Below are 284,206 nucleotides of genomic sequence, written 5' to 3' on the forward strand. Positions count from 1 at the left end.
TGGAAGGGGAGGAGGGCGGGGGGTGGGGGTGAATGGGTGATGGGCACTGAGGGGGGCACTTTATTGGATGAGCGCTGGGTGTTATTCTGTATGTTGGCAAATTGAACACCAATAAAAAATAAATTTATTATTAAAAAATTAAAAAAAAAAAAGAATAAGACTGTCAGAGGCATCTGGGTAGCTCAGTGGTTGAGCACCTGCCTTCAGCTCAGGTCATGATCCCGGGGTCCTGAGATCAAGCCCCACATGGGGCTCCTTACTCAGTTGGGAGCCTCCTTCTTCCCTCTCCCTCTGCCTGCCATATGCTCAATCTCTTTCTCTCTCTCCCTCTCTCTCTGTCAATAAATGAAATCTTAAAATAAAAAAATCTTAATAAATTAAATAAAAAATCAATAAATCTTAAAAAAAAAAGACTGTCGGTTAAGTTACTGACAGTTATGATGGGTTTATTCAGGAAAAGCAAAGAATTGCAATCTGGGATAAGCAAGCTATGGCAAAACCATAGAAAGTCTAACAAAAGAACGGAATGTTATTTTATGGAGAAGAAGGAGGAAGTTGGGGGGGTTGTTTTGAACAAAAATCCATTGCAAAGAAGCAAGAGTTCAGGGTGATGATAGTTTCTCACTGGCTGCGTTGCAGGGGTGGTTGATTTTTGGCAGGAGATGCAATGTACATCTTTCCTGGGGGAGAATTCATGACTTTTTCCTGTTGAGGTCCTTCCAGCAGGGATCTATAATTGACAATTCTTCCCATTATTGACCCTGATGGTCCCCCTTCCAGCGGCCCCATCTAGCATCCCAAGTCCACCTTAGTGAGCTCTCCCTTTATTAATCTTCATAGTTCTAAACATAAATACTGAGGGTAAGGAGGGCCAATATGGATATTGGGTCTTTCAGGTAGGCAGGGCCATTGCGTGAGCAAGGGAGAATGAAAACTTTCTGGTGTATCAAAGAAATCTCCAGTGGACCAGTGTAGTTGATGTAGGTGCCTGTGTGTTTGGGCAGAGTGCTGAAGAAATGGGGTGGAGGCGCACAAGTGGACAGATGAGGCTAGGAGGGTGTCAGTGGTCAAGAAATTTAGGACATGATACAAAGGGAGAAACACAGAAGGGCCCTAAGCGAGGGGATGCTAACAGATGTACCGTTTTAGGTTGTGCCCTCTTCGGTAGGGTGACAGGTAGTCTGAAGACAGCATCTGTCATCAGGGTAGCAGCGATTTAAGATTTGTACAGTATTTCCATGTTAAGAGCATGAACCGAGGCAGCAGTAGTGGGATAGAGAATTAGTGCCTGGCGAAAATAGTGTTAAGAAAGTAGATTTGAAGAAAAAAAAAAGAAAAGAAAAGAAAGAAAGTAGATTTGATAAGGAAAGTCTGAGGGAGCTTTCACTGATGAGTCATAGCCAGAAGCTTAGAAAACACTGTCCTAACGTCCCCTCCAGCCCAGGGGCTTTTATCATCTGAAGGTTTATATAGGATGTCTTTTATTTGTTTGTTTGTGCTATTAAAGTATAATTAACATTCAATGTCATATTAGTTTCAGGTATACAGCATATTCATTCAACAATTCTACGCATTGGGACGCCTGGGTGGCTCAGTGGTTGAGCATCTGCCTTTGCTCAGGGTGTGATCCTGGGGTCCTGGGATCAAGACTCACAGTGGGCTCCCCACAGGGAACCAGCTTCTCCCTCTGCCTATGCCTCTGCCTCTCTGTGTGTGTCTCTCATGAATAAATAAATAAAATGTAGTTCTTTTTAAAAAAAATTCTATGCATTACTCAGTGCTCACTCCCACAAGCATAATCACCAACTGTCACCATGCAATGTTAGTACAATATTGACTATAGTCCCTAAATTGTATTTTTCACCTCTGTGACTTATTTGTTTTCTAACTGGCAGTTTCTACCTCTTGATTCCCTCTGTTCTACAACCACCACCAACCCCCATCTCCCTCCCTCTGCTCTGGCCACCACTAGTTCTCTGTATTTAAGAGTCTGTTTGGTTTCTTTGTCCTACAGCATGTCCTTTAAATCAGAGGCTTGGGATCCCTGGGTGGCGCAGCGGTTTGGCGCCTGCCTTTGGCCCAGGGCGCGATCCTGGAGACCCGGGATCGAATCCCACGTCGGGCTCCCGGTGCATGGAGCCTGCTTCTCCCTCCGCCTGTGTCTCTGCCTCTCTCTCTCTCTGTGACTATCATAGATAAATAAAAAAATAAATAAATAAATTTAAAAAAAAAATAAATCAGAGGCTTGAAACCTCTGTGAAGTCGGGGACCAACATCTATCTTGGTCACTATTGTATTCCTCTTAAAGGATCCTGAAACAGATTTTATTTACTTATTTATTTTTTAAATTTTAATTTTTTTGGTGCAAAAAGTGGTTATATTAAAGCACAGGGATAGGAGCCTCGGGCAGAAAGAGTTGCTGAAACAGACTTTTTTTTTAAAGATTTTATTTATTTATTCATGAGAGATACACAGAGGCAGAAACACAGGCAGAGGGAGAAGCAGGCCTCATGCTGGGAGCCCGATGTGGGACCCGATCCCAGGACCCCAGGATCACATCCTGGGCCGAAGGCAGACACTCAACCACTGTGCCACCCAGGTGTCCCAAAACAGATTTTAAAATAACTGTTACAGACCAAAAATTAAACAGTATGTCCTTCTACTAATAGAATTAAAGTTTGTCATGAGATGTGAGAAGAAAATTCAGCCTACGTTTTCTGATACAAGCAAATCTTTTCAAGGTTTCAAAAAAGACCAGGGACGCCTGGGTGGCTCAGTCAGTTAAGCATCCGACTCTTGATTTTGGCTCAGGTTGGGATCTCAGGGTCCTGGGATGGAGCCCCACCTGGGGGCAGGGTGATGGGTGGTCCCCACTCAGTGGGGAGTCTGCTTGGGATTCTCTCTCCCTCTCCCTCTGTCCCATCCTCCACTCACATTCACACTCTCGTGCTCTCTCTTAAATAAATAAATAAATGTAAAAAAAAAAAAAAAAAAAAAGAAGACCACATCAGAAGTTCTATGAAGGAAGAACTGGTAAAAGCTTAATGACTATTTGAGACAATTTTCAAAGTCTTCAAGTTGAACCAGGCTCAGAATAAATTATACCTGCATGTTTCAGTGTTTTTTAGTGATATTTTAAAATTACTCAAAAAAAGTTATTTTTATGAAAGAAATGCTACCTTTACATACCTGATGCTGGAACCTGATGTAAGAACATAGAACAAAGCCTTTCAGGCCAAACAACACAATCACCAGTGGAGTCTTAAGTAACAATGTCATGGGGCACCTGGGTGGCTCAGTCAGTTAAGCATCTGACTTTGGCTCAGGTCGTGATTTCAGGGTCCTGGATGGAGCCCCCAGGAGGGTTCCCAGCTCAGCAGGGAGCCTGTCTCCCTCTCCCTAATCCTCTTCCCCCGTCTCCTCAAATAAACAAATAAATAACATCTTTGGAAAGAAAAAACAACAACCCAATGTCATGACAGCTCTTTTTAGGATGCAAGATCATGGTTAGATAATTATGATAACATATTTTCTCAGAGGAAGCCACTTTCACACTTCAGATTAGGGTTGTTTTTTTTTTTTAAATTCACTCATTTTTTTTAATGTGGTAAAATAAACCTAACATAAAATTTACCATTTTCACTATGTTTTCCAGCTTTTTTGGCCATGTGATTGACATATAACTTTGTGTAAGTTCAAGGTGGAGGTCATGTTGATTTGATACACTTACAAATTGCAAAACAATTACCAGCATAGAGTTAGGTAATATTTCCATCACATCACAAAAGTACCTTTCTTTTTTTTTTTTTTTTTTGTGGTGAGGACACTTGCCATTTACTCTCTCAGCAACTTTCAAGTACATAATACAGGATTATTTGTAAAAAAAAATTTTATTATGTATTTGTCTGTTTGTTTATAAACAAACACCAGGCTTGAACACAAGAGCCTAAGATCAAGACCTGAGCTGGGATCAAGAGTCGGATGCTTAACCCACTGAGCCACTCAGATGCTCCTAATACAGAATTATTAATTAAAATCACCATGCTGGATGTTAGAGTCCCAGAACTCACTTGTCTAGTAACTGAAAGTTTATAACCTTTGACCAACATGTCTATATCTCTCTCCTTGCACCCCACTCCCCCATCCTCTGGTGACCACCATTCTACTGCTTCTGAGTTTGGCTTTTTTAGATTCCACTAACACTGGCTTCATTTTACTTAGCAAGATGCCCTCAAGGGCCATCCGTGTTGTATCAAATGGCAGCATTTCCTTTTGTTCACGGCCAAATAATACAACAGTGTGTATATGTGTAACTCTTTCATTTCTGTTCTGATTTATTTATTTGCCAATTTTGCTTATCTTCAAAAAATGCTCTCTGTTTCACCAGTCTTTTTGTTTATTTTTCTGGTCTTTTTAAGATTTTATTTATTTATTGAGACAGAGAGAGAGAGAGAGAGAGAGAGAGAGAGAGAGAGAGGAGAGGCAGAGACGCAGGCAGAGGGAGAAGCAGGCTCCACACAGGGAGCCAGACGTGGGACTCGATCCCGGATCTCCAGGATCACACCCCGGGCTGCAGGCAACACCAAACCACTGCGCCACCGGGGCTGCCCTTTTCTGGTCTTCTTTGACATATTTTCTGCTCTGATCTTTGTCATTTTCTCCCTTCTATCCTCAAGCTTACTTTCTTTTCTTTTTTTTTTTCTTTCTTTTTTTTTTTCTTTTTTTTTTTTTGCTAGTTCCTTGGGGTGTCAGGTTAGGTTGTTGATTTAAGATCTTTTTTTCGTGGGATCCCTGGGTGGTGCAGCGGTTTAGCGCCTGCCTTTGGCCCAGGGTGCGATCCTGGAGACCCGGGATTGAGTCCCACGTCGGGCTCCTGGTGCATGGAGCCTGCTTCTTCCTCTGCCTCTCTCTCTCTCTCTCTCTCTCTCTCTGTGTGATTATCATAAATAAATAAAAACTTTTAAGAAAAGATCTTTCTTTTGTTCTTAATGTTGAGTTTCCCACTATAAAGTTTCTCTCTTAGAATTACCTTGTCAGCATCCCAGAGGTGGTGTTGGGATATGGCATTTCCATTTGTTTGCTTCCTTTTCATTTCTTCTTTGGCCAATAGTTTGTTCAGGATGGTGTTTCATTTTCATATATTTGTGAATTGTCCAGGTTTTCTTTTGTTGATTTTTAGTTTCATACTAGAAGGTTTGGAAAAATACTTGATATGATTTTAATACTTTTAAATTTGCTCAGACTTGTTGTGACCTCTCAGACAATCCCACTTGGGGAAGGCTCTATATGTTCTTGAGAAGACTATGCATTCTGTTGCTGTTGGATGGAAGGTTCTGTATATGTCTGTAGATCCATTTGCTTTATAGTGTTATTCAGGTCCTCTCTTTCCTTTTTTTTTTTTTTTTAAGATTTTACTTATTTAAGTAATCTCTACACCCAATGTGGGGCTTGAACTCACAATTCTGAGGTCAAGAGTCCCATGCTCTACCACTGAGCGAGCCAGGAGCCCCCCAACTCCCAAAGACTTTTGTTTTATTATAGTCCATGAGCTGGGGCTGATGTGGACAGGTAGCTGCCCTGATGAGCGGCAATGTCCATCCTGATGGCCATGAATGTGCCAAAGGTGCCACCATTCAGCATCATGGTTTTCCTGATGCCACCTGTCAGCTCCCAACCCCACATTCTGATCCTGAGACAGGAAAAGATACCAAAGAGTGCCCTGATTGCCATGCCCACTGCATAGCCCATCATAAAGCCCATCTTCATGAGGTCGAAACAGCTGGGCTGGGACTATCTGTAGGGCCTCAGGGCCACCTGCATCTTGTTTGAGGCTTTGATCACGCAGTTCTCAGGTTCTGCTTCCTTATTCAATGATCTGTTGTTGAAAGTGGAGTAATGAAGTCCCCTCCTATCATGGTTTTGTCTATTTCTTCCTTCAGCTCTGTATTTGCTTAATATGTTTAGATGTTCCTAGCATAGGTGCATATATATTCACAGTTGTTACATCTTCTGGATGAATTGACCCCTTATCATTATATAATGAACTTCTTTGTATCAAACCATTTTGGGCTTAACATCTATTTTGTCTGATATAACAATAGCTACCCCTGCTTTCTTTTGGTTTCCAATGGCACAGGATATCTTTTCCTTCACTTTGTTGTTGTTGTTTGTTTGTTTGTTTAATTTTATTTTTTTTCATTCCTTCATTTTGAATTGAAGTGTGTCCTTGAAGCTGAAGTGAATCTCTTGTAGGCAGTATATAGCTGGATTTTTACAATTTTTAATTCACTCAGTCACCCTGTGTGTTTTGATTAGAGAATTTAGTCCATTTACAATTAAACTGGTGGGGTGCCTGGGTGGCTCAGTCGGTTAAACTTCTGTTCTATATGGATAGTTGTTTTCATTATTTATCCTGCATCACAGACCACCTGGACCTGGATGTACACAGGCAGGATAAGATATATTGTTTGTGAGACTCATGCAATGTACAGAACCTTGGAAGCCTGTTTGTTTGAAATACACTATTTGGCCTCCAGGTCAGAACTGTCCCTTCTGTTCTGGACACCAAAAGCTATGAATTTTGCCTCACATCCCCTCCTGCTCCAGGCTGGACTGGCCCCCTAGAATGGAATCCAGGCAGACACACATAGCTCAGGCTATTTGAAAATATAGAAACCTGATAACATGGAAATGCAGTTCACTCAAACTGCATGTAGGTGAACAAGTATTTAACTTCAAACCTTGTCATCTGCCCTGTAAATATGGCCTTTATGGGGATGGTCAGTTAAAAGTCTCACCTGAGGGGAGGATGTTCCGTCCAGGTCTCCAGGACTCCAGCCTGGCTGTCTCCATGGGGTTTCCCTAGCTGATAAGGTTGGATGTTCTAAGTACCCGATTTGATGTATCTTTGCCTGATTCTCATTTATTGCCTAATATTACCTTCATCTGTGTGTAGATTCCTTTCCTCTTCTATTTCTATTAGGTTTTTATAATAATAATAATAATACAGTTTTCTTTCCTTTTTGAAACCCAAACACTGCTGTTGTGAATCTTGTGTTCAGAACAACATTGGATTCTTGGTTTAGGCTCAGGTCATGATCTCATAAGTAGTGAGATTGAGCCCCATGTTGGGTTCAACACTCAGTGGGGAGGCTGCTTAAAAATCCTCTCCCTCTTCCCCTTGCCCCACTCATGCACACACTCTCCCTCAGATAAATAAATATTTTAAGAAATAATTACAGTAAGTATAGACTTACTGTTGTTATTTTGTTCTAGTTTTCTGGATGTTTTATAGTTCCCTTGATCCTTTCTTTCTCTCTTTCTGCATTTATAAATTGGTGATTTTCCATAGTGGTATGTTTTAATTCCCTGCTCTTTATCTTTTATGAGTCTACTGTAGGTTTTTGTCTTATAGTTACTGTGAGGTTTACATATAACATCATATAGATATAAACATCTATTTTACCTTAAAAATTTAACTTCAATTGCATACAAAACTCTACCATTCTACTTCTCCCTTTTATGTTTTTGATGTCATGATTTACCTATTTTTGTGTATTCATTAACAAATTATTATAGCTACAGTTATTTTTAATACTTATGTCCTTTAACCTTTATACTAGAGTTAAGTGGCTAACACTTTACCATATTACAGTATTTGAGTCTTTTGAGTTGACCAAATATATACCTATCGTCCTTTCTCATATATTTTCATTATGCTTTCATGATACTAACTAGTGTCATTTCATTTCAACTTGGAGAACTCATTTCAGTGTGTCTTTTTTTTAAAGTTTATTTATTTCAGTAATCTCTACACCCAACGTGGGGCTTGAACTCACAACCCCTAGATCAAGAATCACATGCTCTACCAACTGAGCCAGCCAGGAGACCCTCTGGGACAGTCTTTATCTCTCCATTTCTAAAACACAGCTTTGCCAGGTAAAGTGTTCTGTGTTTTTTCTTTCAGCATTCTTACTATATCATCCTATTTACTTCCTTTCTTTCTGCTGAGAAATTACCAATAGTCTATCTGTGGGAGTTCCCTTATAAGTTACAGGCTTTCATTTTTCACTTGCTGCTTTTAAGATTATCTTTGATATTTGATAGTTTTATTATAGCATGACTGGAGGAGGATCTTTTTAAATTTTTTTTTTTTATTTGAGAGAGAATGTGTGTGCATGCAAGCAAGCCAGGGGAGAGGCAAGGGATTGGAAGAGAGAATATCTCAAGATGACTCCACACTCAGCCCAACGTGAGGCTTGATCTCATGACAATTCAGTAACATTAGGTATATTCATACTATTGTGCAGCCATCACCACCGTTATCTCCAGAAACTTTTCATCTTCCCAAACAGAAAGTATGTATTTATTAAACCCATCATCCCTTTCCCCTGGCGCCTGGTAACCTACTACTGTACCTTCTGTCTCTATGAGTTTGACAATTCTAAGTCTCTCAAAAAGGAGCAATCATATAATATTTACCCTGTTGTGTCTTTTATTTATTTGTGTGTTTATTTATTTATTTTAAAATTAATTTTATTTTTTTCCCATGCAAAAAGGTATTTTTATTAAAGCACGGGGACAGAACAAAAGAGCTGCACTGGGATTGTCTGAGGGATTGATTATACTCTTTTAAATTGGAAGGTAGACATAAAGGAAGTTTCCAAAAGGATTTTTCATAGGTTAGGTAAGACTTACAGGACCCTGGAGGTCTGGCTATTGTCAAGCTAAGGCTGCTTTTCGCCTCTAGCAGAGCATTAACATTAAGGCAGCTATGAGTTCCTTGAGGAATGTCCTCCTTGGTCTATCTCAGGTATTTATCAATGAGCTGCAAGTTGTAAGGAAATTTATCTACATTTCTTTGTATTTGTCCTCCTCATCATTTCCCACCTGAACAATTTTGACAACCTGGTACCAAGACTCCTTCACTGCCGTAACTGCAAGCCATCAAATGATCCTTTCTACTCAAGGAGATTCACATACGTTGTTTGCTTGGATTCAGCTGCCTCTGCCTTTCATAACTCCAAAATAAATTCCTCAACTGATGGACATTGACACATAGGTAGGGACATCTCTCATCTCTACAGCCTTGTTCAGCCAGAAGAAGCTACAGAAAAGATAAGACCTTCCACCCTCAGCAACCTTCTAGATTTAAGTGTCTGTTTTTTTTTTTTTTTTTAAGATTTGATTAATTTATTCATGACAGACAGAGAGAGGCAGAGACACAGGCAGAGGGAGAAGCAGGCTCCTTGTGGGGGAGCCTGACACAGGATTTGACCCTAGGACCCCAGGATCACAACTTGAGCCAAAGGCAGATGCTCAACCACTGAGCCACCCAGGCATCCTGATTTCATTCCTTCTTAAGCTAATAATTTTCAAAGTATGGCTATACTATGGGGCAATCAAATCAGGTAGAGGCCAGCTGCTTGGTGAAGAATTCACCCAAGGCAGAACAAAGGAGATAGAAGTTTGTTGACTACGCCTCGAGGGAGCTGCAGGCAGGACTGCAAGGGAGAGACTATCTGTTACAAGGCAGTGGAGGGGGCTGTGGTTTAAGGGGGAAGGCAAGGAGAGATGGGAATGTATGGAACTTTCTTTTTTTGGGAACTGTGTCTAGGTGTAAGTAAGCCATAGGTCAGCTAGGGCTCATGGATATTTGGAGGTGGGTCACCTAATGGGCCTGTTCATAGTCAGCTGGGTGGGGGGAGTCACCATGGGTGCTTCTATCCCACACGTTTCCATTGTTCAAGTTGGTGGCTTTTACACAGCCTCTGGATGCACCACATTGTGTTTATCCATGCATCAGCTGATGGACATTTGGGCTGTTTCTTCCTTTTGGCTATCTTTATTCCTTTCTTTAAAAAATATTTTATTTATTCATTCATGAGAGACAGAGACACATGTAGAGGGAGAAGAAGGCTCCCTTCAGGGAGCCTGATGCAGGACTCAATCCCAGGACCCAGGGATCACAGCTAGAGCCAAAGGCAGAGGCTCAACCGCTCAGCCTCCATCATCTTTATTCTTGATCATCAGTCCAGGAATCCTGAAATTGGCTCCAGAGTGCAAACCTAAGTAGTTCTCCCTGTTAGTGATGTAGGAGAATGTTAGGGTTAGAAGGCAATGGTCAAGAAAGAATTCTTGAGACATCTTTGGTGCAACAAGGTGGTTTTATTAAAGCACAGGGACAGGACCTGTGGGCAGAAAGAGCTGCACTGGGGTCATGAGGAGTGGCCCATTATAGACTTTCAAGGTGGCAAGGGGTTAGGGAGAGCATAAGTCTCTATGGAATTTGGAAATAAGGTTTCCAGGACCTTTAGGGGGCTAGCTGTTGTTGGCAAAGGTCATTTATTACGGTCTAATAAAATATGAGTCATGAGACCCTTCAGATGTATACTGGTGGGCCATATGCTTGGGGATGATGACTAACATCTATCTTTAGAGATAAAGGAAGTCTCCAAAGGAATTTTTATATGTTAAGATAGACTTGTAGGATCCTGGGGGTCGGGCTAAGAATGCTTTTTGCCTTTAGCAAAGTATCAACATTGAGGCAGCTGAGCTTCTAGAGGAATGTCACCCTGCCTGTTTCAAGGACTTGTCAATGGGATATAAGTCGTCAGGAAATTTAATAAATTTTTGTTCTCCCTTTGTTTCCCACATCATTAGTATTGTTTGAGTAAAGTCCTAGCTGTCTGAAAATGAACAAATTTCAGCCTCCTCACAATGATATTTAAGAAAACTGTAGCTGGGGGATCCCTGAGTGGCTCAGCGGTTGAGCGCCTGCCTTTGGCCCAGGGCATGATCCTGGAGTCCCGGGATCAAGTCCCGTGTCGGGCTCCTGGCATGGAGCCTGCTTCTCCCTCTGCCTGTGTCTCTGCCCCTCTCTCTCTCTCTATCATAAAAAAATAAATAAATCGTTAAAAAAAATCTAAAAAAAAAAGGAAACAGTAGCTGAAGATCACTCCCTATTACATGAGGAGTGTATCATTTGAACCTTAAAAAGACATTTTTTTCTCATTACTGATATCTGTTCATTTCTATGTTGTCAGCAGTTTCTCTGTTGAATCTTTTCCTCCTTTTCCTTAAGAAATTTAGTACTTTAGAGGTGTCAGGTTGGCTCAGTCAGTTAGGGAACCAAATATTGGTTTTGGCTAAGGTCATGACCTCAGATAGGAGATGAAACCCCATGATGGCCTCTGCACTCTGTGGGGAGTCTGGTCGAGATTTTCTCTCTCCCTCTGTCCCTTCCCCTGGTCATCCTTCCCCTGCTCTCTCTCTCTCTTAAATAAAATCTTTTTTTTTCTTTTTAAGATTATATGAGAGATAGGGAGAGAGAGAGAGAGAGAGAGAGAGGCAGAGACACAGGTAGAGGGAGAAGTAGGCTCCATGCACGGAGCCCGACATGGGACTCCATCCTGGGTCTCCAGGATCACACCCCAGGCTGGGCCAAAGGCGGCACTAAACCACTGGGCCACTGGGGCTGCCCATAAAATCTTTTTTTAAAAAAAGAAATTTAGTACTTTAAAAAATCATCATTAAGACTCTTTTGTTTTTCAGATTTTATTTATTTGAGACAGAGAAAGTACACGAGAGAGCATGAGCAAAAGGGGAGGCAGAGAGAGAAGCAGACTCTCTGCTAAGCAGGGAGCCCAATGCAGGGGCCGGATCTCAGGACCCCAAGATCATGACCTGAGCCAAGGGAAGATGCTTAACTAACTGAGCCACCCAGATGCCCCTTAAGACTCTTTTTTAGAGTGATTCTTTCAAACAGAATATATTAAGTATCAACTTTCTACTTGTGCTCAGACTGGTGTCTATTCACTCTATGGAAGGCCTTGACCCCATTTTGTGAGGTTTAATCACATGCTATGATTGCTCAGAGATTTTTGTTATCATTGTGATTTTTTTTTTACTTAAATTCCAGTAAGTTAACATACAGTGTAATCTTAGTTTAGTTTCAGTGTAGAACAGAGATTTTAGGTAACAGAAGGATGAGTGAGTGGCAAGAGCCATTGAGCCATTAGGTTCTGCTGTAACTTCACTGCTAAATAGTTGGGACTTCCTGCAAAAGATCTTCTTGGGGGAACAGTGAATATTTTTTTAAAATATTCTGTTTATTTGAGAGAGAGAGAGAGAGAGAGAGAGAGAGAGCGCACGCACACGCAAGCAGGGGGAAGGGCAGAGAGAGAGGGAGAGACAGAATTTCAAGCAGACTCCGTGTTGAGCATGGACTCCATCTCACGATCAATCTCACGACCCTGAGATCATGACCTGAGCCAAAGCCAAGAACCTGAGCAGGGGGAGGGAGTGGGGAAGGGCAAAGGGAGAGGGAGAGAGGGAGAATGTTAGGCAGGCTCCACACCCAGCTTGGAGCCGTCATGGGGCTCGATCTCACAACCCTGAGCCAAAATCAAGAGTTGGACACTTAACCAAATGTTTTTAATGGACAGATTCAAGGGGCCAAGCACTCTTTTGGTTGCAAAGGACACAAACTCAAATCAAACTGGCATTATTAGAGAAAGCCAAGGAATGTGTTGGTTGATTACAAAGTGAGGAAGTGCACAGGATTGAAGGAAGAGCTGGGGCAGGCAGGGGCTCGGGCTCGGTGTCTGGGCTTAGGACATGATGCAACCAGCACTCTTTCCATCTCTGCTTGTCTTCTTTCTGCCTACGGTCCTTCTCTACTTGGCAAAAAAAATGTTGACTGCCGAATTCAGATTGCTTAGTAGCAGGGTTTTTTTTTTTTTTTTTTTTTTTGTGTGTGTGTGTGTGTGTGTGTGTGTGTATTATTCATTTTATGGTTCCTGGAACACCTACACACACCTCTCTGCCTTCAGTATACCTTATCTTTTAGTTCATTTTTTTCATTATGTCTCTATGGGATCAACTATATATAAATATTTATTACTCCTAGTCTGCCTGTTATCGTTTAACTTTCTTTTTTTCATGATATCTTTAATGTTTTCTGGGTTTCATGTATCACTTGGGGAGACATTGTCATTGTTCCCTACTCCATAATTATAAATGCAAGATCCTTACTATGTCTTTTCAATATTTTATAATTGTGACTTCTAGGTTTAGGTCTTTTATATATATATATATATATATATATATATATATATATATATATATATATATAATTTATTTGAAGGGGAGGGGAAGAGAGAGAGACAAGATCGGGGGAGGGAGAAGCAGACACCACGCTGAGCAGGGAACCTGACTCAACCAGAGCTCGAGGTCATGACACTGAGGTCATGACCTGAGCTGAAGGCAGATACTTAACTGACTGAGCCATCCAGGCACTCCTAGGTTTTGAGGTTTTTTAAGGATTTTTATTAATTCATGAGAGACACAGAAAGAGGCAGAGACATGGGCAGAGGAAGAAGCAGGCTCCCTGTGGGGAGCCCGAGGTGGGACTCCATCCCAGGACCCTGGGATCACGACCTGAGCCAAAGGCAGATGCTCAACCATTGGGTCACCCAGGTGTCTGTTCTGGATTTTTAAAGATTTTATTTATTTATTTTTTTATTTATGATAGTCACACAGAGAGAAGAGAAAGAGGCAGAGACACAGGCAGAGGGAGAAGCAGGCTCCATGCACCGGGAGCCCCATGCGGAACTCGATCCCGGGTCTCCAGGATCGCGCCCTGGGCCAAAGGCAGGCGCCAAACCGCTGCGCCACCCAGGGATCCCATGTTCTGGATTTTTAAATGCACTTTCTCTTTAGTACTAACAGTTAATACTTTCTATTTAGGTGACATGGTACCTGTAAATAAAAATAATTTTGTCAATTCCTAATCCTTATATCTCTAACCATTAATATTTTTTTGTGCCTTACTGTGTTACTACCAGAAACACCAGTACAAAGTTAAATAATAAAAGCCATGATAGTGGCCATTCTTGTTCTGTTCCTGATTTAAATGGCAGATTTTTCTGTCACTTGTCTTTCCAAGGAGCCAGTCCCCCACCCCAATTTTTAATTTTTTAAAAATTTTTAATTTTTTTAAAGATTTTATTTACTTATTCATGAGAGACAGAGAGAGACAAAGAAAGAGAGAGAGAGAGAGAGAGAGAGAGAGAGAGAGGCAGAGACACAGGCAGAGGGAGAAGCAGGTTCCATGCAGGGAGCTTGATGTGGGACTTGATCCTGGGACTCCAGGATCATGCCCTGGACTGAAGGCGGTGCTAAACTGCTGAGCCACCGAGGTGCCCCTCTGCAATTTTTTAGTGCAAGTTTGGGTTTGGTTTGACTTTCCTCTTTGACTTGCCTGTTTCTGTCTTGCATCTTCCATACAGATTAGACCTTACAACTTGCTGATTCAGAGCTTCTATCCTGTTGTGATATTGGGCATTTGACAGATCATGTCAACAAGTGGCTTCTCCGAGTCCTGTCTCCCCTTCTATGTGTTTCTTCCTGCCTCCTTATTAAGCAGCTTTCAGAAGTTCCTAGAAATGATGGGTTGCAAGCTTTTCTCCAGCTTTTAGGCCAGCAAAGGGACTTTTAGGACAGCAAAGGGACTTCCCTGTGAGATAGGTTTGGGTCCCTCATGCTCATAGCACTTTTAGTTTTAGTGAAAGTGTGGGAGACTTGCAGGAGGTATTTGGAATCAAATTTAAGTTCCCACACACAATAAACAACTAACATATTCCCATTTGAATTTTGATGGGAGTAGTTTTACAGGAATAATTTTTAAAGGAAAACTCATTATAAGATAGAGGTGTCTATCTGGCAACTTGGTGGTCTTTCCATCTATACAGGTCTTTTATGTCTTTCACTAGAGTTTTATAGTTTGTGTGAAGGTCTTCCACATTTTTTCAGATGACTTTCTAAATGTTACCCTCTTTGCTGTAGTTTGAAATCTTCAGATTATAGGAATGCCAAAATGCAGAATGGAATTTCTTTTTTAAAGATTTATATTTAAAAAAATAAAAATAGGGATCCCTGGGTGGTGCAGTGGTTTAGCGCCTGCCTTTGGCCCAGGGCGTGATCCTGGAGACACGGGATCGAATCCCACATCGGGCTCCCGGTGCATGAAGCCTACTTCTCCCTCTGCCTATGTCTCTGCCTCTCTCTCTCTCTGTGACTATCATAAATAAATAAATAATAAATAAATAAATAAATAAATAAATAAATAAATAAAATAAAAATAAAAATAAAGATGTATATTTAGTTTGAGAGAGGATGAGAGCAGGAACAGGGGGAGCGGAAGGGGGAGAGGGAGAAGCAGACTCCCCACTGGCAGGAAGCCCAACAGGGGCTTGACCCCAGGACCCCAAGAGCATGACCCAAGCTGAAGGCGGGTGCCTAACTGACTGAGCCACCCAGGTGCCCCTGGAATTATCTTTCCTAACAGACATTTCATTTCTACCTTAGTTTATCCACAATGCACCCTGGGCTTAGAGTGCTTAGCATTATAATTTTTATACTTCACAAATGACTCCAAAGGAAGAGGACATGTAATGAACCAAGTGAGTGAGTCTTGACCTCTGCTTACAATCCGCATCTCAATTTACCCTTCTTATTGTCCCTCCACATTCGCATAGTTGAAGTCAGGTACTAACGGTATCTGAGAAGGTGTCAGGACCCACACTTACTCGTGGAGGTTGCCACTCTGCACAACCAGCCCTTGTCCTGTATAGAACCCAGGATGGAACCTGGGAAGAACATGCAGAACCAGATTTTTCAGGCTTGCCACTACTGATATTTGTTCCTGGTATGGGCTGAATTATGTCCTACCAAAATTCTTATGTTCAACCCCTAACTCCCAATGTGACTTTATTTGGAGACAGGGCATATCAGAAGGAAGGTGAAGTCAGGTCCTAGGGATGGCATATCCTTAATTGGTTAAGGCTGATGTTCTTGTAAGAAGGGGAAGAGATGGGGATCCCTGGGTGGCTCAGAGGTTTAGCGCCTGCCTTCGGCCCAGGGTGTGATCTTGGGGTCCCGGGATCAAGTCCCACGTTGGGTTCCCTCCATAGAGCCTGCTTCTCCCTCTGTGCCTCTGCCTCTCTCTCTCTCTCTCCCATAAATAAATAAAAATCTTAAAAAAAAAAAGAAGGGAAAGAGATGCCAGAGATTTCTTCTTCCACAAGCACAGAGAAGTGGCTACATGAAGACATGGCAAGAAGGTGGTCCTTTCCAATCTAGGAAGAGAGTACTCCCCAGAAATTGAACCCACCAGCACCTTTATAGATTTCCAGCCTCCCAATGTTGAGAAACCGATTTCTGTTGTGTAAGCCACCCTATCTGTATTTTGTTATAGCAAATTGGTTCTGAAGACTTTCTTACTTAACCCACCACTTCTGTTGGTTCTTTTATTGTATCCCTAATATTAGGAGAGGAGTTGGAAGGAAGATGAATTTTTTCCTCTGCCCTAAACACAAGGAAAGCTTTTCTGACAATAAAAGTGAATTATGCTGAGTGAAATAAGTCAATAGAGAAGGACAAACATTATATGGTCTCATTCATTTGGGGAATATAAAAAATAGTGAAAGGGAATAAAGGGGAAAGGAGAGAAAATGAGTGGGAAATTATCAGAAAGGGAGACAGAACATTATAGACTCCTAACTATGGGAAACGAACAAGGGGTGGTGGAAAGGGAAGTGGGCAGGGGGTTGGGGTGACTGGGTGATGGGCACTGAGGGGGGCACTTGATGGGATGAGCACTGGGTGTTATGCTGTATGTTGGCAAATTGAACTCCAATTTTAAAAAATGAATTAAAAAAATTAAAAAAAACTAATTAGAAATAATTTTTGATGCTATAGTTTAAAAATGAAAATTTATTTCATGTTTAAGTAAATGAAAGTAAAATATACTTGAGGCCCGGCTCTGCACACAAGAATAGAGGCTCATGGGATCCCTGGGTGGCGCAGCGGTTTGGTGCCTGCCTTTGGCCCAGGGCGCGATCCTGGAGACCCGGGATCGAATCCCACGTCAGGCTCCCGGTGCATGGAGCCTGCTTCTCCCTCTGCCTGTGTCTCTGCCTCTCTCTCTCTTTGACTATCATTAAAAAAAAAAAAAGAATATAGGCTCATTCTGGTGCCTGCAACTGGATTCAGCTGGGAGTTCATCCTGTAGGTGGACACCATAATGTTCTGCTTGTCTTTGACTAACCTTCTCCATTGTTCTGTTATAGCATTCACGTGTTCAATATCAGTGCCCAGAGAAAAACTAGTAAAAAGATAAAAGTTATCCAGTCTTCAGTTGACAAAGTCATTCCAATCATGAGGAGCTCACATCCTAACCTAGAAAGCATGATGAATTCATGGTGCGGAATCAAGAAACTCTCTGAATACCGAACCTCTCGTGTCACAGTGTTTAAGTTAGGAACATATGGGATCCCAGACCTGGCGGACTTTTGCTGGTGGCAGGAAGAAGAGCCCGAGAATTACAAATCCAATTGAAAGACTAAAACACTTTTCATTTTGGAAGGACATGGTTTTCTACATAAAGTTCCCTTGTACTCAGTGAGCATGACTTGGCAGACCAGGGTTCTAGCTTATCTAGTTTTCTGGGGATAGTAGAAAGAAAACAATGTTCTAGATTATTCTAGAACATCTTCCATGAACGTTCCTTGAGATAAGAGAATGCCTAGCTTTAATTCTACCTGCCTTTAGACAACTTTGGGAAGCAATCATGAATTTATTGAACAAATCCCAGTGAACTTCTTTTGAAAGCAGGATATACCCTGTTTTCCTGAGGCATGCTAGGGAGTATAGGAAACAAGCTTTGTACATCATTCCGAAACATTTTCACTATATGGCAAGTCATTTGATACTTCATTAAAAAACGAAACAAAACACAAATGATCCATAGAGAGTAAAATCCATTTGAATTTAAGAATCAGGGACACCTGGGTGGCTCAGGGTTGAGCATCTGCCTTCGGCCCAGGGTGTGATCCTGGAGTCCTGGGATCGAGTCCCACGTCGGTCTCCCTGCATGGAGTCTGCTTCTCCCTCTGCCTGTGTCTCTGCCTCTCTCTCTGTGTCTCTCATGAATAAATAAAACCTTTAAAAAAATAATTTAAGAATCACGAGTTGATGTCACAATCCAATCACTGGTTATCTAGTGACCTGTAAACAATCCACATGAGTGAAATGTCTATATGCTTTGCCACTCTGAACTTGCTTTAAATTGTAAACATTTTAGGTCTCAGTGTCTGAAGTGAACTAGCTGTTCATCTGGTAGGCAGCCGAGATATCACAGGTGTTTAGCGGCCTCAGAGCTAGGAAAAGTCTCTGTGAAGCCAAGTTTAGGCCCTGGGAATTTGATCCCATCATCTTGGGCAGGTAACCTCTCTGATCTCAGTTTCTTCATTAGTGACAATACTTATACCACATTTGGCAACTGACAGGATTAAATTAGCACGCTGAGGAAACTCAAGGCTATCTCTGGTAGACACCCCTTTTGTAGTATCGGCTACCCTATCTTGTCTTGTAGCTCTCAAGTTTTCTCAAGGAGGTGATCAGAACACTCATCACAACTCTCCAAGGATAACTGTAGAGTCTAGAAGTCTGGAAGATTTGTCATTGTGTGACTGCTCTTCCACATTTCACCTTCTCATCCCCCATTCTCATCCCCCATTTCACCTTCTCATCCCCCATTCTCAGTATAAAGAAAGGCCCCCAACAGACCCCTCAATAAACTTCCAACCAAATGAGAGACTTATTCCTCAAATTCTGCAAAATCACGATGCACAGTCAAGAAGTTTGCAGATACCCTTGACACACGAGGATGCTTTCAACAATGTATTTAAAGGTTAGGACAACCTCCTAATGCAGTCTAGATTGGTGGAAGGCCTATCAGATTAAGAATTTGAAGACGGGGCTTCCAAGGCTTTGAACACCTGGATACAGAAATTCAGACTTATCAGCTTTATCAGCCCTGCCTTCAAACAGCTTGATCTGTTAGAGGTCAACAGTTATTTAAATCTGTGCAATCAAGTTTGATTGGTTTGACTATAGAGGTTGACACGGGTTAATGGATGGAAAGATGACCAGGAACAGATGGGAATAGCCTCCCAGCAACACATGGGCTTAGTCTGAGAATGATATGCATTACTCTACAGACTAAGCAGAGAGATCAAGTAAAATAATGGTGGGAAGCTGCCTTTTCAAGAATCCTGTACAAACATCAAGAAAAATGATACAGCAGTCATAAAAAAAAAAAAAAGTTTACTTACCTGGTGTAAAAAGAAGTTTTCGAAGCAAGGATTAGAAACAGTTTCACAAGTAAGTATCCTTCAAAACAAAACAAAACAAAACCCTCAAAGTCAGAGAAAAATCTCACTCTTTCCCTTTCTTCTCTAAGTAGACTCTTGATTAGCCAACACAACAACAGGGATTTCTAAGAGGAAACCCATCATTGCACCTTGGGTTAGAATTTTTTTTAATTTAAAAGATTTTATTTATTTATTTGTGAGAGACACAGGGAGAGAGACAGAGACATAGGCAGAGGGAGAAGCAGGCTCCCTGCAGGGAGCCCAATGTGGGACTCGATCCCAGAACTCTGGGATCATGTCCTAAGCCCCCTTGGTTTAGAATTTTTCCTAATTGAGTACATGATATTAGTGCACAGCCATAAGCCTGTTTCAGAAATCATTTTCAAAAGCTGTGAGCAAACACTAATGAGTTACTGAATAAGTAATTTGAAATATTTGTAAAATTTTATTTACATATTTTTTTGTTTAAGCGGGTTCTTCACCCAACATTGGACTTGAACTCACAACCATGAGAACAAGAGTTACATGCTCTACTGACCGAGACAGACAGGTCCCCTGTAATTCTTAAATATATACACTGAACTGTTTTGTTTTTTTTCCAATTAGTAATTGTAGCTCCTTATCTTTTCATTTGGTTTTCCCTGCTCCAAATTTGCTCAAGTGAGGGGCACCTGGGGAGGCTGAGTTGGTTAAGCATCTGCCTTCAGCTCAGTTAATAATGTCTGGGTCCTGGGCAGGAGCCCCAAGTCCAGGTGATCTGCTCAGGGGGGAGTCTGCTTCTCCTTCTGCCCCTCCCTCTGCTTGTGGTCTCTCTGTCTCTCTCTCAAAGTCTTTAAAAAATTCTTGTTGAAGTGAAATCTACGGAGAGAAGAGTAATTGTAAGCTATCTCATAATTTAATTTTCCCTAAAAGATGCTTAATTTTAGCCATTGATTAAAATAAGAATATGTACTTTTACAAGACAGGTGTTTATTATGAAAAAGACATTTCATGAAAGAAAGCTGGAAAAATAGAACAAGTGCAAGAATAGTAAAGAAAAACCTATCATGTAATAAAAAAGAAAAAGAAAAAGAAAAACATATCATGCATAACAAAGCCTAGAAGGAAATGCACCAAATTTGTCCATCACAATCAGGATTGGAGAAGCACTCAAAAACCATGAATCACACTATCTTTTTAGAAACTTTACAGTAAAATAATTCAGAATACTCTAAGTTACTTTCTGGAAGTGCCCTCATTTTCACCATGGGGGGTGAAAAATCAAAGCTCCAAAGGCTACTTGTTGCTGATATTTAAAAACAATGCCAAGAAATTGCCTTTAGGAAAAATTAGGAGAGGACTGTCTTATCTAGTGACCCTATAACGAAGTAAGTCCTAATAACCCTGTAAGGACTGACTCCAACCTCCTCCTACAAGAAGGTCTCAGGAATAGGGCACCCAGGGTAGCTTTCCCCTTTGCTAAATTCTGAACATACCTATTTTAAGTCTCTGGTAACCTTTAATCTGACTCATCACAATCATGAAATAAACTAAATTCGAATATGTCAAACATTTCTAGAAAGGGCTCCAGTGAAGATGCTCACTGATTTCTCTAAAACTTTCATTTATTTAAAAAACTTTCAAAGTTACAGAATATTCTGAGGAACCAGCAGCCATTACAATGCTTTCAAAGCAAGAGGATCTTATCCTCACATGAAGGAAATCTTTGTTTCGAAGGAGAAGTATAAAGCTTCTGAATAGCACTGGGTGTTATTCTGTATGTTGACAAATTGAACACCAATAAAAAATAAATTTATTATTTAAAAAAATAAAGCTTCTGAATAACACCAACGCATCTTATAAGAAATTTTTCTTAAAAAAAAAAAGAAAGACATTTTTCTTACACTTACCTGTTTTAAAAAACAGCTCTTAAGAAAGGAATTAGAAGATATTTCAAGAATCAGGCAATATATCATTGAGCCATCAAACACCTCCTACTTCTGCAGAGAAGAATTGGAAAACTCACCTCTTCTCTACCTATCACTTTTTTAAATTTATGGGATGGATCGTCATTAATCACAATAACGTGGAGTTTCAGAGGGACTCACACTGACAACTCAGATCTGTATTTTTCTTCCTAATTAAGCTTCTGGTTTTATGCTCTTCCTTAAGTGGTCCAGGATCTCATGAGTAGGGCCTGTGAGCAGTATTTGTTACTATAGGGCAGCAGTTCTCAATCCTGGTGCCCAGGAGAATCAGCCACTGAAGGAGTTTTAGAAAACACAGGTGCTTCTGCTCTGCTCCACACCACCTGACTGATAAGAATTTCTAGGGGCCACATCCTACATCAGAAGAAACGAAAAGCTCCCAGGTTGTTCTAAAGCTCATCTAAAGCTCAGTACTAGGGGCATCTGGGGGGCTCAGTGGTTGAGCTTCTGCCTTCAGCTCAGGGTGTGATCCCAGGATCCTGGGATCAAGTCCAGTATTGGGCTCCCTGCATGGAGCCTGCTTCTCCCTCTGCCTGTGTCTCATGAATAAATAAATAATTTTTTTTTTAAAAGTTCAGTATTAGGGTAAAAATCTAGTACTGTAATTTGCAGGTAATTAAGTATAAAATTAGAAAGTGATACACTGATTTGATGCTGTGTTCAGTAACACTATAACTGACTCCTCATTTGATTCCCTCGACACTATTTGACACAGATGTTACTTCTAAATGAAGGCCGCGTCTAAGCCAATGGATTGGTTCCCTAAACTTTAATATTATTATCATTAATTTTAATTCTAGTGTAGTTAACATAGTGTTACATTAGTTTCAGGTGTTTAACACAACACTTCCATACATGACCCTGTGCTCATCACAAGTGCCTCCTTAATCTTCATCTTTTTCACTCATCCTCGCACCTACTTCCCCTCTGGCAACCACTCATGTATTCTATCTAATTAGGAGTCTGGTTTTTAATTTTTTAAAAAGACTTTATTTATTTATTCATGAGAGACATACAGAGAGAGGCAGAGACACAGGCAGAGGGAGAAGCAGGCTCCATGCGGGGAGCCCAATGCAGGACTCGATCCTGGGTCTCCAGGATCATGATCTAGGCCAAAGGCAGACGCTCAATCATTGAGCCCTCATTTGTTCTTTTCTATTTGTTCATTTATTTTGTTTCTTAAATTCCATATATGAGTGAAATCATAATGGTATTTGTCTTTCTCTGACTTATTTATATATAAATAAAATATATCTTAATATTTTCTGACTTAATATTCTGACTTATTTATATATAAATAAAACATATCTTAATATTCTCTAGATCCATCCATGTTGTTGCAAACAGCAAGATTTCACTCTTTTTGATGACTGAGTAATATTCTGTTGTATTTATATACCACCTATTATTTCAACAAGCACTTTTATGCACCTCGAAGTTTGCTAGGTTAAATACAGATACCCAGTTAAATAGCAATTTCAGATAAACATTCCAACAATTTTTTTAGTATAATTTTGTCTCCAAGATTGGCTAAGACATACTAAAAAATTCATTGTTTATTTGAAATGCCTATGTAACTGGGCATTCCGTATTTTGTTTCCTAAATCTGGCAATCCTATTTAAATCTCCCCAAAATAGTTTTTAATTTTAGACCTGTAAGAACAAGATGAATGCATCCTTTTCAGAATAAATGCTTTTTTTCTTTATAAAAATAATTTCACATACAAAATTTGAAAAAAGATGACTTGCTTGAAAGGAAAAAAAAAAAAGCATTCCATTCACTGATAATTCAGTATGAAAAAATACACCAGAATGCTCATATGTTAAATGCCTGGTGGAAACAGTATCATGAGTAAGTAACATTATTTATGTATAGACTTGAATTTTGAATAATTCATCACAGTTTGAGTTATTTAGAAGTATTATTCCCATTTCAATGAGGGTAAAATGAAACACAAAAGGAGATTCTCAACTGATTAAAAAAAAAAAACCAAAAATAGAAAAAGAAAATCCAAGTGTTGCCTATTTGGAAAATTTGGAGAGGAATAGGGAGTACACTCCTGATGTCTCTGCTTTGATTAGTTTCCATCTCTGTCACTGAAAAACTTCTGTGTGGGAAGGAAGATGCTGGAAGGTGGGAGAGGGAGGTTATACATGGAATTTGGGGGGATGATGCCTTTTTTTGCATTTTAAAACATATGTATATATTTTTAAGATTTACTCATTTTAGAAAGAGTGAGTGCTCACAAGTGGGAGGGGCAGTGGGAGAGGGAGAGAGACTCTCAAGTGGCCTCGGTGCTGAGTGTGGAGCCAGACACATGGCTCCATCTCAGGACCCAGAGATCGTGACCTGAGCCAAGTTCGAGAGTCAGTTGTTTAACCTCTTAACCAACTGAGCCATTGGGACACCCCTCTTTTTGTCTATTCTTTCACTAATGTCACAGTGTCTCGGTTATTGTAGCTTTATAGTAAGTCTTGAAATTGAATAGTGTCAGTTTTCTGACTTTGTTCTTCTCCTTTAATACGGTGTTGGCTCTTCTGGGTCTCTTGCCTTGCCACATAAACTTTAGAACCACTTCATGATAGCCACAAAATAACTTGCTGGGTTTTTGTGTTTTTTTTTTAAGATTTTATTTATTTGGGAACCCTGGGTGGCGCAGAGGTTTAGCGCCTGCCTTTGGCCCAGGGCGCGATCCTGGAGACCCGGGATCGAATCCCACGTCCGGCTCCCGGTGCACGGAGCCTGCTTATCCCTCTGCCTATGTCTCTGCCTCTCTCTCTCTCTCTCTGTGACTATCATAAATAAATAAAAACTAAAACAAAAAAAAAAATAAAAAGATTTTATTTATTTATTCATGATAGACACAGAGAGAGAGACAGAGAGAGAGAGAGAGAGAGAGAGAGAGAGCCAGAGGCACAGGCACAGGCAGAGGGAGAAAGAGGCTCCATGCAAGGAGCCTGACATGGGACTCAATCCTGGGACTCCAAGATCAGGCCCTGGGCCGACGGCAGGTACTAAACCACTGAGCCACCCAGGGATCCCATGCTTTTTTTTTTTTTTTTTTAAGATGTTATTTATTTATTTGAGAGAGAGAGAGAGAAATAATGAGAGGAGGAAGGGGCAGAGGGACAAGCATACTCTTTGTTGAGCAGGGACTCTGACTTGGAGCCTTGATCCCAGAACCCTGAGATCATGATCTGAGCTGAAGTCAGATGCTTAACCAACTGAGCCACCCAGGCACCCCACTTGTGGGGATTTTCACTGGGATTGCATTGACCCTATAGATCAAATTGGGAAAAACTTACACCTTGGTATCATTAAGTCTTCTTATTCATGACCATGAAATATCTCTTCATTTCTTAAATTCATCCATCAGTTTTGTAGTATTCCTCATATAGATCCTGTACTTATTTTTAAAAGATTCTATTTATTCAATTGACAGAGAGAGAGAGAGAGAGAGCATGAGTGGGGCGGGGAGTGGGGTGCAGAGGCGGAGGGAAGGGGACAAGCAGGCTTCCTGCTGATCAGGGAGCCTGATGTGGGGCTCAATCCTTGGACCCTGAGATCATGACCTGAGCCACAGGTCAACCATCTGAGCCACCCAGGTGCCCAGATCCTGTACATATTTTGTAATATTTACACCTAAGTATTTTATTTTGGGAGTGCCAGTGTAAGTGGCATTGTATTTTTATTTTCAAATTCCTCTTGTTCATCACTGGTATACAGGAAAGTGATTGAATTTTGCATATTACCCTTGTATCCTGCAATTAATAATTACTTATTAGTCTCAGGACTTTCTACATAGACAGTTACGGCATCTCTGGGCAAAGACAGGTTTATTTCTTCCTTCTCAATCAATATGCCTTTCATTTCCTCTTCTTGTCTTACCGCAAGCCTGCCTTAGTCTGTTCAGGCTGCTGTAACAAATTACCACAGACTGGGTGACTTATCAGTAATAGAAATTTCTATTTTTCATATTCTTGTAGGCTGGGAAGTGCAAGCTGAAGGTGTCCACTGATTTTGCATCTGGTGAGATCTGCTTCCTGTTTGGTAGGTGGCTGTGTCCTCATATGGAGGGAGGGGGTGTGAGGGAGCTCTCTGGGGTCTCTCATGAGGGCAGTAGTGCATTTATGAGGGCTCCACTCTCATGCCCTAACCACATCCTAAAGAGTCCACATCCAAATACCATCACATTGGGAATTAGGTTTCAACATAAGAATTTTGAGAGGACAGGGATGCCTGGGTGGCTCAGTGGTTGAGCATCTGCCTTTGGCTCAGGTCATGATCCTGGGGTCCTGGGATTGAGTCCCACATCGGGCTCCCTGCAGGGAGCCTGCTTCTCCCTCTGCCCATGTCTCTGCCTCTCTCTCTCTGTGTCTCTCATGAATAAATAAAATCTTTAAAAAAAGAAGAATTTTGAGGGGACACAGGTACTCAATCTATAGCAATTAGCTAGGATGTCCAGTGTGATATTGAAAAGAATAACGAGAGGGGTTATCCTTGCTTTGTTCTTGATCTTAGCAGGAAAAATCCTAGTTTCTCACCATTAAGTATGATGTTAGTTGTAGACTTTTAATATTTTCTTTGTCAAGATGAGGCGGTTCCCTTTATTCCTACTTGACTGTATTCATTTTTTTTTGATATTTACACACCATTACCATTAACAATGAGCTTGCTGAATCCAGTTTAGGATTTTTTAGTATAGGTGTTTTGTCTTTTGGATATACGACTGAAATAATGTGTTTTAAAGTGTCTTGAAATAATTCCTCTCCTTGTGGTTAGCAGCCAATTATTTATATAGATACATTTGTTTCTGTTTGCTTTTGATCTTTTAGGAATATTGTCCTTTTTAAATTTAATTTTCTTTTTTAAAAAATATTTTTATTTATTTAATCATGGGAGACACACAGAGAGAGGCAGAGACACAGGCAGAGGGAGAAGCAGGTTCCCTGCAGGGAACCAGATGTGGACTTGATCTCAGGACCCCAGGATCACGACCTGAGCTGAAAGCAGATGCTCAACCATTGAGTCACCCAGGTGTCCCTATTTACTTTTATTTCTAAATTATGTAAAACTTGTATTTTTTAAAAATATTTATTTATTTATTTTAGAGAGCGGGGAAGGCTGGAGGGAGAGGGAGAGAATCTCGAGCAGACTCCCCGCTGAGCACAGAGCCCAATGCAGGGCACATCCCAGGACCCTGAGATCATGATCTGAGCCGAAATCAAGAGTCAGACACTTAATTAACTGAGTCATCCAGGCGCCCCTCCCCTCATAACCATTTTTATTAGTTTTGGATTACTTTTATTAGTTATTAGTTACTGTTACTTTAATATATAGAAAAGGTCATACACATATACATTTATATCCTTCCTCCTTTTCTTTCTTCATTCTTTTCTTTTTTCCTCCCTTCCTTCCTTACTTTCTTCCCCCCATCGCAAGGTTTGCTTTTATTTTTTAAATGGACAGTTCCATTGAAAAAAATATGTTTAACTTTCTGGTAAACATTTTTCCACACCTATTCCCCTTCTTTCAAGTTTTATGCATTAATTTCAAAATTGAAAATTGCCTTCCAGGTCAAGGATGAGGGAAATTTGGGGGAGTGATGGAGCTTTATGGAACACTTTACATGATTCTGTAAAAGATTAGTCTAAAGATGCCCTGAAATAATGACTAAAGGTCGTATCACTGACTTTTGTAAGAGGACGAGCACAGGCACCCATTAGTCTGCATGTATCTCTTATAAGATACAAAGTGGAAAGAGCAATCCTTCTCCCTTTTCTTAAAATAGAGCCCACCCTATATGCTATTTCACACTCTGCTTTCTTTCATTCGACAGTATATCCTGGAGATCACTCATAGCTGTATGCAGAGTTATTTCTTTATGATTTTATTTATTTATTTGACAGACAGAGAGAGAGAGTGTGTGTATGTGTGATGACAACAAACAGGGGGAGGGACAGAGTGAGAGGGAGAAGCAGACTACCTGCTGAGCAGGAAGCCTAACATGGGGGCTCTATCTGAGGACACTGGGATCATGACCTGAGCCAAAGGCAGACACTTAACTGAGCCATCCAGGTGCCCCTATATGCAAATTGATGTGTCTAGGTGGCTCAGTTGGTTAAGCATCTGCCTTCAGCTCAGGTCGCAATCCTGGGGTCTTGGGATGGAGTCCCACAACCGGCTCCCTGCTCTGTGGGCAACCTGCTTCTCCCTCTGCCTCTGCTTCTCTCTCTGTGTCTCTTATGAATAAATAAATAAAATCTTTTTTAAAAAAAGAAAAACAATCAGAATAAAAAACATAAGAAATAACAAGTGCTGGCGAGGATGTGGAGAAAAAGAAACCCTCGTGGGATCCTTGGTGGGAATGCAAACTGGTGCAGCCACTGTGGGAGACAGTATGGAGTTTCCTCAAAAAATAAAAAGTAAAGCCACCGTATGATCCAGTAATCACACTACTGGGTATTTACCCAAGGAATATGAAAGCACTAATTTAAAAGATATTTGCACCCCTATGTTTATTGCAGCATTATTTGCAATAGCCAAGATATGGAGCAACTCAAATAACTACTTCTAGATGAATGGATAAAGAAAATGTTGTGTATATATACAATGGAATATTACTCAGCCATAAAAAAGAATGAAGTCTTGTCATTTGCAACAACATGGATGAAGCTAGAGGGTATAATGCTAAGTGAAATCAGTCAGTCCGAAAAGGATAAAAACCATATGACCTCACTTACGTGGGAATTTATTTATTTATTTATTTTTATTATTTTTTTTTTACGTGGGAATTTAAGAAACAAAACAAACAAAGAAAGAAAAAAGAGACAAAAAACAACAACAAAAAACCAGTCTTTTAAATATAGAGAACAAACTGGTGGGGAGGCAGGTGGAGAATGGGTGAAATAGATTATGGGGATTAGGAGTACACCTGATGTGATGAGCACTGGAATAGATGAGAAATGTGTAGAATTATTGAATCACTATATTACACACTTGAAACTTATATAGCACTATATGTTAATGATTCTGGAATTAAAATGAAAAAAGATGATCAGTATTACATTTTGATACATTTCATTCATCTTTCCTATCTTTCTTTTTCCTTCTCTCTCCAGAGAGCTGCACGTATGTATGTGTTTTGGGTGTGTGCGCAAAGACCTGCTTATACGTGGCTCTCTCAGTTGTACAGTCTAATTATAAAGGTAGGAGAATACTGTAACATTCTGCTTTTTATTTATTTTATTAAAGATTTTATATATTTATTCAAGTGAGACAGAGAGAGAGAAAGGGGGGCAGAGACACAGGCAGAGGGAGAAGCAGGCTCCATGCAGGGAGCCCGAGGTGGGGCTCGATCCTGGGTCTCCAGGATCACACCCTGGGTTGAAGGCGATGCTAAACCGCTGAGCCACCCGGGCTGCCCAACTTTCTGCTTTTAAAAGTATTTTTATTTTTTATTTATTTTTTTTTAAATTTTTTTATTTATTTATTTATGATAGTCACAGAGAGAGAGAGAGAGAGGCAGAGACACAGGCGGAGGGAGAAGCAGGCTCCATGCACCGGGAGCCCGATGTGGGATTCGATCCCGGGTCTCCAGGATCGCCCTGGGCCAAAGGCAGGCGCCAAACCGCTGCGCCACCCAGGGATCCCTAAAAGTATTTTTAAATGGCCACTAAATGTTTTTCAAAAACATTCACTATTAGAATGGATGCATATTCTGTTACAGGAAAGTCTCCTAATGTTACTACCATTTAAATTTTTTTATTTTTTTATTTTTTAATTGGTGTTCAATTTGCCAACATATAGAATAACACCCAGTGCTCATCCCATCAAGTGCCCCCCTCAGTGCCCGTCACCCAGTCACCCCCACCCCCTTTCTACCACCCCTTGTTCATTTCCCAGAATTAGGAGTCTCTCATGTTCTGTCTCCCATTCTACTACCATTTTAATTTTAAAAATTCTTTTAAAATTGAGCCTTATGCTCGCCATGGGGCTTGAACTCCAACCCTGAGGTCAAGAGTTGCATGTTCTACCAACTAAGTCAGCCAGGCACCCCGAACTACCATTTTATTGTTGGAAAGTTAGGTTGTTTCTGGGTTTTTCCTCTTTTTTTTTTTTTTTAATTTTATTTATTTATTTATTTATTTATTTATTTATTTATTTATTTATGATAGTCACAGAGATAGAGAGAGAGAGAGAGGCAGAGACACAGGGAGAGGGAGAAGCAGGCTCCATGCACCGGGAGCCCGACGTGGGATTCGATCCCGGGTCTCCAGGATCGCGCCCTGGGCCAAAGGCAGGCGCCAAACCGCTGCGCCACCCAAGGATCCCCGTTTTTCCTCTTTATTAGTGATTAACATCGTGTATATGTCTTGTCTGAGCATTTTATTTCCTTAGAGCTATTCCCCAGGAATAGCTAGGTCCGAGGGTGTGCTGGTCTGAGGATTCACAGTTCTGGTTTTTGCTGGAGAAGGCACCCAGATTCAGATGCTCCTCTATATGCGTAGAGTTATTTGCCTTCTACTCATAGAAGATTCCCACTGCTGTCGCACAGCAGAAGAAATCATTACTTACCAAGCACCTGTAGCAACGCTTTGTCAACAGACCACGATGAAACCTGAAGATGTGGGTTAGACTGAGGACAGCACTAGGGCCCGGTTCATTGGTATGCCTAACTCTGCCTTTGGAAGTGAACTGATTTCTGACTCCATCCCATTCTGTTATATCCCCTTATCCCTCAACACATCCAACAGAGGCACCTTTGTATTTAACCAACTGAGCCACCCAGGCACCCTGACATTGGTATCTTTGATGATGGTCCCAATGCCTCAGTTAGCTATCTGACATATTGAGGACAGATTATTCTGTGTAAATGATGCTTGCAGATGATGGAGGCTAGCCAGTTAGAGTGGTGGGGTTTGGGTACAAATATTCTAATACTGAGAACAGATTTTTTTTTTCTGACTTCTTAATGGACCTTTCATGACAGGTTGGGTTTTCCTCTGTGCATATGGATTGGGAAATTCTTTGGGAGCAAAAATAAAAGCATTTCTCCTGGGTTTACATGGGTTATTGTATTCCATGTTGCTCATGGGAGACTCTTAGAAGAAGGAAAATGCTTTACACTCTATGTCTTGGAGAGTCTGAAACCCATACACCCTTGAGTGGGCAAGCCTCAGTAGAATACTTATTCTGTGTCAGGCAGGTCCATGATGGGTATTCAAGAGGAGACATCTAGGAATTGTCTTGAGGAGCTCAGTCCAGGTTGGGGGTGGATGGGGTGGGAAACAGTGAACTTAGAGTGGGACAACTTGATGGCCCCATGCCTCAGCTTTCATAGAAAGCAGACGGAGATTGAACACCATGCCCAAAGGCATTGGAATCTGGGCTCTCCTCATTCTTGGTTCTTAGCCTCTTGGATCCTCCTTTCTTCATGTGAGTTGGGGACATCTGGGGTCTGAGGTTGTTATAAGATCACAAGACTGGTGCCTTTAGCACACAATAGCTGGTGGTAAGCCATGACACCTTTGTTACTTACTATTATTTCTATTAGAGCTTAGCTGTGGAGATGGGAAGGGCAGAAATTGCTGACTAATTGGGTGGGGCTAGCACCAAGGACCATGACATTGACATGACATTGACAAAGGACATTGGACATAGGACATTGACAAAGGACATTGACAAAGGAGTGTCAAGTGCCTGGAGAGTCACCTCTTTTCCATAGGGAGGTCCTGCAGCGGTGTAGCCCCTGCCTCAGTGGGACCCTCACAGCCTTATGGCCCGGGAGCAGATGAGATACCTGAGTCGAGAAGGGGATGGGGTGTGGGCTTTGCTGGGTCACCTCTACAGCCTCCTACCCCCCCCCCCCACACACACAGGTCCTCCACCATTCCAGCTGTCTTGAGTCTCAGTTTCCCTAATATGGCGGTGTGGTGGTGAGGGTGGGAGTGGCTCCAGAGGGTTGATTTCGAGGGGTGTCAGGAACCTCACGCTTCCTGCATTTAAAATGTTTAACGGGTGGGCAGCCTGGGTGGCTCAGCCGTTCCGTTTCGCAGTGCCTTTGGCCCCGGGTGTGATCCCAGAGACCCAGGATCGAGTCCCACATCGGGCTCCCTGCTTGGAGCCTGCTTCTCCCTCTGCCGGTGTCTCTGCCTCTCTCTCTCTCTCTCTGTCTCTGTGTCTCTCATGAATGGATAAATGGAATCTTAAAAAATAAAATAAAATAAAATGTTTAAGGGGCACCTAGCTGGCTCAGGTGGTAGAGTGAGAGACTCTTGGAACCTGGGGTTGTGGGTTCCAGCCCTATAACGGGTGTGGAAATTACTTAATAAAATAAGATCTTTTTTTAAAGATTTATTTATTTTTTATTCATGATAGACATGGAGAGAGAGAGAGAGGCAGAGACACAGGCAGAGGGAGAAGCAGGCCCCATGCAGGGAGCCCGACGTGGGACTCGATCCCAGGACTTCAGGATCGCGCCCCAGGCCAAAGGCAGGCGCCAAACCGCTGAGCCACCCAGGGATCCCCCAAATAAGATCTTTCAAAAAAAGGAAAAGATTTCTTTCATTCATTCGTTCGTTCATTCAACGCAGGGAGAGAGGCAGAGACACAGGCAGAGGGAGAAGCAGGCTCCACGCGGGGAGCCCGACGCGGGACTCGATCCCAGGACCCCGGGATCACGACCTGAGCCAAAGGCAGACCCTCAACCACTGAGCCCCCCTAAAATAAAATAAAACCTTAAAAATAAAAAAAAGAAAAAAGAACTGAACTAAACCGTGTAAGATCCGTTCCGTCCGCCTCCCCGCCCCGTCTCGCCTTCCTCCCGGGCATCCAGGGAGCGCGGGGAGGGCCGGCAGGTGAGACCACCCGCAGAGCGCCCCTGCAGGCTCCGGGTCAGGCCCGCCCCCGACCCCGCCCCCGCCCCCAGCAGCTCTCCCGGTTCCCCGGGGCCGCGCCTCCGTCCGGGCCCGCGCGCCCACTGCGCCCCGGGAGCGGCGGCGGAGGTCCGGGAGCGCTCGCCCCGCCCGCAGGCCGGGCCCGGGGCGGGGGCGGGGCGGGGGCGGGGGCGGGGGGCAGGGGCAGGGGCGGGGGCGGGGGGCAGGGGCGGGGCGGGGCGGGGCGGCGGGCCGGGGGCGCGGGCCGGAGCGCGGCGGCCCGCAGAGCGCCCGCACCTGCCGCCGTCGGGTGGGTCCGCTGTGCGCGGCCGCCCGCAATGCCGCCGCCGCCGCTGCTGCTGCTGCTCCTGGCACACGCGCTCGCGCCCGGCGCCGGTGAGTGAGCGGGGACAGGCGCCCCGGAGGAACCGGGGTACCCCCTGCAACCCTTCCAACTCATCAGCCTCCCCCCTCCCCCGACCCCACCGCCGGGGCGCGCGAGCTCTTCAGCACCCCTGCGCGCTCCTGCCAGGTTTCCGGGATCCCTGTCCCCCAGCCCTGCCCCAGGGGCACCCTCCAGACGCCTGGCCTGGGGGCTGTGAACTGACCCTTCCCCCGACCTGTCTCTGGGGTCTGAGGTCCGCCCCTGCCAGGGGGAGGGGGACCCCTGGGAGAGGCAGGGGAAGAGCAGAAGGTGGCTGTCTCACCTGCCCCCCCCCCCGCCATCACCCTTGAAGAGGTCCCCTCAATACCTGCCTCCCCCCCCGGGGGGGCGTACAGACACACCCACTCACAGGAAAATACACAGACACACCACAAGCAGGGAGATGCTGGGGTGCACAACACCTTAGGCCTCACCGGGGCTCTCAGGTGTAGGATTCTGGACAGGTTCATGCACGGACACAGGCAGGGGTGCCTGGGAGGGAACACGGCGGTGCACACCCCCCCCCCCCCACGCACAGCTCAGGCACACCAGACAGCCCAATGTGGACACACACACACACACACACTCAGGCCCACGGCACGCCTGGACAGCCTTGGCACTCCCAAGCAGAGGGTGTTGTGGGCAGACAGAGCAAACAGACCCCAGAATGACCTGCCTCACCTAAGTTGGCACCAGGGAGTGTTTTCCTTGGTTCCAAACTCAGCGCTAGACATCTGCCCCAAGCCAGGGTCCTCTGTAGGGGGGTGTGTCAGGACCCTGACGTTGCCACACTGTGGTCAGGTGCGGGTGGGGGACCTCCGGGGACAGCTTTGGGGTAGGGGGTTAGGACTGGGGCCCCCTCAGGTATGCTCAGCCTGGGAATGTGCCTCGGGGCTCTGTGGATCCGGAGCTCAGGGGACCTTCTCTGGAAGCCCACTGTGTGTCAGGGATTCTGGAGCTGTCTACAGCAGAGATCTGCCCTCAAAGAGCTCCCAGCCCGGAGGGTCACTCGCATAAACAGCAGCACAGTGTGATAAGGACCCTTGTGGTCCCCTGCGGGCCAGGTGGATTAGAGAAGGAGGTGACAGGTGAGCAGGGAGTGAGGGCATCTGCAGCGCAGAGAGGATGTGATCCGAAGTTCAGCCGGGGGAGAGGTTAATGATGAGCAGGGTCTGCATGGGGGTTGAGAGAGGACATGGGGGGGGGGGGGGGGAGGACCCAGCTCGTGCAGGGCCTCTGGGCTGCAGCGAGGCCCCGGAGCCTCTGGAGGGTGGTGGGAGCCATGGGAGGTTTGGGGCAGACACGTGGCAGCCGGGAGCAGCACCTGGCCAGTTCTGCAAGAGCAAGGACTTGTCACCGGGGGGTGACTTGTGGGGGTGGGGGGGTGGGCAAAGTTTTAATTAAACTTGTTTCTGTGTTTTTTTATTTAACTCATCTCTATTTTTCCTCTGCCCCCACAAATAGGGTACTTTATCCACCGAGAAAAAAAACAAAAAAAAACCCCAATGGGTTTAATTTGGGCCTGACTCTTCAAAAAAAGTCAAGCTGATGGAAACCCATTTTTAAATGAAAAGAGATGAGACATTGATGGGCAGATGCGAGCCCTGGCCTGGCTCTCAGTCCTGGAGCGGACACCCAGGAATCAGGCAGGCCCTGGTGTGAGTTTCCCCTCTGGGCCTCACCAGCCCTGTGCATCTGTGGCCTCAAGTCTCTCCATCTGTCAGTGGGAGGACAGCTACCTGCAAGACAAGGTGGCTGTGCTATTGACAATAGGAGGTGCCTGTCAGTTAGGGAGCGCGGTGGTTGGTATGAGGTGAGGTTCAAGCACTTGCCCTCTTTCCTGGTGCTCTGGGATTTTTGTTTTTGTTTTTGTTTGTTTGTTTTTACCAATGCCAGAGAGCAGACTCACTGCCTTCACTGGACAGAGGAGTTGCTTTGGGATTATTGGATGCCCAGGTCACAACAGAGGGTTTGGAGGCCCCTGGTGCCCGGCAGTGGCCACATTGGCGCCTCTCAGCTGTGTCACCCCGGCAGGCCTCCTGCCCTTGGTGTTATTGGGTGAAGGGGAAGGCGGGCTGGTTTGGAGGTGGAAGCCTGGGTCAGAGCCCCCCAGTCAGATCAGGTTCCTGTGGGCTGTGGGACCATAGGGGTCGTTCCTTCCTGCCCTGGTCTCCTCTTCCTCACTGTGAGACACAGGGTTCCAGTCATACCTCCTATGCGTTGCTGAGTGTCAGAGCTGCTTGGGGATCGAGACAAATGGCTGGGCTCAGGCCACGGGGTCTCCCTGCGGGAAGAATCCATGCGTGGGCAGTGAAAATAGAGAAGACGCAAAAGGCACTGATCCAGAGTCTGGAGAGGAGTGGTAGGGGCAGAGGGAGACCCAGGGACAGAAAGCCCCTGCAGAGGAGCCCTCCTTGGTGGCAGGGACCCTGTTTAGCTCATCTCTGACACCCAATGCCTAGCACCGGCAACTGGGCAGACGTTTGACGTGGGACCAGCAATCTGACTTCATCTGGAGTAGATGAGGGCAGGAGATTGGAAATCAGAGCATTCCTGTGCAAAGGCCCAGGGGTGTGACCTTTCAGATGCTGTGGCTCCGTGACTTGTTTTCTCTCTCGTGGCCGCCTTGAAGACATTAGAGGTTGTTAGAGCTTGTTATGTGCCTGCTGCTTTACATGCATGATGTCCTTTCATTTGATAAAATGGGGTTCCCTTTATCTCCCTATTTTATAAACAAGGAAACCAAGGCATAGAGAGGTTGAGTAAGTTCTCTAAGGTCACACAGCCAGGAAGTAGGAGAAGCAGGATTCAAACCCAGCATCATCCAAGCCCTTCTTAGACCTGTGCCCTTAACTCCAAATCCTGCCCTGCAACCTCTGGTTTCTGTTTTCCTCTAGCTTCCCCGAGGTCGCATGTGCATCGGCGTGGGCTTCTAGAACTGGCAGGGACCATGAACTGTGTTGGTACCCGCAGTCCCCTGTCCTACATAAGCTATGGCTGCTACTGTGGCCTGGGTGGCCATGGCCAGCCCCGGGACACCATCGACTGGTGAGTGCACACCTGGGCTCAGCTTTAAAAGGTCTGAGGACTGGGATCCCTGGGTGGCGCAGCAGTTTGGCGCCTGCCTTTGGCCCAGGGCGCGATCCTGGAGACCCGGGATCGAGTCCCACATCAGGCCCCCGGTGCGTGGAGCCTGCTTCTCCCTCCGCCTGTGTCTCTGCCTCTCTCTCTCTCTCTCTCTCTCTCTGTGACTATCATAAATAAATTTTAAAAAATTAAAAATAAAATAAAATAAAAGGTCTGAGGACCTATATAAGGTCTAAGGACCTTTAGTTAAGGCCTACGTAAGGAAATACCCACAAGCGAGCTTTTATTTAGACTAGGAAAATTCCAACACGTGGTACAACCTTACAGGCAGAGGGCTTCCTGGGCACCTCCAATGGGGACAGACCCTGGTGCCAGCTGCACCCCAGTCGGGCCATCAGATGAATTACTTTGCCTGAAAAAGTAACATAAAGTTGATCAGACTTACTGTGTACCAGGAACTGTTCTGAGAACCCCTCTTAGTCCTCACAACAACCCCGTTTCAGAGATGAGGACACTGAGGCCAGAGAGATAAGTAATTTGTCTGGGGCCACCGAGGGAGTAAAGGGTGGGGGCTGGGATCCAAACCCGGGCAGCCTGGCTGGCTGGATGCCCCTAATCCCTACGCTCCCCTGCCAGGTGAGAAGTGCCTGCTGTGGGTTTGGGTCTTTCTGGGACTTCCTTTCATTTATCTGTAGGGGCGGGCATGAGGGCTGTCCCCAGAGGCTCAAGGACACTCACTGCCACACAGCCAGGGGTAGGTGGCCGAGGGCAGAATGCGAAGGGCTCTTCCCTGGCTCGGAGGACCTGGTTGTCAGAGACAGGTCTTTGCTGGGTCTCGTGCTTCCAAGGCTCCTGTTCCCATTTGTCATAGTCCGCTTCCTCCCTGTCCTCCCAGATGAGGCTCAGGCACCGCCCCCTCCGGGAAGGCCGCCCTGAAGCCTGGCTGTGCCCCGCCTCTGGCTCCTGGAAGCCCCCTCTCCTCTGTCCCAGCACTTCTCGCCATGCATGTGGTGTCCGATGGCTTGTCTGCCTCCCCCACTAGACTGGGGGCTCCTTGAGGGCAGAGTAGAATCGGGCTGACCTCATCTCTGAAACGGTCCTGTCCCCACAGAGCTCTGGCCAGTGAGGAGGACAGGTGCTCATCAGTCTGCTCCCTGAAATGAGTCTCGTTATATACCTGCCCCCCAAGGGAAGGAACCTAGTTTTATGGGAGGGTGTAACCAGGAGACCACCAGACTGGAGACATCGGGAGCTGTATGACATCTTGGGACGGAGGCTGGTTCTTGGGCTGAGACCAGGGGAGGGAGGGTGGGCAGGAAGCTGTCCCCGGGCAGGGGCAGGAGGCACGTAGGGCTCAGCTCACTCCCGGCCCAGAGAGGCGGCAGGTGCGGCTGCAGCTCAGATACACAGAGGAGGCAGGTGGCGGGGGTGGGGAGAGTGGGGGGCCAGGGGACTGGGCCCAGCAGCACACACTGGGGCTCCGCAAAATGATTTCCCAGGGTGGGGATTCTCGGGGACAAAGCTTGGACCAGAGGAGGCTGGCTCCCTGCGTGTCCTCACTTGCCCATAGTCCCAGCACAGGAGGATGGCCACGAGGGCATCCTTGCCTGCACCCACTTGCTGGTCCACCTGTCTGCCACCCACAGGTGCTGTCATCAGCACGACTGCTGCTACATGCGTGCCGAGCAGGCTGGCTGCAGACCCAAGATGGAGCGCTACCCCTGGCAGTGTGTCAACCAGAGCATCTTGTGTGGTGAGTCCCCAGCAGCGCCCGCACCTACCTCCCCGGGTGGCCCGGGCATCCTGGCTGCAGGAACTCACCACTGCTCCCAACGCCCCAGAGGCTGCCCCCTGGGGTTATCTACCAGAAGTGATCTGTAACACCTGGCACGTACAGAAAGGGACGGAGAAACCTATTTCTTTGGTCTGGACAAAAGCTAAAAAAGATCGAAGTGACACCAGGTGTAAATGACCTCAGTGTCCATCAGGTGGGGCGTGGGTAGATAAACCTGTGATGTCTTCTTATTATGGATGACTCTGCAGCCTGCTGAGATGGATAAGATAGACCCTTGTGCTGGCCCGAGAAGGTGTTGAGTGGAAAAGCAAGCTGCTGAATGACATGTCTGGTAAAGCACATTTCTAGAAGGAAAGAAAGGAAAGGAAAGAAAGGAAAGGAAAGGAAAGGAAAGGAAAGAAAAGAAAAGAAAGAAAGGAGAGGAAAGAAGAAGGAAGGAAGGAAGGAAGGAAGGAAGGAAGGAAGGAAGGAAGGAAGGAAGGAGAGAAGCTTGCAACATAGTAGCCTGCTTACTTTCCATGGCTACGTGTAGACACTTGCAAAGCTCAGAAAAAGGTATAATAGAGACACGTGGCGTGTTGTGGGTAGCTGTGGTCATCACTAGGGACAGGATCGGGCTGAGGGCAGTGTGGTGGAAGGCAAGTTCACATTCCTATAATGTTTCCCTCCTTTTAAAGATTTTTTTTTCAATCTGGATTAAAAAAATCGATTTTGGGGATTGCCTGGGGGGCTCAGTCGTTGAGTGTCAGCCTTGGGCCCAGGGTGTGATCCTGGGGTCCCAGGATCGAGTCCCGCATTAGGCTCCCTGCATGGAGCCTGCTTCTCCCTCTGCCTGTGTCTCTGCCTCTCTCTCTGTATCTCTCATGAATAAATAAATAAAATCTTTTAAAAAATCGATTTGAGAGAGAGAGAGAGAGAGAGTGTGTGTGTGTGCATGAGTAGGGGGAAGGAGAAGCAGCTGCCGGCTGAGCAGGGAGCCCGATGCGGGGCTCCATGGGGAGCCCGGGATCATGACCTGAGCCGAAGGCGGACAGTTAGGCAACTGAGCCCCCCGGGCGCCCCTTGCTTCTCTTATGAAGAGAACGTCTCCATGAATTACTCGTGAGCCAAAGCTTAGAAAGAAAAGGAATACACGGCCTGAGCTGGGTGAGGGTGAAGTGCCTGGTCTCTGCAAATTAGTCTGACGGGCATCAAAACATGGGATCCCCTCGAGATGCAGGCCAGCTCCAGCTTGGCGTGGTCTGATGACCTGCCTACACCATGATTCTGAGGCTCCCGCCCCAAATGTACTGCACTAGGGGGACCAGAGGCTGTGGTCTGTGTCCCCTCCTAGTAAATGCATTGGTGGGGCAGGGGGTGGGAAGAAACTTGGCTGAGCCTGTAAGATGAGTGTTCATTACACTGGGCCTTCTTCCCTGAGGCTGAGCCAGAACAAGCCCGCGTTCTAGGGACATTCTGGCACTTACCATTTGGGGACCCCAGGAAAACCTTTTCCTGTCTCTGGACACTGTGTCCTCCTCTCTCAAAGTAGGGCTAATAGTATTGCAAGCTGGTGTCCCCGAGCCACAATTGTCCTGCAGATGTCTGGCTTCACCTGTGCAGTGTTTAGAAAAGCAGTTTGAGCCCATACTTGAAAAATCAAAATAGGTCACACTAAAAAATCGGAATTTCTGAATGTCTGGTTTTCCTTTCAAAAAAACTGGGGGCAAAACAAAACAAAACTAAAAACAAAAAACTGGGGGCTCCAGTTGCATCAGACCCAGTAGCAATCATTGGCTGGAGCTTGGAGGGACTGCCAATTATAGGGAGAGCCAATCTCTCCCATCTGCCCCAGTCCTCACTATGCCCTATAGACTCCCAGTGAGGACAAGTGACAATTACCCTATTCCACTTCCTTTGTGCTCTTCATTTGGTTATGGAAAATAAATATTTCTCTCTTTTTTTAAAGGTTTTATTATGTTTTTTTGAGAGAGAAGAGAGAACAAGAGTGGAGGGGAGGGAGAAGGCCCGAGGGAGAGGGAAAATGCAGACTCCCCACTGAGCAGGGAGCCTGATCAGGGACTTGATCCCAGGACCCCAGGAACATGACCTGAGCTGAAGCAGATGCTTAGCCAACTGAGCCACACTGGCACCTCAGAAAATAGATATTTCTGACAAACCCAGGTAGAAAGAAGGTAGACTGAGAGTCTTACTGCTTCCACAAAATACATGGGAGTGCTGAGCCCATTTATTTGTCGAAATGAGGAGTATTTCTGTGTTTGATGCATGTTTTCTTCACTTATTAGCACTGCCTGTCCCGGTGGACATGTGGGTTTGCAGCCCCTGACCTAGTGGTCACCAGCTCAGTCAGTGACTCAGATCCTGTGATGGTGGGCTAGCCCTGATTGGTCAGGGCCTCAGTATCCCCATGGGGCTCGAACTCACCTCATGAAATCAAGAGTCACACGCTCCCCTGACTGAGCCAGCCAGGTGCCCCTCTTACAATCCTTCTAACTTTGTGGAGGAGAAAGTCTCAGTTCACTGCTACTTTAGCTTTAACATCCTTAGAACACTTGCTGATTTTATTTTATTTTTTTAACAGAGAGAGCAGGCTTGTATCCAAGAACAGTTCTGTTCATCAATTGAATTCTGCCTTAAAAATATTCTTCCTGGGATCCCTGGGTGGCGCAGCGGTTTGGCGCCTGCCTTTGGCCCAGGGCGCGATCCTGGAGACCCGGGATCGAGTCCCACGTCGGGCTCTCGGTGCATGGAGCTTGCTTCTCTCTCTGCCTGTGTCTCTGCCTCTCTCTCTGTATGACTATCATAAATAAATAAATTAATTAAAAAAAATATTCTTCCTATTGGGGCACCTGGGTGGCTCAGTGGTTGAGCGTCTGCCTTTGGCCCAGGGCGTGATCCTGGGGTCCCTGGATCGAGTCCCACATCAGGCTCCCTGTAGGGCGCCTGCTTCTCCCTCTGCCTGAGTCTCTGTCCCTCTCTGTGTCTCTTATGAATAAATAAATAAATTCATTAAAAAAGATTTTTCCTATTTATCTATCTGCCTACCCATTTATCTTGTCTTTACTCGCAAGCAGCATGTATTTAAGGAGGATAATTGTAACAGAATCCATCCTAACTTCACTGTACGTTTTACAACTAGCCGCTTCTGCAGTTAGAAGAAAAATAAAACAGCAGTTAAAAATGTTAAGTGTCGGGATCCCTGGGTGGCGCAGCAGTTTGGCGCCTGCCTTTGGCCCAGGGCGTGATCCTGGAGACCTGGGATCGAATCCCATGTCGGGCTCCTGGTGCATGGAGCCTGCTTCTCCCTCTGCCTGTGTCTCTGCCTCTCTCTCTCTGTGTGACTATCATAAATTAAAAAAAAAAAAAAAGTTAAGTGTCCCTCAAAGCAACCTTACTGGTTTTCTCTTAAAGCAGTAAGAAATGGACTGAGGCATTTATTTTTAGGATTACCTTTTGATGGATGGTATTTTCCATGTATTTGAGTTCCTTTCAAATTAAAAAGCTGGATGTATTTTAAACATAGGAAGTAGGGGCCCCTGGGTGGCTCAGTCGGTTGGGCGTCCAACTCTTGATTTTGGTCGTGATCTCGGGGTTGTGGGATTGAGCCCCGTGTAGGGCTCTGCTGTGCTGGGATTCTCTCCCTCCATCTCTCTCTGCCCCTACGCCCCTCACATGCATGCACCCTCTCTCTCTCTCTCTCTCTCAAAAAAAAAGGAAGTAATGGGGCACTGGCTGGCTCACTTGGTGCAGCATGTGACGCTTGATCTGGGGTCATGAGTCCGAGCCCCATATTGGGTGTAGAGATTACTTAAAAATAAAATCTTAAAAAATAAATAAATAAAAATAGGAACTAATAGTACACGTACAACATAGGTAAGGCTGCTGACCCAGAAACTGGTTCTGTACCATTTCTTCCTCCTTATTTTTAATTGAGATAAACATAACAAAATATTAAACATTGATAGCATAAATTTCAGTGATATTTAATACATTTATAGTGTCCTCCACCCACCACCTCTGTCTAGCTCCAAAAGATTTTCTTCCAACCCTACCCTTTTCCTCAAAATAACCCCACTAGGCAGTCAGTTCCTATTTCCCCTGCCGCTGGCACCTGGCAACCACCAATTTGCTTTCCATCTCTATGGCTATATTGATTCTAATTTTATATATATATATATATAATATATATATATATTAGAATTAGACTAGAATCTATTATATATATTAGAATTATATATATATTTTATATATATATAATTAGAATTATATATATAATTATATATATTTATATTATATATTAGAATTTATTCACGTTTAGGAATATATATTTTATAAATATATAAAAATTATATTTATATATATAATTAGAATATATTATATATTATATATAAAATTAGAATTTTATATATATATATATATGCTGCGCCAAGTGAGCCAGCCAGTGTCCCATTACTTCCTTTTTTTTTTGAGAGAGAGAGAAGGTGCATGCATGTGAGGGGGGTAGGGGCAGAGAGAGATGGAGGGAGAGAATCCCAGCACAGCACAGCGTTATATATATACCATATATAATGGTATATAATTATATATAACATATAATACTATATAATAGACATATATATCTATTAGAATCTATTATATATAATTAGAATATATAGAAAATATAATTATAGATAACATGTTATATATAGATTTATATATATACATATACAGAAAATATATATAACATGTAACTATATGGTAACATATTAATCAATATGCTAAATATATGAATATGTATACAATTAGAATCCATAAATCTATTGATATAATATACATTATGTATATAATTTCATATAAATGAAATCATATCATCCGTGGCTTTGGTGTTTGTCTTCCTTCACTTACCGTTATATTTTTAAGGTTCATTTCATATTGTGGCACGTAGCTGAACTTCATTCCTTTTTATGGCTGAGTAACATTCCGTCCGTAGGGACAGACCACATTCTGTTTATCCATTCATCTGTTGGTGGACACTGGGTTCTTTGCACCTTCTGAGTACTGCGAATAGTGCTGCTCTGAACATTCATAAACAAGTATTTGTTTGAGTGACCGTTTTCATTTCTTTGGGGTCTATCACTATGAATGGAATTGCAGGGTCATCTGGCAATTCTCTGTTTTACTTTTTGAGGAACCGCCAAACTTTTCTACGGAAGCTGCACTCCTTCGTATTGTCATTGGCCGTGTATGAGGGACCCAGCTTCTCCACAGCCTTGTCAATGCTTATTATCTTCTCATTTGTTCTGTTTTTAGTGGGGGTGCTCAGTGTATCTCGTGGTTTTGGTTTGCATTTCTGTAATGACTAATGACATTGAGCGTCTTTTCATGTGCTTGTTAGCCATTCTTATGTTTTCTTTGGAGAAATGTCTATTCAAGTCTTTTGCTCATTTTTATTTTGTTTATTTATTTTTAAAGTTTTTATTTTTAAGTAATCTCTACACTCAACATTGGGCTTGAACTCACAACCCTGAGACTGAGAGTCACACACTGAGCCCACCAAGTGCCTCTTTGCTCATTTTTTATTGGGTTGTCTCTTTGTTATTGAGTTATAAGAGTTCTTTATATATTCTGGATCCTGGACCCTTATCAGATATGTGATTTTCAAACATTTTCTTCCACTTTGTAGGTTGTTTTTGCATTTTATTGATAACATATTGGATGCATAAAAGTCTTAATTTTGAAAAAGTCCATATTATCTATTTTGTTTTTTATTGAGTTTTTGTTGGCCTCTAAGAATCCACTGCCAGATCCTATGTCACAAAGATTTACCCTCTTTTTTTCTAATAGCTTTATAATTTGAACTCTTACGTTTAGGTCATTGATCGACTCTGAATTAATGTTTGTATATGTTTGTATATGTGTGAGGTAGGGATCCACCTTCCTTCTTTTGCATGTGTATATCTAGTTCTTCTGGCACCATTTATTGAAGAGACTCACTTTGCCCCACTGAGTAGTCTTGGTACCCTTGTTGGTCTTGGTACCCATCACTTGGCCCTAGATGAATGACCTCCCTGTGCCTTAGTTTCCTTATCTGGAAGATGGGTGTTGCCAAGGTGAAAAAAAGGGTCTATAATACGATAAACAGGTTGGACAGGGGCTGTTCCTCTTTCCCTTTCCTTCTCCAGCTGTCCGCTTGATCTGAACTTCTCTCTGGCCCCTGTTACCTCCATTAGAGAGAATGGTGAAATCTGGGATGACTCTCCATTAAACTCTCAGCTCCTGAGGTGCAGGGAAGGAAGGGGTTACTAGAAGGATGGTCTTAAAAATATTCATGGACTCTCAGCTGTATCTCCTTAGCATCAAGTAGCGGTTGGTATAAGAGCAAAGCTGAATTTTTAGGATTGAAAGTGTCCCAGACTTGGTCTCGTCCAGCCCTCTTATTTAGAGTTGAGGAAACTGAATGAAGTTCAGGGAGAGGAGTGGCCTGCTTAATGTGGTGGCCATGTGCCCACTCCTGGGCGCATCCCCTGTCCCCGGACTGCCCCCTCCGAGAGTGGGCAGAGAGGAGGTGAAACGGGCCTTCACTGGGAAATCTCTCACAGTTCTCTCCCGTTTCCCTTCGACCTGCATGTTCTGCTTGCCACTTAGCATGTTAAAGTGATGTCTGTAAAATATTTATTGGTATGTCTACTGGTGGAGTCCATGCCTGTTTATAGAGCTGCCCTCCCTGAACCAAATGAAAAGAACCAAAATACCTATTCTGCATTTGTTTTTGGCTAAAAATATTCTCTTATTCTGTTTGGAGATACTCCGAACATAGCCGTTTACCTAATTACAGGTGTTGCCCATTTTCCATTTATGGGCTTGACTTAAATATATTAAAATTTGTTTTTAAGCCTATAATAATATTTACTGGCAGACCTTTATTTTAAGCTTAATCCTTGGGGGCTGTTTTTCCTTTTAAGTTTTGGTTATTCTTGACTAACATGATGCTGTCGTGTTCTTGAGGCCATGGAGCAGTCAGACTAAGTTTTGCTTTTGAAAGAAACTTTCTGGGGTGCCTGGGTGGCTCAGTTGGTTAAGCATCTGACTTTTGATTTCGGTTCAGGTCATGACCTCAGGGTCATGAGATCAAGCCCCATGTCTGGCTCCATGCTAGGCATGGAGCCTGCCTTAGATTCTCTCTCTCCCTCTGTGTGCATCCTTCCCTTCACCCTCTCCAATTGAAGGAAGGAAGGAAAGAACTCTCTTTCTCAGGGAGTAGGGTGGGAGCACAAGGCAGCTGGGTCAGCTGATTATGAGCTGGAATCCTGGTCCCCCCGCTGCTAACTGCTGTGGTCTTGGACAAGTATCCTCTGAATCCCTCTGAGCTCTGCCTTCCTCACGCATAAAATGAGAATGATAAAATTTAGATGCTGGCTTTGTATGAGAATTGGCAAGTATGACTTTCCTGTCCTTCTCCCAACAGATGTTGTTGAGAATCTACTCTGTGCCAGGCTCTGTGCTAGGTTTTGGGCAAGATGGAGAAATGAGGTTCTGTTGTTTAAAAGGAGGAGGATGGGATATATAGTGTCTGTGCTGATTGTTGTTATAAGTGCTGTGTTGGAAAATAAAGCAGGTGAAGTATCATACCTGCTACAACGTGGGTGACTTTTAAGCAGATTTTGCTAAGAGAAAGAAGCCACACGCAAAAGGTCACATAATGTATGATTCCATTTATACGAAAAGTCCAGAATGGGCAAACCCATAGAAATGGAAAGCAGATTAGTGGTTGCCAGGAGAGGTTAGTGGGACTCAGGTGAGGGGTAATGGGGAGTGACTTCTTAATGGATATGGAAGTTTCTTTTGGAGAGATAGAAATATTTTGGATCTAGATAGGACTGATGGTTGCACAATGTGTGAACATACTAAATGCCACTGACTCATGCACTTTAAAATGGCAAATTTTGCTATTGGCATTTTGCCTCAATAAACAATGCAGGGGAGCAGGGTAAGGGATACTCTTTTATATGGAATGGCCAGGGGGGCAGAGAAGCAGTAAAAAGATGCTATTGAAACAGAGACCTGGGGAATGTGAGAGGAGCTGTGGGAAGAGGTGGTAGGAACAGCCAGTGCAAAGGCCCTGAGGCAGGAATGAATGTCTGGGTGGTCCGAGAAGCTCAAGGAGGATGTCGAGGCTGGAGTAGAGTCACTTAGATGAGAGTGGTAGGTGGTGATGGCAGAGAGATGGGGTCCAGATGCTACACAATGTTGAAAGTATTCCTCTGAGACGAGGAGCCAGGGTTTAAAACAGAGAAGGGGGGGATCCCTGGGTGGCGCAGCGGTTTGGCGCCTGCCTTTGGCCCAGGGTGCGATCCTGGAGAACCGGGATCGAATCCCACATCCGGCTCCCGGTGCATGGAGCCTGCTTCTCCCTCTGCCTGTGTCTCTGCCTCTCTCTCTCTCTCTGTGACTACCATAAATAAAATAAAATAAAAAATTTAAATTAAAAAAAAAAAAAAACAGAGAAGGGGGACAGCCTGGGTGGCTCAGCGGTTTAGCGCCCCCTTTAGCCCAGGGCCTGATCCTGGAGACCCCAGGATTGAGTTCCACGTCGGGCTCCCTGCATGGAGCCTGCTTCTCCCTCTGCCTGTGTCTCTCATGAATAAATAAATAAAATCTTAAAAAAAAAAAAAAGAGGAGGGACATGATCCTATTTGCATTTTAACCGAACCATTTTGGCTGTATGGAGCTGTATGGAGCTGTATGGAGCATATTCTGGAAGGAGCAAGGATGGAAGCCAGGCACTGGTTATGAGGCTGTAGCAATAGTCTTGGGGAGGACATACAGATGGTTGGGTGAGAGGAGAGGAGATGGTTGGGGTATTTGTCCCCATGACAGCCAGCCTTAGATAGCCAGTTCCACGGGCACAAGGCCACCCTAGAGCTTTAGTGGCTCCCTCCCCAGGAGTCCACACAGTCATGCTGCTTTGCAGGTGCCCAGGTCTCTTGTGTGGCAGCCCCTGGGAAGTTCAGAGGGCTCACTCCTGGACTGTCTGGCTCTGTTATTGATTTTTTTTAAAAAAAGATTTTTATTTATTTATTCATGAGAGACACACAAAGAGAGAAGCAGAGACACAGGCAGAGGGAGAAGCAGACTCTATGCAGGGAGCCCAATGTGGGACTCCATCCCCGGTCCCCAGGATCACGCCCTGGGCCGAAGGCAGTGCTAAACCACTGAGCCACCCAGGCTGCTGTTATTGATTTTTACACTTATTTATTTGTCATCTATCTATGTATCTATATCAATGTATATATTATCTACCTGTCCATTCACCCGCATGCTTGTGCTCCTTCAAACCTAACATGGGTCTGTTGTGAAAAACTCAAACGTTACAGAAATATTGTAATGTGGAAAGTGACGCTCCATCCACCAGGGATCACGAGATTTGTGCGTGTGTTTAAATATACACACACATATATATACACATACCTATACCTATGAAATCAGATCATACTACATATATTTTTATAATTTTTATTCACTTAACATTGTGTCTTTGACATCTTGGAACATAGGGGTCGACCTCATTCTTTTCAAGCAAGATAATAAGGGGTGCCTGGCTGGCTCAGTCAGTAGAGCATGTGACTCTTGATCTCAGGGTTGTGAGTTAGAGCCCTACAGTTAGGTGTAGGGGTCACTTAAAATTAAAATCTTTAAAAAAGATAGGGGCACCTGGGTGGCTCGGTGGTTGAGCATCTGCCTTCAGCTCAGGGTGTGATCCCGGGGTCCTGGGATCGAGTTCCGCATCAGGCCCTCTACTCAGTGGGGAGCATGCCTCTCCCTCTGCCTGTGTCTCTGCCTCTCTCTCTCTGTGTCTCTCATGAACAAATAAGTAAAATCTTAAAAAAAAAAAATAAGATAAAGCAAGATAATAACCTATGACAGAATTTCTCAGTCTTGATACTGTTGACATTTTGGCTCCAGTTGCATCCTCCCTCCCTGTTGTGATGACCAAAAGTGTCTCTAGACGTTGCCCAACGCCCATGGGACACAAATGTACGTTATTTTGACCACTTCCCCATTAACTGCAGCCCCTGGTTGCAGAGACCGTGGTGGCTCCTTGTGCCACCCGTGTGGTGGTTCTGTAGCATCAAGTCCTAGAACTGTTGTGTCTGTTGGGAATTTGAGCCATCTCTAGAATGTCTATGTAGAAAGGAACTCGAGGGCTCTTCTTGAAAGGGGAGTTTTCATGGCAAGGGCACTTAAAAAATGTGAGTTGTGTTTGTTTATAGACACTGGGGAGAGGATAGAGAGGGAAACTGGTAAAGATTGTGGGGAGGAAGGCCACTAAAGCCCCCACAGGGCACCTCTTTTTGGCACTGCCATTTGGTGCTATAGATATCTTAAATCTAATAGATATTTTTTTAAAAATATTTTATTTATTCATGAGAGACACAGAAAGAGACAGAGACACAGGCAGAGGGAGAAGCAGGCTCCCTGCAGGGAGCCCGATGCGGGACTCGATCCCAGGACCCCGGGATCACGACCTGAGCCGAAGGCAGATGCTCAACCGCTGAGCCACCTAGGTGTTCCAGATCTAACAGATATATTAAATTACACTTCGAAATAGCTACCCTTCAAATTTCATCTGAGGTTGCTTTTTCCATGATCAAAGTCTCATAGGGCTCAAAGTAGAAAAGTCTGAGATTACAAAATGCAAGTTTCATGGCAAACAAAACCCCCATAGATACCATACAGACAAGCACTTGGTTAACTACCTTCCAGTGTTTTCCCTTTTTCAAGTGCATAATTTAAAAAAGATATATAGCAGTTATGTTTTGTACCTCTTATGTTTTACTGAAGTATAAGCTGTTTCTCATGTCGTTAAATTCCTGTGTTAACATGGGATGTGTGGGTGGCTCAGTAGTTGAGTGTGCCCTCACTGACTTGGTGCCTGGTTCTTTCCTGTGGACAGGTCCTGAGGCCTGGTTGGGGCCCCAGTCTTCTTGGATTTCTCCTCTGGAAGGTTGGGGTGCTGGTGGCACAGCCCTGAGGGTTAAATGAGAACGATGTTCCCTTTCTGTCCTCTGTTAATTTTTTCAAGCAGGAAAGGAGCAAGCGTCAGTTGTGGGGTGGTCTGACAGTTGTCAGTTGTGGGGTGGTCTGACAGCTGGCGAGGCTAAACCTCTCTTACACTTGCTAATCTCCCTGTTTGTTTTTTTTTTTTAAGATTTTATTTACTCATTCATGAGAGACACAGAGAGGCAGAGACACAGGCAGAGGGAGAAGCAGGCTCCATGCAGGGAGCCTGAAGTGGGACTTGATCCTGGGACTCCAGGATAACGCCCTGGGCTGAAGGCAGGCGCTAAACCTCTGAGCCACCCGGGGATCCCCTAATCTCCGTTTTTAAGCAAGACGCCCTGATTTGGGGCTTATAGCCTTTAGGTAGGCAATAGCATCTAACTAGCCTTTACTAGTAGAAATCTATGTCCACTGTTCTTTGTTCCTGCTTGTTTTTCCACCAGTTTCTTTATGGTATAAGATTTTGATTTTCTATTTATGGCAGTGATAAAGAATTTATTTTTTTAATTTTTTGTGGGATTTATTTGGTGTCATTTAACACCCTGTAATATGATTAAATTATAATTTATTTACTAATCAACTTTTTTAAAAATGAGGGGATTTAAAGCAATGATGCTGAACTGCTGCGGGCCTGAGTTTGGGAAGCCCTGGGTGCAGTCATGTGGATCAATCTGTGCTGTTCATGGGGCAGCTGGGTGGCTGTGCTTCAGCATCTGCTTTCGGCTTAGGTCATGATCCCAGGGTCCTGGGATTGAGTCCTGCATAGAGCTCCCTGTAGGGAGCCTGCTTCTCCCTCTGCCTATGTCTCTGCCTCTCATGAATGAATGAATAAATAAACAAACAAAATCTTTTTTTTAAAAAAAAGGAAGGAAGAGAGCAATGGAGGGCAGAATTAAAAAAAAAAAAAAAATCTGTACTGCTTAACGACAGGGCCTAGAAAGATAATTTCCAGAGTGTGCCCGGCCTCCTGCCTGCTGATTGATACCCTGTCACCCCGCCCCTCCTGGTGCTGCCAACCTCTGGCTGTCATGCTTCACCTGTGAGGGTCTCCAAGGAACATTGAAAAAAAAATGTTTTTTATTTTTATTTGAGAGAGAGCATGAGTGGGGGGTGGGGAAGGAGGGGCAGAAGGAGAGGGAGAAGCAGACGTCCCTCAGAGCAGGGTGCCCAGTGGGGAACTTGATTCTAGGACCCTGAGATCAGGGCCTGAGCAGAAGGCAGATGCTCAACCACTGAGCCACCAGGTGCCCCTCCAAGGAACACGAGAGGATCCTTAAAGAGTAGCTGGCAGCCAAAGGAGGTCAGCTCCAGCTAACTGGGTGCCTACTGTATGCCCTGCCTTTTATCTGTTGGTTAAAGTGATGTGTTGGGTGTGTTTTCGTTCTCCCAGCAGCCCTTAGAAGTGGGTACTGTTCCTATCTCTGTGCTGATGAAACACCTAGAAGGGTTGAAGTCATGTGTCAAGAGGCTCAGAGCTGTACACCCATGATGGAGCTGGTGAGCTCCATAGCTGGTGCTTCACTGTGTCTCTGGGAGCAATCTGGAATGCTTCCGTGGTGGGTGGGATTGATATATACATTATGTGAACAATTACAAGCCCACAAATAAAGGCAGAGGGCCTCATGGCCAGATAGGATGTCCAAGCTGTTTCAGGCATTTCAGTACCAGTTCTGGTACTGCCTGAAGACCACGCCATCTTTCTAACCTCAAGTAGAGCATCTCTGGTGGTGGGATTACCAAGGCGGAAGGAGACTTACCTTAGAGTGGCAGCCTCTGGGTCTCTAAGAGGCAGGCTCTGGCTGGAAGGGAAAGCTGGAACACACTCTTGAAGGAGCATGGGGGAGAGACGTGGAGAAAGATGGCAGAGGGATGCAGGTGGAGCCAACACTGGCAGAGTGCATGTCCCCTACCAGGCCCCTGCTGGGCACTCTACATGGGCTTTCTCACTCGGGCTTCTCCGTAACCCCCATTTTGTTTCTCTCTTTTTAAGGATTTTATTTTATTTTAAAACTTTTACCTATTTATTCATGAGAGACACAGAGAGAGAGAGGCAGAGACACAGGCAGAGGGAGAAGCAGGTTCCCTGCAGGGAGCCCGATGTGGGACTCGATCCCAGGGCTCCAGGATCACACCGAGTCAAAGGCAGAGGCTCAACCACTGAGCCACCGAGGTGCCCCCGTATCCCGTTTTCAATGAGGACTTGGCTCTGAAACCTTAGGCAAGGTCACCCAGTGAGGAAGTAGCAGAGCAAGCATTCCTCCCAAAAAGCTCTGGATGGTTCCCAGGCACCTACTGTGTATCTGAACGGATCCTTGGGTGAGTCGTGTACTGTTGATGGGGAAGAGAAGCCAAAAGGTCAAGTGGACCTTGGACTTTCCCCATCTGAACACACTTCTCTGGCCACTTCGGTTTCTGTAAAATGGGCCCAATGTCACCTCCCTCTTGAGGTGGCCATGATAGAGATCCTGTGAATTGTCGAATGTCACGTAGCTGCGGATTTCCCCCCCCACCCCCCACTTTGTTGGCCTCCCTAGTGTTGACTCTCAAGTCTCTGTGAGACCCTGCTGACTCAGTTTTCCCACTTCTTTCAGGACCAGCGGACAACAAGTGCCAAGAACTCTTGTGCACGTGTGACAAGGAGATTGCTTACTGCTTAGCCCAAACCGAGTACAACTTAAAGTACTTATTCTACCCCCGTGTCTTTTGTGAGAAGGACTCGCCCACCTGTGACTGACTAGCCCAACTGGGAATGTTCTTTCACACAAGGAAATAAAACTCTTTTCACACATCAACGCAGCATTCAGTTCTTTGCAGGAAGGAGGTGAGGCCAAGTGTTGAAGCTGCAACCCTTGTTTGCTTTCTCTCCCGGAACTTGGGGCTGGAGTTTGTGTGGTTTCCAGTTTAAGGTCAAAAATCCCGTGCTGCTTTTGTAAAACCACAACCGTGCTCATGGCTGTATTGGGTTTGATACCATTTTTGAGGTTTGCCCTTTATGAAAAAGGGCTGAGCTTTGTGTTCTAACCTGCTCCTGATGGTGGGGAGTCAAACATGAACGAACACCTACCAAGTGCCTGGCCTTGTTCTGTGTTCTGGGATGAGGCAATGAACAAGATGCCCACTCCTGGGGTCCCTGGGGGGGCTCAGTCAGGTAAGTGCCTAACCTCAGCTCAGGTTGTGACCCCGGGATCCTGGGATTAAGCCCCAAGTCAGGCTCCCTGCTCAGCGTGGACTCTGCTTCTCCCTCTGCCTCTCCTCCCCCCACCCCCTGCTTTCTCAGTCTCTCTCTCAAATAAAATCTTGGGGAAAAAAAGATGCCCACTCCTGTGAAGTTCTAGACTAGTAGTTATGAGCTTAAGAAAGAGTATTCTTGGGACATCTGGGTGGCTTAGCAGTAGAGCATCTGCCTTGGGCCCAGGGCGTGATTCTGGGGTCCTGGGATCGAGTCCCATTCTGGAGTCCTGCATGGGGCTCCCCGTGGGGAGCCTGCTTCTCCCTCTGCCTATGTCTCTGCCTGTGTCTCTCATAAATAAATAAATAAAATCTTAAAAAAAAAAAGTTTTTTCCCCACGTTAAAAAAAAACCTTTGGAGGGATGCCTGGCTGGCTCAGTCAGTGAAGCTACTCTGCCTTCGGCTCAGGTCATGATCCCAGGGTCCTGGGATCGAGGGCTTCTCCCTCTCCCTCTGCTGCTTCCTGACCCCCACCCTTGACCCACCCCACTTCTGCAAGTGCTCTCTCAAATAAATAAAAATCTTAATAAATAACCAACCAACCTTTGGAACTTCATTTTAAAGAACTGTATTACATAGTTTTATAGATTGCTCACTTTTGGGTACTGGTGAAATTTCCAGGTTTTATCGGTTATTGATGTGACAAGGATGCTAGTGAATAAATCTGCCACGCCTCCCCTGCCACCCCCATTCATAGTGTTCCTTAACCCAGTGTAGTGGCCAAGGACAGGCCACCCCAAGGTGGGGCACTCTGGCATGCAGATTTGGAGCTGCAGGCAGCAGAGACCCTGCAGGCCCAAGAGAAACTTCCGCCCCTCCTTTAACTACCTAGAAGAGTTGGAGTTGGGGTCTGTCCTAGGATAAGGACTTTTGCCAGAGGTGAATTTTATGAGTGGCCTGTCTGCAGGGCAGGCCAAAGGGCTTGTTAGGGACCCGCTCTTACCACGCCCCGTGAAGCAGAGGCCCACATCCCTACCTTAGTCCCTGATGAATACAGGTCTTGTTTTGTCCGTCTTTGGAATTAGCCATGTCTGCATGGACTCCCCTCACATACAAAATGAAAGTTGATTCTCTGTTGATCTGTCTCATCCACTGATTCTTATTCTGGCTAGAAGGACCCTGAATGGGGACAGAATTCTCTTGCCGCCTGCCACCACACTTGCAAAAGTGCCATTTCGGCATCAAAGGGCTTGCATATTTTCCATCAACATCCCCTTCTGAGGTCCCTGAGCCCGCCACGATTGAGAGGGTCTAGGGAGGAGAGAGGCGGCCCGTGGCCCTTGCTCTGAACATGCCTATCCTCACTCTGGCAACGAGAGGCGAGTCGGGGCCAGCCTGTGTGCTCTAGGCCTGGTCTCTGCCCTTCCTCCTGCCCAGCGCGCGTGTGGGTATGACTCTCATCTCTGAAGCAGGATGTGGGGATGGTGTGAGGCCATGTGGTGCAGGTAGGGGCACTGGGCTGGCAGTCTAGCTGGGCCCAGCCCCACCAGTGCCATCCAGCTTCCACATGCTCATCTGGAATGGAAAACAGTAACTGCAAGGCACCGGGCCAGGGACTTGCAAATATCCCATGGTGTCTCCAGGCCTGCCGTGCTGTTGGGTGACTCAGGGAAAACCAGGAGCCCCGGGGCCTGATGTGCCAACGCAGGAGGAAGGAGAGCACTCACCTTCCTTTCACCTAAGACACCTTAGGGTGGCTCCTTGGCTGGGGGACCGACGTGTCTCGTGGGTTGTGTCGGGCAATGCAGATTTTCTTCACTTTTTCTAAGCAATTATTTCTTCCTCTGTATAGAACTTTATATAAAAAAAAAATCTTTATTTTGCTTTCAAGTGATTTCTTCAAACTTTCAGACGCAAAGTTTGAGGGAGATCTTCAGAGGTCCAAAGGATTAACGGAGGGTTTGTGGAGTCACAACACAACACTGTGGATGCAAGCTTACCTCTGCAGGCCCATCTTCGGATGGCTCACGTTCACACCTGCTCTTTACACTGAAAGGAAATAAAAGGCCTTGCTTCATCTCATTCATATTTACAATTACAGCACTTGGTGTCATTATACTTGCGGCTTTATACAACAGAACAGGACAGTAGGATTATACAGTGCGAGGTCAATGTACAAAATGTTTCCTTGAACGAAAGAACTATAGCCTGGATACTAAATTCCTGAAAACAAAACAAACCAACTCCAAAACGATCATTTTAAGTGACACTGAGGCAGCTCAGGCCGATGTGAATTACTCTCCATTATTGCCCAACGTCCTACTCAATCCCCCCACCCCCACCCCACCCGCTCCCGGGCTGAGTTAGGATCCAAACTTGTAGCGAATACACAGAAAGCCTGTGTGACAGTCTGATGGCCATTCTAGTCTCAAACGGAATCCTTTTAGAGGTTTAACTCTGACAAACTTTCCAGTAAACTCTTCAATAATATAGAATCGTCCATAGGATTTGGGCTTTTCCTGTTATTTATGTGCAACTGTCTATGCCTATGACAGGATCTTCTTCCATTTTCCTAAATTTGCCTTAGATGGGCCTGACCCCACCAAGCTGGGTGTCACAGCTCAGTCTCGGGCTGTAACTCGCTCCAGGAGCCACTGTCAAGCGAGACTGCTGACCCGGCAGCCTTCTGACGATGCCATACTGCATCCTCTGGGGACCCCGGGACCTTGACAACCATGGTGGACGGGGCCTCCCAGGTGCTTGTGAGGAGGGCGGCTGGCCGGGAGGTGTTGCTGCTGTGTTGGCTGAGTTCTGGGACGTCAGTCCCTGCTGCCATGATGCCACAGGCAGAGGGAGAGAGGACCGGGTTGTAGCCTCTAACAAAGCAGCACCTTGTTCACGAGGTGTAGACACAGGAAGTCTGCTTCCCCTGCCCCACCCCCACCCCTACTCAAGCATCCGTGCTCAGATGTCAGTGAGGCTGGAAGAGTCCCTCAGGGCCTGGGCAGTGCCAGTCACAACACTTGGGTTTCCAGCTGTCGGACTTCCTTGACCACGAGATCAATGTTAATGATTGGGTTGAAGTACAGAGCCCAGTAAAATAAGCAGTTGCAAACAAACTGAGGAATGAGAGGCCAGAACATGGCCACGAAGAGCCCCTGTGTCGATACTTTCCAAAAATGGCTCCACATCCTCTGAGGCACGGTCCTGTGGAAAGAAGAGAAGCATCTGAGAGGTGGAATCGTGATGGTGTTCTAATGATGACGCCAAGTGCTTGGGCCCTGAGCCCTCTTCCAGTGCAGTCTGGCTGTCTGTGCTGCACAGACCCCTCCAGCCCTGCTGCCCGAGGCGTACCTTGGCCTGCCCGCCCATCTTTAACTCCCAGGATGCAGCCTGCAGGGTTGTGCTTGGTGCCGCACCACACAAGGACCCCCACAGCACAGCCCCACCTGCTTTGTCACTGGGTTACACTTGTGTGTATTTACTCTCCATATTTTCTCTGAGAGGCTGTAGGCCTTCAGAGTCCAGACTGTCTGTCTTCTTTACCAAAACATCTACAGCACCCAGCAGAGGGCTGGAGCAGAGGAGGGGCTCCATTAACTGTGCATGAATAAGTCAATAGGAGATTCTTGTCAGGGTTTGGGAACTATTTATAGGGCTATTACTGACTGACGAGGCCAAGAACTCTGAGTCATAGGATGTTTAAGGCTATAAGGATGCTGGTGTGTTACTTCTGCCTGTCTAGTAGCCACTCCCTTTCTTCTGGAAACACCTTCTGAATTTTCCTTCTGGATATACCCTTCTATTCTTTTCCATGTAGTCTCGGTGGAGCTGAAGCCACTCCCTGGTTGGGGGGTGAAGGCATATGCCTTGAGTCTGGTCAAGGGAAGCCTGGCATACCCTGCCCCATGTTATAGGTCCAGGTGGGCATGGGAGCCAAGCTGGGCCAATCAGAGCAAAGGAGTGTGAGCCTGGAGACTGTAAGTGCTATGGGGAAAGAAGTGCTCTCTCCCCACCAGGCTTGCTAAGCTGCTGAGATCTGGAGTGACCACGTGCCTTGTGTGAATAGAGCTGCCCGAGGCTGAACAACACAGAAAAGAACAGGGCTATGGAAGAGACAGGGTCAGTTTTGATGAGAGTCTCTGGGACCAGCTGTGCGGGAAGCTGTGGAGGGCATTTCTCTTGTCCAGAAAGCCAATTCAGGTTGGTTTTTCTATCACTTGCAGCCAAGAGTCCTGACTCTGGGACTGGTTAGCCCAATGCTCTCATTTTACGCATTAATCCAGAGAAGTTATTACTAGCCCAATGGGTGGCAGAGCAGGATTAGAACTCATGCCTACAGGATTCCTTGCCAGATCTCTTTATGCTCTACCACAGTGCCCCTTTCTTTATTTTCTTCTTCTTCTTTTTTTTTAAGATTTTAATTTATTTATTCATAAGAGACAAAGAGAAAGAGGCAGAGGGAGAAGCAGGCTCCTGTGGGGAGTCCAATGTGGGACTTGATCCCAGGACTCTGGCACCACAACCCGAGGCAAAGGCAGATGCTCAACCACTGAGCCACCCAGGCCTCCCCACAGCATCCCTTTCCTTAAAGTAGCCTCTTTTTCTCTCTTATGTATTCCTTTTTTTTTTTTTTTTTAAGATTTTTTTATTTATTTATGATAGAGAGAGAGAGAGAGAGAGAGAGAGAGAGGCAGAGACATAGGCAGAGGGAGAAGCAGGCTCCATGCCGGGAGCCCGACACGGGACTCGATCCCGGGACTCCAGGATCGCGCCCTGGGCCAAAGGCAGGTGCTAAACCGCTGAGCCACCCAGGGATCCCCTCTCTTATGTATTCCTTAATAAAATCCTTCACGCACACCCCCATCCCAAGGAAGTAATGGTATGTTTTACCCGCGGATAAGAGAGGTGGAGAAACTCATGAACAGTGAGCACCAAGAAAACTTCCCTGTCTCCAAACACCAGGAAGTTTGCCTATTTGCTGCTTAAGCAGTATTTCTAAACCAGAGCCCAAGGAGTGTCTTCAAGTTTCTATAATACTTCGAGGAGGACTCTTCTACCACTTGGTATGTCTTTCTCAGTGCCTGTTGTTCCAGCCACCTCCAACGTACAAACACACTTACTTCAGTTCGCTTCGTGACCAGATCCTCCAAAAGGAGAATAATTCCAGAACCGAGAGTAACATGGCATTGACAATGAGGAACCGTGACGTCCAGTAATGGACCTCCAGCCAGTCCCAAGCAAATTCAGCAATCAGCTGGTACGGAAGGAAGGAGTACTTGACAAGGAATTCTCTCCACTGCTTCCATGTGGGCTCTCTGAGATCCTTTACAATAACATAAAAATAAGCACAAGTGGACACACAAAATTGTGAGGATGGACTTTTATGGAAAATATTGTGGTCACCACGGTGAACTTCACATTTATGAAAACACACATTATCCAACAACCTAACTGAATGAGCTGAAATTTCCATCCATCAGCTCATCTTGTAATAAATAATCTTACACCAGATAAACGTTACCAAAGAAGTTGAACAGAGATGCTTATTATGTAACTGTGGAAGCTCAGAAGTAAAAATCAAAGCATGAGTTATAAATGATAAGGTTTGGCAATGAACTGAAATTAAACCATTTTTTGAACTTCTTCCTCAATGCCTGGGTAGCTCAAACAATTTCCTAAATTTGACATTTTAGCTGCAGTAGAATGCTAACAGATCATGGGAAAATTAAACATATACCTTGAGAAAGTAATTTTGGGGAAAATAAAAAACCTTAACGACAGATATTAGCAGATAATTAACCAGAGCATTTAAACAACACATGGAGGCATCCAGAAGGCTAATGGAAGCTCAGCAGGACCATGTACAATGGAGTAGGTATGAAGTATTCCAAGAAGAAAGTGAGCCTGCTGAGTGGGCAGGGGTCGCTGGGGCTTGTTATAACAAGCGTAGGGAGGTCTGTGTTCCTAGTCCAACGAGGGCAGGTAACAGCAGGAAACTGGGTAATTAGACAAACCCTGTGCATAGTGGCTAATCAGCAGGCTTTAAGTACATCCAAGGCTCAAGTCGGTCAGGCAGACACTTGACTCAAGTATTTTAAAAAGGGTCGCTGGAGATTTAGGAATTCTGTTTTAATATTTATGGGTGTGGATCATATATGACGATTCTTATAACCATGTGACTTTTGATTTAAACAGATCAGAGGGATGGCCCCAAGAGCAGCAGTGTAAAGGACATTACTCTAAAATGACCAACCTGACAAAGAGAAGTCACGGAGTAAGTGGGATCCACCAACAATTCTGAAGGACTCCATGGGTCAAACTGAAGACACAAAAGCGAAGGTGGGTAACAACCCCTCCCATTGGCCTGTGGTCAGCTGATGCAACAACTCTCATCAGCAAAGACAGCTTCCTTTTCAGAGGCCACCAGGATGGATGCTAACCCTGCCCTGCATTGGGACAAATAGTCATCCTTTGTGGATCCTCTTAACAGACAGATGACTAAGCTGTGAAGGTCCATTAATCTAACTCTTGGGCCATTTGGACCTACGCTATCTTCCTTTAAGCAAAAGCAATGCTGTTCTCCCTTCCCTTAAATATTCCAAGTCCAGAAGGTAGTTCCTCTTGCTATGCAATGCAGAAAATAAAACTGGCTTCTGGGAGTTGGGAGGAGTTGCCTTAGATGTTCTCTTGTAGGGTTTCTCCTTGCAAGGAACAAATGAAGGCCACATATGAAGCCACCATGCTGGCTCTTTCCTAACAGCTACAGCCATGTGTCCAATTCTATAACACACTGAGGAGTGAAAGAACAATTCCATTCAAGGCACTCTGCAGACCTACCAGAAGCTTAGTGAGGATGTCCTCCCCAGGACTGTCTTCTTGCAGAGGGCAGATGGTGTGGATGAATGGTAGGAAAGTGTCTGTGTAGTCAAACAGGTAGAGGTACAGCAGCCCGAGTCTTGGGGAGCTTTTGAGGGCATAGAGCAGGAACAGGGACCTGCCTGGGTTCACGGCCTGCAGAGGACAAAGTGGGTAAAGGGGCGTGTTACAACCATGTCAGCCAGCTCCCCATCCATGCTCCTTCCACAGTCTCACATCCTTTGCCATCAGCCCTTTTTGTGTGATTTGTACAAACGATGAATGAATGGATGAATGAACCAATGAATGGCAAGAAAAGGCCCAAATAATCCATCTGTTGGGCTATATTTAATAAGATCCAATCTTTCTCCGTGGCTTTGGCAAGGATTGGGGGGTGGGGCTGAGAAGCATACTCCTAGGTATGTTAGTAAAACTCAACCTTTTTGGAAAACAATTCTGTAAATCGTATCAGAGTCTTAAAAATGTTTAATTTAGGGGTGCCTGGGTGGCTCAGTTGGTTAAGCATCTGACTTGGTTTCAGCTCAGGTCATGATCTCAGGGTCATGAGATCAATACCTGTGTTAGGCTCCATGAAGCCTAGGCATGGAGCCTGCTTAAGATTCCCTCTCTCCCTCTTCCTCTATCCCCCCACCCCCGCTAGTGTGCGTTTAATTTAACCAATGTATTAATGGGCACCATTTAAAATAAAATTAATCAGAAATACAGAGGCTTTATGCACAAAATGTTTAGTGCTGCATTGTGTATAATGGAGAAAGTGGAATCTGCGACCTAAACAATGAAGTTACAGAAGATGTTTTAGCACAGAATTCATACAGCCACTGAAAAACGAATGTGGGAAGTTTTGGGTAATGCTCATGTTATAGTGTTAGGTGAAAAAAGAGTCAAAGATGTGTAGCAATCTGATCTTCCTGCTGCCAGCCCCAGATAAGCCAGACCGCCTTCACATCCATTCCCAGAGAAGCACCTGGCTCACAACAGATGTATTTGTAGAATGAATATATAAACAAAAGGACCACAAAACTACACACAAGTTCTCTGGGAGAAAAGAGAGTAAGATATAATGTTAGCCATATTTGGTTCTCAGGTGGGACTATGGGTTATTTATTTTCATTTTTGTCACTTTTGTAAATTTTCCTATAAAATGTGCATTTATATTTTTCCTGATTACAAAAGTAACTCAAAGTGACTCAGTTTACTTGATGCTAGTAAGCATCAAATAAAATGGACAAAAGGTATGAATGGGAAAAAAAAAAAAAGGTATGAATGGCTACTTCACCAAAGAAGATATAATAAGGATGCATATAAGCACATAAAAAGATGTTATCATTAGTCCTTAGAGAAATGCAAATTGGACCAGTACGTTAGCACCACGCACTGATCTGAATGGGAAGAAGTTGGGAGCAGGGCTCAACAGAAGGGCAGGAGGTGGTTTTGGGGAGTGATAGGTTCACTACCTTGATCACAGTGATGGTTTCACAGGTGTTTACAATATGTCAAAACTTGTCAAACTGATGAATAAAGGAGATGTGGTATATATATATGAAATGGAATATATATTCAGCCATAAAAAAGGATGTTGTCATTTGCAACAACAAGGGTGGAGCTAGAGTATAACGGTAAGTGAAATAAGTTAGAGAAAGACAAATACCATACAATCTCGTTCATAAGTGGATTCTAAGAAACAAAAAAAAAAAAAACAAAAACAAAGGAAAAAAGAGACAGCCAAAAAACCAGACTCTTACCTCTAGAGAATGCATTGGTGGTTACCCGAGGGGAAGGGATAGGGGAATGGGTCAAACAGGTGTCAGGGATTAAAGAGCACACTTATTTTGATGAGCACTGAGTAATGTATGGAATTACTGAATCATTATTGAATCACTAAGATAACACTGTACGTTAATTATACTGGAACTTTAAAAAACTTATCAACTGGTACACTTTAAATATGTATATGTCAATTACAGCTCAAAAAACTATAAAAACACATTCACGTTATTTGATGCTATTAATGGCTTACTATGAAGTTTTAAGAAAAGAGTCCTTCTCTTTAAAGATTCACATTGAAGTATTTAGGGGTGAAATAATATGAAGTTTGCACATGCTTTACTATAAGCCCATACATTGGGCGTGTGTGGGGGTATGGGTAGAGTATTATATAATAAGAATGGCCATAGTTAATACTCATTGAAATTGGGTGTGTGTACACTCTTCCCTCCATTTTTTATGTACCTAAAATTTCCTGTAGTGAAGATTTAAAAAGGTCCATCTTAGGTCTGGGATAGGAAAGGTACAAGAATACCTTGAACATCTTATTGTGTAAGAAAATAAAGTATCTGGACAGCAACAGGCAAAAGAATGAAACTGGACCACTTTCTTACACCATACAAAAAAATAAATTTGAAATGGATTCCAGACCTAATGTGAGACCTGAAACCGTAACAGTCCTAGAAGAGAGCACACAAGCAGTAATATTTTTGGCATCAGCTGTAGCAATTTTTTTCTAGATTAGGTCTCCTGAGACAAAGGAAGCAAAATAAAAAACAAACTATTGGGACTACATCAAAACAAAAAGCTTCTGCACAGCAAAGGAAACAATCAACAAAACTAAAAGAAAACCTAGGAGAAGATATTTGCAAATAACATCTGATAAAGGGTTAGTATCCAAAATATATAAAGAACTGATACAACTCAACACCCCAAAAATGAATAATCCAATTAAAAATGGGCAGAAGTCTTTTTTTTTCTTTTAAAGATTTATTTATTTATTTATGATAGACAGAGAGAGAGAGAGAGAGAGAGAGAGGAAGAGACACAGGAGGAGGGAGAAGCAGGCTCCATGCCGGGAGCCCGACGTGGGACTCGATCCCGGGACTCCGGGATCGCGCCCTGGGCCAAAGGCAGGCGCTAAACCGCTGAGCCACCCAGGGATCCCCGGCAGAAGTCTTGAATAGACATTTTTCCAAAGACATATACAGATGGCCAACAGACACATGAAAAGATGCTCAACATCACTCATCATAAGGGAAAGGCAAATCAAAACTACAGTAAGATATCACCTAACAACTGTCAAAATGGCTAAAATTAACAACATAAGAAACGACAGGTGTTGGCAAGGATGTGGAGGAAAAGGAGCCCTCTTCCACTGTTGGTGGGAATGCAAACTGGTACAGCCACTATGGAAAAGAATATGGAGGTTCATCAAAAAGTTAAAAATGGAGCTACCCTATGATCCAGCAATTGCAATACTAGGTACTTACCCAAAGAATACAAAAATACTAATTTGAAGGGATACATGCGCCCTGAGGTTTATAGAGCATTATCTACAATAGCCAAATTATGGAAGTATCCATTGATTGATAAATGGATAAAGAAGATGTGATATATGTAAACAATGGAATATTACTGAGCCATAAAGGAATGAAATCTTGCCAATTTGCAACGACATGGATGGAACTAGAGGGTATTAATAAGCTAAATGAACTAAGAGAAAGATAACCGTATGATTTCACTCATGTGGAAGTGAAGAAACAAAACAACTGAGGGGTGCCTGAGTGGCTCAGCTGATTGAGCATCTGATTCTTGATTTTGGCTCAGGTCATGGCCTCAAGATGGTGGGATCAAGCCCTCATATCATCAGGCTCTACACTCAGCAGGGAGTCTGCTTTCGATTCTCTCTTTCCCTCTCCCCCCACCTCATGTGCACACTCTCTCTCAAAAAAAGGAAGAAGAAGAAGAAGAAAGAAGGAAGAAGAAGAAAGAAGAAAGAAGAAAGAAGAAAGAAGAAGAAGAAGAAATAATGAGAGAATTATAACATCACTATTTTGCAAGTAAACAATCAATGATCATGGTGGCTGCTACCACCAGAAAGAGACAATTAGACATTATGAGCCTCTTGATTCTTGATGGAAGAAAACACCACCACATATGATGGAGTCTTGCTGAATACCTAAACCAATGCAAGCTTCTAGATTTAACTACTGGATTATGGGATATACAGGGGACAGAAGAGCCTGTCAGGTGACATCACAGAGAGGCAGTCAGCTAAATTTAGGATGTGGGACAACTGGGACACCTGGGTGGCTCAGTGGTTGGGTGCTGCCTTTGGCTCAGGTCATGATCCTGGGATCTGGGATTGAGTCCCACATCCGGCTCCCTATCGGAGAAAGAGAAGGCCTGCTTCTCCTTCTGCCTGTGTCTCTGCCTGTCTGTCTCTCATGAATAAATAAATCTTTGAAAAAAAATTAAGGATGTGGGAAAATTGCAGACAAAACTATCTGGTTTTGTCAATGAATAAATGCAAGGTGACAGAGGGAGGGGGAATCCATACACTACAAGAGACTTAAGAGACATAATAACCAAATGCAGAATTTGTTTAGAACAAATGACCTGGAAGAGAAAAAGATGTAGTACTACATTTGATTATTGGCAAGTTATCTGATATCAGAGAATTGAGTTTTGTTTTAAAATTTTCTTAAAAGATTTTATTTATTTGAGAGAGAGAGAGAGAGAGAGAGAGAGAGAGAGAGAGAGACCACAAGCAGGGGTGGGGGCAGAGGGAGAGGGAAAAGCAGGCTCCCTGATAAGCAGGGAGCTCAGACATGGGGCTCGATCCCAGGACTCTGGGATCATAATCTGACCTGAAGGCAGACCCTTCATTGACCGAGCCCCCCAGGCACCCCTAGTTTTGTTTTTAAAAGAGTCTTTACTTTTTAGAGATGCACAATATTTAACCTATGAAAAATAAGGTATCTTAGATTTTCAAAATAGTCAGGGTGGGGGTAGGTGGGGTGGTATCACTGGAATAAACATGATCATAAGCTGCTGTAGCTGGTAAGGGTACACAGCAGTTTTGTACTATTATCTTGCTTTTGTGTAAGTTTGAAGTTTTCTATAGTAAATATCTTTGCATCCTAACTTAGGTGAGAAATAAACACGGGAGTAGTTCTTCATTCCAAATGTTTCCCAAGGGGGATCCCTGGGTGGCTCAGTGGTTTAGCGCCTGCCTTTGGGCCAGGGCGTGGTCCTGGAGTCCCACCCCGCGTCAGGCTCCTGGCATGGAGCCTGCTTCTCCCAATGCCTGTGTCTCTGACTCTCTCTCTCTCCCTCTATCATGAATATATAAATAAAAAAATCTTTAAAAAAAAAAGTGTTTCCATATATATATTAAAAAAAAATTTTTTTTTAAATCTCCTCTTAAGGAGCCTTTTAAAAGCTCTTTTTCCTCTATAACCCTGCCCCCTCCATGAAATGCTAAATACCACAGATAGACTATAAATCTGTTTATGTACTGTGGTCTTTGGAAGGGAACAAATCATAATTTAAGACTTTTATTTTCTACCCCTCACCAACCAATCGCCATAGGGGCGATACTGTTCTTATTGGACATGCGAGATCTAAAGGAGCACTGGCCCTAGAAATCAAGTCTGAGTGTGGCCAGCCACATCATGGTCAGGACCAGAGAAAGGGAGATGACCAGGCGACTTATCTGTGGGTCCAGTATCAGTGTGAGTGCTGAACCAGTAGAGTGGTTGGCTACTTCCTATCGGAGAAAGAGAAAAACCAACCACCCGGTAAGGTGGTTACGACAGCACTTCAGCAGGGAACGGTTTCTTTCATGTCTAATGAGAACAGGAACTGTACCCAGACACTAAGGCTGGTAGGATCTTATCACATACCTTTTGACCTTCTAGTTAATTGGCTAATTGTCACATGGCCAACCTCAGGGTGGGGCTGGCAGCTCAGATGATGTGAAGGAGCCGCCTGATAAAATTTGCCTGCTTTTACCCTGGGTCCAGAATTAAGTTCCCATTTGCTCTGGTTCATATTAAGATTGCTTTTACGGATTTTGAATAGAGGGCCAACAATAATGGGAACAACAACAAACCTACCTGACGACCTCCATGCCTATTCTTCAAAAATTCTGAAACTAGAGTTATAATACATCTACATAGTCAACACAATGTTTTCCAAATGGCCCCCAAGTGTATTGATAAATCTCCCTTCTGTCCAAGTCTCAATCCCCAGATGAAAACATTAACAACAGTCTGTGTATGCTTCTACATATATTCCACGCATATGGCAAACATACAGATACAAATGTGTGTATTTTCCGAACAGTACAACTGCCTTCCTTACTGGCACACCCAGAGTCACCACCTTCTACCTTTGTCTGTACACATCTGGGTGGCACCCTATTTATTTAACCTGTTCAAATGATGGGCACTTAGCTGGTTTTCCATGTGCTGCTATTACCAACGATGCTGTGGTGAATGTCTCATTTAATGACATGGGGGCTCAAAGTTTAGTTTGTACTGTGACTTTATGAAGTCACTTACCGAGGAGGAGACAGGCACACGGGGCCTGGGTGCCTGCTGGTGTTCCACAGCGAGTGTGCCCTAGAGAAGCCCAGGAAGGAGTGCAGCCAGCCCTGCCCTTGAACCCCAGACCATGCTGCCTGTGCTCCAAGTGCAAATCAAAGAAGTGAAAGTGTAGATCACGGGGTAGGCACGATTTAAATGTTAATAGTTATTGATAAACTGTTCTCTGAGCAGACTGCACTATATTTAGGATCCACAGAACATATGAGTTCTCTTTCCTCTTATGATGTTCTTATTCTGGACAAGATCATAGAGGGGAAAACAATGCACTTGCTTATTTTAGTTTGCGCTTCTCTAATTATGGTTGAACATTTTTTTCCCATGAGCTTATTGGTCATTTGTAATTATTTTTCTCCATGCTGTCTTTTTAGGATATGTAAGTCGGTATATATTCTAGATATTTTATATTTTATTATAAATTTATAAAATTTATATTTTATTATAAATATTTTATATTTTATTATAAAATAATATATTCATTTTACAGTACAGTATATGCTAAATCCTATCTGTGGTGCAGTCACAGTGAAGAATAATTTATCAATACTTCATAAAGCTGAAGATGTGTATTGCCTGTGACCTAGTAATCTTGTTCCTCAGTATATACTAGAAAGCGTAAGAACTTCCAAAGAATTTCCACAGCAGCACTGTTTCCAGTAGCAAAAAATGGAAAGAATCTCAGTGTTCACTGACAGGACAATGCATCAACTATCATATGCTCAAAAAGAGAAAATGAGTGAACTGGAGCCAGAGGGGTAAAGGCTACTTGCAGAAGGACATGCTCTCAGTTCATGCCTCCTCTGTTAAGGTTGAGGATTTGTAAAAGAATGCTCCTAGTGTGTGCGTATGCACACCCATAATACAAGTAGGGAAACATGGCCGATGGGGCCCCCCAGCTCTGCTGTAGGAGCATGGTACTTCTGGAAAGAGTGGGGAGCTGTGGGCTTCGGTTGTGTCTGTGATGTTTTCCCAAGGAGTGGATATGTAAATGACGGAGAGGCTGTTCTCTATATTTTCCTCAATTAAAAAAACAAAGAGGGCAGCCTGGTGGCTCAGCAGTTTAGCGCCGCCTTCAGCCCAGGGCCGGATCCTGGAGACCTGGGATCAAGTCCCACACCGGGCTCCCTGCATGGAGCCTGCTTCTCCCTCTGCCTGTGTCTCTGCCTCTCTCTCTCCCTCTCTGTGTGTCTGTCATGAATAAATAAAGAAAATCTCAAAAATAAATAAATAAAAATAAAAAAACAAAGAGTTCACCTTATATTCCCAGAGATTTTGGGGGGGCTTCACACCTAGTGCTTTGACACGCTCCAGTTCCAGAAGGATGGCTCTTCTGTGGCTGCTGTTTTCTATGGTATATGGCGCCCTTGAAAATTCTTCCTCTGTCAGAGTTAAAAGCAACCTGTGGGGGAGGGGTAGCAGTAGGAAGAGATTTCTTCTGAGATTTTATTCTGGAGGCAAACTTCACACTGAGGATTGCATTCTATCAGCATAAGTACTTCAGGCTTGAGTAAGGTAAGACACTCAGTATATGAACTAACAGTAATAACAGCAAACAACTGAATGCTCAATGACTCTTGGAAACTACTTCCATGAGTCATCACTGATTCATTTAACAATTCTGCCCAGTAGATGGCATGGCCATTTTGTGGCTGAAAAAATGGTTTGGAGGAATAAAGTGGCTCAGCCAAGGCACACCCTGGTCTCTTCTACTCTTAACCTCTGTTCATCCAGCTATGCAGTCTAACCTTTCACATACTGCAAAATGTATGTGTACAGAAAAAAAAAAAAAAGGAAAGAAATCCAATAAAACGTTACAATTTTAAGAGTAGCTGTTTTAGGATAGTAATTTAAGAAAAATAATTGTAGATCCCTTGTCTGAGCCCATTCATCTGAAAACAACTCCACCTCAACAATAATTCATCGCTAAAAACACCCTTGTGTACCAGCAAGGAGGCCAGCAGGAACACAACCTGCTGTGTTGGTGGAGGAATGTAAGTTGATGTCATTTTGTGGGTAATTTGGAAATATTTATCAAAGTTGTAAAGGTTTAGCGGATCTCTGGGTGGCTTAGCGGTTTAGCGCTTGCCTTCAGCCCAGGGCGTGAACCTGGTGACCTGGGATCGAGGCCCATGTCCGGCTCCCTGCATGGAGCCTGCTTCTCCCTCTGCCTGTATCTCTGCCTCTCTCTCTCTCTCTTTCTCTGTGTGTCTTTCATGAATAAATAAATAAAATCTTAAAAAAAAAAAAAAAAAAGAAAGTTGTAAAGGTTTATTTCCTTTGACCCAGAAATTGCAGTTCTAGAAATCTATCTTCTGGAAGGAAGGCAATTATGCAAACATGTATTAACTAGGTAGAGAAGAAAAAAATTATTTTAACCACAATTTGGGAGAGGTACTAATTCTTACAAAAACCAGATGATTCAAGTGGGAGCATTTGGCTTTCCTGTCCCGGGGGAAAACATGACTGGGGTGGGAAGCCGGCAGTCAGGCAACCTGGCAGGGAGCAGACAGCCGTCTGGAACAAGTCGATCAGCGGCAGTGGCTGCTCTAAGCACTGCGTGGTATGCCAAGTACTATCCCTACACATTCTCTTTGAGGAAGGAAAGACCCCAAGAAAGATGGACAGTGCTCTGGAAGAGGGCGTGGGGATATGTTGATAGGCAGAAGGAGGCCTCCCCAGGGCCTGACAATTCGATTCGGGAGTTCCTTGTATTAGGGCATTTGCTACTACATTGCTTGGAATTGCCTAGAATAGGAAAAAGGAAGCAACTCAGATTTGTTTTGGTAGAGATGAATTAAACAGACTCCAGTATACATGCATATATACACATACATATGCATATACATACACATACAGATAAACATAGGTCTGTGTTTAGTATAATAGTATTTTCAAACAAATAAATAACATACATTTATATGTATTTACGTATAAACACATAAAAAAACCTGGAAAGATGTCCAGAAAGATGACAATGGCGGTTTTCTCTGAAGAATAGAATTATGAGGGTATTTCACTTCCAACACCCTCTAGTTCTACATTCTTATTTTTAAATAACCAGCAAATATATGTTCCTCTTATAATCAAGAAGCAACAAACAAAATGTCAGTAACATAAAATGATTCAGCTGTTTTGGAAAACAGTTTGGCAGCTACTAAAAAAAGGTAAACCTAAGGAGTTACTTATGACTGAGCAACTCCACTCTAAGAGAGCATAAGAGAGTACTGAAAATGCAGGTCTATACAAAAGCTGGTATGCCAGGGGATCACGGCAGGACTATTCCTAACAGCCCCCAAATGCAGTCAGCCAGAACGTCCACCAACGAAAGGACGCATAAATAAAATATGGCACAGCCACAAACTGGAATATCACTGTGCCATAAAAATGAATGAAGCACTGACACCCGTGACAATTTGGATGAGCCTTGAAAATGTTCTGGGATGTCAAAAAGTGAGACCCAAAAGGTCAATTCCATTCATAATAGATATCCTAAACAGGCAAATCCATCGAGAGGGCAAGTGAAACGGTGGCTGCCGGGGAGTGGGAGGGGGTCATGAGGGCTGATGGTAAAAGGGTAGGTAAGAGCTTTCTTTTTGGGGTGATGAAGATGTTCTAAAACTACTGGTCTGTGGTGATAGCTGCACACATCTGTGACTATATTAAACATCATGGCCTGTACAATTTAACAGGTGAATTTTATAGTATGTGGGTTATATCTCAATAAAGCAGCTTAAAAAAAGTGTCAGAAGACCTTGCTTCTTACCTTCCATTGACTCTTTCTGCTAAAAATCGGTCTCTGTAGAGAGAGGCCCAAGGGCCCAGCTGCTCCAGCCAGAGGACCACTTCTTCTGCTGTCCATTTGGCCACAGCCTTATGGACCAGGAGGTCATGCTCAGATTCCCTGCTGCTCCAGTGATACACAAGCAGGACCACCTGGGCAAAGGGAAAGCTCTTAACACACAGAAAGGTCAGAGATGCCAGCTCCTCAATATGTGAGTGTGGGGCAGGGGCAGGAAGAGGCTGAGGATGGAGGGAATGGTGGCAAGCCGGTGCAAGGAAGCATAGCAACACCACTGCCACAGATGGCTGGGCAGCAGAAGTCTCACTGGGATCCTCTCATTGCCAGTGGGGGCACCCTAAGGGATCAGCACCCTAAGGGACTGGAACAGAACTCACTGAAGAGCATCTGGAGGCACTGTACCCTTGACTCTAACATCTTGGCTGATTTAATGGACTTATGTTCCTTTTTTGCTGGAAAATTTGTAATCTTGAAATTGTTATAGCATGTAACTGAAAAGAAAATAGTAGTCTCCGGATGCCTGTGTGCCTCAGTGGTTGAGCATCTGCCTTCAGCTCAGGGCGTGATCCTGGTCCAGGGATCAAGTCCCACATTGGGCTCCCTGTGAGGAGCCTGCTTCTCCCTCTATGTCTCTGTTTCTCTTCTGTGTCTCACATGAGTAAATAAAATCTTTAAAGAAAAAAAAAAAAGAAAGCAAGAAAACAGTCTCTACATGGGATGTTAGTAAAGTGCTGGGCTTGAAACTTGACCATCAGGGTGGACATGGTCTTGAATTCCAGTTCTAACACCTTCCTGCATCTGTATTCTTACCTTTAAAATGGGAATAATAGGGGCTCCTGGCTGGCTCAGTCAGTAAAGCATGTGATCTTGATTTTGGGGTTGTGAGTTCAAGTCCCATGCTGGGCATGGAGTTTACATTAAAAATAATGATAACAATAAGAAATAAACAGATAGAATGGGAATAATAATGGTGGCTATTGCAGAGGTTAGGAAGAACATGAAACAGAATAAAGCTAACAATAACTGGGCTCTGAATATCACATTATCTACTTGAGTATGTAGCATGCTGGAAAAATCATACAACCCAGCAGATCTCCAGGCATGCAGTGAATCATCACATGCAGGTATGCCATCAATTTCAACAGAACTGACTTAAAAAAAAAAAACAAAAAAACAAAAAAACCAGAACTGACTTCAGTGGAAACTGGAGGGAAGGGGGCAGAGAAACACAGTGATAAACTTACTGCCACACCAGTTAAAGCGGTGAGCACTCCGGAAAAGAATCCCCCACCTCTCTGCGGATTCACTCGGCCTGTGTTGGGAGCTAAAGGAACTTGATCATTCCCATATTTCTGAAAGGCTGCGAGACTCTGGACTATGTCATTATTCTGCTGAATGTCTTCAAATCGCATTCTAATGGCATCAGGAAATAATTTTTCAATGGCATCCCTATGAAAAGGAAAAAAAAAATCACAAGATGGTTGTTTGTCTAAATATACTCATAATGTTTAGAGGCCAAAATCAAACTAACATTCAATATTTAATAATATACAAGCACTTTCGAAGAACAGACAAGAAGGTCAGTTATGGCCCTGTTGATGACAGCAAAAAATCTGAAACAACTTACATGTCCACTGTTAGAGAAACGGTCAAATAAAACATGGTCTATTCACATGATGGAACACTACACAGTTCTAAAAATGAATTTACTGCTTATCACTTGTATCAAGATGGATAAATTTAAGACATACGTATCATTGAATAAAAACAGTAAACTGCAGAACCGAGTAGATAGTGCACAACTGATGTGAGGAAATACTTGCATTTCCTATTGATACATAATGTTTAAAACTATTTTTAAAAATCTGAAGAACACTGTGTGTTATGCTATATGTTGATAAATTGAACTCCAATAAAAAATATATACAAAAAAATCTGAAGGAAATCATAACTAAGTCATAGCTGAAATGACTGGGTGAAAAGGGAAGGAAAGATGGCAAGATGGGGAAGAAGAGGTCAAAGGGGTCTTTAACTTTATCAATACTAATTCCAATCTTTTAAAAGAAGATAAACAAATGAAGGTTTCTATGTATTGCTGATATTATTAAAAATTAATTCATAAAGAGGAAAGCAAGTAGAGTTGACTAGTAAGAGGGACATCATTAGGTCCTACTACAGAGCTCTCTTCATTTTCAATTACACATAATCAGAGAATCTTCCTTCAACATAAGATTGACCTTTAGGTTAACAAGGCTGACAGGTAAGAGCAAAGAGTTTGTCAATGTGTCTCAGATGAAAAAGAGCAGGTTAGGGACGCCTGGGTGGCTCAGTGGTTGAGCGTCTGCCTTGGGCTCAGGTGTGATCCCTGGGTCCTGGGATCTAGTCCTGCATTGGGCTCTACAGGGGGAGCCTGCTTCTCCCTCTGGCTAGGTCTCTGCCTATGTCTCTTATGAATAAATAAAATCTTAAAAAAAAAAAAAGAATAGAAAAAGCATGTTAGTTTAATGTCTTCCTGGAATTTTCTGGTATTCTGTTGGTATCAAGGCAATAGAAGAAAAGCCAGGCCTCAAAGACCTCACAAGTACATTATAAATATGAATAGAAGCAGAACAGAATCTACTACCTGAAAGGTCTTACCATTTGTTGTATGAGACGATGATGGGAAACTACCTCTATTGATACAAAAACTGGAACAGAGATTAGTCAAAGATGATGAATGAAAATGAGCATCAAAAGGAATTATACAGAATTGTGGAGTTATATCACTTTCTCTATTAGATCTGGGGTGTTCTCAGTGGATACAAATCAATAAAAAGCGTTATACAACAAAGGATTATTAAAGCAATGGTTTGATAACCAGAATTTTTTTTCCTCCTTTATGAAAATCACAAACAGATCACGGTCACCCATAAGGGAGTCTGGATCTGCAGTCCTTGAGCTCCCTGCCTCACACACGCCAGCAGATCTAGAATGTGACCATGGTGGGGGGCAGCTCGGTGCCTCTGGCCTTCTCAAACCTAGCTGCTCCCATGAAGAGAAAGCACATTGTGCCAGCTGTATGGGCTACTGATAAGGACTGAGCTTTACCTGAGGAGAATATTGACTTTGGGGAAACCTTCCCATTTTTCTCTGCATTCCGGACACTCTGTTTTCTTCGAAGAGGCCCACCATAAAGCTAGGCAGTGCCGGCAGAAGCTGTGCCCACAGTTCAAGGTGGTGGGGTTAACCAGGATGTCATAACAGCAGTGGCAAGAAAATTCACTAACAGAAATCTGAGGGCTGGTGCTCTTGAGGAGGTCATCGTTGTCATGGGTCACTGCGTTCAGATCGTTTTGCGGAGACTCTTCCATCTCTTAGCAAATTCTGGGATGCGCAGGCACAGAAAACTTCAGACTTAGAAAACTGTTGTAAAGCATCATTAAATCTAGAAAAAAAAAAAAAAGACAACAGAACTAGGACACATAGTTTGAGATTACTGCCATTCTACCAAAGCTGATTTTTAAATGTGACCAATTTAATGTCTAAAAATTCACATTCCATAAACCAAATAAACCTCAGTGAATTTCCTTCTGCTCTGTCATATTTCTGAAAATTAGGGGAAGCAAAACAATGTAGTGTAAAGCTTGATGGACTTGGGGTGGTGGAGAATGCTAGATCTTTCTTTTGCATTTTGCACTAACTTACTTGGAAAATATAATTTCTCTGGCCTGTTTCCCCAATTTCTCAAGTCTTTTCATGTGTATGATTTAAAAACAAAAGCAAAACCAAAACAGCTTCTTGGGCCAGTAAAATGTCTGGAGTTGGCAATAACAGATGTACTTCATGTAAATAATGCCTTTTTAAAAAAAATCCAAACAAATCTGCCTTCCCGTTAGGTAATTATTTCATAAACATGTGCTTTTAGATACTCTCACAGAAAGAGTACCAGGCAGGAAGTAAGTGAAACTTGTTTTCAGAGGGGCCCTGTGCCAGGTAAACTCCCCTGGGGCTCCATTTACCCTTTCCCCCAAATCAACCCAACAAACATCACACCCTCTGGATTTGGCCAGTTTGGTGCCAGAGAAACATACTAATGTTGCTAGTAAGCAAACAGCAAGGGACCACACTCTTCTTATTTTTATCTGGGTCTTAGGAGATTGTTTTACAGAGAGGCAGTATAGTGCAGAACACCATGGAGTTAAAATCCCAGCTTCTCATCAATCATGCACTCCATGACTATGTTTCAGTTATTTGAGCTTGCTGAACCCCGTGTTCTCAATTGTGTAACGATGGTGAACAGAAAACTTCAAGGCTTCTTGTGAGGATCAGAGACAGTTAAAGTGGCAAGGAGAGTGTATGGTGTAAATATATGTAGTGTATGGTGTGAACAGCAACTAATGAAATGATTCTTCATACCATTTCTGGTATTAGGACAGAGCAGGCGCTGGCTGGGAAGTTTCTCCACTTTGCTATTGTGAAGACAAAGTATGTCAATCACTGTTCATCACCCATAGTGCTCATGCAGAGAATGGCTCAAATTTTTCCACTTTGCAGGTACAGTGGTTAAGAAACAGGCGTCAAGGCTGGGCTGCCTGCATTCTTTCTCTGCCACTCACGAGCTGCAGGGACTGGACTTCGTGAGGACTCAGCTTCCTCTTGTGTAAGTAGGGGTGGTAATAGCATTGATCCCCTAATAAATAGGGGAGGTTTTAAGAATTAAGCATGAAAATACAAGCAGAAGTGCCTTGTACAGAGTCTAGCACATGGTAAGTAAACCATATACAGTAGCAAGTTACCTGCTTTCCAAATATAGTCATGAGAATTTCATCACCTTTTATTTATTTTTAAAGATTTATTTATTTTAGAAAAGAGAGAGGGAGAGTGGGGAGGGGCTGAGGGAGGGGGAGAGAGAAACTCCCAACAGATTCTGTACTGTGCATGGAGCCTGACCTGGGGCTGGATCTAAAGACCCTGAGATCATGACCTGAGTGGAAACCAAGAGCCACCCAAGGGCCCCAAACTGTATTACCTTTTACAGAGTGACGTATGACACTTATATAGAAAGCACTATATTTTAAGCAAATCTAGGGGCGCCTGAGTGCTCAGTCAGTTGAGCTACTGACTCTTCATTTTGGCTCAGGTCATGATCTCAGGTTGCGAGACCAAGCCCGGTGAAGTCTGGCGCTCAGGACAGAGTCCGTTTAAGGTTCTTTCTCTTTCCCACTCCCTCCTTCTTGACTTCTTCTCACCACTCTTTTTTCATAAATAAATAAATAAATGGCAAATCTATGAACAAAAACTAGAAGAAAATATTGTGAAGTATTTGTAGTGGTTGTGGGTATGTTGGGTGGGAAGGGTTGCAATTCTTTTGGTTTTCTGTATTTATCAAGTTGTTCTTAATGTAAATGTATAATATTATAATAATTGTAAAAAATATATATATAAAATTGTAAAAAAAACAAAACAAAACACATTCCTTTTGGCCCAATACCAGCGGGGGATTTTTAACTCAAAGAATAAACACAAATGAATTTTAAACTCAGTGTGAAAGCAGAATAGAAATTCCTCATGAGTACTAAAAAGATAATTAGGCAAAGATAAATGTAAAGTTAAAAGATAAACATAAGATACAAAAATTTAAAATATAGTAAATCAAATTAACAGTTATTCACAATAATAAATAATAGTAAAGAAGGGAGAAATCTTTTGTAGAGGCCTAAACTGTTTTTTCTGGGGCACCTGGCTGGGTCAGTCAGTGAAGCATGTGATTTTTGATCTTGGGGTCATGAGTTTGAGCCCCATGATGAGTAAAAGGGGTTACTTAAAAATAAAATCTTAAAAAAGGAAAACAAAAAAACCTCTGTTGTTTGGAAGAGTTCATATAAATGTTCTTAATGACAATCTCTAAATCATTTCTGATAATTCTATTTGCTTATTATTTGTATGTTTAGGAACATTAAAAAAATTCCTAAGTGTTTTCCTTTCGGCAGTCTCTTCAAATTGCTATGGAAATAGGAGATCTTATACAGGATTTTAGAAAAAGAAATCATTTTGATAAAGTAGTTCCTTTATCTGGTTAATATTGATTAAACAACTACCACGAGGAGAATAGTATTCTAGGAAACAATAGTTGAACCACTGCAATTTATTTACTTACTTATCATCATTTAAAAAATATTTTGTTTATTTGATAGAGAGTGAGTGTGAGCGCTCCTACAAGAACAGGGGTAGGGAGGGGCAGAGGGAGAGACAGGCTCCCCGCTGAGCAGCCCCCCTCCCCCCCAAGACAGGGCTTGATTCCAGGACCCTGGGATCAGGATGTGAACCAAAGGCAGACGCTTAACCAAATGAGCCACCCAGATGCCCTGAACCACTGCTATTTATTGAGATTCTATGAGCTGGGCAGTGTGCAGGCCCTTTAGGTACATTCAGGATCTCATCTGGATTCAGTGTCAGAGGAAAGATCCCAAGGCTTCCAATGAGGGCTGGGCAGGGGGTCAGAAAAGAGGGGCCTGATGTGGGCACTGCTTGTCGGTGTTTTCATGGGGAGCAGTGAGTGACCCTAGAGTGACAGGTCTGGTACAGGGGGCTTTTGTGCCTAGTTAGTGACAGGTGGGTCTACATAAAGGTTTCAGGGGCAATCAGATCAGCAAAGCTGTGCTTGAGGATGACAAATCCCTCAGGAAGGAGGGCAAGACTAGGATAACTTAGAAATAAAATGTTTATCACTCTGGGACAAAGGTAACAAAAAATGAAAAGAGCAAAGGAATGAAAGGTGATAAAGCCATCAATGTATCTGAGAGACATTAAGAAAATAATGTATGGGTTCTTGTGACTAGAGAGAAAGAATGATCAAAGATGCTGCCTAGGTGTCAGAGCTAGGAAAGAAAGGTACTTGTGATAGAAATGGGTCACTGTGACTGCATGGGGCCAATCTTAAAAAGAAGTGGAGTTTTAGAAAAGTTGAGTTTGAGGTAATGATGACTTCCAAACAGAAGTGTCTAATGAGCAGCTGGAGATACAAAACTGTAGTTGGAAGGAGGTCAAGGAGGCCTTCAAAGTGATCTGCAGAGAACTGACAATGTGTACTGAGAAATTGTCATTTCTCACCAATTAGCCTTTTAAAACTAGGAGGTAAAAGCAGTTCCTAGCTTACAGGCTCTGAAAGTTTTTTTTTTTTCTCATGGGAGAAAACAAACCGCATGCTGGCATCTAAAATGTCTTTTTAAGTTGTATTTTGAAAAGCTGAAGTAGCCACTAACTTTGTCTTTATTTATTTTTTTTTTTTAATTTTTATTTATTTATTATAGTCACACACACAGAGAGAGAGAGAGAGAGGCAGAGACATAGGCAGAGGGAGAAGCAGGCTCCATGCACCGGGAGCCCGATGTGGGATTCGATCCTGGGTCTCCAGGATCGCGCCCTGGGCCAAAGGCAGGCGCCAAACCGCTGCGCCACCCAGGGATCCCTAACTTTGTCTTTAAAAACTGTCTTTAACAAACTAGAAAAACAGCACAGACTTTGATTATATCTTAGGAATGTTGCTAGCTTCAGGTTACCCTCAATCCAAAATGTGAAAGCTAAGGGAGAAAGAATACACGTCTTAACCAAAGTCAGTTAATGTCTTCTGCTATTTCTGTCTGGCTGCATTTGGGTTATTTCCATGAGGAAAAGCAGCACTTTCAGAGGAAGAAAGCACCTCTTAAGTGATAAAATGTAGCTCAGACAAGTTCCAAACAGCAGGTCAACACATCCTCCTGCACTGGCAATGATTAAAGGCCTCTTTGAGACCAGTTCTCGAGGATGTTTATAGATGTTCTCTATAAACTCAGCCCACAGCAGGAGCCGTGGGAGGGTTGGCTGGCTCTTTAGGAGTCCCTTCACAAGTAAGTACGCATTAGAATGTCCCTGTGGCCCCCTGTCCTTTTTTCCTCTCAAAGGCCCCAGAGAGGACTGGTAGGTGATGGGGGTGGGGAGGGGGGGGACCACAGACGGACTAATTCCATTCTCCACCCCTGGTGCCCTGGTTCACGTGGATACCCTTTGGTTTGTGTTTAAGCCTCACACGAAATGACAAGTGTTAATTATCTAGTTCAAAACTAAGGAGGGAGAATGCCTGAGTTTGGAAAAGTCTGTGAAACTGCAAACAGAGGTGAGTTTAAAATGACAGGTTGCCCACCAAAGAATTGAAGAGTACAGCAAACCTCTGGAGACTGAGTCACTCTGAGGTGTTGTGGTTTCTTGAATCAAAATTTGCATCTTTAACTAATACCTGGCACGTCTCTTGACATGCCCTAAAATTACATGCCAAAGTTGTGTTTGTTCATATGAGTGTAATATGACCACTTGCCTGAAGGAAATCTATACTTGTTAGGCTTTCAAAGAGGATTACCCGAATGAAGTTAAAAACTACCATGTAGGGACGCCTGGGTAGCTCACTGGTTGAGCATCTGCCTTTGGCTAAGGGCGTGATCCTGAGGTCCTGGGATCGAGTCCCACATCAGGCTCCTCGCAGAAAGCCTGCTTTTACCTCTGCCTATGTCTCTGTCTCTCTGTGTGTCTTTCATTAACAAATAAATAAAATATTTTTTAAAAAAAACCTACTGTTTATCCACCAGGATAGACTTAAAAAAAAATTTTTTTTAAAATTTTATTTAGAGAGTGAGAGCACTCACACATGCAGGGGAGAGGGAGAGGGAAAGGGAAAGAATCCCAAGCAGACTTCCTGCTGAGTGCAAAGCCTCACCTGGGCTGATCTCACAACCCTAGCATTATGACCTGAGTTGGAACCAACAGTCAGACACTTAAGCCACCCATGTGCCCCAGGACAAAGACTTAACAAAAATGTATTTATTTTAGAGAGAGTGAGATAGTGCAAGTGGGAGGGACAGAGGGAGAGGGGGAGGGAGAGAATCTCAAGTCGACTCTGTGCTGAGTACAGAGCTTGAAGCAGGGCTCGATCCCATGACCTGAGCTGAAATCAGGAGCAGGACACTTCACCGACTGAGCCGCCCACATGCCCCCAGGATAAAGAGTTTTTAATGCTCTACCTCCCTCTGTTTCCTAGACTGATTATTATAATGAGCTACCTGGTGAGCCTTTCCACAGTGATGCAATATTACTGTCGTGAACTTCCACCCTGTGTCCTGGAACAGTCTCCGCATGGGCAGCCACCAAGTCTATCGTGGTGACATCTGGCTTTTGGACAGGCTTTCACATGGTGCTCCTCTTTCTTACCCTACCCTCTCTTTCTTTCCTCTTCTCTCCCTTTCTCTTGAATTCAATGCCGGCAATTCAATGAAAAAAATCTGATTTCATATAAAAATCCAGACTTCTGGCTTCTGTTGAAATAAGTCAGATGATCTGGCATGACTAGGATGTCATATGGAGTGACAAGCATCAGCTTGAGCTAGGTAACTCTGAAGCTACACTTTTCAGATAGGGCATGCCCCGCTCGGGTTTGCTAGTCCTCACCCACTCACTTTTCCTCATTTCTGTTTCCTGTCTGACCTCGGGCATATCTGTCTGAATATTTGTGTTTTCATAACCTCTCCCTTAGGTGATGCCTTCAGAGTCTACTGAGGAGTGTACGATGCTTCTGGGTCTTGGGCTAGCATGCTTTAGTTATGTCAGCTTACAGTTTTCCTGTCCCTTAATTTGCGGGCAGGTTTACAATCATTGCTGAGAAAGTGATTGCCTATCAAGTCTTCCAAAAAGTTTTCTAAATTACTGCTTCTATTCTCCTTTACCTTCAGAGGCCAGATATCCATGTTTAGTAGGTTCCATGTGTGAAAGGCTCTGGATGGATCTGAGAACAAGTCTAAAAATTCTAAGTTGGCTTTAGTCTTATTATATCCAGAGACCCAGGTCAAAATGAATTAAGTGAGAGTTTGTGGGCTCTTCCATATATCAAATATTTAGTATAGGCCTTTGCGACATCTGCTTTAATATTTTGGAGTTATTTACTTCCTGGCCCTGAGAAACAGTATAATTTTTTCCGATGTTTATTTGCACCATATAACAATGGTGTGTACACCTCAGTTTTACAATCACCAGACAGTTTTTGAGTCCCAGCTTCACTGTTTATTAGCCATGAGACTGTGGGCAAATTAGTCAGTTTTGCCAAGTCTCCCATTAACATAGAAAGGAATGGGGTTCCTACTGCCTACCTCACATGAGCATTAAAGAGACACATGTAAGCAGTAGCACATAGGAAGCATTCAGTAAATGTGGTCTCCTCTTCCACTTCATGGTCCATATGTCTGACACTTTCCCAACCGTGTAAGTGAGAAATCCCAAAGGTTCTCATGCTCATGCCATATAATCAACAATTTGTTCTGATATCTCACCAATGTAACTTTTAAAACACCTGGAGAGATTTTACTTCCTGAGGAAAATACAATCTCTAAAATTTCAGTGTCAAGAAATGGCATAAAGATTTGGAAAACACAAATACGTAAAATATAACATGAACACACTGTACAGTTGATTTCTTCTTCAACGTCCATAGGGTTTGGTCTGTTGGCACAACTGATAGGTAACAATTATCACAGTCTGATGACTTGGGCAATTTCAAGATCTCTATCACTGGAACCTTTTTTAGGTTTCCCCAAAGAAATACCTGACATGCTATAGTTATCTGAAAAATCTATGAAGGAAGAAAAAGTACTGAGATACAATCTCCCAATCATTCTGTGTGATTAAAGAACTTGCAAGGAACTTGGCTACTGCTCCCTTGAAAGGAAAATTGTTTGACTTGATCAACTACTTATCTGTGGGTTCATCTAACCGACTACTCTCTGGAAGGAGGTTGCAGCACTGCTGTCACCTGTTCGATGCCTCAGTAACCCCAGGAGCAATTAATACAATAATTTGCATTGAGTTTATCAAAGAGGAATGCATTAATTCTGAGTTTAAGTGGAGAAATTTTTTAAAAGATTATTTATTTATTTATTTATTCATGAGAGACACACAGAGAGAAGCAGAGACACAGGCAGAGGGAGAAGCAGGCTCCCTGCAGGGAGCCTGATGTGGGACTCTATCTGGGACTCCAGGATCACGCCATGAGCTGAAGGCGAGTGCTCAACCGCTGAGCCACCCAGGTGTCCCTCAGTGGAGAATTTTTATACCTTAGCTTATAAAGATGTCACGTAATGACTGATAACTCTTTAGAAGTCATAATCTTCAAAGTGCTTTGTTCACTGGCATAGAATTACAGTTCTACCTCTATTCAACAAAATGTTTACTGTGACAAGAGTACATGCCAGCATTTTAGGAATAATCCTTTGGAAGACTAATTTATTGGGATTCCAGCCTGAAAATATAATCTCAATCATTACTTAGCAAAGATGTTTCACTGCAAGAATACAGAAATTTTGGCTTCCTATGGGCCTTTAAATAGGCTATTTATTCCTTGTCATTACAAATTACACGACAACAAAGAATAATGACCATTGCTAATATTTACTGAGTCCTTATAATGTGAAACGCAACTCTATAATTATTACTCTCACTCCATTTTACAGATGAGAAAATGGAGACCTCATTAATATAGGGCAGAGTCAGGTACTGAATCATGGTCTCAATAAAATGTGACCTTGTAACTCTATATTATCCCAATAACATAATCAGTAATAGCTAATGGTTCGAAGGACAAATTTGCTCCTTTATGCTGCTATTAGAAAGTTGCGAAGTCCAAACTGGAGAAAATAAACTAGGATGTGAGAACACTGCGTTTTGGAACACGAACTCCAGCTTGTGGCTATTAGGGAGCATGGGGTTCCATGAGATAAATAAGCAGAAGCAGTCACAATAGAAATAGGGGTTAGAGGGGCACCTGGCTGGCCAAGTAGGAAGAGATGCAACCTTTAATCTCAGGGTCATGAGTTTGAGCCCCACACTGAGATTAAGTAACAGAGATTACGTAAATGAATAAATAATTAAACAAACAAACCTAAAAAAAAAAAAAAAAAAAGACACGGGGTGCCTATTTCTGCCACCCCAGGTCTACTTCTGGAGACACCACTATATACAATAGTAGAATTACTACAGACATTTTAAATGTCCAAAGAATGACTGCACACTTCTAGTGACTATGAGATACAAAGAAATGTGCCCACATGTAAGCAAGGCAAGGGTAAGAAATAGCAATAAAAAGAGAATATATATATATATATATATGTATATATATACACACACACACACACATTAAAGAGAATATTATGTGTATTTCTTGTAGGTGGCAGAAACTGGCTTTCATTAATACAAGAGAAGCATTTCCGGGCTCTTACCATATCAACTCTTATCCAAACAGATTTTCTTTCTGGAAGGAGTCAGAAATTACCAGGGCAAAGGTAGCTAGCTAACTCACAGGAGGTTGACTGGCTGCCTGAACTCAGGCATGATTTACTGCTCGTGAGAGGTACTGGGCAGAACAACACACAGAAGGCTGTTCTGGCTCTCCGAGACTGCTTTTGTTTCTGTTACGTGGCTTATACTCAGTGACCTATCCTGTACTAAATGCTGTAGATGTAACTTGTGATTAAAAAAACTGGTCAGTAAGCAGACTTCAGTTATCAGTTTGAGTTGTCTTTCCCTCTCCAATCAAATTCTGAGCTCTTTTAGATCAGGTATCAAGCCACGGAGTTCTATTATTGTACCTGAAGTAGCTGGCACAAAGATGGGTTCTGGATATTTGCAGATGAAAATCAAATCAACATGTATCTGACCCCCTATTGTAGTAATTTCTTTAGAATCTCTGACAGAATCACCTGCAAGGTTGGTGAACCTGAATAAGGATATCTGAGAGAGAGAGGCCCAGGAATGTACATTTTAAACAAACCCCTTGGGCAGCCCGGGTGGCTCAGCAGTTTAGCGCTGCCTTCAGCCCAGGGCCTGATCCTGGAGACCCGCGATTGAGTCCCACGTTGGGCTCCCTGCATGGAGCCCGCTTCTCCCTCTGCCTGTGTCTCTGCCTCTCTCTCGTGAATAAATAAAATCTTTAAAAAATAAATAAACAAAGCCCTTAGGAGATGCTTGCGCATACAGACGTTTGGGGACTAGAGAGCTGTTGCATACTAATAAATAAATGTACATACCTAAATATGTTTCACACAAGGTACGGGTAAGGTGTGAGCAAAATAAAGTTTAAATAACACTTCCAACATCATTTCCTCTTCTCTCCAATCTCTCCTCTCTCCAATGTCTGAATCATCCTCCTGGAGCAAAATTCCAATCAAATGTTTCCTTTGCTCAAAACCTTCTTGACCATGAGAAATTAAAGCCCATAATTGTAAGCTTGTCATTTAAGAATCTTTATGGAATGCTAAAAAAAACCAACACAACTTTTTAATGAGGCTTTTTTTTTTTTTCCCCCTAAAGTAGGCTACATGCCCATAGTGGGGCTAGACTTCATGATCCTGAAATCATGAGTCCCATGTCCTATGGACTGAGCCAGCCAGGAGCCCCAATACAAATTTTTAAGTAGAGTAGTAGAAAGTCTGGAGCCAGAAAGACTGATTTCAAATCCCAGCTCTACCAATTCATGGTGTGACCTCAGGCAAGTCACTTAATCTCTGCCTCCGTGTCCTCAACTATAAAACGGGGATATTAATACTACATTACTGATAAGGGTGTTGATAGGAGTAAATGAATAGATGCACCACACTCAGAATAGTGCCCAGCACATAAGTGCAACATAAATGTTAGCTAATACTATTATTTTTATTTTATTTTATTTATTTATGATAGGCACACAGTGAGAGAGAGAGAGAGGCAGAGACACAGGCAGAGGGAGAAGCAGGCTCCATGCACCGGGGGCCCGATGTGGGATTCGATCCCGGGTCTCCAGGATCGCGCCCTGAGCCAAAGACAGGCGCCAAACCGCTGCGCCACCCAGGGATCCCTAATACTATTATTATGATTATCTCCTACTTCTTTAGTTACCAATGACACTTTGGTCCCATCTCTTAATTCCTGCTCCTTGGTCCATTTTTCTGTAACACACTGTTCCCGTCATCTGTAATGCAGCTCCATACCTTCACTGGGTCAAAAGTATTCAACTGACAAGATCCAAATCCTCAAGATGCATGGGTGGCTCAGTGGTTGGGCGTCTGCCTTCTGCTCAGGGTGTGATCCCAGGGTCCTGGGATCCAGCGGAGCATCAGGCTCCCCGCAGGGAGCCTGCTTCTCCCCCTGCCTGTGTCTCTGCCTCTCTCTGTGTGTCTCTCATGAATAAATAAAACCTTTAAATCAAATTAACCCTTCCTGCCTCTGTGCATTCATGTAACTTTGATTTGTGCGTCTTTCCTCATCTCCTGGACTGTAATTTCCCAGGAGAGCCTTGTATACTCAAAACAGTTCTTAGGAACAGAGAGAAGTGAGTTCCAAACAGGCCGCAGTTTTTCTCCCCAGGTCTCCTCTTCCCCATTCTTAAGTCCAAGATAATAATAATATCTACCTTGAAGGAGGTTTAGATGTAAACTCTATCCACACGTACTCAAGAGAGCCTAGAGAACAACAGATGTATTAACAGTTGGCACCTACGGAGTGCGGGTTACGTGAGTAGGGTCAGCGCCAAGCGGTAGGGCACGAAGTCTTTCCAGCACGTCTATGCAGACAGGCAGAGAAACGCAGAACACATCTGACACCCAGACTGGCTGTTTACGAAACAGCTTTGACAAGAACAAACCGAACCACCTAAACTCACACGTGCACCCTGAGCCGCCGGGTCGGGGCTGTGCCTGGAGAAGAGAGGAAAGAGCTTCTTCCTCCTATTGGCCTTTCCGAGGGTGACATCAAGACCACCCTCCAAAGGACCGACCAATGAATGGGCTATAGCAGGGAGGACCCAACGGCGACAGCTGAGGGCATGACAGCGTCTGGGCTCTTTCTCTTCTCCATCAAAGTTGGGGGGCGGGGGGGGGGGAGGGTGGCCGCCCAGCGACCGGCTAAAGATCCTCAGTTAAGACGCAACCCGATTCTCGGTTACCCTTTTTTTGTTTTTTTCTTTCTTTAAAGAAAACTCCCTTTATGCACAAGTTCCCATTAGGAGCCGCGGAATCAGAGCAGCTGGGTTCTCGCCGAAACGCAGCGCGACTTTTTTGCGGTTTCTCTGTTGCCTTTTGTGCGCGTCCGTTACCCTGTTTGATAACGGGAGCAATCGTTCCGCTTTCGGGCAGGAACTGCCTCGCCGGTCGGACCCGAAGCCCAGGTTATCAGGGGCCTGATGGATTCTGGACGCGCCGCCCAAGGCTGCGGCTGCGGCTGCGGCTGCGGCTGCGGCTGCGGCTGCGGCTGCGGCTCCGGCGGGGCGGGCGTCCCTTCGTCCCCCTCCCCCCCCCCCCCGCCCGCCCGCCCTCCCAGGTGCACGGAAGCGATGCCCCCTCCCTCCCGCCCCGGGGAGGTCCCGCAGCGGCCAGCTGAGCCTGACCCCCGAGGGCACGCAGGCGAGACCCGCCGGGCAAGGACGCGGGGGAAGAGCGGCCGCCCGGGGGTCCGCGCCCCGCGGCCCGGACGGCGCCGCTCGGGCCCCCGGCCTGCCTGGAGCCCCGCGCACCCTCTCCGACCCGTCCCTCCCCGCCGCCCGGATCCCCAGCCCCGGCCTCCCCGCCACGCCGGCGCTTACCACCGCACTCCTTCCGGGCCCACCCGGCCGCCAGCCGCCTCCCGGACCCCCGCGGAAGCGGAGGAGAAGGAGGCCGCTCCACTTCCGGAAGCCAGCGAGGCCTCACTGCGGAGGAGCGTGCCCCCGGCCCGCGACCATAGAGAAGCCGCGCCCGCCGCCCAGCCCGCTCAACCCCGCGACCTCCCCGCTGCCTAGAGCGGCCACTCCCCGGACCCGGACTTGGGCGCATGCGTGCCGCTCCCATCCCGCCCTTTCCAGGGCTGGGGCTGGGCTGTTCCAGCCCGAGGGCGAGGCGGGTGTCACGTTCAGGTCGTCCCGGGAGCGTGTTTCTGTGTCTGGAGGAAATTAAATATTATAAGACCGCGCTGTAGTGCCCGTTTTTTTTTTTGTTGTTAGTTTTTGTTTGTTTGTTTTTTGCCTTCGTATGGTAGGCAGAAAAATCCCAGGACCTTGGCTGAAGTTCCATTTGCAGTATTAAGAACTGGAATTAAAATGACTTTATCACCATGTTTTTCTCCCAGTGTCTTGGTCTCTTGAGAATAGATTGTGTTTTGTTTTTATTTTATTTTTTTAAAAAAGATCTTATTTATTCCTGAGAAGCAGAGAGAAGGAGAGACAGGCAGAGGGAGAAGCAGGCTCCCTGTGGGGGCCTGATGTGGGACTCGATTCCAGGACCCCTGGGATCATGCCCTGGGCCATCTAGGCGTCCCTGATTACCTGGTTTAAAACCACTGGCCCCAGGAAAAAAAAAAAAAAAATTAAAAAAAAATAAATAAAACCACTGGCCTGGAGGTTTGTTAAACTGATCATTTGGGATGACATTCCCTCCTTCCTCCCCCGCCCCCCACACATATATCAAATTGGCAAAGAATTAAAAGATTGGTTCTGGGCTAGTGTAGGGAGTGTGTCAACTTTTTTTTTTTTTCCCCGAGAAAAATTTGGCACTTGGTGTCAGAGTGTGTGTGTGTGTCTGTGGTTAAAGATACATAACAAAATTTACCATTTTAGCCATTTTTTTAGTGTACAGTCCCCCAAAGGAAGTATTCTAAAGAACACAAAAGAGTCTGGACAGTCCAGTGGCATTCAATACATGCACACTGTTGTGCAATTTTCACTAGAGTCCATCTCCAGGACTTTTTCACCTTTCCATAGGTGAGACTTTAAACAACTCCAACCTGTCCTCCCCACCCACCCCCACCTTCCTCCCTAACCTCTGGGAACCACTATTCTACTTTCTAGTCTTCTTTCAGTGAATCTGACTATTCTAGGCACCCCATATGAGTGGAATCACATTGTATTTGTCTTTTTAAAAAAAGATTTTATTTTTTAATTTATTCACGAGAGATACAGAGAACGGCAGACAAGCAGAGAGAGAAGTAGGCTCCATCTGGGAGCCTGATGTGGAACTCGATTCCAGGACTCCAGGATCATGCCCCGGGCTGAAGGCAGGCGCTCAACCACTGAGCCACCCAGGGATCCCTGATAATTCTATTTTAAATTTTTTAGGAATCCCCATGCTGTTTTCCACAGTGGCCACGCCATTTTTACCTTCCCACCAGCAGCACACAACAACGCACATGATTTCAACTTCTTTTTTAAAAAGTTAATTAATTAATTAATTAATCTATTTATTTGATGGAGACAGAGAGCCCACACAAGCAGGTGGAGCAGCAGGTAGAGGGAGAGGGAGAAGCAGGCTCCCCGCTAGAGCAGAGAGCCTGACTCAAGGGCTGATCCCAGAACTCTGGGACCATGATCTGAGCCGAGGGCAGGTGCTTAAGTGACCTTAGTTACATTTCTTAACTAAGGGATGTGAAAGGGTATCTCATTATGGTTTGGATTTGCGTTAGTGATATGGAGCATCGTTTCATGTGCTTTTTTTTTTTTTTTAAAGATTTTATTTATTTATGCATGAGAGACATAGAGAGAGAGAGAGAGAGGCAGAGACACAGGCAGAGGGAGAAGCAGGCTCCATGCAGGGAGCCTGACATGGGACTTGATCCCGGGTCTCCAGGATCCCGCCCTGGGCTGAAGGCAGTGCTAAACCGCTGAGCTACCAGGGCTGCCCCGTTTCATGTGCTTATTGGTCATTTGTATGTCTTCTCTGGGGAAATGTTTATACAAGTCCTTTGTCTATTTTTTAATCAGATTTTCTTTGTCATTGAATTATGGAGTTCTTTTATTTTGTGGAGATCTTTATATATTAATGATGTTAATCCCTCATCAGATATATTATTTGTAGGTGTTTTTTTCTATTCCATGGGTTGACTTTTTACTTTGTTGATAGAATCCTTTCATTCCCAAATATTTTCAGTTTTGCAGTAGGCCCATTCATCTATTTTTTCTTTTGTTGCCTGTGTTTTGGGCATTATATTTGAGAAAAAAATCATTGCAACTCTAATGTCATGAAGTTTTTGTGTTATGTTTTATACTAACAATTTTATAGTTTCACCTCTTATATTTAGATGTTTGATCTATTCTGAGTTAATTTTTAAATAGTATAAAGTAAGGCTCTAACTTCATTCTTTGCACGTGGATATCCAGTGTTCCCAAAACTATTATTGAAAAGACTGTTCTTTTTGAATTGAATAATCTCCGCATACTTGTAAATCATATGTCCATATACGCAAGGGTTTATTTTGGAGGTCTCTATTTCATTGGTTTCTAGGTCTTTCTTTTATGCCAATACCACCCTGTTTTGATTACTATAGCTTTGTAGTAAGTTTTGATATTTATTTAAATTACTTAGGTTTTAAATTACTTACAATTATTTAAATTACTTGAAATTTAAATTTAAGTGGCCATATGTGTCTAGTAGTCTCTGTATTGGACTTTTTAAGCTGAGACGAGAAGGCAGAGAGATATTTCAAACCTGAAGTTTGACTACCTAACATATTTTTTTTTCCTTCCCGTTCCATCTGAACTCTAGAATTCACACTTAGTCTCTGCTGTTCACACTGGGGATAGTGAACATAATTACCTATATGGAAATTTCTATTGAATGAGGCCAGAGAAATGAACTTGTGGAGGCAACTGGTGGGGAAAACATGTCCAGACCCTTTTGTGTGTGCTTTAGAATACTTAATACTTCCTTTTTGGGGAAAACGATTATTTTTTTCAAAAAACATGCAAAAATTTTTTACACATTATATCTCAAACTAAGAGATGTGAATGCAGGGGAATTGTGACAAGTCAAAACTCCAATCATATCTACATTTATTTATACAGTACTCTATAATTCACAGACATTATCACCACTTATCTTCAACCCTATTTAATGAATGAGAAAATTGAGATTTAGGAAGGTTGAATACCTCCAGACCCAACCAATGGTCGACCTAGCCATGGAAAGCAGTTCCTCCAATCAACTTCAGAGTCGGCTTTTGTGAAAGATGAAAGTGAATTCATGCACTCAGCCTAGGTTTATTGAGCATCTACTGTGTATCAACACCATTGTAGGCTCTGAGATTCAATGGTATACTCCCAATCCGCCTAACCAGCAAGATCTCCTCTGTTTTCGTTCGCCAGTCCCATTGACTAGGGCAGCAGATAAAGGTCTCAGCTTTGGCGGGGGGGGGGGGGGGGGGGGGGGGGGGGAGGCACCTCCAAGGCTCAGTGGTTGAGCATCTGCCTTTGGCTCAGGTCATGATCCTGGGGTCCTGGGATGGAGTCCTGCGTCAGGTGCCCCGCAGGGAGCCTACTTCTCTGCCTATGTCTTTGCCTCTCTAGGTGTCTCTCCTGAATAAATAAAATCTTAAAACGAAAAGTCTCAAGTTTGCATTCTCTTTGTCTCTCTTAAATAGCCCTCCCTCCTATTCTTTTTTTCCTCCCCTCCCATTATTATTAAAGATACTATTTATTTATTCATGAGACAGAGACAGAGAGAGAGAGAGAGAGAGAGAGGGAATGAGGCAGAGACACAGGCAGAGACAGAAGCAGGCTCCATGCAGGGAGCCTGACATGGGACTCGATCCTGGGTCTCCAGGATCCTGGGCTGAAGGCGTTGCTAAACCGCTGAGCCACCCGGGCTGCCCCCCCTCCCATTATTTTTATTGTAGCACCAGCCTCCTCTTCACAGCGCTGATCGCATTTCCAAGGGGCAAGTTTGATTCCTGCCTGCCTTTCCCCTTCCATCCCAAGGGAAGCTCCAACGGGGCAGGGACCTTGCCTCCTCTTCCTCACTTTATGTGAGGCACCTAACGTCGCCAGGGACTACGTGCTCCCTCACCGGGGGTTAAGACACGAACACACTTCTTCGGAAGGGACTGTCCTACGCCGGGCCTCGCAGGCGAGATAGACCACGCCTCGGGGATGCCCATGGCCACGCCCCTCCCCTGTCCCTGGAAGGAGGGGAAAGGGCCCCGCTCGGCCCCGCCCCCGCCGTGACGCAGGCTCACGTGACGCGCGCCGGCGCGCGCTGTTTCCGGAAGTCGCCGCCGCGGTCTCCGCCGCCGCCACCTCCGCTGCCTGCTGCTGCGGTCCCCGCGGAACTTTGCGAGTAGAACGGCTGAGGCGGGCCCCGGGCGGGGCCGCGGTTCTGGCCACTCTGCAGAATGGAGATAATCAGGAGCAGTGCGTGTCCTGCGTGCACCTCCCCCAGCCCCACGGACCCCCGTCACCCGGCCTGCTAGGCCCAGGCCGGGGCCGGTTTGCTTGGCGGGGCCTTGGGGCTGGGGCAGCCCCTTAGTCTGTGAGCTTTTTCTGGGGGGGGGGGCCTGCCCCTCTCTGTCCCGTGCCCTCCTGCCCGGGCGTCCCCCCTCCCCTCTGTGGCCTGAGAGCACCCACCCCCATGTGCCCTCCTGTGGCCCGGTACACCCACCGGGAACCTGCCCCCCTCTAGTCGTGCACCCCTCGGCGACTTCATACTCTCCGCCTTGCCCTCCTCCCGCCCGAGGTCTCAGAGTCTCCCCAGCCCTTCCTTCCTCTCCCGTTAGGAGCTCTTGGGCAGGAAGCCAGGCCACCGGTTCTGAGCCTCTTCTCGGTTTCTTCACAGATTTTAAGAGTAACCTTCACAAAGTGTACAAGGCCATAGAGGAGGCCGACTTCTTCGCCATCGATGGGGAGTTTTCAGGTATCCCTCGCTTGTAAGCCAGGAGCTAGCAATGCGTAGCCAAGGCTCTTCTTCCCGAGGGGCAGACCCCGTGCCTGCTGGCCCCTCCTCCTTGTTTGTGGCCTTGGGCGTTGTAGGACTCTCCGTTTAGGCCTGGAAGAGGTGCGGTGGCTCTGGGATTGTTGAAGCTCCATGAGGGTTGCAGATCGAGATCTTGATTTGGGCGCAGCTTAAAAGTTGTTTGACATGCACGTGGTAGGATTGAGGTCAGGCTCTGTGTGTGTGTGTGTGTGTGTGTGTGTGTGTATGGTAAAATACACATGACATAAAATTTACTATTTTAACCATCTTGAAATGGATTTCATAATGCATTGGCAGTAAGCACGTTTCAGCTCGTCTTGCATCCATCTCCAGGACTTTAACATTTTCCTGAACTGAAGCTCTGTACTAATTGGACGGTAATTCTCTCCATTTCCCCCTCCCTGCTGCCTCCAGCAGCCAGCAGCCAGCAGCCATTCTTTCTGTATCTATGAATTTGACTACTCTAGGCACTTCCTGTAAGTGGAATCATACAGTGTTTTTCCCTTGTGACTTGACTTTAGGATCAGGCTCTTGTAGGTAAATGAAGGTATTCCTTTATGCTTTGGTGGAAGTGTTTATTGCCTACCTCAGCATGAATGTGTGTGTGTGTGTGTTAATTATCAACACTTAAAATTGCAAAGCCCACCCCCCCCACCCTTTGGGGATAGAGGACTAATTTCTGAGTTGTTGAAGTCATTATGAACAATTGGTGCAGGTACCCACTTTTGCTACCTGACTTTATGTGTTTAAAAATTTAACCCATTTCTGAAGGAATCTGTGCTCGGGTAAATATGATACTCACCGTTAAGCCTGAGGTTTCTAGTTGGAGTCAGTTCCCTAGGAAGCTGAGTTTTCACCAGAAATCATTTTTCTCTGTGACCTTCAAAATTTCTTTGTTGTATAGGTATTACTACAAATTGTTGATCAAGACTGATATTCTAACAATAATATACTTCAACATTGCTGGATGTCTGACTACACGTTAATCCTTTAGAAAGCAACAAAACTTATTTAATCCTACAGATTGCTTGCCTTTTTTTTTTTTTTAAAGATTTATTTATTTATTAGAGACAGAGAGAGAGAGAGAGAGAGAGAGAGAAGCAGGCTTTCATGCAAGGAGCCCAATGTGAGACTGGATCCCGGGTCCCCAGGATCATGCCCTAGGCCAAAGGTGGCGCTAAACCGCTAAGCCACCAGGGCTGTCCTACAGATTGCTTTCTTACATCATTATTGTGTTTTAAAACTTATTTTATTAATTTTTAGAAAATATTTATTTGAGAGAATACATGCGTGCGCACACACAAGCTGGGGGAGGGACAGAGGGAGAAGCAGATTCCCCACTGAGTGGGACTCCAGAATCATGATCTGAGCCAAAGGCAGACACTTAACCTACTGAGCCACCCAGGCACCCTTGAAACCTATTTTAGACAGTAGTACTGCATATGATCAAATTAAAGCATTCACATCTCTAAATTCATTATTACAGTGTTGAGCTTGGTGGCCAGTGAAATTAATTTTCATTTTGGAAAAGTAAAGTAAGGAGCACTTCCGATTAATCTTAATTCATAAGAACAGGAAATTATGTGCTGTTGAATAGTGGACTGACCTTTTTTTTCTTAAAATTAGGAATCAGTGATGGACCTTCAGTCACTGCACTAACAAATGGTTTTGACACTCCAGAAGAAAGGTATCAGAAGCTTAAAAAGGTAAGTGGATGTGTTCAAACATCTATTTTCCCCCCATATTGGTCTTCCTTACGTTGAATTATAAAGAAATGTCATCATGAAACTTGCATGTTAAATTCTCTACCCCAGCTATGAAATGTATTTTAGTGATGTTAAAAATAACAGCAAAAATAATTGTTTGCTGGAAAACATTTTGGGGAAGGTTTAGTATTTTCAGTGTTAATTTGATTTGTAGGAAATACAAGGGGGTTATTTTAATCATTTGGAAATAGGCCTAAGATGATGCTCTTGCTCTTGGTTGGTAGATAGGTGCTTAATTGGGAAAGGAATTAAGAAGCATATGTAAATTAATAATGCTTCTGATAAGCAATGTGTAATCTGTTGTAATCAAAAGTATTCTGTTAAAAGTCAAATTGAGTAGTTAGAAAGCCCACCTGATTGAGAGTACTGATGCTCACGTCGAATATACAACACTCATTTGACGGTGTTTTGTTTCCCTTTTCCAGCATTCCATGGACTTTTTGCTGTTTCAGTTTGGCCTTTGCACTTTTAAGTATGACTACACAGATTCAAAGTAGGTTGTTTTAACAAGCGGCAGATTTCTTTTTTCATGGAGTCATGTAACCCACTAAGTCTCCTTTTGTCTTCTTTCCCGCAGGTATATAACAAAGTCATTTAACTTCTATGTATTCCCGAAACCTTTCAATAGGTCCTCACCAGATGTCAAGTTTGTTTGTCAGGTTGGTAGCATAATTGATTTTCTTCTGTTATGAAGTGCTGATGAGGCAAGTGCGGAAATGTGGAATCAGAATTTTTTTTTTTAAGATTTTATTTATTCATGAGAGACAGAGAAAAAGAGAGAGGGGGAGAGACACAGGAGGAGGGAGAAGCAGGCTCCACGCCAGGAGCCCGATGCGGAACTCGATCCCGGGACTCCAGGATCGCGCCCTGGGCCAAAGGCAGGCGCTAAACTGCTGAGCCACCTAGGGTTCCCCCCAGAATTCTTTTAAAAATTTGGTTCTACCACTAACTTTCAGTTTTCAGCAAACCCCCTTAGGATTGCAAATTAATGACACCGCTTTTAATGACACTGCTCTTTTCCTCCTTCCTTTAGAATCAAGGGGTTAGAGCAATAGGTAAACAGGTGGAAACCCGAACATGAGGTTTATTACTAGCAAAGCTGACTTTGGGAACATGGGTTTGTAATGTGTTTCTGTTTGGGATTTTTAATATCCTCCCCCTGACTTGAACCTTTAAATCAGGTCCTTCAGGCTTTCCTGCCCCATTCTCTTTGTACACATCTCCAAGGGTAGGGCTTTATTTTCTAGAGTAACAGAGTATATGTGTATCCTGTTTAAAAAGAGAACCCAGAAGGGCCTAAAGTGCATTTGCTCAGTTCTGTTACCCAAGTTCCCCAGTTAAGAGAGTCCACAGTTTCCTCTGGAGGAGGAGAGGGGATACTTTTATGAACCAAGGTAAGGATTTAGAACATTACCTTTAGAATATTACCTTTAGGGGCATGTGGGTGGCTCAGTGGTTGAGCGTCTGCCTTCGGCTCAAGTTCTGATCCCGGGATCCTGGGATCAGGGTGCCTGCTTCTCCCTCTGCCTATGTCTCTGCCTCTCTCTCTGTGTCTCTGATGAATAAATACAATCTTTAAAAAAAAGAACATCACCTTTAGCATTTTGTAGCTCACCTGGTAGCCACTCAGTAAATATCAGTTCTCTCTTTCTGTTCTCTTAATAATCTGTTGTAAAGCATAAGGAGGATGTAAATAAGTGATGTAGTGTGTGGATATGTGATTAGAGACAAGTGTTGATCTCTTTTCCTTTACTATCTTGGGTGCTCAATTCTCAGCAATGTTCATTTGAGTTTGCCATCCTTCTTCTCTTCTACCTGTAAGTAGTAATGGAATTAAGAAAGCCTGGAGCATAGGCTTCTGACCTAATAGCCATGCCAGATTCTTTCTATAATAAGGCAAGTGAAATTATGAGTTAATCATATGCCTGGGGTGAAGAGGAAAGGGGAAGGGAATTTTGGTCTTGTAACCTGGTTTCTTAAATTAGCAAGTAGGCCTTTATCCTGCATTCAGTTAATAGTTATTTACCAACTACCTTATTAGGGGATACTAATTAAACAGTATTTGTTGATTCTCAATGAGAGAAAAATAGGCTCTGTTTGGCAGTTGGTGTGGATAAAATTTTTCTAGCGATACCAGGAGAAGAGAGAAATGTACGTGGCTTCCGCAACTTTAGCCAGGCATCGATCATGCAAAAGCAGATATTGGCAATGAGACACCTTAGGGGTGATGCTTTGTTCTAAATACCAACAAAAGTACAGATATTCTAGGATATGCCCTGGAAGTGGATCAGAAGAACTCTGCCCGTCACACAAAGCATATATTCTCTGGGTATACCTGGAACACTTAATGCAATTCTAGTTGCCAGCCCACTCCTTAAAAAACAAACAAACAAAAAGATATGATGGATTTGGATAGGCCAGAGACTCCTGTCTAAAACTGACAATGGAGGGTGCCTGGGTAGTGCATTCGGTTAAGCATCCGATTCTGGATCAGGTCATGATCTCAGGGTCGTGAGATCAAGCCCTGAATTAGGCTCTGTGCTCAGTGTGGAGTTTGCTTGTCCCTCTCCCTCTGCTTCCCCCCCCCCCCCCCCATCGCTTGGATACACATGTGTGCATACACTCTATCTCTCAAATAAATAAATGAAATCTTTAAAAAACAAAATGGACAATGGGATCAACATTGCAATTTTTTAGTCTGGAAAAAGCAAAGGCAGAGAAAAGGTTTAAATTTAGTATGTAAACTTGTGAATTGTATGGATAAGGTGAATGATAATATCTTTGAATTTTTAGTTGTTTTTTTTTTTTCGGGTTCTCCATCCACTGTGGTATCTGTTTTATTTAAAACTCTAGGGCAGAGTTGCATCTTACAAGGGAGTTAGTTTCTAAAGTCAGAGAGCGGGGTGAAAACACTCTTGGAAAGCTCTTATCACCCTTAAAACAGATAGGGTTTGGAAGTAGAGTAACATAATAGATTCTTTTGAAAAATAAACATCTGTACATACAGTGAGTTGCTTACACACTAGGCAGGAAAGGGAAGAACAGGCTGACTAAGAACCACACACTCTCCCAGGGGCTGTTCCTGTCCAGTGGAATAGGAAGGATTCACATTATGTAAAAAATTTTTTTGGGATGCTTGGGTGGCTTAGCAGTAAGCATCTGCCTTTAGCCCAGGGTGTGATCCTGGAGTCCTGGGATCGGGTCCCACATTGGGCTCCCTCCCTGGAGCCTGCTACTGTCTCTGCCTATGTCTCTGCCTCCCTCGTCTCTCTGTGTCTCTCATGAATAAATAAAATCTTAAAAAAATTTTTTTTGAGTACATGGATAAATAGTATTACATTAGTTTCAGGTATACAACATAGTGATTCAGCATCTCTATATGTCATGGTGTGCTCACAAGTATAGCTACCACCTGTCACCGAACAAGGCTATTAAAATATTGTGTTCCCATGACTTTATTCATCCATGCCTAGAAGCCTCTCCCTTCCATTTCCCTTTACCCATTTTGCCCAGCCCCTTGCCTCCTTCCTTTCTGGCATTTGTCAATTTCTTTTCTGTATTTAGGCATTTACATTGTTTTCATCTCTTTTTCTTCTCCTTTTTATTTTTCTAGTGGAGCCTCAAATGTTGAATTCACTGAAGATACATAAATGATTGTGAAATATCAGAGCATTGCTGCTATCTATAGAGTAAAAAAATGAGTTTGTTTGTTTTTTTTTTAATATATCCTCTTCCCTGGGACACCTCCTTCCCTCCTTTTGTCTTGACTTTTTTTTTTTTTTTTTAAAGATTTTTATGTTATTTATTTGAGAGGCAGAGCATGAACAGGGGGTGGGCGATCCCAGGACACTGAGATCATGACTTGAGCCGAAAGTAGACGCTTAACCCACTGAGTCACCCAGGCATCCCTTTCTTAACTTTTATATACTTGTATTCCTACACAGATTTCTTCCACTTAGATTGGTGGCATGTCCCAATAAACTCACTTTAAAGTTGGAAATCTTGTAAGTCAAAACAGCTTTTGGTACCCCTGACCTATTGAACATCATAAAGGTGCTCAGAACACTTACATTAGCCTGCTATTGAGCAAAATCATCTAACACAAAGCCTATTTTGTAATACAATGTTAACAGTCTCATCATTTGTCAAATACCATATTGAAAGTGAAACGTAGGATGGTTGTATGGGCAGGGTGTCTGGCTGGCTCAGTCAGTAGAGCATACAACTATTGATCTCAAGGTTGTGAGTTTGAGCCTTATGAAGGTTTAAAAATAACATCTTAGAAAAAAAGAGGAATGATTGCATGAGTATAGAATGGTTCTAAGTGCTTGTGTTTGTGTGGTTGAGTGGGAGCTGCCACTGCCCAGCATCATAAGAGAGTATTGTACTGTGTATATCTCTGGCCCAGAAAAGATCCCAATTCACAATTCAACGTAAAGTTACTACTGAGTACATACTGCTTTTGCATCACTGTGAAGTGGAAAAATCTTAATATGAGCCATTGTTAAGTAGGGGACCATCTGTATCCATAAATCTACACACATGTTTGTCTTTTTAAAAATATTTACAGATTCCTAATATTCATATTTTATGTAACATGTGTTTTCCACTCAACACAGTTTCTTCATATTTCACAGTGTGGATGTATGTAATTTATTTAATTGGAATGTAGAACTTTTCCAAAGATTCCCCCCCCCTTTTTTTTTGAGAGAAAGAGAGCAGGGGAGGGGGCAGAAGGAGAGAGAATCCTCTGTAGGCTCCTAGGCCAGCATGCAATCTGACATGGGACTTGACCTTACAACCCTGAAATCATAACCTGAATTGAAACTAAGAGATGCTTAACCGACTGAGCCACTCAGGCTCCCCAAAGGTTTCCTTATTTTAAACAGTGTTGTAAACATTCGTGTGTAGTATATGTTGGTGTATATGTAGGAATTTTTTCTTTTTAAGTAAGCTCTACATCCAGTGAGGTACTCAGACTCACCACCCTGTGATCAAGAGTTGTATGTTCCACTGACTGAGCCAGTTAGGTGCCACAGATATGTAGGAATATTTTTATAGGATTTAAAAAACATTTTATTTATTTATTAGAGAGGGTATGAGTGGTGGGGAGGGACAGATATAGAAGGAGAAGCAGGCTCCCTACTTGGGGCTCATTCAGTCCCAGGACCCTGGGATCATGACCTGAGCTGAAGGCAGACGCTTAACTGACTGAGCCACTCGGGCGCCCTATAGAATTTTTTGACAGATTTCCTAGGAGGGGAGTTGCTGACTCATAGGGCGTCTGCATATGAAATTTTGATGGATGCCTGAAATTGTTCTCCCAAATAGCGGTGCTCATTCTTTGAATCCTGAAAGTGGTATAATTAGGGCAAATCAAAGGTCATGGATTCTAATTTCAAATAGATTTGGTAGGTTCTAGGATTTAAAAAAAATTATGGTAAGTAATACATAACAAAATTCATAATTTTAAGTAGTTTTTTAAAAATATTTTATTAGAGTGCACAAGTGGGGGTGGGGAGGAGGGGCAGAGGGAGAGGGAGAAGCAGACTCCTTGCTGACCAGAGACATCACCCCCCGACGCCCCCCACTCCCCACCATCGGGCTTGATTCCAGTATCTCGAGACCATGACCTGAGCTGAAGACCGATGCTTAATTGACTGAGTCACTCAGGCGCCCCATCATTTTAAGTACTTTTTTAGAAAAATACTTTATTTTAATTCAGTTTGCCAAAATATAACACCCAGTGCATTTTAAGTAGTTTTTAAGTTCAGTGGCATTAAAAAAGACATTAAGTTGTGTAACCTGAAGGGTGTTGTTTGAGTGGAAAATACATAGATTCAGAAAGGGACAGATGAACCTTTGGCTGGATATTTAAAGAGAAGGAAGTTAGGATATTTTGGACTCTAGTGACAGGGACAGAAAGGCCTTTCCTTAGTCCATCTTTTAGTGCCTCTGTCAGTGATGGGATATTTCAGTGGGCAGAGCTGTAAGAATACTCAGGAACAGGGCAGCCCTGGTGGCTCAGCAGTTTAGCGCCCCTTCAGCCCAAGGTGTGATCCTGGAGACCCGGGATTGAGTCCCACGTCAGGCTCCCTGCATGGAGCCTGCTTCTCCTTCTGCCTGTGTCTCTGCCTCTCTCTCTCTCTCTATGTGTGTGTGTCTCTCATGAATAAATAAATAAAATCTTAAAAAAAAAAAAAAGAATACTCAGGAACGGTAGACAGAAAGGAGGGTTGTGGTCCAAGTCAGAAGACATTGGGTCTTGGTTCAGAACAGGATAAAAAGGGAAGATGTGGATGGGGGTGGGGAATTGCACGTTTCAAACCACAGAAAACCTGGAACTAATGGAAGGCCAGGTGCGTGTGTACATGTGTGTGGTGGTGGTAGGGTAAGATAGTCTTTTTTACATCTCTGCCAGGTTTTAAAAAGAATTTGTGTTGGCAAATAAAGATAAATTCGTTATTTACCTTTTGACACAAGACCTAAAAAATGAGTAAAGGAAAAATTGAAAGCAAAGAAAAATGAAGATGTGCTTTGTACAGTGTGATTAGAACACAGAGTTTGTGTCAGAGAAAGTCTCCACTCTTCATCTCTGTGCTTTCTAGCAGCTGAGTTGGGGGAAACACACCCACACTTCTGTGGCCCAGAGGATCGGAACAAAGCAGGTCATGAGAACATACAACTTTCATTACCATAAAGCAATTACAAATACAGAAAACCTTGTCTTCAGCTATGTGTCTCAAGTGAATACTGTCACGAGTGTAATGGGACTGGTACAATGTCCCTCATCTGCGGTATTGGTATCCTGACACAGTAAAGTTCAGGAAAGGTAGTTCTATGAGGAACCATATCAAAATGACTAAGATGTGTCACCTTCTCATGTTCTGACTTAAAACAAGAAATTGAGTAGCTAGGGATGCCTGGGTGGCTCAGTGGTTGAGTGTCTGCCTTCAGCTCAGGGTGTGATCCTGGGGTCCTGGGATCAGGTCACGCATCAGGTTCTCCCTAGGAGCCTGGTTGTCTTTCTGCCCATGTCTCTGCCTCTCTTTCTGTGTGTCTCATGAATAAATAAATATAATATTAAAAAAAAAAACGAAATTAGAGTAGCTATGGTTGTATTTCCTGCTCTTTGGTTAGATCGAGTCAAGCTATGGTTGTATTTCCTGCTCTTTGGTTAGATCGAGTCAAGAACTTTGTGATTTGCCATTTGTGGGTGCCATGTATCATAGTATTTTCTTAATGTTTTCATTTAAACTTCTATCGTGTAGCTTATAGCAGGTTTGAGATTGTTTGTGTAATCGGTCTTGGTGCTGGGAACTTTTCTCTATTTTTGATCTTGAATGTAAAGAATGCCCAGCTAAGGTTTTCGGTTTTCAGAATCTACTGTGATGTGTTACGACTTGCATATGTGAGCTATTCTAAGTGTGAACTGGTGGTGAGAGAATGTCGGTACATTTTATTTTTTTTTTTATAGTTTCCTACTCAGTACAAGGATCAGGAGTTTTCTGCCTTTTGGGAGAATATGTATTTGCCTTTACAATTTTCTCAAATATTGTGAAACAAAGGATATTTGTTTTATAAGCTCTAAAGAAGAAGAGCCCAGATAGTTTATTTATGTTTTAAAGATTTATTTATTTATGAGAGACACAGACTGAGGGAGAGAGAGAGGCAGAGACATAGGCAGAGGGAGAAGCAGGCTCTTTGTAGGGATCACGACCTGAGCCAAAGGCAGGCACCCAACTGCTGAGCCACCCAGGCGTCCTGAGCCCAGATAGTTTAAATGAATGGATTATTTGGCAGCCTTGGAGTAGAAAGCCTAATTTTCTGACCTCTGGCATGCTATTTCCTTGGCTGCCTGTTTTTGTTAACATGTCTGAGCTACCTCCCTGCTTCTGTTCACGTATCCGCCGCCAATATCACCAAAATGTATGTTCTGTTCACTCCTGTTTCAGAGCTCAAGCATTGACTTTCTAGCAAGCCAAGGATTTGATTTTAATAAAGTTTTCCGCAATGGTAAGATTATATGTGACTTATCCTTAGAGCTTGTAAATTTGGATTTGATTGAGAATTATCTTTTTGTGCCTGCCGTCTGACACAGAATCTCAAGAGTCCTGGTATACCATGTGCAGCCTTAGAGTTTTTAAAAAATTCTTTTATCATGCCTTTTAAAAATTTTAGCCTCGTTGTCACCTGTGAGCTGAACGGGAAGAGTAGACACTACTTCATTTCTCTCTAACAAAGCCTCACTTACTTCTGATTTTATTGGGTGAGGTTTATTCTCCTACTGGTGTGACTTAGTGGTCCTGACAGGCCACCTGAGGGGAACACTTCCTTGTTTTCTTCCAGCGAGATAACTGGTAGAGTACATTAAAAAGTAACTGTCTTATGTTCTCATTCATTTGGGGAATATGAATAATAGTGAAAGGGAATATAAAGGAAGGGAAAAGTAATGTGTGGGAAATATCAGGAAGGGAGATAGAACATAAAGACTCCTAACTCTGGGAAACGAACTAGGGGTGGTGGAAGGGGAGGAGGGTGGGGGGTGGGGGGGAATGGATGACGGACACTGAGGGGGACACTTGACGGGATGAGCACTGGGTGTTTTTCTGTATGTTGGTAAATTGAACACCAATAAAAATTAATTTATTAAAAAAATAAATAAATAAAAAATAAAAAAATAAAAAAAATAAAAAATAAAAATAAAAAAAATTTTACCAAAAAAAAAAAAAAAAAGTAACTGTCTGCTGGAAATGCTGTAATGATAACTCCCCATTTCAAGTAGTGCTTGTTTTATAATTGGAAATGTTTCTCATGGGAGAAAAAAAGTCTGCATAGACCATAGTCATGTTGGCTCACTGGCTGGTGTGACAGGTGGGTGGACACCCTGAGGAAAGGGACCACATCTCATTCATTTCATATCCCTGATGCTTTGAAAGCTGGAGTCATCTGCTATGTCAAGGAAGTGACCCAATATTCATGAGTGAATACTGGGCGGTAAAGTCCCCACCAGAATGTTTTGCCTTCCAAGTGTTTGGGAGAGCCTCTGGTTTTCCCCCACGGTTTTAAGCAGCTGCTGTGGGAAGGTCAATAACTACTTTTAATTTGTCTCATAAGTTACATTCTTTTCCACCGTGAATGCCAAATTATTGAGTTCAGGAAGGAGAGTTTTCTCAACAAAAGTACTGGAAGATAGACTCAAAATTCTCTTCCCATCAGCGAAATGGTCTTGTGAACCCTTTAGAACCCATGCCATGGTGTTTTTTACTTGCCTCACTGATGCTGCCCCTTAATTTTTATTGATGATTTTGACTTGGAAATAGCAAGAGAAAGATTCTTGGAGCCCAGACTAACACAGTGAGTGAATGAGCTGGGCTTGAGCACACAGTTTGGGTGTTCTAAAAATTTTTCTCCATTGGCTCATATTTGACTCAAAAGCTTTACAAAATACAGATTCCAAGGGGGCACCTGGTGGCTCAGTCGGTTAAGCATACAACTCTTCTTGATCTCAGCTCAGGCCTTGATCTCAGGGTCGTGAGTTTGAGCCCCACATTGGAATCCGTGCTCAGCAAGGAGCCTACCTAGAAAAAATAAATAAAGAAAATACAAAATTCCATTTGTAGTTAGAGCACTATATTGGAATAAGTGCAGAAATCTTTTGAAAGAACTTCCTTAACTGGTCTCTATGGATGTATCATTTCCAGCCTGATGGCTTTATTTTCAGAAAAGGAGAGAAACGGCCAAATGGGAGTGTGCCTCATTCTCCTTGTGTTTCTTCTTTTTTTTTTTTCTTAAGATTTTATTTATTCTTGAGAGACACAGTTTACAGTTTACTGTGTAAATGAGGTCTCACTGTAAATCAAGCCATGCCCACACATTTACCCCGCCTTCAGCCTTCAAGAGTCAAGATGATCTCTTAGAAACGAGAAGCAGATAATGTAATTATCTTGCTTAAGACCTTCTAATGGCATTCCATTGGTCTTAGAATAAAGTAGATTCTTGCCATGGCTTGTAAAGGCCTGCACAGTCTTGCACATCCTCTCCATGTCAATGTTGTACCATTCTCTTGCTCACCGTGTTCTGGTCCGGCCACCTTCCTTGCTGGTTTGGGAGCAGTCTGTGCCATTCCATCCTCTAGGCATTTATACTTGTTCCCCTGCCTGCAGTGCTCTTCCCCTGACCCTTTAGTGGCCTTCGGGTCTTCCCTAAAAATGACCTCTGATCATGTCGTCCAAAGCCACCCCCTTCACCACAGAGCAGGATGCATCTCCTTTGTTCACTGTTGGATCATCCCTTGTGCTGGATACATTGCCTGGCCCAATGTTAAGTGCCGAATGAGCATTTGTTGAAAGAAGGGTGAATGATGGGAGCAAATGAACAGACAGACATATTTCAAAATCATTTGCTTTTTCTGTTGACTTTTTGGGATATGATTATATATGTTAAGCCTTTCCTGAGTGTTTTAGATTCATTGGTTCATTCAAAATTTTTTCTGTTAAAATATTTATGTGGTGTTACTTCTGCTAATGCTTTCTTTTTAAAATTACACTTAGGAATTCCATATTTAAATCATGAAGAAGAAAGACAGTTAAGAGAGCAGTATGATGAAAAACGTCTGCAGTCCAATGGTGCAGGAGCTCTGTCTTATGTATCTCCAAACACTTCAAAATGTCCTGTGACAATTCCTGAGGACCAGAAGAAGTTTATTGACCAAGTGGTGTAAGTTCCAAAACTTAAACTGAATGGACGTTATGTAAATGTATGTTGGGGCCGGACTAACATCTATATTTTAAGGTTGAGCTGCGCACACATAGTGCATGCAGGTGTGATAGGGTGAATGGCAGGGTTTCATTGTGTCATACCTAATTTTGTGTAATTGTAGCACATTGTTAAATAGAATCTTGTGTACTGCCCTGAGACTTCCCACATGTCATTAGGCAAGAGACTCTTAGCCAGTGGGCGTACCTCCTGCATGGATCAAGGGCCCGCCTGATAACCACCGTCCAGTTTGTCTGAAGGCAGAGGAACAAAATAGACCCATCCAGATGTTTGCAGGATATCCCCATTTTTGTTTATTTTGTTTTATTTTGTTTCTTTGAATGGAGTTTCTGACTAGCAGAAACTGCTCCTGGCAGTCGCAGACCTGCCCCTGGAGGAGCGTCTGGTTTTACTGAGTTTTCGTATAACTGCTTTACCAAAAAAGTAAAAATTAATTAATTACTTAATTTTATTTGAGTATAGTTGACATACAGTGTTATATTAATTTCAGGTGTACAACTTAGTGATTTGACAGGTTTGTACATGATGCTCTGTTCACAAGCATAGCTCCCATCTGTCTCATTATTTCACTATTACAGTATCATTGATGGTATTCCTTGTACTCTGCTTCTTATTCCTGTGACTTACTTATTTCATAACTGGAAGCCTGTATCTCCCTTTCCCCTTCACCCATTTGCCCAGCCCCCTACTCTCCTTCCCCTAGAAAAGTAAAAATTTAAATTACTTGTGTTGATGAATCCTTGAGAAGTTTTACTAACTTGTGAAAAATAACAACAAAAAGAATATGTCCACATAAAGTATTTTAAGATGTTATTTATTTATTCCTGAGAGACACAGAGAGGCAGAGACACAAGCAGAGGGAGAAACAGGCTTCTTTTGGGGAACCCAGTGCAAGACTTGATCCTGGATCACAACCTGAGCCAAAAGCAGATGCTTAACCACTGAGCTACCCAGGTGCCCCATAAAGTATTTTTTAAAAAGATTTATTTATTTAGTTTGAGACAGAGAAAGAGGGAGAGAGAAAGCACGAGTAGGAGGGGCAAAGGGAGAGGGAGAGTGAATCTCAAGTAGACTCCATGCTGAGCAGGGCGCCCCACATGGGGCTTGATCACACGACCCTGAGATCACAACCTTCGCTAAGACTAAGAGTTGGATGCTTAACCAACTGCTTGCTGCCCCCCGCTCCCCTCCAATAAAATATTTTTATGTGTAACCACGTATAACTTTCAAGTGTAGCTAAAAACTTATAACCTGACTGGGTAGAGTTACACTGTCCTATGTGCCTATGGTTAGATTGCTTCTGAGTATGATGATTCTCTTGGTGGATGACTTCATTCTTTTAAAGATATTGATGTTGATGTTTTCATTCTAATTCCTCAGAGAGAAAATAGAAGATTTACTGCAAAGTGAAGAAAATAAGAACTTGGATTTAGAGCCATGCACTGGGTTAGTTGCCCTGAATATTCCCATATGTTCTTTTTTTGGAGTGGTGGATGATTTCTGGCATGGGCTCCATTTTGGTCTTTGAAACACACATTTGCAGTCTTTTTATTATTTGTATGTATCCAAGATGTCAGCACTAACTTTAGCATTAACACAGTGAGGACAATGGTATATTGAGACACTGAATGAACAGTCTGTCCTGTGCTGGAGGGGAGAAAACACTCATGCATCTTTGGCTTTAATGTACCCTCTAGAGTGGCATAATTACGTTAGCCTTGAGGAGTGCTTGATTCATGAAAGCTTCGAAGGGAAGAATTCACTGTCAGCCCCCTTCTCTCCTTTGAATTTCTCTCTGCAGTTAAAAAATGTCAGCATTTCAAAGAGGCAGTGACTCAAATACCTTACTTCCCTTTTACTTTGAGACTAGCTTCAAAAAGTGTTTTAATGCATGTGCCTATTTGAAAGTCATCGTATAGCCACAGGAAGTGATGCTGTGGTTAGACAAGAACTTTTACATCCTCGAAAAATGTGATAGAATAATATTAAAGAACATTCTGATGAAGACAAGTGGCAAGGGATCCTGCCGCCACAAACATCCTGCCTGTTTTTGTGTGCGTCTTACCTGTCACATCTCATGGAGTTGCTTTTAAAAGTTAAATGTCTTTCTCAGCCAGTGCTTGATCAGTTAGGATTTTCTTTTAATGAGCCCAAATCAGTACCTTCTCTTTTGTTTTTATAGGTTCCAAAGAAAACTAATCTATCAGACTTTGAGCTGGAAGTAAGTGTTTATATTATATTGTATGTGAGAGCTCTGTGAGGGACCCAGGATTTAAAACTAAGTATTATCCTTTAGCTCTCTTTTCACTTTTGAGATTCTGCAGTTTGTAATGATTTGATCATAGCACGTTCTTGGGCTGTTCTTTAATTGTGTTACTTCCCCCTACTCCTTAGTTCCTTGAATACCCACTAATTTTTTTGTTTCCTAGCAGATGATATTAAGCCTTTAAAATTTTCTTTTCATTATCACTTTGGTCTTAAGTCCATGAAGTTCTGGATGTATAGTGTTCTGGTCTTTGATGGTGTATGATACAGATTGAGTCTCGGGATTTTTTTTTTTTTTTAAGATTTTTGTTTATTTGTTCATGAGAGACACAGAGAGGGAGAAGCAGTCTCCTCGCAGGGAGCCTGATGCAGGACTCGATCCATGGACTGGGATCACACCCTGAGCTGAAGGAAGATGCTCAACTGTTGAGCTACCCAGGCATCCCTGGGTTTTGAGATCTAAGAAATAGCTCAGATGAATGCTCTTTTTAAAGCAGGGGTTGGGCCATGGGTGAGGAGGTCTGTGAATCCCCCAAAATTGTATCCATTGTTATGTGCATGTATTTTTCTGGATGTTTTTCCATAGATTTCTGTATTTTCACTTTTTTTTTTTTTTAAGAGAGAGAGAGAGAGTATGTGCATGTGAGGGGGGTTGTGGAGCAGAGGGGCAGAGGGTGAGGGAGAAAATCTCAAGCAGACTCCGAGCTGAGCAGGGAGCCTGACTTGGGGCTTGATGTCATGACCTTGAGGTCACGACTGGAACTGAAATCGAGAGTAGGATGCTAAACTGACTGAGTCACCTAGGCACCCTATTTCTGTATTTTCCAAGTGGCTCTCTAATCCACAATTTGAACATTAGTGTTGAACAGTTGGATGTTTATATTTGACTTTGAGGTTCTTGATCTCCCATTAGAATCTGCAATGATGTGTATACTTGGAATTTACTTTGAATAAATGGGAAAGGGACCATTGTCCTTTGACTGGGCTCCTTTCCTGTTGTGTTACCCTTGCAGTGTACTCCATGTAGGTTCCAGATTCCTCTCCTTGGCTCTTGCAAATTACCATGTCAAAGTATAGCAGAGTTAACTTACCTCAGACCTCTATGAATGCCCTGTATTATCTAAAATGACCTTCAAAATTTCACCTAGGAAGTAAATGTTACTATATTTGGAAGCGAGATTTGACTGTGTGGTAATGAGCTGAATGTATTATGTGATGCATGACATGTCAGAAGATGCCTGTGTCCTAAAAAATTTAATTTGAAATCCGATGCACTCCTGACTTTTAAAAGCAGACATAGAGAAACATTTGGCAGCTGCAATATTATGGACAAGACTTACTAGAAAGTCTTCATTATAGTAGTATATATATTAATGAAAGTTAACTAAATTTCAGCCATAGAGTTGCTTTGAAAATACCTAGGGTTTTAGCTGTCATTGTCTCATCTAGTGATGTCCCGTTGTCTCTCTCTCTTCTTTAGGTATCCCAAAGGCATTCATGTTGACACTTTAGAAACTGAAAAGGTAACCCCAAGAACTATCCAGGGCCAAACACATGGAATGATATATTGACATGCTAAGAGTCAGGGTTGACTCCTGGCTGTGCTTCCTATGAACTGGGTGACCTTGGGCAAGTCATGTCACCTCTGGATCTGGAAGCCTTGTCTTCCTCATTGGTACTCTGGGGACAATGACAGTCTGTCCCTGTTTCACAGCTATTTTGTGGGTTAGTGGACATGAACATGCTTTGTTAACTTGAAAGTATGTAAATGTTAGTATACATTCTAATTGTGGTAGAAAGTTGTAGTGCTCTACATGAAAAAAGTGGCTTCTTGTTAGATGGGCGCATGAAATTAAATAATAGAATCTGCGGCATTAAGCATCAGCATTGCTATGGCATATATTCCATCGCAGAGATGCGATGATGGAACCGTAATGGCTACTGGGAGGCTGGTGGTGGGCTCCTTTAGGAAAATTTTAGAATTTCAGAATTTTGTGGATGCTCTTAAGAATTTTGTGGTTGCTCTTAAGCAGATGTCAGATGAAATAAGAGATGAAGTAAATGGAAAACTCTAGCTAGAAGATAAATCTCAAACTTTGACACAGGGTGTGGTGTGCTTAATTGATACAAAGTAGAATACATGAGAAAGAAGGGATTAGTTTTCTGAAACCTTACCAGGGAGTCCAGGATTTTTTTTCTTAGGTCATCAAAATATACAGAAATTTTATTTTATTTTATTTTATTTTATTTTATTTTATTTTATTTTATTTTTTTTAGAAATTTTATTTTAAAGCCAACTGTTTAGAAATTCACATTTACATGGAACATAACTTCTTAGTGTTCGTCATGGAAAGTGTCTTATTCTTGTAGTCTGTTGATATTTTGAACTGACCTCTGTTGGGTTGAATTATTAAACTGCAGGCAAACGTCATTCAAGCACAGAGGCAGAATTTTGGTTTGTAACACACCAGCTCAGTTTTTGGTGGCATTTCAAAATGCTTTCAGCATGTTTAGCCCATGAAAGGCTGTGTGCTGGCAAAACATATAACTCCGGATGGTAGCAGAATCTGTATTGTTTGAGATCAGATTGCTTCCTGAAAGTTGTACTTCTGCTTTATGTCTTTTAGAAGGAGCGCTACATCGTCATCAGCAAAGTAGATGAAGAAGAGCGTAAGAGGAGGGAGCAGCAGAAACTCGCTAAGGAACAGGTGACTGAGTCATTTTCACGTTCTTTGGGTGAGAAATGACAACTCGATACTGACTTAGGCCTTCTGTATGTTTGTAGGTCTTGTGTCACATTCAGCGTGATGAATAGTGTCCTACCATAGCAGTATTGAATTGGCAGAGAAACCTAGAACAGAACGGGGGTAACTTAAAGTTAAAAAAAAATTTTTTTTAGAGATTTTATTTATTTATTCATGAGACACACACACACACACACACACACACACACACACACACAGAGGCATAGACACAGGCAGAGGGAGAAGCAGGCTCCATGCGGGGAGCTGTATGTGGGACTTGATCCCAGGACTCCAGGATCACACCCTGAGCCAAAGGCAGATGCTCAACCACTGAGCCACCCAGGCATCCCCAAGGTTAAAAACTTAGACATAGCCACCAAAGTGAGTCTGACATGGTGGTTGACCAGCACCAGCCTTTGCCTGTGTGAATCAGTCTTGAAGAAAGTATCCTTGGTCATCATTCAGATTGTGTGTCACTGAACTGCACGCATCATTCAGATTGTGTGTCACTGAACTGCTAATATTGCTGTGTTTAGCTTCGGGCACAGTTGCTGGTTTTCCTAAAACAAACTGTGGAACCTGTGATTCAATAGATTACGATGACATGGTTGTATTTGCATTGTTAGAGAGCATCACTCTGGTTGCTGTCTGGAGAGTGGATTCCAGAGGAGGACCAGAGGCAGGGAGATAGAACGATTATGCTGTGGAGTAACCTAGCTATGAGATGTCAGTAGGTTGGAATAGGATAGTGAGTAGTAATTTAGGTGGAACCCGGAGATATTTAGAAGGTAGAATCAGTGGAATTTGGGATTGAGTGTGGGCACTGAAAGTGGAGGGGAGGGCAGCCCAGGTGGCTTAGTGGTTTAGCGCTGCTTTTGGCCCAGGTCATGGTCCTGGAGACCCAGGATCGAGTCCCATGTCGGGCTCCCTGCATGGAGCCTGCTTCTCCCTCTGCTTGTGTCTCTACCTCTCTCTCTCTCTCTCGTGAATAAATAAATGAAATTAAAAAAAAAAAATGTCATGCAACCTAGCCAGACTACCTTAAAAAAAAAAGAAAAAAAGTGGAGGGGAGAAAAGAAAGATACTCATGCCAAAATTTTGAGCAACTGGGTAGACTGGTGTCAGATGGGGGAGGGCCAGAGTGATACTGGTAGGGAGACACAGGCAGAGGAGACCAAGAGCTCACACATGCATAAGGCAGGGCCACAGCTGACTGATTCAGTTAGTAAAGGGACAAAAAGCTACTGTTGGATTTAGATAGTTTATTGCTTATATAGAGAAGGAAGATAAGCCAGAGGTGCCAGCTGCATTTGGTCCCACATGCCAAAAAGACAACACTGAAACCAAAGGGCCAGGAGACTACAGTGGGAGTTTTGGCTGCCCCATTACTGAGGAGCCAGTTTTAGACTGCAGCTGAGTGCTTTGCTCTGTTGTAGCTCTCTTTTGCAAAGGAGCGTGGGGCAGAAAGCCCCATGCCTCATCAGAACCTGGGAGGTAGTGAGAAGTACTCATGACTGGAGAGAGGGAGGCAGGTAGGAGATGGCCTCATAGCAGCTCCTCACAAGCCTTGGCCTCCCACCCGCTCTTCCTGGGCTGTTCCACCAACACAAAGATGGGTCGTGACTCAGGCCTTTGCCTGTGTGGCATATATGGATACATGCAAGATCACTATGGCACCATGGCAGAGCTGTCTTCCAACAGTGGAAAAGGATGTCACCCTCTGTTTTTGACTCAGTGACATTTTAGATGTCTTGGGACATCCAGTAGTGGGTGTCCTATAGACAGACTTGTCATTCTGGAGCTCAGGAGAGAAGGTGAGGTGAGAACTAGGTGTGGCTCTCATTGGTGGGGACACCGGGCCTGGGCTGGAGCACCTACCTTGCACTGAAGAATGAGAGTAAGATGGTCTGGGGTAGGTGCTTGAGGGATCTAGCATTGAAATGATAGGCAGAAGGAGAAGAATGTGCCCGGAGAGTCTTGAGACCAGCAGCCAAGCAGAATGTTCCAAGAGGGGAATGTCAGCAGAGGAGAAGAATAAAGACTGAGATGTGGCTACTGGGTTTAGCCTTGGGAGTAGTTTTTCTTTTTTTAAAATAATAATTATTAAGTGTTGCAGTAAAAGTTTAATAACAGTTTTGAGAACTAGAATTCCAATCCAGAGGACAGAGGAGAATAAGACAGAAGTCTGAGACCCAAGGGAACTGGGATATTTAGCAGGGACTCCAGCACAGTTCTCATTATTCCAGGAATTCAGATTTTCGTCCACTTGACAAGAAAGACCTCTGGTCACAAGGAAGAATGGACACTGGTATAGGAATTAGGGTCGAATTAGTTATTCACCAGTTGTAGTGTATTCACCGTATGTTCAGGCATGGTGATAGATGCAGAAGGCATAAGAACAAATTATTTTTTTGATTTATTTATTAGAGCGTGAGCAAGATAGAGCGAGCAAGCACTGCGTAGGGGAGAGGAGCAGAGGGAGAAGCAGACTCCTTACTGAGCAGGGAGTCTGACAAGGAGCTCGATCCTACTATGACCCCAAGAGCATGACCTGAGCTGAAGGCAGACCCTTGACTGACTAAGCTACTTAAGCACCCCCAGAGCAAATGATTCATGGTTTTCCTATCCAAGAGTTCATTGTCTGGGAGAAAGTCATAAAGATGTCATTAAAACATTTGCATAGGAAAATGAAGTTTTAAAAAAATATTCCAAAAAATTAAAAAAAATTAATTGTGGCAAAATACACGTAGTGTACAATATACTATCCTGTTTCTAGGTGTATAGTTCTGTAGTGTTAAGTGCTTTCATCTTGTTGGGTAGCCACCACCATCCATCTTAGGAAACTGCTACTTAGGTAATTGTTCTTGTCCTGTAAAACTGAAACTCTGTCCCCATTAAACACTAACTCCCTGTCTGCTCCCTGCCCCAGCCTGCCAAACATCATTGTACCTTCTGAGTTTGACGACTCTAGGTGCCTCATGTAAGTGGAGTCATACAACATTTGTCTTTTTGTGGCTGGTTTATTTCACTCAGCATAGTGTCCTCCAGGTTCATCCATGTTGTACCTGGTGTCAGAATTCCCTTCCTTTTTAGGCTGATCAGTAGCCCATTGTCTGTATAGACCACATTTCCTTCTTCTATCTATCATAGACAGTGGGTTGCTTCTACCTTTTGGTTCTTGTGAATAATACTGCTATGATCGTGGGTGTGCAAATTCTTTTGGAGTCCTTGCTTTTGGTTCTTTTGGGCATATACCCAGAAATGAAGTTGCTGGATCGTATGGAAGTTCTATATTTAATTTTTTGAGAAACTGCCATACTGTTTTCCATAGCGACTGTACCACTTTACATTCCCCCCAATAGGGCACAAGTGCTCCAGTTTCTCCACATCCCTGCCAACACTTATTAGCTTGAGGGTAGTTTAAAGAGATGAACAGTTTCAGAGAGAGTGAGGCCAGAGAGCAGAGAGCTGCAAAGAGCTGGCAATGAAACGAGCTCATGGGCAGAGAATTGTCGAGTAATGCAGCTATGATGCGACAGGAAGGGTTAGCAGGTGCACGCGGCTCAGCCCTGAGGATGGGGTGTCAAGATAGAGAAATTGAGCCTATTTAGGTATCATTGGGAGGAAAAGAGAGAAGAAACTGGGTGGGGCTGAGTCTCAGAGTGCTGTGCTATAAATGTCCAAAAATGCATCTGACAAGGAAAAAAGCCAGGAGTTAGGAGAGTGCTTGATTTGATCAGTCAGCTGCCAGATGGGCTTCCTCAGAATTTAATGCAGTATTGAATTTGGCCAGCAGGTGGCAGCTTTGAAAAGTTTGTGTTTCTAAGGCCACTTCCTGGACTTTGGAGATTTCAGCAAACGATATGAAATGATGGGTACATCCTAGGCATCGTTATTCTAGTAACTAATGAATAATTTGGTACTTGCTTATTCCACATTCTGAAACAGAAGAAAGGTTTGTACATATGTCATTTTAGATGCAGTAGTTTGGGATGATGGAGATAGAGCCCAGGAAACTAAAGCTAACTCAATATAATGTGAAAGTGGTTTTTGGAGCTAGGCTTTAACCTGTTCAAATAAGGAATCTGTTTATGTCAGTAGTTTTCTCGGTTTGTTTCTCTAAATCAGGAAGAACTGAATGATGCTGTGGGATTTTCTCGAGTCATTCATGCCATTGCCAATTCGGTAAGTGAACCAGGCTTTTTCTTTTTAACACAATTCATTTAAGGTGAAATGCGTGCTCATCACTGCCAATTACCCATTTGGTTGTGTGTAGAATGTTTACCTGGTATGGAGGGAAACCATGGTTACAATGTGCTCGGTGACATCATAATTGCCGATTGGATCCACGCCATTTTCTGGAAGGTTTACTTGTCCCTACAAGAAAATGGCAGTGAAACTGGAGCCTGGCTGGCTCCGCTGGTAGAACATGTGACTGCTGATCTTAGGGTAGCGAGTTCAAGCCCCACGGTGGGTGTAGAAATTACTTAAAGATAAAAAAATAAAAAAAAAAAAGCTTTTCTTGTAAAATGTCTAGGAAGATTATGCTTGATGCCCTTATATGCTCCATGAAACTAACTTTTATGATTCTCAAAACCATTTAAGAAGTAGAATAAGCAAGTAAGGAGTAATGGGAAAAATAATGGGGTATCTGACTAAGGGCGTTTTATTCCATAATTAGAAGAACCTAGAGGACAAAGATAATTGTGTTGGGTTCTTCTGCATAACTGTAATGGAATCTCCTGTGTGATGGCCTTGATAATATTTGATAAATTTTAAAAATGTATTGACCATTTGTGTAAATATGCTAGAGTATTCCATGATAGGCATGGTGGACATTTTTGCTTGTTTTCTAAGGCCCTTTGGAAAAGAAATCATCTTAGGTGCTGAGCTTTGCACCCAGGACACTTGAAGGCTGTAGAGAGCCCCTCCGTGTTCTGTGTTCCGTGGCTGTCTCACCACCAGGTGCAGGCTTGTGAGAATGGGAGTGCCTGAGGGGAGGCATGCGGCTGCCCCCGACTGGGAATAATCGGCAGTTACAGAGCCCTGTGAAAGAAGTCAGTGAGGTCATCAGAACGGTGTAGAAAGTTGGATGAGTCTGCAGAGAAACGAAACAAAGATGAGCGTCTGTTCAGAAGTGGCTAACAGGCATCCAGAGAAGCAAGGAGGAATTTCTGGTCATATTTGCTTACATCATTATCCATCCTTAGCCAGCAGACTTCAGAGAAGTGGTTAATTTGACTGAGGCCAGCCCTAAAATACAGACCCATCAGCCATCACTTGGCTTTGAGCTCCTTGTGGCCATCCCCGATGGTGGAGTCTGTTTGCTTGGTTCAGACTCTGATGCCTTCACTGGCTGTGTGCAGCTCCTTGTTGTCCGGCTCCTACAGAATAATTCCCAGCGTGTTGCTGACCGTTGGTGGTTAACGTCACAAAGCATACTATGAAGAAAGCTCCCTTTATCAGTGACCCAGACATTTAAAATTTAGGAGTAACACATCTTAAAAACAGGCTTTATAAAGCCAGGGAATACTCAACACTCTTAAATATTTATGTCCCACCACATTCTTTCTCTGCTAGTCTTACTAGTAAATCTGTATTTTCTGTAGCATTTTTTTTCTTTTTTAAGATTTATTTATTCAGAGAGAGCGCGAGAAAGGCAGAGACACAGGCAGAGAGAGAAGCAGGCTCCATGCAGGAAGCCTGATGTGGGACTTGATCCCGGATCTCCAGGATCACACCCCGGGCTGCAGGCGGCGCTAAACCACTTGCGCCACCAGGGCTGCCCTTCTGTAGCATTAAAACACTTCATTTTGTACTAATTTTACACTCATAGCAAATAGTGGAAATCGAGAGAAGAAATAGAAGAGAAATAGTAGAAAGGGAAATAGTAGAGAGTTTCTACAGATTCTTCACCTTGCTCCCCTTTTGCTGATGTCTCCTATGACTATGTGGTTATCAGAACCAGGAGATGAACACTGGTATGATACTATGACCAAACTCTAGGCCTTATTTGAACTTCATCACTTTTCCGACTGAGTTCATGGTTCTTTTCGGGACCCACATTTACTTGTTCCTTTTCCTTAGCATTCAGCAGTCTGTTACAATCTCAGTGGTTTTTTTTTTTTTCTTTTGCTTGTTTTTGTTTTTAAAGATTTTATTTATTTATCTGAGAGAGAGGGAAAGGGAGAAAGAGAGAGGGAGAGTGAGAGCAAGCAGGGGAGGACTGGGACAAGCAGACTCCACACTCAGCGCAGAGTGCAACATGGGGCTTGATCCCACAACCCTGAGATCATGACCTAAGCTGTAATCAAGAGTCAGATGCTTAACTGACTGAACCACTCAGGTGCCCCAGCCCCTCTCCTTTTTTGAACACCTCCTTATTTCCTGGGATCATAAGATATTCAGACTCAGGCTGTATTTTCCATGCCTCAGTTTTAGAATCCATGAGTTCCCCAAGGAGTCTTGGTTTCTTTTATTGAATAATGGTGTTTAGAAACCCTGATCTGGCACCAGGTACTGCTGTGGTGTTACTGACCCAAAAGGACAGTTTGTCTGTTGGATTGGGAAGATTTTGTATGTAACTGTTTATGTTATGTAATTATGTTTAGCCCAATGTTTCCAGACATATCTGAAGATGCACTGGGACATAGATCCACTGTAATGACCAGATAGATACTTTTTGTTAAAAATAGTGTCACCTGGATGGCTAAATCTAAGTTGGTGTTCCATTGTGGTAGTTTAATTTTTATCACAGTGGAGTGATTTATTGAACCCATATTGTACTTCATTTGGCAAAAAAGCAATGAATTGCATTGGAAATTTAAGAACATTCCTCGTGAATTTTGACATAGATGTGAAGGAAACAAAATTCATTCTGTTTACTAGAATTAGAGATTATTTTTACCTTTCAGTGTTGTTATGAATATGTCTTTTATATATAAATGAATTGTTTAAAGAATGCACTCATAGAATAGATATTTGGAGCCTGTTCACAAATTATTGATAGTTCAACGTACTTAGCATTTTTCACTTACTTTTAGAGCTCTTCAATAAAAATTTTTCTACTTCTGGTTCTTGAGGGTGGCAAAGTAAATAAAAAGCAGAGATCAATGAAATCAAAGTCATTGAGCTTTGACTTTGCATAATGGATTTAACACTCTGAGACTCTTAAAGAGGAATAAAGCCAGCCCTAACTTACTTATTTGAATATGGTTTTTTTAATATCAAAAAAATAAGTTCAGTACAAAATCCTCATAGACTCTGAACCATACATTTCACTCTCAAGCCCCAATATGATTTTGTGCTAAGAAGTCTTCTTCACCCTGACTTTCTTTAGGGAAAACTCGTTATTGGACACAATATGCTCTTGGATGTCATGCACACAGTTCATCAGTTTTACTGCCCACTGCCTGCGGTAAGTGACCTGTCAGTCCGGGTTAAAAATTCACGATTTCTTGACATTTGCAGTGACGTGGTTGGAACTAGAGAATATTATGCTAAGCAAAACAAGTCCATCAGAGAAAGACAAATACTATGTGATTTTACTCACGTGGAGTTTAAGACAAAAAAAAAACCCAAATGAGCAAAGGGAGGAAAAAGCAAGAGAGGGAGACAAATCAGGAAACAGACTTTTAACTCTAGAGAACACACAAATGGTTGTCAGAGGGCAGGGAGGCAGGGAGGCAGAGGGTGAAATGGGTGATGGGGATTAAGTTGTGCACTTGTGATAAGCACTGGGTGTTGTATGGAAGTGTCAAATCACTATCTTGTACTCCTGAAACTAATACAATGCTATATGTTAACTAACTGGAATTAAAAACTTAGAAGAAAAAAAAAAGAAAAAATCATAATTCCTTATTACTGAGAAAGCATTCTCTATGTGAGTGCTGTTTCTTTGTATGCAGCACATTCCCAGAGAGTCTCAGGCGCTTGGTTGTAAAATTTTGAAGAGACGTACTTACAAGTTGTTGTAAGGGATCTTCAGTCATCTGCCATTGGCAGAGCAGAGTTGAATATTTGTTTCGACTTGACGCCAGTGGTTTGCTCAGTTAGTGCCGAGCAGGGGTACCTTGGACACAGGCGTGGTCTTCTCATTTGCTAGGGCTAACATTAGCCATAGATTTGTTTCAACTTGATGCCAGTGGTTTGCTCAGTTAGTGCTGGGCAGGGGTACCTCAGCCACAGGCGTGGTCTTCTCATTGGCTGGGGCTAACATTAGCCATAGTGGGGCCATTGAAAGGGCTCTGGGTCTGCTAAACTGGATCAGGTCCTGCAAAATTTGTGATTACCTCTTGCTCAGCTGCTTCCTTTAGATTTTCTGTTAACCTTGGCGTGTTTTTGCTCTTGGAGCCAAGTTGTCTCAGTGCACCAAGATATAAGCTTTTCTGGCTCTTTGGGAAAAGAGTTTCTCTTTTGTTTCTTCCTCTTTTGCTCCCTAACTGTGCACACAGGCTCATCTTGCTTGCTTCCCATCACTCTGTCTTCCCCTTTCCTTTATTTGCTCTCTCTCTTTTCTTTTTTGGGAGGAGAGCAACAGCGAGAGAATCTTAGTCTTCATGCCCCATGTAGAGCTGATGCAGAGCTCAGTCTCATGACTGTGAGATCATGACCTGAGCCTAAATCAAGAGACAGACACTTAACCAACTGAGCCACCAGGTATCCCCTACTTCACATTTCTCATGAGACATTGTTCCATCGGGATCTTGATTACTTTCTTTGGAAAAGTCCAGTAAAGCCTTGCTGTGAATATAGTAGGTCTTTTGCTCCCCTTGTTCTATTTCCACATGACAACTGTATCACCTGCTCTGGGACTCAAAGACTCCATGGTGGTGAGTCTCAAAACAAATTTGGTAGCTGTGAATTTGTAGTGGATAAATCTCAAGAGCTGATGTTTACTTCAGATCAACTGCCTCTATTGGGCAAAGAGATCAAAAAGCATAGCAGCTCCTCATGATTTTTTTTTTTAAAGATTTTATTTATTTATTCATGAGAGACACAGAGAGGCAGAGACACAGGCAGAGGGAGAAGCAGGCTCCCTGCAGGGAGCCTGATATGGGGCTCGATCCCGGGACTCCATGATCATGACCTGCGCTGAAGGTAGACGTTCAGCCACTGAGCCTCCCAGGTGTCCCCTCTAATGATTTTTTGACCTTTAAACCAGTGAAGTGACTGGTAAGGAAAGAGGAAAGTGATTAAAATCTTAAAAAAAAAAAAAAAAAGAAAATAAATACTGCCTATATGGCTGTTTCAAACACCAGAGTCTGGCACATAGGAGACATTATATATTGATTTAACAAATGAGTATCTTCTGACTGTACCAGTTTTATAATCTTCTCATATATGGATCTATTCATACCACTGACCCTGCTCAAAATTCTGAACCTGATCCCACATGCACTGCTTTTCTATACAGCTGCTGGTTTTTAGCCCGGCATATCAAGCTTTATGCAATCTGGCCCAACAGCCCTGTGTCTGCTAGTCCCTTATTATTCTCCTTATTCCCAGCCAGACTGGGTCATTTGTTCCTGGGAACCGCATTGTGTTTTTGCCTGTGGTTTTGGCATACAATTTCCTCCGCTTTGATTTTTCTCCGGCTTTTCTCAACATTTGCTGTGTACAACTTTATCTCTTACCAATATCCAGCAAATGCCTCTTCCATGAAGTCTTCCCTGCCTGCTGCCTTGCCCAAGGGGTGATCTTTCCTTTCCCTCTCTCTGAACTCTCACTGAACTGTGGAGCTCTTGTGCATGTGGCTTTTCTTAACTGCTGTCCCTTTCTTCTAGGCAATTAGCTCCCTGGACAAGGAGTGTAACCTTTTTATTGCCTATGTCTATAAATTCCTAGCATAGCACATTGTACCTAAGCACTTGGTAAATGTTACCTTGAATGGGACTACCGTAGTTCTGAATCCAGTTCTAGTGGAATCCTACTAGAGCTTGAGGTCTGTTGGCAGAGTAGGATGTGGGTTAGGAGACATGGCTTCATCTCTTGCTTTATTACTTAAAGCTACCTGAATAAGTAATTGAACTTTGTGTTCTGTCATTGTCAGGAGAAAACGGTTTTCTTTCACCTAGTTTTGGAAGAAGTGTTGAGAGCAAGTGAGAAAACATCTTGAAAATGGTAGAACTCTTTACATGCACTGGTACCAAATTTTGTGCTTAAAAATATGCTAAAGAATCTGTATTTGGGAGCTGCCTTTTAGGGAAGAGTCTCTTCTGAAGAATCTTCTTGATCATTCACCATGACCTGTTAGAGAGAGGGGTCTACCTTATAGCCCTGGAAGTAGCCCTAATTCTATTTTTTTTTCTTGCTTTGTGAGGCTTTGTGATAATATTGAGAGGTGACAATTGTCATTATTGCATTTCTCTTTGACCTCGGCACTGAAACCACTTGTTCATGTGTTGTCCGTTAATTTAACGATAGCTCTTGAAAAAGCTGGTAAATATTCCAAACTAGCTAAACACAGTCTGTATTTACAGGCTCAGAAAGCTAATTGGAAATGGCAGTATGCTACGAAGCATGAATAACGCTGAAGAGAAGTGTAGTTACAAAGGGTCAGGAGTATGACTACTCAGTCTGGCGTGACAATTATGTATGTAAATGAGTTCATTCAAAATTAGATCCATCTCATTTTGGCTTTAGACTCCCTGATGAAAATAAACTGGGAAATGAATTGTCTAATTTAGGCACTTGCTACTGGTGCTTTAGCAATTTTATGAGTAGTTAAAGCATGCATCGTGCATATTGGAAAGTCTGTGTTTTAATGGGCATTTTAACTAACATTTTAAAGATATTTTCAGTAAAGGTATAACCTAGTTTACAGTATGTCCATTTCCTATATAAGCCATTTTATTTAAATAACTCTGCTAGCCTCACTATTATGATGGATTCATTTGGTAGAGCTATTACTGAAAGCTTTCTACATGTAATAGAAACTTTTTCCCCTCCTGCTTTAGCCGTAAAATGCTCAGGTTTGTCCCTTTTGGTTATGCAAAAGTTTTATGTTGGATTGTTATGATTCCCAGTCATGAGGGAATTGTGATGATTTTTAGAAAGTAATTATTAACTAGAAATGGATCTGGCAGTTAAGCTTAAAGGGCTCATGTGAGGTATCACAGTTTGAGAAAAGAGCTATGGAGCTTGACTATTTATGTATGTTTTCAATATTGTGAGTGTAATAGTGAAATCGTAGCAAGTCATTGTCATCTTTTTTTTTAGGACTTAAATGAGTTTAAGGAGATGACAGCATGTGTTTTCCCCAGGTAAGCTTTCTTTGAGGATTTGTTGTCCTTCATTCAAAATAGTTCTCATACTGTACAAGATACAAATAGGTAATAAATATCCAAAATAGTAATGATCCGATTGTGATTACAATCCAGTTGATAATAACTGGTTAATGGTTTAAGGGGTCTAACTGTGACCGATTGCTTTTGTAATTGATGATTGGTTTGATTGCATTAGAAACCAGAATTTGAACAGGGAGTGAAAGTTGGCAGCACCCCTCTTTTCTCTCACCCCATACCCTGCTGTCGGAAGAATTGGCAAAATCTTCAAGAGTTGACTCTTGTCTCTCTTGTACGTTGGACGTGCCTTGTCCCAGTCAAGCGACCAGTTGAGAATGTTCTGTAGTCAGTCCAGAACTGTTTGGCTAGAGATTTTTCCCCCCTCATCTCTAAGTTGCTGCCTTGACCTGAGAGTGTCTTCCACAGTTAATGTCACAGGGTAGTTCTGATATGTCACATGTCACATGTCTGCTAGATCATGTGTCCGCCACGTGGAGCCTCTAGAGCAAGAGTCTTTGTTTGAGGACCTGTCTGAAGATGAACAGGTGTGGTGGTAGAGCCGTTGCTCTTACATCTGGGCTAATTCTGCCCTGTTATCTATTACTCTTCACATTTATGTCAAAAGAAAGAGGGTTCTCACACTAGTGTCTGTCTCTCTGCATGTCTTTTTTCATTATTCCAATCTCTGACACCGAATTCTAAGAAATAACAATGGTATGAAACCACCAAATATAGATTTTAACCACCAAGAGTTTATTTTGTGCCAGTCTGCGTGGTTTAGTACTTGGTAATGGCCTGGCAGGTACTAGACCTACAGTGGTATTTAAACCATGTAAAAACTTACAAAGATCTCTGCCGTCTTCTTGGAATCAATATAACCCACACCCTCTCAGGGTACAAGCAGTTCTAGAGCTTGTGCCCTCCCTGACAGCCTCTTGATGAAGAAGGGCTGAGAGGACTGAGCCCCAGTGTAATGTAAGAGAGGTGCTTAATTCTCTTGTTGGCTTTTAGGACAGGAGACTGGCTCTTGGTTTGAGTAAAATATATTTTGGGCATTGATGTGCATTTTGTTTACCTTCTTAAAAATTCTTTTGTTTTTTAGACTCTTGGATACAAAATTGATGGCCAGCACACAACCTTTTAAGGTATTTTTAAAACTTGAGCTACCACTGATAAACTTATGTTTGGAACTGTTTTGAATTGATACAAGGAGCTTGAATCAATTACCACCTAGAATTCTGGTCTAGTTTAATTGTTATTTTCAAGTACATCCAAAAAGGAAAATAATTAGAAAAAGACTAAAAACAAATATACCAAATGTGAATAGTGGTTGTCTTGGATATTGGAATTATTTTTTTCCTCTCCTATATTCTTTTTGAATGTAAACATTTTTAGTATTAAAATATATAATGTATTTTTGGGGGAGTAGAGTGGGACGCTTTGCTGACTCAGTAGAACATGTGACTCTTGACTTGACCTCAGGGTCGTGAGTTTAGGCTCCATGTTGGGCATAGAGCTTACTAAAAAAAAGTGTGTGTGGGTGTGTGTAAAATGCATTTCTGAATAGGTTACGCATGGACATACTTCGTAATTTTCTTGATTTTATATATTTTGGTTATATTTTCTAATCAGAAAAATTCAGGTTAAAGTAAAATTGTTTGTTATTTTGTGAAGTGACTTTACATAACTGAATGAAATTAATGCCTGAACAGTATAGCTCACTGGCCTAAGTTCTGTAGGTATTTAAACACATCTCCAAAAACCTTTTATATGGTGATACTTGCAGCATGGTGAACCTGACACTGCTGTCTCTCACATTGAAGAAACCATGACTCCCAAGTTTCTTTAAAGAACACGAGGGGGCAGTACTAGATATACTTTTTTTTTATTTTTTTGGCCCTGACATTTGATGAATCTCTACTGTATGTTGTACTGAGCTGATTAAAGCTCATAATTCTCTGCTTTCTGGTTTGCAGGATATCATTAACAACACATCCCTTGCAGAATTGGAAAAGCGGTTAAAAGAGACGCCTTTCAACCCTCCTAAAGTTGGTAAGAAAATAAAGTGATCCTGTTAAGTGCCTGAAGTCCTTGTGATCATATGTATCATAGGAGGAAGGTGAAACTGCTTGATACCATCATGCACATTTACAGATTTTGGCTGAGTTAACTTGCTTATGCCCTGTGTTGAATTACTGCTCTCTGAATAAAGATGGTCTTATAGTCCTAGGTCTATTTTATGCCAATAGATTTGGGTAGCCTGTTCATTGAGAAGTTTAGCAGGTAAAGCTTCAGAGCTTTTATTTCCTAATGCTTGGAATTCTCCCAAAACTTGATGTGTCTTTCTTTTTTCTAGGGTGCATTGTTTAAGCACAAAGAGTTGGTGATTCATTGCCAGGGGTCAAATGAAAATATGCTTTTTGTCCAGAAAAGCCCAAGAACTGAGTTTACAGATGAGGAAGAAGAGTGTCCACCCCTGACTCCCATCAGAGGTGGCCAACAGCAGCAAGGAAAACCAGGGGGGAGGAATAGTTCTCGAGGCAGAGATGTGGTGCCATGTCTAGTCATGGCCGCTACCCAGGTGTTTGGTGAATCTGGCACATGTCACTTCCTTGGTTCCTGTACACCTCATTTAGTTGCTGACACTGTAATTAGCATTCCATTAGCTGTAGCCTGCAAACTTCTGAAGACATTGATAATTGGACTAATGGTTCAGAAATTGACAATGGAAGGTACTAAAGCAGCCAAGATTACAGCTATTTGCTTCCCTTTCTGGGTAATAGTCCAAAAAAGGAATTAAGAAAAGGAGTGAGGTTGAGGGAAGAAAGCCTAGACCAAATTTCTGTAACAGTATGATGGAAATAATTGATTTTGGAAATATATGTTTCAGCTGGTGGTAGAGTAGAGGGTATTATTTACCTGGCTATCATGTTAAAAGACTTTTTTAAAACTTAAAGTCTAATATTTAATATGGAGGTTAAAAGATTCTTGCTTAAACAGCCTTATATTGACATAAGAACAGTTGCAGTCTTTTCATTGTTCATTTCCCTTCATGCTTTTGGTTCTGTTATAATGTTTTTGGAATTCATTTCCAGAATGGCTCTAGGAACTATTTATGAGTTACAGGTTTTTTTTTTTTTTTTTTAAGATTTATTTATATATTTTAGAGAGAGAGAGAGAGCACAAGCAAAAGGCAGAGGGAGAGAAAGAGAGAATCTCAGACTCTGCGCTGAGCATAGAACAAGAGGTGGGACTCAATCCCACAACCCTGAGATCAATGACCTGAGCCAAAATCAAGGTACCCCTATAAGTTAAAGTTCTATCCCATTCTTTCCCTATAATATTCTGGTACCTGGCAGAGAATTTACTCTAAACCAGGTCACTCTTCCCAGACATTGTCTTCAGCAAGTGTATGTGTCAGTGTGACATAAGAATCATGTTGTAAGGGACACCTGGGTGGCTTAGTGGTTGAGTGTCTGCCTTTGGTTTATTTATTTGTTTGTTTGTTTGTTTGTTTATTTATTTTTGCCTTTGGTTTAGGTTGTGATCCCGGGGTCTTGGGATCAAGTCTCTCGTCAGGCTCCCTGCAGTGAGCCTATTTCTCCCTCTGCCTATGTCTGCCTTTCTCTCTGTGTCTCATGATTAAGTAAATAAAATCTTAAAAAAAAAAATCATGTTATAAAATGGTCTCTCGGGGATCCCCGGGTGGCACAGCGGTTTGGCGCCTGCCTTTGGCCCAGGGCGCGATCCTGAAGACCTGGGATGAAATCCCACATCGGGCTCCCGGTGCATGGAGCCTGCTTCTCCCTCTGCCTATGTCTCTGCCTCTCTCTTTCTCTCTCTGTGACTATCATAAATAAATAAAAATTAAAAAAAAAATAAAATAAAATGGTCTCTCCTACAAAGTGTCCCCATGTTCCAGGGGCAGCACCAAAGCAAGTTCTGATCTTTTACTGGAGTTAGTTGTGCCGTCATCTTTAGATCCTTAAGCTTGAAAACATAGCAGAGGGCAGTGTTGAATTGACCTGCCAATATTGATTAGAGTCTTTTGCCATTTCGGAGGGTTACCTGAGGTATTGATGGATAATAGTAACTGAGCATTTGCCATGTACCTGGCACCATGGGAGAGCTTTACTGGCGTTAGCTCATTTGATCCTCATGAACGAGGGAAGTTTGGTTTTCACCTCCATTCTGCTAAAGTGGAGGCTCAGAGTGGAAGTGACTTTCCCAATATCACATAGCAGTTAAATGGTGGAACATAGATTCAAACTTAGACAGTGGGATGCACAAATCCATGCTGTTATGAGTCATGACTGAAATACTTGTTATGTCCCAATGTTCCTTCTCAAGGAAGAAGTTCCTTGAGACTTCCAAGAGCAGTTGGAAGAGGGATCATCTTCATAGAGCAAGTTGTGCATGATTGTAAATAGCATCCATCAGAGTGCAGTGAGGAAGCCTCTAACTGGGCCTTGGATGATGTCACTTGAGCCATTTCTCTAGTCTAGACCCAAGCCCTCATTTTCTTTTTTTTTTTTTTTTTTTTTTTCAAGCCCTCATTTTCAGTGACCATTTTATCTCACATTGCAAGGTCTTATGTGGAAAGAATTAAGAAGTAGATAGCCTTTTCCTGCTCATCTAGGATATTTCTATCCTAGACAGCATATTCCAATGCAATTTGGATTGGTAGGGCACACTGCCCATCTTTATGATTTGTGATATCCTTGGGAAAACTTTTTTCTTTTTTCTCTTTAGAAAGTGCAGAAGGATTTCCAAGTTATGACACAGCTACTGAACAGCTCCACGAGGCAGGCTATGATGCTTATATCACAGGGCTGTGCTTCATCTCAATGGCGAACTACCTAGGTACTCCCTATACCTGTTTCTGGCAAACACATCGTAATCTGGGGGGTGTGTATGGGGGCGGATCTTGCCTGTCTACCATTTCCCTGGGGCCCACTCACCCAGGAAGAAATGGGAGGCTTGGAGGTCAGAGTTGGGGGAAATAGGGGTGGAGAGTGCATAAGGAGGACCCATCGACACTTACCTGGTGTGGTTCTTGCCCACTAGGAGGAGTGCCCCTTATCCTGATGAACTGTGCTATTGATTTACATAGATTGTTGTCTGAACTTTTAGGCTTTGTCTCCTTGGCTGTACATAATACTCTGCTTCTTTTCTTCATTAGGTTCTTTTCTTAGTCCTCCAAAAATTCATGTGTCGGCTAGATCAAAACTCATCGAACCTTTTTTTAACAAGTAAGTAACCAGGGTTCCAGTGCCCACGTTCTCTCACTGTTAAAGAGCCCAGTATCTGGGATGTCAGGTAGGGATGATTAGAAACTGTAGTGCATTTTTAGATAAAGTATTTCTCATCTCTAGTGACTCAGATGTTTTTCGAAAACAGAAATTGACCTTCTGGGAAATAATTTATTGTATCTATTGGCTTAAAAAAAAAAGAAAGAAAAGAAAAGAAAACACTGCCAAAGGCAGTGCATCTCTTCCAAGACAAAGAACTGGTGGTTTTGGCATTTAAATTACCTGCAAGGGAGACTCTGGTTGGGGGGGAGGGGTAAAGGTGGGGTGTGTGTGTGTGTGTGTGTGTACACGTAGTTGGACCTAACACTGCTAACGTGTTACACATGAGGTTATTATTTATACTTGCATTATTATCTCATTAAATAGTATTCTTTGTAAGAAGATGTTGACTCCACAAATGGCTTTTAAGATAGTCTATGGGGAAGTTTTGATTGTCGTTTTATCCCAAGCTTTCATGTGAATGGACCCAATGAAGTAAAAGCTTGCTTATGTACTCATTGTTGTAAGAAGTCTGTATGATTTAGGGAGATGTCTAAGTTCAGAGCATTTTCAAAGACTCTCAAGATGATTACTTCAAAGTGTGGTTTGTGCTTTCTTGGCACAGTTGAGATTAAAGTTATGGATGTGATCCTCAAGCTGGCCACAGTTGGGCTCTGTGCCAGAGCCCTAAAACCTTCTTTACCCGAGCTCTCTTAACAGGATTGGTTCTAGGAGATTCTGGGGGTGCCAGACAGTACAAGGCAGCCCACATGGGTCATTATTGCTGGGAGAAAGAACTGTTTCAGTGCTGAGTTGGTTACATCATTTCCTTACATTATATGCAGCACTTTACAATTTTATCAGTTCTTTACTGGGTAAGAATACCGTCTCCTTCACATGTCTATGTAAATACTGGTATCACAGTGCTTGTACTTAGGTAACATGCTGCAGAGACAGATGTTAATTCCAAACATCTGGATTCCTACAGGTTTGGAATTTGTGTAGTCTGAGCAAGTTTTATCACCCTCTAACTTCTTATTTTTTAAATCTTTGTTCTTTTCTGTGGAAGTTCAGAGGTAAATGTATTTGACTTTCAAAACATCTTTCAGAGAGGAACAGGAAACAGTGTAGTATATATTGAAAATTAAGTTGAGTTTTTTTATTAAGTTTTTAATTTTAATTCCAGTAAAGTTAACATACAGCATCATATAAGTTTCAGGTGTGTACAATATAGGAATTCAACACTTCTGTACACTAGTATGCATAAGTGTACAAAGTTGAAATTTTTTTTTTGCATGGAAAATTAATTCTATAAACTAACAGTTGAATATTTGGTGTCTGTCCATTTCCTTATGTGCAAAACAAGATTTTCTTAGCTCTTCGCTTTTGAGGGCAGTGTTTATCTTTGTAAATCTTTGGAAGGGCAGCTTATGTCATAGACAGTGGAATGTGCAGGTGACCCTAAATATCATTCAGACCATGGCCATTCCTTGCATTTTTATGTGCAGGATGTTAAGTTTATTGTTTAACAGTATTTTTCAACTGGAACATGTTTACTCATTTTTAAATATTTAATTAAAAAAATTTTTTTTAAACTAGGTTCCACAGCCAATGTGGGGCTTGAACTCACAACCTGAGATAGAGTCACATGCTCTTCCAACTGAGCTATCCAGGCACCTCTCTTTTTTAAATATTTAAGACAACAAATGTGCGTCTCCACTAAAATCAACTCCTTATAAAATCAGGTGATGAACACAAATTGGGTTCGATAATAGGCTGCATCTAGTTTATCAGCAACCTGTGTGACCAATATGAAGAGCAATCAAAATTAGCTTTAAGAAGCTTAACAAAGATTTTATATATTAATAGATGAGTTTATTATTGCTAATAATGTTCAAGACTATTGCTCAAAAGAACTGAGTAAAACTACTTGCCTCCCATAGAAGTTAGAAAGGTTGCAGGAGATGTTAAACCCATAGTTTCATTTAAAGTATTTTTTAAAGATTTTATTTATTTGGGAGAGAGAGAGCAAGCAAATGAGCACAAGGAGGGTGAGGAGAGAGGGAGAGGCAGACTCCTCTGCTGAGCAGGAAGTCTTACAAGGGGCTTGATCCCAGGACCTCGGGATCACAACTTGAGCCAAAGGCAGACGCTTAACCGTCGAACCACCCAGGTGCCCCTTCAATTGAGAATGTTCATTCTTTTTTCTTTTCCCTAGAAATATACCGAAAGTAGTTGAGGATCGAAGAATCCTCCAGTGATATGGCACTGAAAATTCTTGATTTTTCGTTCCATTTTCTCTTCCATCTATAAAGGAAGAATATTTTCTTCATCTTTGTAGGAAAAAAGTCCAGCAGAATTTGAAATGCAAAATAAGAACTATTTTTATTCTATATTGGAATAGATTGGTCAAGTACAGTCCCTTTTTTTTTTGAAAAATAATTGATATGCAACATTGTATTAGTTTCAGGGGTATAACATAATGATTTGCTATACACACACACACACACACACACACAGAACGAAATGTGGTCTTCCCTTCTCAGCCCATTTAGAAAGTGGGAAAAGGACTTGCTCTTTTTGACATTTTTCTGTGCTAATACCTCATTCTTTCTTCCATGAAGGTTTGTTTTATGACATTAACTTTGATTTTGTCTTTTTTTTTTTGGTCCAAGATTACCCTTATAGAGAAACATTCAAAAAGGGCCATCAACATGATCTCAAGTGGTTGATTTAAGAGAAATCTGTAAATTTCTCTGAGAGTTTGTTTGGCACCAGGCTTTTCTCAGTATGAGCTTAACCAAATATGCATAGTCCTAACATAAATTTGGGTGGAAATCAAACTGCCTACATATGCAAATAACTTTTTGTTCCTCTCTCACCAGGTTTATGTTTAGAAAGTAAACCTTGAGGGGGGAATAAACTCCACTTATTTCTGCATTGTTCTGAATTAGTATTTGGCTGCATTAGTTATGCCTTTTTGGGAAGTTTTATTGAGAGCTATTGAGAAATCCCTGAGATAGCTGGCATTTGAGTGATCTGCAAAGACCGAATGTAGTCTGAGGTGCTTTCTGAGCCATATTTGTCTAGAAGAATGTCCTGTGAGGATTTTGCGTGCTGCCATTTTGTCTCTTTTATAGCCTGGGTGTCTCCTACATTTCTCCTACCTTTGCTGTAATCAGAAGAGAAATGAAGTCATAAGGGGGCTGAGCGATGGGAATCCAGATCAGACCACTGCTGATGACTGGCAGTGTGGAATGTGCCCTTTGTTTATACTGTAGGCTCTCTGGGAAGGAAGTGATTTACCTTCTCTTATAACCTTGGTCAATTTTGATCAATGTTTGGAAAACCAGACAGAGAAGATCCTTTGGTCAAATCCTTTTAGGCTGGAAAGAGCTAAAAATACTCAGCTTTTTTTCTTTCTTTCTTTTTTTTTTTTTTTGGAACCACAGAAAAGTACATAATCAGACTCTTGCCTTATGTTTTATTAATAGTCATCTGTGTCGGCAAGACGCGTTGAACTCTTCCTAGATAACCTTTTCTGAAGGTTTTTGGGAAGGTTATTTTTTATTTACCTCATTTCTTAGAAAGAGGAAGGAAATGAGCAAGTCTCTCATTTTGGTTAATCTCCGTAAATAAGAGAATTAAACAGGAAGAATTGCCTGCAGTTTGCCTTAGAGGATGGCCATCTTGTTCTTGGCACAAGTTTCCTGTATAGGAGCAAGATTCTTGTAGAAATCTAGGCCTTCCTGGGATGGACATTGCTGGGGTTTTCTCTATGCTGGAGGTGAGGAGACAAGCCATGAGGAGTGTGATACACTCTTGGACAAATTGTTTCCTCCAAAAGATGGAGATAAAACTATTTGCCTCCCATAGAAGTTAGAGAGGTTGCAAGAGATGTTGATTGCCCGGTATTTATTATTTCCCTTTCTTGAAATATAAGAGAATTTAGCATGCTGGGGTATTCAAAAAGTAGATGTGGTAGTGGAATTTGTTTTGTGTTTCTAGTTTCATGATAAAAAAGAAAATTTGTTACCATGTGGATATAAAATTGGAGCAAATGTAAATTGTTCACTTTTGCTTGTACCCAACTCTTAATGTTTACTTACGAGAAATCAGGTGCTGATGAAGTGTGTCAGATTGGTACACAGTGGAACAAGTTTGCCTTGCTTTGGAGCATTTGTAAAAGTTCAGACAAATACAGTAGTTTACGGAAGGTTGTGTAGGTCTATGTAACCGTGATTGGCATAGAGGAGGAGGGATCATTATGATACCTGAAATACAGCACCCATGTTTTTTCTCTTTCCCTCCATGGAAAGCCATTACATTCTGGTGGCAAGTTGTTTTCCCTTATTATAATAAAGATATGTGCATTATATTTGACATTGTAGAGATTTTTGAGCTGAAGGATTATAGGAAAACAAAATACCTCCTGTCTTCCTGGCCCTTGCACTGATAATGGGGAGAGCAAAGCTCATTTGCTTCGTTGACTAGCAACCGCCATTCATGCTGAGCAGTGTGGAGTGCCAGCTCACCCGTGAGTTGTCCATGGGCCCATGGGCATAGAAGTGCAAACCCTGCTTGTCTCTTTTCTTTTTCCTGTCCTGCTGGTCCCTCCCTTATACAGAAGGTGCTGGAATAACAGGAGGATGAGGCAGATCGGTTCTGATTCACAGTGTTTTTAGCATCCTGGGTGATGGGTCAAATTTGTTACTGACTGTTCAGATTGGGTATAAAGTCCACTGTTGTGATATATTGGTTTTCCCCACCGTGAGACTTCTGACATCCCACCATAAGCAAGAGTCACAGCACAGTTTGTGCTGTTGGTAAGGCGTAGCCGGTGATGTCATGATAGTCCACATAACTGGTTCCATTTGCATTTAAAATTTTAAGTCACTTGATTAGCTTCTTCAGTGGAATTGCTTCACTCTGGGGTATCCTATAGTCTAATGTAGTTGTGATCTCCCACTTATGCCTGTGCCGTTTTGGGCAAGTAACTTGAACCTCTCTATGTCTCAGCTTCCTCATCTGTAAATGGAGAATCTTCATACACATTTGATAAGGTTGTAGTGAGGGTAAAATTACATGAACGTCTGTAAAATGCACAGTGCCTGGCACATTGTGGCTCTCGATCATCCTGGTACTGCTGCCACTGCTCTGGGGACATTTATACTTGGTGGATGTGCTTCTCTGACAAGATGCTGGGAACACATGGAGGAGCTGTTGTACTTTCACAGAAAACACTCTATAATTGTACCTTTTTGTTTGTTTTAAATATTTACCCATTTATTTGGCGGGGGGTGTGTGTGAGGAGGGTCAGAGGGAGAGGGAGAGAGAGAATCCCAAGGAGACTTTGCGCTGAACCCGACATGGGGCTGTATATCATGCCAGAGCTGAAACCAAGAATCAGAATCCTGACTGAGCTACCCGGGCGCCCGAATCATACCTTTTGTACTTCACACACCCTGAAGGTGAGGGTTTGTGTTCAATCTTGAGCCTTGATCAGAAAAAGGAAGGGAAGGAGGAAAGGCTGCTTGTAACCAAATGGTGTCCAGGGGGAAGATTTGAATGTGTTTTCTCATTTTGCTTGTTGGTTTTGCCCTGAGGCATGTGGTGGTTTCTCAGTCTTTGTGCTGTGTAGCACTTCCAGGTGTAGATTTTAACAGAGAGGAGAGGAAAGAAATGGCATTTACTTATGAACCTGTTTCTTTTTATTTTTTTAACAGCTTTATTGGGATGTAAATTCATATACCAAATAATTCACGCATTATAGAGATCAATGGTTTTTGGTATATGACATTATTATCTTTTAAAAATTATTGTAAGATATGTGTAACATACAATTTGGCATTTGAAACATTTTTTTTTTTTTTTTAAAGATTTATTTGAAAGAAAGAACACACGGAGTTGGGGGAGGGAGAAGGAGAGAGAGAATCTTAAGCAGGCTCCATGCCCGGTACAGAGTCCAACCCTGAGATCATGACCTGAGCTGAAATCAAGAGTCAGACTTTTAACCAACTGAGTTACCCAGATGCCCCGCAAACAAATTTAAATCTACAATTCAGTGGCACTAATGATACTCACTGTATTGTGCCGACATCATCATTCTCTGTTCTCAGAGCTTCTTGTTCACCCGCAGCAAGTCTGTATCCAGTAAGCAATAACACTCTGCTCCTGCCTCTCCTCAGCTCTGGGAACCTCTGATCTACTTTTCTACCTCTATACATTTGTCCTTCAGTGAGCTGTTCCTTTTTGAGCAACTCATTGGTTCTGTGAGATCTTAATCTGTTAGAACCACTGATAACTTTGCATATGCCCTACTTTGCAAACTCCCGGAGCACTTTTTTTTTTAATTTGCTGTTTTAGGTTTAGATCACTTCTTAAGCCCCAAAGCCCTGAGATTTGTGGATGTAAAGCTGTGCAAACCCCTCCACCTCCAGGGGGGTGTTGCTTGTTTGCAGCGCTGCAGAGGCACGATGAATAAGGCAGAGGACTCAGGCTGGGCCATCATGATGCTCACATGGGACATTCATCCTTTCTGTAGCTAGGTTTCCACATCTGTGAAATGCGGATCATAAATGTCCACCTGGTAGGCTTGGCCTCAGGTTGCAGTGTAGCATCAATAAGGCTGCTCACTAGAGGGGTGTGGCATGTCTTGGGTGCACAGAGTGTAGCTGTTGCTGTGGCTTTCACCACAGTGAACTTCCAAGAAAGTAACATGATTCTAGTTTTTCCTGGTATCTGAGGCAGTGGTAGATGAACAAAGTGGGCTGTATGTACTTAGTTAAGTTTTCTCGGGTGGCAAAGTTTTCTCGGGTGGCAATCTCTGGGTTGTGAGCTCAGGAAATAGGCAGAAGTGCCTGATGCCAATCAAATCCTTTTTATAGAGAACAGCAACCTGGAATCCTCTTAAGAAAACATTGCCTGTCTTTGTATCTTAATGATAAAGGTCTTGCTGCAAGGTTGGACTGTGAATGGGAAGAAGAAACTCCCTGCCCGTGTGCCAGTCATACTTATGTGTCTTGAGCCTTATGATGCTGGCAAGGCAGAGAAGTGAAATACAGTCTCCTCTACTTGTCTGCCCCCAGGAGCAGCTGTGCTGTGTGCATGTCTCTTGCCACAGAAGCCCCTGGTGATCCCGGAACTGAGGGGTCAGGGAGGCAGGATGGAGGCAGACAGTAGTAGTGGTGATTGTGTGACCTTTTGTGTCCGACTGCCTGGCTCTCCCAGTAGTATCCTTTCATATTTCTGTTTGCAGTGCTTGAATGAAGGGCCGATGTCCTCTAGCCTTCACTTCTACCAGAGATGAATTTTGCCCCAGGGATAGGGATCATAGTCTACCACTCATTCTAAACTGATTAGAAGTGGACTGTGGTGCTGTTGCAGACATTACTTTTTAATCAGAGAGAGCCAAGAAGTACCTTTTATTAAAAAAAAAAAAATGGAGTCCATTTTCAGTATTTTCCAGATTGTGGAAATCTTGGGGTCCAGGGTCCTGAGGAGTGAAATAATAGCACTGCAGATGGCTTAGGGCAGCCTCCCCAGTTCCAGAAGGCTGAGAGCCAGTTTTTCTCCCTGGTTTGCAGAAGGTATTTTCCCCTGGTACACAGGATGTATTTTATCCTCACATACCTTAACGAAAGCCCTTTATTTCAACCCAAGTCATGTTTGCTTCCTTTATGGTTCCCCAAGCAACTAGAATAGCAGGGATCTCCAAGGATTGCCTTGGTTTGGTTACCCTGAGAGTTCTTTAGTACAGTGGTTTTCAGAAAGGCAAAAGACCGGAGTCTAGGGCACACTGAATTATTCTCAGGCCTTTAGTCTGGCTTCTTAAGACTGAGAACCTGTGCTTATTTCCATGACTTCTTCAGGGAAGAGGGTGCTTGTCTTGAGTTGATATGGCTTATCTAATTTCTGCCTTGCGGTCTTGATTGCCAGGGATGTATCAGGCGAGCTGTGTCTGCGGCTTTATCAAAAGGCTGCTTTTTAAGGGGATCTTCAAGGACAACACACTGGGCACACCTCTTCTTGCCTTGCCATCCCCGTGCGTGCTACGGGAGCTGTGTGGATGCTGAGCTGTTCCAGCCTTGCGTGGGCTCTGGCTACTTTAAAAGTACATTTCCCCCTGGCTTAATGACTTGTTTATCATTACGATGAGCAAGTAATTTGTAGAGGTAAGGAAAAAAAAATCAGTCAACCCCTGGATATGTATTTAAATAGCTTGCCCCCTCCACAGTAGGGTATTTTACTAGTTTCCTGTGGCTGCTATAACAAATTCACTATGAGCTTGGAGGCGTACCACACCAGGAGTTTGTTCACACTCATGGTTGTAGAGGCCACAGGTTTGAAATCAGGGTGTTGGCAGGGCTGGTTTTCCTCCAGAGGCTCTGGGGAAAGAGTATGTTCCTTGCCTATTCTGGCTTTTGGTGACTGCTGGCAGTCCTTGTCCTCTGGCCACATCTCTCCAGTCTCTGCCTCCATGATCACATTGCGGCCTCCTCTGTGTGTGTGTGTGTCCGTCCCTGTCCTCCCTCTGCCTCTCTCATGAAGACACTTGGGCTGGCATTTAGGACTCCTGTGGGTTAGTCTAGGATAATGTTCTCAAGAGCCTTAGCTTAATTACTAATTGCATCTGCTAAGACCCTTTGTCCAAGTAAAGCAACATTGAATAGAATGTGCGTGTATCTTTTTAGACCACCAGTCAGCCCACCATAGGCTGTTAGTAGTAAAGTCAGCATGCTTAGGTATTCCTTGCCTTACTTTGGCTCGGGCTGGGATAAACCAGGCAATGGTTATTTCCAAGGCTATTTAACATTTCATTCATACAATTTAAAGGTCACCAGTGTACCATGGTACTGAATATCTGGTACTGGCTACCCAAAATTTTCCCTACTGAACACCTTCCATTCTTCAGTGAGTTACCTACATCGTTTCCCCACATTTACTGTCATCGCTGCCAGCAACTCTCAGAGGTAAATAATAATGTCCTCATTTTAAGATCTTATTTGTAAGTAATCTCTACGCCCAACGTGGGGCTCAGGCTTACAATCCTGAGCTCAAGAGTCATGCACTCTACCAAGCAGGTGCCCCAGTATGTCCCCATTTTCAAGCTAAGGCTGTCTGCCAAGGGTCTCAGGAATGGCAGAGTCAAGGATAACCCAGGTCTGTCCTCAACCAAGAATGGTTTCTTCCCCCACAGCACACAGTTTCTAAACAGACGATTCTGCAGTGGGTTGCACATTTTCTTAAGAGATGATGCTAGTATCTTTGAAAGATTTCCTTTTTTCTTGGTGTTTGGCCTGAGCAGTGGTCATAAAAGATGTTGACTCTGACCATCAGATCGTGTGGGGCTAGTTTCCTCTGACATTTTGTATTCTGCTGTTTCACAGGCCGTACAGACGTTGCCTTTGTATAATGCTTAGTTTAACATTTTTATTTGATGTAATTTGATATGGTTCATTTGATGGGGATTGTTTAAATGAGCTGCTGATTTTCTTTCTTTTCCCCCACTCTTCTCTCCCCCCTCCTTGTTTGTTGTATCTGTTTAAGAAAGGCTGTGGGTTGGCTTCAGGACAGATGTCAGGTAACGCTCTATTTGTCAAAACATCAAGTGACTACACAGAAAACTGTGTGGTCCCCCCCCCCCCCCCCCCGTGAGTGACATTAAAATAACCGATGCCACGGTAAGTCCCCTCTAGCCAGTGGTTGCCTTCATATTTTACACAAGCGCTTTAGTGAGCAAAATAAATGAGCTTGTTTTGTGAGAGATGTCTGCATGCTTCCTCCCCTGGATGATAAAATTAGTTTTTTATAGCACATAAATATGTATAATGATGAGCCCTTGCATACAAGGTTCTTATGAAGTGCTTTTACTGCTGTGCCCTGAAGGAAATACCAAGACCATTTGCAAGTACAGTAGGGCTGGCAGTCATTTAAAGGTTTCAATTTTCCTTTGGAAGGCTTGGGACTTGGGGTGAGCCTCAAATTAATTCACTGCTCAAATTGTGTTGAGATTAGATTTTACTCCACGTCTCTGTATCCCAGTCTTTAGTGGTGTGAGAGGAATGCAGTTTTTACTTGGAAATCTTTTTTTTTGAGACAAAGCTTTTTAGGAACAGAAGTGTAGTCTAGAAGAAAACAGATGAACAAATGCAAATTTTTTGCTCATCGAATGAAATACAGCATTTCTAGGAGGAAGAATGAAGAGTTTGGTGGCTTCAGGTTTTTCTTTTTGCCAGGGAAAGAGACCAGATATGCGCTGTTGTTCTTTATTCAGACATGCCATAACATTAGAGATCCTTCCAGATCATTCAGGCTGGGTGTATGTGTGACATTGCCCAAGATAAACTCTTATGTATCCAGGCACCTCTAGATCTCTGTCTCAACTTGGGATATGCTGATTCACTGATTTTCCTGAGGGCAGTCGCAGGGTGTACGGCAGGTGTGCCCAGGAAGCCCGATGCCCAGGCAACCCAGGGTAGCAGCTCCTTATGCACCACAAATGTGCCCAGGCTGTCCTCGCCACCTGTTATTCCCATTGCCTTGGAATTTCAGCCTACCCAAAGCTCTTTCTTAAAGGCATCCTCATTTTGTATGTCTGGGCCCTGCTATAATTTAATCAGTCTTTAGAGCATTCCTCCCCGAAAAGTGTTTCTGGAGGCTTGTATCTCAAGCTCTTGCTTCAGTACCCACTAGGCATTTGTGTAATTGATGAGGACTAAATAGTTGACTTGTGCCTGGATGCTCCTACTGGGCTCCAGCCTTACCATTTCACATTGAGGCTTTGGAAACAGCTCAAGTTAAAAGCCAAATGTGAGGGGAGCACCCAGCAGAGGGTGGGGAGGCCATTAGTCCATTAGTGTAGAACTAGTGGTGAGAAGCTCAGGGTCTAAGTCCTGTCTCCGCTCCCTTCGTGGCCAAAGGTAAGCCACTGAACTAGGAAAAACTTGCTTCCTTATTCCTGGTATGATGAAGCCAGTACTTTACCTGTCCTGCAGACACCACAAAGGATCAAATAAGCTGAACATATAATGATAAATATTGTTATTTTAGTCAGGAACTTCGTACTTTTTTCTTTTTCTTTTTTAAAGATTTTTATTTATTTATTCATGAGAGACACAGAGAGAGAGAGAGAGAGAGGCAGAGACACAGGCAGAGGGAGAAGCAGGCTCCATGCAGGGAGCCCGACTTGGGACTCGATCCCAGGACCCCGGGATCACTCCCTGGGCCGAAGGCGGGCGCTAAACCCCTGAGCCACCAAGTGATCCCCTTCTTTTTTTTTTTTTTAAAGATTGTATTTATTCCTGAGAGACACTACTTTTTTCTAATTGAAACAAAAATACCTGCTCGTAATTTCACCAGCTCCTCCCCCGCCCAAAAAAATCCCTTCATTTTAGTGAACATTCTAGCAGTATGTTTTCTGTGTCTCTTTCATTTACTAATTGGTGCCAGTGTAATTCATTTACTGATTGAGATTATACGAATTCTTCAATTTTGTACCTTAAAAAATATAATAATGAATTTTCAAAAGACATTAAAACCAGTGGCCAGCCTCATGTGGATGACACTCAGTGGTTTGCCAGGTGGACATAGCATGGTCCACTTGTAGCTTAACCTTTGTGGTTGGACCTCTTGTCCCTAAGCACTTCCACTGCACTGTAATGGCCGTGACCATTTTTTGCCAGTTGCTTCTTGAAAGTGGCCACGGACACACCACTCTGATTCACTTTCTTTCTCTGCCTTCGGATAGCCCTGGAAAGCATGCCACTAGGGGAGCAAAACTAAATATTTTCTACCATTTCTGAGTAGAATCATTGATTGTATACATAGATGTGATAACACAGAATTTTAAAAGAACTCTGATGATCTTTTCGGTTCCCAGAGGTTTGAGCCTCTTGTGAATAGTGTTCCTGAATCACCTTTTTGGATGCATTTTTGAATATCACTTTTGCCCTCTGTTTTTTGAGTTTAGCTGTATAAAATGGGTTAACACTGGCATCGTTGTGCAATCCCTTTTTATTCACTAGACAACTGGGGAATGGTTCAGATAAGCCATAGTCCAAGGCAAGCTGTTGTGTCATTAAATAACCTTTGATCTTAGTGTACTTCTCAGAGCGGCCTAGTGTGCTTTGTGGTTGCCAGAATCAGTGTCTGAAACTCATTGTTAAGGTCAGAATTTTGATAAGGTCAGAGGTGTCTGATGCAGTGTGTTACGTGTGTTATTCACGCAAGTGTTTGCCGGTCTTTGGTGCTGCACAAATGCTAAAGTTTAATGTGTGAATGCTAGAGGTGATCATTTGTAGCCAATTCACAGAACTGAGTTGGACTTTTGCAATGAGTTGCCAAGAGAGTGGTATTAGTAATCTTTTTTCTCTTCTTCAAAATGAGAACAATAGTGGTTGGCAGTGATTTCCTCCAGTTTATCTCTTGCAGAGAAGCGAGTTGCTTGCTAAGGTTGAGCTCCTGGTTTCAGGGAGCAGTAGAAGACTTATTGCTTCCTAGATTTTGAGGTAGTCGTTGGTATTTGTTTTAATAGTTTTGTGTTTTTCTAAGCCAGACTCATTTAATGTAAACAAGTTATTAAGACTAATGCTTTTTGGAGAAGTTGGCACAACATCTTTCTTGGTCATTATCAGTGCTGGTTGATTAATGAATCACCATTAATGGCAGTTAGCACAACATTGAATATACTCTTTTCTGTTAACTCAGTGATTCTCAGTTCCCAGAGTCTCTGAGTCAGCAGGTCCCAAGTAGGGCCTGGGAATTTACATTTCTGACCGGTTCCCAGGTGGTTCTCATGTAGCTAATCTAGGGAACTGCATTTTCATAAGGGCTCAAGGGTCTGGGCTCCTAGGAAGTTTTATATCTGAAATGAAATTCTTCAGTGACCAGTAAGCCTTCTCACACAGTCTAGGCCATGGTATCATCTGCCCTGGTCTGAAAAGGACATTGGTGGACTCACTCTTTGTGAGTGCCATGCAGCACATAGGAGACTCTTTGGAGATAAATGTCTTATGCACAGCTTACACTGGGTTGCTTGTTAAGGAGGCTGACCTGAAGTTACCTAGTCTGATGAGCAAAAGAGTTTACCATTGCATCTTTCCAGACATGTTAGATACCTGAGATAAACCGCATCATGAGTCATACAATTGTAGAAACTAAAAATCTTATAGAGGCCAGAAAGGGTAAACTTTGTGTTGTGGCATCTAGAACGTGAACTTGAATTTATGGTTTCTTAGGATAGAATCCTGATATCAAATTGGCGACTGTACCAAATAAGAGTTTTAATTTTAATCTTTGACAGAGTTAGTATCAGCCATTTTAGACAATAAGCACTAAAATAATACTTCATCAAAAAGGCTTGTGGGAATGTGGCAAGACTCCCACCCTGTCGTGTCTTTACTGAATCCCAGCCATCTTGAATCTCTACTAAAATAGAAATACTGTTTTTTGCAAGTGTTGGCCCAAGTGTCTTTGTGGGTTTTTTTTTTTTAAGATTTTATTTATTTATTATTGAGACACACACACACACACACACACACACACAGAGAGAGAGAGAGAGAGAGAGAGAGAAAGAGAGAGGCAGAGACACAGGCTCCCCGAGGGGAGCCTGATGTTGGAATCCATCCCAGGACCTGGGGATCATGACCTGAGCCAAAGGTAGATGCTCAACCGCTGAGCCACCCAGGTGCCTCTGCCCAAGTGTCTTTGCTGTGTGCAGTACAGCGCACAGTGAAGGAGCACCCTTGCATGTGTTTATCAGCCTCTCTACTTGCCCAGTGCATTCCCTCCTGGGTTGGAATGAACACTGTCAAGCAGATGATCCACGTGTGAAGTCTTCTATCAGACCATTTCAGAGAGATGTAGGCCTTCTGACAGCCAGTGTGTGTGAGGCATACATATAATGAAAAGTTGTAATTTTACTTCAGAAGGGCAGGGATGTGACCAGAGCTGTGGCTTGCAGACAGCTTGGCACTCAGGGGTGGGAGGCCACTGGGGAGTTGATTTTGGTTCAGTTCCACTGACGCTCAGCTACAGTTTTAGGGTTGGTTTCCCAACTGCATGGCTTTCTGCAGAGGTGCTGGCTGCCAAGTCACACACGGAGTTGGTTTGCGTGTTCCTTCAGGGCTTGGGGCTATTCGTTTCTCTCAAAACCCCAGACATGGAGGCTTTGGGGAAGAGTGAGAAATGCTATTAATAATTTATTTGAAAGGGGTTTCTATTTAGTGAAAGTGTTGAGCAAGCAAACAAGATAGTGTGGAATTAACTACCTTAAAAAAAATCTATTGAGTCTTTTAGCTAAGAACAGATTTTTTGCTTATTTTAGACAGAAGTGAAATTCAGATGAACTATTAGAGAACAAATCGCTTGTATATTGGGTGACAAAAGATATCTTTCAAAAAACGTCTCAAAACTCTTGCATGGTGAAATTAGTTGGGGAGGTCTCCTTTTTAAGTGCAATTTTTGTTGCTATTTATAGGTTGATAGGTTTTCTCAGTCTGTTAGTGAGGTCCCATGATTTTAGAAATAAAACAATATTTTAAAAACGAAATCAAGCAATTACAGACTCACACATGTGATTTTACCTCAGATTCCTCTCCCCACAGCGGATAACATAGTATACAGGATACACAAGATTGATTTAACTGGCTTTTTAGTCATGTGTCTCTGAAAAAGTCTTTAGTTATTTCCCTTGGGCCTCTCAGTTCTGGTAGCCTTTTTTTTTTTTTTCTTTCTTTTTTAAGATTTTATTTATTTGAGAGATAGAGGGAGAGAGGGAGTGAGCACCAGTGAAGTAAGGGTCAGAGGCAGAGAGAGAATCTTAAGCAGACTCTGGGCTGAGTGTCGAGCCTGATTTGGGGCTCATGACCCAGAGATCATGACCTGAGTTGAAACCAAGAGTCAGACACTCAGCCACATGAGCCACCCAAGTGCCCCTGTTTTCTTTTTTGAATTAAAAAAAAATAAAAATAAAAATGAAAGGAATTTTAATTTTTTAAAAGATTTTATTTATTTATTCATGAGAAGCACACAGAGAGAGGCAGAGACATAGCAGAGGGAGAAGCAGGCTCCCTGCAGGGAGCTGGATGCAGGACTCAATCCTGGACCCTGGGATTACATCCTGAGCCAAAGGCAGACGTTCAACCGCTGAGCCACGCAGGTGTCCCTGAAAGGAATTTTAAAAAACAAAGCTCAGTTTCCCAAAATCATTGGCTGCTTTTTTTTTTTTTTTTTAATGGTGGTGGAGAGGTCTTTTTATTTATCAGATTTAATGAGAAAACTTTACAAAGCTATAATCATAATATAAAATTTGGGACTTTTAAAAAAGTTTTTATTTAAATTCCAGTTAACATATCATGTATTTTTTTTTCTTTTACATAACGTGTAATGTTAATATTAGTTTCAGGTGTACAACATAGTGATTTACTCTTCTATACATCATCCAGTGCTCATCATGACCAGTGTGCTCCTTCATCCCCATCATTTGTTTCACCCATTCCCCTCCCTCCCACTTCTCCTCTGGTGACCATCAGTGTTTTCTCTAGAGACAAGAGTCTATTTCTTGGTTTTTCTCTCTCCCTCTCTTATTTTCCTTTACTTATTTGTTTCTTAAATTCCACATATAAGTGAAGTAATACAGTTTTTGTCTTTCTCTGACTGACTGACTTTGCTTAGCATAATACCTTCTAGCTCCATCCATATTGTTGCAGATGGCAAGATTTCAGTCTTTTTTTTTTTTATTTCAGTCTTTTTGATGGCTTAGTCATATTCCATTGTGTATATATACCACATCTTCTTTCTCCATTCATCAGTTGATGGGCATCTGGGCTCTTTCCATAATTTGGCTATTGTAGATAATGCTGCTATAAACATCGGGGTGCAAGTATCCCTTTAAATGAGTAGTTCTGTATCCTTTGGGTAAATATGTAGTAGTGCAATTGCTGGATCATAGAGTAGTTCTACTTTTAACTTTTTAAGGACTCTCCATACTGTTTTCCAGAGTGGCTGCCTCAGTTTGTGTTCCAAGGATGGAGGTAGGGAGTATTATGCCAGGTGAAGTCAGTCAGAGAAAGACAAATATCATATGATTTCACCCATATGTGGAATTTAACAAGCAGACAAACGAGTGTAGGAGAGAAAAAAAGAGAGAGGCAGAGTAAGAGACACACTCTAGAAAACAAACTGATGGTTACAGGGGTGGGTGGGCAGAGGTGAGGGATGGGTGAAACAAGCAATGGGTCTTAAGGAGCGTACATGTCTTGATGAGCAGTGGGTGTTGTATGGAAGTGTTTTTTTTTTTTACAAATTTTTTTTTTTTAATTTTATTTATTTATGATAGTCATACAGAGAGAAAGAGAGAGAGGCAGAGACACAGGCAGAGGGAGAAGCAGGCTCCATGCACCGGGAGCCTGATGTGGGATTCGATCCCGGGTCTCCAGGATCGCGCCCTGGGCCAAAGGCAGGCGCCAAACCGCTGCGCCACCCAGGGATCCCTGTTGTATGGAAGTGTTGAATCACCATATTATATACCTGAAACTAATATTACACGGTATGTTAACTGGCATTTTAAAAAAACTTAAAAAAAAAAAAAAGATTCCAGTGTTATTTTTACCAAAGTAGAAAAAAATCCAAAATATTTTAAAGTTTTCATAGTTATTTGGATTGTTTAATGCTCTTTTGAAATGATGAACCATCATTTACTGACTCCCCCTGCCACCACATCTTACTGAACCATAAGGTCAATTTTGATTTTGGAGGGTATTTGACATTATTGTCATAATTTGACATAGTGTAACAATGAACATGTCAATTCAGCTTTTATTCCTTTGTTGAAATTAGGGTTAAAAATTTAAATTATTTTTATGGTGCTTGATATGTTCCATAACTTTTAAATTAAATGTTTTTTATTTATTTGGTTTTCGGAATTTGGGGACTGTCTCTAAATTTACTAAATGGAAAATTGAAAATTTTATGAAGCATAAAAATACTGAGCCTTCTCACCCAGGAATAACCTCATAGGTTCTGGTTGGCAGTAGTAATCATAGCTGTCATCGCTGAGAAACTTTTTTTTAAAGATTTTATTTATTTGAGAGAGAGAGAGAGCAAGCACAAGCAGGTTGAGCAGCAGAAGGAGAGGGAGACACAGACTCTTCACTGGTCAGGGAGCCCGATGCAGGGCTGGATCCCAGGTCCCTTGGATCATGACCTGAGCCTAAGGCAGCCACTTAACAGACCAAAGGCACCCAGGCACCCCACTGAGAAACTCCTTTGTGCTAGGTGCTCTGTACATCTGAGTGTCTTCTGGCATCACTGGTACTATTGATTGAATTGAGTAAAATGGCTCCTAGAACGAGAATAGTATTCCTGAGCCTAAATTAGTGAACTAAAAATAAAATTGTTTTTTTAGCCATAGGATTTGGTTTATTAAATTGTAGGCCAGGCAACAAGTTCTTAAACCACAGAGTGCCATGACTTCGTTTTTTCTGGCATTAACCAAATGGTGTTATTTACGCTGATGGTTCCATTTGTAAACTAGATCATGCCCTGCTTGGCTTTTGAATGCCTGGTAATAATGTGCCTTAATTGTGGGTCAGTGAAGCCAAACTAATTGCTTGTTGGGCTCTTGGATTGCCTTTTTAATTTGCAGTATAATATAGTCTCTACCAGAAATGCACTTATGTATTGTCATTTAAGTAAAACTTATTAAAATCATTTGCAGACAACAGAATGCGTGATATTTTGTCCATAATCTTGCTATTATGTACTTGTAATTTACCCTTTTTTTAAGTGCCTTTGTATCCTTTCCTTTGGAGGTACGCATAAAGTGACTGATATGTTTCATATCTGTGTGATAGCTTTCTTTACCAAACATTGTTTTGCTTTGTGCTTTTAATATGTTTTAAATGACAGTAATAGCATGAGCTTCTGAGATGGTCACTTACTTCAGACTGTGTAATTCACTCAATAAGATTGGCATTTATCCAATGACTTTCCATCTCAGTTAAAAAGAAAAAAAAAAAAAAAGATACCGGTGCTGTCATTCTCAGCTCACAAAACACCAATCATAGGGGTTCCCTTTATAATTTTTAGGAACAGTTGTTAAGAAGTCAGTAAGATGGTTAGCATTCTGTAATGCTTGTTTTCTCTCACTTTCCCTTGATTAATGTGAGCAGACCTGCAGAGGACTTCCTTTTGACTCTTCAATGTCTAATTTCATTCATTTAGCTAATATTTATTGAGTAGCTTTTGAGTGTCAGGAACTTTTGTAGATGTTGGGGATACCAAAGATTGTTTTTTTCACATTTATTTATGATAAATATTTAGTCCTAGAGAAAAATCTTTGAAGTGAATTGTAAGTACTTTTTTCAAATGATTTCAGATGGGGTAATATAATTAAGAGGCATCTAAGAAGCATTTAGTAAAGAATTTAATAGATGCTTGTATACGGTTTTTAATAGAAATGAGCCCGTTGTCTGTTTTTCTTTTCTTTTTGTAGGTTATTTCTTATGAGAGTCATGGATATCCCCTATCTAAACCTGGAAGGACCAGACTGTAAGTGATTTTTATTTTCTCATTTCATCTGCATGTTGAAGTGTGTGGTCTGGAAGGGATAACAGGAAAAATATTACCGAAGAAAGAGCTTTATTCACGTAAAAACAGGCAGTGATTTTGTGGTTGATATGAATAGTATGCTTAAGTTAATGGTACCCTTGGGTCTTGATTAACTCCTCTCTTTACTTACATTTTCCAGTTTATGCATGAGTTGAATTTTAAAAGAATATATATCTTCTCTTCATTATTTTGTTTTCATTCAGAACTCAGATTCATAATATTCTATAAATACACATAATAAATTTCGAGATGGCTAGCTATGTCAGTAACTAGAAGTTCTTTATTTTCTAGTTATTTGAATATGTATATATTGAAGTTGGGTAGGGTTTTTTTTTTTTTTCCTTCTTCTTTTTCATTGAAAACCTTGGAAGGCATGTCTGTCTGGGAAGTGGTTGCTGCTGTTTTGGATTATTCTCTACTTTCTCCTCCTTCCTGTCCCATTCTTCTGTTCCATTGCTCGTGCTAGTCTGGGTTTATTTGCCTTAATCCACACCACAGGGATATAGAAATGGGTGAGCTCTACCCAATGGTAATAGTCATTGTAGTGATGATCAGAACACATAGATTGCCCTCTAGATTAGACTTCTATTTTGATGCACTCTTCTCACAACAGTTCTGCAAGCTAAACATCATCATTCCCAGTTTATGGCCATGAGTGGCTAGAGCAGTTTGGTCTCTTGCTCAGAGGTGCACAGTTGAGTGGTGGGTCTGAGGTTAGAACATAAGACTGTGACTCAGGACTGTTTCTACTTAAACTCAGTCCATCGGATTTTGGACGGTGGTGCTAAGTAAACATACGAACAACTAGATTAACAGTAAAAAGTTAAACACTTAGTGAAATGTCTTGAACAAAGTAGCCATTTTTCCCCCCTTGAAATAATTTTCACGGGAACTTCATGAGCAGAGGTGGTATGCATAGAATCGTCAGGATTCAATCCATTGTGAGTTCTATAAAGTATCAGAGCCAAAGTTGAGGCTAAGATGGCAGAGTCATACCATTCCTAAAAATACTTTTAGGAGTTGCTTGGTAATCATGAGTCATTCCCAGCAGTTCCTCAAGAGAGCTGGGGGTTAGCTTCGTTAAAGAACCACTGGTGTGTCATTCACTTTTCAGTTGTCAACCTTTTATCGAAAAATTTGTCCCATAGTGCAACCAAAACGTGATCATGTTCTTCATGTGACATTCCCCAAAGAATGGAAAACCAGTGACCTTTACCAGCTTTTCAGTGCCTTTGGTAAGTAAATCACAAGTGCATGTGTACTTTTAGGATTTTGCTATGTTTCTGGTCTGTCCAGGTGGCTGCAGGTACAACGACAACTTCAGCTTGAACATGAAAGAGTATTACTATGCAAGGGTTTGATCTCACTCATGGAATTTTTCAAGGTTTGGTGTATTGGTATCTTTGTACTAATATGATCTGTGGAACTTTTAATAGCACCCTACAATAGAGTGCTATTATTAATCCACAGAAAGCAGGATACTATTACTATGACTGCCCTTACTGCTGACCATTGAAAATGAATCTAGGCTGAGGATAAATCATTTTTAAGATTAAATTCAGAGGGAAGGTCTGTTTCGTAAGGACAGGCGGTCACTGCTTGACATTGAATAGTCCAAGCAGATGAACGCAGATGTTTGAGAGGACCAAAAGATGAGTTATGTGTGTAGTAGGGCTCTTCTCCTAATTCCTTTTTCTCAGATCAGGTGATAGGTTAAAAGGAACCGTCTTCTGATTAGGGTTCATAAAGACTGTTCTGATTGTCAGTCTCCAGCAGTGCCTGTTTATTTTAGCAAATGAAATATTTAAGTTGTTCTCTTTGGAAATTTTTGGATAAAGTAAAGGCAGCACAAACCTAAGTGGGCAATAATAAGACTGTTTAGTGTTTATGTACCTCAACAGGCTGGTATGTGGTTATTTAAAAAATATTTGAAGAGTTTATTAAAAGGTGGTGAAATGTTTGTTTTAAGGTTTAGTGTAAAAAGCAGATGCAAGGTAGGGCTCCTATACAACTAATACTTTTTTTTTTTTTAATAATACCTTGTATAGATCAGACTGAAAGGAAGCCTCATGCTAGTATCACTGACTGCTTTAGATAGGTTTTTTTCTTCTTTATGCTTTTCTATATTTTTGTTTTTATTTTTTAGGGAAGGAGGGAGGGGGAGAGAGAGAGAAAGGAGGGGAAGGGGAGAGGGAGACGAAGACAATCTTAAGCAGACTCCACACCCAGCGCAGAGCCTGACAAGGGGCTCCATCTCAGGATTTGGATATCCATCTCAGGACCCTAAGCCTATCTCAGGACCTGAGCTGAAATCAGGAGTCGGATGCTTAACCAATCGAGCCATTCAGGCATCCCAACTTTTCTGTATTTTCTAAAATAAGCATGTTTATAAGTAAAACACTTTATAGACTTAATTTTGGAAAAGTAAGCAGAAGGTAAGTTTCAGGAAAGTTATCCTAGTCTTTGCAGATGATCTCAATAACTTCTGAAATTCTAGTCCTGCTTTTTAATTTAAATACAGATCTAGAAATGCAGTTGGATTTCACAGCTCATTTCTTTGAGGGTTTTGATGTTGTTGCTGTATTTTCTCAATTTGTATTGTTAAGTTCTTATCTCTCTGTAGTCAGCCTTTAATTGGCTAAATTAAGTAGAATGCTCTGAGTAGAATTTTGTTTTCATTTTAATGAAAAGGAATCAGTTGGGTGATACTGGACAGGTAGCTTCTGTATCTTTGTGTCCTCATTGGAGATGGTGATGTTGATGTTGGTAAGACCACTTACTATATATAAGCATTGCATGAGGATTAAATGAGCTGATTCATGGAAAGCAATTAGGATAGTATGTGGCATATAGCAACTATTTAGAGCCTGTTCACTATTATTATTTATTGAAAACACACAAGGTGGAGAAGTCACTTTTGTAATTGAGCAAGTTATTAGGGATCCTTACTGTGCAGTAGGGCATGATTTTTTGTCCTATGACAGAGCAGTTTGCAAGTCTTTGAAAATTTGGGGAGGAATTAAAACATTCTTTGATTATTAAATTCCAGTGATGTCTGCCCATTTTTAGTAATTCTAGTCTTCCATGTTTTTTCAAGAAGAGCGGTAGCCAAATAATTAGACCTGGATATCAGATATTCAAATGAAGTCTGATAGTGATCTAAATGGTCAAATGCTCCCTTTACTTTTATTTCAACATTACAGGTAACATTCAGATATCCTGGATTGATGATACATCAGCATTTGTTTCTCTCAGCCAGCCAGAACAAGTACAGATTGGTAAGTGCTTTGGATATTTGTTTTGTAAATTAATTAAAGTGGGAGCTCACCTTCCTTATACTGTAGGTTCCTTTAGCTGATTAACAAGCACTGCAGCTTGGTTCAGAGCTGTCTCTAAAATAAAGGAGATAATTAGTACATATCACGTGTAGGTGAGAAAATAAGACAAATTTATTAGTTCATTAGACATACTATGTAATGTATCTTTTCACTTCCTTCCTGTTCCCTTCCATTGTACTTTTTCTAAAACGAGTTACAGATTTGCTTTGAAAATTAAAAGTAGCAAATTCAGAGGAATGGGGAACACCAAAAGGTGATACCTGTATTCTCCTTTCATCTCTGTACTTTTTCCATATATTTATAAGTTTTTGTGATCTATTCATTTCATTTAACTTGTATGGAATACTGGTTTTACAAACTGAAATATATTTTATTTGTTTTTAAAATAGGATGGTAGAAAGATGGAATGCCACATCTCTTACTGGACCCTAAATAATTTTGATATTAACCATCTCAAAATGTTCTCTTTTCTTAGGATGAAAAGTTATTGAATAAAATATGTATTGTTCAGCTACTTATTCAAATAGATTTCAAGTTTTTCTGGTGCTTAATAATGTAGGAGAAAATTAAATTTTTTCTTCTTATTTAATAAGGTGCCACATACTAAAACTCTGTAATTCTGAGAATGTAACTATATGAGTAATTACGTAGAAAACTTCCACAAATATACATATTCAAATCAGAGTATTTTGGTGGTGGTTCTTAATTCTATGACCATTGCAGGACTATAGGCTATATTGTAGTGAAAAGCTTGAGCTCTGCGATCATGCTGCTGCACTACCTCTAGTTGTGTGACCTTGGGCAAGTTATTTCACCTTGAGAAACTTCTGGTTATCTCTGTAAACTGGGATCATAGTATGGGCTTACTGGGATTATTGTTAGGATTACATGAGATTTCATATATTTCATATATATATACCGTGGCAGAGCTTTGAACTTTTACAATGGTCATTAATAGTGGATTTCATTGTGAGGTGTACTTTGGGAACACATGACACCAAGAATTAGCGTTGGATGAACGGTGTGAATGTTGTCACTTGTTAATAGAGAGACCATTGAGATGGTGCACAAAAGAACTGATTATTAGAGAGGTGAAGATAACCTCAAGGCGGGGAAGGGACTCTGAGAACATAGCGAGATATTCTGTGGCCATAAGGACGCAGAACCAGAACTCCTGGCTGGAAGTCCAATCAAACGTCCTCTGCTCAGCTTCTCCCTGTAGATTTCCCGCTGGTCACACTTGGGTGACATTGAAACTCTGCAGTGGGATGGAAGGAGATGCAAAGGCTTGGAAGCCAGACTGCCCCAGGGACTAACCTCACCTCTACCACCTGTCAGCCCTGTGTCTTTGGGCAGGTTCCGTAAACTCAGAAAGCTTCGGGCTCCTCTCTGTCTGAGAGGTGGAGGTGATGATGGTTCCTTTGTGAAATGAGATCACGGACATTAAGTGCCCAGCAGGGAGCCTGGCACTCCACAAGCAGTGCTTGACAAATGATAGGTAATTATTAAAATATCTGCTTGGCCTCCCTTGCCGTGAACAGTAAAAATGAGAGTCTGTAAAAACTCTAAGACACTAGCTGGTGGTGTCTGCTTGCAAATACAAGCATAATTCCTTGTTTATGTGTATGGGTGTCAGTGATGCTTTTCATGTTGCCGTTATACCACATTTGATGTCCTGTGAAGATTGCTCCCTCACTTACAATTGAAAGATGCCTCAAACAGTAGCCTCCCAGCTCAGTATTTCACTCAGTGATACCTAAAATCTGGGAGCTGCATTTCAGAATTACGTTGCCACAGAAGCTCTGCAGTGTGATTGTTTTTCCTTTTGTGTTGCTTCCCTGAGGGCAACATCGAGTCCATCTTCTTCCCCATTGACTCTTTCTTTAGTGCTTGGAATGCACTGTGGCTTGAGTAACTCAATGTGTGCCTGAGTTGGTAACATGGGGAAAAGGCCAAGGTGAAAGTGTGACCTTTTTACCTTTTTCCTCCTAGATCAAGTTGATGACTGTTGTGTCTTGATATATGCAGCTTTACTAGTAAAGTCTAAGTTTCCATTGTTGTCTCTTACACAAAAGACATCTCTTTTCTTTTTAAGATTGTATTTATTTATTTGAGAGAGAAGAGGTAGAGAGCACAGGCAAGGGGGAGGGGCAGAGGGAGAGGGAGAAGCAGACTCCCTGCTGAGCAGGGAGGGTGATGTGGGGCTCAGTCCCAGGACCCCGGGATCATGACCTGAGCCACAGGCAGACACTTAACTGACTGAGCCACCCAGCACCCTCACAATAGACAGCTCCTAACATAAATACCTGGCCATTTGCATGTGCCGTGCCTGTGACCATAATTCTCTTTGCCACAAAACATCCTCTTCCTCCAGAGCTTGGCTGTGTCCCACTTCCCTCATCTCAGCTTAAACATCCATTTCTCTGAATGTCTTCCCTGGCTCCCTGTGCAGGAGATTGGACCCCATTTTCTGTGCCAGCCTGGCCTCCTCTACTGACATGTCATGTTTTGACTGTCTTCTCTGGTAGACTATAAACTCTCTGAGAGCAGGGACCAGACCTCTTGCTCACCATTGTGTTTTCAGTGCTCAGGGTAGTCACTGACATTAGCAAAGAAGTTAAATGTTTGTTGAGCCCAGTAAGTGATATTCGGGGTATAATGACTTAGCAATGCCTTTCTTCATGGGCCGGATATATCTGATGTCTCTGGTCTTTTGCTGTGATTTATAAAATTATGCAGATGTTTCATTGAAAGACAGTGTAAAATCTGTTTTTTATTGCAGTTCTTTTAATGACAAGAGAGACCCAGGATGTCTAAAGTGCTGCAAACCGTATTAATGTTATCTTAAACAAATTACTTATTCATTTCAGCGGAAACAGAGGGCCTGTAGATCAATAACGTAACATTGGAAAAATCATTAAATGCCTATTTATATAGCAGCTTGTAATGGCTTCTTTGGCGCTGTTACAGACTGATTTTTGATTTACATTTAAGAAGTTGCTTCTTACCTGACACCTGTCTTTTTCTTTTGATAGCACTAAATCTAATCAAGATATTTTAAAAAGCCATTTTCAGTATCTTGAATATGAAAGTTCTCTTTTTCTGCAGAACTTTGTTGTACTAATTATTAAAACCCTTCTCTGAAACTAATAATATATAGTATATGTTAATTAAATTGAATTTAAATAAAAAATTAATTTAAAAAACCCCACCTTCTACCAAGTGCTATTTGGTTTGGTTGCTGATTTTTTGTTTGTTTGCAAGAGATTAGGTGAGCATTCCAGTGGCTTTGGGGTTGTCCAAGTGGTGAGAGCCCATACCAGCCATACATTCAACATTATTCCCTTGTAGCTCTTCAGATAAGGTAGTACATGACCATGGAGAATATCACCTATTCTCACTGTTTGAGAATTTTCCTCTAAGTAGCAGAGTAAGAGATCATCACCTTTAAGGGTCACATCTGAATAGCTCATTCATATTTAAGATTTTTATATTCCTAATGTAGTTTTGTTAAATGAGGGAGGGACCCAGCAATATTTTGAAAGTCAGAGAACCTTTTAGTCATACTCTCAATATTTAGCCATTGAGTATTTTTGAGTGTTCTAAATGCATTATAAATTTTCATATGAATAGCTTGAGAGAAAAATAACCTTCTCATTTATTTTGAAAGCTGGAAATTGCAGTGCACTACCAGAAATTTATAAAAACACAAAAATTGATAAAAGCACTTTAAAAGATGTAGAAACCTGACAATTATTTTGTAAAAGCAGCACAAATTCAGGTATTTGTATAAATTACTGATATGCTGCCTTAGGAGCTTGTTCAGGACAGTGTGTTGGGATGGAGGGAGAAACTTGCTTCATTTTAGTCTAGGGTATGAGTGTGTTTATATTAAATTGTACTTTCAAAAGCACAGCTTTTATTTGTGCTGAACAAATGAATATTAGAGTTGTGGATATGACTGGAGGCCATTGTTCAATACTGTTTTGCTGAAAGGTGCTTATAACTTTAAACTTTACCTGTGCTTTTTGGTTCTCCTTTTAATGTCTGCAGAATTTGTAGTGATAACCGCTTGCTTCACATGCAGTATTGGTGATTTGTGTTCTCATTTTTCCTTGATCACACTAGCTGGGGGATACTGATTTTGATGATCTTTTCAAAGAGCCAGCTTTTGGCTTAGTTGTATTGTTTGTTTTTGTCTGTGTGCTGTATTTCTGCTTTTTCTCCTTAGTTTTTTTTTTTTTTTTTTAAGATTTATTTATTTATTTTAGGTACAGAGAACGGAGAGCGCTCATGAGCATGAGTGGAAAGGGTAGAGAGAGAGGGAGAGAGACTTTCAAGCTGACTCCATGCTGAGTGTGGAGCCCAGTGTGGGGCTTGATCTCACAATCCTGAAAATATGACCTGAGCTGAAACCAAGAGTCAGCTGCTAAACCAACTGCGCCACCCAGGCACCCCTTTCTTCCTTTTTTTCTCCGTTCTTTTTCCTTTTTCTTTTCCTTTTCCCTTTCCTTTTCCCTTTCCCTTTTCCTTTTCATTTACCTTTTCCTTTCCCTGTACCCAATCTAGGGCTCAAACTCACAACCCCAAGATGAAGAGGCACATAGTCCTTCAGTTGAGCCAGCCAGGTGCCCTCTTTCCTTCCTTTTATTTCCTTTGGGTTTACTTTGCCCTTCTTCTTTCCACTTCCTGAGGTAGAACCATATGTGATTGATTTTTAAAAATTTTTCTAGGGGTGCCTGGGTGGCTCAGTTGATTAAGTATCCTACTCTTGATCTCGTCTCAGGTCTTGATGTTATGGTCGTGAGTTCAAGTCCTGCATTGAGCTCCATGCTGGACATGGAGCCTACTTAAAAAAAAAATTCATCTAAAATTTTGTATGCCTGGCCTTCTAGAGATTGCCCATGGGTCATTATGGCTTAGTGGTTGGCCACTGATTGGTTAGGTGTGTGTTTGAACACTATGATCCAGTGAGGCTTTCCACCCTTTGACAGCTGGGTTGGGGAAGACTTTCAGCATTCAAGCAGTTCTCAAGTCTTCCCCACTTCTTACTTTCAGCTGTACCTTCTTTTCTCCTGTGTGGGTGTACCAACCCTCACAGCCAGCTCATGCTGTGGATGTAGCCAAGACTCTTTCCTACTCATAGATTTTGACTTTTTTTTGTTGTTTCTAATATAAACATTTAAAGTCACAAATTAAAAAAAAAATAAAGTCACAAATTATTCTCTAAGCACTGCTTTAGGTGTATCCCACAAATTGCACGTTATCATTCCGTTATCCTTAAGTTAGATGCCTTTCTAATTTCTCTTTTTGACCCTGGATTATTTAGAAGTATGTTGCTTCATTTCCAGGTGATTCCCCATGGTCCCTTGTTACTAATTTCTAATTTAATTCTGTTGTGATTAGAGATTTCACCATGATTTCAGTCTTCTGAAGTTTACTGAAATTTGTATTAAGGCCTATCTTGCTGAACAGACTACGTGTACTTGAAAAGAATGTGAGTTCTGCAGTATATGGTTTGGTGTATAAATATTACTGTTGCTCAGATATTCAGTGTCTTTGCTGATGTTTTATCTAATTTACCAATTTTGAGAGAGATGTTAATAAAATCTATGATTATGGAATTGTCTTTTTCCCCCTTTAATTTTGTCAGTTTTAAGGCTGTGTTATTAGATGCATACATACTTGTGACTACTTTTTTTCCCGATAAATTGACCTATTCATTTTGAAACATCCCTCTTTATCTTTTGTATTATTACTGTTTTTAGGCCTACCTTATTTGCTATTAATATAATCAGTCTATCCTTGTATGTGTGTTTTTTCAAAGATTTTATTTATTTATTTGAGAGAGGGAGAGAGCATGCAGGAATGGTGTGGGTAGGAGGGAGTAAAGGGAGAGAGGGAGAGGGAGAAGCAGACTTCCCGCTGAGCAGGGAGCTGGATGTAAGGCTTGATCTCAGGACTCTGAGATCATAACCTGAGCTGAAGGTAGATGCCAAAGGTAGAAACTGAGCCACTGAGGTGCCCTTATCCTTCTTGTGTTTTTTATGTTTGCCTAGTATATCGATATTTTTCCTTCCATAGACTCAACTTATCTGTCATATATAAATGTAATTACTTATATGCTTTTGTCATTTTAAAACTTGTTCTTTAAAGAAGTCCATATTACTTTCTCTCTTGTCTTTTTAATCTCATCCCTTCGCATTCTTTTTTAATGGTTGCTTTAGAAATTTTAACATCTATCCATAACTTTTCACAGTCTACTTAGAGTTCATATTATACCAGTTCACATATAATGTAGAAACCTTAACATGCGTAGATGTCCACTTAGTTTTCATGCTGTAGTTGGCGTATATATAATATGTGCATACGTTATAAATCCTATAAAGTGTTATAATTTTGCTTTAAAGAGTCATATGTATTTTAAGAAATTAAAAGGTGAAATTCTTTTCTCTTTACCCTGATATTTACCATTTCAGGTGTCTTCCTTCATTCCTGAAGATCCAAGTTTCTTTTGAGTATCATCTCACTTCAGCCTAAAGAACTTCCATCGGTATTTCTTGCAATGCTGCTCATTGTCTTAGGTTTTTTTTTTTTTTTTTAAACTACAACAGTCTTTATTTTGCCTTCATTCATGTAGGATATTTTAGCTGGCTCTATAGAATTCTGTATTTCTCTCTTAGCATTTTAAAGATGTTGATCCACTGTCTTCTGGTCTCCATGGTTTCTGATGAGACGTCTACAATAATTTGTGTCATTGTTGCCATATAGAAATGTAGATATTCAAGATTTTCTTTGTCATTGAATCAGTCATTGGATTTCAGCAGTTTGACTGTGATGTACTTAGGCATGGCTTTCTTTATAATTATCCTCTTGGGGTTGACTAACTGTCTTGAATCTGTAAATTTAATTTTTAAAAAATTTTAGAAGACTTTTTAAAAAAGTAATCTCTGCATCCAACATGAGGCTCGAACTCACAACCCCAAGATCAGGAGTTGCATGTTCTACTGATTGAGCTAGCCAGGTGCCCCTTGAATCTGTACATTTGTGTCTTTCACCAGATTTAGGAAGTTTTTAGACAGTATTCAAGTATTTTGTTGTTGTTGTTGTTCTGTATTCTCTTGCCTCCCCTCTCCTGGGAGGCTCCAATTACCTGTATGCAGGAGACTTTTTGATATTGTTCCAGGGTTCCTGAGGCACTGTACATTTTTTTTAACCTTTCTTTTTTCTTCTTCACATTGGTTAATTTCTATTTATCAATAAGCTCACTGGCTTTTCGTTCAGTCATCATTATTCTGCTCTTAAGCCCATCCAGTGAATTTTTTATTTCACGTATTGTGTTTTTCAGTTCTGTTATTTCCATTCAGTTTATTTTTATCTTTCCTATTTCTCTGTTGAGATTTCCTATCTTTCTTTATGTGGAGCCTCTGTTCCCTTTACCTCTGTGAACATAATTAGAATAGCTCCTTTAAAGTCTTTGTCTAATAATCCCAGCATCTGCATCACTGAGACGTTGGCATTAGTTGATCACTTTTCCCTTGAGCATGGGTCATGTTTTCTTGGCTCTTCCTATGTCAAATAACTTGGGATTGTTTCCTGGACACTGTGAATGTACTTTTGTGGAGATTCTGCATTCACTTATATTCCCTCAGAAGAGTCTTGATATTTTTGTTTTAGGTTTAGCAGCATTTAACTTACTGAAACTCAGATGACAAGCTCTCACATATCGTGGTGGGGGTTGCCTCAGATCTGAGCTCAAGACTGCCGTCAGCCTACCACCTGTAAGGTTAAGTGAGGGTCAGCCAGACACATGGGCTGAGTCTGTACACTAAATTTGGGCTTCCTGTTTTCTGTTTTTCTTCTGCCCTAGGATTCCCTTTGAATTCTAGTGCCATGAGTTGCCTACTGCTTCTGAGTCCTCCTACCAGGAAGACAGAGGACTTTCCTTGCAAAGTTCTAGTTGCCTCATGCCCTTGTAACTGCAATTTCCTCTTATGGTATAGTCACACAAAAAAACCCCAGGAAATTCACTTTGTGCTGGCTGGCTTCCTCTGGTTTTTTACTCCTTTGCAAAATCTACTTGTTTTTTTCATGTTTCAGGGCCCTCAGACACTTGCTTTTTGCATTTTTAACCCCCAGAGTTAAACAACCCTCATAGTTGTTTTCAGCAGAAAAGCTGATGTGTTAGGAGCTTATTCCTTCCAATTCTGGAGGCAGAACACCTTTACCTGTGCTTTTAAATTGTTGCTCTTACATTGATGCAACACTTCTGCCATATTATAGAGCATGCTTAAACTACCTTTTTCTGCTTGTTAAATAACATTTTAAGAAAATATCAAGTATAACACATTAAAAAAAAACACTATGACTTCCCTCTTTTAGCCAATTAAAACTGACTTCAGTTCAGTTCCTTTTGGGTAGGCATGCATACCAACAGACAAAATCCAGATACAAAGTATTTGATATCTTGGCTTCTGTTTGTGGTCTTTTTCATAGTTCGCTAGTGTGTTACTGTATATTTATTCTTGTCAAAGAGGAAATGTGCAAAACACTCAAGAAAGAACTAAAAAAATGAGTGTTTTTCCCCTTCATATTAATTTTCCTAGTCTTAAACCTTGCATAGTATTGGTTTGCAACAATTATCTTGAATTACAACTGTAGCAGTTAGATAAATGCGTTCAACTGTGACATGACTTTAGAAGGGTTCTATTAAATAAGCTTGTTTTAGAGGAAGGGATTGGTAACTTAACTTGTGTATGTAAATGACAAATGATTTTCATGCCATAAATAATGCATCCTAGAAACAATGTATTTGTTTTTATATACCCAAGATTTTTATGGTAGTGGCTTATTGATAAAGGAAAATCATTATTATTATGAGATGTGTAAATGTCTGTGTTTTGTGTACTTATCTTCTGTTGAAAACTTCTTAAAGCAGCTGACTTTTTTTTTAATTCCTCTAAGTCACTTAATCCACAAAAAGCACGGTGGAAGTTTTTAATAATATTTATTAAGAGCCTTCTTGTTTTCCTAATTCCCCCATGTGTTTAATCTTGAGAATTAGCAGTCTTACACATCTTTACTATGGAATCTGTATCAGGCAGATTTATTTGAAAGTAACAATAACTTGGACTTTCCCTAATTAGTATTCTTCAGGGCATTAGCTAGTATGAGAATTGGACGGAAAGCTTCCTGACTGCCACATAAGGCTTCCCAAGTTCTTAATATAATTACCAGCATTAAAGTAGCAGTGACAAAATGAGGTCTGTGGCAGTGAGAACATATCCTCCTGGATATGCAGTGTTTGTGCTCTAGAGGTGGAGTTTTCGTGTTCTGTTGAAATGTTTCTGGTCCAAAGCAATGGATTTGATTTTTCTATTCAAGAGGCCATGTTATCTGGATCTAAGAATGTTGCTTCATGTTGCACTGTCAGAATATTCAGTAGATCTGTCATATTTAATTGTAATATTATTCCTAACAAACTGCTCTTGTTGTGCTCTCCTGCCCCCAGTTTTAGAAGTAAATAAAATTCATTGTTGAAAATGTGAAAAATATTTGAAAATATAAAGAAGAAAACAATTCAGTCATGGCCTCACAACCTAGACATAATCCTAGTAATATTTTCATTTGTATTTTTTTGTTTTATTTTGTATAGATAAGTGTTTTTTCATAACTTTTTAATATTAGTTGGGATCTGACTACAGATGTATTTTTGGATCGGCTTTTTAAGTTAATAGTAGGTCATGAGCATTTCTCATGCTGTCACACAGTTTTCTAGGAAAGTTTTCTTTTAATGGATTCATTACATTTCACATAACTAATTTATTTATATTCCTTTGGGATGGTAAGTATTGACTGTTTTAAATTCTTTATTTTGGGGGGCAGCCCCGGTAGCTCAGTGGTTTGGTGCCGCCTTCGGCCCAGGGTATGATCCTGGAGACCCGGGATCGAGTCCCGCGTCGGGCTCCCTGCATGGGGCCTGCTTCTCCCTCTGCCTGTCTGTGTCTCTCTCTCTCTCTCTGTGTCTCTCATGAATAAATGAATAGAATATTAAAAAAAAAAAGGAACTTAAAAAAAATAAAACTTTATTTTAAAAAAATTTTAGTATTTTTATCAGTTTTTTAAAGATCTTATTTATTGGGGCACCTGGATGGCTCAATCGGTTAAGTGTCTGCCTTCAGCTCAGGTCATGATCCCAGGGTCCTGGTATTGAGGCTGGTATCAGGCTCCCTACTCAGTGGGGCATCTGCTTCTCCCTCTCCCACTGGCCCTCAACTCCCAATTCCTCTCCCCCTACTTATGCTCTCTCTTGCTCGCTATCTCTCTCTCTCAAATAAGTAAAATCTTAAAAAAAAAAAGAAAAGAAAAAGATTTTATTTGTTTGACAGAGCAAGAGAGCACAGCAGCAGGGAGGGGTAGAGGGAGAGGGAGAAATGCCCTCCACCGAGCAGGGAGTCCAACACAGGGCTAGATCCCAGGAACCTGGGATCATGACCCAAGCCAAAGGCAGACACCCTAAATTAATTCTTTAAAGAGTGTGTTTATACCTTAGTCTTTGTACCTGAAGCAGAATCATTTTTTAAAATTAAATTTTTAAAATAAAATTCTGAAGATTGTGAAATCATTGAATTCAAATGATCTTGAAAAAAATCTAAAAACAACTCATGTTTTTCTTATTAAACAGTGATGATTTATTTTTGTTAATAGAAAAATTTTAAATGCGCAAAAAACTAAAAAAATCACCCAGTGTCCCCTCTTTATTAACAAAGATAATTGCAGTAATATTTGAGATTTACCTTTCCATTGTGCATGTGTTAAATGTATATTTCATATAAGTTAATGTATACTTTACATACTATTTTAGTTCTTTTAACAGTTTTCTTTGTTGGACGTTTAATTTAAGCAATTTTAGGACCCTCCACTCCTGTTCCAAAATAAGCTTTTATTTATTCTTCTGATTGAGCCTTAGAATCTTTTGGTTAGGGTCACTCAAAAAGCCCCCTGGGATTTTTCACTGACTTTTTTTTTTGACATTTTAACAAATTAATGATATTGACATCTTTATTTGGACATACTGCTTCTGTATGACCAGGAATATAACGCGTCTCTGTATACATTCAGAGAATCTTGCATATCTTTGAATGCAGTGGTACGTTTGTTGATATTTTTATCATGCATACTATTTAAGGTTATGCAGAATACTTTGGAAAGCAAGGACCATCATGCCTGATTTAGTACCACAGTCATAGCTCCCTCTTGGTAAGTTTTTGGAATGTGGGTGGCAGTAGGAGATTAAAGCTGTGAGATCAATCTGCCTGATTGCTTTCAGGCCCCTAACAGACTAACTTTGAGGACTCAGTGTAAACGTAGTTCTCTGATTTTTATTCCTGAGGCTTCCCGTGCCATTTGGTGTTGTTTTTGTCACCAGAAAGAGGGAGCTGGTGTAGGTTAGCTGTGTCTATCTTCACACGTTTGCATTGCTTTCTCATCCACGATTTACAACCTATTTTAAAAAACAAAATAAATATGGTTTTACCAAATTTGAAATAGTATAAGTGAAATGATTTGGGGGTACCTCAATGGCTATTTAAAAATACTATTTGGTTACTAAAAATGTGACCAGTGAATCTCTTCGGATGGTAGGATTACAGGTAGATTTACTTTATTGTGGGTTTTTTTTTTTTTTTTCATTTTCTGACTTTTTTAGAGTGAACAAGTATTAACTAGGTGTTAAAATATTTAAATTTAATACGAAAACATTACCTGCCTTTTTATAAGTGCAGGAGCATAGCAAAGGGAAATGTCTTACTTTTGAAACTCTTCAATGGTTGGCAGAGTTGTTCCTTCATATGGCTGACTGTAGTTATTTTGTATTTTTTTTCTAATCATGAAATTTATAGAATTAGTTTTTCTGGATTTTCCTCCTTTACCTTCTTGGTTTAAATCCTCTGTTCTGAAAGGGTGAGTATGAAACAGTTTTGATACATGCTTCTATTGATAATATTTCCACCCCTGGAGTGGACTCCTGGGTGGCTCAGTAGTGGAGCATCTGCCTTAGGCTCAGATCATGATCCCGAGGTCCTGCAATCAAGTCCCTCATTGGGTTCCCCATAGTGAGCTTGCTTCTCCCTCTGCCTATGTTTCTGCCTCTCTGTCTTTCATGACTAAATAAATAAAATCTTTAAAAAAAATAATTTCCTCCATTGGGTATTTTACAACCTGTCTTTTCTCTTTTGTCTTAGAGAGAAGCCCAGATATTACTTTTTAGTAGCAGGATAAATGTCACGTCATTATGTTTAGCAAATATGCCAGAAAATGCTAGACCACTGGAGTGTTGGGTAACTTAAAGTTGAGGTGGTGGTGACCCTAGCACTTCAGACCATGGTTTTGCCTTACCTTCTATACTCCACCTCAATATATCTAAGCATTACTTAGCTTTTTTAATGTTGTAGGATTATAAAAAGCAAACATTGCTTAAAACAAAACAAATCTCACTATGTAACTAGAAGGAATGCCCTTTGTCCTTTCTGCATGTTAATTGGAGAAATGTGGGGAACTGATTTGTTTTCCAGTTGCATCAAAGGCCAGGGAGCAAACTGCTATAGTCTTGGGAAAAGGAACATAGAAAAGATAACACATTAAAATAATATTTTGAAACTGAGATTTTTTCCTCCACACAAATCTTTATTGTTATTATAAGAGAAGGGAAATAAATCATAATAGCATATTACATAGCAAAAAGAAATACAAGCTACATATAAGACATCTACTGATTTTAGTAATTGTCAATTCCTGAAATAAGTTTGCATCACTTTGAAGCATGAGCAGGGTCACATTTAGGTGTGTGTGTTTGTAATTGTGTTTCAGATGGTGTGTAAGCCTTATTGACTTACCACTGTATATTGCTAGGTACCCTTATGTGTCTATTATGTTCAGTGTTATTTATAGTAACAGAGAAGAATAATTATGAAGGGATTTTGCAGGGTTTTTAATAAGATGGTTTTCTTTTGAAATCTGCACTGTTAATCTTTACATAAATATTTGTCTACTGCTGAAGAACAGAAGGACTAAATTGAGATGGGGAATGGAGATGAAATAATAGTCTCTGCATTCAAGGAATTCATGGTTTAATGATGCAGACAGGTATCTAGATGGCGGGTGCATCAGCGCATGCTCAGTGCTATGTTAAGGGAGGGAGAACCCACCCAGACTATTGTGAAGATGCAGAGAAGGGTCAGCAGGGAAGGCTTCCTGGAGCAGGTGATGCTTGTGCTGATCCCAGCAGGTAGCCTGTGGAAGAAGGCTGAGAAAGCTTTAGTGAAGAGCAGGACCAGCATATCCTTTGGTAGGACTGGAGCGGAGGTCCAAGTGGTGGAATGGCTTGGGGGGGTCAAGGAGGGGGTATGGAGAGGGGGCTGATAGAGGATAGAAACACAGGATTTGTATGTTAAAAATAGGAATTTGAATTTTATCCTTTTTATAAATCTTGCTATAATGTTGGTTTGGGCTTTTTTTTTTAATTTTTAAAAATAAAATATTACATCTAAGTAGTTTTCTTTTAGAAGTCTGAGGCCTTGGGATCCCTGGGTGGCACAGTGGTTTGGCGCCTGCCTTCGGCCCAGGGCGCGATCCTGGAGACCCGGGATCGAATCCCACATCGGGCTCCCGGTGCATGGAGCCTGCTTCTCCCTCTGCCTGTGTCTCTGCCTCTCTCTCTGTGTGACTATCATAAATAAATAAATAAATAAAAATTAAAAAAAAAAATAGAAGTCTGAGGCCTTTTGAAAGAATTTCCAGGTGTTGAGTGGCAAGTTTGTCAACTAGACAGGGAGCTGCCTTTGGAAAGCTGGACTGTTGTCAGAGGCGTCCCTCCCACCCCTGCCCTGCCCCATGGCACTCTTCCAAATGCGTATGGTGGCATTATAGCACTGAGTCAAAAATAGATGGACATATTCGAGCAAGTTCTATTTATTTTTAAAAGTCTAGAAGGTTGGTTTTGCATTTACTCTAGTTCATGGCCTTTTCTAAGAGACTGAGGCCAAATTGAATTTATCTGGGAACCTGCCACATCTATAAATGCTACACAGAGTAATAAATGGGCCATTGGCTTCCAAGAATTGGTGACAGTGCACTTCAGTTCCTAATTTAGAGTTCATGAAAATTATCCCTTGACAAACAAGATTATAAAAAAAGAAATTCTGCTTGGATGGATCCATCTTTTGATAAACAGTTAAACGTTGTTTACACAAACATTACTGGAGTGAGTCAAGGTAGGGAGTAAATGACCAGATGATGGAATGCAGATGGCAGGTGACTGAGCCAAATCTTGTCCCGCTTGCTTTGCCTCACTCAGCAGACTACGCTAGGCTTCTTCAAGTGGGGAATAGCTGTGGTGTCTGGGAAGGTGCTAGTACAGGCTGGGGGAGGCTTTGTGGAGAGGCCTGAGTGTGGTCCTTGAGAGAGGGCCGACTAGGTTCGCAGAGAAGGGAGGGGTGTGCAAGTACCGAGGTAGGATGAAAGTGGATGTTGGCGACAGTGTTCGTCAGACGGTGGTTCACACTCCCTCATTGGGTTGTGAAATCATTTTAGTTAGTGTGATCAGCATTTTTATAAAAGGAAGGAGTTAGCAACTTTCAGAGTGAGTCCCATATACTAAAGGTAAGTTTGCTTTTTTTGATGTAACCCTTTTCAGGTATAAATCTGTACATGTGGATATACATCTGTTTACACTGCTTTGTAATAAAAATGTATTGTTGCAGGCTGTGATCACAAAGGTTTGAGCTCACATGCTTTAGGAAACTTCCATATAGGCTGAGCACTATAACAGGTGCTTAGTAGTAGGGGAGGAAGTGAGGGTAACTCTGACAAAGATCTTGATCTTCAGGTGTTTCCTGTCTCTAGAGCAATCTGGGGCCAGGGATTCATGTGGACAGACCCTGGCGGGGAGTGCTCATTACTTTACATCTCCGCTAGCCAGGAGGAGATTTCCATGCTTCTCACCAAGAAAGGGATATTACACTTAAAAATCTCGCTCTGCTCTCCGTCCCCTTTGCTTGGGCCTCCTCATGGAGGGAGGACAAATGTCATATCTGATGAGTAAAAGGAAGAAGCTGACACCCAAAGGCTTTTTTTGACCAGGGGGTAGGGCCATAGCCTTGAAGAAGTCAGGCCTGGAAACCAGGTTTCTATTTCCTAGTCTCTTCTGGCAGCAGAGACTAGGAAATAGTTGAGAGTTTAGAGGCTCTGTGCAGCCGTCCAGTCTCTCTACTGATGGGGTCTCCTGATGGACTCTTCAGGCGGTGGCAGCAGCTATAGTAGGATGCTCCATTTACCTCAGGCCCAAGATCCACCACCAACACCATCTACTAGGGAGTATTATATACTCTGGGGGAACATACAGGTGATGCCGAGTCATCATTAGCTCTTCCATCTTTCCCTCAACTTGTTAGGACCCATAAGAGAGGATGATGCTCCCCACCTGTCATTCCCTACCCATGGGAGTTGTGGTTGGAAAGGGTCAGACTCAGAGCGCCTTGATTATTGCTGCCTCCGTCAGATTTCCACGTGGTGCCAGAGCAGTGGAAGGCCTCTTCTGCATGCCCCGTCAGGTGTGGGTGTGATTATGGTGACACCATAAGGAATTTCTTTCACAGGGCATGGCAAGTTCTGCAGGATGGGAGAGCTGAGAGGCTGGGTGTGGCTGTAACATTTCTGAAAGTGGAATGACAACCAGGAGTGAGGGACCTCTGGTTAGAATTTTTTATGTTCTGTGATCGGTCTCTTAGGGTGTTTACTTACCACTGACATTGTTCAGATTTTGTGAAAACCCAATTTTCTAGTCTGCCACCCTTCTGGGTTAATTACCAAACAGTTAAAGTGCTTTTTAACTCTAGACAGGACTTTTCGTGTCTTAATTCTGGCTCGCCAACCAGAAGATGGTGCTGTGGTGCTGGCAGCCAATCCACCTTTCTCTCTTCAAGTTAAACTTGTCGTCTAAATGCTTATTCACGCTAAGTAACGTGGGCAGATTTGGTGTGTGCCATTCACAGTGCACCCCACATGCAGTGTGTCACCAGAATGGCATCATGGAACATTCGTAGGATCAACCCGACATGGGGGTGGGGGGTGCGGGGGTGGGAGAGGTGGGCCTTGATTAAGGGTGCTTGCTCAGGGCCACCTTTGCACTCGGGGTAGAGTGACAGTGTTGGAGTCAGGATGAAAACATCTTGTCGGTGCTGTGCTAGTTGGTTCCTAAAGTGACCCCTGTACTCACAAAGGATAAGAAGAGACAGGAGAAAGGGCCATGCCACTCCAGATGGGTAGCAGCAGGTTTGATACAATGAGGGAACTTCCTTACGATGCTTGTCTAGGGCTCCGCAAGATGAGTAGATCTGTGCAACTGCTGGCCAGAACATTCAGAGTTTGTATAGAGGCCTTCATGGGGTTCCTTTGTGTGTACTGCCCAGCTGGTCTCCACACCACCTTTCTCTCTCAAGGCTGTGTCCTTGGAACAGCTCCCACTGTGGGAATGGTAGGTAGGGAAGGACTGGGAAGGATTTGAGGATCCTCTGATTGCCTGGAGCCAGCTCATGGGTCAGCTGGCGGTCACGTCCTCACCATTATCTCCCCCAATGTGTGTTTGATCTGTGTGCAGTCTTCCATGATTTGGTTTGAAGATTTATGAAGAGAGACGAGAGTAGTTTCCAGAGACAGAAAACATTTTTTCTCCTGTTCTCTTTCTGGAAAAGATCTGAGTACCTAGAGGAAAGTTCATGAATTAAGTTTATAAGAAATACTCTGCACAATTCAGTGCTTAATTGAAAACTCAACCAGTTGGAATACCCGAGCCATCTCTCAATTTATTTTAGCCATTTGGAAGAAACCCAGATGGTATGACAGACTGGAGTAAAGCTGTGTGATCTTGGGTGCCTGACTTAACCTCTCTGAGCCTTCAGCTATTAGATGATGGTAGGAAAACATGCTGTTCAGGGCTGGGAAAAAATTGATGGAGGTAGTAAAGGTAACATTCTCGGCACAGTACCTGGCATGAGCTGCTTGGCCAGTGTTCACTTCTTTTCCTACGTCACCCCTTTGAGAAAATCAGACATTAAAATAATAATATTGCTAACTTGATTTTATAAAAAGTATGCATTGCAGCATTGTGGAGACTGGATGCAGAAGCTCTTTGGTGTTTGTTTGCTCAGCTCGCAGAATGACATGGCCCTCAGGTGAGGCCATGCTTACGGGTACAAGTGACTTCCAGTTGGAACCTTCTCCTACCTTTACCTTTTGAACAAAAGACCAGAACTGTTGCTACAGTGATTTTCAGTTGTCTATCCTTTTCTTGCCCCTGGCTCCTGACAGCTGGGCTACCATTCTAACTCACCTCTTACCCTTACAGTGAGGGGCCTCCCTCAGAGCCTTCTTGGTGGGTGCACTTCACTAGGTACCAGAGCAGCTTTCTGTTATGGGGGCTAGCTCTTGAGAAGGTTCATCAGTAATGGGAAGATTCTGGACTCTGGACACAGAGAAGTCTGTAAGATGGCTGTAAAGTAGGTCTATGGATTTATTCTCAGACTCGGTTTGGGAAGCTGGTTGGGAATGGTCTTAAGAGTACAGTCCGTCCTCATCCTGCACAGATTCTGTGTTTGTGCATTCACCTACTCGTTAACATTTTTCTGTAACCTCAAAATCAGCACTCACGGAGCTTCTGTGGTCATTCTCCACCATGCGCAGAGGGCTGAACATCTGAGTCTTCCCGACGCACAAATTCCGCAGTTGAGGTGGAAGAAGGGGACACTCTGCCTTCACGTTGTAGCTCCCAGGCTGTAAACAAGTGCCCTTTCATAGTCCATGTAGTGCCACATTTTCCATAGTTTTGTGCTTTTTTTTGTTGCTGTTTGAAATGCATCCGCCACTGGCATAGCGCCCAAATGCTGTCTAGCACTCCTGAGCAACAAGAAGACTGTGATGTGCCTTACGGAGAATATGTGGGTGTCAGATACGCTTTGTCCGGGCAGGAGTAACAGTGCTGTTGTTGGCGAGTTCAAATTAATGGATCAACGTCTATTAAGTAAGGTATCTTGAAACAGAAGCACACATAAAGCAAGAGTGCGTGCTGACTGGTTTACGAAAATGGGGCTCAAGCCTCTCACGCTGGTTTTCCACAGGAGCAGTGGCTCAGAGACTTCTGCTGTTTGTTCCTTTCTGCCTGCCTTTCTCCTCCAGGGGGTTTGGCCTGGAGCCCTTAGGGAGAAGGATTTCTGGGCTGCCTACTTTTTTATTTGTTTTTCAAGGACAGCTACCTGTTGAGAGCTTCAGGAGAACATTCTGGCTCTTGGCTGACAGGAGCCCTGGGCTGTTGCAGTGATGCATCCTAGCAGGTGGCTCGCACACTAGCTGGCAGTGACCATAGACAAGCAGGTGATGGAGACATAGGGTCTTTCTTTGGTGAGATGAGAATATTGATCTGTCTCCTCAGTTTATTATGACTTTGGTCATTTTTTTAAAAAAAAATCTTTTCTTTTTTTAAGATTTTATTTATTTATTCACAAGAGACACAGACAGAGAGAGGCAGAAACACAGGCAGAGGGAGAAGCAGGCTCCATTCAGGGAGCCCGATGTGGACTCGATCCCGAGACTTTGGGATCACGTCCTGAGTCAAAGGCAGATGCTCAACCACTGAATTACCCGGGCGTCACTAAAAAAAAATCATACTTGTCTAGCTAAAGGATCAAGATTAGTTAAATTTGGTTGTGTATTGAACATCTGTGCTTTTAATTCTGTACTTTGAATTTGACTTTAATCAAAGATGGTGTTGTCTTTCTTTTTCTTGATACTGTCTTTCTTCATATCAATCCTCTCATTGTGGATTTCTACCTTAGCTTTTGTATTGCATGGTGAGGCTTGGGAAAACTAGGGGTGTGTGGTTTACCTGGCCAGCATCTTCATTTCAGCCTCATTTTAACTGGCACCTTGGCCCCCTTGAGAAAGGAAAGGGCTGAGATTTGAGAAGAGTAAAAGTAGTGGAGGATTCTCTTTGTTCTTTTGGCAGGTAGTTGGGAAAAGAACATGTAGCAAATTTGGTTGAAATCAAAGTGAGAGCCCCTAGTGCCCCATTCTCAACCTGTGTACATGGAAGCAGCAAGTATCCTGGGTGCAGCAAGTGAGACTGTCCTGTGCCCCAGTGATCATGCAGCCGGCACTCCACTTCCTTCACTCATGGACCTGCAAGCCTGTTCCACAGACACAGCCACACTGGGGTGTCTGAGAAGGACTGGGTGCCCTGCCTTGCTGTCTCGGAGGGGGTGCCCCTTTTGTGACTGTGGCATTGATGGGACTGTTATCAGTATTAACTACTGACACTGACAGGCCTCGGCCAACTTCACACCAGGCTTCCTGCGTTTTCCAGACACATCCTTATCTTTTGGTGGGGGGGTGGTGGTGGTGGTGCAGGGGTGTCATCTGTTTCATTTCTTGGCAGAGAACAGCCTTGATCCATTGGTGCATTTCCTTCCTCATCTGCAGTAAGAGTGGCATAGGAACTTAATCTGGATGTTTTCTTCAAAGGTCTTCAAACTGAAATTCTGTGAGGAAGTTATCTGTAAATATCCTGGATAACTTTAGACAAGTAGAAACAGGGAAATACTTCAAGATCCCCATGGATTGGTTTTTTAAAAACTTATGAGTATCAGTATTTGTTCTAGAAAATATTCTAGACTTTAAAAATCTGTGATTGTTTGAATTCTCCTTTTTGTCCTTTGTCATGAAATTGAATCTTTCTTCCTTGCCATTACGTATACCATGTTGGGCTATATTTAAAGGAAGGATTCAGGGATGCCTGGGTGGCTCAGCAGTTACGCATCTGCCTTTGGCTCAGGGTGTGATCCTAGAGTCCCGGGACTGAGTCCACATCGGGCTCCCAGCATGGAGCCTGCTTCTTTTCCCTCTCCCTGTGTCTCTGCCTCTCTCTGTGTGTCTCTCATGAATAAATAAATAAAATCTTTTAAAAATATATATATATATATCTATATCTCCACGGTATCTGCTAATAGAAAGATTTAATGGATCTGAACGAGGAGAGATACAGATCGGAACCACAGGCCAGGATCTGAATGGCGCTGAAGGCTATATTTTGCTAATGTTCACTGCTTGGAGAAATTTTTACAACCAGTTGATAATCAGTTTTAATATTGCTTCAGAGACATTTTAAGGGAATAATGTTTGGGAAATTGCATGTAAGTGGAGATAAAATTTTCGGTAAAGTATTTTAAGTAAATTTAAAGACTTTCCTCTAGATTTTCATTGGATTTCTAATTTGAATAAAGGGAACTTTTCCCCTGCCATGCTTGCTAGCGTTTTGAAAAGTGATTATGTTAGAGCTTGATCTTTGGCTTCTTATCTTGATAAATCGAATCCTCTTAATGCCGCAATTTAGCAGCAGCAGTGAACAGCTGCCCCTAGGAGTAAAGATCTTTTTTCATAATTCATGTTTGGACAGGAAGGTGTACCTGGTAATGAATCTTGATTATCTAAACTGCCAGTGATGGACCTAGGGTATGATAATATACTGGTTTGCCTTCAGGCCTCAGCTCTTCTTTGAGGCTTACTGATAAGGAAAAACAAAACAAAACAAAGAATTCTTAAAACTAGGTAGTTGCCTTGGGGAAACAACAGCTCCTGAAATGTTTTATGTATCCTAGGCTGAGAAAAAAGGGAATTTAAATAAAATTCACAGGTTAGAACCAGCTATTTATGTTGTCTCTGGGCTCCCCTGAATGATTTAGTCTTTTGTCTTCTTAATCCCACATTGTTCCCAGGAGACACTGGGGCCAGGCAGGTTTTATTTTCCTCCTGTGGTTAACTGCTCTGTCTTTGCTACTGTGTCATAATCACTCCTTGTTCTCTGTGAGTGTACAGCCTTTCCTGTAGTGGTCACCTCTCTACATATGTACAATATTCATCTTAGGTTAGCTGGAAGATAGACTTCTCTGTGCTCCAAGAAATGGGGCAGAAAGCGAAGATGATTCTAATTTTGTGCCCCAGTCCTCACCACGGAGTTCTTGGCTCTGTTCACATCATATTAGAGAGTGTGGTTAAGATATTAGCTGAGTCTTGCTTTATGACCTGGTTCGTCTTTATAAAAATTCCAAGTGTGTTTTTGGAAAGAAAGTGTAATTTCTAATTCGGAAGTAAAGAGTGCCATTTGTCCAGGAAAGCCAGCTTTTTAAATATGTAGTTCTAATTTTTTGTTTATTTACTAATTATTTTTGTTTGCTTGATCTATAAATTTATAATTGGGACTTTTTTTTTTAACTCCTACGGTGGTTTCAACATTGTTGATTTTTCCTTGTAATTCTGTTGGGTTTTGCTTTGGATAGTTGAATGCTGTTGTTCTAATTAGTGATTTGTTTTGTTTTTCTGCCTAGAACTCAATTTTGTCTGAAATAACTTGTTTCTACCAAATTTTTGCTCTTTTGGCTAGTACTTGCCACAGATACCTTTGTCCACCCTTTTATTACTTTCAACCTTTCTGAAGTTGCTCTAGATGTATCTTTTGTGAATGACAGATGAAATTTGCTTCTCTTAAGTCTGAGAATGTTTGTCTTTTAAATGATGAATTTGGTCAATTTCTTAACACCCACTTGTGGAGCAGGCTTGGTACCGTTTCTCTTAAGGACTCTTCTCTTCCCAGCCCTAGCCTTAGGGATAGACTTGGTTGCCACTTCTCTGGGCCAATTGGTGGGTTCATTGTCCTTTGAGTAAGGGCCCAGGTGGGGAGAGATAAGTAGGGGGTTCGGGGATCAGGCTCACAGAAATCCCCCAAATGTGGAGGTGTAAGGAAACCTGAGATAAGGGAACACACCAGACCACCCGGCTCTAAGTGTGAGAGGCGGGGTCTTTTTTATGACAGTCAGTTGTGACTAACAATGAATAACCAGACCCTAGAAAGAAGTAACCCATTAAAGATATTATCACCAGACCTTACTTAAACCTAGACATCACAAGAATGATAAGGCCACAAGCTTCCTGGTCAGTTCTAAATAAAAGACTGTCAGTGGAGGCCCACATGGGCAACCCTATAGGGACCCTTTTCATTCTCACTCTCATTCCTGAAAGGTTTTTTTTTTTTTTCTCTGTATCCTTGCTTAATAAAACTCTGTCACTTTACTCACTCTCCTTTGTGCGATTCGTTCTTTGACTCTGTGAGACAAGAACCTCATTCTCTCGCTTCACTCTTCCCTGGGAGAAGGCAACTCTTCCATGGGTCTGGCTGCCTGCCCCCCACAAGCCCAGACCCACGTCTGGATCTGGGTGTGCCTTCTGGATGTTGGGGCTGCTACCCAGACCTTGTGCCCCCAGCACCGCCTCTGCTGCTTCTGTTATTCACCCCTGGCTTGATGTTCTCTGATTTTTGACACCCAAAGGATTTCCGTTTCTTTTTAGCTCAGCTCTACATTTGAAAAAATTAAAAAAGATGCTAGTTTTCTTTCTCTAATGCTCCTATGTATTTCTGGTGGGAGGAAACGGCATTGTGCATTAGCTCTATCCAACCTCCGCACTGGCACCCAGGTTCTCTTTGTTTCTTCATGTTGCCTAAGTGATGTCTGTGGCTACAGACCTTCTTATAATGTTGGTGTTGGGCTTTTCTTGCCGTTACATGCTGAACTACTTTTTACCTTTGACTTAACCCCTGTGTAATATTTAACAGAAATTGCGAATGGAAAACAACAGTATTTCTCTCTTAGTGTTCACAAATATTCACGAATGGTGAATCACGAATGTTCAGTTGTCCCATGTGTTCATTTACTGATGTGTGACTCTGTCCAGATTTTACCACCCGTCGGATGTTTGCCATGTTGGAGGATCGATGGGGGTTGGGACCTGCAGGCCATTGAACTTTTTTTGGCAACCCCAGTGTGCTCTCAGAGAACAGTTACAACAGCTTGAGTGTAGGGATATGTTGTCTCCATTTATTACTTGAACTCCTAATGCCACCAGTGCTAATGTTCTAAGGGAGCCAAATTCTGGTTGAGGTGTCTTGGTTGATGCTTAGGCCTCATCCGGATTATTCTGGAAAAAAAAATTAGAGGAACTCAGTCTCTTGCATATCAAGTGCTCTGTTTTCCTTTTCTATGTGAAAAAGGAAGGATAATGCTTTGGTTTGCCAAAGTGTGTTGTTACAACAGCTCAGGGGAGAGCTGAAAAGCGAAAATGACATTCTGACAAATCTTTTACCTTAGTTAATGAACCTCTTCGGGGAACGAGGCTGGGCAACAGAGGGTCACATGCTGCAGCATAGTTATTGGAGAGGCCAATACGATGGAGAGTCTTGGGCCACAGAAAATTCTTATAGACTCTCTGAGGATCCCAAGGAGGGAGGGCAGAGGCTCCTATGGTCTGATTGTTTGAGTGAACTTTTTATTGCAGAAAACTTTTAAAGATATCCAAAAAAGACAGAACAATATTATAATGAATCCTTCCTATACTCACCCCCTTCCTCTTCAACCACCACCATGGCCAATCCTGTCTCATCTCTACCAACACCCACTCTCTCCCTTTTTGTCTTACTTTGAAGTATGTTCTAGATACCATATCATATTCAGTGGTAAAAGGAAAAAAAAATTCCACTGTGTATGTCTTAAAGATAGATTCTTTCTTTTTTTAAACATAGCCACAATATTATTATTACTCTTAAAAAATACATTCTTAATATCATCGAATATTCACTTACTGTTAAAATTTCCAATTATCTCACAATTATCTCAGAACAGACTTTTTCTGTTTGAGTCAAGATCTATGTAAGGGCCACACATGGTGGTTGTTGAAATGTCTATTACATCTCTTAAACTATGAGTCTTTCTCACAGACTCTTCCTCTCATTTGTTGAAAAAAAACCAGGGTCATTTGCAGTTTCCTGCAGTCCTGATTTTACTGGTTGTATCCCCTTGTGTTGTTTTATGTATTCTCTTGTCCTCCTCTTTAACCTAGATCCATTATTTTATTAGTGGTTGCTACATTGCTACATAGCAATAGGTAATTCTAGAATTCCTCATCCTGTATTTGTTGGAATGCATCTATAAAGAGAAGCTCTGACTTAATCTATTCTCAGACTTGCAACTAGTATAGAAAAAGCAGAATATATATTTGATTCTTTCCTTTCATCTATTGCTTGTTGAAAAAGTGAGTCGATTTACTAGAATTCTCAATGGTGACCAGTAAGTCAGTCATTTTGTTTTAGTATCATTATGAACTCATGGATGTATGGCCTGTAAATATCTTCAATGTGACACAGTCAATTGCAGTTTTGACCCTTACTGATGATCCAGTGATCCCAACTTGGCAAGGGAGAGCCTCTTTAGATTGGCTGAGTCCTTTTGACTTGCCCTGTGATATGTCAAGGTGTTCCAAGGCTCATCTTGGACATTTTCTGCCCCAAACCTGGAATCAGCACTTCTCCAAGGGAGCTCTGGTTACTTTTCTGGTTACTGTTTCAAGACCATAATCTGGGTGCTAGAGTGCTCACAGTACTGGGTTGGTCATTGTTTCTGAGCCTTTACTAGAGCTAAGAAAATTTATTTTTTCTTTGTTGCTCGTTCTCTCTTAGATAAAAATACATCATGAATTCAAACTGATATTTCTTATTCAACATCAGAACTTTAGGTTTTTTCATTTAACCTCTTTCTGGCTTACATATGTATCTTCTTTCTCCTATACCAAGAATCCTGGTTCTCAGTGATAGCGGGAATGGTAGAGATAGAATATCACATAATCATTTGCATTTTCCCATAATACATACCCAGCAATCTCAGAATAACTAAACCAATGAAGTCACCGTTATGACAGTTTAATAGTTTTTTGCATTTCTTTTTAGCTTAGACTATCTCCTTTGAGGAATGTACAATCTGAGAGCTGTTTCAAAGCCTTCTCAGTTCTGTCCTTATGTATGGATATGCACAAGTCTTTTATAGAGACAGTCTTTCTTTCTACGGTCAGTTTTATTTGTTCTCCCTCCTTTAGTTGGTATGTTTTTAGGTTTTCTTTATTTTGTGTGTGTGTGTGTTTTAGAGCAACAGCGTTTTTGTTCTGAGGTCTACCATATTCTAATGCTCCTGTGTCATTCCTTAGCCACCTCCTTGTTTTATCATCTGTTAGTTCCCTTTGTGTGTACTATGTTTGGTAATACACTTTTAGCTGAAGCAGGTCACATGACCGTTTTGGATTCAAGGGGAGAAGCAAATGTACTCTTAATGGAAAGAGCAGGAAAGCCACATGGCAAAGGGGGTACATGAAAAGAAGGCAGGATTTATGGCCCTTTTACAATCTGCCACACTAGCACCATGTCATATTTTTATCCGGCCTCTTTTTAGTCATTGTCTATTGGTTTCCTACCATGAGCAATATTGAAATTAGCTACTAGTCTTTTGTTTCCTGCCTTTGCTCTCGCCTGCATCTAGTTAGAATTACCCTCTTACTCACCATTGCGAAGTTTAAGGAAGACAGCCCTCTTTTTCTGCTCGTATGCGCTCTCTGGTTTTCACCTTTTCTCTTTTTGGTAACTGTACTGTTTCTGCATTGGTGGAGTACACAGCTTCCCTACCATAACCATCATTCAGTCTCAGTTTTACAGGTGAATATATCCAAGTAATGCTCATTCTCAGTACTTACAATGATGCTTCTTCCATCTGGTTGTCTGAAGCTTATTCTCTAGTATGGCTTTTAGGAGAGAATGCTCACAGAATTCTTGCATGTTGGTTTGTCTATAGGTTTTATACTGGAAAGCCAGGTTAGTTAGATGCATATTTTTAGTAAAAGAGCATTGGTTCAAATATTCTTTCTTTGAGTATTTTATTTTTATTTTTTTTTCTTTGAATATTTTAAATATGGCATTCCATTTACTTCTGGCTTGAGGTGCTTCTCTCAGTGTTACGGCAATCTGATTTTTTCTTCTCTTCTAAATGACTTATTCCCTTTGACTGGATGCCCAAGAGATTTTTTACTTTAATGTCCACTAGTTTTATTACAATATGTTTTCAGTCTAGTTGTTTGGGGTCTGTTTTCCCAGGTGTGTGGTGCACTCTTTCAGTGTGCAGTAAATATGGAGGCTTTTTTTTTTCCTTTGGTTACTTCAACAAAGTTGTCTTGAATTATAATTTTCAGTGTTGTTCTCTTCCATTGCTTTTGTTTTTGTTTGTGTGAACTTAAACCCACTTGGGTCTTTTTTTTTTTTTTTTTTTAACCTGTCTTCTGTATTACTTCTTCACTATCATTTTTAAAATTTTTTTTCAAAGATTCTGTTTATTCATGAGAGACAGAAAGAGAGAGAGAGAGAGAGAGAGAGGCAGAGACACAGGCAGAGGGAGAAGCAGGCTCCATGCAGGGAGCCCGATGTGGGACTCGATCTCAGGTCTCCAAGATCACGCCCTGGGCTGAAGGCGATGCTAAACCGCTGAGCCACCCGGGCTGCCCCTTCGCTATCATTTTAATCTCTGCATTTCTTTTTGGTTTAAAATCTTTCCTCCTTTTCATCTTCTCTCTCCTAAGATGTACTACATTTATTCATTTTTGTATTCTGCTTTAGCCTTCATTTATGAAAGCATTTCTTTTATATCTTATTCTTTCCTGAGTTCTGTTCTTTTGAGTACTGTCACCTCATTTCTGGGTTTTTCCTCTTGTGATTTTTGTCCTTATGTATTATTATATCGTGCTCTTAAATTCTTTCAGTTCCTTTCAAAATATTAGGTACAGTTTTCATCTCTTTTGCAGGCCTGTCTTTCTGGCATGCTTTCACCGGCTATAGGGATAATTTTTCTGTTGCTTCTTTATAATAACTTCCCATGGGATTTGAACACAATCCTCTTCTGTTACTCATTTTGACTGTACTTTCTTTTTCTTTTTACTATTAAAACCCCTGAAGAAACATTAAATTGGCAATAAAATATGTTCTTGTACACATATTTGAGCTTGGTTGTCAATCCCAGTGATCTAATGGCAATGAAGCGTACCTTAGAATTCACTATCTGAGGTGAATTACAGCCATTGCATGTTTATATTGGGGACATGGTTTACAAAGGAAGTGAACGTCTGCAAGTACATGGGTTCAAGTTATGTATGAAATGCTTATGTCTGAACAGTGAGAGTCAGGAGCGTGTATGTGTTTTAGAATCTGACCAACACAATGACGGGTTTGAAGGGAAGTGTCAATTTGGGGCTTCTATAAAGACATTTGTTCTGTGGACCACATGGTGTATTATTACCAACAGAAGAGTTCTGTGATGAAGACTTTGGTTTACCTCGGCAGCCATGATAATAAACAGTTTGACTTAATCTAGCTCTTTTGTGCCATCTCGTTTATATAGAACATGATTGTTGAGTGCCCACCGTATGTCTACTTATTCTAGGCACACTTCTGCTGCGGGCCTTTGCACTGGCTCCTTCCTCCACTTGGATCTTTCTCTAGATATTTGGTGATTCACTTTCACCTCACCTTCCGTAAATCTTTGCTCAAAAATTCTTCATGATGCTTTGCCTTGCCTCACTCCATTTAAAAGTAACTCTTCCATCCCTCCCCCCTTCCTTGTTATATTGTTCTCCAGAGCTCTGCGACTGGTTTATCATTTTGTCTACGCCCCTTCCCCCCATGTCTGTTTCCCCTTAATAGAATCTAAGGTCCATGAAAGATCCTTGGAGCCTAGAACCGCACCTGATACAGTAGCCATGCAGAGATGTACTGAATGAGTGCATATATGCTGGGCACTGACCTAGGTGCTAAGGATATAGTGGTGAGCAACAGTTGCCCCACTCTCATGGAGTTTTTTGGTCTAGTGGAAGAGAGAGATTAAGTGAGTCAGAGTGTGGAAAGTGCTATATGAGAGAGCAGAGCAGGGGACACAGAGCAAGTCTAGGGCAGTCAGTATGGGCTTCTCTGAGAAATAGAATTTTGAGGTAAAAAGTGAGGGAATAGTTGCAAATGAGCTCTGTGACCATGGTGAGCGGTGTTCTAGAAAGACGGGGCATCTTTTTCAAAGGCTCAGTGGCCAGCGGGAGCAAGGCTGACATGTTCAGTTCAACAAATTGGGAGGCCAGTGATGCTGGAGTGCTGGGAGGGAGTAGGAGAGGGGTGAGTGGGCAGCTTGGTAGGCCACACCACACGGCGCCTTCAGGCCAAGCTACAGGTTTTTGCCCTTCGTGGACTGCCTTGCAGGTACATCCGTCACAGCCACATAAATTGAGTCTTCCACAAGATGTATATAAAATACAGGATTTTGTAGGACACCCAGCATGGAATTATCATGATTAATGACAGAATCCATTCTTCATGGCCTACAAATGATTCCCTTGTAGTGATTTGAGAGACCTCAGATAAGATGAATATATGTACAGTAAGTGGTTCATAGTTGTATTATGTGTTAGCAAGGTTACGGTGCTGTGATGTTTTTGTTTTTAATAGTACACTTTATTTGCTATAGTTTGGAAAATATTTTTTAAGTGCTCCTGGAAGAGAAGCATTTATTTTAATCATAAGATTTAAAAAAGAAAGGAAAAAAACCCTTAAAATGTACTAGGCGGCTGCTCTTGTTGCTAGTCTTACTTGGAAAACTCAAGTTTTATGGAAATGTGGGATAAAGAAGTACCTCGGTGGCTCAATCAGTAGAGCGTCCAACTCTTGGTTTCGGCTCAGGTTGTGATTTCAGGGTCATGGGAGTCTGCTGGAGAATCTTTCCCCCCATGCCCTCCCTCCTCCTCTGCTCCTCACCCCACTTGCACGTGTTCTTTTTCTCTAAAATAAATAAAATCTTTAAAAAAATGGGTGGATAAAAAATGTATCCAAGGCAGTAAGGCAGAGTGGACAGGCCTTTGTGGCATAGCAGAGGCTTCACTGCGACTTCTGGGGCCTGGTTCTCACCAGCTTTATGATGTCAACCCATTATTTATCCAGACTTTCTGAGCCTGGGTTTCCTCCTGTGTAATATGAAACTGAAATCTTACTTTGCTCATCCACCTGTAGCACGTCGGGGACTCCCTATTCCCCGTAGCTACTTTGTCCTAGGCCTCGGAGGATCGCTGAGGATGAGTGAGGTGATAACTAGTGCCCACTCAGCACAGGCCTGGCCCAACTAAATTTTAGTTCTTACCTGCAGAATAGAAAACAAAATTAATTGTCTTACTGGGTTTTGTACACAGTTAATGGCTTTTGAATTTATGTGTTCCAATAGGAAAAGAGAGAATCACTTATTTTTAGACCCTGAAGGTTTTTCAGAATTTCTTTTTAGATACATTTAACCCTTTGGGTCCATGGATCTCAGCTTGAATCTGTTAAATGTAGTAACTTCAGAGGCAGAGAAGAACCAAGAGATCTCCATCTCATTTTTGTCTTGATCTCTGTGCATCGATTCAAGTTTATGTTACGTGTGATGTTTATCAGTTCCCCTCTCTAATGTTGTCATTCATCGCTGCTTGAACATGTCCCAAGAAATTTTATTTTTTATTTTTTTAGTGAACCATCAAATAGGATGTGTCTTGGGGTTTTCTCAGCAATGGGAATTTATTTGTGTTAATATGTCTAGACTCTCTTTGCTCCTCCCTTTTGAACAACAACATTCATTTCTGAGGAGAGTGTTAGGGGTATAGACGGTGTCCCTAAAACAGGCCAAGCTATCTCATCCTTGACCTTTACAAGATAACAGGACCTTGGACTTATCATTCTGTGTTAACCAATGGAGATAAACAAGCTCTGTGCTTTAGGGTCTGAGCTGCAGTGAATTAAAAAAATATTTTTTCTTTAATATAAGGGAAGACCTTTGTATAATTTAAAGGAAATTCTTGTGTAGATTGGAGATAAAATAAGAGTAAGAACTTGTGATCTGGTTTTTGAATTGGGAAGTGATGCAGAAACTACCTTTATCCACATAACCTCCTGGTTGGGTGACATTTAGAACTTTTAAAATTGATGAATATATTTTTTTCCTTTGTGGTTCATTCTTTTCTACCTTTTCTGCTTTATGTGTAGGTTTATTTTCTTCTCTTGTCTTTCCTCCTTCCTGGTTTCCCATTACAGACAAGCAAGCTCAGCTAGATGATAAACATGGTCTGCATAGCTAAATCAAAGCACCATGTCGCAGAGGGGTGGTAGCTGCATGGTCTGCTGCCCTGCACCTCTGCAGTTGTCAGTGGAGACCCAAGGCTGAAAATGTAGTGACCTCCTGTGGTCTTTGGAAAAGCAGATTGATAGATTAAGAAACTAAGTCCAGCTGTAGGTTTGGGTTTCCTTCTTTGTCATTTTAACTAAGCAGTATTTCCTTGCCTTGATCATCTTTTTTCCTCTTCTTCAAATCATACAGATTAATCTTCTTGTGCTTTTTTAAAGAGTGAATTTCTATAAATCCCTACATCATTTGTGGTTCTGCACAGGGACTTAATTATCCCTAAGTAGATAGTTTTCCCAGCCGTCATTTTCTTCTAGAATTTGTAAAAATGATAGAAACACACAGTACTGGTTAAACTGGCTATTGTATGTGTATTAAGAGTGACCCTGGGTGGCATTTTATAATTTTAGGAGAATATCTCTTTTCCTGCAGTTTTTGTTGAAATTTGTTTAGTGAAACTCATTATTACCTCCACAGTTTGAAAATGGCCCTGACCTTTTCTTTTCCTCACGAATGAACATATCCCCAACCCCTGCTGTTTCTTCTGTCCTCCGGGGAAGAGTCTTGGGCCGCAGAGATGTTTGTAATGTTCCGTGACAACACTGAGTAGGTTAAATTAGAAATCGTTGGATTTCTGGGAATCTTTTCTGAATAGAAGTGTTTCCACCAGTTTTTCTTGTCATTGTTTTGTTGGGCTGTTTTTGTTTGTTTATTGGCTCTGGATGAGGACTTAGAACTTTCCAGTGAGAGAAAATTTAGAAATATGTTAATATAAGTTGTCTGTTTCAACTCTGGAGAGTAGTGAAGCCTACTTCTTAGGGACCAGAAGTAACAAGGACACTTAACCATATTCTTCCTTACTAAAGAAATTCACTGCCAATGTCTTTATTATTTCAAGAATGGAAATATATATATATACTCTCAGGATTAGAAAAGGCACTTTTTCATATGAAACAAGTTTCTCCCTGAAACACTAGCTTCTGTAGGCTTATGTTTTTTTACCTCTAGCTATAAAAATCTCTGTAATTTGTTTTAATAATTTTACCCTAACACATGTTATAGTTAATATTACAAATAAAAAAATGCTTTTTAGGTGCTCTTAGATATTGGTGAAACTTGACCAAATATTAGAGCTTCATATTTGTGAGTTTTAAATTATAACAAGAATGATCAGAATTTATAATCTGGTATCCATTTGATAGCTCTTAGGCATTGGGTGGGGTTAAGGTTTAAAATTTTCATCCCCCAATATTCGATCCAATGAAAGTGGATTGATAGTCACATTGCTTTACCATTTGTGACATTTCAAAATATTCTCTTGTAGCCCAGGAAAAAGTTATTAAATAATGTAGTAAGTCACATTTTTTTAATAAAGCCTTTTCTTCCCCTTCTTTTTACCCCCGATTTAGTAACTTAGGGGCACACAGTTTGTTCTTTCTGTGGGAAAGCAGCATGGCCAGCCTAGTGGTGACATTCCCAAGGCACAGGCTGGGAGTACCATCTCTGTGGTGGTGTCCTTGTCTGGGTTCCCCATGGGGGCTGATCCTTAAGGTCCAACAAGCAGATTGACACATTGTTTACTTATTTTCTTTGGCAGCTTGTGGCCTCCCAAGAAAAGTTTCCTTCTCAGTGAAGATGGCTTTCTTGAGAGGTCAGCCTCAGTAGGCAAAGTCTACTAAGTGGTTTATTTTATTACAAATTTTATTTAATTATTTCAGAATAATCGTTACTTATTTGTAGTTTAGCTTGTTCTTTGGAAATTTTACCTCCTGGATTCTCCAAATAACTATTATTCTCAGAACAATTGACTTCCAAGAATAATTTTTAAATTCTATTAATCGTTAGAAATTGTCAGCTTAAGATGTTGATTTGCATACATTAAAAAATGATAGAGGGATTTCCAGTCACTTTGTGATCTCTTAAGCCAGTAGTCAGAAATGAACTGAATTGTGGAATTTTGGTTGTGCCTCGATTAGGATTTTTCAGGTTGAGCTATAGCCAAACACCAAATTAATTAAATAAAATATCAGGACCACATTTATTTTGGTCTTGGCTGGAATTAAATCAGTCCTTTTGAGTATAACATTTCAGCACATTAATAATGATATGTGTAAACTTATTCATAACTCATAACCTTCCTCTATAATTTTCAGAAACTTTGCTATACTACGGTCAGTTAAAAATTTTCTTTTTAAATAGGGCTCTCTCCTAGTTATTACAGAAGACAGCGCTGTAGGAATATGAACCTGTGTTTCTTGCACTCAGCTTTCATATCATCTGACTGGGTAACTAGAGTAACAAAAATTTCACTGTTTCAGGTCTAAGAATGCCAATTTTTTTTAATCTTTTATTTTTAAAAATACTTAAAAAAATAAAAATGAATATATGCTCATTGTAGAAAATTGAGGAGGAGAGACACACAACAAACCAACAGAATAAAAAAAAATCACCTAGAAATAATCATGATGACTTTCTGGTATATTTTCTTCCTGTATTTAGCCTCTTTATCTTATGTGAGTATAATGCTATAGCCAGAATTTTAGATTTTGCTTTTTTCCTTAATAGTTGTGAGAACTTTTTCTAAGTTAATTAAACTGAAAACTGACTTCACTAGTTAATAAGTCATCAGGTTGATATACCATAATTTACCCAATGTTATTGTTATTACAGAACTTTAAGGTTATATTTCAGTTATAGTGCTATAATTAACACTCTTAGACCTCTTTGGGCACAGAAATATTGTGTGAGGAAGGAACTCCAAATGCAGAATTATAAGTCTCTAGAATTTCACTTGGCTGTCTGTGACATAATTTGGGGAATTTTTTTCTTTTTTCTTTTTCCTAGTAGGCTCCACGCTTGAACATGAGGCTTGAACTCATGACCCTGAGATCAGAACCTGAGCTGAGATCAAGAGTCAGATGCTTAACCGTCCGAACCACTGACGAACTCCATGATTTTTGATTAAAACAAAAAGTTTAAAAATCAGAATTTCTCATATTGTCAGATTGCCTTGGACAAAGGTTATGTCCATTTGTAATCTATATGGTATTAAGTACTTTTTAAAAAATGTTATCAGCAGTTCTTTGATTCCTAAGGGAAAATGTATTTTGTTTGTTTATAGTTGGACCCCATGCATTTTATTTTGTTTTGTTTTCATTTTCTCCATATTTTTATTTTGAAAAACCTAAAACCTGTAGATAAGATAGCAATTTGGTCATATCTGCTTTATCTCCCCCTCATTCTGCATGTGCACACACACAAACAAGTGTGCACATACATGTGCATATCCTTTCATAACATATACATATATCAATGCGTGTATGTTTATATTCTTTATTGTAGGATATTTATGATATGGGTATGCTATCATGTTCAGGCCATAGTTAAATTTCTCCAAATGTCCCAGTTAATGTCTCTTACAGTTTTTTATTTTTATTTTTTGACCCAAGATCCAGTAAAAATCATGCATTTTGTCACGATGGCTCTTCAGTGCTCTTTCATCTAGAAGAGTTCCCCAGCCTGTTTTTTTTTTTTATTATTATTTATTTATGATAGTCATACAGAGAGAGAGAGAGAGGCAGAGACACAGGCAGAGGGAGAAGCAGGCTCCACGCACCGGGAGCCCGACGTGGGATTCGATCCCGGGGCTCCAGGATCGCGCCCTGGGCCAAAGGCAGGCGCCAAACCGCTGCGCCACCCAGGGATCCCCCCAGCCTGTTTTTATTTTTCATAACATGGACGAGTTTTGAAGAGCTCAGGCCAGTTGTTGTTTTGCAGGGTCCTTTACTGTGGTTTTATCTGTCGCATGGTAAGATTCAGAGTAAGTGCTTTCGGTGGGAGTACAACATAGGTGATGTGTTCTCAGCATTTCATGTCAAGAGGCATGTGACATCAGTATGTTCCAGTATTACTGATGTTTTTTGTTAGATGAGCTAGTTAAATGGTGACCTCCACTCTCTCCGCTATAGCTTCCCCCTTTGTGATTAATAAGCGCTCAGCGGGTCATGTTGTGCAAGGATGTCATTCATCCAATGTCCACATTGTCAAAGCAGCACTAGAGTTAACTTTGAAAAGTTTAATTGGTTCTTATTTTGTGAATTGTGTGCTTTCCTTACTGATTTATCAGTATACTTTTATTATGATTATTATTTATTTTTAATACTTAGTGAACCATTAGTTGTTAGATACTAGATGCTATTCTAAAATTTTCATAAGAGCTCTGTGAAACCCATGTATGATTTTCCCCCTTCATTTCACAGAAGAAATGGACACCTAAACAGATTAATTCTGGGTTTTGTTTTTGCAAATATTTGCAAGTTTGTTGTGTACTTCTTCATATAGGTCTGTTTTGCTATGCCAGGGCTTTACATTTTTCCATAGTAATAGCTATCAATTTATTCTTTTATAGTTTCCCCCTTTGGCATCTTACTTAGAAGTGTGAGGTATTTACTCCATTAGGAATGAGTTTTGCTCAAATGACACTCATCAGTAAAAAGGATTGCTAGATTTTGCATAAATGTGTCCCAAATACTATATTGAATGTACTAATACTAGAAAAATGATATGTTGCTTATTCGAAATTCAGTTTTACCTGGATGTTCTGTATTTTTATTTGCTTTTTCTCCATAACGCTATACAGACTTGGTGTATTTTCAGTTTTTGGTTTAGTATTTATATTCTTTTAGTGGAATGTAAACTCTATGAAGTCAGGACTTTTTTCTTTTTAATTGAGATTTAACATACATACAGAAAAGCGCGTGTGACATAAATGTACATCTCAACAAATTATCTTAAAGTGAATGTACCCATATAACCACCATCCAGGATGGCAGAGGCTTCTATTCTAAATATATTTTCAGTGCCTAACATAGTGCCTCACACATAGTGGGTGGTCAGCACATATTTGTATGAGTGCATCAGTGTTGTAACTGATGAGCTAGGTATTTAAGCCACTTTTGTCCAAATAACTAGCCAGAGGATTTATTGATTATTTATTGTTTGGTTGTTATCCCCTTGAAAAGCATAATTGTTTTTAAAGATTTTATTTACTTGAGAGAGAGCATGAGTAGGGGGGAGGAGCAAAGGAAGAGGGAGAAGTAGACTCCCCACTGAGCAGGGAGCCTGACATGGGGCTCAATCCCAGGACCCCAGGCTCATGACCTGAGCCAAAGGCAGATACTTAAACAACTGAGCCACCCAGATACCACAAAAAGCATAATTTTTAACGAATATGAGTAGCATATTGCTTACCTATTCCCCTACTGTGTAGCATTTAGGAGGTTTGTTTATAGTTTTGTGGTGGTTTTTTTTTTTTTTTTTTTTTTTTAAGGTAATCTCTACACCTAGTATGGGACTCAAACCTATAACCCTGAGATCAAGAGTGGCATGCCCTACGGAATGAGTCTGACAGGTGCCCCTATGTTTTTTTTAAATGTATGTATGTGCATTGTGATCTCCAAACATCTTGTGCATAAAAAAAATCAGTCTGCATTTCAGATTGCTTTTACAGACTGGTTTTCTAAAAGAATTACTAGGTCAAAGGATATGAGTGTCTCTGATCCCCTTCTCATTTAGACAGAACACTCACTGTCAGTCTTTGGACTGTCTGCTGAAGAGGGCACACAGAAAGAACTGACCCACATGGCCCTGTGTTCCCTGTTTCCAAGAAAAGTGAGAGTAGGTGGCCAGTATATGACAGCTTCATCGACATCATTCTCCTTGGTTGGTAGAGTGACTGAATGCCTCGGATTGGAACGCCTTTCCTCTCATTATATAAGCTACCAGACTTTGGGCAATTCGGTCAACAGATTTCAGTTTTCCCCTCTGTACCATGAGGGTAGCACCAGTGCTGTGCACCATGTGGATATCATCTCAGCAAGTGCTAACTGCTGCTCTGCCCATGGCTCTGCTGCACAAAGCCCTCCCAGGCCCTGGTCCAGACCAGTCTGATGAACTGACTGATGCTTGGGGACCCTCACCTGGGCCCAGAAGTACTTGTCAAGTCAATGAGGGCCAGCGTGTGAGCTTGCAGGACAGGATTCCCACCTTCCCATCATATCCACACATATGTGGGTTAGAATCCCTTTTGGACAGATTTATTTGAACTGTGAGAGCATACCCTCACAGCGTGGGCTGCCCTGGCCTTTCCTTGCTTGTCCATGATACATCCATTTCTGGCACCTTTGCTGGAAAAATAGATATCGTATTACCAGTCAGCTCTTTCCAGGACTGCTTCTAACTATAGAGAACTCCTTACAGCTCTGTGAGTGTCATTTATGAATCTAGAGTACAAATTGTCTTGTGTAAACTACTCTATGTGTACATTACATTCACCTCCTTGCTGCCAAGGAGAGAAAGTGGGGGTTTCTTCTTCCTTCTGATACTCTCACTCTCCCAGAAAAGAGAATTGGTCATTCATTCAGCTAATATTTATTACTAAGGGCCTGTGGGGAGAACATTATTCTTAAACTTCTAAGCTTCACCGAATACCCCTAACACAAAAGGAGAGCGGATAGGAACACTCAAGGGCACTGGGGGCAAGGACGAGGGGAGGAAGGAAAGACAAAGGAAGGAGTTGGAATTTCTGTGCAGTCTCCTGTTTTATTTTAAAACAGTTTCAAAAATTTTAAAAATTCCACTCTATAACACATCTCTTTTATTTTAATATTAAGATGTTTTAAATTATCCGATTAATTATTTAAATTTTCCTCCCCGATCTCCAGTAAAATACATGCTCTGTAGGAAGTTCAACCCTGATTATTCAGTGGCTTGTCATAATTGCGGGCACAGGGCTGTTCGGAAGCAGAGGGAAATAGCCGTGTTAGATGTTGTCTCCTGGAGAAATGGCACTGTTGGTGTAAGATGACTAAAACACGCTTCTTGTCTTCTGAGAACTGGCCTGGCTGCGTGTGATCACAGGACAGGCACAAGGTGTGGATTGTTCAGTCACTAGGTTCCAATCGCAGTTGCATCATGCCATTTTTAAGCTTGGTGAATTTAAATCTACTCATTTGGAGGAGTTACTCTTTTGGTGGCAAGACTGGTTATGCTTGTCACTCCAGTCAGTGAAAGTGTACATCCAAGTGAGTCGGAGATGAAATGGGAGATATGGGTGTGCTTTGGCCCTGTGAGTATCAGCCCTCCCATATCTGCCCATGGTGAGCCTCCTGCCACCTGGAAACTGGGTGCATGCATGTGTGTGTGCGTTGAATAGCGTGGGCCTCGTGGACCAGCCGCCTTCTGCCTCTGGTGTGCAAGAGGAGAAGGAACGCAGAGTGTTCCAGCGCTAGTGGGAGTAACAGGCACGAGGGATGCCAGTGTGGCACCTCCAGAGGGCATTTTCAAGGGTGATTTTGGCTAATGCAATTTTTGCCTTTAGTCTCCCCACACACGTGCACACTGTTGCAACTCCCTGGTGCTGGTTGCTTGCCCTGCAGTGAATGTGGAAAACACCTCGGCCCAAAGATAAGAAAACAGTGGTCCAGAGAGGTGAGGTGGCAATCCCTCAGTCCAGCAAGAACTGTGCAAGCCCAGCATGCATATGCATCCCACTGGACCACTCGGCTCCTACGGTTTTATTAAAATCTTTCAACTCATGAAGCAGTCACACTCTTTTTTTTTTTTTTTTTTTTTTGTCCTTAAATTATCTAAACAGCATTTATTCAAGGCTTCCAGGGAACCAAGGACAGGGTCGGCCTGAGCTCTCTTTGGCAGCAGCAATGAATTCCAGCTGCACCCTGGCTGGAGTTGGGAGAAAGAACATGCCCTGATCAATGTGTGTTTTGCTCCATGCCTGTGACTTTCAGGGTACATTCAGGTAGCTGCTCCTCACACATTCCCCGGGGAGCATATTTGTTGGGGGAGCACGTGCAGGAGGAGGTAACCAGCTATGACCTGGGGAGAGCACACCATGTAGCATTCCAGCCAGGCCTTTGAGGATTCTCGTTGCTACTGCTTTCATAAAATGTGGCATGATAGTTGGTGGGGATTTTTTTTCCTACCTACTCTACCAAGAAGCACTCTCTCAGCTCTTGGCTGACCGGTCGCTCAGGGTGGAGTAGGAGCTAAACTTGGCTCTGCAAGCCAACTTCTTTAGTTTTCATGCCTCTGCCTGCATTGTAACATTCGCTGTCTCCTCTGTTCTCTTTTGTGTATCATTTAAAGTAGAAGCTGGACAGTTTGCCTCCTAAATCAAGTCCTGAGGGGAATTAGTTACTGAAAACATGTTCTTTTTTTTTTTTTTCTTTTTCTTTTTTAATAGTAGTCAATATTACTTCATTTGTGATTCAGGCCTGTGGACTGTTTGAGTATGCTGTAGAGCAGCAGTCTGGAGCCGTACACCTCCTTGCTGTGGATTTGTTTTTGGCGAATCCATTTGTAGCCTTAGAAGCAAGCCTGGCTTGTTCTACTGTGGATGAAGGCCTCTGGCTGCTGCCCCAACCTGGCACGGGGCACTGTCTGTGAGCTTGCTGGGAAAATGTGCTTTGTGGAGCTTTACACCTGGGTCCCAAGGAAGTTACTATCACACAATTCTGTTTTTCTTCATTAAAATCCTAATGTAATTCTATGCAAAGCCAGGGTAAGTAAATTCAATCAGTACGCAAACATACTTGAGTTTACATGCTTAAATTGAGACGTCTTGTATTAGAGGCATTAGTTGTGGGACTTCAGAGTTATAAAGGGTGTTGGGGCACCTGGGTGGTTCAGTCAGGTAAGTGTCCACCTTTGGCTCAGGTCATGATCTCAGGGTCCTAGGATTTTTTTTTTTTTTTTAAGATTTTATTTATTTATTCAGGAGAGACACAGGCAGAGAGAGAAACAGGCTCCCTCAGGGAGCCCGATGTGAGACTTGATCCCTGAACTCCAGTATCACGCCCTGAGCCAAAGGCAGAGCTCAGCCGGTGAGCCATCCAGGTGTCCCAGGGTCCTAGGATTGAGCCCCCCATGGAGTTCATGCTCAGCAGGGAATCTGCTACTTTTTCTCCCTCTGCCCCTCCCCCTTGCTCGTGCCTGCCCTCTTAAAATAAAATCTTTAAAAAAAAAAAATAAAGATGGTGATATTTTTCTAAGGAAAATTAAACATAGGGTACTTTTTATTTTTTAAATATTTCATTTTTTTGTTTTAGAGAGAGAGCACATACACGAGCAGGGGAGGAGTAGAACGGGAAGGATAGGGAGGGATAAAGAATCTCCAGCTGACTCGAAGAGCACGGAGCCCGATGTGGGGCTCAATCTCACAATCCTGAGATCACAACCTAAGCTGAAACCAAGAGTGGGGCTCTTTATAGACTAAGCCACCTCGGTGCCCTTAGGGTACTTTTTATTTTTTTTAATTTTATTTATTTATTTTTTAAGATTTTATTTATTCATTTATGAGAGACAGAGAGAGAGAGGCAGAGACACAGGCAAAAGGGAGACTGCAGGGAGCCTGATGCAGGACTCAGTCCCTGGACCCTAGGATCATGACCTGAGCCAAAGGTAGACACTCAACCATTGAGCCATCCAGGTGCCCACCTTAGGGTACTTTTTAAAATTCATGGATGCTATATACAAAGCATTCCATGTTATATGACTTTGAAAAGTTGTTTTTCATTTTCTTAATTTTGTTGAGTATTTTATATCGTAGGGTCATTGGGAATTTTAAAATAAAACGTTAAGAACATTCTAAAATACTGCAGTGAGGTCATGACACCTGCCATTCTACTAATTTTTTTCACATAAACAGTTTTATGATTTATTAGGTAGTTACTTCATTAATTTTTTTTCTTTCTATTCACATAAATATTTTTAAATGTAAGACTTGATTCCCTTATTTAACCAGTTGGATTTGGGATTGGATGTACAGATAGAAAGATCCACATTCCTTTTTCCTCAGGATGTAGAAACAAAAAGAATATTTAGAATAACGTAGAGATATTAACAACTCGAGTCAGGAAAGCTTAGCAATGCCAGTATCACTTAAAAAAAAAAATCTTCCTTTTTCTCCTGCTAGCAGAAAATTTCACAGGTTTTTTAAGTGTTCCAGAGCAGTGAAGAACTTGTTACTTCTCTGGATTTGGGGAGGTGCCACCTTCTAAAAGCACTTACCAGATTGGAAAAGCTGCTCTGGCTCTCCGGCAGGCACGGTCTCTCCGCCCCCTTCTTCTCCCTGTCCTTCTGTCCCTCTGTCCTCCTTTCTCCTTTCTTTCCTTCTCCTGCTTGCTCTCCTATGTATAGATGGATTTGCTTAACTCAAGAGGAATGTCACCGAGTCTGCTTCAGCAGCTTTTGACAGCTTAATGTGCCTTTGTTAGACCCAAACACTGCCTCTTCTGACCAGTAAACAAAGAGGGGGATAGTCTCCCCTAAAATCGTGAGGTCTGTAGGGAAGTAGTCTGGTAGCACACAGGGAGAAAAATGATGCAGGCATAGAATGACTGTGTTAAGTGGGACTTTAAAATGAAAAGGTGTAGTTTCATGTTGCCCTTTCAAGATGTTTGGTAATCCATAGGGTTTTGGTGTGGAGCACACAGGTGGGACCTGCCAGTGATGTAAATTAGTTATCGGGCACGTCTCAGCAGAGTAAGATTGATGTGGAAAATGAGACTTAACTTTAGTTATTTACTTCTCCTTTGGAGTAGTGTATGATTCTTTTTGGACACTTCTTTTATGAAGTCAAACATTGCCATTTATAACAAATGCATTTCATCGTCCCAAGGCAACCTCTACCTAAAGAGCAGATTTCATTCCTTTTGTTATGAACTGATTCTGTCTCCACAAAGGGTAATTGCAGGGCCAGGAGGTCTCCATGAAGGTGTGGAGGTGGCTGGCCTCCATGTTACTTGAGGTCATGTTGGCATTTTTTCCAAAGCTTTCTGGTGGTGACAGATCCTATGTGGGGTGTCCTGGGCACACTGAAGAGGCGAGTGGATTTCAGAATGTTCCGTATCTTTAGGTGTATGACAGGGGTAGAGAGTGGAGGAGATGAAAGGTAGAGCTTGGGGAGAGGGTTCTGGGTCACAGGGTAGCATCATGGTGCCATTTTGAGAGTATGGAATGGGGCCACACTGGCCAGGCAGTGGTTAAAGGGAACCATACACAGAGTTGTCAGGGTTTCTATGGAATTGCTGTGACTCCTTTACCCCTTACTGGATTGGGAGAAGCTGCTTTTGGTGGCTGACACCCTCCCTCCCAGGGGGGGATGACTCACCTTGCAGGTGAGATAGCTCCATCCTGCCTGGCTGATAAGGGCCTGTCATTCTTCTCTATCCCCAGGTCCCCTCCTTCCCCCCTGGTTTCACTTGGTTAATGAATAAGCTGAGTCATGAGGTGTAAGTAAATTCCTTTATCAAATGAAAACCACATCAAAACATCCAGCAGAGACATTTAATGAAAGTGTAAATATTGCAGCACAGCATTACCCATATCTGGTTGGCTTCTAAACAAACAGACTTTATAAGCTTTTCACTGTTGAAAGCTTTAAATCTGAAAATGTAGCCATTCAGTCAGGCTTTTTTGCAAACATGGCTATGGGAAGTAGAGAAAAGATGGGGCACTTATGCTTTATCACAATAGCGCTAATATTGTGGCAGATTTAATGCTTCATAAACAGCTCAACAAGCAGCCAGAAGTATTGTCTTGGTTCATATGGTCTACATTTTTATTGGGCTCATATCGATATCTGGCTTCCAAAGTGTCGTTAGCGAGAACTAGTCCAGATTAAAGAACCCACTTCACTCTGTGGACCCAGCCTCTACCTCTAGCCAGCAGTTCAGTTACATGCAGCCTCTGGTTGGTGAATAGGTTGTGTCCCCAAAGTTCTTTTGTTGATTAACCTTTTAGAACACAAAGCGCATTGTCCCGCAGAAATGCCATTTTGAATGGTGGGTGTCAGTGAGCCGTGGTGTGTTTCAGACTTCGGGTCAGGGCCCATTAGTGGGTCAGGAAATCAATGCTGGTTGACACCAGTATGAAAAAAAGAAACAGAAGACATCAGAGTGGGTTGCATGTAGTAAAGATGGGTATTGTTTGGTGGTGGTGGCTCTTGCAGCTTCAAACCTGTTGCACATTGTACGCTGCCATTGGAGCCCAAAAGGTCTCCCTCGGGAGTGTTGTGCCTGCAGTGGCTTCGATACGGCCTTTTCCACTGTCTAGCACTGTGACGTCAGGCAGGTGACTTGTCTCAGGCTCCGTTTTGTCATATTCATAATGGGGCTGTTTTGTGGAGGATTAGAGAGGAAAGAGCATTTGTGAGAGAACATTAATATGTTATTAGAGAGTATAGGATAACATATTAGGGCGAGAGCTAATCTTGCACTTTGGTCAGGGTAACTGTGCTATAAACTGTGATTATCTTTTTACTTGTACTCATTTGTGAGAGTATATGGACAGACCTTAAAGATCCTGCTACATAATAGCGTAATTAAGGCCCAGACTGGTCTTCCCTAGAGTAGAATTTGTTCAGTATTCTTGACGTTTAGGACCTGCCGTTCCAGATCGGCTGTTTCGCAGAATCTAGGAGATCTTTGATTTTACTTTAAATTATTCCCATGTAGTTGAGACATCAATCTTGATCCTCTCCCCGGGAAGTATGAAGAGCAGTATAAATGACTGAAGTCTTTCAGCTGTCTGTCAGGTTCATGGAGACTAGTGAGTGTGGGATTGCTTCCCAATTCCTATTTTTGGTTGTGCGTTTTTGTCTTAAGTAAAACAGGGAGCATTCTCTCTCTCTCTTTCTCCCCCCCCCCCCCCCCCCATAACTCTTCTAAACTTTGTTGCAAATCTTTTTGCTCCTGTTTGGCTCCATCCTAAAATTCCTTCTTAACTTCTGCGTATCACACCACCATCTTTTAAAGAGCTTTGTCAGCCCTTGAGACCTTCTTTTTTTTGTTTGTTTGGCTTAGGGTTAGAGCAGCTGCTTTGTCGATGGCCTTGAGGGGTAGGTTAAAATAGTCAGAAGCATGGCATCAAAGTCAGGGAGGTCTGTAAAAATAGGATTGCCTGCCCGTCTCGTGGGGGTTGTTTTGGGGAGAAGCAGCACGGGCATGCCGGTAACACTTAGCACAGAAGGCTGCTCTGTCTGGCTGGGTTCTCATCAGTAGCTGGCTCTGTGGCCTGATCTCCCCACAGCACCGCCCCCCCACCCCCACCCTCCCAGCCTCCAACCCCAGGGCTCTTAGGAAGAGCCAGTCCCTCTGCCCAGGGAACTGCCCCCTTCCAGGGGCAGCTTCCTATCCCCAGATTCATAGAGCTCCGCGCCCGCACCTGTCTTCTCTCAGAAGTGTTCTGGGCCCCTCTCGTCTCTGGGGCCTTGTGCCTCCCCTTAGCCCTGTGCCCACACAGTGACTTCTTCCCAGCAGTGTGGAAACCTGCTCAGTCCCTCCCATCTTTTCAAAAAACTCCCAAGATCCCAGTTCGCCTTTGCTCCTGATAATGTCTTTCCGTCTGCAGAGTCAGATGCTCTGCCTGTGTCACCCGTGCCCTGTCCCTGCTCCCTGTTGCCTAGTGGTGGTCTCACACCACTGAACCATGCTTGCTAGGGGCCCTGTGACTTCTGTGCCATAAAGCCAGCCGACTCTCCCCTCCACCTCCCCGTGACTCAGTACATCGGCCTGTTCCTTCTCCTTGGGTCCCACAGCGCCATACTTTCTAGGTTCTTCCCTCTCCTCCTCAGCCTACGGCTTCCCAGGCCTTGCCTACTCTCCCCCATGTGTATGGTGATTAAATGTTGGCATTCCTTGGCGTTCTACTAGGACTTCCCTTACTCTGGGTTGTCTCCATTCCTGTTCCTGTTCTTTCCCCTTCAGGGATAGAGGTCTTGTAGAAACACACGTCAGATTGTGTTCTCCCCCTGACTAAACACCCCGCGGTGGCTCCTACCACACACCGCACAGCCACAGGCCTTCAGTGCTGTGCCTTCCATTCTAGCTTCACTGCAGGCTCCTCCGCCATGTTGGCCTACTTCCTCAATAGGGCTGCGCTTCCCCAGAGATTGGCTACTTCATGTTCCTTCTGGTGGGAACACAGTCCCCACCCCCAGTACTCTCTCAGTCTTCAAGTCTCAGGAAAGACTCCACTGTCTTTTCTTCAGGGAACCCTCCCTGCATCCTGGGCTTGAGCAGCACCACGTGAGCCCCCAGAGCGCTTCTCCATTTGCAACCCTCAGCACACGTGCGGCGCTCTGTCCACTGCCCCTCTCCTGGCGGACACAGTGCCTGTGTCTCTCACTTAGCCTCCCAGCCCCAACTGCCGAGGCTTAGAAGATGGTGTGTTTGTTCCTGAATGAATGGATAGATGAGTGAATGAACAGATGAGAATTTAATACATCAGTGTCAGTATTCATAAACCAACGGATGGACGAAGAAGCAACCAAGTGAGATCTAAGTACCTTTGTAAAGCAGTTAGCCTCGTTCTTATATATAGTAAGTACTCAGTAAATGGTAGCTTTATTTACTTCTCATCAACTTCTCAGCCAGGAACTATGAAAAGAAAAAGAACAAACGCACCACCAGGCTGGTTAATGGAAGCAGTGTTCTAGTGATGTCATTCATTTTACGTTACGGCGGTTGGCCAAGGCCTTGGGAGGACTTAAAGAACCTCATTAGCAGCCTCTCCCACCCTAGCCCCTTTTGCTAGTTCCTATTTGTCCTCCCCTCTCCTTCCTTCCCTCTTACCCATGTTAAAAGCATCATGTCTCGATTCTGGCCTACCTGGTGCTCGCTACCAGTCTCTTCCCTTCCTTTTTCTCCTCTAGACTGTGGGCCTCTTCAGGGCGGAGAATTTCCCATTTCTTCCGCCATACCTCAGTGCCTGCACATAACCGAGCGCCAGTGTTTGTGGAACGAATGATTGAGATGAATGTCTGTAAAGCTGCCTGTGGTGTCGTCAGCAGAGTTAGTGAAAACAGTTTGACATGCTTTGGCCTCAGTACAGTTTTGAAAAATGATACTTAAAGACTCCTTGATTTTATACTTGTTGAGTACGGTTGATGTACTGGTTCCTGGATTTTCCATTTTCTCCCCACGCTTTTGCATGGGAAAGGTTATGCTAGATTGCATCCTCATTCTACATGACAGCAGGGCTCCACGAGCCCTCGCAGACTCAGGCTTGTGAGGCCCTGCTCCCTTTGGGCACACCAAGGCACAGTGAGTTCTAGCTCACCAATCCTGTGTCAACTGCAGAACGTCTTCTGTTGGCTGAGGCACAGTTCTTTGTGTCTTAACTGTGGGTTTTGTGATTTAACAGCAGTAGCTTAGTTAACTAGGCACTTGCTCTTTGCTGGGCCCTGTGCTAAAAGCTTGGCAAGCAAGCTGTCCACTCTTCCTAGCAGCCTTAGAAAGCAAATACATGAGCCCATTTTATGGGTAAAGAAACAGAGTCGGGGAGGCAGATGACTGGCCTCAGGCCAGTTAAGATTTGGGTAGGATTTGAACCCAGGCTTCTGTGGCCTTGGAATCTGTGATTTTCCCATGTGACTTTGCTGCCTCTTTCTTGGCATAGGTTTTAAGTAAATGTCAGCCTTTAGCTAGAGAGGGTTTTCCTTGTCACATCCTCAGCCTTTGTTAGAGAACTGGGAGGTGGAATGAGGGTGGGAGCAGTGGGCAGAGCAAGTGCCTGTCTTTAATCGAGGAGGTGATGTGAAGGGAACACACAGTGATGGGTGTGACCTTCAGGTGGTGGGGCCAGTCGCATGTGCTTCCTCCTCTCAGCCTTGTCAGCACGCAGGGGTGCGGCCACCTGCCCTCCCAGTGATGCGGAGCTGATGAGGGGGCCTCGGGGATGCTCAGCATCTCTGACGCACGGCCGCTGGGCCAGCTTCCGTGGGATCACATCCCCTCTGCCTCTTCCTTCATTTTTTCTGACTGTCCCCTTCACAGGCGTGGAGCTTTTTCATTTTCATGCTTTCAAAAAATAATTACCCTCGGGGTACCTGGCTGGCTCAGTCAGTGAGCCTGCGACTCTTGCCCTCAGGGTTGTGGGTTCCATCCCCCATTGGGTGTAGAGCTTATTTAATTTTTACAAAATCGTTAAAAAATAATTACTGTCTGTTAGAGAAGTACCTGCTGCATAAAAGAGCAAGGGACCAGGGTCCTGAGTCCTCACCGGGTGCCTGAGGCAAGCCAGCCAACTTCCCGAGTCTCCACTGTTGGTGGCTCTTGCTTTCCTTTCCCAGCGCCGCTGTGAGGCTCCGTTATGGTGACACGTGGTATTTGTCCCTGCCCCTGGGAGCCTGTCTTTAGCACCAGAGCTCGCTCCTCACTTGCCATCCAGGGCCCTCATGCACCAGATCAGGCTTCAGCATAGACTTCTTAACTGAAGTTTTTGAATTTGCTCTGTTGGGTACACACAGGCTGCCAACAGATAAAAAAGCTGTACCTTATCCCTCCCTCTTTCCTGCCATAATCTTAGATGAACCTCCTACAAAAGAACTGTGGTGGATCTTGGCGCTACAGACATGACCAGGGTGTGGGCCCAATCCTCAGAGAGCATGGGCCTGTTGGGTAAATGTGGGGAACGGGGGCATTGAGAAAGGACTGGCTCAGGAGGAGAAGGGAGGACGGCAGAGGGTAGAGCAGAGGGTGCCGCTGCTCAGCCTGGCTGGCTCGCCCTGACCTGTTTGGGACAGCAGCCCTATTGCAGTGTGCGCCTGTTCGAGGCCCTGTTCTGTACACACCTTAGTCCCTGCTTCTTCTCTCCAATTGATTGAGGGGGCGTCCAGTCATGCACATGGGAAAATATTCCTAGTGACCATTAAGGCTGAGTGTGTTTTGTTTCTGTTTGAACTCCTTTCTTTAAAGATTTTAAAGCGCTTTCAGTAGAAGCTGAGATGAAAGCTGCCATTCTCTATTTGATAAAAGTGAAGAAGTGGTCAATCTGTTATCAACCCAACCCGATCAAAGTAATATGGAATGTGAGAAAACTTGCATTCAGTATGTTCATATTTAGATAAATAGTCAAACACAAAACAGCACTTGGCCTCACCCTGTTGTGGCTTGAAAACCACAGCACCCCGGCTAGGGCCCTGGGCCATCTTTAGGAGTGTCCGAAGGAGGCAGGGCTGAGCGTGAAAGCACCTAGTGGAGACAGGGAGTAGGGCTGCTTTGGCAGAGCTGGGAGAGGCTGCTCTCCACACACAGCCCTTCTGCCAGTGGGTTAACATACCAGGTTGTCACACAGAGATTCCTTCTGCTGGGTACACAGAACCTTTGTGGATAGACAGACTGATTCTATTGAAGGCAGGTGTATATGGCTGCGTTAACTCTGGATGATGCCATTCAAGACCCTTTCAGGGCACATGGTGTCAAGGAGAGAACATAGGCTTTGTTTTAGATCCTAGCCCAAACCCTCGTCACCTTGACCTTGGGCCCGTCCCTTCTTCTCGTCCTGTCTTTGCTTATGCAGTCAGCATAACACTTACAGGATTCCCCGTGCCTGGCAGAGTAAGTAGCCAGTAAGTGCTTCTCCTTCCTCTAGCGACTGGATACTAAGAATGTAGGCATCAGACATTGAGACTTAGTGTGGCTGCCAGTGGCCTTTGCAGATGCTGCGCGCAGGGCCAATGGTGCGCCACTGTCTCGGCAGCCACTGTTCCCCAATGATCTCAGCCAGCGATGGCCATATGGCAAGGACATGCATCGCTTTCTGAGGAAGGTCCAAGACGTGGCACTGCTTGCTCGTTGACACCCTATAGGGGCACTGCCATGTCACTGAGGATATTGAACTTGGAGAGATTCTTACTTTGTCTTTTACACACCTTCTGTCTTAGACCGTGTATACTGGAAATGGCCCTTAGAACTTGGCCAGGATAAACAACAGAAAACCTAAAGAATTTGTTTGTTTAAGACGCCATGAACATTTGTAAAACCATCACTCAACCAAAGAACTAAACTATTGCTAATAAATTACATCTATCTGTTGGTCCTCCTTGTCCCATCCTCCTGATTCCCTGCCAGGGGCAACAGCTCTCCTGAAAGTTGTGATGATTATTTACTTGCTTTTTTATTCTCTCTCTCTCTCTCTCCCCCTCTCCCTCTCCCTCTCTCTCTCTCTCTCTCTCTCTCTCTCACACACACACACACACACACCACACACACACACACCCCTCCCTGGATATATTGTTGGTGTGATTGTTTGATTTTTGTCTTAGAATGTCATAAAATGAGTGTCAAACTACAAATAGCCTTCTGGGACTGGGGTTTCTCATTCGCCATTACATTCCTAAGATCCCCTCATTTTATTGTGTTGCTACAGTTCATTTATGTTTACTGTTAGACGATATTCCATTGTGGGAATATAGCACAGTTCTTCCATTTACCTGCTGGCGAAGACTGGGATTGATTGCTTCTTTCCTTTTCTCTCTCTGCTAGTATAAACAATGTGTTCTTTTTAAAAAACAGTTCTTGGATTTACCTCATAAATGCCCATGTACTAGTATATATCTAGGAGTGGAATTGCTGGGTCATAAGATGTGTGAATGATCAACACTACATGAGAAAAACCATTGTTTTCTCCCGTGGTTGTACCAATGGAGATCCCCTTGCTCCGCATCTTCCCAGCCATTGCTGTTAGCGGTCTTTTAGATTTTTGCCAGCAAAACAGACACAAAATGATATTGTTCTCATAATTTGTCTTTGCCTGAGCTTGAGCATCTCTTTATGTAATTACTGGCATTATACGCCTCCTTTTCTATGAAATGACTGTGCCTGCTCTTCTGTCTTTGCCCATTCTTTTGTTGTGCATTTTCTTCCTGATTTGTAGGCGTTTTTATGTATTCTGATGCTGGTGCTTCACCAGTTCCATGCATTACAAATATCTTCTTCCAGCTTGTGGATTGTCTTCACTCTCTGAAGTCTCTACTGATGGACAGAAATTTTAATGTAATGTAGTCATACTAATTGACCTTTTTTTATTGCTTAACACTTTTCATATCTTCATAAATTCTTTCCTACTTCAAGCTCAGAAAGATATTCACTTATATTTTCTTTTCAAGTTTTCAGAGTTTGCTTTTGACATTTCAGTTCTTCATCCATCTGGAGTTGATTTTTCAGCATGGTGTGACTAAGAGTCCAATTTCATTTTTTTCCTATGGATAAACAATTTTTCCAACTTTTCCTTTTCCACATTCTCTGTCATGCTGTCTTTGTCAAAAATCAAAGTTTCACAGATGCGAACGTCTGTTTCTAGATTCTTCTACACCATTGGTCAGTTTGTTGATCTCTATACCATTACTACACCATCTTAATTATTCTGGCTTTCCAATAAGCTTTTATGGCTAACAAGGCATGTCACCTTCATTATTCTTCTTCAGAAATGTCTGGGCAGTTGTTGGACCATTTGTTCTTCTGTTTAACTTTTGGAGTTAACCTTTCCTGTTCCACAGAATAAATCAGGGTATCATTTCCGTACAGCAGAGATACCCTCTTTGTTGTACAGCTGTTTCAGCAAATGTGTACAGTCATGTAACCACCACCACAGTGATGATACAGGATGGCTCCATCACCCCCATAATTCCTCATGCCCTTTGTGGTTGACCTCTTCCCCCAGTCCCTGACTAATCCTGCTCTGTTTTCTGTTGAGATTTTTTTTTAATTCCTTTTTAAATTTTTTCAGTGTGTCATTAAAATGAAGAATTTGTTTTTACTGGAATTGCATTAAATGTGTAGATCAGTTTAGGAAGGCATCTGTATCTTAAGTCATCTTGTCCATAATCATCATCTATCAAGTTAGTTGGAGAGACTTTGCCTGATAATAATGGAAACTTCTTAAGTTTTAGGGGAAAAAAAAAATCTATACATTTTAAGTAATTATTTAAAACTCCTAGTAAAGGACACATTTTAGAAGCCAAGTTCCAGTCTCAATAAACACACAAATACATACAAAAATGTGGCAGAGGGCAGCCCTGGTGGCTCAGCGGTTTAGCGCTGCCTTCAGCCCAGGGCATGATCCTGGAGACCTGGGATCAAGTGCCACGTTGGGCTCCCTGCATGGAGCCTGCTCCTCCCTCTGCCTGGGTCTCTGCCTCTCTCTCTGTTTCTCATGAATAAATAAATAAAATCTTCAAAAAAAAATGTGGAAGACATGTGGCAGTAATATATATATATATATATACATATATATGTGTGTGTATGTATATATATATATATATATGTATGTATATATCATAACCAAGACACAATGTGTTGTGTCTTGGTTCCAAACTGGCTTTGTGGCCTACCTACAAGACTTCCAGCAAGCAGCCTAACTTTTCTGATCTCAGTAACTATATCTGTTTGGTGACTAGGGCATCCCTTCCTCACAGGGCCCTTGTGAAGATTAAATGCTGTTACAGGTGCAGGGTGTCAGGAGATGAGCAGATCTGGTGTAGGGACCCTGTGAGTGGGTGAGCCTATGTAAGGGGAGCTGCCCTCACTCACCTACTACCAGGAGGCAGGGAGGGCTGTCGGCATGTGCTCTTCCCTAGAGGCTCTAACCAAGTGGCACGATCGAAAGATGGCCTTGAATCATTTCCCTGACAAATTTGGAAAAGGCTAGTGTTACCAAGCAGCCTGCTACATGCTGCCTCTGACAGGCGAGCTGGAATCACTGGAGGACACAGCTGACAGCCAATTCATTTTGCTGATTCATCCATTCGAGGAGGGATGGCTTAGAGCCAGAGCTTGGCTTCCAGATTAAAGGCTGAGAGCTCCAGAGCTGCTGGGACGTGAAGGAATGCTGGTAAATGACTGCCATGTGAAGGCCAGCGGTGAAAAGTGGGTTGTTATTTGTTTCCCCTTTTAAGTGATCCTAATTCCACATGTGCTCGGTTGAATTCCCCACCGTGGTAAGGGAGTTGTTTGTAACGTTTGTCCATGGGGCTGTGAGCTCAATTATTGGAAACAACCGGATACTGTTAAATAGATCATCTTGGCTCCTTTATGACCCTATCATCACCTTTGCTTTCATGGGGAATATTGACTCAAGCCTTCTCTTTTACTTGGGAGTCCAAGTGAAACTGGAGAGTGGGATTATTGCAGATGCCATCCCTTTGGGGATGCAGATGCCATCCCTTTGGGGATTCTGCTTGCAGAATAAACCTGCTGGAATAAGGAATGGGACTTAACAAGAAAAATCCAGGAGATGCATATTTACCAACAATCAGGACCAAATAATGATGGTAGAGTCTGTGGGTTCTCATTATGGATCTCACTAATAGCCTAACCCGTATTAGTAAGATAGTCTTAGGCTTACAGAGGGATACCCTGACATGTATTTTGCATGTGACAGGATAAGCTTAAGGGAGTGGAAATTTTGTTTTGACTTACCAAATATCTAACAAGTTCCTGGGACAGTGAACATTTGCCAGGTGGAAGCATGGATGGTTGGTTTGTTGGATATTTAAATGGCCGGGTAGTTAAATGAACAGAAAAAGTCAGAAATGTGGACCATTAAAAGCAGGAAAAATAGCTGCTGTCCCAAGGAATAAGACTTTGAAGAAAGGATCCTATTTCTGTGGTTCTGTGCTAGGAGTGACTTTGGTCAGTCACACATCTCCAGGACCGGATGCTTTTTCTGTTTATCTCCTTGGGAATGAGTCAGAGCATGCTGCTTTGAGCTCACATTTCAGTAACTCATTCTCCTTCTTTAGGAGACTTTGTATAATAGGGAACTTCTGTAATATCCTGGAGTTCTCCTTCCTTTTTTTTCTCTTTAACTTTAGAGTGGACAAAAAAAAAAAACAACAAAACAAAAAAAAACTTTAGAGCGGACATTTGAAAAGTTCTATAAACATCATAGTAAAAATTTGTAGTTTTTAAAGAGTAGTGTTTTTTTCCTGTTTTGTGGTGGTGGTTGTTATGTCTTGCTCCTTAGATGCTAAACATTTAGGTTTAGGGCATGATATTCTGTCAATCACAGTTGTGCTTAGAAGTTTCAGGCAAATCCAGTCCACTTGGAGTGAAGATGAAAAGTGTCAGGTGTCGGATATGTGCAGCATCTGCCTCTCATACAATTGTCTTTCCTTCTGTTTCAAGGTCTTTAATGTACTAGAGTCCCTCGTCTGGTTCTCACGTGCTGAAGGACCGCATACCCGTCACCACTCTCTTCTGCCATGTGTTCGTTCACACAGTATTTAGTGAGAATGACTCTGTACCAAGAACTTTGCTAGGAAGGCACCTGGGTGGCTTATTCAGTTAAGGGTCTGCCTTGGGCTCAGGTCATGATCCCAGGGTCCTGGGATTGGGCCCTGCATCTCCCTCTCCCTCTCCTCCCTGTTTGTGACCTCTCTCTCTCTCTCTCTCTCTTTCTCTCTCTCAAATAAATAAAATCTTAAAAAAAAAGGGGGGGGGGGCAGGCAGCCCAGGTGGCTCAGTGGTTTGGCGCCTGCCTTCAGCCCAGGTGTGATCTTGGAGACCTGGGATCGGGTCCCATATTGGGCTCCCTGCATGGAGCCTGCTTCTCCCTCTGCCTGCCTCTCTCTCTCTCTCTCTTTCTCTCTCTCTCTCTCTGTATCTCTCATGAATAAATAAATAAAATCTTTAAAAAGTCTTATAAAAAAAAAAAAAGAACTTTGCTAAGAGTGGATACATGGACTCTGTTTCAGATATCTTGGTGCTTTTGCAGCTGCCCGGGTACCAAGTCTGCTCCTAACAGTCCTGACCGGCGTGGCCAGGCTCTCACTGTCTCACCGCCAGTTTGGGTAGTAACCATTGGTAGTGCCGGCGGGCTAGGAGAGTATATGCTCAGACCGCAGGAGCCAGAACCAGCACGTGGCTGCCCATCTGCCACCAGGTCTTGCATGAGCCCTCGCTCCCACGCTCCCAGCACGTTCTGTCCACCAGCCTCAGAGGAGCAGGCAGCAAAGACTATAAGGAAACTGACCTGGCCTTAGTGAAATGTTAACACCAGGGAGGGAATAAGCTCCAGCTTTCAAGTGCTCCTGCCAGCCAGAGGCACATTACAGAGAATTAGCAGTCTTTAAAAGCGGAAGGAGAAGAGGCATGTCTCAAGTATTGTGGAGTTATCTTGAATTTGCAGGGTTCAAAGCGAGGTGCAGAGTGACAAGAAAGGCCCTGTCCTTAGGGTTGGCGCAGCCTGATTTGCATCCCAGCACTGCCACTGATCCACAGTGCGGCCCATGGCACGTGCCTCCGCTTTTCTCCTGAGTAGAGGCAGTTCCTCCTTTGCAGGTGGAGGAGCTGTGAGATGAGATGTCACATATGCGAAAGCCCAGGGCACATATGGTAGACCTTCAGTATGTGACACGGTGGTCAGCTCAGCTGTCAGTATTGCTTTGGTTTTCATTTATAACAGGGTTTACAGTTTTCCCTTGTGGTTTTTATTTTTTTTTCCATCTTCTTACACTGAAAATGAGTAATTTTCAAGCAGTAATGTTTCCTGCAAATACATTTCACTTACCATCATTATGGTTCTTTATAGTTTACAGAGCACTCTCAGGCCTTTGGGAAGACTAGGGCACAGTCTTTTCTCCAGATGAGAACCCTGAGCTTTGGAGAGCCCATGGGACGTTCCCAAGGCTGCCTGGCTTCTCAATGGCAGAGCTGGGGGTTAGAACTCAAGACTCAAATTTCTGGTTTCTTTGACTATCTCAGGCCACCTTTCAAAAGTGACATTTTGGATGAGGCCAGACTTTTTTATATGGGTTTTTTCTTTTTCTTTTAGCTGTCAATACCAGTAAATACGCAGAAAGCTATCGGATCCAGACCTATGCCCAATATGTGGGGAAAAAACGTGAGGAGAAGCAGATCAAGAGAAAGTGGACAGAAGATACTTGGCAGGAGGTTGAGAGAAAACGGTTAAACACTCAGTGCATATCCTATGCTCTGCAGAATCACTACTACCACACCAACAGGTAAGAGTTCTCGGCTGTTGATTTAAGAGGGCAGAGTTGTTCTAGCAGTAGCTTTTCTTCCTGGTTTTCACAGGATTTAAGTCGTAAATCTGACTTTCGAGAAAGTCTTTTTTTTCCCCTAACTTTCCACATAACATCAGAAGTTACTGCTCCCCTAATTCCTTCTGTGCCATATAGGCCTGCAGCTCTTGCAGTTAACAATCTCACAGAACTCCGTTGAGGCAGGCAGGATCCATATCATTCCCATTTCAGGGGTGTGGAAGCAGAGGCACTGTGACCCACCCACCAGTTCAGGGAGGGAGCCAGGATCAGAGCTGAACTTGTCTGGGTCTGATTCATCCTCCCTCTCCTCCTCCCCAGTCCACCGTGATGCTCCTGCCTGGCCTTCTGACCTCGTTTCAGATCCCATGGAGATACTGAACCACATGCCTGCTACAGAAAGAAAACTTGATGTACTTGCCCTCATTACCCATAATTCTTCAGAAGATATGTAGTGGTCACATATATCTTTGTGAGGCAAAAAGTGGGTATAGAAAACAGGGAAAAGTTCATTAGAGAAAATGATAAAGATGAGAAAAGTGTAAGCTAACAGAAGAAAATATTAGCCATAGTCCCATCACTCGGAAGCAATCTGGGTGCTAATATTTTGGATTGCCCTCTATGCTTTTTAAAAAAATATTTATTTATTTAAAGATTTTATTTATTTACTTGACAGAGAGAGAACATAAGCAGGCAGAGTAGCAGGCAGAGGAAGAAGCAGACTCCCCGCTGAGCAGGAGCCCAGTGCAGGGCTTGATCCCAGGACTCTGGGATCGTGACCTGAGCTGAAGGCAGACACTTAACTGCCACTCTCTATGCTTTTTAAATGGCTTTTTAGAGATTTTTTAAAAAATTGAGATATAGGGTGCCTATGTGGCTCAGTCACGTAAGCTTCTGACTCTGGATCTCAGCTAGGGGCTTAATCTCAAGGTCATGGGTTCGGGCCTCATGTTGGGCTCTGTGCTAGGTATGAAGCCTTAAAAAACAATTGAGACATAATTAATATATGATAAAATGAACAGATCTAAAACTTTAGTTCAGAATCTTAAGAGTTATATACAACAATGTTTCCACAACCTAAAGCAAGGCATAGAACATTTACGTCTCCTCATAAAATCTCCCCGAGTCCCTTTACAAGCAACCCCAAGCCCCACAGCCCTAAGTGTCCATATCTTGTATCTGTGAGTAGGCATTAATTTTGATTATTTTTAGAATTTATAAAAAATGGAATCATATGGAATCATATTGTATTATGTTTGACTTCTTTCACTTAACATTAACTTTTTAAAAGATTTTATTTACTTTAGAAAGAGTGTGTGAGTTGGGGGAGGAACAGAGGGGGGAGAGAGAAAGGGGAAGAATCTTAAGCAGACTCCATGCTTAGCATGGAGCTGGACATGGGGCTCAGTCTCACAACCCTGAGATCATGACCTGAGCTGAAACCAAGTGTTGGACGCTCAGTCAACTGAGCCCTACCCAAGCACCCTTCACTTAACATGTTTTGGAAATTCACCCTGGATATTGTGGTATCAAGAGTTTATTATTTCATTGTTCAGTAGTACTCCACTGTATGAATATACAGCATTTACCTCCTCTCCTGTTGGTGGATATTTGGTTTGTTTCTGGTTTGAGACTATTATAAATAAGGTTGCTATGAACATTTCTATAAAAAATTTCTTGTGGCCATAGGTTTTCATTTCTCTTGAGTCAGTACCTAAGAGTAACATTGTTGGTTCTCAGGATAAGCGTGTGTGTGCTAACCTTTATAAGAACAACCAAATAGTTCTCCAAACTAGGTGTACCATTTTATATCCCACTAGTATTGTGTGAGTGTTCTGGTCGCTCTACCTCCTTGCCAACATACAGTGCTGTTGTCAGCCTTGTATTTCAGTCATTCTAGAGGGTACTACGTTGGATATTACATTGTGATCTTAATTTGCATTTCTCTGGTGACTAATGATGTTGACCACCTTTTGATGTGCTGGTTGGCCATTCAGGTATCTTCGTTTTGAGGTGGTTATGTAAGTCTCTTGCCCATTTTCTAGTTGTGTTTTTGTCTTTTTTACTGTTGATTGGTGGGAGTTCTTTTATGTATTCTGGAGATACATCCTTTGTTAGATAGATGAGTGTGCTGCAAATGTGTTTTTTGAGTCTGGGGTTGCATATTCATCTTGTTAGTGATTTTGATGAGCAGATATTTTTAATTTTGATGAAGTCATGTTTATGATTTTTTTCTTTTATGATTAAATCTTTGCCTGTCCTAAGGTTTCACCAGTTTTCTTCCAGAAGGTTTATGGTTTTAGTTTTTCCATTTAAATCATGACCCATTTCAAATGAATTTTGTATGTGGAATGAGATAAGAGTCACGATTTAGTTTTTTTTAATATGGATATCCACTTGTTCTAGCAATGTTTGTGAAAAAGACTTCTCATTCCTTATTGGATTGACTTGGCATTTCTGTCAAAAATAAATTGACCATGTATGTCTAGGTCTATTTCTAGAATGTTCTGTTCCAATCATTTTTATGCCTGTTCTTGTGCCAATATCACACTTTCATATTTCTGTGGCTTTATAGTAAGTCTTAAAATCAGGTAGCATAAACCCTCCAACATTATTATTCTTTGTCAGATTGTTTTGGCTATTCTAGATCCTTTGTATTCCACATAAATTTTACAGTCCTCTGACCTCTTTCTTCATTCAGACTGTGTTGTAGTTTTTTCTGTAGAAGTCTTACAGGTCTAATAATTTTCTTCCTAAATATTTTATATTATTGGTGCTATTATAAAAGGAATTGTTTCCTATATTTCATTTTTGAATTGTTTGCTGCTTCCGTATAGTCATATTAATTGTTGTGTATCAACTCTGTATTCTACAACCTTTTAAAATTCACTTATAGTTTTTTCTTTTAATATTCCACAGGGTTTTTTATGCACACAATCCATTGGCATACTATTCACAACAGTTTTATTTCTTTTCTAGTCTTTATGTCTTTACTTTTTCTTGCCTAATTGCACTGACTAGCACCTCTGGTATATTGTCAAATAGAAGTGGGAAGGGTGGATATCCTTGTCTTGTTTCCAGTATTAGAGGAAGTCCAGTGTTTCCCCAGGAAGCCTGGCTTTTAGATTGGCCAGTTGTCCTCTTTTTGGGTTTAGGAAGCTGCCTTCCATTTCCAGTTTGCTCTAAGTTTGAATAGATGTTAAATATTTTCAGATGCCTTTCTGTATCTTTTTAAGTTGTCATATGGTTTTGTCCTTTATTTTGTTAATATTTTGAATGACATCAGTTGGTTTCTGAATGTGTAATTGGATATGCATTCCTGAGAGAAATCCTACTTGGTCCTGATGTATTATCCTTCTTATGTGCTACTGGACTTGATGTGTTAATGTTTCATTAAGTATTTTGGTATCTCGGGACGCCTGAATGGCTCAGCGGTTGAGTGCCTGCCTTTGGCTCAGGGCATGATCCCAGTTCAGGGATCGAGTCCCACATCAGGATCCCTATGAGAAGCCTGCTTCTCCATCTGCCTATGTCTCTGCCTCTCTCTGTGTCTCTCATGAATAAATAAAATCTTTTTTAAAAAAAGTGTTTCTATATCTTCATGAAAAATACTAGATTGGAATTTTTTCTTTTTTTAAATCTTTATCAGGTTTTGGTTATAAGGATTATGCTGACCTTATAAAAATAGTTAAGAAGTTCCTCTTTTGTTATTTTCCAACAGTATGTATAGGGTGTGTGTGTATGTTTTACGTTTTTGGTAGAGTTTACCAACGAAGACATTTGGGCCTAAAGTTTTTTATTTTTTGGGGGAATGGTTTTGATTATGGATTCAATTTCTGTTACAGATACAGGATTGTGTAGATTTTTCTGTTTCTTCTTGGATCGCTTCTGGTAATTTGTCTTTTTCAAGGAATACTTCATTTAAAAGAACCAACTTTTTATTGATTTTTTTCTCTCTTTTTTCCATTTATTTATTTCCTTGTTCGTATTATTTCCTGTTTTGTATTTTAATGTTATTCTTTATCTAGCTTCTTAAAATTTTTTTATTATTTACTTATTTATGATAGTCATACAGAGAGAGAGAGAGGCAGAGACAAGGCAGAGACATAGGTAGAGGGAGAAGCAGCTCCATGCACCAGGAGCCCGACGTGGGACTCGATCCCGGGTCTCCAGGATCACGCCCTGGGCCAAAGGCAGGCGCCAAACCGCTGCGCCACCCAGGGATCCCCTTTATCTAGCTTCTTAATGTGAGAACTTAACTTACTGATTTTATGTATTTTCTAATAAAACGAAATTTTTGTTTAGACTGCTTAGCCACATCCCTCATACTTTGATAGGTTGTCTTTTTACTATTGTTCATGACAAGGTATATTCTCATTTCTCCTGTGCTTTCTTCTTTAACTCATGAATTATTTAGAACTTCTTTGATAATTATTGACACTGATTTTATGGCCCAGCATATAGTCTGTCTTGCTAAATGTTCCATGTGTCTTTGAATGGGTATAAAATTTCATTATTGTCATCTCAGATTACATTGTTTCCTGGGGCTCAAATCTATATCCTTAGTGATTTCAGGAGGAGAGAGGGGTCTACTTATTCTTTCACCTACTGAGAGAGGTGTTGAAATTTCCAACTGTGGTTGTAAATCCAGTTTTCCATTTAATCATATCAATTTTTGTTTCTTCTATTTTTTGCATCTCTTTTGATAGATATGTGCTTATTAATGATTGCTCTGTCTTCTTAATGAATTGCCCTTTTCATCAGTATGGAATGTTCCTCTTGATATCCAGTAATGATCTTTTTTGATGTTTATTTTTCTGATATTAATATTGGCACTACTGTTTCTTATCTTTGGTGTTTGCATGGTGTATTTTTATTCAGTCTCTTACTGGTAATTTTCCTTTATAAAGTGTGTTTCTTATAAACAGCATATAGGTGAATCTTACTATTTTATTCATTCAGACAACCCCTTTCTTTTACAGTTAATCTAAAGAATGCTATAGATAGGTCTGTGTCCCATCTTGGTATTTGTTTTCTATTCTGCTTGGTTTTTGTCCCTCTTTTCTTCTTTTCTGTTGCTTTTTGAATGAATCGTGTAGTATTTAGTCTTTGCTGATACTTTAGCATCTTGTTTATCTTCTCTGTTGACTTTTTTGCTTATTCCTCTTTGTGTGGGTATGTATGTATATGTATGTATGTATTTATTGGTCATTGCTCTGGAGTTGTGGTTGACAAACTAGAGCCCATAGGCCAAATCTGGTCCACATGTTTTTATAAAGTCTTTTTGGAACACAGCCATGCTTGTTACTTTACATATTGCCTCTGGCTGCTTTGCCTTAGGTGGGAAATTTGGGTAGTTTGATGAGACCATATGACCCACAAAACTCAATTTGTGTACTATCTGGACTTTAACAGAACAGCTTACTGACCCCTGCTGTAGAGCTACTCTCTCCAGTACGGTGGCCCCCAGCCACATGTGGCTGTTGGGTACCTCAAATGTGGCTAGTCCAAACTGAGATGTAGTTGTAAATATAAAATACATGTCAGATTTTGGAGAATTGGTGACATGTTCAAATGATAATATTTTGGATTGGGGACTAAATATTATTAAAATTAACTTCACTGGGTTCTTTTCACTTTTCTTTTTAAATGGTGGCTCCTAGAAAATTTTAAATTCCATTTCTGGCTCATGTATTTCTGTTGGCCAAGCACTGCTCTAGAAATTATAGTGTTCCTCTTTCATTTATTGTGGTATATCTTCAGGTGAAAATCAAGAACAACGTAGGACTCTTACAGTAGTCTGTTTCCATTTACCTCCCTCCCATCCTTTGTGATCTCTTGTCTCCTATTTTACCTCTACATAGGCCATAAACATGATATGTTGTTGCTTTTGTTCCTTTCCTTTTCTTTTTTTAAACAGTTATTACTTGGGAAGAGAATAAGGGGCTGAAGTATGGGGAAAATGACATAAGTATAAACACAGAAATGCAGGCCTTCCTCATTAAGGGCACAGTGCAGATGGGGGGGGGGGTTATGGTCGAGGGGAAAGCCAAGGCTCTGAACCTCACTTCTCTAAGCTTTAGCGAGTGGTCTCTGAGACCCTGGGAGCGCTGTCACAGCAGCCCAGCTTCTCCCCTGGGCAGGCAGGCAGGCAGTGAGCTGTGCTGACAGAAATGGACATCCATCCCTGGTCCCTTTGGCTGTTTGCATCAGTATCATGGCACATGCTGCTTTTTTTTTCCTGTGATGGATTCAGTGTCCAGAATATTCAAGAAGCCTCGAGTCGATATGTGATCAGAACTAGGACTTATATTCTGGGAAACTGGACCAGAAATAAATTTGCTTGAGAAGGAGATTTGTTTTGGTGGCCTGAAATCTGAATAAATACAGGTTAGCATGGTGTTTGAAGAATGCTTCTTTACAGTGGATGCTAAAATGTTTAAAATCTCCCTTTTAGTAGGGATTGAGTCCCCCTAAGTAAGCACTGATGTTTGAAACCTTCCTGGAAGACAGGTGCTATCACCATTCTCATTTGATTAAGAATGTTCTCTAAAGAAAAATGGTTTTCCAAAGCCACTTTGCCCTCAAAGCCATTTCTCTCTTAAGAGATTTTGGTCAGTTGTGTCTATGGATTATTTACAATTCGCGTTTTTTCAACTGTTGGGAAAAACTCTTTGGCTAGCATCTTCTTTCTTGTCTTTTCTGTCTGTGAGACTCCATTTCAGCCTTCCTTGACAACATAGTAGCTCCTGGAAATTCCTGCGTATGTCGAAAATGCTAAAGTATATATCAAAGTTATGGTTTTCAGATTCCACATAATTGTCATAGAAAGTTAATGCTTTCTCAAAGTGACCAATGAGCATATTACATTAGGAAAAGGGGGAGATGCCTCTTTAGAGACGAGTAAGAATTCTGATGAACCTGGTTGGATTCTAGGACCCATTGCTTTGTCAGGCTGCCCACACATTTACTTATAAATGGGGGGCAAGTGTTTTCTTTGCTTCTGCTGAAAAATGCCCTGAATACCGAAGAAGCCATACCGAGATGAGGGGACTGACACCACCACCACCACACCCCCGCAGCACCCCTGGCAGCTAGCAGACAAGGGTTCTAGCTCAGACTCTGCTGGTACCTTGGAAACAACTTCATTCACTCTTCCTTCAGCAAATACCCATCCAGAGCCCGCTATCTTTTGTTTCCTCATCTTACATGAGGCATTTTGTTGAGAAAAAATGCTCCAGTCCCATCTGGCTCTTAAATTCCAGAGGTCTTTACACCAGACGTAGGCAGGGCAAAGCACGAGGAGGAAACCAATAACAATCTCTAGAGACCTCTTGCTTCTCTCCTCAGATAGCAAGTAGTTTCTTCTCAACCTAAGATGGAGAGTTTTGAAAATGCCCATGGTTAGAGAACCTTTAGATAAGGAGTATATAATAAAAATCAGATTGGGTAAACCAGGGTTACAAGTGAACCCGTGAAAGCCTTTTACTGCACTGGAATAGTAAAGTGGCCTACCAGCTGAAGGAAAGATCTTGGTCGTTTCAGTAGGTGCTGTCTTTTAAATTCCCACCCTCCATCTGTGTCTTGGAAACTTCTTTTCCTCATGATATCAAGACGATTAGAACCCCTAGCCTGTGGCAGAACAGACTTGGACTCAGCCTTTTCTGTCCTTGTGTCTTGGTCCTCTGCTTACACCTTCATTGCTTTCCTGCTTCTTTGACTTAGAGGGTTTGCCTCTCGCTTTCAGGCCTCTTCCCTCTCCACCATGTCAGAATGTCTCTGTAGCCTGAGCGCCACCATCTCACCCTGGTGGCAGCTCACTCCCAGCAATTGAGGAGTGCCTTCGGAAGCTCCATGTTGACCATCTCTTGTTTCGTTTTTCTTGCCCCTGGCTTCAGGGCTCCACTGCAGAAATCCTCACCTCAGCTTTGTGGGGTTTTTTCTTTCAAGATTTTATTTACTTATCTGATAGAGAGGGAGAGGGATAGGAAGAGGGACAAGCTGAGCAGAGAGCCCGATGCAGGGCTCGATCCCAGGACCCCGAGATTATGACCTGAGCTGAAGGCGGATGCTTTAAGTGACTGAGCCACCTGGACCCCCTGAACTTTTTTTAAATTGAAATATAATTGCCAAAAAAAAAAGAAATATAATTGCCATAAAGTATTATATTAGTTTCATCTGTACAACAACATAGTGACCCATCAATTCTATACATTACTCAGTGCTTACCGTGATAAGTGTCATCATCAACTGTCACCAGGCAACACTATTCCAGTGTTATTGCCTGTATTTCCTACATTTCTACCTTACATTCCTGTGACTGGTTTGTGACTGGGAGTTTGTACCTCTTAATCCCCTTCACCTATTTTGCCCATCCCTCCTCAGAAGAAATCCTGTTTTGGATTTTGAACTGGCCACCACCAGTTCCTTCCATTCAGCTTTAATTGCTACTGCTTCTCCTGGGGTAAGTTTCCTGTTGGGGCACTCTTTGTTTGCTTCTGAGTTTTTGTTTTTGTTTTTTTTAAGATTGCATTTATTTATTCATGAGAGACACAGAGAGAAGCAGAGACATAGACAGAGGGAGAAGCAGGCTCCTCTCAGGGAGCCCAGTGTAGGACTTGATCTCCAGACCAGGATCATGCTCTGAGCCAAAGTCAAACGCTCAACCACTAAGCCACGCAGGTGTCCCTTACTTCTGAGTTCTATAACTTAGGAACAGACCTGACATCTCTGTCTTTATCTGAATCACATGACATTCCTACAGTTTGCATATTCCCTAGAATAGACCCTCCTGCTTCTAGAAAGGGCTAAGGAGTTATCTAGTCTAGCCACCTCAGAATCTTTTCTGTATTTGGGAAGAGTAAACGTTGGCAAACTCAGTGTCCATCTTATGGGTTAAATATATTTTCTCAGAGAAGGTGTTTCCCGTGGTACTTTTAAACCATTGAAATTATATATGCACATAATCTTTAAAATTTTGCCTATACAGGAGAATATGAAATGAAGGTGAGAGAATCTTTGCTCCCCCCCGCCCCCAGCTCTTCTTCCCACTCTCTGACCTTTTCTTTAAAGCAGTACGTTTCTTGTCTTGTCAACTTTGACCAATATATCTGGGTCAATTCTATACAAGATTATAAATTTAGTGCATGCACGTTACCTTCCATCTCTCTCTGTTTCTCTTCTCACCATGATTAGTTATGTTATTTATACCTTTTACTACTTTTTTTATCTGTACTTTGTGCTTTCTCGAGAAGTTGATTTTAAGAGATGGCATCAGGTACACAGCATGTATAATCTTACAATTGTGGCTGATCCGAAGCTAGTGAGTTATCTCAATTGATTGTAAAAAAAAAAAAAAAATCTTACAATTATGTAAATGCGGTTCTCTCAAGGGAAGAAGTTGCACAGTGGGGCCCACTGGGAAAAGAATATATTTCTGTGTCATTAAAACTTTGCTACCCAATTCAGAATCTTCCAAATATCCCAGCCTTCTTTCTGTGGATTTCTTTTGAGGGGAGTAGTTTTTTCCCTTGGGTGATTTTGACTTCTTTCCTTTTTTGCATATGTAGTGTATGGTTAGTAAATGGTATAAAAATGTGTCTATTTCACCTAATTGATAATGTTGCTAGATATAGGATTCTAGATCCAGAAATTATATCTGTTCAGGACCTTAAATACATTGCTCTTCCCATGTCATCATTAATTTGCTTTCCTTCAAGGCAGGTGCCATGTTTTCCGTGTCTCTGTATCTCTAATGCCTAACCTGGAGTCTGACCTGGAGTTATATCCTCAGATGTTTGATGTGAATTAATGAATGAATAAATACTCAAGCCAGTTTCCTGAGTGTAGGCTCTGGGCTAGGTCTTCCATGTTTGTTTGTTTGTTTATTTATTTATTTTAGACAGCACATGTGCAGGTTTGGTGGCAGAGAGAGTGAGAATCTTAAGCAGGCTCCTTGCTCAGTGTGGAGCCCAATACAGGACTTGATCTCATTACCCTGAGATCATGACCTGAGCCAAAATCAAGATTCAGATGCTTAACCGACTGAGCCACCCAGGCGCACCTGTGGTCCTTCATGTTTTAGCTCTTGTGATGCTCATAGCAGCATTGTCAGAGAGGTGAGGTTTGTTCCCATCTCCCAGAGGCTCAGGGAGATTAAACAGTTCTTGGCAAAGATGTGGGTTTGATACCAGGATTAACTGTAAAGCCCTATTCTTTCCACCATGCCCCACCCCCATACATTTTCCCAGATCTGGTATATAGTCCTGTCCTCTAGGGAAGAAGGTACTCAAGCAGATTGCATCTAGGTACATGGCACATAGGGGACAATTGTCTTGACTATAGTCACTACACCACCTAAGAAAACCTCTAAGAACTTGTATCTTTCATTTAAAAGCAATATCCTGGGAAGCAGAAGAGAGGCCCTTTTGGATTTCTACTCAGAAGAATCCCAAAACTTTCATTACAGAAAAATTTCAATCATATACAAAAGTAGGGAAAATAATATAACAAAGTCCTAGCTAGCTATCACAGAGTGCCACCAGTCAGTTTGTGGCCAGTCTTATTAATGCTCTCTCTTTCCTTCTCTGTTCAGATAATTTTTTTAAAGATTTTATTTTATTTATTCATGAGAGACACAGAGAGAGGCAGAGACACAGGCAGAGGGAGAAGCAGGCTCCTCTCAGGGAGCCCAATGTGGGACTCGATTCCACATCCCCAGATCATGCTCTGAGCCGAAAGTCAGATGCTCAACCACTGAGTAACCCAGGGGTCGCTCTGTTCAGATAATTTTGAAGCAAATCACAGATGGCATATCCTTTCAGCCATAGGTCTCTTATGTATGCATCTAAAAGATAGTCACTTAAAAACAAAACTACAATGCCACTAACAACAACAACAAAAACCAACAATAACTCCTTAATATCAGATAGCCAGTGTTCAAAATCATACTCACACATTTTTTTTCTATAATTGTTTTGTTCGAGTACTAGTTTCCATAAAATTTATATATTACATTTGGTTGATGTGTCTCATCTCTCTCAATGTATATGAATCCCCTCTCTGTATATTCTCTAGTGTCCTTAAGAAACTAGGTTGTTAGCGCTATAGAATTTCCCGTATTCTGGAGCATTCTTTTAAGTTTGTTTATTAACATGTTCCCTCAATACTGTATTTGTAATTAACTGGTAGTGAGATCTCCAAACTTGATCAGATTCACGACTGAACTAATGACAAGAATATTTCATGCATGGTCATGTATATTTCCTCCTGTATCACGTTGGGTGGCACCAACTGTCTGCTTGTCTCTCTTTTTGTGATAAGATTGATCCGGTGGCTTCAGATGTTGCCACCCTGGTCCATCCAGTATAAAGTTCCCTATTAGCTTTTCACCTAATGGTTTTAGTGGCCATTAGTGATCAATGGCTACATTTATTATTTCATTAAGGGTGAAAATGGTAATAATTTAGTTTACTTCATTTCTTATCCCAGATGCTTTTATTTAAAATAAAAAATTTCATCTCCTTATCTCTTTGGTTACCTGGAGATATAATTCCTATAGAAAAAGCAGAATAAATTATTTAATCTCTCCCCTCATCATATCTTTCAAAAACCAGTTTTCAAAATAACTAATTGGTTTCCTGTCACCTTCTAACAGTGAGCAGTAAGATTTTGTTTCGTTTGTTTAAATCATGAGGTTTTAAAAAAAATACATATTTCATCTATTTTAGTACAATGAGGTTGTTCTTCTTATTGATGCTCTAATTATCTTGTTTTTGGGCAGTGGGAAAAATTTCTAGTTGACTCTTAAGTCTTCTGAGACAATCCCAGTGACCTTTATTATTTTTTTAAGATTTTTTTTTATTTATTCATGAGAGACAGAGAGAGGCAGAGACACAGGCAGAGGGAGCCTGATAAGGGACTCATCCTAGGACCCTGGGATCAGAGCCTGAGCCAAAGGCAGATGCTCTGCCTTTGAACCACTGAACCACTCAGGCATCCCCCCAGTAGCCTTCAAAGCCTCTTTGACTTCTGGTACTCTTTATTCAGGCTCTTCTATACATCTCCTACCTTATATTTAGAGTCAGCCATTTCTCCAACAGGCCTGTTCCTTTTGATAGAAAATGGTAGAGACTATAATCTGGGTGTTAAGGGTATTTATTGATGCTGGATTCATTGTTGTTTATAGCCTTTTTGAATTAAAAGGCCTAGCTTCCTTGCCTCCCTTCTTTCCTTTCTTCCTTTTTTCTTTTAAGATTGTTTATACTGTTATTTCCAATTCCAGTTAGACTCCCGGACTTACTTAACTTCTCTTAATTTTGTTTCTTTTTTTTTTTTTTAATTTTTTTTTTATTTATTTATGATAGTCACAGAGAGAGAGAGAGAGGCAGAGACACAGGCGGAGGGAGAAGCAGGCTCCATGCACCGGGAGCCTGATGTGGGATTCGATCCCGGATCTCCAGGATCGCGCCCTGGGCCAAAGGCAGGCGCCAAACCGCTGCGCCACCCAGGGATCCCTGTTTCTTTTTTCTTATGCTGAAAATTTTGGTTCTTAATTATATTAAAGTAATTACTTATTTGCTTTATGTTATTATACAGTAACTTCAGAATAACTCTAACAGTATCATTACAAATAATGCAATTATTGAAAATAATTTTTTTGCAGTAATTTTTCCCCTAGAGTATATCTGACTAGAGATGAACAAAGTACCTTATTTTAGGGGATCCCTGGGTGGCTCAGCAGTTTAGCGCCTGCTTTTGGCTCAGGGCATGATCCTGGAGTCCTGGGATCAAGTCCCACATTGGGCTTCCTGCGTGGAGCCTGCCTCTCCCTCTGCCTGTGTCTCTGCCTCGGTGTGTGTGTGTGTGTGTGTGTGTGTGTGTGTGTGTGTGTGTGTGTCATGAATAAATAAATAAAATATTTTTTTAAAAAATTACCTTATTTTAAAGTTGCTTGAAATAATTTCTCTTTATGTGGTTAAGCTACCAACCAAATAATCATTTAAGTTTGTTTCATTTTTAACTTTAGGGATTGCCTTTTCTGAAATTGGTTTTGCTTTATAATTATGTAGAGCATTTGTGTGGTTTCCGAGTCAGATCTCTCAAGCTTCTCTCCCTGCTTTCCCCAGCTTGTTTCCTCCCTCCCTCTGGTGACCAGTTTTGTTAGTTTTTAGTATATCCTTCCATTTTTACAAATAGGTAGATAGTAATGGACCACATGTCCTTTCCTTTACCTTCCATTTTTCATTTAGCCTTGTATCTCAGAAGCCGCTTTTAGTCTGCTAAAACACCAGAGGTGAAATGTGATTCTTTACACTGTAGATGGCTTTAGTGTTCCTGAACCTCCTTAGTAAAACCTACTAACCGTGGTGCCTGGATGGCTCATTTAGTTAAGCATCTGCCTTTGGCTCAGGTTATGATCCCAGGATCCTAGAATCGAGCCCCACGTGGGGCTCCTTGCTCATCATCAGGGAGCCTGCTTCTCCTTCTCCCTCTGATTGTGTGTTCTCTCTCTCTCTCTCTCTCTTTCTCTCTCTCTCTCTCAACTAAAAAATAAAATCTTAAGCAAACAAATATACTAACCAGCTAAATCTGAGTGTGTAATCCCAGTTTAAATGATCAACCTCATAGTGACATTCATGAATACTGTATGTCTTATGATATGTGAAAAATTAATTCATGACCTGTGCTCTTGTTGAGGAGGATCATTCCTTGACCCTCTCTCACCTTCCCATCTCTTCCCCTGTCCCTCAGTATGAAGGTGTAAAGCTCACTGACACACTACCTGCTTTGTGCAGCAATGTGAAAATCAAGACAGTGCTCATATTTTTAAAACAGATTTTTCATTCCAGGTACTGTGCTAGGTACTTGACATCTTTTTAGAAAATCTCTGTAGTAACTCTGTGAAACCCTTGGTGATATTCCTAATTTATGTATGAGAAAGTTGAGTCTCAGAGAAGCTGATTAATTTGGCTAAAGTTGCACAGAATTCTTATTATGAGTGTTTTGGGTCCATAGCCCAGCGTATTAGGTTGCCTCTTAGAAACATGACACTTGTACACTTATGAGCATGCATGTTTGAGAGAGACGCTGTCTCATTTTAGTGAATTATGTTTTCTTAAAAAACAAAACAACAACAACAACAAAAACCTGTGTTAAACCCTAAGTTCCAAACCTCTGCATTTCTGCCTTCTTTGGGCTGAGGGTTTAGATGTCTAGTCCCATGCATCATCACTGTAAAAAAAGTTTAAAAACCCCCAAGCAGAAATGACGCTGGGATGTATAAGCCAATATAAAAAAAAAAATCCTAAGGTGGCATCCTCTGGTATGCTCAGCACTGGTCATCCCCTTAGTAGAATCCTGTCTTGGGATTTGATAGATTGATTGGTTGATGCGAAGAGGCACTGCAGCAAGTTCAGAGGAAGATGACTTAGCAGTGAGAACGGATGGACACATGTTGAGTATGTTCAGTCTGGGACAGCAGTTGGAGGGAAAGGTAGTAGAAACCATCATTACATTCCTGAGGATGCCTTTATGATAGAAGTAATGCTTCTCTGTCCTCATATAGGACTGAGGAAGAACCTGGATGGGGCTTAGGTGCCATTATTATTATTGTTTCATTTCTAAGAAAACTCAGGAAGGGATCGTGTCTTGCTCCACATCATAGAGCTGGTGCTGCCATAGACAGAGCTCTTTCTGCTGATGGGCTACCTTCCCTTCCTCTTCACCGATTTTGGCTAGGCCTAATTATCTTCCAAGGGCTGTGCTAATTTCAGACTTTGAAGGTGGTGGAGACCTTTAACATCTGTTCTAAATGATTTTTTGGTGATAACTAAGGAAAAATGATCATGGTCCTCCACTCAGCCCTCCCACTTACTCCTTTCCACATCTGAACAGTTGGAAGAAAGGATCATTCTGGTCTGAAGGGAGTATTTTAAGATATTGGAATAAACATTGAACATAAAACTAGAGTCTGGTTAATATAAAATGCAGAATTTGAAAGTCTATAGTTACTAATAAAATGGAATGATTAACCAGGCAAGTTGGGTTTACCATGGAGTGTCCCTAAAGACATAAAACCTGGGAGCTTTTAAATCAAGATGTAGGAATAACTCTTAACTGGTATCTTGTGTCCCATCTACCTGGCCAGGGTCAGGAAGAGATGAACTTATCTGGTTTGTCTCTTACCTTTGTCTTCTCATGGGCTCAGATCAGGACACCACTGCTTTTTCTCAGAGGAGATATGTCAATAGGATTCCTGAGAATAATATAAAAAGAGGTACAAGGAAGTTGGATAAACAAAATGTGGTTTACGTATACAATGGAATATTATTCAGCTTCAAAGAGAAGGGAAATTCTGATGCCTGCTACCACGTGGGTGAACCTTGAAGACATGCCATGGGCTGGGGACAGGAGGGAATGAGGAGCTGTTGATTAGTAGGTGTAGAGTTTCTGTTCTGTAAGATGAACAAAGTGCTAGAGATTAGTTGCATAGCAATGTGCATGTACCTAACACTACTGAACTGCTCATTTATAATAAGAATTGAGTTGGTAAATTTTGTTATGTGTATTTCCCCAATTAAAAATTTTAAAATGAGGAAGGCAATTCAGAATACATTTTATATGGTAGAATTTTTTTTTAAGAGAGAGAGCACGTGCACACAAGGGGTGGGAAGAGGCAAAGGAAGAGAGAATCTCAAGCAGACTCCCTACTGAGTGCAGAGCCCAACATGGGGCTCGATCTCATGACCCTGAGATCAGGACCTGAGCCAGAGGAAAAGTCAGATGCTTAACTGACTGAGCCACCTAGCCTTTCTCATGGTAACTGGGAAAGGGAGGGTGCCAGTGACAGACCTAGAATACTTTAAAATTTTGAATAGAAAATGATGAATTATCAAGAAAAAGAGTTGATGTGTTCATAACTTTTAGTTACTAATCTAGTTTAGACTTGATTTAAATGCATTTGTAGACGTAAAAAATTCTCAAGATAAACTGAAAGGTTGGTAAATTGAGTGGAATATGCTGCTAAGATCTGGCCTTTCTGTTTTCATCTGTTATAAGGGATGTTGTGTGTCTGGCACCCAGATGGATGGATTTTTAGATGAAGGTCTGCTTTATCAGATCTAGAGTATGAAGTGTCAGTGCTGCAGAAACTGAAAAAGCATAAGAGTGAAAGTGGAAAAGCCTTCTTTACTTCGCAGTTGAAAGCAAAATGTCATCTCAAGATTTTATTTTAAATAACATGAAAGCTCAGTTGAATATCACCCTACACTTACATGACTTCTGAGATCTTGTAATGCATTCACGTCTCATAACGGCAGTGATATCTGAGAACTGATGTTTTCTTTCCATGTTTTCATGTTATTTATTTGATCAACCATAATTAAAGGTAATTACCTGTGTTGGTAATAATGTGTTACATTATTCAAACTTATCTTCATGTAACAGTGTACTTTTTTTTTTTAACAGTGTTAATAATTGAAGTTGCCTTCTACACACTTAGGTAGGGCAGTGAAATGGTACTTTTTACATGTCCGTTAACCAAATAAAAACAAACTTCCTAGTTGAGTTACCCACATCAGTGCAGTTAGGATTACTTCTATATTTTTTGTTGTAGTTTTAGCTGGAATAAAATATAAAATGTGTAAATTGTATAGATTAATTGCTCAGAGGTAGAAATTTTTAATATTTTTCTGGCACATTATTTTTTGACACTTTGTGCTTTTTAATTCTGCTAGTCCATCCTAAGGCAGTAGAAGCAATAGAAGGTTTGTGTTTATTTGGGGGAAGTCAGATGTAAGGATGAAGAATGGCCGCTGTGGTCCAGTACCAGGGTTGTCATTGTGCTAATAGATGGTTCCATGTTTAAATGCTGTCTACAGAGTTGAGGTGCTTCCTTTTGTTCATTTGGGGGTCTCTGAAGCAAAGATTCCATTTCATTGCTGGTCATGCAGGAGCCAAAGAGATGCTTGCCAGATGGGAACATTCACATCCTTCCTTTTGTGTCCCTTTTCCCAAAGGCAAAAGAACTAAAATTTGCTGTATGTTTTCAAATCTTCAATCTGAAAGTAGAACTGATTACGGAATCTAAGTGGTGGCTAAATGGATGTTTACTGTACTCTTCTTTAAACTTTTCTGTATATTTGAAGTTTTTATGATGATGGGAAAAAATGAAACCACATCTTCTAGGAGCCTTGTATATATTTCCAACAGAATAGGGCATTTAGCTTGGTTCTTGATGGTCTGCAGGTTCCAGACACCCATGAATTCATAAGTGGCAGTTAGCAGATGGTTTCATGTGCCCTGGGGAGGCTGTTGAAAACCCTCCCTCCTTCCCCTTGCAGCTCAGGGCCAGCCTGTACAACTTCTGAGGCTGCTTGCGCCTCCCTTCCACTCTTCCTTTTCTCTGGGTCTTCACCTTTCATGATCCTTTTCAAAGATTTGGACCTCTGAAGACTCAGATCAACATCATCTCCAAAAACATGCCCACTGCAGGACCATGTGGGAACAGCGAAGGCACCATTATTCAGATGTCCACCACGTGCCAGGCACTGTAATTTGTGCTGTTTTGTTTCATTTTCCTCTTTAATCCTCATAATAATCTATTTATTAATCAAGGAGACTGAGACACACAGAAGTACAGGAAGTTGTCCAGAGTCACAAAACCAGTAAGTGACAGAACCTGGATTCAGGCCCTTATCTCTCATCCCAAATTCCATGTATGCTCTTTCCAGAATGTCTGCTCTCTCCTCAAATACCCATTTGTGATCCTTCCCCACTGCCAGAAATGCCTTCTGAGATGCTTTCCATGCCACCTGGCATCCTTGGGAATCCTCTGCCTTCGGAACTCCTGTAGAAAGTGAAGTGAAACGATGTTTATTCACATTTGCGTTCCAGCACCTAACAAGTGATGCCCTGTGGTCACTCAGTTCTCTTTAAATAAATGAATGAACAGGAAAACTCAGGACACCTGGTAACCTGACTTCTGATGGACTTTCCTATTGAGAAAGGCCCTGGCGCCTTCTTTTTCCCTTTTGAACAGCATAGTTATAGTAAGAATACTTTCAGTTGCTTTGCTAAAGACAAGGCCAGAAGAAATGACATTCTTTTATAACAACACCAGAATCTACCTTATTTTATTGTCTTATTTGTTGTTGAGACTAAAATGCCCATGTGAAGGTAGGAGTAGTTTGATTGGATCTTTGGAATATCAAGTCTGAAGTCTGTTCATGCATACCTTATCATGTTTTAAGGGAAATAAGAGGAAATTCATCTCATATTATGCTACAGAAATCAGGAATCATGACCATGAGGCACATTACCTCATCATCTTAGATTAATGATTCTAAATTCTTGGAAGGGATTTGTTTCTAGTGTGCTATAGTCACAAATTACCCCCCAGAAGGGTCTTCAGAAACCAAACCAAGATACAAGAGGCATGTAGTTTCTTGGTGTCAGAACATCTTCTGGTAGGTGGTCCTCTGTTCTGAGAGAGCAGAAAGGATGTTCTCCTCTCCTGATAAAGCTGTCATACACTATTGATTCATCAAATCAGATCGGTAGAGCTAATGATGTCATCTCATCATTACTTTGATGAAATATATGATGTGAATGTCCATTCAGGATGGCTAAATTGATGGATATAGTGAAACTGTTAGAATTTAGAGTGGCATTCTCCAGGTGGTCAATAGCTTCCTTTAAAAAAAAAAAATCTTCTCTCTCCAGTTTCTCCCTCTCCATTAGCTCAGTTCATTTTGGCTGCAGTGGGCATCTGAGAAAGGTGAGTGCCCATGCAGCAAGGAAGAGTCGGTCCTTCATGAATAGAATAATCCCACCTATCTACTTTCCTTCTACATCATTCGTGAAACAGTTCACTTCCATCATTTGTGAAACAGTTCACTTCCACATTTGATGCTCAGTTAGCATTATGGGTTTTTTTCCATCTCAGGTTGGGTTTAGTGGATTTATAAGAAAAACAGAAACCACCAAAAACAGCAATTTCTAAAGAGATGGGATGTCTTGAAAAAATATGTAGGATTAAGATATTGATGCTATAAATTTTGTTGTTGTTTAGGTAACAGGTTTTCAATTTTTTCTTAGGTATCATTTCTACTTGCAAAAGCTAACTGTGGAATATTCAGTGATACCACGCTAATTCAGATGAATGGAAGTGTAGACTGAAAACTAGTCTAGATTGTAGGACATTTGTGAAGAAATGAGATAGATTCTTTTAAAGAATCAGTCGTACCTATAACTGTGTGATTAAAAGTGTTACTTGATAAAACCATATACTTATGGAGCTGGAAAGACTCTTGGAGGTGATCTTGTCAACCCTCCCTAATGCTAGTTCAAGAGGAGAATTGGAGAGTCAGAAAAGCAGGTCTTATTCGGAGTCACAGAGCCAATGAGTTTAACAGAGCTGAGTATGCCCATTTAACATAGCCAGACAAGTACTGATTTACTATTGGTATAAGAGTTTTTCACAATGTTAAGTAGATCTTTGTGAAGTCCTTGACATTTTTTTCTTTTAGAGTATTTTCAATGAAATACATGAACATTGTTTTTTAAAGCCAAGTAATAGAAAAATTCTATAATAAAAAGCAGCTGTCCCCTGCTACCTTCATCCTGTTCCTCAGAGGCAACCACTTTCAACTCTTTCTTTTGATATTTACTTTTTCCAAATAATGTAATTATTGCTATGTCTTGGGTTTTTTCTGTTTAGCCATTGACTTGCTAATACAGTAGGCTTGTCCAGTCATTTTTATGGTCCTATACTATGGGCAAAGCAAAGATTGCCTATAGTTTTTAAAGTTTTCCCAGTTCCCTACATTGTCTCTGCTTCCTCAATTTTTTTCTCTGTCTGTTGGTCTGCTTTGAATTTTGTATCTTACGTTCAAGATTTTCTTCAAATATTTGACGATTTTAGGCTGTCCATTATTATTTAAGAATGAACTAAAAAGGGATAAGAAAAAGCTGTGGGTGTGGAGGTTAACTGATGTTAGCCTATTGATCTTTTCTCTGTCGAGTGATGAGGTAAGAAGATGGCATTTTAATTACATATGTTTTTCCTCTGAGGCTTATTTTCTTTATGACTTCTGCTTTTTGTGGTCTCCTGAAGAACTCTTTACCTCTACTAGAGTCAGAAAGATTGTCTTATTTTTTCTATAAGATTGACAGTCTTTTGTTTTATGTTTAGGTATATGACCTATTAAATTTTTTTGTATGTAGATATCTGTTTGTTCTGGTACCATTGTTTGAAAGGACTGTCCTTTCTGTGTTGAATTACTCGGATTTCTTTGTCAAAAACCAGTGGAGAGGGCAGCCCCAGTGGTGCAGCAGTTTAGTGCAGCCCGGGGTGTGATCCTGGAGACCCAGGATCGAGTCCTGCGTCGGGCTCCCTGCATGGAGCCTGCTTCTCTCTCTGCCTGTGTCTCTTGCCTCTGTGTGTGTGTGTCTCACTGATGAATAAATAAATAAAATTTAAAAAAGAGTCTATAAAAACGAGTGGAGATATATATATATGTCATTTTCTGGGCTCATTCTTTTCCACTGGTCTGCACCTCTATCCTTTTGCTAGTACCACACTGTCTTGATTACTACAGCTTTATAGGGAGTCTTGAAGTCAGATGGTAAATCCTTCATCCTTGCTTTTCACTTTTCCACATAAAATTTAGGCCAGTTTGTTGATCTCTATTAAAACCCTGCTAGGAATTTGGACTGCAATTATGTTGCATCCATAGATCATTTTGGAGAGAATTAACAATTGTATTGAGTCTTCTAACTCATGAACGTGGTGTATCTTTTCACCTATTTGGTTTTCTTTGATTTTTTTCTCATCAGTTTATTGTAGTTTTTGGCATACAAATTTGACATATGCTTGATTAGAGTTGTCCCTAAGTATTTTGCTTTTTAATGCTATTGTAAGTAATTTATTTTATTTGTTTTAAGTAATCTCCATACCTAGCATGAGGCTCAAACTCATGACCCTGAGATCAAGAGTCTCACACTCTTCCAACTGAACCAGCCAGGCACCCCATATGTCATATATTTTAAAGTTCAATTTCCAGTCATTCATTTCTAGTATAAAGAAATACAGTTGATTTGTATATGTTGACCATGTATCCTTGAACCTCACTAAATTCACTTATTAGTTCTAATAACTTTTTATAGGCTATTTGGTATTTTCTGTTTAGACAATCACATATGCTGCAAGTAGAAGCAACTGTATTTCTCCCTGTGGACCGTATAAATTTTCTTTCTTTCTCTTGTCTTATTGCAGTGGCTAGGGCCTATAGTACAGTGTTAAGTGAAAATAGTGAGAGCCAGCATATGTGTCTTATTCCTGATACTAGGACAAAAGCATTCTGCATTAAGTGTGATATTAGATGTAAGGATTCAAGTTTGTTAAGCCATCAATTTTCTTTTTTTTTTTTTTAAATTTTTATTTATTTATGATAGTCACAGAGAGACAGAGAGAGAGGCAGAGACATAGGCAGAGGGAGAAACAGGCTCCATGCACCGGGAGCCTGATGTGGGATTCGATCCCGGGTCTCCAGGATCGCGCCCTGGGCCAAAGGCAAGCGCCAAACCACTGCGCCACCCAGGGATCCCAGCCATCAATTTTCTGATTTGCACCTTGGGGAAGGTGCAGTCTTATCCCAACTGCTGGTGCTTTGCATATTGATTAGCAAGAGGAATCTGGAGGCCTCACTTCCCAGTACATGGGGGATGCTGCTTCCCTCATTCATCACTTCTTACTGCCCTGCTTAGTCCTGCTCTTTACTGTTGGACTTGGTGCCTCCGTGAGAGGGTCAGTTGTGCAGAGAGTAAATGTCTTGTCCAGCTGCTGATGGCCGGGGGGATGTTTGTCCCCTGGCTTCCCCAGGATGGGGGTGGGGATCCTAGGATAGCCTTTCCTCCTGTTTATATAGCCCCAGTCCTTATCACCTACTTGTTTCAAGAATCTGGTGCCTGTTATTTGCTGAGACTTTGCAGGCTCTGTGGGGTGAATCAGCCTTTAATACAACACTTAGATTTGTTTCCTCCTCTGTGTGAAGTTCTTTGGCACTCTTCTTCCTACTTGTTGTCTCCAAAGTGTGTCTCCAAAGTGAGCCGACATCCTGTCCTCTGATGCTGCCTCTCCTGTTCTCTGTGCCTTTGTCAAGTTATTTATATCCCTCTGCAGATAAATATATGTATCCAACTGGTCATGTTTAACTTCCTGGAAATTTTTTAAAAGCAGTTTATTTTCTGAAGTAGTCGGGCTTTTGTCATGGAAGTAGTTATTTTGTTTTGTTTTGATTACATTACTGATATGATTAGTAAATCCGTTTATCAGAGACAAAAGGAAATTTTAGTGCAAAAGTAAATTTCATTCCAGCCTCTGAAAATTTCAGATGTTCTGAATTCAGCTTCAACTAATTATGTGTTGAGTATAAGTTCGTTATTTAGGAATTAGTATTAATTTCTTTTGTGTTTATCATCCATTAATCTTTTCTGTGTTGAATTAAAGTGAATTAGCAATAAGGGATTGTTTAGCCAGCTTCAAATCAGGTTCTTGTAAGAAGTTCCAGTTGAGTGTCATTGATTCTTTGTAACCCAGAACCAATTTTTCTCTGATTTAGGCCAATCTTATATTTAAAAATAAACTTTATACCTAGGACTGAGCCACATAGTCACACGACATACTCATGAATTGTCTTTCCCCCGCGCCCCCCATCGAGAGATTCCACAAGAGATACCCTTTATTCCTGGGTAGCTATCATACAGACATACCTTATTTGATCTTACTTTTGCTTTTCAGACCCAAATTCTTTGTTAGAAATAAAATCACAGTTCATCAGCCTTCCCCCAAGAGATTGCCTTCTGAATTGAATTGAGTATAGAGTGAACATCCTTCCGTTCTCCACCCAGATTATGCCCACAAACACAGAAACAGTCATGCTCATGGAATTTGAATTCAGTATGAGAGTTTGTGAAAAGAATAAAAATGCATTTTCTAGCTCCCACTTCCTGGGATTTTCCCAGTTCATTCTGTTTTGTGAGGTAGTTTGCACAGAGGGGCATTCCTTCTTCCACTTAGCTATATCTAGTAGGGAATATGTTTCTATCCAGGCACACAGGTGACTATATACTAGAATGTAAACCATGTTAATATCATATATAATTCCAGATGAAATAAGCAGCTTAGTGCTTGTCACTTGCCTCACTGCTCTTGGGGGGAACCATTCACCCATTTCATCTATTCCATCCATTTTACAAACCTTGACTGTAGAGGGCTGATTGACTCTGTAGGCCTTGGGCCAGGCGCTGAGAAGCCCCATACTCAGCATATAGTGTGAGATTCTGTTCTTGCTGAATTTACGTTTTAGTGGCAGAGAGAGAATTAACAAGTGAAGAAGTAAGTAAGAAGCCCAGACAGAGGTGAGTCATAGGAGGAAAACAAAACAGGATAGAGGGATAAATGCTTCAGGGTCAGGGGGCCACAGAAAGCCTTTCTGAGAGGGTCTTTTTTCATATAAGACCTGCCCAGGAACATGGGGCTTGGTGGTGGGGAGGCAGTGAAGCAGTTAAGAGTGCCCTCCCTGGACTTGGAGGGCCGTCACAGGTCTACCTAACCAGCTACCTGACTGGGGAGAAGTCACTTACTCTGAGGTGTCTTGCCTGTAAAATGGAAAAAAAAAAAAAAAAAAAAAAAAAAAACACCTATCCAGCCGAAAATGCTCGTGTCTCTTAAGTGTCAAACAAGAGAATTTTATAAACGGGCAACTTTTTAAAATGAAAGGTGGCTATTATACCCAGCAGTGCGAACCTCCCAACTCACTGAAGGACTTACCCTCTGTCTTTAAGACTTACTGTAAAGCTACAGGTATAATAACAGTGTGGTGCTGGCATAGGAAAGATAAATAGATAACGAAACAGAATAGTGGAATAGAGTGTCCCGAAACACAACCACACATTTGTGATCTGTTGATTTCCAGCAGCATTTCCATGCAGGAATCCCTTCCTGACATTTCTGGGGACATTTATGTTACTCTAAATTGTGAGAAAAATCAGTCAAGAAATCAAATTAAAGGGAAAAAATCTGTAGGAATTAAAGTTTAACCACCAGCATAGGTATTACTAGTTCAAAGGAATCCCCTGACCTGAAGCTGAAAGCAAGAGTGGAATCAGTGTCAAAGGTTAAGGGCAACAGTTCTGAAATGAGGATGGAGTGTATGGGAGAGAAGGGGCCATGATCAAATCTGTCATCCTTGCTTGTCACTGCTGCCATGTTGTGAGCGTATGTTTATAGCCTTGCCTGGTGCTAACAATGAGTCATTTTTATAAATAAAAACATATTAACGAGTTTACACACATCAGTACACTTTATAAAAATCCTGCAATTCTCATTCCAAGAAATAATAAGTTTTGGAAGCAGTCTTTAAATTGGCAGTTCTGAAACATGTTTCTGTGTAATAGTGCTGTTGACCTTGCTAGGATACCCAAATATTATGTTATCTTAATAGAATCCAGTGGTGTTTTAGTGTCTGAATATTTGCTATAAGGCTATAGTTCTTTGTAAGTACTTTTACAGAAGAAATGCAAAGGCGTAAATAGCATTGTGGAATACTTTGATGTGAGATCCGGTCATCGAAAATCTGAATTAGGTCGAGCAATATCAATTTTAACAGCAAAACTCAAATCAAGGGAAGCAGACAAAATACTTTCATCCCTCAAAGAGGAAATGAGCTTATATGAAGCAATATGTAGTCTAACGCCCAACTTGTATTTACTTTGGACACACTAAGAACAATTTTGACCAGCATCAGCACAACATGAAAGAAATATCTCTACATCTGGAATATTTGTCATAAGACAAATATTAGCAATTAATACTTGTGTGCCTTAAAATCTCATTTAAGAATAACTTTTAAATATTAAATATTTGTGACATCTTTCAACGTTTAAATGATGTTTATTGGGCATCCATTCAATGCTAATGTCTTACTCTTTTAATGTTTTCTATCACCAAACGCCTGTATCAGGTAGAGATTATTTTTGCATGTCATTGAAATTATTTTGTTTCATGATAATAACAATACATTTATTATTATATCTTACTCTACTAAACTAACCCCTGAAACTTTAAATATAGCCCTATCACAGAAAACTGATTCATTGTTTATGACTATAACTCATTATTATTTAAAAACATGTAGTACAGTGCTATGGAAAATATAGAATAATTTATGATTCAGGAATTCAGATTTCTTGGTCTCAAATTTTGAAGATTAATAACTGTCAGGAATTTGGAGAAACTTAAAATTCCTCACAAAAGTACTGGTAATCCAGAAGGCAAACTTAGTTTTGTTAACAAATAATTCTGAAAAAAACAAAAAACCCCAAATAATTCTGAAACAATTGCATAGTAGTATGCAGAAATTGAACTTCTACTCTTAAATCACACCATATACATAATGAACTTGAAATGACTCAGAGCTAAATGTAAGAATTACAACTATAACATTTCTAGGAGAAAAGATGGAATAAAATATTAGTAACTTTGTGCTGTAGTCTGAATCATGACACCCCCACCCCCAAATTCATATGTCAAAACCCTGATCCCCAGTGTGATGGAGTTAGGAGATGGGGTCTTTGGGAGATGGTTAAAATTAGATGGGGTCATGAGGGTAGAGGCCTCATGGTGAGATTAGTGCCTGTGTAAGAATAGGAAGATGGGGAGAGAGGGCTGTCTCCTAACTACCTATAAAACATTGCTGAAAGAAGTAAAAGAAGATCTGCATAAATGAAAAGATACCCCATGCTCCATGTTCATCGATTTGAAAACTCAGTATTGTCAAGATTTCAGTACTAGCCAAAGTTATCTATGGATTCAGTGCAATTCCTGTCAGAATCCCAGTGACATTTTTGGCAGATATAAAAAAAAAAAAATCCATCCTAAGATTCATATGGATTCTCAAAGAATGCTAAATAGTCAAAACAATCTTGAAAAAGAACAGATTTGGAGGACTAACACTTCCTGATTTAAAACTTACTTCACATATATGGTCAGGTCATTTTCAGTAAGAATGCCAAGACCATTCAGTGGGGGAAAGAACAGTCTTTTCAGTAAATGGTGTTGGGTAAACTGGATTTCTACATGAAAAGAATGAAGTTAGACCCTTACCATACACCATGTACAAAATGAACTCCTCTATCTGATAAGGGATAACTATCTAGAATATATAGGGAACTAAAACTCAACAAAAATAACAAAAACTAATCTTACTCAAAAATAGGCAAAGAACTTGCATAGATGTATCTCTGAAGATGTATGAATGGCCAATAAGCTCATGAAAAGATTCTTAACATCACTAATCATTAGGGAAATGCAAACAGAACCACGAGATACCACCTTATACCCATCAAAACCCAGAAAAGAACAGGTGTTAAGGAGGTCACAGAGAAATCGGAGCCTTGTGCACTGTTTGTGGGAATGTTCTTATGAAAACAGTATGGTGGTTCCTTGAAAACTAAAAATAAACTTACCATGTGATCCAGTAATTCTACTTCTTGGTATATGCCTAAAGGAATTGAAAGCAGGGTCTTGAAGAGATATTTGTACACTGATGTTCGTATTAGTATTTTTCACAACTGAAATATGGAAGCATCCCAGGTGTCCATTGACAGATGAATGGATAAGCAAAATGTGGTGTACCGCACAGTAGAATATTATTCAGCCTTAAAAGGGGAGGAATTTCTGACACATGCTACAATGTGCACATTGCTCGACATTTTGCAAAGTGAAATAAGCCAGTCACAGAAAGACAAATACTGTATGATCCCACTAATATGAGGTACCTGTTAGATCTCATTGCAATCAGAGTGGCAGAAAGAATAATGGTTGCCAGGGGCTGGGGGGAAGGAGAATGGGGAATTACCATTTAATGGATACAGGGCTTCAGTATCGTAAGATGAGAAGAGTTCTAGAGATGGGTGGTGGTGGAAATGGCACATTATAAATGTACTTAACAGCACTGAACTGTACACTTAATGTGGTTAACACGGTAAGTTTTACGTTACATATACTTTACCATGATTGAAAGAAAACTCGGGAAAGCCTTTACACAAATGTTCATAGTATTATTATTTATAACAGCACAATATTGGAAGCAGCCCAAATGCCCATCAAATGGTGAATGAATAAATGAATTGTGGTATAGCCATACTAGTAAATAACACTACTCAGTGCCAGAAGGAGTGAAAGACCAGTACTGCAGCTGCATAGATGGTTCTCAGGGCATTATGCAAAGTGAAAGAGCCAAACACAAAAGACTAAAATACGGTACAGTTCCCTTCATCTGAACTCTTAGAAAAGACAGAATGATAGGAACTGCAGGCAGATCAGTGTTTTCTGGCATCACTGCAGACACTGCAAGTCTGTACAGAGTGGCACAAGGAATCTTAGAGAAAGGGAACCATTCTGTGTCTTGATTGTTTCAGCGTTTACATGGTTATATACAATTCTAAAAATTAACCAAGCTCTGTACCTAAATAAGTGAATTTCATTGCGTGTAAATAATACCCTCATTTAAAATAAAGAGGGGAAAACTTCATGGGCAGCCAGATTTTTGTGGCTTTACAGAAAAAGGAATGTGTAAATAAATGTAATGTGTAAATATAACCCATTAGCAAACATTTTTTTTTCTACTGACAGGAAGAAGTTCATGGAGATAGTCACCCTAGAAGAATTTGATTTGTACTTGCTGACTTGTCAATACTTTAACTTCTAGCAAAATTCTGAGTTTGATCTAATAGTCATTGTAACTGGAATGGTTTATCATTTGCATCCCCCATATAAATGCCGATGAAGGTTTAATGTTCAGTTCTGACACACCAGGTTGTGTCTCTAACATTTTATTTTTTCATTAATTACCACTTCTTCAGTGGATTTAAATGTGCATTTCATATTTATTATGAAGTAGCTCAGTTTGTGCATTAAAATTCCGCTCGCAGAATGAGCTCAGACTCATGGAAGGTGGTTTTGCCTGATTTTTGTTGACCTTTGACATCAATCTCTAGAAGAGTGAGAGAGACAAATCAAGGAACTGCTCTTAACTATAAAAACAAGCTAAGGGTATCCAGAGAGGAGATGGATGGGAAGGTGAGGGATATAGGGGGTGGGGATTAAGACCACGCTTAGCATGATGAAAAAAAAAAAAAACAACAACAACAACAACAAAATAAAATGTTAAAAAATTAAAATCAGTCTGTAAAGGATTGTCTTACCAGCACACATATATGGAGAGTACCCATACATATATACATGTGCACACACAGCCATACCTTGAAAATATATAAATAGTAAAAAATTAAAGGCTCATATATCTGGTTTTCCATATATAATAAAAACTGGTTTTTTAAAAAAAAAAAAAACTGGTTTTGATCTAAAACTGCTTTATTAAATTACATGGGATATAGTCACAGCTTTTATTTTTATTAAGAGAATGATAGTTGAGAAAATTTTTACACAAGCGTGGATATTACATCCATATACCCAATTAACATTCCATTGGGTATCCATTCCACGCATATCTGAGGGCTTTCACAGGCAGGATGTCCAATAAACAACAAACCTTCCTAGGAAGCAAAGGATTCTTGTTTGAGAGCAGAAACTACAGATGCGGAACCAAGAAATATGTTGTAAATTAATGGGAAGAATTTATGAAAATCCTTTTTGTTGTTGACACTTTGCTCCATTTATATTATTATGCATTTGTACGCTTGCTCTCTCTTCCTGCATCCTCCCATCTATGTACACACGCTCCATATCATGCTCTCTCCTCCCCTTTTCCTTTCCCTCTTTCTTTTTTTTTCTTCCTTCTTTCCTTTCTTTTTTTTTTTAAGAGAGGGTGGTGGGAGGGGGAGGGCAGAGGGAGAAAGAGAGAGAATCACAAGCGGACTCCCTGCTGAGCACCGCAGCTCAAGCTTGATCTCAAGACCCTGAGATCATGACCTGAGTCAAAACCAAGAGTTGATTGCTCAACCAATTGAGCCACTCAGGCGCCCCCCATTCCCTCTCTTTTTCTCTCCATGCCTCCCAACATACTTACTTTTTTTTTCTGAGCCATCTGAAAGGAAGTTAACTACATCATGATCCTTTTTCCCTAAGTCCACTAAGTAAGGATATTTTCTTACACACCTACAGTACAGTTACCAACCTCGGTAATTTAACATTGCTAGGATGCTTTACCAGTCATATCCCAGTTTTAGTATTTCAGCTGGTATCATCTGTCTCACTCCCCACCCCCCTCCATTATAAGGCCCAGTCTGTGATAACGTGTTACATCTAGTTTTCATACCTCTTTAGTCTCTTGGGACAGTGACGTTGTTGAAGAACACCAGCCCCTCCCTCCTACTACTTTTTTTTTTCCCCAGTAAAATATTTTCCATCCGGATTTGTCTGATACTTCTTCATGGTTGCATTTCAGTTACACGGTCCTGACTGGAATACTGCACAGGTGATGCTGTGCAGGTACCAGTGTGTGGGGAGACCCTCTCAGATCATGCAGATATCCTGCCCTCCATCAGAACATCTCCCCAGGCTGAGCAGCTGCTGAGAATGTTTGCCTCGACCATCCTTCATGTGATGGTTACAGAGGGATCATCTGCTAGCTCTGTTTCTCTCTTTTTTTTTTTTTTTTAGCTCTGTTTCTCTTCTCCATTACCAATTCCTAGTTAGTACTCAGCTGTAAGAGCTCTTTCTTCTCCCCTCTCTGTGTCATGTATTATATAAACCCATACAAATATAATATATATTATAAATATAAATGTAAACCTATTTTTTCATCAGCTTAGAATTTGTTACTGCCCCTTACGTATTTGGGTGCTCAGATACCTGACCAGAAAGAGCCTTTTCCAGCCAGGCCCTACGTACCTGTAAAATGCCTCCTCACATCTTGAGCAGTTTCCTGCCTTCTTGTATTCCGAGATGTTCCAGGCTCATTTTGTGTCTCCTTTACCCCAGCCATGGAATAAGCCAATTCTTCCAGAAGCCCTGTTTTTTCTTAGGGTGTTCAATTTTAGAAATTATGATGTAGACACCTAGTGTGCTCACTGCTACTGGAGTTTCTTTGCTCATAGGCTCTTTCATTAGATAGTGCATGGATGTACACACATACATACCCCCACATTAGTGCACACATGTGCATATGCATGTGGATGCATAAATATGCACACGTACACACATATTTATTTTTAAAATCATGAGCTTAAGCCTTGTCTCCAATATTATTCCATCTCCAGAGGGCTCTTCCTTGTCTTCCTCTACTTCAGTATGTATATGTCTGGCTTCAACACATTCACTCATTTGCTTAGTACTATAACACATCTAAGAATTTTTCAAAATTGCTTCACTCATTTGACAACAGAAGCAAACCTCCTAAAGAGCTCAGGATTTGAGTTCTTTCCCACTCCCTACCCAAGACTGGGAATACTGGACTTATACATTGCTCTTTTGCACTTTGCTTTTTCCACCTTTTTTTAAATTTTATTTTAACTAGAAATCATTCCCTATCAGTTCTTTGAGATCTTCATTCTTTCTTATAACTGCTCAGTACTTCACCGAATGTATGTACCACAGTTTAATCAGCTTCCAATGCTTAGACATTTAGGCAGTATTTTGCCTTGGCAGTATTTTGTAATTACAAAGAAAGCTGCAATGAATAAATAACCTGTGCATATGTATTTTTGCATTGTTAAAGGTATATCTCCCAAATTCCTACAAGTGCAATTGTAGACTCAAGAAGTAAGTAAATATGTAGTTTTGTTAATATTGCCACATTCCCCTCTATAACAGTGAGTTCATGGCTCTGCCATGACTCCCCTCAGATTGAGAGTTATTTGTTTATCAGAGACATTAACCTTTTATCAATAATATATGCTACAGATATTTTTCCCTGGTTTCTCATTTGTCTTTTGACTTTGCTCATCATATTGATTGCCCTGCAAAAGATTTTTATGAGATCAAATTTATAAATTTTTTATTGTGTCTGGATTTTGGATTTGCCCAGAAAGCCTGGGCAGCCTGGGTGGCTCAGCAGTTTAGCGCCACCTTCAGCCCAGGGCCTGATCTGGGATCGAATCCTACATCGGGCTCCCTGCATGGAGCCTGCTTCTCCCTCTGCCTATGTCTCTGCCTCTCTCTCTCTCTCTGTGTCTCTCATGAATAAATAAATGGAAATCTTAAAAAAAAAAAAAAAACACTTAAAAAAGAGAAAGCCTTTTTGTACACCCATATTTTGGAGGAATTCACCCAGGTTTTATTGTAGTACCTACATTTATTTTATTGTAGTATCTACATTTATTTTTTACATGTAGATATCTGATCCGTTGGGTGTTTATGCTTTTATATCAACTGAAGAATGAGTTTAACTTATCCTTTTCTAGTAGTCTCAACACCATTTCTTAAAAGTTCATCCTTGCCCCAGTAATTGGAGATATGACCTTCATTATACACCAGATTTCTATATGCAGATGAGGCTATTTCTGGACTTTGTATTTCTCGAAGTCCCAACTGAGTTTTCATTAAACATTCACATCTCAGACACTACCAGGTTCCAAGATTTACAGCACAGAGGAATTTTTAGGCCTGTTCCCCTTTTGTGGTGGAAAAGTGGGTCCTTATTATTTTCTTACACTTTTTGAATTTTCCAAATTTTCAGAAACCAGCCAAAATTATTTTTTATCTTTAAGAAAACTGTTTAAAAGTAGGGTACCTGGGTAGCTCCCCATAGGTTAAGTGTCCGACTCTTGATTTCAGCTCAGGTCATGATCTCTGGGTCATGAGATGGAGCCTGCATCTGCTTGAGATTCTCGATCTGCGCCCCTCCCCCTCACTCTCTCTAGCTCTCTCTAAAATAAATAAAATATTAAAAAAAACTTTTTAAGGCTATTATCAGTTTTTATTATTTTTTTATTATCAGTTTTTAAACATTACATTTAGCATGAATTTTTAATAACCCTCCAAATATTACCATTGGTATCCCCCCTTTTCCTTATGTCTCCCCAATAAAAGAGATGTTTCAGAAAAGTGCATGTAATGTATGTGAAAAAGAGGACAAATGGAAGGCCAGTCAGCCAGTCTTAAGAGCCCATGTGCTCTCAGCCCTATTTTGCCTCCTATGGCTTCTAAGAACCACCAGGGAAACAGTTTATCTTTTTCCTTCTTCACATGAGTGAACAAGTGTGAAGTACAGAGAAGACCAAAATGCAGGACTAACATAGAGGAACTGGGAGGACTGGGTAGCCAGAGGTTTCTTTATATGTAACATTTCAAGTATTTGCTTCCTGAGAAAAGGCTGAAATCAGGGTATGTCTGCATTCACTCACTCTCTCCCTTTCCGCCCCCTCTCTGTACTTGAATGGCCTTCCTGAATTGGAATGACTTGATTTTTAGTGTTTCTCATAATTTGGGGGCTATAATAAAAAATCTATTTATAAGACCCATTTAGAGGAGACAGGACTTACATGGGCCATGCGGTCTCTGTTTTTATCAAGTTATATTTCAGGGAACGTATTTTCTCAAGGAAAAATCAGGACATGTAATTTGATTTAATTTAACATGTCACATCCTATAAAGCTTTAAAAGTGAAGCCAGGTTTAATTATAAATTTGACAAGTCACCGTTTTGGCACAGAAGAGAAATATGTGAAGGAGGGATATGCCCCTGGCTAAGTGGATTCAGATGATGAGCTAGGTGATAGGGGGCACACTCAAGAGTTCTTCTGTTGTGCTGCGTATCTCATTAGTCAATCATGAAGGTAACGATGCTGTCTTCCAATTTAGCGCCCCCAAGACTATTGTTTTGTTACAGCAGCTCTACTATTCTCTTCTGCTCTTCTGCTCTAGGAGCTCTACCAAAACAGAGACCAGCAATTTTCTTTAAAACTTTGTTCTTTGAGGAGCGCCTGGGTGGCTCAGTAAGTTAAGGGTCTGCCTTCAGGTCATGATCCTGGGGGGGTCCTGTGATTGAGCCCCATGTCACCAGGCTCCCTGCTCAGCCAGGGAGACTGCTTCTCCCTCTGCCTGCCACGCCCCGCCCTGCTCGTGCTCTCTTGCATGTGTGCGCTCCCTCAAATAAATAAAATCTTTTTTAAAAAAAATTTCATCCATTGAAGTGCTAAGAACAGCTTGGATTTGTATGTGTATGTACACAAGCATAACGTAGAACGTGCTTCTGAGTAATGCTGTCAGCGGGGAAACTTTTAGACTTCAGTTCCTATATAAAGTCTTTAACTTTCACATACAGGTAGTTGGCTGCTAGTTTAGTGGTTACAGACTTAAGAGTATTTAGACATTTTATAGGCTGGTGTTCCTGTTAATCTCCACACCTTTCATGTCCTTCCACTGTTTGTGTTTCAGTCTTACAGCGACCAGCACAGTAGGAAAGAGAAACCTGAGTCCCAGCCCAGCCGAGGCGGACTTGGAGGCCAGAATATCAGGGGAGATTTCGGACACCGAGCTCGAGCAGACTGAGTCCTGTGCAGAATCCCTCTCTGAGGGAAAGAAGAAGGCCAAGAAATTAAAAAGAATGAAGAAGGACCTTTCACCAGCAGGTCTGTATAAGATCTTACTAAAGTTCTGGACTTGTTCACTCTTTAAGGCTCTAGAAACTCTTTGGGGGGAGAAGTGATAGCAGGGCTTCGGTTGGCGCCAAAGCCCACGTGCAACAGTCCCCACCCCCCACCCTTATCCATGGTTTCCCATGGTCAGCGGCAAACCAGAAGCAGAGGATCCTTCTGACTTGTCGTCAGCAGGTCATTGGTAGGGGCACTTGGGTGGCTCAGTGGTTGAGTGTCTGCCTTTGGTTTGATTCGTGATGCTGGGGTCCTGGGATCGAGTCCCACATCGGGCTCCCTGCAGGAAGTCTGTTTCTCCCTCTGCCTGTGTCTCTGCCTTTCTCTGTATCTCTCATGAATAAATAAAATCTTTTAAAAAAAAAGGAGAGAGAGAGAGAAGGTCATCAGTAGCCTAATGCTGGGTCACCATGCCTATGTCATTCCCCTCACTTCATCTCATCATGAGGGCATATTATCATCTCACATCATCACAAGAAGAAGGGTGAGTCCAGGGCAATACGATTTTTTAAGGGAGAAAAACCAATTCATATGGCTTTTACTACAATGCATTGTTATAATTGTTCTTGTTTGTTGTTAGCTCTTGTTAATCTCTGTGCATTTATAAATTAAACTTTATCATGGCCGTGTATGTGCAGGAAATAGCATGGTGTATATAGGGTATAGAACTACCGGAAGTTTCAGGCATCTACTGGGTGTTTTGGAATATGTCCCCCGCAGATGAGGATGACTGCTGCAGTTTTCCATGGGACCAGATGCTTTTTAGGATTCATTTAATTTAATTTGAGGAATCCCTAAAAAGCCCTGTCTCTTGATAGAGGGAGGCTTGGCAGGGGCCTTCGCAGTTAAAGATGGTTACTCTGCTTTGGTAATCCTCTCTCTCTCCTCCATGGTTTAGAGGTTTTGCTGATGTGTGTACGTAGCCTCAGTATCTTAAATGTGCATTTAAATTTGCACAGAAGCCTCCTCCTACACATGTTATTTTCAGTGGCAGAATTTTCACCGTTCCCAGCAAAACGCCAGGCAGCCTGGATTTCTCTCATAAGCAGAATTACATAAGGAGCAAAGGAAACTGGAAACTAACCCAGGTTGAGAGCCTAGTATGTGCTAGGCGCTGTGTTAGGAGCCTTTTCTTTCCTTATTTAATTCCCTTCTCACAGCAGCCCCAACGTAGGGACGTAGGGGATTATCATCCTGTCCTAGTGACGCAGGTGTCTGACTCAGAGGTTAAGAAACCTGTGCAGATCCATGTGGCTAGCCCCAGAAGGGAAGTCCAGGCCTTCCTGGAGCTGAATCCCCTGTTCTTCCCATCACCCGGATGCTGTGGGGGGTCCATGACCAAACTCAGCCCTTCAGGCACAGACCCTCTGCAGTGCTGGACTGTGACATGAGTGGGGGGCTCACTGGTCAGCCGGGCTGGTTCTCTCTCCAGGAGATCAGCCACCACCTTCTGGGCCCCTTGCTGACTGCTGCTTGCTTGGGGTCCAGTGCAGCATTTCAGGCTTGGCGGGAGTTCGATCTTCCCTTTAAAGTTCTGAAGTGGTCATCAAGTTTCACTTCACAGTTAAGAGATTGGAGGCCTAATGGGGAACATGACTCACCCGAGGTGCCGGAGTCCTCTGGTCTGCCCTGTGTCTGCTCAGGATAGGAGGGTCTCTCACCCAGCCCCAACTGTCCGTCTCCTGTGTCTCCCATCACAACGGCTTCCTGGTGAGCAGAACCAATAGTCAAACCAAAGGAAAATCAGAAAACAGTGGAATTTGCTTCGTATGCACGCTAAGAATTCCTCGTGTTCCAGATTAGTCCCTCTTTTTGTGTGGCCTGACCTGGCGGCAGGGAGTTTTCTGCATCTCATTGATAGTAATGAAGTCAAAAGAGGCAGCAAAGATGTTGTATGTTTTTATACTTTACACCGAAGCCGAGCTTTCCCTGAAGATTTCGGGTCTTCTTTGAAGCCCGAATTGTGTCTTTACACTGCCTCTTGAATCCCCATGGTCCTCCATGACATGCCTCCCCTCTGTTCCCTAAATGGAGCATTGGAGAAGTTTTTCTTCTTCTGTAACACTCTTAATCTTTCCCTGGGATCCCTTCTTAACACTACCTCATCGTATGTGCTCAGCAAATGTTAACACTGAGTGTCGACATGACTTCAGGAGATCCCGGCTAGTGTGGCAGGGGGCGGGGTCCCCTCTTGTGTTCTCTCCCTCATCTCCCAGTCTCTTCTGAAATTTTCAGTTTCTCTCTTAGCTCTCAGGGACGAGATGACAGGTGCCCCCCCCCCCTTCTATCTCAGCATAATCTTACAGGTATTAACATTCAAATACCTAATAATAGACTGCTTGAATAGATTAGCTCCCTTTATAACTTCTATCATTCTAAGCGAAAACTTTCTGTGAGTTATTTGGGGTTTTGAATGTATAATACCGTCATTAAAATAGGTTTTTATTTTCCTCCCATTGACAGTAAAGCTGTCACTGCCACAAGATTTGAGCTAAAAAAGAAAAAAATGATAGATTTTGTACTTCTTTGTCAGTCTCGCTCAAAGAGAAAGACAGAAACATCTTGACAGCTTTTAATTGAATCAGAGAACTTGAGATAATTGGGCTTCTGGAGCCCCATTCACCGGGCGAGACCTTCCAGCAGCACAAAGCTGGAGGTTTAATGGGTCCTTCTCGGCTGTTCCGTTGTAAGCATTTAGCGCTAATATTCTCAGCAGGGTGTCAGCCAAGATACCAGGCTCTGAGCCTGTGGAGTCAACCAATTTGGATTGCTTGGTGATTTTCATAAGGTCCTAGGGTGAGTGAAAATACAAAGGTCTGACCCTGTGAAGGGTCTGTATTAAGCACTCGGGTTCAGAGCATACCAGGAGCCATGAAGACCTCATTGGGGTGTTGGCAACAACCAGATGGGACAGTTTGGTATGGTGTGGGAAAGCCTGACCTGCAGAGACCGCTTCCAGGGCATCCTGTCTGATCTCTCCTCCTGGCAAGCATATCTTGACAGGGCCACAGGTAGTTCATGAAGGTGTGGTGGGTGTCTGGCACTGTCAGCGAAAGCATGAAAAGTGTAAAAGACACTGTTCCACAAGTCAAGGAGGGTTCTGTTTTCTAAAGAGGAAATAATAGCAAAAAGGAGGACCATAGAATATTGTGTCTTGGAGCAGTCCTGGGTCAGTTGGTGGCTTAGTAAATCCCACACAAAACAGTGTCATCTGTCTTAGTTACACATTTTAATATCTAAGATGTACTGAGAGTTCGGTACTAGACCCCTTCCCAGCTAACAAAATGACTTCAACTGCAAAAGAAATGACTGTTTAGTGAGTTTATTATCATGTAGCCAGCATTTGTGCCAGGAACATCCTTTGCATCTATTCCTTATAAAAACCCAGTAAAGTATAGATACCATTATTTCCGATTTCTAGAGAGGACACGGGCTTAAAGAATTCAAACTGGCAAAGTCAAATATAGCTGGTGTTGGGGGCTCTGGGGAGGACCGTCTGATCCAGAGCTCACACGTTGTACCTACCATTCTGCCATATATGAAATTTATCCAAACTTTAGAGGAAGCAAAGGACTCTTTAGAAAGGAGCTGGTCAAGAGCAGAAACAACGGCCAACTTGGACTTTCTTGTGATGAAGTCATGTGACCAAGCAACCATTCTCTTTAGGAGTTCACTATGTACATATTATGTACTTAGCAAGTATTTTCCTCCTAAGTGTTGTTTCTATCCTGTTTTCAGGATACAGATGTATAATGTAAGTCCCTTCCTCTTATATTTATTAAGATTGGTATAGAATGGTAGTGCTATCTGTTTTTCCTCGGGGGAAATTCAAGGTACATTCTCAATTGGTATGTAAAGAAACAGAGTTCTTCCTGTCATTTAGGCTGAAATAAAGTATCCCTAGGACATGTCCCCCAGACAGTGTTTAACGGATGAGTTTCTACAGCACACCTGTTCTTGCTAAGTGAATTGTGTTCCAGTGTCCTCTTGCTGACCAGACTGGCCATTTTCAAAATACTGATGGACAGTCCAGTAGCCAGAGGTTCTATCAGGCCCAGTTAGCATTCACAAAAGAGTGCTGGAGACACTATGACTATTTCTGGTGACACTTTGTCATGTAATAGAGAGGCTGCTACAAGTCTTTTTCTGCTTTCCATTTAAAACACAACACAGCAGACCTTTAAATGTTTGCCAAGAACCAGGAGTGTCACTGGAGTCTTGAGTAATCGGTTGAACTTTTTAAGCTTAAATCCTAAGGTTACAGTATGAAAATTTAGGATTAGAGTAGCAGTCTGCAGTTGCTGACCATCCAGGCTAGGGAAGTCCAGCCAAGGAGCTTTTCAATTCCTCAGTTACAATGTGGCTGATAGCCTCGGTGTGGCCCATGAGGAGTGTGCTGTGGGCAGTACGCTGCTCAGTCCTTGTCCCTCCTGGCAGCCCTCTACTCAGGGAAGCTCTGCCTTCTTGGTGTGGAAAACTGCCTCTTTACCTTTGGAGCATTTTCCAGTTAAATACATTCATATAGCACCCCCACAGGATCTTTCTGTATACAGAATTCTACTCTAGAAAATGATACAATGGCAAATTTCCAATATTTTAGATTCTGTTCTTGATTCACCTGAGGGAAGAAATGTCTTCGCTCTTAGAATCTCTCCTTTTATCTCTGGATAGAAGAAAAGTAAAGACATGCAAACAGTCACCTTTTGTGTTAACCACATTTTCATTTCTTTTGTCATTTTGTTAGTAAAAATAATATGCTCGCTATGAAAATCTGTAAAATGAAGAAAAACAAGAAAATCAAACCCAGTGGTTGCTTGATACTGTGTTAAGTGTTTTTCCTCTGCTTGTCATTTTTATACATGTTGACATCATACTTCATAGACAGTTTGGTATCCTGTTCTTTTCCCGTTTAAAAAAACCTCTTGGCCAAATTTTAATTATCAGTATAATATTTTATATTAAAATTTTGTTGAATTTTAAAACAACATTCCTACTGTCTTTTGCAGGGTCAGCTTTATTAAGATACAGTTTATGTACAATAAGTCATCACTTGTAGGTGCACAGTTTGATGAGTTTTGGCAAATGCATACAGCCATATAACCATCATCGTGATCAAGAGAGAGAACAGTCATAGAGGCACCTGGAGGCTCAGTCGGTTAAGCATCTGACTCTTGATTTCAGCTCAGGTCCATGATCTCAGGGTGGTGAGATCAAGCCCCATATCAGGCTCTACACTTGGTAGGGAGTCTGCTTGAGATTTTCCCTCCTCCTCCTCTCCCTCTGTCCCTACCCCTCTTCTTTCTAAAATGAATACATCTTTTTAAGAAGAGAGAGAGAGAACAGTTGTATTATTCCAGAAGATTCCCTCATGTCACATCCCTCCCAGCCCTAGATCCTGGCAACTGCTGATGTGCTTCTTTCTTAATATGTTTGAGATTCATTTTGCTGTTGCACATACCAGTGGTTCATTCCTTCCTATTGCTGAGTTAGTATTCTGTTTTATGGACGTATTGCTGTTTATCCATTTTGCCCATTGACATTTAGGTTGTTAGCACTTTTTTAGCAACTAAGAATCAAGTTGCTATAAACATTTGCAAACAGTTTTTTATATGAACTAACTTTTCATTTCTTTGGGATAAATACCTAAGAGTGGAATTGCTGGGTCTTACAGTAAGTAAGTGCATGTTTCACCTTCTAAGAAACTGGCACAGTGTTTTCCAGAGTAGCCAGTGAGGCTTCCAATGGCTCTGCACCTTCACCAGTATTTTAGCCATTCCAGTGGGTCTGTAGTGGTGTCTCATATGGCTTTGACTTGAATTTCCCTAATGACTAATAATGCTAAGTATGTCTTTAGGGTGTATAATTAGTTGCCATCCAAATCTCTTCTTTGGCAGAATTTCTTTTCAAATCTTTTGCCCATTTTTTCATCAGGTTGTTTTTTTCTTGTCCTTGAGCGTTGAGAATTCTTTGTATGTTCTGGTTATAAGTCCTTTGGGTGTTTTGCACATTCTTCCAAACTTTGCTTTTCTTTTCATTTTCTTAATAATAACCTTCAAATAGTAGAAGCTTAAAATTTTACTGAAATCCAATTTATAATTTTTTTTCTTGGATTATGCCTTTAGTGTCACATCTAAGAAATCTTTGCCTGACTCCAGATTACAAAGATTTTTCTGCTGTGTTTTCATCTAGAAGTTTTATGGTTTTAGGCTTTATATTTAGAGATACAGCCCATTTTGAGTTAATTTTTATATATGATGCAAGGTATGCATTGAGATCCATCCTAACAGGAAGCAGGCATCCAGAAATACTTGTTTAAAAAGAAAAATTGTTCCAGAATTCTTTCCACTCAAATAAAACAGGGCAGTGAAAATGAGCTCCTTGGAGCACTGATCCTATCTCCTTATCTACCAGCATTGAGACTGATCCATCAGTCTACAGCAACCACCTTTCTAGAAAGTGCTAGAAAGAATACCAGTAGTGATCTCCAGCCCCCTCTGGTCCAGGTCTCTTTTTAGGTGGTTCCTAAAGTTCTGGTTCCTCTGGACATATTGTTACCCAGCAGCTGCACATTTTAGGTAGTGAAAACTAGGATCTTCTTGACTGCAGGCTGTTGGCTTCCTGGGAAACAACCATGTTTAGTGTTGGACTACCTTACCCATAAGGGGAAGAGACCCAACGTCCATGAAAAACTGACTGTGTCAGGAACTCAGCTGTACCACAGCAGGCCCATGTGGCAGAAAGTGATGATCAATCCAGCTGATAGATGAGGCCGTGAGAGGTATTCAGAGCCACACAGCCAGTCAAATGGCCAAGCCAGACTTGCTTATCCAAAGCTTTTGCTTACTCTGCTATTCCTCACCAGCTCCTCACCAAGTCACTTCCTGTGTGTCTGCTGGCATGCCGCCACACCCACACATGGTCCCATCCAGCTGACAGCAGGTGCTGTTAGAAGTATGACAGTGCAGTTGCTTTCAACCATTTAGCTTTTTGTTTGTTTATTTGATTTCCCTCACAGCTAGTTTGAATTTATTTCAGTTCCCCACACTCGGCATTGTGGCTTTTACCTTTAAAATGGCTAATTGACTGCTGTGCTATTTTGTAATGTGGATTATAAAAATGTCCTGTGGGTGTTGCTTTTCCTACTTACAATCAGGTTTTTTTTTTTTAAGATTTTATTTACTTGTTTGAGAGACAGAAAGTTGAGCAAGCAAGAGAGCATGAGCTGGGGCTGGACCGGAGGGGGGGGGGGTACAGAGGGAGAGGAAGAAGCAGGCTCCCCACTGAGCAGGGAACCTGATGAGGGGCTCAGTCCCAGGACCCTGAGATCATGACCTGAGCTGAAGGCAGACGTTTAACTGCCAGGTGACTGAGCCACCTGGGTGCCCCTACAATCAGGTACCATATGAATTTGTGATTGAGAGGTCAGGCTAGTGCTGTCTTAACACAGCCCATCTGCATTATTTACTTGTTCTGGGGAGGGGAGTGTCTGTGTGTTTTGTTCTTTAGTAACCTAACTGGATCCTGGGAATCTGTCACGCAGAGCATCTCCTGTCCCTCTTCACTTCTCAAGAGCAGTCTTACACACAGTCTTTGCTGGGAGAAGACCCAGGGCACCAGACTCCAAGTATCCCTCTCCCAGTCTTCTCATCCTCTCCGTCTGAACTTCATCTCAGGAAATGATCCCAAGTGGGAATTCTCATGTTGGCTGAAATCCTGTGTTATTTTGTGTGTTCAGACCTAGTTATCTTTAGACATTCCTGCCATTGAGGTGGCCACTCTCAGCTGAGTGATTTCCTACTTTGCAGGACCTTGCACCTCCTCCAGTTTTAAAAGTTACCATTTTAGGCAGCATCCAAGCCCTCTCCCCTCTGGAATCTGTGGAGTGTTAGCAGCTGGGGCTAGCTTAGCCCGTTTTCCCTGCCAACCCTGCTTAAGTAATGTACGCCACCTCTGGTGCAGGAGCTCCTGGTCTGTCACACTTTCCATTGTGGCCACGCTCATCTCTGACTTACTTCCCCTTTGCTTAGCTCGACACGGCTGGTCCAGGCCCCCACCTGGCTGTGCTGCTATCATTACAGAGAGTGGCATTGCAGCTTCCGGGTAAAACTGTAACTGAAGAGGACCTTCGACACTTAGCCAGTGTTGCTGAACTCTGAAATGGCTGCACACTTTGACTTTTGCCCCTTTTGGGGGTCTCTGAACCCTCCTCATTGGTCAGCTTCTCTAAAAAAGTCACCAGTCCCTTGGGTTTCTCTTCTGGGTTCTGGCACAGAGCACCTGGCACAGAGAAACCTGGTGTCCTGGGACATGACAGGCTGTGTATGTCATGGAAGGATCTAGTTCCAGCTCAGCCACTTGCTGGCTGTGTGAGACTGCTCACCTTACCTAGCTTCTCTGAGCCTGTTCTTGTATCTGTAAAATGGGGATATTGATGCTACTATGCTTAATTAATTTATTAATTTGAGAGAGAGCACAAGCGAGAGGGGCAGGGGAAGAGGAAGAGATTCAGACCCTGCACTGAGTGTAGAACCAACATGGGGCCTGATCTTACCACCCTGAGATCACGACCTCAGCAGAATCCAAGAGTGGACCCTTAACTGACTCTGCCACTCAGGTATCCCACACCATGCTGGGCTTTTATGAAGATTAAATGAACTGAGGGCCACTTGGCTGGCTCAGTCGGTAGAGCACACAACTCGATCTTGGAGTTGTGAGTTCAAGCTCCACACTGAGCATAGAACTTTTCTAATAAAAAAAAAAAAAAAAAAAAAAAATTTAACTGAGTGCCCAGCATGGTGGCTAGCAAAGAATGCAGCTTGTGCTCCCCAAGAGAGATGTGAAGTAAAGAGGTGTCCAAGCAGGCAGACCTGTCACTGATACTACATGTGACGTTGGGTAGGGTCACCTCCGACTGCTGGGCACTGCTGCCCATGGGCAAGGGTGGGCTTGCCGTGTCTGGCCCAGGCCTGCCTGCAGTGGCCTTTGCAGCCAGCTGTGGATGCTCTGCTCTTTGCTGGTTGTTGGGGCACCCAGGTGCCATCCTCACCTGTTCATCGTGTTTGGTTTTGTGTCCCCCCGGCCTCCCAGGAGCCATCCCGGACAGCCCTGCCAAGCTCTTCGAAGTTCCCGACACGTGGTAACCTGGCCCTGAGGGAAACACATCGCTGGTGCTGTGGCTGCAGAGGAACCAGCCAGCACATTCAGAAGCCATACTGTATTTAATTTAATAAAATGTGGTATGGGAGGGGTTTGAAACCAAGTATGTGTCCTGGAAAAAAAACAAAACACAACAGTTTTTATTTTCGTGGCTGTGTCTCTCTTCTTCCCTTTTAATGTAAAGTGTCTGCTGACACTCAGCACGGTTGTAAGCTGTCGTGAATGTGCACATTATGAACCAGTTGATTATTTGTTGCTTGCGTGAAGCCTTTGCTTTCATGACTTTTAGCACATTTAAGAATCCACGCGACGGGGAATGTCGGCTGTGAAATAAGCAAAGAGCCAGCATCCTTGGGCACAGTGATCAGAGTTTTGGGTTGAAGTCTTTCTCGCTTCGAGGGGTTCTCCTGATTCAGGGGCCTCCCAACGGATGGGGAGATCACTCGCCTCTGCCCACTTCGCCCCATAGCTGCCTGAAAATCCTCAGCGCTCAAGCCCATTTTTCCAGTAGGAAAACATCTCCTGCTGTCCACCTGCAACTTACCCTTTGCCTTGGCCTTCGGGCCGTATCTGTTTAGAGTCCTTTTTCCTAAGATGTGAGGTCCTCACAGCGGACTGTACACGTCCAAAAAGTTCACTTCTGTTTTTCCATGAGTGCTGTGTCCACTTTCCCCTGTCTCCGCCTGCTCGTCATCTCTGAGTGTGTGCCTGGGACTGAGGTGGCACATGTGTGTGCGTGTACGTGTGCGTGAAATCACAAGTGACATGTACCAGCCCTTTCTCTGTTGAAACTGATCCCAACAGTGACATAATTTCACAGATCTACTTCAGTAGATCTTCTTCATATAGATCATTGTTAGATATTTAACATTTTTTTGTATCATGGAAATAAAAAATGAAATGTGTATTTCCAAAAGATGAAAATTAAAGGAATTTTCATAGGATTCTGGTTCTTTCCTTTTTCTTTTTTTTTTTTTAAATAAGTGAATGGCATATTTGATGTTTACATAGATAGGTTGCTCTCAAAAGATCACCCCGAAGAGCTCTGGTAAGTCACAAAGCCTGGTGTTTATAGATTTTTTTTTTTTTTAACCCGCGTGAATGAGTCGGATGCTTGGTGCTGGAGTTGAGCCCTGTGGAAAACTATAGGAGGGTCTGTGTCTCTTCATGGTGGGTGGAATGGAGCCCTTTGGAATTCGTGATGGCATGCGAATTCAGATCAGTGAGACACTTGCCCCAGTTACAAGCTTCTTAATGCTTCCCCTGCTCCCCTTTGCCCAAGAGCTGGTGGCAGAGTTACAGACCCAAACTGTGGGGAAGGAGTTCTGGCCCCTTCCGGAGCTGTCACTTGCTCACAGCTCAGTGGAGTGGTGCACAGGCAGGTGGAGGCAGACACCAAAGGCTGGGGGTGACAGGTCGCTGCCGAACTGTACTCCTTCGCTTAAGTCTGTGGGTGGAAACAGGTAGTGCCTGACACTCTCTAACACAGTGAACAGGAGGTAGACCCACTGCAGGCTGGGTTTGGCGTGCTTGTGGCCTGATGAGCACGCCCAGCAGGGAGACACAGAGCAATAGGTGATCCACCACCATCTGTGAGGTGCAGGGCCACCATGGGAGTGGGATGGGCCCTGTTGCCCTAAGGGAATGAAATTTTACATTGTCTCCTGAAGCCTGATTTTCCGTGGTCACAGTGCTTTATAGACACACACGGGTTGCACCCCTGTGTCTCCTGGTCCGGGGAAGGGTTTGGGAGGGGGGTTTTCTGGAAAAGGCCTGTGCTTTGAGGCCTGCTAGGGCTGTGCTTGCACTCCAGCTCCAGTTGGGGGTTCTTGGACACATTATTTACCGTCTCCGAGCCTCCGTATCCATCATAAAACCAGGATGATAAACCTGCCTCATAGGGTAGTCGGTTTTGACCCAAAACCCCATTTGTGTCTTTTTCTGTCAACTGCAGAGGATAGGCATAATCGCACGGGATTGGGCTTAGAATGAATTACCTGGTGGGCCCCTCATCCATGTACACCCCCCTGTTGTCTTCCCAACTGGATCAAATGACTTAAAACAGCTGAACTGGGCTGGCCATCAACCCACTCCACACATACACACAGGCTTTCTCAATGTCTCTTCGGGCGTAAAACCCTAGGATGGTACTTTGGCTTTTTGATACTGAGGCCCAAGGGCATATGTTGATGATGTGACTCTGTCCAGGTTTCTTATACTGAGCCAAATCTGGAGGCCAGTGTGGAAGTGGGGACCTCCGTGTTTCCCTGCAAATAGGTGTAGCCCTCTGATTTCAGACCCGGGGTGGAGACTGCATGCTGTGTTCTATCCTATTTTTATAGCTTTGTATTCTCTACCCCCCCCCCAACATTTTATTATGAAAAATTTCAAACGCAGTCAACCTGAAAGAGCAGTGAACACCCATTTACTCCCTCCCCCCTGGATTGCACAACTACCATTTTGCTATATTTGCATTATTATATAACCAGCCACCCCACCCCACCCATCAATTCAGCCTAGTTTGTGATATATTTCTGAGGAATTTGTAAACATGCTTGCACTCCTCCTACCACAAACTTTAGCATGTGTGTCATTGGCCGGAGTTTAATATTTGTTTATCGATTGGGGTCCATGGGGATAAAATGTATAGTGAAATACTCCAATCTTCAGTGTACCAATTGAGAAGTTCTGACAAATACAACCTGAACTATCAGAACATCACCATCACCCCCAGAATATTCTCTTCTGCCTCTTAGCATTCAACCCCAATCCCACTACCACCCCCCAGAGGCAACCACCCGCCTGCATTTTTTTTTCACCACAGATTAGTTTGACCTGTTCTAGAACTGCATGGAAATATAATCATGGAGTGTATGCTGTCTGGTGAGGCCTCTTTCTCTTGGCATGATGTTTTTAAGACTCACTCATGCTGCTGTGTGTTTCAGAGGTTGTGGCCCAAGGTGCCTATGTGTGGTAACACAGTCTGTTCCTCCATTCTCCAACTGATGGACACTTCCTAGTTTGGGGCTACTATGAATAAAGCTACTGGGGACATTCTAGAATTCCCCAGGTCTTTTCCCCAAAGTGGTCACATCATTTACACTCTAACGATGTAAGAGAGTTCTAGTTAGCTCCTGTCCTTGGCAGCATTTGGTGTTGTTGGTCTTTAGCTATCCTGGTGGGTATATAATGTATCTCATTGAATTTTCCTTTGCATTTCTGTGGTGATGGATGATGATGTGCTTATTGGCCGTTGGTATATGTTCGTCTGTGATACATCTGTTCAGTTCTCTTGCCTGTATTTTATCGGGTTGTGTCTCTGTTATTAAGTTGTAGATGCTCATTGTGTATTCCAGACATCAGTCCTTTGACAATTATTTTGCAAATATTTAGTCCCACTCTGACTTGCTTCTTTTTTTTTTATTTCCAGCCTTAACTGAGATACAGTTGACATATAACATTGTGTAAGTTTAACATGTACAGTGTGTTCATCTGACACACTCATACACTGCAAAATAACAACCAACCATAGTGCTGGCCAACAGGATCATCATCACATCACATGAACACTTTCTTTCTTTCTTTTTTTTTTTTTTTGGATGGTGAGAACATTGAGGATCTGTTTGCCCAGAAACTTGTCTATTTTCTTAACAGTATTTTTCTTGGGGCAGAATTATAGGTTTTTGTTTTCAGATTTTATTTATTTCAGAGGGAGAGAAGGAGAAAGCTCAAGCATGAGCAGGGAGCAGGGCAGAGGGAGAAGCAGACTCCCCACTGAGCAGGAAGCCTGACTCTGGGCTCGATCCTGGGACCCTGAGAGCGTGACCCGAGCAGATGTCAGATGTTTAACCCACTGAGCCACCCAGGTGCTCCAGCATGTGTGCTTTTCAAGTGAGCTGTTACTCTAGCCAAACAGCAGCACAAAATGGGGCTCATCCTTCTTGCGTGTGCAGTTCCCACCTGGGCATATTGCAGCCCTTCACCTAACATGGAGGGGAACATGCCATGACCCTTGGAAGTTCCTGCTGAGGCTGGGCCAGGAACGGGGAAATAAGCAAGTGTTAAAAATAGTGCAGTCTTTTGGATGATTTTTTTTTTAATCTCATGACAAGTTTCATGACTTTCATGATGATTGAAATCTTTTTTTTTTCCCCAAATGATTCACGAGGTAAATTGATGTGTCTGATTTTGTTGAGGAGGGGAAATAGGATACGTGGAGGCCAGTTCGTGTTTCCCTGGGTTGTGGGTCACCCTGTTGTCCGAGTCATCTGGTCCCCAATGAGATAAGAGCAGTTCAGTCTGTGTTCTCCCGCTTGCCCGTCTCCCTCTCTACCCCTTTGCTTTCAGCTAGGCCGTGGACCTGAACTTGACAAAGCCCTTGGTGTGGCTGTGCCTGCTAAAAACACCCCCAAAAGCTGAGAGGGTCGTTTGAAAAGGAAATGTTTTATTTATTTATTTCCAAGTTTATTTATTTGAGAGGGAGAGAGAGAGAGAGAGCACAAGCAGGGGGAGTAGCAGAGGGAGTGGGAGAAACAGACTCCTCCCACCCCCGAGCTGAGCAAGGGAGCCTGATGCAGGACTCGATCCCAGAACCCTGAGACCATGACCTGAGCTGAAGGCAGAAGCTTAACCACCTGAGCCACCCAGATGCCCCTTAAATTGAAATGTCTTAGACAAGACATTCCTATCAAAAAAAGGACAATTTAAAAGAAAGAGCCCCTTTCTTTTTCTTTCTTTTTCTTTCTCTTTCTTTCTTTCTTTCTTTCTTTCTTTCTTTCTTTCTTTCTTTCTTTCTTTCTTTCTTTCTTTCTTTCTTTCTTTCTTTCTTTCTTTCTTCTTTCTCCCTTCCTTCCTCCGTCCCTCCCTCCCTCCCTCCCTCCCTCCCTTCCTTCCTTCCTTCCTCCCTTCCTTTCTGGAAAGGGGACCTTCATCTCCATTTCAGAAGAAAGGAGATTGAACCTCCATGCCTATTTAAGTGAGAACATGGAGAAATACTAGACCAGAAAGCTTGGAGCCAGAGGACCTCGCCTGTATGTGTGACTCGTGTACACGTGTGAGCCCCGCATGGAGGAAGCCCGTGTGCCCAGGCCAGCTGCGTGGAACCTGTGCCAGGCTTCTGACACCAGCCAGATGACTGGTCACCTGCCTCTTGATGCTTGCCTCCTCCAACACAAGGACGATGGTGACCTGGCCGTCCCCCACAGGTGGGATCTTTGTTACTGGCAAATGGCCAGGCCTCCAGAAATACTCAGACCCAATGGGGTTCCCTCCCCCTTCCCGCAGGTGGGGAGGAAAGTACACTCCATTCGCGTGTCTCCTCTGTGTGCTGCGGCTCAGGGGTCCCAGCCCCTTACTCTTGACACTCAGAATCTGGAACCCCAGCATCATTCCTTTGACTCAGGGAGGGCTGATCTCACTGGCAACTTGTCCTCCATTTGTTGAATGGGGTGCTATGCCTACAAGTCACCTTGACAAATGATCGTGGCCCAGGGGGCTTAGGCTTGTGTCTGCCTTTGGAGGCTGCATATATCTGGGGGAAATGGAGGTTCCTTAGGGTGTTTTGTTTTTACAAACCATTCTCTATGGTCCAGCCAAATCCCTTTTGTGTGGGGGTGTGAATCGAGTGCACCCCACTTTCAGAGCCGTCATTGTCTCCTCTTTAACATCTCCCTCCCACTTAGACTTGGAAGCCTTTCCATGGACACCCGGGTTTGAGAAGCCACACAGTTGAGGCGGCATGCTGTGGGGTGTAGCATCTGCACCCAGGGATTGCCCAGATCTGAGACTTACCGCTGGGATCAGGATGGCAGCTCAGTTTCAGTCATCTGTGGGTCAGGCTGAACCATTGCCACCCCCTCCCAGATAGTGAGTCTTTACCCACTTAGTTGCCATCATTCACTTACACTGGGAAAAACCTAGAGTTTCCTCCTTGGAAACACGTAACTCCTGCTTTCCAGAACTTTCCATTTTAAGTAAACTTCAATATTCAGTTCTGGCCTTTGTTTATTTTTTTTTAAGATTTATTTATTTATTTAAGAGAGGAAGAGAGAGAGAGAGAGAGAGAGAGAGAGAGGCAGAGACACAGGCAGAGGGAGAAGCAAGCTCCCTGCGGGAAACCCGATTGGGAACTCGAGCCCAGGACCTTGGGATCATGATGTGAGCCTAAGGCAGACGCTCAACCACTGAGCCACCCAGGTATCCCTCACTTCTGGCTCTTGAAAAGTAAATTGTCTTCCTTCCCCACTGTAATTTTCTGTAATAGTAACAGGACATGTGTATGACAGCATACTCTTAAGTGCTTTGCGATCTTTTGATGTGTAGGTAGGTGTCCTGTGCTCACTTGAAGATAAAACCGAGGTCCAGGCCAGTTTGCTAACTTGCTCTGGAGTGGCAGAGCTGGAATTCCAACCCCAGGAGGTCTGACTGCAATGCCCATGTGACCAGCCAAGACTTGACATTGCCTTATGTGCATATGAAGGGCATCCTGTGGAAGGAAGATAAAGAAATGATAGCAGTACACATGCAGAGGGACTTGGGGTGGCCATCTCATCTGTGCCCGTCCTGTACGCTACAGGAGTCAGCACACTGGGTTGCAGCCAGAATCCCCCCCTTTTCACTCCTCATTGGTCCATCCCCAGCTCCAAGAGACAGTTCTACACAGACCTGTTGACTCCTACTCCTCCAAGCCACAGGACAAACCATAAGGCTTTGTCTGTATCTTAGACAATTTCTCAAGATACAGCTTCCAACATGGGGGATTATAGCATCAGAGAGCAGAAGCATCATAAAGGCTCTGGACACGAATGGCCAAATCAGTTTCCATTTTAGGATCCCACCAGAAGGCCTCCAAATTCTGAGTGGTGGTGTACAAACCGCAGCTGGTGAGCCAGCCAATCATCTCACTTACAAAGCCCTGGGTGGGGGCAGGGTGGGAAGACCCGCCCTAGTCTTTGAAGCTCTGTGTTCCCAGCAGCATCAGCATCACCTGAGAACTTATTAGAAATGCACATTCTTGGATCTCACCCCAGTCCTACTGAGTCACAAACTCCAGGGGTGGGCCCCAGCTGTCTGGAAACAAGGCCTCTGGGTATTTCTGGTGCCGGCTCAGAACTGGGAGCCACTGGTCTTGGGAAAGCTGTGTGAACTGCAAGGGCAATGCACACACTTTATTAACCAAATCTGGGAGGGCTGGGAGCAAATCCAAGAGCAAGGTCACTTCCATCTCTAGGTCATGTTCAAAGTTGTCATGTCCTAGCTGGTTTGTTCTTTAGGTGAATCACTAGAAGCATGTGGAAAATGTTACTCTTTTGCGTCAGGGGTCTAGCTCAAGTAGGCACTTGTTATTAGTACTTAGAGGTTTATTATGTGCCAGGTGCGTTATTATTATTATTATCATCCCTTTTGTTCCCCTGGGAGGGGAAAAGGTAGGCTTAGAGCAATCTAGAAAAAGCCTACGGTCACACAGCTTCGAAGTAGCAGAACTGTTTGAACCCAGTCTGTCTGCCAGAGACTGAGCTCTTGAAAAAAAAAAAAAAAAAAAGACTTGATGTATTTGAGAAGCAGAGCACAAGCAAGGAGGAGTGACAGAGGGAGAAGGAGATGCAGACTCCCCACTGAGCAGGGAGCCTGACCCAGGGCTCAGTCCCAGGACTCTGAGATCATGACCTGAGCCAAAGGCAGATGCTTAACTGACTGACCCACCCAGACACCCTGAGACTGAGCTCTTATTAATGGCCACATGGCTATGGCTTGAGAGAAGGAAGTTGAGATACTTACATAATGTGAAGTCTTTCAAATGACTGGGTTTGTTAATGTTCTGGAGTCTTCTAAAGCTCTGTAGTGAGTGTCTCAAGAAGTGGTTTTCCCCTGCTTCTGGTAGCCCCCTACTTTGACAAACCAAAGCCGGTCTTGGGCACACCTAGCTCTGGCCTAGTAGCCCATCCCTAGCAGCTTAGGGAGGTGATCTTTTATTTCCCCCTACCTGTGTCACTTTGACTCCTAGGGATTGGTTCTAGATTGTCCGGGCTGCAGACATGCCCTGGTAGGTAAGTGTCTCAGCCGTAGATCCCTTGAGTTCTATGACACTTCATGCAATGAACTCTCAAATCCTCTCTCACGTGACAGGTGGGAGCCAGAGGCACTTGGGAAGGCAGGGGTCTGCGGGGTCAGGGACACTGGGTGTAGGCACTATGCTTTGTCTTTTACCATCTGAGTCAGGGGGAGCCTACAGTTTGGGATCCACGCTGGCACTCGGGCTACCCCTGGGCCTTTGCAGCCCGGCTTCCGGGGAGTGGCAGTGGGGTGTGCCAGAGGCCAAAGCAGGAGAGCCAGGCCAGGCTTGCCACTGCCCCGAAGGCATCCCCGTGGAGGTGCCTGCAATCACAGCAAAACAGAGGAGACTCCAAATATTCCCTTTTGGGGCCACGGAAGGGAAGCCAAGTGAAATGTGAAGAGGTGTCTGAAAGCTGAGAGGAAACCAGGAAGGCCTTCCAGAAGTTCTATTTGTGGTAAGAAACCTTGGCATGGATGGGGCAGCCCCACTGCAAAAATAGACCGATGTGCTGAGAAATGGCTCAATTTTGGAAGCAAACGTCCCTCCGCAGAAGAAAGGAGCTTGGGCGGGGACCCTGGGGGGCTCTGGCCCTCTGCTCTGCTTCCCTCCAGACCCCGGAACCCACCGAGGAGAGAGCCAGAAATGCTCATTTCAAAGTGAATTCTTGCGAATGGCCACGGCTTCACCATCCCAAATGGGGCTGGCGGAAAATCAGGCCCGAGGGGAGGTTTCATGTCGGCGCCTGGCAGCCAGATGGGCCCGCCGTGCGTCCCTGGCTCTGTGGGACCAGCTCCCCCTCACTGCGTGCATTCTTGGTGTGGGCTCCCAGTGGGTGACACGGCTAAGAAGATAGGGGACAGCATGCAGGAGGCTAGTGGCTGGATGGAAAATGCAGACCTTGACAGGGATCGAGGGCAGGACCGCTCAGCCAGGTGGTCTGACAGCCTCGCCGGGGGGACAAGATGTGACCGTGAAGGAAGGAAACAGGCAGGAGAGACGCCTGAGGTCCTTCCTTCTGACTCTAGAAGGAAGTCTGCCACTGCCCATTCCCTCTTGTGTGCTCACCGGCCTCCTCTCTTGGGCACAGACGCCCACTGTCCTGGAAGAGCGGCCCTGGCCTCTCTGCAGCAGCAGGGGACCAGCAGTGACTGCTGTCAGGCTCGGGTGACCACCTGCCACCTCGGTCGAGCAGGGCCTGAGAGTCAGCTGGGGGGGTAGTCCCCGACATCCCCCTGCCCTGTACTCCTGGCTGCACTAAGGCTGCTGGGGGCAGATGTGAACGTGTGTGTAGACGGTCATGACACAGTTATGACCTCCTCAGAAATGGGCACTTTATTTTATGGCCCAAGCAGTTTGGGGGGTGGGGAACCACAAATGAGCGTAGATGCCATGTCTCCTTGGCCAGAACTGGGGTACGTCCAGCAAACCATACCCGCCTGCCCTTCTGCCCACAGGAGATGGATGGGGTCCCCACTTTTTGTCCCTTTGCTCCTTGTGGCCAGGAGCATCAGCGACTTTGCGTTAGGAACTGTGGTCAGAGTTGAAAGGTAAAATGTCCTCTGCACTTGGCGGCCCAGCTACTTCTGTCTTCAGAGGGCACAGGGCAGCTGTCGAAAGGTTTAGGTGGGGCCTAGAGGGGCTCATCTGCAGCAAGTGGGGATCGGCGGGGCACTTGGTTTTGCAAGTGTGCCCAAACCCTCCTCCACATATTTGCAATGTTTTGTTTTTGTTTTTTTTAAGATTTTATTTATTTATTCATGAGAGACACAGAGAGAGAGGCAGAGACACAGGCAGAGGGAGAAGCAGGCTCCATGCAGGGAGCCCGACGTGGGACTCAATCCCGGGACTCCAGGATCACACCCAGGGATCCCCATGTATTTGTAATGTTGAACGGAAGTGGAAACGGGGTGCTTTTTTTCTGGAAGCACCCCATTTCTTCAAGCTGTCACATAGTTCTAGTAGGACCTTTCACAGCTCCCCTCCCCTCCTCGCAGGGCATGGGAGGTGGGCACACGACCCGGCACGGCCAGTCAAGGTGACCCCCTCTCCCCGGGATGGGCCAGTTGCTCCCTGGGTAGCGGCATCGCAGACCGGAGCCCCCTGCCTATTTGGGGCGCTGCGCTGGAGGAACGTGATCCAGGGTTCCTGCAGCTGTTTTCCTGGGCACAGAGAGAACCTGTTTGCGATAGCGAGGAAGGGCAACCCAGTTTGAGAGTGCATGTAGACAGCAGCGCTGAGCTCCTGGATCCATTTGCTCCTAAGGCCAGATGCACCCCGCACTTTCCAGTCAAGTTCATTAGTGCCTCCCAGCCACCTGGGGGGCTCAGTGGTTGAGTGTCTGCCTTCAGCTCAGGGTCCTGGGATCGAGTCTCACATCAGGCTTCCTAGGGAGCCTGCTTCTCCCTCTGCCTGTGTCTCTGCCTCTCTCTCTGTGTCGCTCATGAATAAATAAATAAAATCTTTAAAAAAGAAAGAATGAATGAATGAAAGCAAGCAAGCAGGCAAGCAAGCAGGCAAGCAAGCCACCTCCCTCCGTCTTCTTGCTTGGCTCAGCCTGACTTATCTTTCTGTCCCTTGCCACCATAAAAGAAGCCTGCCCATGACAGGGCATATTTCGGTACAGGAAGGGCCCGCCGTCTGAGAAGGCAGCTGGCCAGTGTGTAGATTAATTGTAGGTTGATATAATAAGACAGGCAGGTGCCGCTCAGCTTGAGAAAGTCCAGGCTTTTCAGCCCCTTGAGAAGCTCTCAGGGACCTAGGGCTCTTTGAGAGGCTGATGGTAAATCCCCCTTCACCAGTCATCCAGGTGGGATCACTACCGGGGTGGGTGTGTGGTTCCTGGGTGAGCCAATGGGAGGAGGAGACAGTCCTCACCCAGGGAAAGGCCCTGCAGACGTCGGGTCGGTGGAAGGCAACCTGGCAGGTGCCAGGGTTTGAAATGGGGTTCCCTGTGTAAGGGACGCCCTGGCTCAGCCAGGGCCTTCGCTCAGACTCTCAGGGGGTGGAGGTGGGGGGTCAGGTTAGGATCTTCTCCAGAGGACGTGGCCTTGTGCCTTGTGTCCCTGCTCCGAGAGGCCCTTACTGCACGTGGCCCGCAGCCTGGGGCACTGGCCTGGCTTCAAGCACAGAGCATCTGCCGCTCAGACTTCTTGCTCTTTCCGGCCTCCAATATCACTTCTTCTGGAATTGGAAATGCCTCCCAAACTAACAACTGACCGCTCCATGGTGTTCCTTCCTGAGTGTCCCTGCAGGAGAGATGGGGACATGAGGAATAAAGCCAGACATCTTTGCTCCCCACCTATAGAGGGACTGTTTGGCCGGGTGGCTGTCACACAGCTCTCCTGTCTTTTTTTTTTTTTTAAAGAATTTATTTATTTATTCATGAGAGACACAGAGAGAGAGGTAGACACACAGGCAGAGGGAGAAGCAGGCTCCCTAGGAAGCCTGATGCGAGACTCGATCCCAGGACCCTGAGCTGAAGGCAGACACTCAACCACTGAGCCACCCAGGCATCCCTGATTCCTGTCTTCCCTTTGACTTCACATGGTGAAAACTGTTGAAAAGATGGCCCTTCACCCTAGCCGATCCCTCTCTAGAAGCTTTGGAAAAAGGACATGTTTTGTCATGAAACAAATTAGAAGTCAAGCCCACACTCCATTACTTCCTTGCTTTGGAGCTTTGAATAAGTTCTGTGTGCTTGGAAGCCTCAGTTTTCTTCTCTGTACAATGGGGATAGCCTGGTTCAGCTATGAGTGCAGAGATCTGAATACGGTGGCTTAAAAGTCATCTGAGGATGCTGGTTGCCAGGGGCCAGTGATAGAGAAAATGGGGACTTAGTGCTCAGGGGGGATAAAGTTTCAGATTTACAAGATGAAAAGAGTCCTGGAGATGGATGGTGATGATGGCTGCACAACAGTGTGAGTGTACTTAATACCACTGTACACTTAAAGATAGCTAAGATGGGAAATTTTATGTTAAGTGTATTTCAACTCAAAAAAAAAATCATATTTTCGGAAATTTAGCTGAGGAAAAGGATATAGGGGCACCTGGCTGGCTTAGTTGGTAGAGCATGTGATTCTTAATCATGGAGTCATGGGTTCAAGCTCCACGTTGGGCATGGAGTTGACTTTAAAAAGAGAAAAAAGTGGGGATCCCTGGGTGGCTCAGGGGTTTAGCGCTGCCTTCAGCCCAGGGCATGATCCTGGAGTCCCAGGATCGAGTCCCTCATCAGGCTCTCTGCATGGAGCCTGCTTCTCCCTCTGCCTGTGTCTCTTCTTCCTCTGTCTCTGTCTCTTATTAATAAATAAATAAATAAATAAATAAATAAATAAATAAATAAATAAAATATTTTTTTGAAAAAAGAGAAAAAAATGTATATACAAAAATCAAAAAAAGACTTTCAAGGCAGACAGCCAAGGCTTGTAGGATAGGTGTGTGAAATCACGGACCTGGGCTCCTACAGTCTCCCTGTGCTAACTTCCATTCCAAAGGTCAACTCATGGTCCAATGTGGCTGTTAGAGCTCCAGCCATTACATTCCAGTCTGCAAGAAAGAGAAGCACGGGGGGGGGGGGGGGGGGGGGTATTTGTGGCAGGACCATTGGCCTGCAATAAAGCTCTAGTAAGGTTAAAAAAAAAAAAGAAAGAGAAGCACATTCTGACTCACCTTTTTAGAAGCCATCCCAGAAGTCCACCCTAAAACTTCCACTTACATTTCATTGGCTAGTGTTTAGTCATGTCATCACATTTGGCTGCAAGGGAGTCTGGGAAAGGTAGTTGTGGGAGGTGGCCTCTAAGATGGCCTCAGGGGCACCTTGTGGCTCAGTTGGTTAAATGTCAGACTCTTGATCTCAGGTTCATGGGTTCAAGCACCACATTGGGCTCCATGGTGGGTGTGGAGCCTTCTAACTAACTAATTAAATTAATTAAAATAAAAATGGCCCCAATCATCCCTGCCTCCTGGTGTTGACTCCCTTGTATAATTTTCTCCCCTTGAGTGTGGGCTAGACCTTGTAGCTTCCTTCTAATCAATAGAGTCTGGCCAAAGTGATGGGAGGCAACTTCTGAGATTAGGTTATAAAAAGATGGCGGCTTCTATCTTGGGTGCCCTCTCTTGCCCTGAGGAAATCCAGGTGACATGTGAGCTGCCCTGTGGAGAGGCTGACATGGCAAGGAACTGATGTCTCTAGTGAACAGCTAGTGAAGACCAGAGGCCTTCAATCCAATAAACTTGGAGGAACATCCTCCCAGGAGAACCTTAGATGAGATTGGAGCCCTGGTGGACATCTTGACTGGAATTTCTCAAAACACCTGATCTAGAAAGCCCACAAAACTGACCCACAGAAATAAAAAGCCTAGCAGAGCCTGGGCTTATTTTCAGCTGCTAAGTTTTGGGCTTATTCATTACACAGCAACAACCAACTCATACAGTTCCCTGAAGTGGACACATTCCCAGGGTTTGATGAGTAAGAAGGAAGCGAAGATGGAATTGGGAAGAAACAGTAGTCACTGCTACCTGTGCCCACCTTACAGGACTGTAGTGAGGATGAAATGAGGCACATCTATGAAGTGCCCATACAGTCTGCCAGCACCCAGGAAGTGCCTAAGGAGAGGTCATTAGTGAGGGGCCACCATTCAGAGTCTACTTCCCAGGCTTCTCACCAAGCTCTTCCAGGAGACGGAGTTGTGCTGTGTCTGTTATGTGATTTTTCCCTGGCTCCCTCTCCCACTCACAGTCCAGACCCCCACCAAATCCAACCAGTAGCACAACTCCTCCTGCAAAACAAAGGTCCCCAAGCCAGCTGGTGGGCTCACCCAATGCTAAGATTTCAGAGAGAACAGGGCTTAATGCAGTTCCCCCTTTTATAGTGTGAACCTGTCTAGATGGACATCCTACCTTTCTGCTGTACCTTCTTTCTGCACTGCTACTGCTGAGGCAGAGCCCAGGATTTGGAGCATTTATAGAGTTCCCAGTTTAAAAAAAAAAAATTGCACTAGTTCAACCCAATTTTCTCTCCCCAAGAGAAGTGGAGGTCAGGTTTATGGGACATAAGGTGGTGTTTGAGTGACTGAGCATTATATTTCTTCCTGGTTTTCCTTTGGGCTTTTGGGGACCTTTCCTCCTGTCTGTCTATAGAGACCTAAAGTCCGTATAGGGCCCCAGAGCCTATTCTCCCATGGGTGTAACTGGGAGAAAAATCTAGAAAGTGCTTCTCTGGGTCCCCTGGTAATGTGTCACCTAACTGGGGCAATAATTGAGACTCCCCCTTGAATTAAAAGCTCCAGGGTGTAGGGATTTTTTTTTTTTTCACAGCAGAAGGTGAACTCCCAAATCATTTCACATAAAATGAAATCTCAATTTTTCAGAATGGGTTAACAATGACCAAGGCCTTTCAGTAAAAACAAATATTCTAGGGAGGGAGGGGGGAAGGGGAGTCAAGGTCCAAGACCTTTTTTCTTAATCTCCTTCAGTAATGGTGGAAGATAAAATATGCCACTATTCTTGCTCGTTATTTTTATTAGTGAACCAGGATACATGAAAACTTAATAAAATATTCACAGAAGGCTCAGCTGTATTATTAAAAATCTTCTTTATCAGTTCTTTGAATTTCATAAAAGCAGTGATCTCTTTAAATCACTAGGAAGGGGGGGAACCTGGGTGGCTTAGTCCGTTGGGCATCTGCTTTCAGCTCAGATCACCATCTCAGGGTCCTAGGATCGAGGCCTGCGTTGGGCTCCACACTCGATGGGAAGTCTGCTTCTCCCTCTCCTTGTGCCCCCCCCCACCTTGAACTCTCACTCTCTCTCTCTCTCTCTCTCTCTCTCTCAAATAAATAGGTAAAATCTTTAAAAAAAAAATGAAACCACTAGGAGGGGAGAGATGGGTGCATATGGGGGGTACCATTCATAGTGAATGCCATGTTAACATGCTTTCTTCAATTTAAAAACTTAGCTTAAATATGTTTTGAGCATGAGGTTCTTGCTTGTAAAATTCAGAGGAGCTCCACGAATACAAACGCTGTGTGAGCAGACACTTGTCACTGGTGTCTCTGTGCACACCTAATCAGAAAAGTCCACTGCTTCTCCCTCTGCCTGTGTCTGCTTCTTCCTCTGCCTGTGTCTGCTTCTCTCTCTGCCTGTGTCTCTTCTCTCTCTCTCTCTCTCTCTCTCTCTCTCTGTGTATGACTATCATAAATAAATAAAAAAAAAAGAAAAGTCCAGCTTGCACCCCGGAGATGAAGCATGGAGAGGCCAAGCACTCTTGAGTTCAGGAAGTTGTCACAACAAAATGATCCATGGAATGTTTTAACACACTCTCTTCTTGGAAGAGGGAGCAGACAGGGCAGGAAGCCCTGTGCAGGAACGAGTGGGGGTGCGTGCATGTGCATCTGCGCGTGTGTGCACACATGCACGCATGTGCACAGGGGGGCTTTGGGTGAGAGGAGTGTTAAGGACAAAATTAACACTTTTGCTCTGATAAAGAGCAGGAGCATTTATTAAGCAGGTGGGAGCTGGGTCTGTGTCTAGCTTGAGTCTTCACTAGTAATTGTTCTTTTACTTAGCGACAGAGTTACGAACTGGTACTCGGATGATTGTTTTTCTTTACACCGCGCTCTGCCATTATATTTTCTATTAGGAATTTGATTCGCTCAAAAAGACGTAGTGAGTTGGCTGTTTGCTAACAACGGGCCTCTTGTGTCATCCGTGGGAAACATTGCCTCGTGTCCCTGTGACCCTGGCATCAGTGCTTAGCTGGTGGCAACTTCCTAGCCCTCACCCTTTCAGACCTCGAGGGGGCTGACCTTGAAACCCCAGAGCTAAAGCCACACATACAGAAGTCATGGGTCAAAGTGTACCCATTGTGCATGGGGGGGACCCCATGCACACCAGGATTCACCTGGGCTGGTTTCCTTCCTTCCCAGCCCCCACTGTGTGCGTGCCCATCTCCCAATGCCCTGGGTGGTCATGTGTTTGCAGTGAAGCATGACTGTTGGTCTCTCTTATTTCATCATGGGAGTCCACCTCATCTGGAAGGTAGTAGGGGTCTGGATGGCTGGCTGTCTTGGGCTGGATGGGGAATCTGCTTGGGGGTGGGGAACATGGTGGACTCACCTCATTTGTGGGGCAGCTCGCAGGATTGGCTGCGTGAAGCCAGAGCTTCTAAGGGAAGCACCAGCTCGAGGACTGCAGAAGGAAATGGGTGGCCGCTAGACAGGGTTTCTTTTTTTTTTTTTTATTGGAGTTCAATTTGCCAACATAGAGCATAACACCCAGTGCTTATCCCGTCAAGTGTCCCCCTCAGTGCCCATCACCCAGTCACCCCCACCCCCCACCCACCTCCCCTTCCACTACCCCTTGTTCATTTCCCAGAGTTAGGAGTCTCTCATGTTTTGTCACCCTCACTGATATTTTCACTCATTTCCTCTCCTTTCCATTTATTCCCTTTCACTAATTTTTATATTCCCCAAATGAATGACACCATATGATGTTTGTCCTTTTCTGATTGACTTACTTCACTCAGCGTAATACCCTCCAGTTCCATCCACATCGAAGCAAATCGTGGATATTTGTTGTTTCTAATTGCTGAGTAATATTCCATTGTATACATAGACCACATCTCCTTTATCCATTCACCTTTCTATGGACACCGAGGCTCCTTCCACAGTTTGGCTATTGTGGACATTGCTGCTAGAAACATCGGGGTGCAGGTGTCCCCGCGTTTCATTGCATCTGTATCTTTGGGGTAAATCCCCAGCAGTACAATTGCTGGGTCGTAGGGCAGGTCTATTTTTAACTCTTTGAGGAACCTCCACACAGTTTTCCAGAGTGGCTGCACCAGTTCACATTCCCACCAACAGTACAGGAGGGTTCCCCTTTCTCCACATCCTCTCCAACATTTGTGGTTTCCTGTCTTGTTAATTTTCCCCATTCTCACTGGTGTGAGGTGGGATCTCATTGTGGTTTTGATTTGTATTTCCCTGATGGAGTGATGCGGAGCATTTTCTCATGTGCGTGTTGGCCATGTCCTATGTCTTCCTCTGTGAAGTTTCTGTTCATGTCTTTTGCCCATTTCATGATTGGATTGTTTCATTGCAGTTGAGTTTAAAAAGTTCTTTCTAGATTTTGGAAACTAGCCCTTTATCTGATAGGTCATTTGCAAATATCTTCTCCCATTCTGTAGGTTGTCTTTTAGTTTTGTTGACTGTTTCTTTTACTGCCCAGAAGCTTCTTATCTTGATTAAGTCCCAATAGTTCATTTTTTATTTTGTTTCTCTTGCCTTCATGGATGTATCTTGCAAGAAGTTGCTGTGGCCAAGTTCAAAAAAGGTGTTGCCTGTGTTCTCCTCTAGGATTTTGATGGAATCTTGTCTCACATTTAGATCTTTCATCCATTTCGAGTTCATCTTTGTGTATGGTGCAAGAGAATGGTCTAGTTTCATTCTTCTGCATGTGGATGTCCAATTTTCTCAGCACCATTTATTGAACAGACTGTCTTTTTTCCAATGGATAGTCTTTCCTCCTTTGTCGAATATTAGTTGACCATAAAGTTGAGGGTCCACTTCTGGATTCTCTATTCCATTCCATTGATCTATATGTCTGTTTTTGTGTACACGGTTTCTAGAAGCAGTGGCACACAGCAAGGGGGGAATGACAAGGGTAGGCTTTTTGGCCATCAAGCCAGTGGCCCAAGGAGGAAGGTTAGTAAGGGGACATTTCAGGGGACTTACCAATGCATCTTTACATTTTCCTCCTTAAATACTTGGAAGAAAACTTGGATTTTTTTGTTTTGTCTTGTTTTGTTTTTTCTGTGAATGTTCAGCACTCTAAGACAATTTTGTCCCAGGAAGATGTGCTGGTGCTTTACCAAAACTAGGACTTCTCACCTGAGGCTTGTAAAGTGCTAGACGGAGTCATAACAGTGATAATAAGGGCATTTATGCGACCATGCTGTGAGCCAGGGATTGTTCTAAGTGCTTTGTATGGGTCTAATAGCTGACGCTTGGCTCACAGCAGGCAGATGGAAGGATGCAGAGGCTGGGCAGGGAGTAGCCAGCAGCCTTCCTTGCTAGCATCCACCAGCACTAGTTTAGATGAATGAGTTTCACTCCACAAACGTGAGTTTTTTAAATGTCACAATCCTTTTTTAAAAAGTTTTTTGGGGGGATCCCTGGGTGGCGCAGCGGTTTGGCGCCGGCCTTTGGCCCAGGGCGCGATCCTGGAGACCCGGGATCGAGTCCCGCGTCGGGCTCCTGGTGCATGGAGCCTGCTTCTCCCTCTGCCTGTGTCTCTGCCTCTCTCTCTCTCTGTGTGTGACTGTCATAAATAAATAATTTAAAAAAAAATAAAAATAAAAAAAAATAATAAAAAGTTTTTTGGGGCACCTGGGTTGCTCAGTCGGTTAAACGTCCACCTTCGGCTCAGGTCACCATCTCAAGGTCCTGGGATCCAGCCCCGTGTGGGGCTCCCTACTCAGTGGAGAGTCTGCTTCTCCCTCTCCCTTTGCCCTTCCCCCTTCTTGTGCGCGCGCGCACGCGCGCACACACACACACACACACACACACACACACACACTCTAACAGATAAATTCTTAAAAAAAAAAAAAAAAGCTGGGCAGCCCTGGTGGTGCAGTGGCTTAGTGCTGCAGGGTGTGATCCTGGAGACCCCGGATCAAGTCCCACATTGAGCTCCTTGCATAGAGCCTGCTTCTCCCTCTGCCTGTGTCTCTACCTCTCTCTCTGTGTGTTTCTCTCATGAATAAATAAATAAAATCTTTATTAAAAAAAAACCTTTTTATTTCAAAAGTTTTCCAACTTGATTGAAATAGAATTGACATGTAACACTGTAAGCTTGAGGTAGACAATGTATTGATTTGATACCCTTATATGTTGCAAAGCGATGACCACCATGGCTTAGCTGACACCTGCATGGCATCCCACTGTGTCACGTGTCACCTTTTGTTTCTTGTGTTGAGAGCATTTAATATCTACTCTCTTAGCAACCTCTAAGTGTACAATATGGTGTTAGGAATTATAAACACCATGCTGTACATTAGATCCCTAGAACCTATTCATCTTAGAATTGGAAGCATAACCTCTGACGTCGCCTCAGTTTCCCCACCTCCAACCCCTAGCTGCTAGCATTCCACTCTGTTCTACCAGTTTGTTGTCTTTAGATTTGACCTATAATGATACCTTGAAATATTTGTCCTTCTCTGACTTACTCCACTTCACACAGTACCCTCAAGGGCATTCATGTTGTTGCAAATAGCAGGATTTCCTCTTCTCATGGCTGAGTAATATTCCATCATGTGTGTGTGTATATATACCAAGTCTTCTTTAGCTGTTCATCTGTTGACACACTTTGGTTGTGCCCAATATCTTGGCTACTGTCAGTAACACTGCAGTGAACATGTGAGTGCAAACATCTCTTCAATAGCCTGTTTCATTTCTAACGTGTATAAATCCAGAAATGGAATTGCTGGATCCTATGGTAGTCTTATTTTTAATTTTTGAGGACCCTGCATACTGTTTTCCAAGCTGGCTGCACCAATTTACATTCCCACCAACAGCATACAGGAGTTTCCTTTCCTCTACATCCTCGCCAACGCTTGTTATCTCTTGTCTTCGTGATAACAGCCTTTCTGATGGGTGTGAGGTGATACCACACTGTGGTTTCCATCTGTGTTTCCCTGATGATCAGTGATGTTGAGCATCTTTTCATGTACCTGTTGGCCATGTGTATGTCTTCAATGGAAAAATGTCTATTCGGTTCCTCTGCCCATTTTTATCTTTTAATTAATGAGAGAGAAAGCGAGAGAGAGAGCACAAGGGATGGGGGGAGGGGTGGTGAGAGAAGCAGGTTTCTTGCTGAGCAGAGAGCCCAACATGGGGCTCGATCCCAGGACCCCGGGATCATGATCATGACCCGAGCCGAAGGCAGATGGTTAGCTGTCTGAGCCACCCAGGCTCATTTTTAAACTCAAATTGTGTTTTAGTGAATCGTATGAGCTCTTAATATAGTTTTGATGTTAACCCCTTATCAGATGTATCATTTGCAAATATCCCCTCCCATCTATCGGTTGCCTTTCCATTTTGTTTATTGTTTCTTTTGCGGGGAAGGCTTTTATTTTGCTGTGATCCCACTCAGTGGTTTTTCTTTTTCCTGCTATGCTTTTGGTGTCCTTTCCCAAGAATCATTGATGAGACCAGGGTCAAGAAGCATTTTCCCTGTATAGAGGGAAATTTCCCTCTATATATTTCCTCTCTCTATATAAAAATTTATATATAACTTATTTTATATATATATATTTTGTATATAATTTATAATTATTTCCTCTCTATATATATAATTTTCCTCTATATATTTCCCTGTATAGAGCTTCTGGGAGCTCTATGGTTTCTGTTCTTATGCTTAAGCCTTCAATCTGTTTTGAGTTCATCTTCCTGAATGGTGTGATGGAAGGTTCCAGGCTCATTGTCTTGCATGTGACTGTCCAGTTTTCTCAACACCACCTCTAGAAGAAATTATCTATTTTCCACTCAATATTCTTGTCCAGTGTTACTTGATTATACACGGGAGGGTTTATTTCTGGGCTCTCGAGTGTGTTCCATTGATCTATGTGTCTCTTTTTGCCCACATTATACTGTTTTGATTCCTATGACTTTGTAGTGTCATTCAAAATCGGGAAGCGTGATACTTCCATCTTTGTTCTTTCCCAGGGCTCCCAGGCTCTTTGCGGTCTGTTGTGGTTTCGGACAAATTGTGCGATTTTTTTTTTCTTTTCTATTTCTGTAAAACTTGCCGTTGGGATTATGATGGAATCTGTTGATGGCTTTGGGTAGCTTGGGCGAAATGTCAATCCTTTATTCCTCTCAATCAAGTGGAAGGTCTTTGAAGCCACTGTCTCCTCAATCCTAGGGCTCTTGCCCTCACTCCTTATATTTGGGAGAAAGTCTCAGGACCATATGGAGTCAGAATGTGCATGGAAAGGCCTTCTAGTCTGGAATCCACACTGAGACTGCCCTATGCAGTGTAAGTGCCAGGAGTTCTACAAGGTGGCAGCTCCATGGCTCCTGAGCCAAGCATGGGGACCAGGGCCTTTCCCAACAGCTAGAAAGGGCGTTCCTAGTACTGAGAGCCCTCAATCTACCCCTCATCCCTATCTCCTCTCAGCAGCCTCTGCCAAGCCCCAGTCCCTTCCCCAGTCTTGGGGGACTGTTCCCAACCCTCTCTTCAGCATGACCCTTTCTATCCACTGCTCCCTCCACCCCTTCCCTCTGCTGTCTAGGACCAGCCTTGACTCCCTCTTTATTCTTACCTTCCTGACTATGCCTGGAGACTGAAATGCTCAAAGTGGCCTTGTCCTTCAACACTGTAATTGTTCTTTATTTCCCATTAAGCAGGGACCAAACTGTCTAGACTAGTGCCTACTGCAGAGTCAGAACAGTAACCTTGGGAAAGTTGCCCGACCACACCAAACCTCAGTTCCTATTTCGATGCTGAAGATCAAGGTGCTTTCGCACCATGTGTAAGTTCTCTTCCACAGTGCAGGCATAGATGTGGCTTCCGGAATGGCTGGATTCAGGTACTCGAATGTGGCATCAGGAATCCTATCTATCGAGGCCCCTGGCTGGGCTCAGTTGGTAGAGCATGCAACTCTTGATCTCAGGGTTGTAAATTCAAGTCCCATGTTGGGCATGGAGCAAGGAAGGAAGGAAGGGAGGAAGGAAGGAAGGAGAAAGAAAGAGGAAAAGAAAGAAAAGAAAAGAAAAGAAAAGAAAAGAAAAGAAAAGAAAAGAAAAGAAAAGAAAAAAAGAAAAGAAAGAGAAAGAAGTCCTGTCTATTGACTCTGGTTTTTTCTGAGGTGGTTTCATACAAATGCAGGTTCCATCCTCATAGTGGCAAGGTGGCTGCCACCTTCTCAGCTTCCCAAGGTCCGACAGCAGCCTGGCTTGAGTCTCCTTGGTGCTGATTGTGTCCTCTCTCTGGTTCTGAGCCAATTCCTGTGTCAAATGGGATTACTGCCTTGATTGGCCCGGCCCCCCTGAGCTAGGAGTGGTGTTCTCTACCCAGACTTCATGAGCCAAGAGTGGGGAAGTTCTCCAAGGAGAATTCAGCCACGAAGAGGAGGAAAGGAGGCCGAGCAAGTGTGACCCCAACCACCCTTGCATCCTCCATCACTGTGAACTCTCGCCCTCACCACTGGCACGCCTTAACCAACTGCTCCTCCTTCCTCCTGCCCTGATTCACCCACCACAGCACAGGCCAAGGCAGGGGAATGGGGCCCAGCCCCTGACCCCTCACCCAGGTAGGGTGTGTGTGGCTCCCCTGCCAGGGAGGCTCTACTGGGATGAATAGTGTCCCCCACCACCACCGCCAAATTCATGTTGACCTGGAATCTGTGACTGAAAGAGGGCCTTGCTGATGGAATCCAGTTAAGACGAGGTCATGCAGGATTAGGATGGGCCCTAAGTCCAAGGACTGGTGTCTTTATGAGAAGAGGAAAATCTGGACATGGACACAAGGAGAAACACCAGCTGGAGACAGGCAGAGGCCAGACTGATGCTGCCAAAAGCCGAGGCAGACCTAGGGCTGCCGCAAGCACTGGGGGCTGGACGCAGAGAGGAATTCTGGCCTCCAGAGAGAACGAGCCCCGGCTCCGTCTGGGACACTTTTTTAAAAAAAGATTTTATTTATTTATTCATGAGACATACACAGAGAGGCAGAGACACAAGCAGAGGGAGAAGCAGGCTCCCTGTGGGGAACCCGATGTGGGACTTGATCCCAGGACCCCTGAGAGATCATGACCTGAGCCATAGGCAGATGCTCAACCACTGAGCCACCCAGGCATCCCCATCCGTGACACTTTGTTACAGTGGCCCTAGGCACCCCAGGGCAGGGCTTCCAGAGCCACAAGGTTCTCGTCCCGCCCCTGAAGCCTTCAAGTAGGCGACCGGCCCATTTCTAGGAGAAAGACATTCTCAGCTGATGAAAGGCGTTAGCAGAAGAGGCCACATGATGTTTGCAGCTGAGGTCACTTCAAAGGGAAGGCAGGATCGCCGCTGCCCTCGGGACAGAGATGGCCAGCCTCATCCTCAGTGTCCCCATCCCCGGCCCCCATCACCCCTCCCCAGTGTGTCCAAGCTCCCAGAGACTGAAAGCCCAGAGAGGTCTCTGCTGAGTCGATGGCCTTGGGCAGCCAGGGCCAGGGTGACCAAGCCATCCCTGTGCCCCCGGGCTGTCCAGCTCTGACAGCTCTGCATCCTGGGAAGCCCTTGTTGCTGGGCAAGCCTGGAAGGTCAGTCCACCTCACTGGGGCTGGGGTTGGTGTTGCTCCTTGGGAGCTGGGGGACAGGCTCAGACCCCTTGTGGGTCCTACATGCCTACAGGCATTTTTTTTTTAAGCCTTGATCATGTGCTGATTAGCACCTGGAGCTGCATGAGCTCTCTGGTCCTCGTGACACACCTGTAAGGCAGGTGTCTTGGTGGCCCCCACGTTACAAGCTGAAGCTCCAGGAGGAGGTAAGGTGTGTAGACAGCAGGTCATGCACCAGCCGCATCAGCATGGCCCAGGCGGCTTCCTCATTCTGCGGCCTCACCTCTGCCTTGGACTGGCCTTGCAGGGGGTGTTGCTGGGGGAAGGCTGCCTCCAGGACCCTCTCTGTACCTACTGGACCAGTGTCCTCTGCACACAGCCCCCGCGTGGGACCCCACCTGAGTGCCATGAGTGGCATCGCCAGGCAGTTAGCAGCAAGGACCTGGGAAGCTCACTGCTTGGGTTCGAAGGCCAAATCAGCCACCTGCCCATTGTGCGATCTTGGACAAGTCACTGCTCTGTGCCTCATTTCCTCACCTAAGAGATGGGGTGAGGGGTTGCGTGGGTTTATAGCACACCGTTGGCATTACTGTTGAGGGGTTGTAAGCTGCGAGGTGCTGACCTCAGCTTCAAGAGTCAGAACTGGAAGCAAATGGCAGTGACTCTGGGGCACTTTACCCTAAACCCGAGCCTCCTATCTATAAAATGGGGGAAAGGCAGCACTTCGCTTTAGCACCCATCAAACATTGCTCTGATTGACACAGATGCTCAGGCCAAGTCTGAACAATTTGAACTGTGGGCAAAATTCCTATAATTTTTTTTTTCTGGTCCCACCAGGGACCCTACTGCTCATGGTTTGAAGCATCCTTGGTTTGTGTGGGAACTGGGGCTGGGGGCAGATAAGAGGGCTGAGCAGAGAACATTCCTGCCAAAGACTGAGCGAATAGTTCATGTGGGAAAGGGATCAGAGATCGGGAGATGTGGGTCCTGGCTCAGCTCCATCTGATCTCGAACATCCTTGACTTCTCAGGCTTTGGTTCTCCTTCTGTAAAATGGACAGAAGACTGGGTTCCACGCCTGGTCTTTGGGCTGGAGGTGATTTCACCAGTCATCCAAAGGTGACTCAGAGTATTCATTGTTCATTCGGCCAGGGCCAGCTCCATGGGTGTGCCACCCAGGGCCCCCCTAGGGAGAAGCCCTGAGTTTGGTTGAATGCTCTGCTCTGGCCATCTAGAAATTCCTTTTACTTTTATAAAAAGATGCCCTGAATTTTCATTTGCATTGGGTCCCACACATTTCATAGTCAATCCTGCCTTTGACAAATACCTATTGATCACTGAAGGTATGTGAGGCTGCCAAACCATTACGATAGGTCCCAGGGATATACTGGTGGCCATGGTCTCTGTCTTCATGGCGTTGACAGTTTAGGAGGGCTGCCATGGGTCGAACAGTGGCCCATGACATATGCTCACATCCCAAACCCAAGCAGCTGTGCATGCGACCTTATTTGGAAATAGGACCTCTGCAGATGTGATTAATTTAAGAAATCTAGATGAGCTCATTCTGGATTTAGGATGGGCCCTAAGTCCAATGACTTGTGCTCTTAGGACAGAGCAGGGGATCTGAGGCAGATAGAGGGGAGAGACACAGAGGGAAGGAGACAGAGGCAGTGTTTAGAGTGATGTGTCCACAAGCTAATGAATTGCCGGTAATCGTCAAGAGCTGGGAGAGTTGTGGGATGGATTTTCCTCCAGGGGGGGACCAGCCCCGCCAAAACCTTCATCTCGGACGTTTGGCCTCCAGAACTGTGAGAGATAGATTTCTACTGTTGGAAGCCCCGAGACTGTGGTAATTTGTTACAGCAGCCCCAGGAAACTATTATGAGAATAGACAGACATGGATGAAACCATCACACACAACGTGAAACGAGCTAGTGTGTCACACTAGTGTGTCACCTTCCACAGGGACATGGAAGGTGCCTGTGGCCGAAGGGTTCTCTGGGACTTGAAGTGCGAGAGGGAGGTAACTAACAGGGCAGGAAGAGCACTCCAGGCTGAGCCAACAGCATGGGCAAAGGTCCTGGGGTGGGTGTTGGCTCTCTGTAAAATCGAAAGGAGATACACCTGACAGCTTTCAGGCTGATGTGTTCTCTTGGCCACAGAGAGCTTTAAAAAGACAGCAGACTGGAAGGTTGTCGCTGCTTGTGGCAATGGCAACAACTTGGCACCTGCGTTTTCAACCCCAGCCACCCTCCATGTGCATACTACCAGACTGAGCCCTGAAGGCAATCTGTTTACCAGGCTCTGACCCTGCGGAGCTACTGTCTGGTTGCCCAGGCCGGAAGTGGCAAAGGAGAGGGTTTTCTGCGCACCTTCATTACGAGAGCTGAGAGCTCCGTGAGGCCTGGTTTAGTCAGGGTGTGGCCGAGTGCAGGACCCCGAGCTGCTGTTCCCGGAGCAGAACTTTGCAGGAGCCAGTGTGCAGGCAGTCCTGTGGTGCTGGCTGCCGGGGAGGACGTAGATGGGGCCAGAGTGCTTTTGGATCGTTCAGGAGGCCAGCTGCATGTCCTGGGACACCCCAACCCTGTGCTGTACTTCCCGTCAATAAATCCAGAGAAAATACTCTCATCAGCTCCTCCTCTGCAAGCTGGCCACAGGGCTGTCACCTGGGTCAAGTAGCTGCGGGACCAGATGAGGGGACTGCTATTTCATTCGTCACATCTTTTTTGAGCAGCTATTAGGTGGTAGGCAAACAAAATAAGACAAAAATCCACGCTCCCCCAGGACCGAGATTCCAGATCGAGAGTCTGCGGACGATGGCCAACAGGCCAGATCTGGCCAGGCAGCTGGTTTCATATGGGCCATAGACAAAGAATGGTTTTTGCATTTTTAAGTGGTGGAAAATAGGCAAGAGAAGAAAAACGGTTCGTGACCTGTGAAAACCCCACGGAAGTTCACATTTCAGTGTCTGTAAAGAAAGTTTTATTGGCACACAGCTACGCCCACTCGTTCTCAGATCGTCTGCGGCTGCCTTGGGCTGTGACAACAGTCCCGACAGACACCATGGGACCTGTGAAACTGAAAATGGTTATGGCCAGGCCCTCTACACAAGACGTCTGCAGGTCCTTCTAGATTCTGTCAGCTCTGTGGCCTCTGGACCACAGTATCAGCATCACCTGTTAGAAATCCAGACCCTTTGAGCCAGAGCCTGTAGTTTAACAAGATCCCCAGGGATCTTGTATGCTTTTTTTTTTTTTTTTTAAGGTGTGAGGTGTGTTATCTGCTGAGGCACCTGTGGGTATGCACCTGGTCAAAGGGCGGTGCCCACGTGATTGAGGATCTTGGGAGAAGAATGCACACCTGCACTATCCCGTGGGCCTAGGATGGCATCACAGGGTCCTTCTCCGAGGAGGCAGGAGGGTGGGAGGAGAGGAAGGAGAGATGGAGACAGAACCAGAGGCTGGAAGAATGAGTTTTGAAACTGAAGCAAGGTGCTCACTGCAAGCCAAGCCATGGAGGAGTTTCTAGAAGCTGGAAAGGGCATGGCAATAGATTCTCCCCTGGAGCCCCCAGCTGGAGTGCAGCCCTACCCACACCTTGGCTGGAGACTTCTGACCTTCAGAACTGTAAGAGAATACATTTGTCTTATGTTACATCACTAAGTTTGTGGTAAATGTTACAACAGCACTGGGTCACTAACACAGTGGCCGGGACACGACTACTGTGAGCATCGCTGGTGCTCCTCGAGGGCAGGCCCTGCAATGTGCCCCCCCCCCCAGTTTATTCTGGTGTTACTGAGCCTCGGTTTCCTGCTCTGTAGAACACAGACCATAATTTTGCCTTCCTCGGGGCAGCTTGGGGCATAAATGAGATGATGTGTGCCAAGTGGCTCTAAATGGTTGATGACCTTCTCTGAATGGAGGCGGTGGCTGAGGGCTGGCTCTGGGGGGCCTTGGGCAGACTGTCAAAGCTCTCTGTACTTGGGGTTTCCCACCTGCACACAGAGGGGGTCCTTATGGCCCCTGCCTCCCGAGCAGCATTACTGCTGAACTGAACCTGAGCGTAACCCTGGGCCCAGGCCACATGCTTAAGGAGAATGCAGCCGTGTTGGGGGCCAAATGGGGAAATGCGGACACAGATCTCTATACTGGGTGCCCCCCCCCCAGATGTCCTGATTCAGGCTCTGAATGGCAGCTACAGGCCGGCTCTTGGGGAGGAGACACCCACATGCCCTCTGTTCCCTTTGCTTTCTCCCTTGAGCGAGGCCCGGGCCCCTGAGCTTGGTGTTGTGGCTGCTGCAGACTCGCTGTGGGGCCGCCCTCTTAGGGCTGGGGGCTCAGGTGGGCTCACCAAGGAGGGGTAAGGGGCTGCGGAGCCTGGGAGGGGTCCAGGGCTCCAGAACCCAGGGTCTCCTGTGCAGAGGCCCCGGCCTCCTCCATGGGCCCCCTGGGGAGTCAGCATGTGGCTGACCAGCGGTGTTGGCTGACTTTGCTGCTCTGCATCCTGGGTCGGGTTCCCTCAGAGCATGGATCCCCTGGGTTGGGACTGTCTGTCTCTGGAGGGGGTTCCTCAAAGGCAAGGACCTGTTAGATAGAGTCTGTGAGCCCCCAGCACCCAGCACAGGGCCTGCACGCAGGAAATATCCCTGGACCAGTGAATGAATAACCCACAGGACTGAGAAGCCCCTGTGTAAACAGAAGGGTGCTCTTGGTTGCTGAGCCTCTGCCAGCCCCCAGGAAATGCTGCTTGACTGGCACTGCCCCCAGAATCTGGGAGTCACTGAAGTGGCCTTCCATCCCCAAGGGCTGGAGGCAGCATTTCCCGAGTGCCTACTGTGTGCTGATGCGAGGTCCGGGCCTCTGGACGACCCCCCCCTAGGAGGGACCCCCCCCAGGAGGGATGCCCCATTTCCTCATGTCAGAGATGTGAGGCTGGGAGAGCGCACCAGGTGGGCCTGGGGTCTGGGCCGGGTGGACGGTGGAGGCCCGCCTGAGCCCTTGGAGATGTTGTGTAGGAAATGGAGCCCACCGGAGGCCTTGCATTTCTGCTCTTGAAAAATTGTTTTGTTTTGCTGCTTTCTCCCCAACATTTTGTTGTGACAATTGTCAGACCTACAGCACTGGTACGTTTAACATGTTTCTGCACTTTTATTTCTCACTGATCCATCCATTCTTCATCACGCATCTCTCCATCCTATTTCAGTGCATTTTGGTGCACTGTTTTGACTTCTTATTTGGGAAATGTCTAGCAAACACGGAACAGGGAGAATGATGCAATGAGCTTTGGGGATCGAGCTCCTCACCGGGCTTTGTGCTCAGAGGGTGGTCTGCTGGAGGATTCTCTCTCTCTCAGTCCCCCGTTTACACACGCGCGCTCTCTCTCTAAAATGAATAAATCTTAAAAACAAAACAAAAAGCCCCCTAATCATTTGGCAGGGAACATTCCAGTGGCATTCAGTGTGTTCATGATGCTGTGCACCCACCTCCTCCGTCTAGTTCCAAGACATTTTCATCACCCCCAGAAAATCCTCCTCATTCCCTTCTATCCCCCAGCACGCGGCAACCACTAACCTGCTTTCCATCTCTATGGATTTACTTATTCTGGGTATTTCATGTAGATGAAATCGTGTAACATGGGCCTGGCTTCTTTCACTTCTTTCACTCCGCTTCGATTTCGAAGTTCATCCGTGGGTGCTGTGCGTGTGTCGGTATCCATCCCTTTACTCATCTCTGCGTGCAAATGTTCTTCCGGAGAAACTCCCAGAAGATGGGTTGCTGGGGCCAAGATGTGCATACCTCACCTATTCTCCCAAACCTAGCGGTTGACACTCGGAAGGTCATTTCCCCACACGGAGGCCATTACTTGTTGTTAGCAAACATTTTTTAAAATCTTTTTAATTAAAAATTTTAAAAAGATTTTATTTATTTATTTATTTATGAAAGAGAGAGGGAGAGGCAGGCTCCCTGCAGGGAGCCCCTGTGGAACTCGATCCCAGGACCCTGGGATCACACCCTGAGCCAAAGGCAGCTGCTCCACCACTGAGCCACCCAGACTTCCTATTAGCAAACATTTCATTTGGGCCAAAAGTCAGAGTAGAAAACAGTATCTAATTATTTGACTTTGCCCTTCCCTGACCACCAGCCAGCATGGTGGAGCATCTCTAGAAAGGTTTACTGTGTCAAGTGGATTTCTAGCTGCCGGCAGCAGGGTAATAAGGGAGGGGAGGCAAGCTGGCATTCAGGAACCTTCTGCACAAATCTCAAGTCTCAGCAGAGGGCAATTGGTAGGGAAACCAAGGGCCTGCTTCGCCCAGGACTGTCTTTGTTTTAGCACTAAAATTCCCATGTCCCAGGAAGTCTTAGTCCCAGCGAAATGAGTATAGTGACTCACCCCAGAAACTCCGTGCTGCCCCTAAACTTGGACCTCGGGGCCAAGTGAGGGATGGACAGTAGCACTGGCTGGGAGCTCCCTTTTTGCAGGAGGAAGGGGAGATGGCGGTGGCGCTGGGGTGCACCCCCCATGAAGAATCTTCTGGTGGAGATGTTTTGCACCCAGGGCCAGTTCATCCCCTACCCGTGCTGACCTGGCTGGTCAGGGCCTGGCAGCTTAGATAGACATGTGGGAAGAGGGGCTCGTGCCCACTTACTCCCTCCTGCGGCCACTGAGCTCATGGAGCTTTCTGGAGAGAGAGGCAACCTGGCTTCTTGCAACCTGCCTGCATCCATGTGGCATGCCCCCCCCCCCCGCCTCTCCACCTGTGCCTTAGATGCCCCTACCCCAGGATTTCCTCCCGCCAGCAAAGCTGGCATCACTCAGGGGGACAGCTGCCCAGCTGTTGGAGAGTCAGAGGCTGGACCGACCATCTAGAGCGCTGGGGATGATCTCTTAGGTGACGTCCCCGGTGGAGAAGGAGAGTGAGGCTTGCTACTGTGATCTGTCCTTGCATTTGTCCTTCTGTCCAGAACACGTTATTTCCCTGGCTCCACTGCCCTCTCTGAGACGGTCTCCTGGAGATAAGGCAGGAGGCTGGGACAGGGTCTGTGCATGTGGGCAAGGGGGGCAAATGTGACCGGTTTGTCCCCAAACACAACGCCCCCCCAATCAGCAGGCCTGGGGGAGGGGCAGGTGGTCAGCTGGAATCAAGGTGGCAGGTGGCGGATTTGGAGAGAAAGCCGCTCTGTCAGCTGGTACATCCTTATCTCTGGAGTGTGGGCGGCTTTAGGACAAGGACCATGTCCCACTCTTTACCACCCTCTCCCTCGTGCTCATCCAGGGCCAAGCACACTGTGCATGCCCAGCAAATGATTTCGGGGCGGAGGGATAGAAGGGTGAATAGGGGGACGCCTGAGTGGCTCAGTGGTTGAGTGTCTGCCTTTGGCTCAGGGCGCAATCCTGGGCCCCAGGATTGAGTCCTGTGTGGGGCTCCCCACGGGGAGCCTTCTTCTCCCTCTGCCCATGTCTCTCATGAATAAATACATAAAAATCTTAAAAAAAAATGAATGGAACTAATACATCGTGTGACCTTGGGCAAGTCACTTCTCCTCTCTGGGTCCCAATTTCCTCCTCTGTAGGACGAATCAGGGAGTCCCCAAGGCTCCTCACGTCCGTCATCCCAAGGTGACCCCCCCCCCCCCCCGCAGCACAGCCCATTTTTGCTCTTGAGCCACAGGAGGCTCTCGAGTGGTTGGTGGCCACTGTCCTGCTGGTCAAGGGATCCTGGGTGGTTCCTGCGCGTGGCCTTGGGATGGACTGCCAGCCCTGGGCTCCAGGGAAAGGCCTTCCTCTACCCCCTGGGATGGTTGGCATCATCCCAAAGCCTGACTGTGGCCCGACCCCAGCCCTGATGAACCCCTGGCCCTTCCAGTGGTTGTGTCTTGCCTCAGTATCTCCACTGTGGTGCTCCCGCCACCTCCCATCCCCAGTCCCACTGTGTCCAGTTCATAGCCAGGCCCCTGCCCGGGTGTGGGCTCCTCCGGAGTCCTCTCCCCACCACCCCCTCTCCTCACCCCCACCACGGTAGGCCTCCTGCCCGGGCACCCCAGCCCAGCACCTTACTCATCTCAGACCGGGAACACCCAGGAGCCCCCCACTCCCCCGGTCACTCCCCTGGAACAGAAGATAATCCAGGCGATCTGAGCACCTGGGAAAGGACCCGGGTTTCCTGGGGGTAGAGACCAGTATATATTTTCTCTTCTCCCCCACCATTACTCACTTAATTCTGGGGGCAGGGTTGGGTCGGCCTGGTTTCCTGCTACGCCCTTCTGTCTGACACAGACTAGAAGCTCAGTGAGTATTTGTTGAGTGAGCCCGTGAATGGGGAGGATGCACCCAGCTGGGCTCCCCTGCTCCTCCCCACATGCCAGGTCTCAACATTTCTAACTTAGGGCTTTTTTTCTTCTTTTCTTTTCTTTTCTTTTCTTTTCTTTTCTTTTCTTTTCCTTTTCCTTTTCCTTTTCCTTTTCCTTTTCCTTTTCCTTTTCCTTTTCCTTTTCCTTTCCTTTTTTCTTTTCTTTTCTCTCTTCTCTTTTTTCTCTTTTCTTTTTCTTTTCTTTTCCTTTCCTTTCCTTTCCTTTTCTTTTCTTTTCTTTTCTTTTCTTTTCTTTTCTTTTCTTTTCTTTTCTTTTCTTTTCTTTTCTTTTCTTTTCTTTTCTTTTCTTTTCTTTTCTTTTCTTTTCTTTTCTTTTCTTCTTTTTCTTCTTTTCTTGTACCAGGCACTGTGCTAAGCCTCCCACATAAAAGGAGGTAGCCCTACAAGGGAGGTAGCCCTAGTTCCTACACTTCACAGATGTGGCAGCTGAGGCTCAGGGAGGTGGGGTGACAGTCCCTGGGTCACACAGCATCGAGCGGGGAAAGCCCAGATCTGATTGAAGTGGCTGCAGGCTGAGGCCCATGCTCTGGATCTCCAGCCAGGCATCCTGAGCTCCTGCTCTCTCCCCTGCCCTCTGCATGAGCACTAGCTAGAGAGTTCCGAGATGCCCCACGTTCCCCAACCTGGGCAGTGGCCTGGCTCAGGGTAGATCTGCCTCCCGGGCTCCGGGTTATGTTCCGCTGTTCCTCACTGCCTCCCAAATTAGTTCCACGTTCAGCCCAGGGACTGTGGTTTCCACTTGTTTTCTGTAACCGGAGCTTCCCCGGCGCTTGGCACTGAGAGCCAGGTGCCAGCTCAGGTTGCCGATTTCCTTGGATGCTGAAATGATGTCAAATGATTTCATTTGCAGAGAAACGTCCAGCTTGGGGGGTGGGGAGCAGCAGGCAGGTCGCTTCCCCTCCCTAGACTCAGGTAGGAAAAGAGCTGAAAGTACGGGCAGTGCCTGTTTTGCTCATACCATCCTGGCAACAAATGATGAAACGAGAGCTCAGAGAGGTTGGGTGATTTGTCCAGCGCCACACAGCAAATGAACCGCAGCACAGAATGTGCACCCAGTCCCCAAACTCTTCCCCCAACATGCCAGACGGAACCTGACCCTGGGAACCCAGAGTGTTGAAAACCCAGGCCTTGCCTGCGAACGGCTCAAAAGTCGAACAGAAAAAAGCCAGATTGAGTGCAAACAGTGATCAAAGCAGTGCCCGCCAACATGAGACAATGTGTATTTTTAGACAGAGAGTGAGTCAGTCCCTGATGATTCACAGGCTTGGCTGGGCTTGCAGGGCAGCCCCAGGCCACCGAGGGCAGGGCAGGAGATCAGCCCCGCCAGGGGACAAGCAGGCCGTGAAGGAGGCGAGGGCCACGCGGGGTGGGGGCCTCTCCTTAGTCTCCATTGTTCTGCCAAGGGTTGGGCACTTACTGTCTTGTCTGGAAGATGTGTTTTTGAATAAGTGCTTGAAAAAAGCTCACAGGAACAGGACTAGAAAATGATGTTAGCTGGGGACACCTGGGTGACTCAGTGGTTGAGCGTCTGCCTTCGGCTTGGGTCGTGATCCCAGGGTCCTGGGATCGAGTCCCGCATTGGATCCCCACGGGGAGCCTGCTTCTCCCTCTGCCTGTGCCTCTGCCTCTCTCTCTGTGTCTCTTATGACTAAATAAATAAAATCTTTAAAAAAAGATAGAAAATAAATGATGTTAGTAGCAGCTTCCTTGCACTTTATAACCGTCTCTGCTGGGCTGGACACCGAGCTGGGTGCTGGAGGGATGGTGGAGAACAGCACTGACCAAGCCTTAACCTTGAAGCAGGCGTAGACATGCTTTCTCCACAAGTAGCGAGGTAATAAATACTTCAGGCTCTTTGAACCATATGGTCTCTATACTAATGACTCAACTCTGCTGGTGCAACAGAAAAGCAGTGCCGAGCATTCTGGAAATGGGTGGGCGTGATCATGTTCCAATAAAACTTTACTTATAAAAACAGGAAGTGGGCCAGGTTTGTCCTGGGGGCCATTGCTCTCTGACCTCTGTTCTCAGAAATGCCTGCACACCCCCCATGCGCACACCCTCCCCTGACCCCTCTCATCTGCCCTCTGCTGCGTGACTCACGGACCCTCTCCCTGACCATGATGCTTCTGAAACTGGCTCCTCCCATGTGGCTCGCTAATTCCGCAGGTAAAAACTGCTCTAACAGTCGACTTCCAATGGGAGAGTGTTTTTATTTGGCTTCATGAGCCCCCTGCACAAAGGGCTTTACGGACCATATCAGACTATGGCCTCCTGAGGCAGCAGCGTCCCCACATCACTGTCCAGCATAGTGCTTGGGACACAGTAGCGGGTGGACAAGCATTTGCAGAACGGATGCCCCAAGGCCATGCCCAGCCCTATTTTCTACATTCCAGTTGGAAGCTGGCAAAACTGGGGCACCTGGGTGGCTCACTCAGTTAAGCACCTGCCTTCAGCTCAGGTCATGATCCCAGGGTCCTGGGTTCAAGCCCTGCACTGGGCTCCCTGCCCCATGGGGAGTCTGCTTCTCTCTGCCCCTCTACTTGCTCATGCTTTCTTTCTCTCTCCCATAAATAAAATCTTAAAAAAAAAAAAAAACTGGCAAAACTAAAAGGTAGGTTGGGATAGACTCATTCCCCTTCTGGTCGTCTTCTCTTTCCCCCAGGGGGTCTTGGGGCCCCCAGTGTCTCCTCTCCATCCTGTGTTCACACTACAAGAGTCCAGCAGGAGTGGTGGGAGCCAGTGGGAAGCGTCCTGACCCAGAACCCCATCCCCCCACGCTGAGCCTCAGCTACCTCATCTGTGAAATGGACAGGGTGAAGGCCTGCCCCTCTTCCTGAGCTCGCTCAGAGGTGTACGCGAATCACTGTGTCGCTTGGTCTCTAAGATGCACAGTGAGCTGTCCCAGGTGTGCCTCTCAGCCCTTCCGAGAGGTGAAGTTACCTCTACCTGTATAGACCAGGGACTCAGGGCACTGAGGAGCTGCTCTGAGGTCACAGCCAGCCAGTGGAGGAGCAGGGCTCGGCCCCGGCCCCTTCGGGCCTCCCTTAACCCTTGGCCACCCTCCATGAGTCAGCGATATGTGACCGGCCACCCATGTGGCTCCTTTTGCTGGCGCCTGCTTCTCTACCAACCAGCAGCTGCCCCCAACCCTCGTCGCTACCTATTCAGGGACCAGGACAGGGAACAAGGTTCCAGGCCACCTTGTAGTGTTTCCAGATGGAGACAGCAGCATGGTTGAGCAGTCCAGCAGAACCCCATCCCCTCTACGGGTTCCAGATGCCTGGGCTCTGGGGGGAGGAGCTGCAGAATTGGCATCCACGGAGCTGGGTTTGAATCCCACGTCTGAGGACACAGCTAGCCCTGTGACCTTGGAAAGGGATTGAATTCTTCTAAGCCTGTTTTCTCATCTGCATAATAGGAATGGTAAATCATACACAGTTGGTTCTTGTTATTCACAGTATTTATATTCTATAAACTTACTGCAAACGCTGGATTAGCAAATCCTGAGCCGTTGCTCTTAGGGGTTACACAGGGTTAGGTTCCTCTGAGCCACTGGTTGCATTTTTGTCCGCGGATCAACATGTAACCCGGTTTTCTGTGCGGTCCTGTTTAAAGACAGCTTATTCACCTCATTTACTACACATTGTTGATCGATGAACATGGAACTCTGAGCCGACGTAACTTGCGTCTGAACGAAACTTACCTAGCAAGTATGTCTCTCCGCGAAGCTCACCCCAACACTTTGGTGTTTTTCAGCACTTTGGTGCCACATCTAGGGACCATTTAAAATACTGAAATCACCAATAAAAAAAGCCCACACACCAAAATTCAAAACCCATGGTGCCAAATAGACCTCAACAACGACATTTGTTTACGGTGTAAGAGCCAAAATGAGAAGGCAGCGTGTGGCTTTATTCAACTTCAGCTGGCAACACGCACAGGGGGTGACTCAGATTTCCTGCCGTTCTGCTCATGCCTGTGAATGACCGCAGAAGCACCACGAGTATTGATTCTGGGGTTGCAAATAAATCCTCACGAGCAGGCAATTTTACAGATGCAGAATCTGCTACTAAATAATGAGGACCGGATGTGCGAGTGTGCGCGCACGCGCGCGCGCGTGTGTGTTCATACATGTCCGTAAACACGAGGGTAGGTTCGTCAAATAAATATGCATAGTGGGTGCGTGTATGCTTAAACTTCCCTCCCTCTGAGAAAGAGGACCCGTAGCCCTGCTGCACTCAGCCACTGGTCAGAGCAGCCTGTGGAAACCTGCCCTGTTCTTTCTGCGTCTCTAAACCCGTAACATTATTGAGAGCTTGCTCTGTGCCAATCTAAACTAAGCCCTTCCCAGGCCTCATCTCCTTTAATCCTCAAATGGTCCCATTAGTGTTTGGTACTATTATTTATCACCACGATAATCTTATGACAGGTGCAGAGAGGTTAAGCAAATTCCCTGTGGTCACACAGCCAGCCAGGGGGTGCAAACCTGGACATCCAGACAGCATGCACAAGCCCCTTGCACAAGGCCTGGCCTGCCATGGTAGTCATCACAGCTGCCATGCTCTGACCGGGGGGTGGGACTGAAGCCTTTCTACGTGCCGAGCGCACCACGCTATGGGAGATGAATACATTATTATCCTCAAACACAAAATTTCAGTATCCTAAGCTCAAGGGCCATGTTTAGCTGCAAAATCACCAACAAAACTCCACAAAAATGCAAAAAGCATGGCACTAAATAGACCACAGAAAGGACCTTTGCTTATGCTATGAGAGCTGTAACGAGAAGTCAGAGTGTTCCCTCAGCTGGGAATACGTGTGTCTGATGACTCAAATGTCATTCGGCTCCGTGCATGGCCGAGAAAGCCTGAGAGTACTCTATTGAGTTGGGGGTGACAAATAAATTTTAGCATGTAGGTAAATTTGCAAATGCCGAATCTCTGAGTAATGAGGCTCGGTGCAGACCTGGGGATTTTTATTTCCTAAATATATTACAGTTCATCGCAGTCACTGTTTGTTTTCATGGTCGAAAGTTCAATTTTGATTCTTCTCGTCTTTGATGGCTTTCTCACTTTCTTAAACAAGATTTTATTTGTTGATTTGAGAGAGAGAATGAGCACAATGAGCATGGGGAGGAGCAGAGGGAGAGGGACAAGCAGACTCCCCAGCCGAGGAGGGAGCTTGACATAGGGCTCGATCCCAGGACCCAGGGATCATGACCTGAGCTGAAGGCAGAGGCTTAACCAACTGAACCACCCAGGCTCCCCACTTTCTCACTTTTTGATACAAGATACCCTAAACTCATCTGGAGTCCACCATTTCTCCAAAGAGAAACCCTCAGTTCAGAAGAGATGGGAATTAGAAACCATGACCTGAATAGTAGGTGTGTTCATTGCCGCTAGTGTGTCTGTTTTCTTTCAGTGTTTACACTGTGTCTCCCTAAGCAGTCAATGGGCTATTGGCGATTGTTTCTGGGTGAAGTAGGAATCTCACTTTGTTTCATTTCCAAAGTGGCTAATTGCAGGCAGCCCCGGTGGCTCAGCAGTTTAGCGCCGCCTTTGGCCCGGGGTGTGATCCTGGGGACCCAGGATCGAGTACCATGTCGGGCTCCCTGCGTGGAGCCTGCTTCTCCCTCTGCCTGTGTCTCTGCCTCTCTCTGTGTGTGTCTCTCATGAATAAATAAATAAAATCTTAAAAAAAAAAAAGCCAAAGTGGCTAATTGCATGTTCAATCCTTTGCTGACTACGTGGAGAGGTCACCCTACTGCAGACTAAATTCTTCTGAGGACCCAAGTCTCTTTCTAGACTCTGTTCTAGTCCATGGATCTGTCGATTTATGTTGTCAGAGTGACTGCCCACTCTCTGTCATAGGGTCTCTAAATTCCTCCCTGGACCATGGAATCAGGGTGCTCGACCCACACTGTCAGAGTCTAGTTCCAATGAAATCATGCTCCCAAGCCATTCAGATGATGTGATAAGGTAATACTTCTGTCCAGACGCTATTTTCTAGACCAAAGAAGGAAAGATGTTGAAGACAAGTTCCCCAGGCCGTTGGGGATGACTCGCTATGGGGTTGGAGCTGAGTTGTGATGACTGGATAGAATTTTCTGGGCAAAAAAGGAGAGAGGGCAGTTGGAACAAGTATGTGTCAAAGCGAGGAGGCATCAGGTGATGGAGTCTGGGGCCAAGTCCCTAGAGTTGCAACAGGGGTGTGGATGAAGGGGTGTCCCCAGTGCCAGGTACCAGGAGGCAAGCAGAGTGGCCTCATGGGTCTGGTGTGATGAGACGAATCCAGGCCTGGCAAGCAGCTGCCAAGAGGGGCAGCAAAGGTCTGACAGGTGCCCCTCCTTTCCCAAAAGTCCCTCTGGGCTCTGAGGTTCGGAGCCAAGGCCAACTCTGCAGTGTCTGAGGGCATCTCCCTCCCCTCCTGGCCCTGGGGTGGGTTAGGCAGCCCTCCACCCTGTGGCCTAAGGGCCTCCTCTCCCCACCTTCCCCCTAAGGCCTCCCTGTGCTTCCAGGGAGGTACAGACCCGAAGAAAACCATGTGCCCACTGCAAGGACTGCCTCCCAGCTCACACTTCCTCCTCACTCCTTGGCAGCGCCCTTGATGTGTGTCCTGGGCTGGGGTAACAGGATTGTCCCTGGGAGCTGTGGGATGTAACTCCAGACCATTCGGGCACTGGGGGAGCACCCAGGAGGAACCTGCAACCCCGGCCCCCTTCCAACCTACCCGGAGATGCCCTCGGCAGGGATAGGACCTCAGTCCGGGGACTGGCCCAGGACCCTTTGGGAGACAAGACTGGCCTCAGGCCCCTGAGGCGGAGCAGACCAGAGAGGTGTGGGTTCCCGGGCCCCAATCCCACAGCTGTTTCCAGAGACCCAGGGGGGACAGAGAGGGCTGCTAGGGCCCTGCCTGGCTGCAGGGCCCCCGTGACTCACCGCGCTGGCTCAGCAGAGGAAATCCCAGCCCCTCCCACTCCGGCAGCCTGTGGCCAGTGGCCCCGTCCCCTCACCCAGCCTGGGAGCAGGGGCCCCTCCTCTCTGGGGGACCTGGGATCCCCCGGACCCAGCTGCACACTGAGCTGCGTCCTGCTGGCTTCATGACCTCAGTAGGCGAGCCCCCTCACCCCTCTGGGACTCTCCCAGCCTCGTAAGATGAGGGGTTATCTGGCAGGCCAGGCGTGCAGCCCACCTTCTGAACACGGTCAGGGGGTCTCCACCCTGCCCTCCTGCCCCTTCTTGGTGGACACGAAGGACCCTGGGCTGCTTGAAGGACCAGCATGGAGACAGGACACCTGCATTCAACCAAGAGACACCCACCCTTCCTGCCTCCCAGGGCTCCCTGGGGGGGGGGGGGAAGCACACCTCCCCACCCACCCCCACCACCACCTCTTCCTTTGAGCCCGCAGACCCGAGGGCCCTTGGACACGTCTCTTCCCCTCCCGGCCTCAGGCCGCTCACCTCTAGGGACAGAGTTGGACCTGGTGACCTTGAAGGTCCTTCTGAGTCTAAAGATTTTATTCAGATGTAATTCATGTGCCATACACATTGGCCTTTTATAGTAACCCCCACTGGCTCTTAGTAGGCTGGCAGACGTGCGACCGTCGCTACCGCCACTGCTCGAACCCTCGCAGCATCTCGGAGAAACGAGCAAAGCGCTGGGTCCCGGGTAACTCCCTGCCTCCCCCTGCCCGGCCCGGGACAGCCAACCCGTTTGGACATCTGCACGAAGAGAACCAGGGAATACGCGGCCTCTGCTGTCTGGCTCCTTCGATTGAACGTAAGGTTTTCAGGATCCATCTGGCCGCAGCAGGCGTCCGGACTCCACCCTGCTTCCATGGCTCAGTAACAGTCCACGTGTGGATAGGCCGTCGTGTCCCTCCGCTCAGCTGTTGCTGGACACCTGACTTTGTTTCCCCTTTTTGGCTCCTATGAATACAAGCTGCAGGAACATTCCCGTACGAGTTTTTGTGTGGATGTTAGGTTTTCTCAGGTATACATCGCCGGGAGTAGGATTGTGAGGTCACAGAGCAACTGTAGGTGTCGCTTTTGGAGGAGCCGCCAGACCGTGTTCCACATGTCTCTCGGTGGGGAGAGAAAAGCAAAGAGCAGAAAGCAGCCCCACCACCCCCGCCCAGTTCTCCAACCCCAGGGGACGGGTCAGGCCTGTTGGTGCCTTGTCCCACCTCTGGGTCCTGTAGGACTCCTACATCAGGAGATCAATGTGAAGAGATGAGGATTCCAGAAAGTTCCATGTCCATCCCCTGCATCTTTGCAATCGTCTGCCAGGCAGGCACGCTTACCTTATTTCAGCCACTCTTTTGGATCAAAACGTTAGGCTCTGACAAAACTTGCTGGATATCAAACTACCACGTAGTGGCTGAGCTGGGATTTGAACTCAGGAGGTCTGACTCCAGGGCCTGTGCTCAGACTCTGCAGGGCTGGAGTCTCGTGTCTCTGAGCTCATGGGGGTCGAGGTGCCCAGCCGCCCTCTGGCACGTCAGGGTAAGGGGTCCTCGTCTGCTCGGAGAGCCCGCAGGGGTGGAGGTTCAATGTGGATGACTCAGGCCATGGGGGAGAAAGGGCGGGGAGGGGGCCTGCTGCCAGTGGTCCCGAGCTGGTTACCCAAACAGTGGTGCTCCTTGCCCCCCTCGGCTGCCCTGCTCGCCTCCCTGCCAACCCTGGGGTGGGGTGGGGGTCTGTCATCAGCTAGAGGGCCTGGGAGAGGGGAGGTGGCCAGGTGGCCTCACCGTGGCTGCCCCAGCAGGGAAGTCCCCCATCCTGCTTTATGGATGTGCCACGTGCCAGCGCAGGGAGGCTACTGGTAGATCAAGCACCTGGAGGGGGTCTGCCCCGGGGGCCTTGGGAGACCTCTGGGAGGCCTTCTTGTTTAAAAGCTTTATTGAGGTCTACTTTACACCCCATAAAATTCACGCATGTTTGTAAATTCAGTTGTGCAACCCTCAGCCGCAATCTAGTTTTACAGCATTTTCACCAGCACCTCCCCCCGGAACCTGGTGCCCATTTGCAGTCATACCCAAGCCTGAGCATCTTTTCATGAGCTTGTTGAACCTTTTCTTTTTTTTCTTTTTAAAAAGATTTTATTTATCTATTCATGAGAGACACAGAGAGGCAGAGACACAGGCAGAGGGAGAAGCAGGCTCCCAGGAGGGAGCCCGATGCAGGACTCGACCCCCAGGACCCCAGGATCACAACCAGAGCCGAAGGCAGACGCTCAGCCCCTGAGCCACCCAGGCACCTGCGTCGTGAATTTTTGTTAAACGCGGTCCCGTTTGCACACCCCACACCTTCCACCCCCGAGCCTTGTGTCGGCCCCAGTTTGACTGATGTAGGTCTGGGCCACTGCGTGCAGGACTGGGGTTGGATTAAACCAGTCAGACTTCATCTTGGGGTTGGGGTCCACCTCTTCCAAGCACCAGGCTGAAGCGGGTACTGGGGGCAGTCACCCCAGTTGCCCACGATTGAGAAGGTGCCGGTTACTGTGAGGCCTTCCCTTGTGCACCCAGAGAGACTCTGGCTAGCATGAAGCACCCACAAAGCCAGGCAGTGTTTGAATCTCACTTGCTCCTGGCGTCTAGGTGAACAGGAGTCTTGTCCATTGCACAGGTGGAGACACCGAGGCGGGGACCCCGGGGAGGGAGGTGGCCAGCTAGGTGGGCCCAGGGGGAGGCCACACGGAACCACTCATTGCTGAACCGAGCCTGTTGGCATCTCCCGATCGGCTGGTGTCTGGGACTTTTCCAGGGCCGGAACGGTGCTGTCTGTGCCCCTGAGGGGTGAGATCCAGAACCCCCCCCCCCCACTTTGGGCTGGGAACGGGGAGGGCGGCTGGTCATCGTGTGCCTTATCAGGGGCCCGAGATCGGCCAGCAGCTGCCCCAGGAGCTTTGGGGAGGTGAAATCCCCACTAGACGAGGGTCAGGACGGGCCAGGGTCCCGTGCATACTTAGCCACAGGCTGTGGCTCAAACCCAGGGCCCCTGGCTTCTAATCCAGGGGGAATTTCCTTCTACTCAGTACCTCAGCACCAGCTGGGAGTGGGGTGCCTGCAGGTTCTCTTCCCAGGGAAGGCGCTGGGGGTGCACAGGATTGTGGCCCCACATCTCGGGCCCGCTGCGTGGGAGGTCAGAGGAATGTTCTAGAATGCCCCACCTGGGAAGGGAGCCTCTTGGGTCTGGGTTGTTGGGAAGGGAGTGACTGGGACCGTTTCTCAGAAGTTGGACA

At 43.3% G+C, this 284,206-nt stretch overlaps 3 protein-coding genes, 1 long non-coding RNA gene and 1 other non-coding gene across 9 annotated transcripts; 3 read left to right on the top strand and 2 right to left on the bottom strand.

The window, feature by feature from the left end:
• The first annotated feature begins 32,331 nt into the window (after positions 1-32,331).
• Positions 32,332-51,599, top strand: LOC121488235 (group 10 secretory phospholipase A2-like). The gene is made up of 4 exons (XM_041750661.1): positions 32,332-32,458; positions 35,384-35,534; positions 37,220-37,326; positions 51,000-51,599. The coding sequence occupies exons 1-4, from the start codon at positions 32,401-32,403 to the stop codon at positions 51,140-51,142; spliced, it is 459 nt and encodes a 152-aa protein (XP_041606595.1). The 5' UTR covers positions 32,332-32,400; the 3' UTR covers positions 51,143-51,599.
• A 1,833-nt stretch (positions 51,600-53,432) lies between these two features.
• Positions 53,433-84,459, bottom strand: BFAR (bifunctional apoptosis regulator). 5 transcript variants are annotated; one of them, XM_041749432.1, is made up of 10 exons: positions 84,237-84,459; positions 83,070-83,118; positions 81,709-81,828; positions 71,720-72,056; positions 69,877-70,081; positions 68,597-68,766; positions 66,088-66,232; positions 58,418-58,591; positions 56,701-56,903; positions 53,433-54,784 (listed from the first exon to the last, which is right to left on the bottom strand). In XM_041749432.1, exons 4-10 carry the CDS (start codon positions 71,980-71,982, stop codon positions 54,592-54,594), a joined length of 1,353 nt encoding a protein of 450 aa, XP_041605366.1. In that variant the 5' UTR covers positions 71,983-72,056; positions 81,709-81,828; positions 83,070-83,118; positions 84,237-84,459; the 3' UTR covers positions 53,433-54,591. The 5 variants fall into 5 exon arrangements, with proteins under 5 accessions (XP_041605366.1, XP_041605367.1, XP_041605365.1 ...); XM_041749433.1 differs by lacking the exon at positions 83,070-83,118; XM_041749431.1 differs by lacking the exons at positions 81,709-81,828; positions 83,070-83,118.
• Positions 84,460-88,619: 4,160 nt separating this feature from the next.
• On the top strand, positions 88,620-243,173 carry PARN (poly(A)-specific ribonuclease). Its single transcript, XM_041748340.1, has 24 exons — positions 88,620-88,808; positions 89,230-89,307; positions 90,994-91,073; positions 91,559-91,626; positions 91,711-91,792; positions 99,089-99,149; positions 101,687-101,852; positions 103,293-103,358; positions 104,095-104,133; positions 105,658-105,700; positions 106,805-106,885; positions 111,050-111,106; positions 114,261-114,338; positions 118,142-118,185; positions 119,309-119,351; positions 120,183-120,258; positions 122,959-123,069; positions 123,389-123,458; positions 141,994-142,049; positions 143,258-143,344; positions 145,313-145,387; positions 199,228-199,417; positions 232,859-233,052; positions 242,161-243,173. The coding sequence occupies exons 1-24, from the start codon at positions 88,790-88,792 to the stop codon at positions 242,211-242,213; spliced, it is 1,917 nt and encodes a 638-aa protein (XP_041604274.1). The 5' UTR covers positions 88,620-88,789; the 3' UTR covers positions 242,214-243,173.
• On the top strand, positions 128,857-132,772 carry LOC121486907. The gene is made up of 3 exons (XR_005986767.1): positions 128,857-128,968; positions 131,436-131,671; positions 132,333-132,772. It is a non-coding gene; the product is annotated as an uncharacterized LOC121486907 (long non-coding RNA).
• On the bottom strand, positions 220,412-220,484 carry TRNAK-CUU. Its single transcript has one exon. It is a non-coding gene; the product is annotated as a tRNA-Lys (tRNA).
• Positions 243,174-284,206: the final 41,033 nt, after the last annotated feature.

Source organism: Vulpes lagopus, chromosome 3 (genome assembly GCF_018345385.1).
Source record: "Vulpes lagopus strain Blue_001 chromosome 3, ASM1834538v1, whole genome shotgun sequence".
Taxonomy (NCBI): domain Eukaryota; kingdom Metazoa; phylum Chordata; class Mammalia; order Carnivora; family Canidae; genus Vulpes; species Vulpes lagopus.

What these genes read in the sequence shown, in the direction of transcription:
- BFAR (XM_041749431.1), bottom strand. Translation starts at nt 71,982, where the DNA reads ATGGAAGAGTCTCCGCAAAACGATCTGAACGCAGTGACCCATGACAAC. An exon ending in ACATCCTCACTAAGCTTCTG is followed by an intron (nt 56,904 to 58,417) that starts GTAGGTCTGCAG and finishes GTTATTGTAAAG; the next exon opens with GATCTCAGAGAGCCCACATG. An exon ending in TGGTCACGAAGCGAACTGAA is followed by an intron (nt 54,785 to 56,700) that starts GTAAGTGTGTTT and finishes TTCTTTCCACAG; the next exon opens with GACCGTGCCTCAGAGGATGT.
- LOC121488235 (XM_041750661.1), top strand. Translation starts at nt 32,401, where the DNA reads ATGCCGCCGCCGCCGCTGCTGCTGCTGCTCCTGGCACACGCGCTCGCG. An exon ending in CGCGCTCGCGCCCGGCGCCG is followed by an intron (nt 32,459 to 35,383) that starts GTGAGTGAGCGG and finishes GTTTTCCTCTAG; the next exon opens with CTTCCCCGAGGTCGCATGTG. An exon ending in CAACCAGAGCATCTTGTGTG is followed by an intron (nt 37,327 to 50,999) that starts GTGAGTCCCCAG and finishes CACTTCTTTCAG; the next exon opens with GACCAGCGGACAACAAGTGC.
- PARN (XM_041748340.1), top strand. An exon ending in ACACTTTAGAAACTGAAAAG is followed by an intron (nt 105,701 to 106,804) that starts GTAACCCCAAGA and finishes TATGTCTTTTAG; the next exon opens with AAGGAGCGCTACATCGTCAT. An exon ending in ACAGCATGTGTTTTCCCCAG is followed by an intron (nt 118,186 to 119,308) that starts GTAAGCTTTCTT and finishes TTTGTTTTTTAG; the next exon opens with ACTCTTGGATACAAAATTGA.